The sequence below is a fragment of the Sphaeramia orbicularis genome, chromosome 4 (genome assembly GCF_902148855.1).
Source record: "Sphaeramia orbicularis chromosome 4, fSphaOr1.1, whole genome shotgun sequence".
Lineage (NCBI taxonomy): Eukaryota > Metazoa > Chordata > Actinopteri > Kurtiformes > Apogonidae > Sphaeramia > Sphaeramia orbicularis.
In genome coordinates, this window is record NC_043960.1 from 40,399,933 (window position 1) to 40,688,290 (window position 288,358).

At 38.5% G+C, this 288,358-nt stretch overlaps 8 protein-coding genes, 3 long non-coding RNA genes and 1 pseudogene across 17 annotated transcripts; 6 read left to right on the forward strand and 6 right to left on the reverse strand.

The window, feature by feature from the left end:
• Nucleotides 1-10,019: 10,019 nt before the first annotated feature.
• On the reverse strand, nucleotides 10,020-40,208 carry gatad2ab (GATA zinc finger domain containing 2Ab). Its single transcript, XM_030132896.1, is given in 13 exon segments — nucleotides 10,020-10,787; nucleotides 11,098-11,323; nucleotides 12,102-12,517; nucleotides 12,617-12,863; nucleotides 12,969-13,169; nucleotides 15,824-15,937; nucleotides 16,917-16,988; nucleotides 17,144-17,275; nucleotides 17,559-17,591; nucleotides 17,594-17,640; nucleotides 17,643-17,681; nucleotides 20,577-20,884; nucleotides 40,084-40,208. Coding segments are annotated over 12 exon segments (1,956 nt in total). The 5' UTR covers nucleotides 20,872-20,884; nucleotides 40,084-40,208; the 3' UTR covers nucleotides 10,020-10,653.
• Nucleotides 40,209-43,024: 2,816 nt separating this feature from the next.
• Nucleotides 43,025-51,009, reverse strand: LOC115418425 (MAU2 chromatid cohesion factor homolog). Of its 2 annotated transcripts, XM_030132897.1 has the most exons (18): nucleotides 50,746-51,008; nucleotides 50,331-50,414; nucleotides 49,418-49,513; nucleotides 49,208-49,302; nucleotides 48,873-48,900; nucleotides 48,481-48,636; nucleotides 48,181-48,327; nucleotides 47,858-47,948; nucleotides 47,601-47,704; nucleotides 47,334-47,411; nucleotides 47,101-47,166; nucleotides 46,880-46,963; nucleotides 46,375-46,424; nucleotides 46,189-46,266; nucleotides 45,986-46,097; nucleotides 44,946-45,036; nucleotides 44,503-44,630; nucleotides 43,025-44,329 (listed from the first exon to the last, which is right to left on the reverse strand). In XM_030132897.1, the coding sequence occupies exons 1-18, from the start codon at nucleotides 50,977-50,979 to the stop codon at nucleotides 44,255-44,257; spliced, it is 1,797 nt and encodes a 598-aa protein (XP_029988757.1). In that variant the 5' UTR covers nucleotides 50,980-51,008; the 3' UTR covers nucleotides 43,025-44,254. The 2 variants fall into 2 exon arrangements, with proteins under 2 accessions (XP_029988757.1, XP_029988758.1); XM_030132898.1 differs by lacking the exons at nucleotides 43,025-44,329; nucleotides 44,503-44,630; nucleotides 44,946-45,036 and adding an exon at nucleotides 45,773-45,886 and having other exon boundaries at nucleotides 45,926-46,097; nucleotides 50,746-51,009.
• Nucleotides 51,010-52,280: 1,271 nt separating this feature from the next.
• LOC115418426 (mitochondrial coenzyme A transporter SLC25A42-like) lies at nucleotides 52,281-67,205 on the forward strand (annotated as a pseudogene).
• A 12,890-nt stretch (nucleotides 67,206-80,095) lies between these two features.
• On the reverse strand, nucleotides 80,096-121,481 carry LOC115418475 (uncharacterized). 4 transcript variants are annotated; one of them, XR_003935299.1, is made up of 5 exons: nucleotides 116,773-117,051; nucleotides 113,849-113,851; nucleotides 110,728-110,911; nucleotides 93,414-94,946; nucleotides 80,096-80,744 (listed from the first exon to the last, which is right to left on the reverse strand). It is a non-coding gene; the product is annotated as an uncharacterized LOC115418475 (long non-coding RNA). The 4 variants fall into 4 exon arrangements; XR_003935297.1 differs by lacking the exons at nucleotides 113,849-113,851; nucleotides 116,773-117,051 and adding an exon at nucleotides 120,941-121,481 and having other exon boundaries at nucleotides 93,414-94,943; XR_003935296.1 differs by lacking the exons at nucleotides 113,849-113,851; nucleotides 116,773-117,051 and adding an exon at nucleotides 120,941-121,480.
• Nucleotides 121,482-132,536: 11,055 nt separating this feature from the next.
• On the forward strand, nucleotides 132,537-140,293 carry tmem161a (transmembrane protein 161A). Its single transcript, XM_030133005.1, has 11 exons — nucleotides 132,537-132,652; nucleotides 133,158-133,261; nucleotides 133,338-133,421; nucleotides 133,601-133,692; nucleotides 134,462-134,618; nucleotides 134,834-135,049; nucleotides 135,216-135,359; nucleotides 135,450-135,563; nucleotides 135,643-135,817; nucleotides 135,918-136,014; nucleotides 138,861-140,293. The coding sequence occupies exons 1-11, from the start codon at nucleotides 132,650-132,652 to the stop codon at nucleotides 139,163-139,165; spliced, it is 1,491 nt and encodes a 496-aa protein (XP_029988865.1). The 5' UTR covers nucleotides 132,537-132,649; the 3' UTR covers nucleotides 139,166-140,293.
• A 4,921-nt stretch (nucleotides 140,294-145,214) lies between these two features.
• Nucleotides 145,215-162,408, reverse strand: mef2b (myocyte enhancer factor 2b). The gene is made up of 9 exons (XM_030131796.1): nucleotides 162,369-162,408; nucleotides 156,267-156,347; nucleotides 154,386-154,589; nucleotides 152,746-152,874; nucleotides 152,305-152,494; nucleotides 149,831-149,979; nucleotides 149,520-149,634; nucleotides 147,283-147,394; nucleotides 145,215-146,964 (listed from the first exon to the last, which is right to left on the reverse strand). The coding sequence occupies exons 2-9, from the start codon at nucleotides 156,318-156,320 to the stop codon at nucleotides 146,661-146,663; spliced, it is 1,257 nt and encodes a 418-aa protein (XP_029987656.1). The 5' UTR covers nucleotides 156,321-156,347; nucleotides 162,369-162,408; the 3' UTR covers nucleotides 145,215-146,660.
• Nucleotides 153,739-174,556, forward strand: LOC115417756 (uncharacterized). Its single transcript, XR_003935200.1, has 3 exons — nucleotides 153,739-153,751; nucleotides 159,546-159,548; nucleotides 174,375-174,556. It is a non-coding gene; the product is annotated as an uncharacterized LOC115417756 (long non-coding RNA).
• A 223-nt stretch (nucleotides 174,557-174,779) lies between these two features.
• tmem221 (transmembrane protein 221) lies at nucleotides 174,780-179,418 on the forward strand. The gene is given in 4 exon segments (XM_030131797.1): nucleotides 174,780-174,814; nucleotides 174,816-175,085; nucleotides 175,911-175,996; nucleotides 177,395-179,418. Coding segments are annotated over 4 exon segments (936 nt in total). The 3' UTR covers nucleotides 177,940-179,418.
• Nucleotides 175,298-183,798, reverse strand: borcs8 (BLOC-1 related complex subunit 8). Of its 3 annotated transcripts, none has more exons than XM_030131802.1 (6): nucleotides 183,656-183,798; nucleotides 183,351-183,463; nucleotides 181,075-181,139; nucleotides 180,736-180,843; nucleotides 179,709-179,773; nucleotides 175,298-176,523 (listed from the first exon to the last, which is right to left on the reverse strand). In XM_030131802.1, the coding sequence occupies exons 1-5, from the start codon at nucleotides 183,690-183,692 to the stop codon at nucleotides 179,731-179,733; spliced, it is 366 nt and encodes a 121-aa protein (XP_029987662.1). In that variant the 5' UTR covers nucleotides 183,693-183,798; the 3' UTR covers nucleotides 175,298-176,523; nucleotides 179,709-179,730. The 3 variants fall into 3 exon arrangements, with proteins under 3 accessions (XP_029987662.1, XP_029987660.1, XP_029987661.1); XM_030131800.1 differs by having other exon boundaries at nucleotides 179,709-179,800; nucleotides 183,656-183,797; XM_030131801.1 differs by lacking the exon at nucleotides 179,709-179,773 and having other exon boundaries at nucleotides 183,656-183,797.
• Nucleotides 183,799-183,813: 15 nt separating this feature from the next.
• On the forward strand, nucleotides 183,814-189,968 carry rfxank (regulatory factor X-associated ankyrin-containing protein). Its single transcript, XM_030131798.1, has 9 exons — nucleotides 183,814-184,070; nucleotides 184,183-184,287; nucleotides 184,453-184,554; nucleotides 188,539-188,604; nucleotides 188,688-188,788; nucleotides 188,876-189,001; nucleotides 189,160-189,226; nucleotides 189,325-189,405; nucleotides 189,509-189,968. Exons 2-9 carry the CDS (start codon nucleotides 184,185-184,187, stop codon nucleotides 189,559-189,561), a joined length of 699 nt encoding a protein of 232 aa, XP_029987658.1. The 5' UTR covers nucleotides 183,814-184,070; nucleotides 184,183-184,184; the 3' UTR covers nucleotides 189,562-189,968.
• nr2c2ap (nuclear receptor 2C2-associated protein) lies at nucleotides 189,713-191,380 on the reverse strand. The gene is made up of 5 exons (XM_030131799.1): nucleotides 191,313-191,380; nucleotides 191,147-191,237; nucleotides 190,941-191,046; nucleotides 190,781-190,848; nucleotides 189,713-190,273 (listed from the first exon to the last, which is right to left on the reverse strand). The coding sequence occupies exons 1-5, from the start codon at nucleotides 191,348-191,350 to the stop codon at nucleotides 190,151-190,153; spliced, it is 426 nt and encodes a 141-aa protein (XP_029987659.1). The 5' UTR covers nucleotides 191,351-191,380; the 3' UTR covers nucleotides 189,713-190,150.
• Nucleotides 191,381-219,602: 28,222 nt separating this feature from the next.
• Nucleotides 219,603-239,665, forward strand: LOC115418443 (uncharacterized). The gene is made up of 3 exons (XR_003935288.1): nucleotides 219,603-219,708; nucleotides 239,273-239,279; nucleotides 239,655-239,665. It is a non-coding gene; the product is annotated as an uncharacterized LOC115418443 (long non-coding RNA).
• The last annotated feature ends 48,693 nt before the right edge of the window (nucleotides 239,666-288,358 follow it).

The window sequence follows — 288,358 nt, forward strand, 5'->3', positions numbered from 1 at the left end:
ACACACAGGAGAGATTAGCAGGAGGGATATGCATAGTAGTATCACAGGGAGAACCTGTGGCTGCCAAGGAATGGAGCTCATAAGTGGGTCATGGTAATAAACAAAGACTCACTTTCTTCTGTAAAGGTCTCTCTGTCAGTGGTCTGCTGAGAATTTACCAGCACTCCCTACTGGATTTACACATTACACACAAGGGGTAAAAAAAAAAAAAATTAGCATTTTTCAGCATAGAAGAAGAAAGAAGTTGTCTCTCTTTGTGTTTGCATATTCTGCCATCTAGAGGTTGTAAATTATTATTGCAATTGAAGGACAGATCAACTGGCGGCTGATACAGAAAAGTCTAAGGCTTAAATCTATGCCAGGGGTGTCAAACATGCGGCCCGGGGGCCAAAATCAGCCCGCCAAAGGGTCCAATCTGGCCCGCGGGATGAATTAGTGAAATACAAAAATTATACTTAACCCTTTCAAGCATGAATTATGAGGACCTTAGTCAAAAAAATTTTCTTGAGTGTTTTTTTCCTCTTTAGGCATGAAAAAAGCAATGCAATTGAATTTTTTTTAATGAACCTATTTTTTATGGAGTTACAAAACTGTCCATTCAGCTGGATACCATGCATTTGATTTTTGAAACAAAGAAACATGTATTTAAAACATATTATCAGAAAGTGGTAAACTATGTGAAAACCATGAAATAATTTTTTTTTTAAAGCCACTAATGCCATTTTATCACATTTTATCATACTCTAATACTAGTTGTTACTCAATTCATGGAGATAATATGCAAAAAAAATAAAAATAATAATAAACTTTTTGATTAAGAAAACTGTTAATTACAGTCTAATAACAATTAGCAATTGATTTACACTAAAACATAATACTGCAGATCAGCTTCATCAAGAACAGCAAAGTTATTTATTTTTCCCTTTTATTTATTTATTTTGACAAGGACAATGCAAAATATACATTAACCTTAAATAGGAGAGCTGTAGTGTACCAGGTTCTAGCACTAGTGCTCATTTCCACCTGTAGTCCCTGAACAGGCTGATGTTCTCATTAAAAAACAGACATTAATAAAAACTAAAACATTAAAAAACAGTAAAAAAAATAAAAAATGCATTTCTATAACTCCAGCTATATAAAATATTCAATCACATTCAACCATTCACTCTTATTCATCCCACTGCAGTCTGTCACACATATTAATGGTATGAATTACAGTGTATGGGATGGTGCATGAGCGTCCAGTGTGTCGTCTGATATGGAACTAAAACAACAAAACCCATGAATATACAAGAGAACAGATGTAAAATAACTGTCCACTGTAGTGACCAGTATCCATGAAAGGGTTAAAATATTAACAGTCAAAGATGTCAAAATAAATTTAGTTCAGTTCCATCTAAAGTGGGTCAGACCAGTAAAATACTATCATAATAAAGTATAAATAACAAAAACCACATATTTTTCTCTTTGTTTTAGTGTAAAAAAAAGTAAAATTACACAAAAATGGTAACATTTACAGACTAGCATTTACAAAAAATGTGAAAAACCTGAACAAATATGAACAACCTGAAGTGTCTTAAGAGATTTAAGAGTAATTTTACCAACATTCTGTCTGTTATTAAATGTTTTGTGCATTTGTAGATCCACTGTGATCTGCACATTGTAATGAACATGTAAAAATGAGAAACTAAGGCCAAACAATGGCATAAATTGTTAAAATTGCACTTTTTTTCTTAATAAATTTCATTTTGGTTATGGTTCATGTTTTTCCATATTTTTTTTAAAAGAGTTTGAAGATATAGAAATTTTGATAATATAATCTTACTTTTTTCACTCTAAAACATAGAAATTAGACACACAAATTTTGGAATTGATATTATTTATGTATTATTATATTATTATTTTAATGGTTCGGCCCACTTCAGGTCATATTGGGCTTTATGTGGCCCCTGAACTACCATGAGTTTGACACCCCTGATCTATGCACTTTGAACAGGAAAGGCAACAGTGGATGTTAGTGAGAGGTGGTTATGACATAAGAACATGTTTTAGTTACTCAAACTCTTGTACAAAAACTCAGCTGAGAGATAACACTGTATGAAGCCAGATGTTTGAGTTACATGGTCTGATCAAGCGGTGACACGTGGACACGTTTGGTGTTCGACAGTCTCTGTCATGTAATCAGAGTAACTTATATGCATGTATTATACATATTTGAGTGGGTGCACTACCAGTCAAAAGTTTGGACTCACCTTCTCATTTAAATAGTATGAGATGGATCGCAGATGACCGACAAGTGCTCAGCATCACTGGGAACTCCTTCAAGACTGTTGGAAAACATTTCAGGTGACTACCTCATGAAGCTCATTGAGAGAATGCCAAGAATGTGCAAAGCAGTAATAAAAGCAAAATGTGGCTATTTTGAAGAATCTAAAATATAAAACATGCTTTGAATTATGTCACATTTTTTTAACTACAGGGTGGGGAAGCAAAATTTACAATGAACATTTAGTTGTTTTTTCTCAGCAGGCACTGCGTCAATTGTTTTGAAACCAAACATATATTGATGTCATAATCATACCTAACACTATTATCCATACCTTTTCAGAAACTTTTGCCCATATGAGTAATCAGGAAAGCAAACGTCAAAGTGTGTGTGATTTGCTGAATGCACTCGTCACACCAAAGGAGATTTCAAAAATAGTTGGAGTGTCCATAAAGACAGTTTATAATGGAAAGAAGAGAATGACTATGAGCAAAACTATTACGAGAAAGTCTGGAAGATACTATTAAAGAAGAATGGGAGAAGTTGTCACCCGAATATTTGAGGAACACTTGCGCAAGTTTCAGGAAGCGTGTGAAGGCAGTTATTGAGAAAGGAGGAGGACACATAGAATAAAAACATTTTCTATTATGTCAATTTTCTTGTGGCAAATAAATTCTCATGACTTTCAATAAACTAATTGGTCATACACTGTCTTTCAATCCCTGCCTCAAAATATTGTAAATTTTGCTTCCCCACCCTGTACATAATTCCACATGTGTTCATTCATAGTTTCCATGCCTTCAGTGAGAATCTACAATGTAAATAGTCCTGAAAATAAAGAAAAACCAGTCCAAACTTTTGACTGGTAGTGTATTTATAAGCACTTTAACATTATGTATAACAAAATTTGGGGAGATAAAATTTTTAGGTGAAAAATGTCAAATTACTTCTTGGCACACATGGACTTAAAGCGGACAGCAATTCTTAAAGCTTTACGCAAACATTCAAAACATGCGGTCTCAACAGAAATTGATATCAAATAGGACAAAACCTTTTAGATATTATGTTCAACTATGCTGACAATAAATTTTGTGGTAAAATATTGAAAAGTCTCTGTTTTATTGACGTGAGAATGTGGTAACACGTGGACAGTAGGGATGTAACGATTACACTGGTCTACAAGGAAAATGCTTCCAGAATAAAAGTAATGAAATTTTACCACATGAGAGTCACTGATAAAGAAAAATCAAGTCAAAAATGCTGGTTGGCTGAACTTTCCGAGATACAGCCTTAGGTCAAAATGTGAAATTCAAGAATTAACGAGAGAATGGGTTTGACTCAAAAGGAATATTTGTCTCAGAGCTACAAGATCTACTTCAAAACACTGTCTGCACATTAGAATACATTCACTTTACAGGTTCTATTTAGTGGAAGATTTATAAAACTATTATATAAATGTACATAAACCAGTATATATGTGTAATAACACTTAATCATATACCTTGAAAACATCAGCAAACCGGCACTTTTGTCATTTATTTTCCAATTAATCTTATTAAAATACGGAACATTTAGCACATTTAATGTCTGAAGCAAATCCTTTCTAAAAAATTGTAGACCAGTGTTACCGGTATTACGATAAACCGCAGTAAAATTGCCAATGGTTAGTATTACCGTTTAAATTCTAATTATCATGATAACCGTGTTTGATTATCGCACTTTTCCGGAGAAAACACCTATGTAAAGATCTGCTTTTATGTCAAATATTTGAGTATAGTTTTAATTTATTACAATTTTAATTTTATATATCTAATATTTGGAACCAATATTCACTTTTAAAGTCTTTGAAAAAGTTCGGTTAAGTCTCTTTGTGCTATTTATGCAATAAATTATATACATTTTTCAAATCGGATTTTAAATATTTTTTGTGTTTTCTGTCCTTTTGTGTTGATATAGTAGGTTAAAGTGAAAAAAAAATAATAGACAGATGAGATAGATGAAGTTGTGCTGAAAAAAGAGATACCAAATATGGGTATAGTAAACATTTGTTTATACAGTATATAAAGGCAAAATCAGAAGTACTGAAAAACAGCCAAAATAGGCTCCGACCACTAAGGGTTAATATCTGAATGTTTTTGCCAAGAGAAGGGACATTGTGCCAATTATTTTATTTGTTTTTTGTTTTGTTTTGTTTTTTCAAAATACAACTTGGTTAAATTATTTCAGTGTGTATGTAAGCACTTTTTAAATATTTTGAGCACAATTTCAACAATACTGTGATAATAATAATAACCATGATAGGAAATTTTCATATCGTTACATCCCTAGTGGACAGGTTGCCATAGTAACACGTGGCTGATTCTTTACCCTTGTATGCATCACTCAAAATGTTGACTTATTCTTTAAAACAAGCCAAATATAATTACAGTGATTTATTTAATATATTTAATACTAACACAGTGTTATTTAAAACTTGTGGTGGTCCATACTGATAGGGGAGAATTACAAATAAAGAGTAATTACTCAGTAACAGTTCACATAGTCTTTTTAAATGTGACAGACTGAATACATTTCACAATTTTTAGATATAATTTTTAACGTCAAATTCGAGCCATATTTTTGTCTGAGGCATGGCTATGGTGTAAAAAGTGTAATCGATAAAACTGGTTGTAACTTTTTTTCTACAAGTAGTATTTTAAAAAGGATAACAGTTCCATAAAATAGAGATCTTTAGCTAAAAAATGAGCCCACTTGATAAATGATGTGTGCAAATGTACTTTTTCATGTTGATGTTCACTTTGGCTTAATTGGACTCTACAGTAAAATTCACTATGGGGATTAAGAATAACAAGGTGGACATGAGCTCTGGGAAACAGCCACCAGGAGTTTTTCACTCTTAGTTGTCTGTTGTCAATCATGTAATGTGTGTTTTTTATAGAGCAGGACAGCTTTTACCAACATCTTCAATCTCTTCTCATTGATTAGACTCCAGGTTGGCTGATGCTGACTCGGATTAGCTCTTAGAGAAGTTCACATATTTTTTCCACCCTGTACTGTGAATGTTTGCATGTTGTGTTCAATAAAAACATGAAAACATATAATTGTTTGTGAGATATCAGACTGTGTTTGTCTATTCTTGTGACTTAGAGATCAGATCATATTTTATGACCAATTTATGCAGAAATGTAGGTTGTTCCAAAGGGATTATTGACCACAAACTCTGTTGGAAACCACAAATAGAATATATCAAACATAAAATGTCCAAGGCTGTTGCGATTCTTTATAAAACTCGAGACTTGTTAAACAAAAAATGTTTGCATATATTGTATTGTTCACTTGTAATGCCATATACGGCATACCGTGTGGAAATATGGGGCAATGTGTATAAAACTAATATAGACCCGATAATTAAACTCCAAAAAAAAGCTATCAGTCATAAACAAAGCGGGTTATCTTCAATCAAGTAATCCACTTTTTGTAGAATCTGGTTTACTAAAATTTTTTGATATTGTACATTTAAAAACAATGGAATTTATGTTTCGTGCTAAAAGTAAAAATCTTCCTGTTTGTATTCAGAAAATTTTTAAGTTAAGAGAAGGAAATTATAATTTACGAGGGATGTTTGTGTTTGAAAAATGTAAAGTAAGAACAAACGTTAAATATCACTGTGTTTCTGTTACTGGTGTCAAATTATGGAACAAATTGAAGGATGAAGTGAAATTGTGTAGCTCACTGTCGAGTTTCAAAAAGGTTTTAATTTGTCAAGTTCTCAAGGGCTATGAAAGTAATATGATTTCAAAGTGACTTATAAAACCGAATGTAGAATAATTTCTGTTTAAGTTCTAATCTGCTGCAACTTCAGGTGTGGAGTTGGAGTAAGGATGGGAATAGGAGAAGCAGAAATAAGCCTCTGGCTTCAGCTTCTTCCTTTTTCAGTTACCAATTGTGTTAATTTTATGTTTGTTTGGTTTTTTGTTTGTTTGTTTTTTAATATGTATTATGTTTGTTTGTTTGTTTGTTTTTAATATGTGTTTTGTACTTAACTGAAATAAACATTCATTCATTCATTCATTCACATACTTTTTCTTTCAACTGTAAGTACACAAACAGAAGTGGAATTCTAATATCATCATTGCTAATTCTCTCCAAGCTGGTTATTTTCTTCATTTCAAATAAACTATTAAGCTAGTAAACTATTCTAATATATTCAAAGGATGTCTTTTTACATCAAATAGCAAAAATTCATCTGAGCATCTACTCTAAGACCTCCATGAATATAAGAGAAACCTTGAGGTCGACTCTATTTTTTGCTTCATTCTTCAGTGTCCTCGTCTATATCTGTCAGGTATTCTGTCTTGGTTTGTGAATTTCTTTTCAGACACTCAAGACTGTACACTCAGGGTGAAAAAATGTGAGTGAAATATTCTCTATCATTATAAAGAATTTTGCTTAAAAAAAAAAAAAAAAAAATCTAGGAAATGAGGATTTACAGTTGAAAAAAAATGATACAATCCTGGTTGGCGAATATTTTAAAGGTATATTATAAATATGAGTAACCCCCCCCCAACTATCCCCCCCATATCACACAACGTGTATGTGTAAATATTTTGTAAACTACCGCATTGAGGGGTTCTAGGTCCTGGACTTCATCACTGTCAACTCTGAGGGTGGGATGCAATGGGGGGGGAGGGGGTTAAAATCCACAACTGGACCCTAAGGGGCAGTATCCTGGTCCTCCAGCACAGATATTTGTTCTGTACTCATGCATGCTGTACCTCATTTGTCCAGCAATCACCGCCAAAGTGTTTGTGATTCTGGACATGGCAACGTGATTGTCAGGCTATTATATTCCAAAATTACTAATATCTCCCAAAATATTGGTCCTAGCAACTTGCAGTTTTTCCTAGTCTCTTCCTTGACCCAAAATACATAAGTATGCCAAACTACAGCAGACAACCCTTTCCAAATTTTGTGTGAGACCCGAGACACACACACACACAGAGTCCACTTTCCAGTTATAATATAAAGATATGTAAATAATATTTAAATCTAAATACCAGATTTATTTTTTTTTCTATTATATTTAATTTTTCAGTCATTTGTTTCTTCCACTTGTCTTTCTCTGCATTTCCTTGTTGTACGTAGCTGCTGTTAACTGCTAAATTCCCCCATGGCGGGATAAATAAATTCATATCTTATCTTATATGTCATTACATATATGCATAGGTTTATGTGCATCATATAATAAATCTGTAACTCTTATGAAAGAATGGGAAAAGTGAATGTATTCTAATGTGCAGACGGTGGTTTGAAGTATAACTGAGACAAACATTTAATATAATATCTTATGAATTCAAATATTTTCACATTTTGACACACTCTAACCAAGGAACACTTGGATGTAATTTTTTAATCAGTCAAATTTGGTAACATTTTGCTAGTCGACCAGTGCATCTCACAATCTTACAAAAGTTAGTATTTTCACATACAAAAAAACCAAAAAAAAAATCCATGATTTCCAAAGTCTTTCCAAAACTGTGGGAAACCTGATTTAAAGCAATATATATTTATATGTATTAAAGGGGAAAAAAAGCTATAATGATTTATAGGGATACACTGATATATTGGCTGGACATCAATAAGAGTGTTTTCATATTTATTAAAAAAATAAAAATAAAAAAAAAAAAAGGTTGTTAAAAGGGGAAAATTAAAAACTAATCAGGTAACATCAGGATCTCCTGTCGGCTGAAATGTCTCTAAATATTGGTGTCAACCAAAAAGTCTGCCATCTGAGCATCCAGCTCTCCTTTGATTGATAGGTACACTTGTAAAAAGTGAGATTTGGATGAAACTGTAAAACTTACATGTTTGTTGACAACGTGAGAATTTTATTTTTGTTTTGTGAGACACTTTATTGTGATTTCAGCATAAAGTAAAGTAACAGTCAAAGGTAGGGGTTAAAATTAGTTTTTATTATTTGATAGAGCAGAAAAAAAATTCAAAAAAAAAAAAAACAAATTGTCATAAATTGTTTTTGTTTTTTTTTTTTTCTTCTTCATTTGGGGACAACCCCAAAGAAACGGAATGGTGATATTGTTGCCAAACAGCAGCAGCAGCAGGCAGTAGTCAGGACAGCACAGGGTTACACTTAGCAGGGCACAGAATGACGGGCTCGTTCCAGACTGCTTATATTGAATCCACAAGATGCGAGTTTGCTACCTTCTGCCTGTCAGGAATGTACAGACAACCTGGAATAACGTCAGTGCTACTTGGAGACAGAAATACAAACCTTCAATGATCATTCATTCATCTAAATTTTGTATGCTGGTACGTCTATCTGCAATGTACACACTGCATGTTGCACCCTCCTAAATGAAACCCAGGTGTACAGTGAGATCTCAGCACTTCAACTGATGCCCAGTTACCAAATGCATCTTTTAGTTATGGAACATTGAGCTAACAACTGGATCAACAAGGACACACATCCTTACAACGTTGCATTAAGTTATGACTGAAGTGAACAGGGCTGCAGGACTCTGTTTTTCTATTAACACACAGATGTGATAATCGACACGAGTTCAGTGTAAGACAAATGAACACATGAACTGGGGCGGTCGGCTTGTTTTGACATTTTTGTTTGCATTATCAAGTATATTGCTTGCAGAAAAATCCCAATTTCAAACTACGCACGAACATGTTTAAAATATCTTTTTCACTAGTTTAATTCAACACATCAATATTGTAAGATTTTAAATGGGTTAAAGAGACACTTGTCCGCCCCAGTAACTGAAATTAAAGAACACCATGTAGTTGTTTAATGTGAAAAGTCCATGAGCGATGGGAACGTCCCTGTTTTATGTAGGACATGTACTTTACTAGCTTATCCTGTGCTGCTGCAACCTGATAAAAATGCACTATAGCTCATGTGAAAGGCATAGTTAGCTCAATTCAAGGACCCGACATAAATCATACACACCTTAATGTTAAAGACTAAGAAATTCACGTCATGTGTTGCTATAGGGGTTTTTGCATAACTACATTCTGAAAGCTGTCCAGCTTCTCTCAGACCAATTTGTAGGGTGTTTGGGAGCCACTGGACACACAAGAAAAACAAATCATTTTAAGTGGAGATCCTTTCAAACTTAGGGCATAAGCGTATATCTTTACTAACATGACCCTATAAATAAACCCAGAGACAAGTTTGTCTATAGAAGAAAAATAATGCACCACAACCTATGACTAAAAGCAAAACAAATGTCAAAAATATGACATTCCTTACACCCCCTCAGTTTAGCATGAATTCATGTTTATATCCAGAGAGGGTTCAAATAAACTAGAAACCTTCTAGCAGAAGGGATTCCATTTGGGCTCCACTAGTTCTTTGGAAGGTTTTAACAATATTCATTAAGAATAAGTCCTCCAAACATATGCTCCATCTTTTTACATTACTCAGTGAAACCTTAATCTTTATTCTTCCTCTTTATCTTAGAAAAAACAAAGTATTTAAAAGTAGGCCACAACTTGGAACCCAGCAGATGTAAAACCACCTCAACAGTAACATTAGCCTGCAAATTCAGACCTCGACGAGATGCCGCTTCCAAAGTATCAGGGAGCACAATATTCCAAACACAGTATATGACTTACAGAAGAAGAGACAAAATCCTAACATTCAGCCATACAAAATAATCCAACACACGTCCACTTCTCTACTAAACATGATGTAGGTTCAAGAGAAGAGGCAGTCTGTGTGCAGATAGAGATCTTTTTTTTTTTTTTTTTTTTTTTAACAGTTCTTTTCATTTTATTCATTTTTGCAAAGCTGAAGCAGTTATTTTTGTGGATGGTCCTCAAAGCTCAACCACAATCCCTGTGATGAGGTCTTCAGTAAAGTTCAGTTCGATCAGGTCTAAGTCTGACTGGCTCAGACTCGGGGGGGCTGGACGTAAGGCGAATATTTATTGTGTATAATAGTGAGCTTGTTTTCTTTGCCTGCCTAATCCAGAGGCAGGGGAGATCAGGGACCTTACGGCATCTTCCTCTTGGAAGGTTCAACCGATATACACTGATGAGGCAACGCCGCAGGAGAAATTAGCAAAATTTGTCACGCCCATGTCAGCCCCAAACAGTAAATTTCATGACATAATCCTCATATCCCATAAACTCCAGTTGTGGAAGCACAACATTCATTTGGGATAAAAAGTAAGGAAGATAGTAGCAGAAAGATCTTGAGAAAAGGGTGGAGGAACACCTCTATCCCACAAAAAACAAGGCGGTTTCTCCCCTGCATCATGCCAGGACAGTGTCCACTGTTAGATCGATAATGAGAATGGCTGTTATTGACGTTAAGAGGGGTCACTATTAAGGTTGGAGTAGGGAATAAGATTGCATTATTTCCATGTGTTGGCTGCCTGGGAGATGGAACGGGAGGGAATCATGTCCAGCAGGTACTCGCGTTGACGCTCAACAGCAGAGGAGGTTTTATGGGCAGACAAGCTGGGATTCACATAGGCCATAGTTACACCTGTAAAAACACAAGACACCACCAGTAAATGAACTGGTATCATTGACAAACAGCTGCAACATTTATATGGATTTGTTTCATTACAAGGCACTTGTTTATTAAATTACAAAGAAAGAAGGGATGAGAAAAAAAAGATATGTAGTTTTATATAAGGTCACACAGAAGTAAAGAAAAACTAAGGACCATAGAGCTACTCCCAAAAGCCCAAGGGAACGAAGAACAAAGAAGGAGTGACAGTGTCAGACAGGAATCCAAAATCAAGAACAGGTTGAGTACGTTCCCGGTCTAACTTCGTCCTGCGTTTATCTACCTGTATTGCCACCGCTCTGCTTCCTCCATGCAGCCACGTTGCCCTGGTTACTGCTGCCGGCGCTGACCTTTGCCCCCTGCTGCAGTGCGCGTGCTGCAGCATGCTTACCTGCCCTGCTGCCCAGCGCCGCCGCTGTCACAGCATTCTGCAGCTGAGAGGAGGAGGTGAATGAGTGGGCCATGCCATGAGAGGTCACTGCAGACTGGAGGCTATGTGCCATCTGACTCTGCAGAGGAATTGACAGAGACCAGTGTTAATTAACAGGCACAAATTTAATCGGACACACAATTTAAGAAAAGGAAAAAAAACAAACAAAAAAAAAAACATATGCACCTCGGTGCAAGTTCTTTTGATTTCTTCCAGCGTCTCTAGGGAAACTTTCAGACTTTACTTTGATATTTAGATTTTTATTAATGTAGGTGGTATAAATACTTTTACAATGCTTTTATTTCATTTTTTATTTGGAAGTTCATATTTAGCTCTCAATAAGTTCATAATCCAGAGTGTAGCACTAAATAATAACAGTCACCTTCTCTGGGACAAACATGTCCTGATTTACACTGAAGCATATCACCCTCACAGCAAAAACTACCATTTAGTAAAAGCATTGAAACAGTCTGAAAATTAATGTATACTTGATAGTAATGATCAGGTCACATGTTGGATAAGAGATTTAACTCGGGGCGTGGAAAATAATATTTCTACAAAATATTTTAACCCAGTGTAATGTAATACAACAAGCGGGAGGTTTTTAAAAGTCACTGCACAAAAAACAAAAATGCATAAAAATCAGTGTTGTTGACATATGCCGACATATATGAAGATACATGAAGATCGTTAAACAATTTAACTTCTTGAAAAATGAAATTAATATACATCATATGCATAGTTTTATGACAAGTATTTCTGCACTGTAAAAAAACATAAAAACATCAAAAGAACCTTTAATTTTTTTAAAGTGAGGAACGAGGGTTTATCATGAACTGGCGTAAGTCCACACTCACCTGTTTAATGGTGGAGTGATGGCCACCCACAGTTCTATGTTGCATGGCTCTAGCCTGCTTGTACTGCTGGGACGCCAGCACATCACTTTTGGACAGCGAGGGAGAGGAAGAAGAGGACGAGCTGGCTTTAGAGACAGACGAGGCAGAAGAGGAAGATGAAGAGGAGGCTGCCTGCTGCAGGATGCGCTGTTCGATCTCCTGCTCCTGTTGAAGCGCCTTGACAAACGCTGCTTTCAGCCGACTGGTGTGCTCCGCCTTCAGGGCCTTCTTCTGATTGGACGACATGCAGTGGTCACAGAGAACAGTGCCAGACTTCTCCTTCCTCCAGCGGGAGGTAAAGTCCGTCTTACACTGTGCACAGGTGTATGGCTCTTTGGGAATGGAGCTGGACATCGCAGCAGCTGGACCTAAATTTCCTGCAAAACAATAAAATGAATTTTCGTCAGCTCAGATAGATCCCGTATACAACTATACGTCGACTACTGCACAACAATAGAGTGAGAAGATATACCCACCCCGCCCATGCATCTCCAGAAGTTTTTGGACCACCTCCTCCAAGCCTAACAAGTAGATGAACTCATTATTGGCCGCTGAAGGCAGGAAGTTGAACTCGGGGGCAGGGGGTTTGGGTGGAGGGATCTCCAGCAGCGTCTTCTCCAACTGCTTACGAAGTGCAAGCTTAGCTGCCGCTTGCCGGCTGGCCGGGGAGTCATTGAGAGAGTTGGGTGACACTGAGGAGCCCTTTAGGCTGGTGGGAGAGGCCTGCACCAAAAAAAAAAAAATACACTTAACATCTGCCTGGCCTGCATCCTGAAAACAAAAGATGCCAACACGGTTGGAGTGTGAATTTGCATATTGCGTCCTCACCTGAGGGATGTTGACCATGACATTACTGTTAGCTACATTTGCCACTCTGATGAGTCCTTGCTGAATGATCCTCTGGCCCTGGACCTGGACATTGGGCACAGAGGCCCTGGGAGCCAGCAGGAGAGGAGGAGGGCCTGAGCCGCCGTGCTGCTGCTGTTGCTGACGTATACTGGCCATGTGCTGTGGAGTCACTGTGATGGGCTGAAAGTAGAACACATGCATAAATGACCATGGCAGAGGTCAAAGGCACAAAGGTAGAGGATGGGAAAACAAAGTGGGAAAGTGTAATAAAGTGACATGTGAAAGACATGTCAATACTTATGACTGTCAGGCTGAAAAACACCTGCAAATTTTCTGGAAAAAAAAAAAAGTACTTTGCAGCAGAGGCGATTTCTCACAGACTGCAAGGGAAGCTCAGCTTTCCCTAAAATTATGAAAATTAAATCGTCAAATATGTATGGTTGTGTTGACATTTCATTGACTACAAATGTGTTAGAACACGTTCATCTCACAGACGAGTTCGTTCAGAATCAGCTTTATCACAAATCAGTGGACTCGATGTTCACTTCTCATACATTCCCGTTGCGCTGTTTTCTCATATGATCTCTGCTCAGTGCATTTGCCCGTAGACGTTCAGTGTCCATGCACTTCAGTGGGACAGAATGGAACAGTTTTTTCATTGCCTCAAAACTGGACGGTAATTGGATAAATGCCACGATGCTGTTCTGCTCCCGGATGCTCGGTGGTTCTGGGGGTGAATGGAGCTGTGGGCGGAGCTCGGCCAGGCTGGACGCCGGGCTTCCATGTGCTGATTGGAGGATCAGTCGAAAGGCTGAATCCCATTTGACTGACAGCTATTTTGAGATCTACCTCTTCACTTGACAGAGTTCAGTTTAATACCGTCGCGCATTCTGTTGTGAAATGGAGAGAGAAACCACTACGAAATTACTTGTTCATTTCTTGAACTGTAAATAAAACGCACTCATTGTACTTCCTTGTTTCAATTTAACATAATTTCAACATTTTCTTGTTTAGTTGGTACGATAAGGTCACTAACCATTTTCTTAAAAAGGAACGGAGGGCCAATCTTATGTTTAAATAACCTGACTTTTTTTTTTTTTTTTTTAAGTAAGCCGACAATGAGCTTCCCCTCTCTGAAAGACGAGCAGCCACCTCTGATTTGCAGGTACTGGTAAGATGAATTCAAGACCTTTTGAGATCACTACAATCCAGTCTAAACTAATCACACTTGGATTAAGCTTTGGCGATGGTCCTGATATGACTACAAAAAAAACACTGGATGACAGCTGGTGTTTACTGGTGGATTTCTATGGCTGTTTAGTGTTTTGCTGACTTTCCATGTGACTCTTCATACAGCCTTATACTGATAGGAAGCTACATGATAGACTGTGGTGTAGAGAAGGGGTGAGATTAAATAAATTATACTTCCGTCCTTTTCAAACATGTAATGAAGCCATATACTGTTTTAATGTATATCAGGGTTCCTACAGGTTTCTACAAGTTAAATTTAAGACTTTTTAAGACCCCGCGGGAACCCTGGTATATGTATAAGTTTCTCATGTTTTCTTGTAACTTGTTTTAAATCTAAGGGCGAAGACACACCAGCCCAACTGCCAATCGCTACCAGAAAAGGTAGCCCGACTTATCAGTCGGCTCTCGTCTCCCCAACACAGTCAAAAAAGTGTGAAGAACACACCAAATTGATTACCGATGTGAGCGTACGCTCTGCGCTTACGTGAGACGTAAAACCGGACATGAGAGAACATCTCTCTAAATCAAAACACAGAGTTCACTGTCATCAGTCATTGTTGTCAGCAGAGAGTTTTGAGGAATCCAGAAGGGTTGTTGTTGTGCTCATTGAACAGATGGCTAGTAATAAGAAGATACTGGTGTTGTCAGCTCTAGGGCTTCTTCTTGTGGAAAAAGAAAGATGTCACAGGTGAAAACTACAGAGAAATCGCACTATGCTAACAATGCAAACAGTGCTCACTTCATGGAATAAATCAAGTCCATAGGCAACACTGACTGGCACTCATTCAGATACAATACAAGCAGTTAATGGCCTATTACAGGAGGCAATAATAGTGTGAAGTACCTTGGCATAGCTGTATTCACATGGAAACTGCTCGTTCACTGATTCACTAGTCAAGGGCTATCCCTCTACCAATCAGATTGGTCCGACTGAACGACGGGTAGTGGTCGATTACACATGTTGAATCGGCCAAAAAGAATGGCGATGGCGTTAACAACTGCCGATTGCACAGAACACACCAAGCAGACTCATGTCACCAACATTGCCAGACTGCCTGACGACGTCTGACCGCGGAAAATCAGGTTGGTGTGTCTTCACTTTAAGGACTATCGTAGGATTATTTTGTTTGTTTTGTTGCATATTCAAAATAAACTGAACTGAACTCCAATTCCTTTAAAACAGGGGTCACCAGCCCTGGTCCTTGAAAGCTACTATCCTGCATGTTTTAGATGTATCCCTCTTCCAACACACCCGATTCAAATGATAAGCCTACCACCAAGCTCTGCAGAAGCCTGATAGTGACCCGTCAGGTGTGCTGGAAGAGGGAAACATCTAAACATGCAGGATAGTAGATCTCGAGGACCAGACTTTGTGACCCTTGCTTTAAACTAAAGTCCTTAATTTGGACAGTTTCACACACCACAGCAGTCTTCAAACAAGCTCTAAATCTAATCACAATTTTACAACCAGTCAAAGTTGTATTTAAGATGTTTAAGACCAAAAATGTATTTGTTAAATGTTGAACTCTTAAAGACCTTCAGAGTGGTGCAACAACACATTAAAAAAAAAAAAAAAAACTGACCTGGGCTCCTCTGACCAGCGGTGGCATCACAATCTGAGAGTTGTGTTTGGACGGGACGTGCTGCCACCCGAACAAAGGAGGAGGGATCACCGTGCCTGAGCTACGACCTGTCACCTGTAGGCATCACGACAATATTACGAACTTTCTCACGTCTGCTGGAAAACCAGCCAAATTCTCTACAACAATTAGAACACTTTTAAACAACTATAAATTAGGGGTGTAACAGTACACTCATTGTACCAAACTTTTTCGGTTTGGGGCCTCGATACATACAGTACCTGAATGAATACATGCAGCCTATGTGAGACGCAAACACTCGGGAAAGTCGGGTGGCCGCAAGAGGAACCATTGCAGGGTTTCCCATCCATCCATCTCTCTCTCTCTCTCCTCTCTCTCTCTCTTCTCTCTCTCTCTCTCTCTCTCTCTCCTATATATATATATATATATATATATATATATATATATATATATATATATATAATACACATAATATCATATAATATATATTATTCAGCAGCAGCAAATTCTCAGCGCCACTGCAGAAAAACCCAACACATGACAGAGTATAACAGAAGCCCAGAAGCCGGGTCAGACATTCGAAGCATGTTAAGTTTCACTTTCAGTTTTCGGTATGTTGCACCTTTGTGGCACAAAAGAGTCCATGGGTTCCTTTATAGCAAAAAGATTTTTATTTTTTAAGTCAAGTTGGCAAAATCAAGTGAACCTGCTCCTCTTCTGCTTCACCGTATCTCTGCTATGGTGTTCCTGTGAGGTCATGTTCACAGCAGGTCATGGAATACTATGAGGCGTTCAAAAACACTTAGTAAATTACAGTGTTTGCCATAAACGAACACTGAACATTCAAAAATACATAACATGTGGGGTGCCTATTAATGCACAAATGACGGAACAATATTTTGTAGAAATATTCTGTGTTCCACAGGTAGTTATGGAGCACACCCCCCTATACCCTCCCCCCCTTCACGAAATTCGAAATCGAAATTATTCTGTACTGTTACAGCCCTAATATAAATCCTTAACATACACAAAATAAAGTTTCTTCAGTACGAGTTAGGTGAAATAGCACAGATACCTGAAGGGTTCCTTTGCTTGATGTAATACTACCACGCACCAGAGGAGGAGGAGTTGCCAACAGAGCAGTTGTCTAGAAATCAGCAGTGATTATAATGAGTAAGGTACTGGTACATAGGTACTGTTTACACAGTAAAATGTAATCATGCATTCAATAATGAAATATAAAGTTTAAAATAAAATTGCTTTTCTGTTGCATTTATCACCTACAACAAACCCTTTTTTTACCTTCTGCACTGTGCTCTCCTTCTGGATCTGGCTCTGTCGTAGTTTCTTAAGCAGCACCAGCTTAGCCTCTTGCAGTCTGAGTTCCTCCTTCAGCTGTTTGATAATGCGCTCCCTCTCCTGTGGGGAGCTCTTCTGTACATGAAAAAAAAAACTAGGTTGAGAGTGGAATGGTTATGTGTACCTAATTATCTGATCAAATACCTTGGGTAACACTGGTCAGCATAATTCAAAGTAAGATCATTAGTAATTACTCCAAACATTTGTCTTTAAATTCACTTTTCTGTCAGTTCTGTGTAGGAGTGTGAGGATTCGGCTCTCCACTAAGCAGCATCCTCAGTTCATGAGTGAAAACTGTCATTTGCTGAGAGGACAAGTTAAGAGTATGATGTGAACAAAATAAAAATTTGATCCCTACCATTAGTTTATCTGTATCAGTCTCGTGAAGCAGTGGCCATTCATGAGAGGACTGGATGGTTCATTGTCTGATAACACGATCCGTCATCTGGCGATGGTGGCTGGCGCTCTCTTTTAATATCACGTAGGGACCAAACATGAAGGCAGATTACATTACTACCGAGTGGATTTTCCTTAGAAAATCCCGTTTCACTCCATTCTATTGCACTCTTGAGAGAGCACCATTAGGCTCAACCGCACCATAAATGTAGTTTGGCTTTATAACCAGTAGATGCAGTACCTTATTATGATAGTCTCAGTGTTGTACTGTGATGTGTACTGGGACAACACAAGAGACAAGAACCAAGAGTCAATAATGGAGTATGGCGGCAGAGAAGATCGTAACCAGCCTGCATCCCCGGCAAAAGGAAACAGACATAGAGTCCTGGTCCTGCACCTTTTCAACACACACCATCAAAATTACAAATAATATGCAAACCAAGGCTAAATTAACTCATTTTTTTCGTTTTTTCAGAAGGAAGTGATCTTTGATAAGGTGCTGAGTGGCTTTTCCCAGGTATTAACCAGAACAACGACGACTAGTGGCCTGGCCGTACATATGCATCAATACGGGAGGGGTGTGAGATAAAGGTAAGGAGGGTTGTAATTCTACAGCACTTGGACCATGATGGGAGAATAAATCTGCCTCTGTCCCAGTGGGGATCCTTTTAGTTGCTTAGAGCTTTGAGGTGAGGATAACTGTTGAAGATGTGGTTTAAAGCCTATATGCTGTGATATAAGAACAGTACATAAGAGGGGACGTTTGCACACATGCACTGGAGTTACATAATTGTTCAAGCTCTGTCGAGCGAGAGGCTTCAGGGCTTCAAGCTTAGGCCCAGTTTACCACCCAGACAGGCCCTCACCCCTCCCCTACCTCTGTGGCGAGGCCTATGGCCTAGCCGAGATCGGCACAGCCTGGGCCTCGGCTCTGCCCTCCCTCCCAGCTGCCGATACCAGAGTCACAAGCTGAGCAGAGCGGAGGTCCGCTGGAGACACTGGAGAGGGTGACAGTGAGGGGGAGGGGAATACATGGCCACGAGCCAACCTATTGTGTACACTCTCTCACTCAGTCACTCACTCACTTCTTCACACACCCCTCCCCCATCCTCACTTACTTGTTCATCTTTTATACTCCAACTCACTGACTCACTTCTTCACACTTTTTCTTCCCGTTTGCACACTCCTGTCTTTCTTTCACTTTGTTGGTCTTGTTACTACACTCCTAAACAGACCGTACAGGCCAAGTTCAACAAGGTCAACTTCACTCAAATACAGCCACGTCACTTGTTATGAGATGAAAAGTTTAACAGACTAAGCAATTATACCCCAAACAAAGAGAATGAGTATTTACTGTCCCTTAAAACAGGTGCCAAGAACACAGTAAATCCTTTTAATTTGCTATAACACTGCTTCCAAGAAGAAGCCTTATGCGTTTCTATTGAAATCCACTAAAAAAGCAGTTAAATGCAAACACACCTATAACACTGTAATTAGAATAAAACCACTTTCCTGAAACACAGCTGAAGCCTAATGGGGCCTGAAGGGGCTGCACTTTTCATGCCTTGTTCTGTTTACATTCCATACATATACGATAAATTATATCAGACATGAGAAGCATTAAAACTTCTCTCACAAAGAGCATCTGCCTCTATGGGAAAATTACATGAACAACCGTATGGTGGTTGCTACTGCTTAATTGAGAAGAGCTTACACAAGCATCACAACACACCGGCTTTGTTATGTAAGGTCCAGTGTTTCAGCATGCCTCTCCTTCCCCGATCACAGCTTCACACTGACCCCACTCCAGTGCTGCTGAATCAGTCATTATTAGCAGTTGGATTCTCCATTCAAAATGCTGTGCAAGGTGAAGCTATGCATGGTAACTCTACATATATGAGACCCCTGTGCTATTCAAAAGCAACAGGCTTGACAGAGATGTGGCCAAATATTAACATTTTAAAATAAATCTACAAAGCATTATGGAGCATGAAGAAGACTGAAGGACAGAGGGGAACAGTACTGCTCAGTGACACCAAGAGGCTGCACCAACTTTCAATTTGTCTTCATACACTTTGGCTTACATTACACTGTATATATGGTTATACAAAGTCTGCTTACGCAGATTAGGTCCTTCATATACAACCATGAGGTAATCATCTTATAGTGACTAAGTGCAGAAACACGCGGTGAGGGTTAAACAGAGGCCAAAGGTGATACATCAGAGTCAACACACCTTCAAGCTGTATCTGTCTCTTTTCCATTTTAACTAGCATCAGTGTGTTTTTCTCTCTCTCTACCAAACACATCACATGACATCAGGCATTTCTGTGCGTGGTCATGTGACACACCCACCAATCCTCCTGGCCCCTCCTTTCTCCAACTGCTCCTTCCAATGTAGAAACCATGGCAACGGCCAGTTGGAACCAGTTTGTGACACATAGCCTTCATTTTGTGTGAAGTGTGAGGCAGAGTTCAGGTGCTGCTGTGGGAGAAAATGGAGCCTAGGCCTCAGGAGCCTCAAACTTTTCAAAATGGGGGCAGGCAGTCGACAACCACATAGCGACTTCCTGTACAAGTCCTGTCAGACCACTTGCTAGGGCAAAGTTAAAAAGGAACCTGAAAATCAAATTGACATCTGTTCGCACAAACACATGCACTGCGTACACAGGCAAAAACAAAATCCAAGACCAACCTAATATAGAAATAGAAGAGTCATACATAGAAGTACTTCATTTGTCAAATCTCACTTCATCATACTCCTACCATCACTCATGGTTTCACATTGAGTACAATCAAACGTGGCAGAAAGGAGTCTTTGCATCATTTGCCCTCAGACACAAACTCATTAGTAAACCAATACATTTTGTCTGAGTGTGCAATAAAGACAGCAATACAACTGTTGAAAGTCTTGTTTGACTTTTCCCCCCAAAAAATGATAGTGTAATGTCAAGTGAACATTTTCCTGACATGTCTCACCTCTTGGATGTACTCATGTCAACAGGCTCATCTCCAGTCTGTACTTCCACTTTGATGGTGGCCTTCACTTCCCCTGCCTTTAGGATGCTCGCTGCTACTTTTGCAGCCTGCTCATTCTTCAGTTTGACACCCTCATCTCCAGATCCCACTAGTGCTAGTGGGTCCCCATCTGCATCGCCCTTCTCTACTTTAACCCGTTTATTGTCCATGTCCTCTGGGGGCCCTGCAGGAGTTGCATGGTCCCTCTCCAGAGCTCGCTTCTGGCTGCGTGTTTGACGCACTGCCTCCTCTGACATGGCTGCTCTCACCCTGGAGAAAGAAGATAAGAAAGCAGTTAAGGAAACAGTGTAAATGCATTGTGTTTTTATTAAATGTAACAAACACACAAGTGACAAAAAAGTACTTGTTGTACCAGAATAAATTTTTTAATGATTTACTTATACAGCACACTTAATGATGCTTTATGAACCTCCTCTACTCTACCGCTGTGAAATAGCTCTGTGTTTTACATGTCTTATCACATCCCAATACTGCAGGGTTGTATCGGTGCACTCATTTGTACTGAGCCGTTTGGTTCGGGCCATCAATACAATATGGAGGTGTATTAAACGAATAGATGTAGCCTATGTGAAGAACGCAAACACTCGCCTTAAATTTCTACATGAACCTTGAAGCAGAACACACACATTATGAGCAGGGTGGCCACAAGCGGAACCCATGTACAGTATTTGATATCCTAGATGGACATCTACGCAGTACACACACCATACACATGCTGAACGTGAACCGATATGGCAGCTCAGAGCAGCATCTGATGTACAAAGCCAGAGTTGGAAGACCCTCCGATTTAGGAGCATTTCAGATTCCCTGTCAGTTATGTCAATGGAGAGAGACAAGTCAACAAAACAAAAGCGGTGTGCCGGCATTGTTTCGTGAAGATCGGTTATATTTACAGGTTTTTATTTAACGAAACTGGTCTCCTTCACTGTACTGAAAACGTATCGAAAATGTATTGACCCCTGTACCGAAAATGTACCGAAATGTTGCGGTACCATTACTACAATACTGCCTTTCTTTCTGCCAATTTATGGTATTAACAACGAACAATAAAAATTATGCTATGGCCAGTTCTTTATTTACATTTTTATGATAAATAAAATCTTGTTTGACAGTGCGCAGTGTTCATTATCATTTATTCACCTTTTTTCACCATATTTACTGTTTCATTTAAGTTTTGAGAAAGGAAATGTATAAATTTTATCTTATATTTGAGGAATGACAAAGACATTCTGTTCAATCCAAACTTCATCAAGTCTGTAACTTGTCTGCCACAGGGACCATCTATTGCAGGAAGTACAGAAACCAGTAACTATGGAGATTTCGTTTCAACAGGTATTTTTTGGTTTTTCATACTCCATTAATAAATGCAGTGAAGACAGGAAAGGTAGGAGAGACAGAGGGGATGACGAAGGGCACAGGGCCGAGGCTGGATTAGAACCAGGACCGCTGTGGTATGTGGTACGAGTCCTACCAGGTGAACCACCAGGGAACCCAAATAGACAGTTTAACAGGACCACAGCTGAGCCAGATTTATTCTAAAACAATGTTATCAACATTAGATGATACAAAACTTGATGACTGAATGCATATTTTAAACTTCATGCTTTTATGGAAAATTGTCGTAAAGTTTGACTATTATGACACTTTGTTTTGCAGCCCTGTTGGCGAAAAGTGACAGTGTTCCTGCTGTGTACCCTGAGGTGTACGAGAGTCTCATGTCCTACTGCCAGTGCCCCAGATGCTGACCCAAATTCCACTCAGTACAGTAACAGCAGAGGATGAAGAGACCCACATAGCTTTCTGGAAAAACCTATTACGCAGCAGAAAAATAGCACCTACACTGTGCAACATTCACATTAGCACCCTAATGTAGGCCATGTTCCCACTGTGAAACACACATTTGTGGCTTCTCTATATTAAAAGACTTGAAAATACAGGACAAACATACAGTAAAAACATGGACGTTGCATTAAAACTGTATAAGGATTACGGTGCGATTGTCGATGATACCAAGCTCGCTAACGTGATCTTGTGTGTCTGATTCAGCAAGACGAGTCAAGGTCTCAGCAGTTCAATGTGACATCATCGCAGCTCCACATGATCCTATCCCAAGATTCCATAAGAGACAAAAAGCTCTTCCCTGAAAACCGGTTCAGACTGGTCTGCGATTGAGAGACGGTGCAGGTTTAACCCCTGGAGAGACATAGTGGCAGAAGAGGGGAAGAGAGACGGGGAGGCCACAGACACGTCCCACACAGGGAGTGGGGGAAAACAGAGGAGGAGAAAATAGTGTAGTCTTCGGACATTCCAAAACACGTGCACAGCGCAACAGTGGGAGGACAAATGACTAACTTCTGTGGCAACCAACAGTCAACAGCCTGTTCAACGCCCAATCACTATATTTGATACTTCAAAGAAAATTAAGACCGTTTTACACTTCCTTTAAAGCTTGGAAACCTATACTTGCACTATAATTTATACAGAAATCTAATGTATACAAAAACTTCCCACTGTGTTAGTTTGAAAAACAAAGCTTTCTAACAACCGCAACATAAAGAGGAAAATGGCTTTTCAGGAATTTCACCAGCAAAGTTTTATATGATCCAAGTTCGTATTTGGTAATTCAGCCAAGGCGTATTTTTAGTAAAATTAAAACGGGCATCCTAGTTTGCATGTGTGTGCGAGTGTGTTAAGCCGAAAAACGCACCATGCTGTGGTACATAACAAGGGCAGATGTGCCCTGCTGTACCATCCCTGGACACAAAGGCCATCTATCTAAAGATGACAGCTTGTGTGTGGGTGTGTAGGAGTGCACTCGCTCTTCGTGTGTGCAAGCCCATAAACCCATTTCATAGTCTACACTGTATGGGTGAAGAAATGGGTGTACATCACTTTGATTTGAGTAGGTGTGAGAGTATAAAGTACAAAATGACTGTTAGTCTTTCAGACAATGTAGTGTGACGTTATTGCAAAACCCAAATGGTTGTGTTGGTAAGGTGATGTTAATAAAGATGTATGGCTACTACAAAAGGTAGGACTCCCAGATGCAACACAGTCACCATATATACCCACAATAACAATGGAATCACAAAACAGGGATTGAGATTCTTGATCCAAGACAATCACCTACACTAATGTGTTAGGGTTGCAAACATATTTATAACATTTGATAGGACACGTTATTTAAACAATTATTCTTTATTAATTCATAACAATGACTAGTGTAGGACAATTGACCTTTTCTTCTGTAACCTTATGACACATTTTGAAAGTCCTTGCTGCATAAGGGCACAATCACAACCCCTGCAACAGTAAGCGCACACATAAAATGTCAGGTTGGTGGAAAAAAAGACCCTTTTAATCAGTTATTTTCTTTTGGGTGAATAATAGTAGGGTTTTCTTTTCTGACTGGACCAACACTTTATTATAGCCAAAATGTGAAATCTTACAGCCTTGTTGACATAAAAAAAAAAAAAATTAACAGACTTGGAAACGTGATAAAAAAGAACAGCATATACCTAACATGTGACTAATGCACTTGTGGTGGTGAAGCATCCACATTCTTTGTAAATGGCTACATAAAACTGACTATTCATAACTAGGGCTAGGTATCAAGGCCAATTTCCTTAATCGATTCGATTCCTAAGGTTCTGAATCGATTATGATTTGATCTGACCCGATCTGATATCAATTCGATTCAGTATTAATTGATTGATACAGATTCATTTAGTGATACCAAAGTACAATTTTGAGGTGTAATCTCATTATTTGACTACCGCAGCTATGCAACATATCAATACTGGTATCAATACTGACATTAGAAAGGAAATAAATGCGGACTTCTTTGTCATCTTCATTCTGTTTTATGGCTGGTGGCTTCAAGCATTAAGGCACATTACGATCACCTATGGCTGAGTGTGGATCCAAATTAATATTCCTAGAACAACCGGCTTCTGTGACTCACCTCGGAGAGTCTCTGCCCACCAGACGGTTCAGGCAGCCAGTCCCTCTGCACTGCGGGTTCGAGTTTGAGGCCAGGAGGACCTCCCGCAAAGGGGACCTCCCCTGGGGCCCCGTGAGACGGAGCCACGGAACCACGCCTCGACAGTACCCGGGCCAGGTACTCACCGTCCCACTCTGAAAAATCGATCTCATCCACTATTACTCGATAATACAAAATTAAAATGAAATCAATCCAAAATCAATTTTTTTTACCCAGACCTGTTTATAACTACTACTCATTCATTAACAGGTCAAGTCAAGGGAACACGTACATCTACGAGCAAAACAGAAGTATCTATTCTGCATGCACTCATTTGCTAGCTTTTTACTGTGATGTATAATAAATGCTTGTATTAAAATTATTTGACTTGCTTTCTAGCCACATTGGTCCTTACATCATAATAGGATCAAGAATTGAAACCGTGTCACTATGCCCATTTTTGACATCAGTGTAGCTTAATACGTTATTTAACACATCATAGCAAATTATTTCCGGTGGGAACCACATGTTAAGCACTTTGGTGAAAACCTTGTCAAAATCAGTAACATTTTGATGAAACCACATATTAAAATATTTTATAATTTAAAATTGTATTTTATGCAATCGTCTTCCTAACTATGTTTAAGTAATTACAAATACCTACTGAAACATGTAACACGTATTGATATAGGTTATATATGTACAAAGTTAGAGCCTATTGAACATGAAACATGTAACCGTGTCACCGCTTGACCTGACCCTAATTTAAAGCACTACTTTACTGTCAGCTGACTAACTGCTGATTTTCTCTGGTTTGTGGACACTTAGAAGAAGATAACACTACAGATATTTTCCTGTATATATAACTGCAACATTTCCATTAAATTCCTATATTGTGGTGGGCTACCAACATGTTACCCAAACTTTAACACTTAAGCTCAAACAGCCGCTATAAACAGGGTGGTAAACTCACAAATTTACAGATGTATGTTGATGACATTAATCCAACAAACCAGGAAGTTAGCACAATATGCATGTGTAGCACTCTCTGAAAAACAGCATAATATCAGCAGAATATGACAACTTTGACAGCACTTATTTTTAACCGACATGATCTATATAGTTCCTCCTAAGAGCAGACATGACAAATGAAAATTAATCAAAATCTAAGACTGAGATGATCCAGCCCTACTGTCTTGTATTGTTGAATACCTTTCAAAAATGTTTTAAAGGAGCATTCAAAATTTTCTGCCACTGTACAACAAGACCTGATCCCACTGATTTTTAAATGCACTCATGTATCAGCTGCTGAGCGAATAAACAGTTTCTCCTCCTTAATGGGGTCAGATTGGGGTTAGTTTCTGTTCATTTGTGAATCAGAGGCCAAAGAACAGATGTGCACAAATATCCCATTCTATTTCCACAGTGTACTTCATGATTGACACATACTTTGATCTGCATGGAGGAGCACACTGTAATTTCTTTATCAGGGATGTCGATTGTTGTTTCTCTGAGCCATTTTTGCCCACTGCATCTGTGTGCACTGTTAAATCTGACAGCCAGTCATGGAGGAAAGGAGACTCATACATAGATCACATTCTCCATTAGACATTTTACCTTCCAGTATAATAACAAAACAAATTCACATGTATGATAACTGCATTTTCAAAACATGATTTACTGTGAAACTGGTTTACCACTGCAATCCCAATCTATGTCACTATCAAAGAAAATGATCACTATTGAAAAGCAGAAATTGTAATTATTTACTTTTATTTTTATTTACCATTTGTATTGTGGTGTCAGTTCCACAAGACAACTGAGAGGAAACAACGTAGCATAGCGCCTCTTGAATACAAATGGTTGTAATTAAAAAACTATACATTTAGGAGAGTTGTATCGATAACTTATTACAAGAAGCAGTAATATAATATATTGCTATACTGATAATTAACAGTCATAACAAAGCGAATACACCATTGTCATGTATGCATGTGTTTTTGTGACAATGAGTAAAATATATATAGCAAAGACTAACGGAAAAGGATGTTTACTGATTCTTCCACAGAAAAAACACTGAATAAATACTTCCCACAGCCATAACCTATGACAGTGTTCACAGTCACACCAACTAAGACAATGACATACAGGGGTTGGACAAAATAATGGAAACACCTTCACCTCAAGATGATAATGCCCCAATCCATACAGCTAGAATTGTTAAAGAATGGCATGAGGAACATTCTAATGAAGTTGAGCATCTCGTATGGCCGGCACAGTCCCCAGACCTCAACTTTATTATTATGGTCAGTTTTAGAGATTCAAGTAAGACGTCGATTTCCACCGCCATCGTCTCTAAAAGAGTTGGAGGGTATTCTAACTGAAGAATGGCTTAAAATTCCTTTGGAAACAATTCACAAGTTGTATGAATCAATACCTCGGAGAATTGAGGCTGTAATTGCCGCAAAAGGCGGACCTACAGCATATTAAATTATATTTTGTTGATTTTTTAAGGTGTTTCCATTATTTTGTCCAACCCCTGTAGACACAAGCAGGTATGAAAGGAATGAAAACACAGTGTGATGGGCTGTGGTTGGGTGAGCAAAATGGAAAAATGAAAATGCAATCTGTTTGTTTCTTGTAATATACTCCCTGTAAATATGTTTTACGGGTCACTGCCTAACAATAGTGCTTAATTTCATTTAAAAATTCGTTATTCGATTATATTTCGAAGTTTCGCTCTGAGAAAAATGTTATCACCTGCTCATTTGTGTAACACCAAATGACAACAATGATGAACTTTCTGACTTCTACACAAACGGATCTGTTTCTAACACAAAAAAGATAAGGGGAGGCGCAACATCTGGAGCAAGAGATGTGAACATTAGCCAAATTAAACACAGGCTGCAGTTTGTGCATCTCTTTTGCCTAGACACTCTACATAGGCCCAGTTGAACAGAAGATACTGGATCAGAGGGACCAGAGACACAGGCTTCAGGTAATGTTCAATCCATTCCTTTTTCTGTTCAACAGGCTCGCACGAATATACAGCGTGTCCCAAAAAATGTATACACACTTTAAATAATTGTAAAGTAGGTGTTTATTAAAATTCATTTAATTTTCAAAATGTAATAGAATTTACAAACATCATTTTATTGTTTTGTCACCACCTGTTCTCAAACTGACGTCCGTTCTGGTCCAGGCATTGCTGACATCACCAAGCAATGGAATCGCACACATCACGAAACAATTCCCTGGGTATCTGTGTGCATTCACGTTCAGTGGCTGCTCTCAATTCAGCAACTGTTGCAGGTTTCATAGCGTAGACTTTGTCTTTTAGGTATCCTCATAAAAAAAAAGTCTAGTGGTGTGAGGTCTTGTGAACTTGCCAAACAGGTGGATTGGATGGAGGGGTTTCGTTGAATACCCTCCGCGTTCACCAAAAATCACACTGCTAGACTTTTTTTTATGGGGATACCTAAAAGACAAAGTCTACACTGTATACAAATATTTTACTGAACAGGAACATTTAATTGAAGACAATTCTAATAAAACATAGCCTGCTTCCATGTGATAATTTATAGCTCAGTTACGTTTGCAAAAAGCTGATTAATCATGAAGCATTTAACTCTAGCTGCTCTTGTGAGTTTATAAGGAGTTTGTAACAGAGAAGAAACTTTTCTGGCACACTGTGGCAAATCCAAAACAGCTCTACTCTGTGACTCCATCAGTACTGCACTTGATGTAAGAAGAAATATAGTGAGCTGAAAAGGAGCTTGTCATAACATAGTGCCGTACATGAAAACACACATTCAAGTTTTTTCTAAGTAAAAATTTGATGGAGACAGCCCACACCACACAGGAAAAACCTTGTGATTCATACTGAAGTACATATATGGAGCTCTGACAATTACTTTTGAGCAATACTTTATCTCCAGTTCATGTTGGGAGGGTGTCATTGAAAACACTGGGGGGGTGATTTAATTTTTCAACTTTATTGCCCAGCTCTATCATGGGCACAATTTGTCTCCAAGTGTCTCCTGCCGTCTAAAGCCAAGCAAACCACCCGGATCCTTTGGGTTTACAGATCATTGGCCTTGACGTGCATTAACCCATTTGATTTATAACAGGTAGGGCTGGGTATCATGGCTAATTTCCATAATTGAGTCGATTTCGATTCATAAGGTTCTGAATCAATTAATCACGATTCGATTCAATCCAACATCGATTCGATTCAGTATTAATTGATTGATTAAGATTAATTTAGTGATATCAAAGTACAATTTTGAGTTGTAACTTGATTATTTGACTACCGCAGTCATGCAACACATCAATACTGGTATCAATATTGATATCAGAAAGAAAACAAATATGACATTTCAGCAGTAAGTAGCTGAATCTGCTCTTAAAAAATTAACGGGACGGAAACATTCCCATGTTTCTACAGTGGCTCAGAACAGACTTCTTTGTCATCTTTATTCTGTTTTATGGCTGGCAGCTTCTACTCACGGGGGGGGCTGTGTGATTGTTGGTCGGAGCGGGGGTGTGTGTAAGTTCAGTGATTGTTGGTCAGGGAGCGGCGGGGGGGAGTGTAGCGGTCGGACATTGTCACTTTACTATTCCTCTAACTCCATACTCAGCCATAGGTGATAGTATGGATTCAAGTTAATATTCCAAGAACAACCAGCTTCTGCGACTTGCCTCAGAGAACCTCCGGGTGGCCAGTTCCTTCACACTGCGTTTGAGGCCGGGGGTACCTCCAGCGGAGGGGTTTTCCCCACCCTTCCTCCGTATCTTTTCCATGACAGAGCCGTCGCGAGCGAGACCAAGACCCCGTCTTCCCCAGGCGTTCACAAGACGGACCCGCCTGTGCTTCTGCGTACTCCCGGTCCCGCTCTGAAAAATCGATCTCATCCACTATGAATCGATTACACAAAATTAAAATGACATCGATCTAAAATCGATTAAATCGGTTTATTACCCAGCCCTAATAACAGGACAACACACATATGGGTGCTTCTATGAAACTGACAGGGTCAAAAATTCAAACAAGATGTAGCAAGTTTGGAAGCACTTTGGGTTTATTTAAAAATAAATATTTACTGAGATAAGAGAAACTATTTTTCAGATATAACACCTTTTTATTTGACGCACACATACAAAAATCCCCATGTAACACAGACACCAGGTTTCTACACTTAACTCCCCTATCTTTTTCTTTCAAGTGTTTTTCCCCCAATATCCACACTATTACACAAGGCAAATCCACAGACACCTCAGAGATATCAGAGTTTTCCGCTGAAATTATGACTAGTCAGTATTCCAACACTGTGCGAATGATTCTTCATGCAATGATTACCTCGAAGTCACCCAGGTAAGAAGAACGCGCAAAACCTCCTTCAAATGAGACTGCCGATTCATGAGAAACCTGCATGTCTGGATTAGAAAAAGGACTAGGATCATCAAATTTAACACAGTGTCGATATTTATAGCGGTATATAAGACTATTTCAAGCGATACTTTCAAGATAAAATGCACTGACACCTAGGTAGCTTTTCCTGCTCCAATTTTGGTCCTATTTTTGGCCCCAATATTTTTATTAAAAAATTCATTAATTTTGGGATGGCTCAGAGCAAGAGTATAATTTTTGCATTTATCTGCGTTCATCATTAGGTACATCCTGGGGGGAAATATGTCTAAATTTCTCTTTTATCTTTGGGTCTAAAAAGCTGGCAAAGTGCCAGATACCAAAATAAACCCAGTTTCAGGGAAAGATATATATTTATGTTTTATGGCCATGCAGTCAACCAAATGAAGATCCTGAATCAGTCGGTAGTGCTCGATATCCACAGTTTCAAGGCTCCCCCAGCTCCATCCGTCCAGCATACAAACCCGCCTGAAACTGACATAACAATCTCACAAACAAGTCAGACTTGTCCATCAGCAAGTCCGTCGGGAAATACATAGAGGGAAGTGCTGTGCCATACCTCCACAGCCTTGGACTCAGCAACCCTGAGTAGACTACTGCTCTTTGAGGATCTGTTGTGTTTTTGCCTTTTTACTGTCCCTTAACCCTGACCAGAACCCACTCCAGTATCCATTTCAGACTAGATACCTGCTACCCTAGTCACATTACATCTCTTTGATTTACACAAGACACATAGCCCATGGACTCTTAAGACTGAGTTCAAGTTACAGGACTTAAAAAATGCAGAATAATTTTGAAATCAGATTTACAGATGGACAATATAAGAACAATTTATCAACAACTTCTTTTGAATTTGCAGGTAGAGTATTAATCAGTAAACCGTATACAAATTATCCGATGTCATATAGGTAGATCCCTTGACATACAAAAGCTTCACCGACTGCGACTATGAAAATGAGGCTAGAGTGTAAAAGAGAAGAGAAGGCAGCCAGTGATTAGTGATCTGTGCTTGCTACTCTCAAGAGACTATGGAGGAGGAGTTGTACATGTCCCTCTTGTTTCCCTCAGAATAATAAGGCCTAGGGGCAGAACAGAACTTGGAAAAACACAAGGGATGAGGAAGTAAGGGGCACAGACAGACAGATCTTGATTGCCCAATTCAAAATAAACCAATAAGATCACTCTGTCCTGTTCTGTCAGTGTCTTAAATCATGCTTGTGTTAATCAATAAACTGTAGTCTGCATTTCTCTAATACCATGCTTGTTTGTTTCATACATTGCATTTCATAAACTCTAATTCCTCTGTGTAGTTCAAGGGGCAAATGGAAATCTTGTGACCCTATTTGACACTACAGGGTTTATTCTCAATCATTCTCCTTTTGTGTCGGGCAGTACATAGAGAGCAGATCAATGGCCGAGGCTCAGCCCCCTCAGGTAGTACGCTAGCCTCTCATCTTCAGCGTGGTAATGCTCTCCCCACTGGGACTAGATTCAGCCAGCCACCACATTAACAACCATTTTAAAAAACCGAGGCTTTTCAGCTGTGTCCTTAGGGTTCAATGATAGAGGAAACAACAATTACGCTATCCAATAAAGGCAATACTGGTATGGATTATTATTGCCCAATAAAAGACAGCAGAGCGACAAATGTTTTTCTTTTGTGGCTAAGGGGCCGTGGCCCTTGTAATATTGAATTAATCGCTCAAACTGCCAATTGTTGCCTATGAGCAAGCAATAATCATCTTAAATTCACTATTCTTATACACTATCCACCAGAAATAGTAGTCATAGCTCTTTTTTTCCATCATATCCTACTCAAATAATTCAACTGAAATCATTTCTGGCTATTAAGGAATATAGTTATATTCCTCTGGGATCTAAATTGAAATACAAGACCAGACTACCTTTACTAATCTGTACTATGAGTGGGGCAGGGGCCCAGCTGAGGTAGTGCCATGGCTGGGGGAGGGAGAAGGGTGCAGAGCGCATGTGGTGAGCTGAAGCATAATCTAACTGTACCCAAGTAAAAATACTCTTCCTTGTCTTCTCTTGCTCATTCGCTTACTCGCCGTCCTTTCCTCTACTCCTCCCTCCCTGACATGCTGCCCCCCCCCTTCTCAGTTGTTCTGTTGTAGGCTCTGCCAGCCCAGAGTGTGTGAGTGTGCCCCTACTGCTTGTGTCCCGAACACCAAGGGTTAAGCCCCTGCCATTTTAACGCCACTGACAGATCAGACCATTAGGGTGTTACCTAACAAAATGGAAGCCTTTAACCCTGAATCTGCCAGACCGGCTGTGTGTGTGTGTGCTCGTGTGTGTGTGTGTGTGTGTGTGTGTATGTGTGTGAGTGAGAGCCGGAGCAATAGAGCATATGTATGTGTGCGCATGTCTCCACCTGGATTCTCCCTCAGCAACGTGACAACGACAACAGCAGCAAGTTCAGGAAGTGCAAACCAGACTTTTGTACATGAGCAAACAAGAATGCATAAACATAAAGCCATTTAAAGCATACACTATATGGTTGTACTTGTGTATAAAAAAATATATTATGAAAACACACCAACATGATTATGCTTTCTGAGGTATCCTCTAATAAACCATAAGTCCAGATCATTCTCAGGAAGAGAGAAAATATGTTCGAAGAGTTGAAAAGACTGAATGAACTGAATTTTGACTAATCAATTCAGACCTTTCACAGTAAAGTCATTTCTCCATCAACACAGGTTTTTTTAAAAAGCTTCCTAATCTGGATGTTTCCTAATACCTCAAGTAAACTTTCTCTGGTAGCTTTTCATGGCTTTTATTACAAAAATCACTAGATACATCTTAAACCTCAAATGTTTACTGGCAATAATAAAAAGCAACAGCTTAATGTTTCAAAAAAAATTCTAGACAGGGATAAGCTCCAATTTCGGCCAAATTGCTTCCAAATGGTTACTACATAATCCTGTAAAAACCAGAAGCCCATACCCACAGACTGGAGGGCCAGGACACACGCAGGCTGCTATCAGATTTCAATTCTCAGAAATGGATGGTAGCAGGAAGTGACCAGAGTAAAAGAGAAAGAGAGCTTAAAGGGGGCAGAGAAATACAGTATACTACCCAACACAACAAGAAGCTGAGCACATCATCTGTGCACACTGCTGTCGAACTTAACAAAGTAGGTCAGTTGCATCACATTTCTGTCTTAAGTCAACAATGACAACTTTCAGAGTTGATTCTCCATAGTTAACCAGGGGTTAATCAAGATCACAGACATCCAAAAACACTGACTCATTCAGAAGGACTTGGAAAAAAAAAAATTCCACTGATCTTAGATAGACCGACAACCACTCCAATAGCCATGTAGGGGTTTTACCTTTACCTCAAACATAAGACTCAGGTGTAGTGTCTCAGGTGTTGCACAGGACTTAAGTCAAACACATGGAAACACTCGGCAAAGAATTCTCAACTACACACAAGAGAAGAAGTACTTCAACAACTTAAAATACAGTAAAAAATTATTCATTTATTTATTTATTTATTTATTTTAAACAGTAGACTGTTATACGTTATCCACAAAACTGCATTCTGACAATAGCTGATTAACTGTTTGAATGACGTTAAGTCTGATGTAACTATAGTGTTTTAGAACATTATGAGTAATTTGAGGCATTAATGTTACATTTGTTTGTCCAGTCATAGTTAATCAAAAGTGAACATGCTGCACATGTAGGAGTTTGTATAAGCTTGTTTACTGTATTGCATATTATGAAATAAAGTTATGATGAGCATCTCCCAATGTCTTTACTGCTGAAATGACTATTATTGAATTGTCAAAACGATTCTAAAATGAATCACCTCTCTACATTAATTTAGTGTCCTGCTGGTGGTTACATTCATCCTCTTCAACAGTGGGTTGTTTTACCAATGTCCATTTGTATGATGCACAGTTTGGAGACTATAACATATAACACAAATACAATTGAAGCAAAAATGCCCACAGATGAAGTAAACACTGTGAAAATACGTTAATCCTTGTTGTGGAAATAATTTTTTATTCAGAACATTTTTTGGATTTTAAGCACCAGACGTAAATCCCTACCTCCAAGCTCTTTTGGCCTTAAGCCCTCCAGAAACTTTGTGCATTCTGCTCATATACAGGTTAGATATATTATATATAAATTCCTGTGTTGCCAAAATAATATTAGATGGCATTTAAAAAAAAACACAAAAACTTGCATGACAAGAAATATGTGGCATGAAATATGTGGGAAAAGTAGCTCTCATCCACATTAATTATATTCAAACCAAGAACATATTTACAAGCTTTCCAAGATCCAAAAAAGGCAACTTTATTGATGTATCTTTGGCTGGAAGGGCTTTGATATAACTGACTGGATAAACCAAAGTTCAACAAAAGGAATGTAACTTTCTGGACATGTGACTTTAACACAAGATGTCAAGTGTGACAGGAAACGATGACAACAAATAATTCATGTAAATCTTTTACAATTACAACCATAAGCACTATATTACATCTGGCAACAAATTGTTCTCTCTTGTCACCCTTTCTCATGCAAGTCTACTTGCAGAAATGCGAAGACAGAGAGAATTCACTTAGTGTATCCGCTCACTAGACAAGTGTTGGTTTTATGACGTTACTGTGATGACCATCAAAGTCATCTCACAACCACAGTTTCTCTCCTCCTGAGCAGCACAAGTTTGCAGGCACTTTTTAGCATCATGTGTAAGACTACACTGTTGGCCTACACGTAATGAAAGACACCAACATTTATTTAAAAAAATGATAATGCTACACAACTAAGGCCACACCCAGCATCACTACTGGGTGTAGCCTTACGTTTGGTCTGTTGCACCTGTTACCACACCCAGTGGTGATATCACCACTGGACACTGAAGGTTTTTCTACACACGTGGCTCAAGTCCAAAGGCTACACAACAACAACTTCTGTCAAGTCCAAAAATTCTGTCACAAAATGATGTATGATGTGATGCTTGGAATGTGTATAATAGTCGCGTTGAAGTGTATAGTGTAAAACACACACAGAGATGTCACCTGTGCGGATTTCTCCACCTTTTTTTACAGCCCCTGCAAAACCAAATGTAAGCAAATATTATTTAAAGCAATTGTTTATACTAAGACTATCAAACTCATCTTCTGTACACTTCAATGACTGATGTTAACAACTACATTCAACGTGGATTCAATTATGTGTACCAGTGACCCACTTATGTCAGAGGTGACTGTACCAAATGTAACAACATTTTGTGAACCACTCCAGCTTTAACCCACTCCATAGCATCAATAAACTCTGATCATTTATAGCTGCACCAAATTAGGACTAAATCCGTTTCAGTTCAAGTGCCATTACCTCCTTAGGGCTGTGAATGAGATGAATGAGAAGTGGATTATGTTTATTTTTTCTGACACTGAATATGGTCTCCACTGTAAGTAATCCAGTCCAAGTGGCTCAAAGGAGACCCATTTCATTACAGAGTCATTATTATGATAGTTAAAAAAATCTTTGGCGTTACAATATAAAGCAACACTGTTGTTTGAAAATTATTTTAATCATTGCTTTTTACTACTTGACAATGTAAAATTCACCTGACTATTCACAGTTATGACAGTAAAATAAAAAGTGTCTCCAGACTACCGTAAATGTAGGTGACTAATACACCCAATACTTCCAAAAACAGAGAAATAAACTGTTGTGTTGATGACTGATAACAGACTTGGACAAAATTAAAACTTTTCCTCCATGTTGTGGACAGTTCACAATACTAATCTTTTTTTTCCATGTCTTAATGAACTCGAGATGAAACATGAGCAAAAACAAAAGTTATCGTTCTGAAATCTTCAAAATAACAAGCAACGATAAAAAGAAAAGCCAGGATGTGCAAGGGTGCCAATGTGCATGAAGTTTTAAAGCATCAATATGATTTTAAATGAGATAAAGTATCACTGGTTGGTAATTACGGGAAGAAAAGGTTCTGAAAACCTGAACCACAAGCTAAGAGGCTGTAGTTCAAAAATGCTGAGGAAGAAACAGCTTCAGAGGAAGCACTCATCTTGGTTTACATTGTGATTTTTTTTTTTTTTTTTTTAAATTCTACTTCAATTAAAAAGCCAAACCTATATTAATCAAATATATTTGATGCCTGTGTTGATGTTACCCACACCTAGATTACACACATGCACAAACATAACTAACACAAAATAACTTTGGGGAGGAACACAAGCAGGACAGTTTGTCCCCTCTTGGACAAACATGCTGTATGTATCCAAGTTGCCGTCCTGCCTGTTTGCTGCACTGATGTTCAAGAGTTGCCTTGTCAGCACTGACTACACAGGAGAACCAATTGTTACAGGCCGACTGATAAAAGAACTTTAGAAATGTACCTGTAAATGTTAAGCAATACATGTATAACTAAAGAGTATCCACACTATGCCTGTGGCCTGAAACCTGTGGCATTTGACCTGATGTCATGTTGTTTTAGTTAAATAAAACAACCAGTGCACAATTTGTTAAATTTCTAAAATTGTACTTAAAATAACAGTCTGTCAAGTTATCAGCCCACAAACAAATTACACGTTGCTGAATAGGGATCAGTGGGTGACATGGGAGTGCCCCGTCCCAATCTCATGACCAAATGAAAAAGTAATTCCTGTCTGATTCCAGTTCCATAGTGATGACTCCTGCCCCGTCCAGTTCATGTGCTGTGTTCCGTTTATTAAAGTGAGGGAGTATCTCTAGGTGATACAATGTTTTTCTGACACCTTACACAAAAGGTGATTCTCAGCCCTTTCATACAAGTCATTGTTCCACAGTGGAAAAGCATGTTTACAAAACTACTTATTGTTAATGATTCCTGCTCTCGCCAGTTCCTGTAAGCTTTTTCCATGTCCTCTCCAAATCATGTGATAGATGGCAACATTGTTTTCAATCTCACAGGAACTTTGTGACCCCCAAGGTTCCCAAAATTGTCAGCCTAAAGGGAAAATTAGTTCAAAGATAATGAATTTATACATTATTTACTTCTTTATATCTTATTTTCTCTTATTACTAGTAAACACATTATTGATTCACTGTTCATCACAGGCCTACCTATTAAATGAGGTGTCATTCACCTAATGAATTCTACTAGTAAACGAAACTACTTAGGTCAAGACTAAACCAAGGTTGAGTACTTCACTAGTCACAACAAGCATGAGCACTTAAACTTCAGATGTTTTTCACACTCCTGTTGGACAAGAGATAAAACGGTATGAAGACTATGGGGAAGGTGTATTTTAGTGAAACATAAATTAGATGAGGTAAGCGTCATTAAAAATTATGCCTAGCTCATCCATCCACACATGGATCTCTAACTGCCTGAAGGTCGGTTTAACTGTGAGCTCCTCATACAGTTTTTGAGTCAATATGAAGTCCAACAGGGTAAACAAGAAATAGTTCAGTGAACCAAACACTGGAGGATTCCTCTCCTTGCTTAAGGCCTTTGGGTGAAACCCTGTGGCCAAAACAGCTACTCCTCATCTCTTACATCTAATGCAATGAAAAAGGAAACCATATCAGCAAATATTACAAACACAAATGATAGTAGCATATAATTACATAGACTTTTATAGTTAAGCATCACAATATTTTCTGAGGTAAGTCAAATCAGCTGATTATTACTCACAAACCTCCATTGAAGTTACTATTTCAACAGTGATGTCTCTTTCACCTTGGTACAGCAATGCTTAACCTGAGACCCCAGCTGTATGTTTCATTTTTGCATCCAATTTGATAAACTGCATCAGGGTAACCCAGTCTTAAAACTATGCCTTCACCGTGCATCTGCACCAACATATTGAGCTTAATAGGTTGTTTTAGGTGAGACTTCATGGTTTTACTAGCATTTTCCATCATCCCTTTCACAATGACTGCACTCCAATTCTGCAATACTAAACTGTTTACAAAGTGAGCATTATAGATACTGTTAAGATGCCACTTCACATAGATGTAGATTAAAGGACAAAGAGCTGTCAGTCTACCCTGACTGCCCTAACCCAGCATTCTATCGACATTTTATTGTTAATCTCAAGAAAAGATGTCTCATTGATGTTCTATAAATTAAGAAACAAAGGGTGAAAGTATATCTATTTTTAGTTTATATACATATTCAATACAGCATAGATTTAATTCAGATCTATTTTTTTTTAGTATGATGTAGGGCACTTTCAGCACCTGATTCCTTCACAATCAATTTGATTCCTCATTATCAAGCTTGATGAAATAGCTGTGCACACTGTAAAGAAATAATATTCAGACTGAATACTTCATACTATTCCATGTCCAAGGTGACACACAGCCTTACTTTTGACAAAAGCAAAAATGAGATATACTGGATGGTAGGAAATACAGACGTATATTTTAAAACTTTCAAATCTGATGCAGCAGAATAAGAGTGGATCCTTAGTTATGCTTGTCTGGTCACATCACTCTCAGGAGGGGTTTTCATAAGAGGCACCCTTCCTCAGGCAAGTCCATAGCCCATCATAAAATGCAAAGCGACATGTGTCTCCCATCACTACCCAGTCTAGCCTGCTTGTTCTCGAAGGAGGCTACTTGCTCAGCAGAGGTAGGGAAATATACACTGCTGTTCAGTTTAAACACACACGTCAAAGACAGGTGAATACAACCATGACTTCAAGTGTCCCCTCAACCAACATGACCAATGCTTTTGCTTACTGTGGACTCAGCAAATATCTAAAGCACTCCTCAATGGCTGAGCCCCATCACAGACTCAGTACCAAAATGGTGTTTGTATATTCACTGCATCTCATCAATTATGATATATTAGCATAATTGAAATTTTAGGAATATCTCAGAATGTCTGATTTCAACGACTTGACAATTTGGCACTTCCTAATACAAACAACATATAGTGGTGAATTTGATTACATTGAACAGAGACTGATACTCAATGTAAAAAACAGAGTGGGTCTTTAGTTGTTTACGGTTTGGCGTGGGTGATAGCTTCCAGTCCGTCACGGACAGACACACACCCTGACGGAGGCACAACCGTCCACCATTACGCCTCCATAAAAAGGCTTTTCACGGTTGGGCTAATCTGACAAAGTTCTAGGATCAATGGCTCATAAAGCTGTAATCACACCAATCCGTGGTCAAAAAGAACACGCAGATGTGCAATACACGGTAGTATTACCGGTAACCGTGTTTAGAAACTAGAGTGATTCAACTTTGCCCAAAAATACTACTGATTTCCAAGTAACCCATCAACAACAACAAGCTATCTCATGCTAACGTTAACTTGGCTTGCCAACAACAACCTGTCCATCTGTCCGGCTACAAAACCAATGGCTAACTAACCCGAGCTAACAATCAATTGTGGTTATCAGCAACTAAAAGAGATTAAAGGAAAGTTATGGAGCAGTAAGACAAACACCCAGTTACCAGTAATGATGGAGATTATGATATTTAGCTTAGTTATCTATTAACATCCAAATAGCGATACACGACAGACAATGAAACCGACCCCATCTCAGTGAGCCGCTAGTGTTGAAAGGCTAGCAGGCAAGCTAAGTTAGCCTGCTAACGCTAACTCCCTGGACATTCGCCTGCCCAGACAGACAGTCGCTAAATTTATTCACAAATAATCAGGCGTTAATTACATACAGAAATGACAGTTTTGTTTACTCGTTTTATAGCTTGTGTGTGAGCAAATATAAAGACTAAGTTAATATTACACTTATAGTAGGGTATTCTTATTCAAGTTTTGTCGGAGAAGTTAGTTTAAATATTGCTCGACTTTTCAGGCGGTTTGTTCTTGGCAGTGCGTACTCGGTAGGTGTATGTGTGTAGCCGAGGGCGACACACAAACTGTTACCTTGCACGTTAGCTGAGATCAAGCTATGCTAGCTTAGCTTAACGGAGCTAACATCGATAGAGAAACTTCCCTTCGTCATCTTAATTTTAATTGGAAATTTAACTATTGGATTAATTGATGTGATGATGTAAAGTGTAAACTTACGGAGTCTGTGAGGGGCTCTGCCGACTTCCCCTGCGGTATTCAGTTGTGTGATGTTAGTATTTAGCTGGCTTCGGTGTAAAAATCCCGGGGATCCCCTCTCTTCTGTCCGCTGCCACTCCGGTTGCCAGATAATGTAATGAGCCACCACAGGCGGCGTCATGCTGCGTTCATAAACACCTCGGAAATTTTATTAAAACTGCTGAGATCGAAGAAAATTGGTGCGTTTGTAACTTTTAGAAAGAACAACAATAAGTGATAATATGAGTTAAAACTAATATTATAAAAATACTTAAAGCGAGTCTAACTTACATTTCTTTATGTGCAAATTTTACCGAACTCTCCGATTAACTGCATTACAGCGATATGCATATATTGTATAACTGTATAGTTAAAGATTTGCTATATCTCTACTTGAGCCCCTCCAAAATCTGAAAAATCAAATGTTTATGCGTGCTGGTATTATTTATGGCATGAAACCAAACTAACTATAAGGTCTTGTCTGTTCAATTCACTTTATGATTTTCAGCCCTTAGTACATTTTTTCTATTTTACCATTCTGAAGGTAGTAAATGGAGGTAATTAACGACTATCTGACAAAATTGCACTGACAGACTTGTATTTCTTTTAGTTTTTGACAGTCAAAGTGAAGTCAATTTTATTCATATACTCTAGTATCACTCATGAAGAAAAATGTCCCAATAGGCCAGTACGGACAAAATCGTCTAATGATGGAAAAATGGAAACTGTTCAGTGTACAGTCCAAATTTTGCACAATATGGGGCAGAAGATGAGGGTTTATTTGGCATGCTTTGGTCTGAAACTGCAAAGTACTGTATATGTTTGTGTTGTACTGGCCTACTGCCATGTAAGATTTATCCTTATAGAAGCCCCAGTGCCAGCTCTGTCCTCTACAGACAAAAAAAAAAAAAAAAAAAAAAAAAAAAAAACATCCACACATCTTCTCTAATTCACCGTGCCAAAAGACCATTTCAAACCATGCTCTCTGCCCACTGCTAAGCCACGGTTATCCTCCTCCAGGTGAACTCTGGCCAGTCGCTGAGCCGAGAGACTGAAGCACATCATGTGACATGACTAAATGGCTACACAACTCAGTAACCATGCTGCACCACTTCCATGGTCACAGCCTGTTGTCTGGTGATGATGTGGGAATTCCCATGGTTATCTTAACTAACAAAGAGTCCTCCTTTGTTTCCTGGCTAATTGCAGACCTGTGCAGACTGGCTTCATAATAATCACCTCCAGGCTGCTCACATACAGCCTTAGGTCAGTATAAACCAAGAAAGAAGTCTCCTACTTATTGCTCAACAATGTATTGAATAGGTGCAGATTAATGCCTAAGGGACTATGCCACTATGAGAGTTCAACAGTGTTTCACGGTGAGCACTAAGTCCAAGTACTGCTTTGTACCTGTGCACACATAGTCCCATAGGATACAGAAAGGTGAATGTACAGAGAATCTCCAGTTTTAAGATTTGGAGGAATTCCTGAATGTAAAGGATTAGGATGTTTAACTAATATGATGCATCATTATAAGTGTATCTTAAATCAGCTGATAGCAAAGGGAACCAGGTACTATCTGTATCTGGTTAGATTGTGTTCTTGAGTTTAATCTGTTCAGAAATGCAAAATTCCTCATTCTATTTTCAGTTCCTGGTTCACATCTGACTTTTTCTGTTAACCTCCTGAGAACCAGCTATGGATTTTCTGTCCACATTTGTGGACAAGAGTTTCACAGCGTAATACAAAAAAAAAAAAAGAAGGAAAGAAAACTGTCCACCACAAATGACATTCCATAAAAATTTTAAAAACTGCATCTGAAAAATCATCATGATGTTTCCAATATAGGTACTTATTTAATAAAAAAACAAAAAAAACTTGTAATTTGCTGACATTTCCTGGGTCTTAGGAGGTTAAAGTGGTTACTTGTTAAAAAGCAACCATCAGAAACACATAAAAACAATTAATGGAGAATAAATTTATTTTTTTTGGCAGCTGCACTGTATATTTTTATTTGTCTTTAATCCTATCAAGCATAACCATAACCAATACATATATATTGTTGCAGGTGTGATATTTACAAAGTGTGGATTTAAAATTCTATGCATTATATTTAATAGATTACATACGTACTGATAAATATAAAATAGAACATTTTCACTGACATCACAGCACAATTAAATGTGAAGACATTTGAAACGTTTAGCACCACCTTCAGGCTATTTCTTTTTTTTTTTTTTAACAGATATTCAACCCCAGACATGGCCACTGTTTAGTTATTATTGAGTCAGTAAATAGTGTGAAATTAATGCCTCGAACATCTATAGCTATTTCTATGTGGTTTTCTTCTCCACTGTTTTGCAGTTCACACCCCCCTAACTTTAACATCCCCTCACCCATGTGCAACCACAATGTAAATATTCAATTCTAATTCTATATTTATATAAATACCAAATGTCTTATTTTTGTCTTTATATTTCATTTTTCACTCATTTGTGGTTTTTCTAATGGTCTTTTTCTCTGCTCTTGCTTGTTGTATTGTTGTTGCTGTTAACTGTGACATTTCCCCACAGTGGGATAAATAGTCATATCTTATCATCAGGTCATCAGTTGCTTCAGTGGCCCAGGTCCCGTCAACATCCACGTCACTATCCTCAAGGTAAGCAGTACGTAAACTATTCTAAACAAACCAAACTATCTTATGTCAGTCAAGTATCATAGTCCACTATGGCTCAGGGGGGTAACACATGCAAGGCTTGTAGTTGGAGCTCTAACCCCTCACTACTGTTAATATGTTGAAGTATCATTAGATGAGAGACTGAATCCACAAATATGTGAAGTGCTTTGAATACCAGTAAGGTAGAAGAGCCTTAAATAAATGCAGTCGACATAGTCTATAAACACTGATGAGTAATCCAGGAAATTACAAAACTGTAATCAGGTTTTTATTGGAAAATTATTGAAAACAATGTAAGCATTAAAAACATAGGCATTGGATAGAATATGGCTAGTACTCAAGCTTTATCTGTCTGCACAGAGTGTCTTAAATACCAAGCATTGAGATTTCTACAAAGGATAGCTAAAAATACATATCACACTTTTCTAAATTGACTTTATAAAATGTCACTGTACAATAAAGGTTCAATGAGTGGCAAATCTATACAAACATACTGTAAAGGAAACCATTTAGTAGAACTATTATGACAAATTAAAATATAACAAAATAAAATAAATTTGTTGAATATCTGAATAGTGTATGATCCAAAAGTCTCAAAATGATGCAAAATTATTTGAAAAAAATTAATACATCAGGAAGAAAACATATATTAAGGAACTTCAAAAAAGAAACCAGTTAAATGCATTTTATAAAAGGGCACGTGGCATCCATTACAGCCACCAAACCAATCAATTTAGGACTTTCACATTGCTCATTATCAGACCTAACAGCGACCTCTTCTGCTTATTAGAGGAACTGTACACAGTGGATCATTTATCGAGCTGTTCCTCATTAATGCATGCAGCATGAACATTTTAGACTAATTACTTATTGCAAGAATTCTCTGTTCTTGCAAAGAGTCAATCTTGTGGATAAAACATCATCGTTAGCAAATGAGGTCAGACATATTTGTACAGGGAGTCCAAATCAGTAACTTCCATGCATGAGGAAAAAAGCGAGCATCCATACAAAAAGGCAAGACGTAAAATATTTACCAACAGTTACAAAAATATCAACATGAATAAATTAATTTCTTCTACATTTCTTTGCTGCTCTCCACCCTACCCCTGCGTTTTTCCAATAAATGGAAAAGAAACCTGGCAGACGAAGAAAAGGCGACTATATTTGAGTAAAGAAGCCCCTTCGTACGTTGCTGTGTCCTTCACTACTCTAATCAAGAGTCTGCCCCATATGCATCCATGCCATCAGAGAGCGTAAAGTACATATACAACAGTAGTTGTAATTGTTTTACAACAATTCAAAGTGTGATAGACAACCAGAAAGCCATCTTGAGAAGCTAAAAGAGTGTAGGCCCAGGCTGTCACCTCTCAAAATCCATCCAATTTCTCAACTACAGCGGTTGGAAAAGTATTATGCGCCATCTTTTTTCTTGTGATTATGTGAGCAGATATAGTCATATGCGAGACAGAAAGGTTGTTATAGCAGGCTTGCAAGGCTGGTGGTGGGGCCATTCTGGGCTTGGATCTGGACAGGTGGAGGGCCATCAGTCCACTGAAAAAGACACAACCACTGTAATTAATGAACAGCTGAAGATAAAGACTGAAAATAGATCCAACAGTTGGGAAAAAGAATAATTATGCTGAGCCCTGTCAGCAGATTGAATAGCGATAATTAAAAGCAGCGATATGTAAAATCTGAAACACATGCACAGCTCTGTCACTTACACTGATGAGGTTATGCTCAGGGAGGCTGCAGGCAGCGATGTGGTCCTGCAGGAGCTGTTGGGAGAAGTTCTGGTGCATCTGGGCTGCTTCATGGGCATCCATGGTGTTCCCAAGGGCCTTGTTCAAGTCTACAAGCAAAACACCGGTTCAGATTTTCACTAGCCTTGTGTAGCCAGACCTCTTTTAACACATCAATTTAGCACTAAACCTGTTACCATTCAGGAAGAAGGAAAAAACCACTCTGCCTTTTTCTATAAAATCAGATTGCAGATGTATTACCAGAGTCCTGAGTCTGATTTTCACCTCACATACGTAACAGCATGATTAGTAATGAAAACTATGAAGTCTAGCCTTCATATGCTTAGATCATTACATTCATGGCCCTGTTTAAGATGTCAAACATTCATTGTTTTAATTAGATGAGGAAGGAGGTCACTGTGTACCTTTCAACAGTGCTGAAGACCAAAGCTGAACAGACATGTCTGGGATCTTGCTGGCGAGCTGCATGGCAGGTACAACCATGTTGTTACTTTCCTGAAAAAAGAAACACTCATTAGGGAAAAACAAACGTTGGACCTCTATTAAAACCCTGAAAAATGTTTTAACAACTAAAATACACTGTAGGTTTCAGCATTAGATTATAGTTAATTTCTCTTCAATTTTCACACACACTTATTTTTACGATCTAGAATAGAATAGAATAGAATAGAATAGAATAGAATAGATTTTAGTGTCATTGTGTGTATAATGAAATTAGGAGTGCTACTCCAGTCGGTGCAGCAATATTAACAAAACTCCAACGTGCCAGAAAATATAATAGAGTGATTATAAAATTACAAAAACTAAAAATAAGATAAGAAAATATAATTTAAAAAAATACAATTTAACAAGGTTAACATAAGAATAGAGCTTGGTAGAATAAAAATAAAAGTGGACAAAATATGAAGATGTAATTTACAGTATTAACAGTATGTATATCTATGAACAATATTAAAAGTATGTATTGTCTATAAAACAATATATATATGTATGTAAACAGTATATATACCTATTAACCAAATAAAGTGCTAGTAATCTAACATTTAACTAGTATGTTATGGGGAAAAAATTAAATCAATTAGTGGAAGTGAAGCTAAATGCTGCTGTGCCTACATGCATCCTCACAACTGTAACATCTGAATGAACATAACTGAATATAACATCACCATTTATGAGTTTGATCCTCAGATCTGGCTTTAACATGCTGCCACTTCTTTTTTTTTTTTTAAGCCCTATGTGGTCCTGTTGCAAAAATAACAGCCAATATCTAACAAGTGTCTCAATTTGATCTACATAACATGCTTACCCATGTGAATATTTATTCAGAAGATGATAATAATAATAATAATAATAATAATAATAATAATAATAATAATAATAATAAACTGAGTATATTCAACTTTGTGTCCTGTCTCATTTTGTTGTGATGTGGATGTGGTCTTACTCTGTGGTTGCCCAGTACATAGAAGATGTGGCCCAGCAGAACCAGAGAGCAGGCAGTCAGTCTGTTCAGATCCTCAGCATTAGACATCTTCAAGGTTTCCCTCAGGAAACGTCTGCAATGTCAACATAAACATATTAATATGTAATCGATGCAAGCTGGATCTGTGGGTGTTTCTGCAATGAAAAATTTAAGGTTTTCCATACTTGGCCTCATTGTAGCGTCCCTGAAAGAAGGACAGCAGTCCCCTGATGTAGAAAGCTGCAGCACGGAGGCAGTGAGAGCTACAAGAACGATGAAAAACATTAGCGGTTATCAACTTAAAAGATAAAATCACATTTAAGATTATTGTTGTGCTGCATCTGTACTGTATTAAATCACACACTTCTTACCTTACTGGGAAGTTGTGGTCTGGGTTTATTCTCTCTAGGAGACTGTACAGCTGGAGATATAAAAAAAGGAAATGCATTTAAAAGTGCATACATGAGTCATTTTATAAAACAACTCCCTCAACTTATGTTCCCTTTCTTGTGCTGTTATCTAAGTGTATTTCAGTCTCCCAGCTGTAGTTGTACTACTAAGATAAGGGTAAAAGCGCTGTATTTACGATACAACAGGGTATTTTGCAGTTATGAAAACAAACTTGTCAGTGCTCTCTAGTGGACAGTATATGTAATAACAGCACTTCTAAGCAAGAAAATACACATTGGGAGTTATTTTTGTTACTTTTAAGTTGATATTCCAGTAATATTGATACAACTGCAATAAGCCAACGTCTGAAATGTTGGTGTATAATTTAGGCTCTATAGAAAGTAACACGACACTTGTTTTGTTTTTAGGTGTTTTCTTTCTTTCCACATTTACAGTTTTAAAATGTGACCTTTTTTCACAACTGACCTCCTGGTGCCGATTTCCTTCCCTGATGTAGACACTTGCCAAGTTGGTAACAATGTAGGTCCACAGTTCCTGGTGTGTGGTGAGCTGAAATACAAAACAAAAATGTTTGGAAAAGCTTATGAGAGCAGCTGTAGTAGATTAAGAGAGCAAACAAGATTAAAAGAATAGTTCATGATATATATAAAAAAAAAAAAAAACAGCAGAAAAATGACAGCACTTACCCGCAAGGCTGTGGTAAACTGTGCCTCTGCATTATCCATACAGTTCACTGAGATACAGTACAGACCCTAGGACATGAAAAGAAAATGAGTCTAGTTCTTTTTTTAGTGATTTGCAATAATAAAGTCTTACAAACAAATTAGAAATGTCTCTAAATATCTGTAGTTTACACAAAAATATTAAAAACAAAGTAACGTCATGTGTATAGATTGTGTTTGAAGTTGAGAATACTCACTAAAAGTGTGTGAAGCTGAGCAGCGTGGTTGGTAAATAACCTGGGGGACTGTTGGCACAGCTGACACACCTGTGAGATCTGGATGGACAGAACAGAGACATTGATTGGTCACAAGTACAAGGTCATCTGTCCATACAAATTCACTGCTGCTGAGATGCTACAAAATTGAGCTTTCAAGGCTATGCGATTGTATAAGTTTTATCATGGCCACATAACAAGCACAATAAACCCCAAGATGGCTCAGCAATAACTAAATAGACAAAGTACCTCTTGTAATGCAGTAGCCTTGTGGCCTGTGACAAGTCGACACATGATGATGTGCTCCAGTAGAATGACTTGAAAGGTAGAGAGGATAGGGCTGCAGTCCAGCACTAAAACATGGATAATAAAAATGACAAATGCACACCAATAGAAATGTGAAGTAAATGGTTCCATTTCTTCAAAATGCACCAATTCATTTCATATAATCATTTGTGAATGAATCCTCTTTGAGAAAGACACACAATTTGAGTGCAATGACTCACTTTTTAGTTTCTCTAGTTGCATGAGGGCCTTATCTGTGTACTTCTGGGCTTTCTCTAGATAGCCTGCTTGCATGGAGTGCATGACTGTCACCTATGAAAGAGAATGAGAGAGTGAATCCATTCAGAAGGAATTTATCTGTCCTTGTAATGAGTTTAGGGTTTCACCAGGGTTTACAGTTGTGCAAGTCTACCAACCACAACAGTACAAAACGTTTCACAAACAGTGTCACAGATCACAGGTTAACATTAGGTTTTTTTTAGAATCCAAAGCTGATTCATCCTATGAAACTTATGCAGAACCAAAGAAAGAGAAGTGCCCTTACCAAGTACACAAGGACACACATGTGCTCCTTGGGCAGCCAATGGAACAGGTCAGCTGGGTTGCTGGGTAGAATCTCATCATCATGGAGTGTAGAGATGGTCTGGATGCACTGTTGCAGCTGCTTCAGACATGGCTTCACACTCTTCACCTGAAAAAACATTACATGTGTTTTATTACTACTTGGTGGCTTTGTGAACTCAGACCGCTCCCTTCATAATTACAATACCAATACATAGCATGGATGTCAACAAATTTTGCTTGTTTGTGTAATTTCAGTACTATATTATAATGGACCTCATACCTGCCCAGCGTCCAGGTAGTGTGTGACTTGTAGAACGAGGAAGAAGACCCTAAGGGACTCTTTCTGAATGGGGTTTCCCTGCCAGTTTTCTACAATTGTTCCGCACAGTGTGAGAAGAGGATGCACTTCCCCGAGCTTCCTCTCCATTAGCAGCAACTACAGATAAGACAACAAGAATCTAGTATTAATGTTTTTCTTTTGTTTTCTTACAATGCACAGGGTGTTATTACTATCACTTTAGTTATTACTATGTTTATCTTGCTTGCATAATAAAAACACCAAAAGACAAGAAAAATCTCTACTGACAAAATATAAAGCTTTGTAAATCTTTACACTTTCATAGTGTTATAGTACATACAATGAAACAAAGTCAAGCATAACATAAGACTCACCATTCCTTTACTAAGGAGAAACAATGCCCTAAAAATCAAAAAGAAAAAAAAAAGTCAGAAGAACATCCTTCTTCTTAAATTGTAATTTAAAAAAAAAAAAAAAAAAAAGTCATTACCATGTAAAAGTATAATGAGTTTTAACGTTTCTTTGTCAAGAACACTAATTTTTAAATATGTAATTACAACTCTGAATGGAAAGAAGTCTATAAGACCATAGCAAATGTAGGTCATCATTTTTTTTTAAACAGCAAGGTCTTAGTAAGTGAAAATGAACATGAGAGGTAATAATAACACATGCATGTCATGCAGTCAACACTGAACAAGTGGATACAGACCTGGTATATTCTGAGCCCACCACACGAGCATACTCAGCTCCAACACCCAGTAGGTCACATGCTGACACCAAGTCTTTCTCCAGTGTATGAAGTTGCTGAAAGAGATTAAAAACAATAAAATGAAATAAGACTATGGGATCTACACATAAAAAACAACTAAATGAGTAAAACAATGTCGCCTCTTAAAGATATATTCACACTGATACATACCGCTAACTGGAACAACAACCTGCAGTGCCAGTATGGGGTTTGTTGTGAGATTTGAATGGCCTTGCGGAGAAGGGGTTTTGCAGAGTCCACCAAATTCTGAAAAATGAGTAACATTGATCTTTAGTGGTCAATAAGAAAAAAACAACACAAAGTGTGTGTAGTTAAAAGTTTGTGACTCAACATTAATAGCTGTGGCGTAATGTCACAAAACACTTTTAGTTCAGTATAAATTTGCTTGTCCTTTGTCTGAGTATTTCCATTTTAAGATATCTAATACTTCTACTTCCCTGCTTATCAAATTATTTAATTATTGTCAGATAGCTTTAGTTCCTTTTCAGATTACATTGTTTTCAATTAATTAAGGATCCTTCCATTACAGATTGAGACAACTTCCCATCTTCTTAAAATAAATAAACTCTTTATAAAGCCTTTTGAATATACTATATATATATACTGTCACAAAGCTGAAAACAGAGCTGTAATTGAACTCATGAAATGTTGATGTTATACAGATATGCGATTCTTACAGTGATACTAAACAGAAGATGCATTACTTTAGATTTAACTATAAACTCTGTGCAAAGCAGTATATAATGACCACAACAGTAAACATCCAAACTAATAAAATACAACAGCAATATGAACCAAAACCATAATATATAACAGTAAAATATGAGCAAGGGACCACTTGCTGCTGATATTTACTTTTACTCACATAAGGTTATGAACGCAGAATTGTAGCTGCTGGTGTGGTGTTTTCATTATGGTATTTGACGGATCTCAATACTTCTTCCGCTTAAAGAAAGTACTAGTCCCATTGTTCCAAATGATGTGATAGTGGAGCTTTAATTCTATGTGATTTCTGTGTCCTACAGAATGAATAGCATCAACTAAAAACCTAAAATGAACTTACCTGTTGACAAAAGAGTTCCGACAAAATGCTGGCGGCCTCAAATTTGACATCTTCAAACTGGGGGACTTGTTGGGATATATACCACTGCAAAACAAAACATTTAAGATGTCAGCATCGTCATACTGTCGGTGTTTGCAATCATTTGAACCGATAATAATCCCATAATAACTGCGGCTCATTAGCGCTGATACAACCCAGAGCTAAAGCGGCGGAGTCGGAATGAATGTTAAATAAAACAGCTGACTAAATTACACACTTGTAAATCTAAAAAATTGAGACGTCCTTTTAAAGCTGAGCTCGGTAAAGCATAAGCTGTTGAAAGACTTCCGCCGTCCGTTGTTTTTGGTGCCTGTGGCCTACCGCCGTCCCGTCCTGTGCTACATCCCCGCTCTTTCCCAGATCTAATGTCCCGTACCGCTTTCTCCAGGTGGTTGCGGGCCAGCTCGCTGTTCTTGGTGTGGTGGTAGAGAACCGAGCCCAGCTGGAGATGCGTCCGGGCCTCAATTCTCTGCGGAGGCTTGAACTGAAACACGGCCTGTAGACAGTGCACACAGAGCCGGATTTTAGGCGGACTGGAGGTTCGAAAATGCTCCGCAAAGCCGAGAAGGGCGAGGTACCAGCGCTCCGGGGCCTCTACGTTTGACGCCATTTTCCCCGACAACAACAAGTTTTTCAGCGCTGTGGCCAGACTCCCGGGTTGCCAGGTTCCGTTAGGAGGAAACCACAGCCGCAGTGTTTAATCCCCGCTCATCCACCATCTATTTCCATCAGTGTTTGATTAATTTTACATGAGTGATTTCAAGAAATATAACGCAGGGTATTGAAGATATACCGGGACCTGAGTCATTTCAATTTTATATAACATGAATTGTATTTTACTATGTTTCAGATGAAAGCTCTATACCACTCTAAAGTCATTACTTCTCACTATACTGCAGTTAAGCCACCAAAATGAAATTACTGTAAAGTTTTGTATGATCACTATTAATTCTGTGAAATATTCTAAACATTTACAAGTTGCTGTCTTGTAAACAGTGATAAGTATGTTGTTATAACAAGACGAGGCAATAACATGAAAATCTTCACATTGTAACGTGAAACTTTTTTTGAAACATTAATATTGATAATGTGATATGTGATAATGTTTACATTCAAATGACATACAAACTTATAACGTTGTAATTTGATAATTTTCATGTTCTTTTGTTATAACAAAGTACTGATCGATTATTATTTTTCCAACATGGCAACAATATGCTGCCCACTTACTATTATTATTATTATTATTATTATTATTATTATTATTATTATTATCAAGGTCAAGGATACTTTATTTATACCTGTAGGTAGATTTGTTTTGCAGTCTAGGTGATTGCCTTGGCATTACAACAACACATACATTAAACATGTAAGACCGGCATTTGATCACGCTTACAGACAGGACAAAAAGACAGGACAAAAAGTGTTCAGTGTTCCACCATTCATCGGTATAGCAGCATGGATAAGTAAATAAAATAGGTAAGATCAAATAAATAAAAACAAGATGCAATAAAACAAAAACAATCTGGGATAAAAACCAGAATAAGAACATACAATTAAAAAATTTAAAAAAAAATCTGAAAATTTGAATTTATTATTATTATTATTATTATTATTATTATTATTATTATTATTATTATCATTTATAAGACAAGTTTGTTAATATATGACTTACAATATTTGGTTTATTGTTACAAAATGTCGTGTGTGTGTGTGTGTGTGTGTGTGTGTGTGTGTCAACAGAACAACTGATAATTTCAACATCAACTGTTTTGCTAAATCTTTTCTCTCAGCGCCCATACACAATGACCAGTTAACAGCGTCCATGTTGAATCAGATCAAACATGGCAACCCAATGTTGTACATACTCTCGCGAGATCGCTTCAATGAGAGTAGGTTGGATAATGTAGTCCAAAATAGTGGCGTATGTTGTCCCAGTTCTTCTTAAGACCTTGAAAGCCCAAATAATCTTGCACGTAGAACCAGGCAGCGTCTCGGAGCAGATTTTCCTCGCAGGCCTCGTCTAAAAATAGTCAAATCGCACACGGCTGCAGCTTAACATCTGTCTTTTACAGTCAACCGCAGAAACGTCAACAGCGTGAAAAGACGCGCAGTGTCTTTTCACCCCACGCAGTGTGTTTGCAAGCAAGTTAGAAGAGCGAGCGAGCAAGACATGTGTGCGAGAATCTGGACAAACTGGTAAATGGTTTTACACAACGAAGATTTGTGAACAAGGACTGCATTTAAAGAAAAAAAAAAGGTAATTCCATCCAGTACACGACAGATGAAAGTGGAACCACCGTGCACAGGCCTGTTTAGTATTTAAATAACTAGAAATTATAGTTTATTCATTCGAGGCGTGGTCACCAAATTATTTTAACTGTTATTACTTTAGATTTAGATAAGTAGGCCAGTTTGATTATTTGTCAAGATAATCGATGCATGTGCTTGTGTACGAAAGGAACATTGATCTGTTGTAGTGCAGTAAGTAAACAGTGTTGTTTACAAGCCAGCCTGGGCATGGGCGTGCGTGTTGTCACGTACCATACAAATACACAGGTATTGCGACACAGTGGGCTCTGTTTTTCATACCCAGTCTTGTTGTTGTGATCAGCTTGTCATATTTGTGCTTTGTGGTCCTGTGCAGGTGTCGTATGAATGACAGTATAGGTGTGTGACTGCCTTTGGTAAATCTGTGAAGGGCACACATGGCCCACCGGGTACACGACCACCAGAGCCGCCTGCCAGTGGCCCAGGCCACGGTGCTGGCTCTGCCATCCACCAGCCAAGCAAAAGTAAGTGTTTGTCCTCTGGATCTGACTCATTCTCATGTGTTGCTCCAGTGCAAATGAGTGCAGTTGTTTTGATTCGTTTTGATTACTGATAATGTCTGTAAAAGTTGATGTGCTGATTACTGTCCTTCTAGAAGTAGCTTTACTCATTTTTATGCATTATAACATATTTTTGTATCCTTTATTTTATTATGTAAATATCATAATAATATTAGGAGTAAATACCCCATGCTCTCAGCAAATCCTAAAGGGCTGTTGTTGTGAAATGGAGCCCTCATGGCACTACGCATACTTTACAGGACATGTCCTTCTGCTCCTCTGCTGTAAATAGCAGGGACATGCCTGCTAATCTCAAGATACATTCAGTGAATGTGGGTTACACAGAATTATGATAATAATCATGATGAATAATGTTCTGGAGAGCTAAAATAAACTGCTGCCCATAAAGTTAGAATAAAATATTTTTACCTCCTCTCATTAAATTATTGTGACAATGTGACTGATTATAGATAAAGTGTAATTAGGACTCAGCATGGGATTGTTGCACCAGGTCATAGGTGATTAAAGATGTGTATAAAAAGGAATAAAAAGAGGAATGTGTCTGAAAAAATTAAATGATTCCAACTTTATGGGCAACAGTGTATTTGACCTGATCAGTGTTCAATTCAGAGTGAAATCTTTTTGGTTTTTCTGAAGAATAAAATTATTTGCAAAATAATAATCAAATAAATGTGTGTAGATTTGGAAATAATGATTCAACTATCGCTTTCTCTTGAAATTCAATATAATATCCATTTATTCATTCCATTCCATGACTTTAGATTTTAAATGTTGCTGAGAAAAATGGGTTTTTGGTGTCATTAATGTAAATACACCTTAGTTCTTTATTAGATTTTTATATTAAGCATTTCATGTGCCAGTTTTTTGCCTTATATTTGAACACAGAAACTGATGTTTTTTAGTTTGTGACATTTTTGACAATCATTGACTTTTCACTATCGTGGCACTGTGCTCCAATTATTATTTCCAAAGCTGTTGGTTACAACAAAACCAAAAGAAGTGGACCTTTAGTCAACACCACTGACGTCATCAAATGGAAAGTTTCCTTACATTGCTCTAAGTTGTGAACATGTTTGTTGATCACGTGCCAGTTTCTCTCCTTATCAGTACCTGGAACTCTTTATTGGGTTCACCTGTTCTTTCTCAATGGATAATTGCTTGACTGTTGTGCATAAACATAGACACACAAAAACATGTGTGTCCTCAGCGGAAGTAATTTTGCTGAGTGATAGATAATAAATAGTTTTATATTTCACCATCTGTAATGATCAAACAACTTTTCGTGTCATAACTGTGAAATCATAACTGGTCAGTGAATGGTTCAGGGTCATAAAGAAATCCCTTTATCTGAAAGTATCATACTACTTTCATCTTACTGGTATAACATGACAAAATGTCCTCACACTGTGAGCGTGTCTCTAAATCCAAACAGGATTTGAGGCCCAGATGGACTGCGCTGGACTCCCTGCTGTGTGGTGCGTTTGCTGGCGCTGTTGCCAAAACAGTCATTGCACCTCTGGATCGGACCAAGATCATTTTTCAAGGTAAGCACAAGACTTCACAAAAGATTTTCTTTCCATATATAAATCTGAGTTGAGAAGAAAATCCAGTAGATGCAGAATGTTCTTTTACGTAGTAATGCTCTACTATAATGGTATGTAATGTTTTTCTGTTTATGTCACTGTTTTCACTGAGTGGTGTAACCTTTCACTAATTGCTAATCCTCTTAGTGGATGTTTAGCCTATATGGACAAAGTTGTTTTAACCCAAGGTTAACAATGTTTCTTGTTATCCCACAGTGTCTTCACAGAGATTCTCAGCCAAGGTAAATTTAAGTCTGTTTCACATTAACAAATCAGTTACTTATTTTGTCTGGATTTAACCAATTTAACGTGTTGCACATGAAACTCGTGTAGCACATGAAAATGCTCAGATAGTTAAATTCACAAAGAAAGCAAACCAAACTAGAAGCACTCAGAGAGTGCAGACCTCCACCAAGGCTGATCAGTGGCCCCCCCACCCCCGATCACCACCAAAATGTAATCATTTCTTCCTTATCCCATTTCCAACAAACCCTGAAAATTTCATCCAAATCTGTCCGTAACTTTTTGAGTTATGTTGCACACTAACGGACAGACAAACAAACAAACAAACAGACAAACAAACCCTGGCAAAAACATAACCTCCTTGGCGGAGGTAATTATTTCATCATTTTGCTGATTGTTTCTTAAACTCAAATCAACTAAAACATTTGGTGTTGTTCTTTTAAACATTATTCTTTTTTTTAACAATATCCTTATTGAATTTTCATTATATAAAAAGAGGTACAAGAACAAATAACAATGGAGAAGTGTGCAAAATGATGCAGAAGAGTGCCAACACCCATCGTCAGGACCAGTTTTTTCATGCTATACACCAGGGGTCACCAATCCTGGTCCTCGACGGCCGGTATCCTGCTTGTTTTAGATGCATCCCTCTTCCAACACACCTGATTCAAACCATAAGCCTACCATCAAGCTCTGCAGAAGCCTGATAACGACTGTCAGGTGTGTGGGAAGAGGGAAATATCTAAAACAAGCAGGATACCGGCCCTCGAGGACCAGGATTGGTGACCCCTGCTATACACACTTGGTCTGTATAACAGAACCAACAAAATGAAACAAAAACCTAGCGGTCACAAGGTCTCCTCACTGAAGGCACACGATTATGAGTCCACAGAAAATACATTGTCATATAGTCCAAGAACAGGGGAAGTAAGGAACTGGTCATACAGAAGGGTGCAAATATGATTCATTTTCAACTATTCCAATACTAGGACATAACTTCAGGATGGACCGGTTTGAATTATTATATAACAGCTCAGTCCATTAATTAATCAAAGAAATCTTATCAGTGTAGAATGAAAATGTCATGAGCTGTTGCCAAGAATGTTTGTATTGTGTATGTCATTACCTTGAACATATATTCAGTGTAGATATAACCATTTGTGCCACCTCAAATTGAACATTAAATGTGAGAGAATTAGATCATGTATGGGTGTCTGTTCTCTAACTCCTCATGCTCCATCTCCAGGAGGCCTTCAGCTCATCTAACTGCACATACAGGAAGGATGGGCTGCTCGTCTGTGGAGGGGGAACTCTGCCACTATGGTACGGGTCATGCCTTAACCGCAATCCAGTTCTGCTCCCATGACCAGTACAAAAGTATCTGGGCAACTACTATGGGCTACCAGGGAAAGTGAGTACGAGGTTTTATTTGAATATTCCTCTAAAATATTTTAAAAGTATGTAGCTTATCTCTGTTTTTTTTTTGTTTTGTTTTAAGAGCTCTGCCTCCATTCCCACGTTTCTTGCGGATCACTGGCCGCACCACCGCTGCCATGCTTACCTACCCGTTGGATATGGTACGAGCCAGAATGGCAGTCACCGCTAAGGAAATGTAAGAGCCTAACATCTGCTGCTGTGTTTGATCTGTCACTGTTCAGGATCTTATAAGTATTAGTGACGTAGGAGTCTGGTCATTCCAATGAAACAGACCTCCTGTCACACCATAGTATTGACCAAATGTCTAATTAAACACACATGATAATAATGGACAGTAGTGTAACTAATGGTCATTTTCACAGGGTGCTTGTGCAGGTCTTGAAAGTCTTAATAAGTATGGGATTTTGCAACACTGTTTTCCAGATTTTGTGTGAAAGTCTTAATATACTATGGAAAAAGTTTCTCTCAGATATGAATTTTAGACTCCGCTCAAAGGCACATAATCTTGTAAAGATAAGAGGGAGTAGTAAATGAGTAAAGCTTATAAAAAAACTTGTGATTTCCAAATTAGTTGTACTGAATGATTCTAGTGAACTGTGTTTGTATGATATCCATGCACTTTTGTTATTTTCATATGTTTTGAAAACGTTTCTGTCAGTAAAACATAATTTGCTACGAATTGTGCATTAATTCATTCATACATTTATTAAAATTCACTTTTGTACTACACACAACAGGTACAATCTCAAAGAAAAAAGTAGGCATGCAAGTATAACGTACCTAAAGTCAAAGTCTGGGGAAAAAAACTGCGGTTGTGAAAAAAGTCTGGAATTTTTATTTGAATAAAGAGCAAGCACCCTGTTTTCATTGTGAATCTGTAGATTTGTGTCCTCAGCTAATTGATCATTTTCTTGTCTATAAAATGTCAGAAAACTGGGAAAAATATTGAGTTATGTTTCTCAAACCTAGTATGAGTCTTCAGATGTTTAGATATTTAGTTTACTATCATAGAAGAGGGAAAGAAACTAGAAATAAATCCATTTAAGAAGCTGGAATCAGAAGCTTGTTGACTCTTTGTTCCTTGCACCGATTAATCAATTGTCGGTTAATCTAATAGTTTAAAACTAATCCATTCATTGTTGGGAACCAAGGTCAATGACGTAGTTCATGTGTATAGATTATGGTCCTATCAGCCCGCCGGCGGGCCGAAAAAATTATATTAATATTCATCTACTATAAAAATATAATAAATCAGGACAATGGATGTTTTTTTCAACTTTTACTCAAAGTTTAGACCCTAATGTTAATAAAAGGTTCATCAAAAGTGTATTTTAGTGCAAACGTTAATGTTCAAACATGATTTTTAATCTGTGGGTGAAATATACGCTATTAAAAATCTCCGACACGAACAATTAATTTATGCATATCACGTTAATTCCAGCCGAAAAAAAACAGGCGAGGATAAAAAATTCGAATTTCTCTTTTAGTTGTGACAGTTTACTCAGGCATAGTAATAGATATAATATTTTAGACAATGAGAATAGATTCTGTGAGGTCTCTAAATGTCCATAGACACCAAGAACATCCATATGAAGTATTATAAGTAATTCGTTCATTACTTTGGGTATGTCTTTTTAGGTGTTTTTCCCCTGAAAATATGGTCAGGGTCAAACAGAACATGACACTTGTTTCTTCCAACAGGTACAGCAACATCATGCACGTTTTTGTCCGGATCTCCCAAGATGAGGGTATAAAGACCCTTTACAGAGGTTTCACTCCCACTATTCTTGGTGTGATTCCATACGCGGGAATAACATTCTTCACTTATGAGACCCTTAAGAAACTTCACACAGGTACTTGCCTTTAGTTTTATGTTTGTTACAATGTCTGTGAGTAAAGATCAGAAACAGAAATGGATTTATTGCCAAGGTTTTTACACACACACACACACACACACACACACAACACAGAAATGTACTTTGGTCTGTTAGTGCAGTAATAACTAGACTGGTGGGTGTAACAGACAGGGACAACGACCATAGCAAGTAATTATTAAAACTTTATTTTATAGCACTTTAAAACCCTCCTATTATCCTCAAATATTACTAACAACATTTTACCCTTGGGGTCAATTTGAACCCCAGGAATATTTGCCCCCAGAAAATGAATTTACATAAAATTGTTGACCAAGTTTTTTCGTCAGGAACTTTGTTTATATGTTGAATACATGAGAATATATGAGAATATTGTTTCCCCCACCCCCATGTCATGTTGGCACCAAAAATGGAAAATTATGGTCCCTCTACTCACTTCAACAACAAAGTAGACATGCTGCTAAGAGTCAGCCATGTTGAAGACATAAAGTCATTATTCGGAGTTCATAAGTCCAGTTGTTTCCCACATGCCCACACCACGAGAAGTGTCAAAGTTCTGGTGGGAATAGTTGTTTTCCCCGCCCCTGTGTTATGGATCAACTCAAAAGTATTATCTCTACATCTGCAGGTGTGTGGATGTTAGTCACACGCACACACACACAGACATGTTTTACACCGATAAAACAGCTTGGAGTCAAATTGACCCCAGAGGAATATCAATACACATTGAAAAAATATCATCATGATAATTTTATGCTTAACCCTTTCATGCACGAATTATGAGAACCTTAATCAAATTTTTTTCCTGAGTGTTTTATTCCTTTTTAGGCATGAAAAAAACAATGCAATTGAAAAATTTCTTCTGAAAATAAATAAAATAAAAATAATTAAAAAAAAAAAAAATTCTTATGAACCTATTTTTTTTTTATAAAGTTGCAAAAATGTCCACTCAGCTGGACACCACATGTTTAATTTTTGACTCATAGAAACATCTATTTGCTGATAAATTGTGTGAAAAACTTTGGTGAGGGCTTGTGATTCCTGGGGGGTTATGCTAAGGAGATCTACATAATGTTACCATTCATGGTCAGAAAAGATAAGTTGTGGTCTTGTAACTTTACTAAAGATATGTATAAAAAAAACAAAAAAAAAAAACGAAAAGAACAACAAAATCCATGATAGACAAGAGAACACTGTAGAATAGCTGTCCACTGGAGTGACCACTGTGGCATGAAAAGGTTAATCATTTGTCCCCATCAAAATTATGAAAAGTCATGAAATATGAAGGAAAAAAAATAAAGTCAAGGATTATTTTTTGAATGATAACCTGGGTTACAAAAAATGTTTTTTTCAAGTTGTTAGGTTTTTTCAGCGAATTAGGACCATTTTGCACCGCTAAATCAAAAAATGACATCTGTGTTTTCTCAATCAGGTCAGGTTTTTTTGCTAATTTGATTTTGAAAAATTGGATCTCTGCACAAAATTGATTACATTTTTGTGACTTATCAGTTGATTTTTTATATTGTTCTCACCCAAAATAGGGTTTTAAGAGAAAAAAAATCATTTTCTAACAGGATTCCTGTTAGGCACATGGTGTATTCACCGCAGATGTAGCAGAATACGTCAGGCTTATTTTTGCAAGATCTTCTAGTCGAAAGCCATTTCATTCACCTGTAATATTAAAAAAAACATTAATCATAAATTGGCAAAAGTAAATCTTCAGAACTCGTTTATTGCAAGAAATATGAAAGAATTTTGTATCATATGAAGTGAAAATGCCCATAAATGTAAGCAAAAATTTTAAAAAGCCAATATGTAGCATAGTTCAGAAAGCTAACCTGATTGAGCAAAATTAATGTGATTTTTGGATTCAGCACACCAAATTATCCTAAATCAGCTCAAAAACTTAAACAATAAATTGTTGTTGACCAGTGTAAACACTGAGTGGGGATAATACAAGGGTTAAAGCATACAAATACAAAGTGATCAAGAAAAGGAGATGTGAAGTGCACAAATAAACAACCAAGCACAAATTTCAGTGTACATACAAGCGTTCCCGGGGGGCCCATACAGCAGTGGAGTGGGCCCAGAGAGTTAGAGGAATAGTAAAGTGTCTTCAGTTTCAGTTTCACTTTGCACCGCTCTTGACAGTCATGGACTGCTACTGCACCCCCCCACCCCAGCTACGACAGATTATTTCCAGTGACTTCCTTGTAGCAAGGGCCCGACATGATTATGTTTCAGGGTGCCCAAAATTGGTAGCAGCACCCCAGTGTAAAAGTCTTAGGCAGCCTTATCTTTTTTGTTTTTGGATCGTTATAATGACCACATGTTTTTATTTCTGACAAGAAATATGCTGGGAATGTGTGCACAGTATTAAAACATACAAAAATAAAACAGAACATATCAGGAAAAGTCGATATTAGTGTGATGTGGATTCAGTCCATCTTCAACTCTCTTGGGTCGACTGTCTGGATATTTTCTTAAATAATCTTGTGTTATATTACACACCTTCTCAATGTCCCAAAGACTTCATAGTTCTTTCTCTTTTCAACGTCCACAGATCCCATATCACATCAACAGTATTCTTATTTTTCTGAATGCATTTCTGTTTTAATACTGTTTACCTATTTTCTGTATGTTCCAGTTGTACATATATTACTGCAAATACTGAGAAATGCATATGTGTGGGCAAACTGCACAGTACTGTACATACAGTCATGGAAAAAATTATTAGACCACCCTTGTTTTCTTCAATTTCTTGTTCATTTTAATGCCTGGTACAACTAAAGGGTACATTTGCTGGATACATATAATTATAACAACAAAAATAGCTCATAATAGTTTAATTTCAGAGCTGAGATGTAGCCAGTTCCATGGTTTCTTGATATAACGAAAATCACTTCAGTTTTTACATTGTACTGGACAAAAGCATGCTTTTAGACTTGCCATGTTTTCTTTCTGCCTGTTTTGTCACTGATACACACAGGAGTTAGTACTTGATTGCATAACCATTGTTTTTGCAGGTCTAATAATTTTCTCCATGCCTGTACATGATAAAAGTATAACACACTAAGACATGATATAACAGTAATGAACATACACATACAGTATCCATGCACATCCACGTATGTGAACTCATACATACCCACACTTTGTTGAAGTAAAGTGGGTCAGTACCCCCCAGCAGAATCTGTCACCATGAACACATTGCCAAATAATGAACTTCTTGGGTTTGATTTTGAGTGGGCAAAGACTTACACATATATCAGTCCAATTTTAAACCTCTTGAAATGTGATTTTATTATTTTATGCAATTTTCTTTAAAGGAATGTACCTGATTTGTGCATGTCCCTCACACTGGTCTTCTAACTTTAGTGAGATTGATAAGTGTTTAAATGAAAAAGAAATTGAAATACTTTTTAGATGTTGTCAATTATACTCAAGTTTTTTTGATAAAACAAGTCATTTTGATCATTTATGTTTTATTTTCATAATAATATTCTTTACATGTCCTTAAAATTGCTGTCCACCCTGTCACTTGGGGGAATCTCCCCTTTATGAATGAATGAATGAATGAATGAATGAATGAAATCTTTATTTCAAACATGTAGACAGTAAAATCAAAACAAAAATCAACCAACAAAATAGAAATACTGGTATATAAATGACTGATAAACAAACAAACAAACAAACAAACAAACAAACAATAAATAAATAAATAAATAAATAAATAAAAGTACAAATGAAATGATATTATACATGCTCGAAAAGGAGTTGGAAGAAGTAAAAACTTATGTACTCCTACCCCCAATTTCTATTCCTTCTGATTATTATATAGCAATTATTATTTTGTATGAATATAAACATAATAACAACAACAACAACAATAATAATAGTATAACAATATCACATATCCTTTTACCTATGTACACTAATATGATAATACCCATTTACAACTTTTCCTACCAGATATTAATAAAAACTAAAAAGAACAAAAACAAAAAAACAAAACAAAGACCCTCAAACAAAAACACATATACATACATAATATAAATACATATTATTTTCTATATTGTCCTATATAGTAATAATATATTCACATATCCATGTTTAAACTAGATATTATCAGCGCATATGTGTCAAAGCCCCACTATGAAAACCAACCGGATTCAATTATTTCATTCATTTAATAATCTGATTGATGACATCACTGCGCCTGTTTACATACACACCAATACTCCAATCATTATCCAATTTCTGAAGTTGTCAGATTATTCAATTGATCATGTAAACAGGATAATCTGGTATGCTTCATCAGATTACATCAGTAATCTGATTATGAGAAATCAGATTAACATACCTGGATTTGCCCCCAGTACTCTGATGTCTTCCTGCATGTACACTGGTTAATCTGATTTATTTTGTTCTTTTACATCTACACATGTGCAAACACAATTAAAATCACAGAGAACAGAAGTTACATCATCAAACGTGAGCGGAAGACAACAGGAAGTTTAATTCTACCATCACTACATATGCACATACTCCAAAAGAATTCTAATAATGTACTTGAGCGTCTAAACCAGGGTTTTTCGATTGTCACATTTCTAAAGTGCGTGCAAAAGCGTTAGATCTGATTTTTACAATTATCCGATTACTTCCAGTTATCGGACTTTTATGGTCATATAAACAGGCTCACTGATGTCATCATCATTCTGGGTGTCTTCATCGGAGGTGGAAACATAGTCTACGAGAACATTTAGTATTTACATTTCAACATTTTCATCATTTTGTATTTGTACTTGGATGTGGTCAAGTTTAGCATGTCCACCCTGTCACCACTAAATATCACTTAATATAAAACTTTTCAGAAATTTAACATGTATTTGTTGAACATTAACCAGTCCTCTTCAAAGATGACCTACTTTGGAAACTCAAGGTCTAACATGTTGTCATTAAATGCTAACTTCAGCCAAAACTGTCCGCCCTGTCACTTACTTACAGGGTGGATATACTTGTTTTATATTTTATGGTCTGCTTGTACTTTCTCTGCTTGCAAAAAAAAAAAATGTGGGAGGTTGACCTACATGCATTTCTAACAGCCTACAGTCAACTTAACACTTTGAACATAAAGTTAAGTGGAAAATCTCAAGTTGGTTTTATTTATTTATTTATTTATTTATTTTTTGGACATACTGAAGTCTGAAAGGCACCTTATAGTGATATGGACCCATTTACTGATAGAATAACAACATTCCCCTCTCAAAACTCCATCATCTAGTCTCCTTAGTTCCCCAGATGTTTACAGGCTGACTTTGTCTTCTTGCAAAAAATATGTTTAAAATGTGCGAGCTTAACCAACATGCATTCCTAACAGAATACAGTCGATTTAACACATTGAACATAAAGTTAAGTGGAAAATCTAAAGGGTTTTTTGGGACATTTTGGAGTCTGAAAGGCACCTTATAATGATATAGACCCATGTACAGGATGGGGAAGCAAAATTTACAATATTTTGAGGCAGGGATTGAAAGACAGTGTATGACCAATTAGTTTATTGAAAGTCATGAGAATTTATTTGCCACAAGAAAACTGACATAATAGAAAATGTTTTTATTCTATGTGTCCTCCTTCTTTCTCAATAACTGCCTTCACACACTTCCTGAAACTTGCGCAAGTGTTTCTCAAATATTCGGGTGACAACTTCTCCCATTCTTCTTTAATAGTATCTTCCAGACTTTCTCGTAGTAGTTTTGCTCATAGTCATTCTCTTCTTTCCATTATAAACAGTCTTTATGGACACTCCAACTATTTTTGAAATCTCCTTTGGTGTGACGAGTGCATTCAGCAAATCACACACTCTTTGACGTTTGCTTTCCTGATTACTCATATGGGCAAAAGTTTCTGAAAAGGTATGGATAATAGTGTTAGGTATGATTATGACATCAATATATGTTTGGTTTCAAAACAACTGACGTAGTGCCTGCTGAGAAAAAACAACTAAATGTTCATTGTAAATTTTGCTTCCCCACCCTGTACTGTATAAAAATTCACAATGCACAAAAACAGAAATGAATATAACAAAGATATACACATGAAACATGCACTGTACAATGATTAAAATGACAGGACTGACAGTAGTAGATGTAGAAAACTGAATAACAGTACACATTTGTTTGTCACTGGGGTTGGATCATTGTCAGTGTCACGGTTGTTATAGAGTTTTTAAAATGTAATTCCTTCATTTGATTGTATTTGTGCTTTGTGTGAACCTACCCGCTTTTATGTGAGGTTGTGATTGTATGAGGTGGTACACTCCCCTGTTCTGTTTTGTTGTATTATTGTTTCAACTGAAATTAATGTTCCGTAAAAGGAAATTCTAGAAAGGCAACATGGATATAATCATTGAAACTTTCTATATCCACTCTATTTTATTTTCTTGAATGATTAAGGCTGTAATTAATGTATGTGGTGGACATTTCGGCTAAAATTTGCTTCGAGGTCTTCTTTATGTCTTTGTGCATAAGAAATCAATCTAAGTGAATCCCCAAAGGAACTTTGTGTTGGTAAATGCAAGTTATGCAAATTTACAGGATTTCAGTTCTGTTGCAACATGTTGATGGTCATATGAACTATGTTTTCAGGTCAAAAATGTCCAATTTCATCCCAATTAATGCTATATTTTCGTGTCACAAATGGCCAAGTTATATTTTAACTGAATTTACCTGAAAAACAAATATTCTATTCTTTTAGATTCCCCAATTTTTCTTACAAGATTCTATCCTACATATCACGTGTTATTTTTACAGGTTGCAATATGGAGTATGGTGCTGATCCATCCTGCTTATGTTACGCAAATACATACACTAAGAATGTCACACATCACTTTTTAAATCAACAGTTTTCTAATAATAAACATTTTTATGAAGAAATAGCAATTCTATATTGTTATTTACTTTTTAGTATGATGATAAACTATACAATAAATAATTCTGATACTAGTTTTTGCACAGGGATCATTTGTGGAAACGGTGACATGGCTGCTGAGCATCAGTATGATGGGATCTGTAACAACCATGTCACATCTGTCCACTGACACATTTTGTGTTTTTGTGTCAGCTGTTATTGTTTTAGATCCCCAGTACTAACATTAATGAACAAGAGGATAATTAGCAATAGTAAGTATATAAGTTTATTACAAATAAAGTACTGGTACTGACCAGATCATCATGGGTAATGTCACATCCATCCACCAGCAAAAGTTTTCACATACACGTGCTATTCAAAATCCAATGTTTCTGAAAATATAGCTTCCACTGTCAAATAATATCAGTAGTCTGTGCACAAATGGATTAGCATTATTTCAACACAGTTCTATGCATTTCTTACGACTTTTTTTTTTGACAAAAATGGCCACTCATTTGACCCCCTAAGTAAATTTTAGCCGATTTGCCTTTCCAATAAAAAGATAATTTCCCAACAAAAAAAAAAAAAATGTAATTCCATCTGTTTCTTTCTCTTATTCTAGAAAAGACAAAGCGATCCCAGCCTTACCCTGTTGAGCGTTTGGCCTTCGGCGCCTGCGCAGGTCTGATTGGACAGTCCGCCTCTTACCCTCTGGACGTTGTTCGGCGGCGCATGCAGACAGCCGGCGTCACCGGCTCATCCTACTCCACAATCTTGGGGACCATGCGTGAGATCGTAACACATGAGGGAGTTGTACGTGGGCTCTATAAAGGCCTGAGCATGAATTGGGTCAAAGGACCCATCGCTGTGGGGGTTAGCTTCACCACATTTGACATCACGCACAACTTCCTGCTTAAGTTGCATCAGACGGGCTACTTCACCCACTGAGCTGGAGGCGGAGGAGGAGGAGAAACGTTCAGATGAGACGACTGGCAAAGCGGCGCTGGACTCTGTCATGTTGCTATAAGTCTGTTCACTCAGTCATCGCAGGACCGTCCTGCTGCACACTCCACTCATGACGGGTAGTCAGAGGAGTGGACGAGTGGACAGCAGCTCAGACTAAACGCACATTCACTGTCTGTTTAGAGACGTGTCGACAAGTGTCTTTAAATTGTTGTTCGCACTTGGTTTTGAGATCAGGGTACCGTTAAAGTGGCTTAAGAATGGACATATGTGTTGGTTTGTTGATGAGACACGAATATGGAGACTCTCTTTTCAGTTGTGTTCATAAGATAAAAATTGCACTTTAACAGAATTAAAATGTATTTTCAGTTAATCAAATAGCTTCTTTTACTGCTTTTAATTTCAAGGATCAGTTGTTTTTTTTTTTTTTTAGATAATATCTTTGTTTTATTTTTCAAAAAAGAAAATATGATTATGCATGGCAATGAGTTGTAATGATTTGGAAACAAAAAGATGATGATGCTTTTTAGTTTTGGTGCCATATTGGACTGGGTTGAAGTATTTTGATTGAATGTATGATTGTAGGAGGGTGATCATGTCAGCAGGACTGCACACTTTCACCGTCCCGTCCTTTTAGCACTAAAATGAGGTGATGTGCTATTCACAAGTCTAATACTTTGACAATAATCATATATAAGAGGTAAATCAAAACATTTATTGCAGATTTTTAGTTTGTTTTTACTGAACTCACATTGTACAGACTCAACCATCATATTTACTGGTCTCTACTGGAATTGTTTACCCAAAAATTGAAATATACCAAAGTACTTATTACTGCAGCCATAGGTTTAATGTGAAAAGAGGATTAATCATACTTTCAGCTGTGACATATATTGCAAACATGCAGTACTTCTAAAAATGTAAGTTTACATTTGTTTTCTGGTCATGCAATAAAGTGTCCATTGGCAACACTGAGCAATGAGTTATTTTGTCCACTTGAGGGGGCTGTGTGACCAACAATGCAAACCACTGCATGAGAGAGACAAGACATTTATAATGTAAAATAATGACTGTAACAGTTTATAGTGAAGACAGGAACACTGAGTTTTTAAAAAATGTTCTTAATTAAGTGCCATCTATAACAATATGACAGCACCACATACGTGTTAAATCTATGTTTTGGGCGTATTTCACTCAAAGCATTAATATAAGATAAAGTAAGATATACAGGGTGTCCCATAAGTCTCCATACATAGGAAAAATAAACGTTTCTTGACATAAACCATTTTTATTTATATAATATGCTCTATATGAGTGCCATTTTGTCGGGAACACATTTCAATGCGTGTCCTCCACTGCTGAAGAACTATAAAGAAGAAATATAAAGAAATACATGTTAGAACCATATGTATTATGTCTCCTATGTATGGAGACTTATGGGACACCCTGTACTTTATTGAGGAAATTCAGTGTAACAGCAGCACAAGCCAAGAGGCATCAATACAATAGAAAATAAAGAGAAAGAGGAAATTAAAAATTGCCAGTGACTAAAACTTACATCATCATTATTATTATTATTATTATTATTATTATTATTATTATTATTATTATTAATAATAATAATAATAATCATAATAATCATAATAAGAGGAAGAACAAGAATAAATAGAAAAGAAGAAACAGCCATATTGATTCTCCTGAGTCTACTGATTATTTGTCAATATTGGATTTACATTAAGGATTGTTTTCTTTGGGTAGGGTGGGATTGTGGGAGGGATAAAAAGAAAAATGAAAGAATGGAAGTCCATTTTATCACATTTCACTGTCATGCCTGTGAAATTACTTCCAATAAAGAAAGTTAATAGAAAAAAAAAAAAAGAAAAAGTTGTTGGGTCATTTGCCCTTGAGCAAGGCACTTTATCCCTCATTTCTTGCTCCCTAACATGACGAGCCCGCTGCTCCTAGTCTGCAGAGTGTGGTGTGTTCCTGCATGTTCTAGTGATGAGTTAAAAGCAGAAGGTCAGTTTCAGTGTGCGGTGTATGTACTGTTTACTGACAATAAAGGATCTGAACCTTAATAATGTTGATTATCTCATTATAACGGGTCTTGTCAGTGGGTGGATATGTTATCCAGGAAGTGAACGTTTAGCCCTTGAAGTTGATGGGTTAGAATTGGGGTCAGCAATCCTGGTTCTCGAGAGCCACTATCCTGCATGTTTTAGATGTATCCCTCTTCCAACACCTGATTCAAATGGTTAGCCTATCATCAAAGTCTGCAGAAGTCTGATAATGACCGTCAGGTGTGCTGGAAGAGAGAAACATCTAAGACATGCAGGATAGAGGGTCTTGAGGACCAGGGTTGGTGACCCCTGGATTAGACAAAGCAAAATGGGCAAGAGTTGGATCTGAGCAGCTTTGACAAGAGAGAACATGTGATGGTCCGATCACTGGGGCAGAGCTCTGTTCATTCCCAGTGTAATGTGGTTAAAACCCACCAACAAGAACAACGACCAGATCTGAACCAGCTGAGCACCTATGGCAGAGGTGTCAAACTCATTTAAGGTCAGGGGCCACATTCCGCCTAATATGATCTAAAGTGGGCCGGACCAGTAAAATAATACAATAATAGGATAGGAACTTATAAATAATGTCAACTCCAAAGTTTTCTCTATGTTTTTGAGTGAAAAATTTAAATTCCATCATAAAAATGTTTATATCTACGAACTGTACTCAAGCATAACATGAACAAATATACTCAGTGCCAATGAAAACGCAACACTTGAATGTGTTTTATTGTTCCTGAGCTGCATCTATATGTTTAAGTTTCACCTGTATAAGATAATCCCAGACAGTTTCTTAACAATCTGAGACGGGTTGAGCTGTTGTCACGCTTGAATGAACTTGTCTGCATTCATAAGACTTGTTTTCCTCATTGCTCAGCAATGAACTGCTCATCTTAAGGAATTGTGGTCAGTTAAGGAGTGGTCATGTTCTGTATTTAAAGCCAAGCTGAAAAGCACCAAAATCATTTGCAGTAACTCAGCGATGCCTAGACTGACATGTGACCAAAGATGCCATGCTATGGGGCTCCTGGAGGCCGGAATCTCTGCTCGGCAGGTGGCGTGCCGTTTTGGATGCAATGTGTCCACCATAGTCAACAGAGGCATGAAGAAACTGGCTCAACTGCAGACAGACCTCGCCCTGGACGAGCATGTGTGACCACGCCACAGCAGGATCGCTACATTGAGCTGCAGCACCTCCGGGACCACTTGTTGCCAATAGGACTCCTGCTCCATAGAACAGACAGGAACTGGTTACGGCTCTGGAGGAAGAGTGGGTCAGTATACCCTAGGACAACATCAGAAGGCTTGTGAGGTCCATGAGAAGGTGTATTACAGCCTGTATGAATGCAAACGGAGGTTATATTCCATACTGAATTCTATAATTGAATTTTGTGACTTTTGGTTTTGGGGGTCCTTGAGTTTCTTTCTTCATCCTTATTTTTTGTCAACAAATTTGGATGTGATTTTTTATTTTTACTGTATAGAAATGGCCGATGATTAATTCCAAAAAGTTTATGGAATAAAAATCCTCATCGATTTAAAAAAATATAAGAATCTTCAAGTGTTGTGTTTTCATTGGCACTGAGTATATGAACAACCTGAACATTCTTCCGAAAAATAAGTGCAATGTTAACAATATTACGCCTTAATTCGTCATTTATACATGTGCATCACAACTTACAGATCACAGTGGATCTACAAATACACAAAACATTTAACAACAGGCAGAATATTGTTAAAATTCCACATTTCAGACAGTTTTTGTAAAAGGCCAGTCTGTAAATGTAACCATTTTTGTATAATTTTACTTTTTTTACACTAAAACAAAAAGGAATATTTGCAGTTTTTATTATTTATAGGTTATTATGATAGTATTTTACTGGTCTGATCCACTTTAGACTGAATTTATCTAAAATGATTTTAACACCATTGATTGTTAATATCTTCAGTGTAAATTTTGCATTTTACAAATTCATCCCATGGGCCGGATTGGACCTTTTGGCGGGCCGAATTTGGCCCCCAGGCCACATGTTTGACATCTGTGACCAATGGGATCAGAACATTATTACATCTGTCTGATATTGTGTAGTTTCTCCTTTTTCTCCAAAACCAGCTTTGACCTGAGGCCCAGACTCCATCAGATCTCTGAAGGTCTGCTGAAGTATCTGGACCCAGACGTTAACAGAAGACCCCTGATGTCCTGGAAGTAGAGAGGTGGACCTCCATGGATCGGACTTATTTGTCCAACACCTCCCACAGATGATCAATGGTCCTAAGATTGGGATGTCCTTCCTTAGTCCGTTTTTGGTCTGTACTAAGCACTGGAGACCAGGACCACCAACAAGACCTGCTGTTGTGGAGACGTTCTGGCCCGGTCATCACCACTACAATATGGACCTGGACGAGTCCTTCAATTCCAGGTGATGGTCATTTTGTTTCTTCCAACACATCAGCTTTGACGACTAAATGTTCACTTACTTTCTCATATATCCAACCCACTGAAAGGAACCAATGTAATGAAAAATTCAGTTTTATTATCACTTTTGTTAGTGTTCAGAATGTTAAGGCCATGAGATAATATGAAGGCGCCGTGTCCATGGCTGTCGTCGTCTTTGTCGTTGTCTTCATCGTCATCTTCGTCGTCATTCCTCTTCGTTAGCAATTTATTCAAACATCTACTCCAATGAAACTACTAATGGGATTCGTTTCAAATTTAATTTTTAAATTCCTTGGGACAATGTCTATAAAGTGTGTTCACAGTTTTGAGATATTTAGATTTTAACATTTTTGATGAATTTGTGAAATATTAAAAATGTGTTTTGACTCATAATGGGCTGTATTTTGATTACATATAACATGGAAACAGTTAGAGACAATACAGTTACTACTGAGCACTGATAGGAAGTTCTATATGGACTTTCATTTGGGTCCATGACCTTTGACCTCAAGTGACCTTGAAGGGTCAAACTCATGGTCACCAATGTCTAGATTTTAACAATCTTCTTCTCTGAAACTACTGATTGGATCTATTTCAAAGTTTTTATGTAGCTTCCTTGAGACAATGTCTACTAATTTTTGTTACAGTTTTGAGAAATTTTGATTTTTGAATTTTTGGCACATTTTTTTCAATAATATAAATTTACCTTAACTTATAATGGGCCATATTTTAATGGCTTATAAGATGGAAATTGTTACAAATATCAATACAGTTACTACTGAGCACTGATAGGAAGTTATATATGGACTTTCATTTGGGTCCATGACCTTTGACCTCGAGTGACCTTGAAGGGTCAAACTCATGATCTCCAATGTCTTGATTTTAACAGTCTTCTTCTCCGAACCTATTGATTGGATCTATTTCAAAGTTTTTATGTATCTTCCTTGAGACAATGTCTACAAATTTTTGTTACAGTTTTGAGAAATTTTGATTTTTGGCACATTTTTTTTAAATATTATAAATTTACCTTAACTTATAATGGGCCATATTTTAATGGCTTATAACATGGAAATTGTTACAAATATCAATACAGTTACTACTGAGCACTGATAGGAAGTTATATATGGACTTTCATTTGGGTCCGTGACCTTTGACCTTGAGTGACCTTGAAGGGTCAAACTCATGTTTACCAATGTCTACATTTTAACAATCTTGTTCTCTGAAACTACTGATTGGATCTATTTCAAAGTTTTTATGTAGCTTCCTTGGGGCAATGTCTACAAATTTTTGTTACACTTTTGAGAAATTTTGATTTTTTAATTTTTGGCACATTTTTTTCAATAATATAAATTTACCTTAACTTATAATGGGCCATATTTTAATGGTTTATAAGATGGAAATTGTTACAAATATCAATACAGTTACTACTGAGCACTGATAGGAAGTTATATATGGACTTTCATTTGGGTCCATTACCTTTGACCTCAAGTGACCTTGAAGGGTCAAACTCATGATCTCCAATGTCTACATTTTAACAATCTTCTTCTCCGAAACTACTGATTGGATCTATTTCAAAGTTTTTATGTAGCTTCCTTGAGACAATGTCTACAAATTTTTGTTACAGTTTTGAGAAATTTTGATTTTTGGCACATTTTTTTTTAAACATTATCAATTTACCTTAACTTATAATGGGCCATGTTTTAATGTCTTATAACATGGAAATTGTTACAAATATCAATACAGTTACTACTGAGCACTGATAGGAAGTTATATATGGACTTTCATTTGGGTCCATGACCTTTGACCTTGAGTGACCTTGAAGGGTCAAACTCATGGTCACCAATGTCCACATTTTAACAATCTTCTTCTCTGAAACTACTGATTGGATCTATTTCAAAGTTTTTATGTAGCTTCCTTGGGGCGATGTCTACAAATTTTTGTTATGCTTTTGAGAAATTTTGATTTTTGAATTTTTGGCACATTTTTTTCAATAATATAAATTTACCTTAACTTATAATGGGCCATATTTTAATGGCTTATAACATGGAAATTGTTACAAATATCAATACAGTTACTACTGAGCACTGATAGGAAGTTATATATGGACTTTCATTTAATTTAATTATTTGCGTTCTCCTCCAGTGAAAGTATCGCCCACTTCTATCGGGAGATTAATCTTCTGCATCAAGGACACAGGACTCTAACATAGAACAGAACCTGACAAAACTCACACATTTAGGTTGTTATTGATTATTGACTGAACATGTCAGTGAAATACAGGGCCACTGGTCCTATTTTGTTCTTCCACAGTCTGCACATTTAAGATGAACCACCCTTGTGTGTCCAGTAGGTGGCGGCAGTGGGCGGTCTTCACTCTTCTTCCTGGACCATAATGGAGGACATTCAGACTCTGATCACTTCATGGCCTGAACTTGACCTGCCCTCGGCTCAGCAAGACACTGTATGATTCTCCTCGGTATTTCTGTACCTTAATTATGACATACATTAATTCTGAATATGTATCTTTTTAATAATGATGACACAGATTTTTCAATTTTTTTGATTAATTTATTTATTTATACAGGTGAAATAAAACGTGAGGGACGATCTGTGAAAGTAGAAACACTTACATCCATTCAAGGTAAGATCAAAACAAAAAAAATATTGAAATACGTGATATTAAAAAAGCAAATGTGTGAAATAATGTTTTATATATTCCATATTATCAAACAGAGTGAGAAAAGAAAGGAAATACATAGGTGGATTATTATTTTCAAAAGAGCTTAAATAAATTAGTAGAAGTATTAATTTTTGGTATAAACTTTTTTTAAATTATTATTATTTTATTTTATAAAATGTTTGGCCACAACATTGTGCTGGAAATAAGATAATGGATACTTAAAATAAATCCCTTGAACAATATTTTTAGTATTGCTAATATGAATTGTATTACAGTTACTTTTCGGACATGTAAATGGAATTATTGTGCTTTTCTTCTGACTAAGATTGTTATGATTCTTGATATTTGTATTATTATGTATGTTTTGCTAGTGCATGTATGTTAAATTTCATTGCTTGTTCGGAATATATCACTAAATCACTAATCACAGTGCTACTCACAAAAATACTGTATATATAAATGAACATTAAAAATACTGAAATAATGAGAAAAAAATTTAATTGCACATTATTCAGTCAAAAAGGGAATTTCTCATTTTTAACAAATAAATTCATCATTATTTAAGTGCATACATTTGTTACATTCTATCATAAGTTAATCAGGTGATTTTTGTTATAAATATATTACCACAAATACATGATGTGACATTGACGGCGATTTCTTTTCCCGCTCGTCTTTTATTTAACTGTGACTAATGTGAATATTCATGGGCCGTGTGCCCAGTGTGTTACAGCATCATTCACCACCTGAAACTCCTTCTTTTCTTTAGCAGTGGTTGACGGTTGGTTTCTTATCTTTACATCCATGCAGCTGGACGGAAAGGCCCATCTGTCCACCTTTACATCTCCCCATCTCGTCCTCCCTGCCCATGACCTTGACTGTGAATTATGGGATATCCTGCCACCCTACAGTGTGCAGCCACCCAGCCTGGTATTGCAACAGTCGAAACAATACCACTGGCTGGATAACATGGTCGGAGGGCGGGTGCCTGAGAGAAGAAGAAGAAGAAGGAGGAGGAGGAGGAGGAGGAGGAGGAGGGGTGAAAAGATGCTTCTTGAAGGCGCCGTTGCCATAGGTAACCTGGATCTGTGCCAAGAGAGGGGAGTGAACCATTTGCATGTATTCAAATCTCGCATGAATAATTCACTTTGAAGCCCCTGCTGGAGCACTTGCAGACAATAGCTGTTCACACGTACTCACAAATGCACAGTGTTTGGGCGAAAAACGCACACAAATACACCCTTCCTGTGCAGTACAAACCCGCCCTGATCCTGTGTGAGAAAGGTGAGGAGGTTACACTGGGAGGCACACAGGAATAAAGCCTTTCTCAGACGTGAATCAGACTGGGACGCGTTGAGACAGTGGCTCCGGCTATTTTGTCACTTAGTGCGTATTTCAGAGCTCATTCAGATCTGCTGTGATGAGGCCGACTCCACAACAGATGGTGCATAGCATGGCATATAGGGGAAGACACAGGCTGTTTGACTTTGGGCTTATACAGTGGATGTCACAGCACAGGAGGCTTTAGAAGTGAGTGTATGATAAATATACACACATGTTCCCACCCCTTGTGGTGCCCTCCAAAGCTGCACTGGCTGGGATCCAGTTGCCATCACTTTGAAAGCCAGCTCAATGTTTAGCGTCTCCAGCACCTGGCTCAACGGCAGCTTTCATAAATTCAGCTGCATTAAAATGCCTTGAGAGATGTTTTATCTAACATAAACTGGCCTGTAAATGTTTCCCAATAAACTTCCCTTAAAAAAGCCAAGGAACGAGTGAAAAAAAAATCAAATCGCAGCTGCCGTGACTATAAAACTTCCGTCAAGAACAGCTATAATCCTTCTATGTAAGCATTCTGATATTTACAAGCGCTATAGGGATGTCATCCTCTCCCACCGACACCCTCACAGCTCCCTCTCCCATAGCTCAGTCCTGTTAATTTTATAAGATCAAGCATATTGCCACTTATCGGCTGGCAGCGTTGTAAAAGCTCTGGGGTCAGTGCATTACTGAGCTGCTGGGCTCCGCTCTTCCATTAGAGGGAGTGTTCAGGCTGCGTTGGCCTTCACTCAATCAAATACAAGCTCCATACGGCTGCTCCAAGTGCAGATGAGGGGGCACAAACGCACACACACACACACACATATATATACACACATACCCAAGTACATACATACGTACAAATGGAGACTCCCTCAGTCGCAGGTTGTGAAAGTATAGTATGCATAAATTTGAGCACATAAATCTGGCCACCTACACACACACACACACACACACACACACACACATAGTAGCCTATATGCTTGTTACCACTCTTCACCGTTTTCCAGCCTGGAGGGGTAACATGTTCATTTGCATTGAGTGTTTTGCATTTAAAGAGAGTAAATGTATAGGTGTATCTGCTTGTACCGCCGCTGACATTTTCACCACTTGGCATTTGAACAAGTTCAGCACTAAATGAGTTGTAGCTTCCTGAGCTGTGGATCAGGTGAAACAGATGAGAGGTGAGTGGAGGGGACCACAGCAGCAAGCAGGAAAAATAATAATAATAATAATAATAATAATAATAATAAAAAATCAGGCAGTAAGGCTGATTTAATAGAGATTACCAAAATAGGAATGTGAATAGAATTTGTATTTGTAGGAGCCTGCCAAGATTTTTTTATTTATTTATTTATTTTTTGGTTGTCTTTTTCAATCAGTCCTGAAATTAAGTCAGATTTATGCCACTGCCTGCTAAGCTAATGGTGTCAAGGTCAGAGAAAGTTGAAGTTTAGCGTTTATCGAAGCTCAGTTCCCTTCTTTTCTAGGTTTTGTCATGTCTAAAATGCTGCCGGAGTACAGGGTTTCATTTTGAAGAGGAGTTCACTGACAGCTTGAAATTCTGATGAAAGTCTGAAGATTTCAGCATCTTGAGTTTTTGTGTCATCATTTTGAAGACACGTAAACAAAAGAGGCACCTCCACGCCCCGGCTTCAGTTAGTTTGTGCACATTTTATAAACATGCATGTTTTTTTTGTTTTTTTTTTTCTTGGATTGAGAAGATTGGGGGTGTGTGGTGGGTGGACGGCCGAAGGAGAAGCCTCTGACGGACTTTGCATGAGAATGGCTGGGGTCCTGTGAACCTTCTGCTCCCTGTGTCCACATTCAATGGCATCGCTGCAGTTAGCATGACAAACTAGGCTCCAAGTTCTTGGACTTTTTAATGCAGCCTCCCAGCCACTCCTCCCTTCCACCCGTTAACCCCACCCATCCATGTCCTGACTCCTCCATAACCCCCCTTTTTTTCCCTTTTTTTTTGGGTAAACCCTCTCCCTTCTACTTGCTGCTCTATGTTAACTATGGGCTGAACCTACACATTTTATTAGGTGTCTGGGGGAGACCAAGTTCAGGGTAGACTGGGTGATGACCCCTACTTGCATGCACACACATTTACTCACATACCACATATACAGAAAGATAGAGAGCAATTTAAAAAAAAAAAAATTTAAAAAAATTACAACTCTACTGGTTATAATTTAAGCTCAGGGTTTTAATTTGCTAAAATAAAAACAAGGTCATGGATGAATCCTTAACTGCACATCATTCACATTCCTTCAATTTTTTTTACATTTTCTCCTGACTCTTGTCATTGTCGCGGCTCTAAAATCACATCTACATGATTCCACAGTCAGCCTTTCATTACACGTGGATATGAGAACAGTCATTGGGGTCTGAAATTAGAACGCTTACATAAGAATTTAATTTTGCATGCCTGCGTGATGGAACGGCAAATCAGTGAGACATAAATAAACGCTTTGACCTCATATTCTTTCGATGCTCAGACATGAAGTAAAAGTGTTTTCCTATGTATGTTTTACTTCAGGAGGGCACTGTTTTATATATTTATCACTAAAGAGAGTCTACCTTCTATCATCCCTGCGCATTTTGTGGAGGAGAAGACACTGTGTCATCTTTTATTAAGGTGTCTTGTCTCGGTCGTTATTATTGTTCATCAGGCTTTTAAGCTAATTGTGCTGATGAACTCATTGTGAGTCAGCATCACCTTGAGCATTAGCATTGGACTGTGATATGCAAATGTTTGTTTTATGTTACACTGGGGTTACCGTTCTCTTGTTGTGTTACAATATTTAACTCCAATTTTCATGTAGATTTACTTAAGTTAGATAAATCCCACCTGACCTGAATAAATTTCACTCTATATCATTGACTATTGAGACTTAATTTAATAAGACTTGTTGCCAAAAATTAACATTTATTTCCTTCTATTTTTTTAATTTACTGTGTTGTGTTTCCAAATTTTAATATCCCGTAAGATCTAATAATATAAGGCTATTCAAAGAGATGCTGTGGACACAACAAACTAGCTTGATTTCATAAATTAATAATAAAAAAAAAAAAAAAACAACTAAGGAATACACACACATACACCCAAGCTTTTTATTGTCATCACTTTAGTGTAATTTCAGTACAATTACTTTTACCTCTCATAACTTAAAACATTTGTCCCTTTTGGAATTGCATTTTCCTCATTCTCTGCATTACTGTGATGATCTGTGCATCTTTCTGCGCTCTTAAAATAATAATTTCCCCCGTGAGTAAATATTATGAATTAGTAAACAGAATTGCTCAAAAACTCCAAAAGGCCCATGTTTATTTAAGGTGAAAAATCACACCACAGAAATTAGAATGAAAAAAAAAATGTGGTAAATAAATGATATATATTTTGGTCATGTAAAAAAATAACTATTTGGTAATTTCCAGTGAGTGTGTTATTTAATCCAAACATTTTATTCCAACATGTCGATCTTAGAAAATAAATTAAAGTGCAAGTTCAAATAAAATTGTATGTTTCTTGCTACACATCAACAATAATGATTCATATAAAATACCCTCCTTCTTATAAAATCTATCATTTGTTTTTACTGCTAATGAGCTTGGTGAGGCTCTGTCCTGCTGTTACAGGCCTTTGTGTTGTTAACAGACTGAGGGTGTTAGAGACTCTCCATAGACAAACAAACCGCTGACCAATTAAAAGACAATTAGTTTGACCCCTGAGGGTTTATTTAGGTCAACAATTGGCCACTTTTACAACTCACAGAGCTTTTACATATAAAGCTCATGAAGAACTGCGAGGAAGTTTAATGAAAAATACAGCGACTGTGGTTATGGTTATTTTTCAAGGTGAATGTAAAATGTTAAAGGTTTATTTCATAGTTATGATGATTTTAATATGACTTTTATTGTGGATTTCTTGGTTTGTATGAGAAAAAGTAGTGAAAGTAAAAACTACATTTAAATTCTTCATAAAAGTATACAAGTAAATTCCTCACAAGTACATACGTGTTATAAACCATATTTATTATAAAGAATGCAATGATTAAATACAGATAGTAAAATAAAAACATAAGAAATATAAAGATTTTTTTTACCCATCTAAACAGTTACCATAGAGAATGAGCGCGCCTTCATGTCCAAGTTGTGCACTGTATACAGACTGTATGTGACATGATCCGTAACTCTATCCATAGGTGTTATGGTATCATTCCCACCATTAAAGAGGTTTTCCACCTTCCCAATGACCTCCGCCTCGCCTCACAGGACACAGAAAACGACCTGATGGCGATGTCTTTCACTGTACGGAGGGTGTGCTGAAATGTGTGTGTGAGGCGCAGGGACTGCTGAGCACGGTGTGTATGTGGATGTCGGATATCTGTGGAATTACACTGTATGATTGTGTGTGCATCTGTGGGTGTATGACCCTGTGTATAGAGAGGGCTGGTCACTCTGCGTACAGACTCCAGTGTTTTTAGAAAGCGTCCAGCCTGTAGGGCCCGGCCTTCTCCCCGGTGAGGGTCGGGGAATCTAGCATGGCCAGTAAGCATGTATATCAGGCCATCTCACGGCTGGCTGGATGCTCCCTGGGTGGCCCACCATGGTCAATACTGCACTGGTGACTGGACACACAGAATAGGATAATCTCCTAGTTTCTTTCAGGGCCATGGTGCACACATTCAAACACACACACACACACACACTCACACACACACATACTTCCTTTTATACCGGGTCTGGCCATGGAGGTTTGTCTTGGCCCTAATTTCAGGTCAGGACCAGTCAGAGGGAGGCAGAGGGCTGGGGAGCCCAGAGCGAGGGGACAGTGTTGGGGGAGAGGGGGCCAGAGGGGAGCAGGGAGCCCATTTCAGCCAGAGCAGTGGAGCACACTGGGGGCACTGGGGCATCGCCTCTACTGGCTAAAGGGGGGAAACAAAAGGAGGTGTGATCTCCACAAAACAGGAGCAGTGTGTGTGTGTGTGTGTGTGTGTGTGTGTGTGGTTATGAATGTGTATCATTGTTCAGAGTTTCCTTCAGCTTCAGCAACTCGCTTCAACACCCCTGCTGCTTACACACAAAAGCACCTAATTGACACCACAGATTTAGGCCACTAGGTTTAACTGTTCCCCTTCCAGCCCTTCAGCCACTGCTGGAATAATCAGAGTAATCGAAGTGAACAGGCTCCAGGAGCTTCTTGTGTCACATCTTACATGGGATTTGTATGAAGCATCGACTGTGTGTTTGTGAGGTTCGGTTTGGTTATAAGATCATCAGCAAAAGAATTATAAATGACATCTACAGAAAGTAGAAGTTAGCAGAAAAGGAAAAAAAACAACGCAGGCAGTTTTTCATTTCACAAATTGTTCAGTTTTATTGAAAATATATATCATATCAAAACCAAAGTTTTTGCATTTGGCAATCTCATTAAATGTTTTATTGTAAATTATTTCCTTACACTATGAAAAAGATTGTATAAATATGTATATGTACATAATATAACACAGAAAAGAGGAAACTAATTCAACAATGACAAATTCTTGTCAAATGATTTTCCAGTCAAATACTTGAATGTAAATTACAGAGTAAAAAGAAGGACCCCTTGGGGTCTCATCCAATCTCCGACCTAAAATTGGTCTCAAATATAGTAATTCATATCTAATGAAACTAATTTTGAAAAATATTGCTTGGCAGCTCCATTTTACACTTCAGACAGCTCTTAAATCGATTCAACCCCTAAGCTTACCTTTTTCAAGCAGCTCCTACTTACCTGTCCACATCCACAAAGGCTGCAGACGAGAACACTGATAATCAGCCTCTGATTATGTGTGTCTAACTGACTATTCATCCAGGTGTAGAGGTGGCATTTTCCATATGTGGCCGAGGCTAAACATGATCTGAGAAATTAGCTGCAGATGGATGGTGTGCGTTCTCTGTAAGAATCAGGCCCAGGTGTAGAGGAAGGTTTGCCACTTTTCATCTCCATGGTGGCATTCCTGGATCTGTGAAAATAAAAGCAAATATAAAAGTGATTACTAAAGCGGAATTAGTTTGTTAATATTTTAATGATTCTGGATGTTCTCAAACTGAGTTAATGGATGTATCATAAATCCTATAGATATGGGAAAAATGATCCATATTTGTTTATAAAAGTGTTTTAATGATCCAAAATTAACCTGAAACTTAATTTTTCCACTCAAATTTATGTTTTAAGTTCCCTATTAAATATTGAACACCAGCTGTTGAAATGTTACAAATAATTTCCACAAGCAGATTATCCTAAAATACTAAATAAAGGGATGTATATGAAGGGATTCAGTGAAGAGCTAAATGCATTATTGTGGACAATGGATAACACATCTCACATGACGAAGCTAAACCGTGCTGCTAGCTAAGATGACGCTGTCTGCGTCATCATCTTCTCAGACACACCAAACTGTTGTTGTTTACTGCAGGAGACAAGCCGTACGTATGTGTGTTTGTATGTGCGTCTATCAGCTGTCTGTATCAGTGATGTGCATGACCTCAGAGCTAGCAGACAGTCATGGGTCAGAGGTCAAGGTAGAGCCTGTCTGGGCTTCCTGGCTGACCCTAATGCCTGCAGCACAAACACACACATACACACACACTGAGGGGGGGATGGGTTCACCCTACCAGACTAATATCACCTTTGGGATTAGGATCCAGACAGAAATACATTGACCCCAAACACACTTACTCACGCGTGTGGATACACATATACACATACTGATCTGCTTTGTCATAAAACAGGACTCGGTAAGCTGCATGACGCAGGAAGGAGCAGCAGAGATGCTGAGTCTGAGACTGAGAAGATCATCTAATTATCTTTCAGCATTGAGTTAAAAATGAGAGCATGGAGGACATGGGAGGTGTAAGCAGCATCATGGTGAGCAGGGAAAGAGGCTAACACAGTGCTAGCTACAAGCTACCCTAGGACAGATGAGACTGGACAAAACACAAAAACAGAACTATGATATGTTCAATATTCCTAAGACAGTGAGGGACGTCATTATGTCCAAACCTTGTTGAATTCATCATGTGCTGAATAAAGGTGCTCTGGTGCTAAAGCTACAGAATGTGCTCCCTGTAATTCCATTTAACCCGAGCCCTGACGTAGCAGGAAGTAAAAACGGAGAGCACCGACAGCGTCAGCAAGCCAGATGCTTGTGAAAAAAAAAAAAAAAAAAAAAAAAAATCACAAATCAAAGAGATGCGGGACTGCAGAATCTCAGCACAGAGTGAAACAGAAAAAAGGTCAAATCCAGAGGAGCTGGCGGGCTTCACTGCCAGAGCATCAGGAAAACTCCCCAAATAAGCCAGAGTGTTAAGCCTGCTAATCCCCTGTATTATTGCAACATCTGTGAGGTCTAGAGAGGCTCTAGCAGTGATTAGCCAGACAGATGTAAACAATATCCAGGCTGAGAAGGATGGAGGAGGAGAGGAGAGGAGAGGAGAGGAGAGGAGAGGAGAGGAGAGGAGAGGAGAGGAGAGGAGAGGAGAGGAGAGGAGAGGAGAAGATGCTCGGTTGATCTGGGTAACACCGTGCTGCAAGGATAAGAAAAGTAGACATAGAGAGAATGTGGAGAATATAAAACAGGTAAGGTGGGAGGGAGTGTGTCAAGGGATTTAGAAGAAAAAAAAAGAGGAGGAAGTGGAGGATGAAGGTTGGCGAAAAAAGGAATCAGGAGAGGAAATGATTTTGGAAGAATTTAGAAAAAAAAGAAGCGTGATTGGAGTCAGATTGATAGGATACAGTAGATGGGGGAGGTGGAGGGAGACAGAAGGTGACAGCATGAGGGGAGAAGGAGCAGCAGATTGGGAGATGGTAGACCCGGGGCCAGGCGTGCCCCAACTGGTTGACGAGACACCAGGGAGACGTGCTTAATTTATGCAGAGTTAGGCTGAGGGGCTGAAGAGCGGAGGGTGTCTGGGACCCCCTCAATAGCCCTGAGAACCAAATGGAGCTGCGATATGGGTGCTAGCAGTGAGAGCAAGACGGGGCATGATGGGGGAAGGGGGGGATCTCTTTTTTTGGGGGGGAGACAACAAGAGAGTAGGGGTGGGAGTGGTGGGGGGACTGTAGGCTGCTCGCCCTACTCAATTCAGCCTAGGCTGTCCGTCTGACGTCCCATTAAGGTTTGGGACAGGGCATGGGGAACGAGGCGATGAAAGGGAAGAGGGAAGGGAGCAGGAGGATAGGAGGAGAAGTGAGGGAGAGGCCATGCTTAACCCCCTCTTTGCTAGAGATGCCCCCCCCCACTCTAGTTTTCTACTCCAGTCTGGCTACCTATTAGATCCACAGGGCCGTCTGTCTGCTTCACTGCATACTAATTCCCCATTACCACAGCCTTGAATGTGAGCAAGGAACAGAGGCTGACTACATCAGAGATAAGCAGGCTGGCTGATGGGGTGGGTGTATGAGAGGATACAAGAGTACTTTAGCAACCAGCAAGGCTCGTCCAGACACACTGTGGAGTCCTGTAGTGTTAAAGATATACAAGCCACTACTGCTGGCCTTACAGGACATGCACTTGCAAAAAATGTTGAATAATTCAGCCTCTATTATGATTTTACAATTAATAAACCTATATTTATGGATCTCCATCAGTAAAATTCACATGAAGAAACACCAGAGTTGGGGAAAGTACTGACTACTTTGCCCTGGAAGTAGAAAACTCCCCTGTGTGGAAGTCATTTGGTTCACTAAAACTACTTAGAGAAAGAAATTCTGACTACTTTATGAAAAATTATTAGTCATAGTGGATGTGATACGAAATTACAGCATAACATAATCCAAAAAAAGTTAGATGCCACCAAATAACTGTACTTTCTTTGGTTCCAGGATGATAGAAATTGGATGGAGCTATTGAAAAGGGGTTAAACTGCAATAGAAAAGTAATGGTTAAAAAAAAAAAAAAAAGAAATCATTCCCTTCTTTGTCTGCCCTGCATTTGTACTTTGTGGTTTCAGTATAAACCACAACTCCTATATGCAACTCCTGTTTGAACCACCCTTTAGGTTACTATTTTACCTACATTATAATTTTAAGTTCCCAATGTTAAATATTTTAACACAATATGTTGCTTATCCACAGTGTTCATGTAGAAGATATGCCTCAGTGTTACAGTCCGCCTTCACAACCTCATCATGGGGGAGACATACTGTATGGTTTACGTATGTGAGTCTGGCTGAAGGCCAAGTGAATCTGTATGTGTTGTGTGAGGGCCCAGCGAGAAGCAGAATGGACAGCGAAGCAGCGTGATGGTCGAGTCTAGTGATGCAGGCAGACAGTTTAATGACAGTCCTCACCCCAGAACATACAAGCCAGTGAGCGGCTGGCACACTCGCAGATGTACACACACCATGTGACACGTGCACATATGTGTGATATATGGAATGGGGTTTTCTGGAAAAGACACAAGGGCTGGTGAAAATGAAAGAGAAAGAAATCTGTCTGTGTATGACCCTGGAAAAAAATAACGGAGGGTTTACAGATCCCTAACAGGCACCTCTTGGGACCGTCACTTTTATTCTGTTAAAAACAAATCTGTTTTGCACTTGTCCTTCAGCACTAATACACTGATCTCAAATGTTTTCAAGGAGCGTTAAGAGAAAAGACAACAACAAGCACTGCATCAAATTCTTATTTGCCAAAAATATTGACAAAATTTACTACTGAATAAACTTACTATGGGCACGGCTGGTGTTCATGTGTGTACTGGCAGAGGTCAGAGTAGAAAGCTATTCACTGGCCAAACAGAGCCAGGGCTTTGTGCATTTTTTGTAAGTTTGGCCTGGCTATGGCCTTGCATCTTATTCAGTTGGGCTCGTCCCGGTCTGGACTTCAGTTTGGTGCCCAAACAAAGACATAGAGCCACCTCATTAAAAAAACATGTCATTGGATCAGGCCTGGGCTGAATTGTGTGATTTTCCCTCCTACCATAAGTGACCGTGACTGAGCGTTGGGCTGAATGAGAGGCCGGATAGAGGCCTACCAATGGAGCGCCACGCTACATCCCTATGGGAACCACCCCCTCACAGAGGGGGGTGCATTTAAAGCTTTGTTGGTCTGTTAACACAGCTTTTTAAAACGCCTCTTTATGGACTCAGCTAAGCAAACTGCAGCCCCTGGTTTTCTTCAGCCAGAAGGACAAAGTTAAAAAAAAAAAAAAGGAGACGGTGAAGGGCAACAGAGTAAAAGGAAATAAAGAAGGCTGAATAGGTTGTTTTTGTTATTAGGAGATATTGGAAAACTTTAAACTAATGAGCACCAAAGAACTTCAAGCAAGATGTTATTTTTTATTTGGTCTAATGTGATATGAAATAAACAAAAATGAAAACTATTTCCAGCCAAATGGAAGATGTGATTTTAATATTTAAAATCCAAGGTAAATGACTTGCCAAACTAACTCCTAATAGAAATAAAGACAAATAACCGTACGCACAGAAATGCACCTCTGCTCTCGCTGCATCTAATCACCTGAGAACTGAACTTTGCAGTTGTCGGATGCAGCGGAACCAGGTCATTGACAAACTGCACCGTCTCACTGTGTCCTCTAATACAGTCAGCACACACGTTTACCCAGAGGACCACGGACATCCTGCTGCTGGAACAATGGGTTTGTGTGGGCATGTGGATGTGTGTGTATGTGTATGTATGTGTGTGTGTGTGTATGTGTGTGTGACAAGCACAGTCCTGTCTGGGAAACCTGGGGCTGGAGACTTAGTCAGTCTCTCAGGGCGACACAGGATGACAGTGAAATGAATAACAATGAACTTGTAAGACAGTCAAGTTCAGAACGTTAGAGATGAGCTTGAGCTGAGGTGAACAACTATACACAAAGGACCAGAGTGTGTGTGTGTGTGTTTGTATATGCATAGGTGTGTGTTTATGTGTGTCAAAAATTGCGTCAAAGCTCTCAGGAATATCTCAATATGAGGAGAGCACTGGGCTCCAGAGAAGAGCACCCACTAAGATGAGAATGCACACATGCCTCCTCTTCTTGCTCGCTCGCCTCCCCTCCCCATCCCATCTCGCCGCGCAGATGCAGCGAGGACCCCATCCTCGCTATTCTATTGCTGTCTGCCGCACGCCTGATGAAAAAGCACAACGACATAGGAGGTGCTTATGCCTAAAGGCGAAAAAAACGTACATTTGTAAATCACAGCCCCAATATAAACATAGCATTTTATAGGGGTTTCTGGGGCGCGTTGGCAGGGGTCCACCCTTCCTGTGTGCATCACCATCAGCCGTGTTGCACATTTCCAGCCTGCTAGCCTGCTACAGGAGAAAATGTGACTGAACAGCCTCCACCACCCAGCAGAGATGATGGTCCACGGGCTGAGAATGCATCTGAATACATTTACATAAAGATTGCGCCACGTTAACACAGGCTGAGCTACTGCTGAGAACACGCCGTGCAAGTCATTGTCCCCAAAAATCAGAGTAATGATTGAAATATGGTTCAGAAGCGGGACGAGTAAAATGGGAAACAGCCGCTTTATTGTGTTGTGTGAAGAAATTAGGAAGCAATGTGAGCAGCATTTTTTTTTTTTTTCGTGTGTGTGAAGCTGTCCCACTTTAAGTTAATGATTCAAGGGTGTATACAACAAGTAGAAGCATGTGTAGACACAATGAGAATAAATAAACAAATTACCAAGTGATTTTTTACATCCCATGAGAGTAAATGTCCTGATCAAGAATAGGTTTTGCGCTAAAACCCTTTGGATAAATAAACATAAAGGCCTGTAGCAGCAATAAATGTATTTATCACAATATAACCCTGCTTCATCATAAAGTTATAACATCCCTGGTTTAACAAACTATAACTAATGGCAGTACACAGATGCAATAATAACTTGTTTAACAGAAAAAAAAGCTGCATTAAAGAGCTGTTTGAGAGTCTTGCTTCCTTCTTGAAAAAAACCCCACAAGGATATTTGGTAGCAGAGTGACTTCAAAATAGTGAAGATATGAGACCTTATTTCCTCACACACACCACCGATATTTCAGCTCCAGATTTTATTAGGAGATAAACTGACCGATTTTACTGTAACAAATTTAGAGGATAGGATTCCAGTAGCCTTTAATCAAATAGATGGGATGTAAAGGTGAACATGGCCTGAGGTAGGGAGCGGCTTTTTTGGAGAAAGCACTTTAATTTTGAAAATAAAAACAGGTAGGCAACAGAAGGAGCGCAGCGAAGCCCTGTGATAAACCTCTCGCAGATATAGTCAGCTAGCCAAACCATACCGTCAGATCAGCGCCCGAGGAGAGGCAGAGGGGGAAAGAGAAGCAGCGAGAAGGGGAAGAGAGCAAAACACGGGTGAAAAGGGTCAGCAGGGAGGAAGGCTAAACCCCAGAAGCAAGCAAAAGATTGTGTGTGCAGTGCATTTATATTTCAGCATGACTGTGTGTATGTGTGTATGTGCATATGTGTGTCAACCCCAGCTGGGCAGACATTTACTTGACATGCTGATAGGGATTTAAGCAGTGGGTGGGTGGTGTGTCTGACCAAGGTGAGTGAATGAGCAGAGAAGGGGAGCTGGTGGGGATCGGAGGATGATGGGAGATGGTGAAGGAGGGGAGTGGAGAGGAGAGGAGAGGAGAAGGGTAGGAGGTGGGGGGGGCAATGGACCAGAGGGGCTCACAAAACTGCTGTTACTAAGCTTGATTTCAGCGCGAGTTGAGACGATTAGGAGTAGAAATGAGGAGGAAAACAGGGGGTAAAGGAGGTGGGTTTTGTAGGAGTACCCTCCGGGCTATGGAAGAGAAAGAGGACTAGTCTATTGAGGTGATGAGGGAAAGCGGGTCTTTCTTTCAGACAGTCTAATGAAGCATAAGTCCCCGATGAAGAATGGAAGCAGGCTACCGCAGGGTGGGTTAGCTTATGCCTGTGCTCCTCAATTTCTCTCCTTTTTCCTTGTCCTCTCCCCTTCTTTCCTCTTGTTCTCCTCACCTCACCCCCCCCCCCCCTTTGCCTCCCGATCTCCCCTCTTCCTCCTCTCCCCTCTTCCTCCTCTCCTCTCCTCATGTGCTGCAGTCCCTCCTCTTAAAGGGCTTACACTGTTTATTTCAAAGTGCCGTAACGTGCCGCAAGCTCACACACTCACTTCTGATATGATTTGATGAAATGGCAATGATACAGTGACCAACTGCATTTCAGCAATAAAGGGGATTGTTATTGATGGGCTGTTTTATCGAGGAAAATGTGCCAGACAGGAAAGAATGGGATATTGCGGGATATGAAATTAGCAAATGGTTCAGGTTAAGATATGGCACATTGATCACACAGGGTATTTTTCAAATGGACATGATTTTTGAGATGATTTTTTTTTGTAAGCTCTGATTTTTTTTTTAACAAATCCCCTACCGTCCTCTAAGCCAAAGCACTTCAATCAAGCGCATATCATGAATTACATACATTTCTGGTTGTAGCATGCACGTAAGATGAACCCTGATCTGACACGTTAAATTACAGGAGGCAGCAGACTGAGACAGACTGGGGGCTGTCAAAGTGTCTGACTGGGTTTGACTGTGTTTGGCTGGGGGGATGTTTGACCAGGGGGTTGACTGGGCTGCAGGACTTGATTTCTGGCTCGATTTGGCTCAGGGCCGACTGGAGACCGGCCAGAGGCTGGCTGAGGGGGTTGGGTTCCCCTGGTTTCTCAGCTCAAGTCGTCCCCGGAGCGAAGCAATAAGAAGCAGCTTATAAAATAAGCAAACACAGAGGCACTTACAGACAGACAGACAGTCAGTCAGTCAACCAGGCAGCCAGGGATGAACGGCAGACAAGCCGCACACAAATTCACCCCTAGTCACTGCATTGATACCCCCCTCACACACATACACACACACACACACACACACACACACATGCACACCCCTGACCTTGACCCCTGCGGTCCTTCCTAACCTGTTTCTGAATGGAAGTCAGTGCAGCTGGTCTGTCTGGCCATGAACTAACCACAACCCCCTCATCCTGATCCCCTAATCATTTCTCCCGTTCCCACGCTTGATGACTGGGATGCTGTCGCTGCATCTGAATGGTGCAATTTAATATTTATGTGGCTGGCTTTTGGGTTGGCTGCCATGGACCTGTCTGTCTGTTTCTACGGGCAACAACGTTTCCAGGATTTTGTGTGGCTTGTATAAATTACCTGCTAAACATTAATCCTACTGCTCTATTTCTGAATCAGGGAGCTTTTCCTTTTCCAACTGCTCTTTCCACACAGTATTTTTGCTCTTTGCCTTTTATTTCTCAAATTGCATCAGCAGTCTATCTCGCAGGCTCCCCCATATAAACCATTCAGCCTGCACACATATGTAGACCATAAAATATATGTGTATGTGTATATATGTGTGTGTGTGTGCGTGCATGTGCTCATTCATGTCATTCAGGGGGTTTAAACCCCCTCCACCTTCACATTTTCATTACGGCCAAATCTCAGGCCTGTGCTACACCAGCGTGGCCTTTTGCTGGCAAGCAGGCAGTTTAATCACACATACAGCACTACTCCATTTTCATTTCCTTTTCATACAGCCTCCATTCCACTCCAGCTTCATAATTCTCCCCTCAGAGCTGTCTAGGCCGTCTGAGTGTTTGCAGCCTGTTGAAATGACATAATCAGTGACTTGGATAAATGCCTGACTGTTTTTCCCTGAGTCTATAATCAGACTTGGGGCTCAGTGTTGCAGCTCGGAGGAAACAGCAGCAGCAACACTTGACTCAGGAATTACTTCTTAAGGAGGGTGGTTTCACGTAAGGAATTTGCTTGAGTATCAGTGAAATGAATTTAGTTCAGTGTACCAAGTGCACCATGACAAATAAAATGGCTATGGATACTTACAGAATCATACAGCTATTTTTTCTCAAGTGATTGGCAAACAATTTTTACACAAATTATTATGTTTTGTGTCATCACACAAACTGTGTCTATCCTCAATTGTAACATTTTTTATTTGCCATAGAAAATTCTTGCCATAGAAAACACTTCCTTATTGATGTCACACATTACATTTAATGTAGGCTAATACATTAAAAATGTATTTCTTGAATTCTAACATTTGAACTCTCCAAGCTCCTCAAAATAACATGTGCACAGTAAATAGCTATAATGCGACAATTTAGACACACCTGCATAAGAAGGAAATACCTGAAAATGGCAAGTAAAATATGAACAATTTACCTTTTGTGGTGTATTTAAAAGATAAGTGATTCAAATTTCATTTTTCATTTGAATGTTAAAGTGGTTTAAGGGAGGGGGAAAAAAGATCACCTATTTGTTTGGTCACAACAAAGAAGAAAGTGGAATGGGCCGGGGTGAATTGAGCGATGGCTGTAAATGCTTTCAGCAACTATTACTTCAGTGGGTGGAACACATTCAATCAATAACTAAGCAAATCAAAAGCAGTGGGCAATCTGAATGAGAAAAGCTGCACCGGACTGGACGACAATCACACTCAGAAATGAACAGCCCACATTCAGCCTGTTTTATTTCTAAATACCACCCGAAATACCCGGATTATGTATTTTAGGAAAAGTGCCAAACACACATAAAGCCCTAAAAATGTCATTCTTTTCATATGCTACATAACAGTCCCAGTAAATGCGAAAATACACCCACAACATATTTGCACTGCTGCAATTCTTACTTTACTTATTTATTTATTATGCAAATGAAGCAGAATTTAAAAGAACTGTTCATGTAAATAAGGAAATAAATAAGAAAATCATTTGAGAAAATATTTTTACTTGAAACTATGGCATATGGGCGGCATAGGCTTACAATATGAGTGACGTTGAGGGTCTTTGGCTCTGATTACCTCCTCCAGAAAAAGACTTTGATTTCCACACTCTATATTCATATACATGCAGTACGTCCATCCAAAGTGAGGTCTATACTATACCATCTTGACTGTTCCCTTTGTGTTGAATTATGCATAATTGCAGCAGTGTAGTTACACACATGGCTCTAACCATCATTAGCATAAAAGCTTTCTGCAGTAGATGATGTTGGGGAGCGTGTCATTTTTTTTCTCTCCCTGTGACTAAGTGTGAATGGACACATTCATACCCGCATAATATGGATTAGCATGTGGGGTTGTGGCTGCATATATGTGCATAAGGGTGTATGAAGCAGTTATGGCGGCTGGCTAGCATACGTGTTGCGCTCACTCAGAGCTTCATAAAACATATGGTCTCCCTTGTTTTTCTGAATATGCAAATACAGATTAAAACAGCCCCACCCTGTTTATCCCCTACGACGATGCACACAAACTCTTTGTGTCGTGCACCAACACCCTTCACCTCCAAGCCTGACTTCATCCTATTATCTTCACCCAAAAAATTTAATCTACAATATCCAAACCATATCCAAACCTTGAATGGAATAATAGGTTATTCAATTTCTTACTCATATCATCAGTATGTTTTATCTTTGTGAGTGTTTCTTTAATTTCCTTAAATCAAGGTAATATCTATTAAATATAAATGTATGGAAAGCAGGACAATTAAAATGGTAAATAATATTTTCTTCAAAAAGGGGGTATCTGCCTTTAAGCTACACACAGAGAACCTGCCTGTCTGTCTTTTTGACTGCCATTTTCCCCCACAAAAGGATACAGTACAGCTTGCAGCCCCTCCAGGCTAACGACAGCTAGCGTGGGCTTTTACAGTAACCTGCTCAGCTCCACCTCAGCCTCATCAATGTCACTACGGCCTGATTAGACACAGAGGCAGAAAATGACGGAGATTAAAACTGCCCGAATCTGATAAAGAGGACAATAACAGGGGTGAACTGTTTCCTTTCTTCACTAGTTATGAAATGATTTAAAAAAGGTAATTCATTTTAAGTTCCCACACACATTTCAAAACACTGCCCATAATTTGCTGGTGCTGTAACTGACTGTTAAAGAATAAAACAGAGGTAAGAGGAGACGCATGCATGGCGGCACACACCATGGGTTTAGTAGGTTTCAGTGTTTTGAAAGGATGGTTTTAATATCGACTCCTCCATATTATCAGTCCCCTCTCAGATATACAAAAAAAAAACAATAATAATAATAGAATTATCTCCTCAGAAAGTATAATAAAGATTAAAAGGTACTTTTAAGCCATTGTGCACTTTAGTTGTACAAAACTGTGTGTGAGTGTTTATGTGTGTTCTTCCAGCCCTTGCAGTGAAGTTAAAGGCACTACACTTGTACAGAGCAACAGCACATACCACAGAGCACATCTTCAGAGTGGATGATAGCCTATCTCCAGGACGCAAACAATACACCAAACGCTCTTTCTAATAATTAGCACTGACAGGTGAAAACGGCCACAAATGTCACGGGAGTTCACAATGAAACGGACAATTGCACAAACACACACAAGTACAAACCACAGACACACAAACATAAACACACACGTTGATGCACAACAGTAGCAACAGAGGATCCATCAGCACTGCTAACGCCACATTAAGACCATAAAGCACCAATACATCTCCTGTTCCACGTACACAGCCCATATCCTGCTGCTTCTGCACTGATACCCCTGATCCCCCTGCGCTTTGACAAGGCGTAATAAAGCCTGTATGAAGCGCCGCATTGTGTGGGGAGAACACAATGTTGCATGCTGAGTGCTGTGAGAAGGGCGTACACCGGTGGGTCCCACGGCGCAGCAGCGCACCAGGGCCTATAGCAGGGAGTGCTGAGCATGCTAATGAGGTCATTATGTTATGCTTCTCCCTCACTCCTGCTCTGCTTTACAGTGTGGGCTTTGCCTGTCAGAGGAGGCAGGGTACCCTGGTAATGCAGCCAATCACAGATGTCACATATGGCACAATGAGAAGACACATGAGCGTCTCAAAATGAGTCGCTGAGAGAAAGACAGGGTGACGCTCCATTTTTCAGCTGGCATCAAAAGCAAGAAAATGCTATTGATGATTTGCATACAGAATAAGGTGAGCTTAAAGAGAAGTAAAGAGCAGGGCAACAACGGGCAACATTCATTTGCTAATTGTTCCTGCTGTGTATTCAATAAGGAACCGCGCAGGACAGTGTTTCCTTTTTTTCTTTTACACTGGCGCTATTATTTACAACCGAGGAGGAGGGGTTAAGAATCAAGCACATGCAAATGCAATTACATGATATTTGCATAGCCGTTAACAATTAGAGGGCAGATGGCAAACAGCGGGCATTAAAACGCGACCGAGCGCCATCTTGGCTGTGGGAGACAGCTGGCAGACAGGAATCGGCCATTTTGTAAGCATGGGTCGCTGCCAGGCTGAGGCGTAGAGAGGCGCCAGTCTCTCTCTGTGTGCCAGGAGATTGGCAGGCAAGGGCGAATTGTGCTTTAATATTCTCCCTGGTACAGACAACAACAGCTAACTCCTCCAACTGTCAGTGACAGTATGATCACAGCCCAAGGCTCCTGTTGAGAGCTGACTGAGGAGATCAACCACAACAAACCGTGTCTATACTCACTTTAAAAACACGTATATAGTTCTGAGCTGTTATCTCATCATAACACTGTTATCAAGAGGGAAGGCGCTTCTTACTTCTGCTAGTCTTCTGTGAGGTTCACCACAGCTATGAGAATGTACAGTATCTGGAAGTATCTATTACCGAATGAACAACTAAATGATGATGCTGTACTCACCAAAAGGTACGAACTTCGTTGCAGTCTCTGTGGGTTTGATGCCTGGCAGACTCCCCAGCTGTCCTTTAATGTCCTTCCAAGTACACAAAGTATACTGTGTGCTTCATGGCTTGACCTCTTAGAGCTTTAAGCTGGATGTCTCTATCACTTCATGAAAAAACATCTTGGTTTTCTGCTGAAGGCATTCACCTCACACCGGTGTTTTCATTCCACAGGTTTTCACCAGTTTTCTTTAGTCACCGGCAATGTTATTAAAATATCTCAAGTGTATGTCTCTTTGTGTGGAGAAGGACTTTTGTAAATGTGGAGTAGAAAAAGTCAGATGAAAAACCAAGTGGTATTAGACAGAACGAGGGGGCACTGAACAAGTAGAACTACTGTCCTTTTCATCTCTCATTCAATTAGCAGCCATTCACTTCTGCTGCCATGGGATTCCTGCTGCACAGCAGTAAGTGGACTTCAGGTGCTATTTCCACACACACAGTGAGAGAGAAGTATGAAAGCCCAGGCCCTCCTTCCTCTCCCCCACCTTATAGATCAATACTGCACTGCCATATCCTCTGATGGGAGCTGCTGTAGTAAGAGTAAGAAAATCTAAGGCGAAAAGACAGGCTCTGTCTGATGCGGTGGATGAGAGAAAAAGTTCAAATTGTCCCTTCATCCCGGCTTGTGAGATCTTATGGAAAACTGCGCTACGGTCTTGGATGTGGAGCAGAACAGAAAGTGTACTGTCTCCGATGAATCGAGATTCAAACAGTAAAGGTGGAATGAGTAAAAGGAGGGAGGGAGTTGGAAGAAAAGAGACCTTCGACGTCCTGTATTATTCTTCTTGTGTTTCTCTCCCTCCCCTGCTGTCTCCACGTCTCTGACAAAGTTTTATCAAGTGGTGTTGGACGCAGCAAAAACCCCTCCGGCTGAACCACACACAAAGACTTTCTCTCTGTCTTTCTTTCACTCTCTTTATTTCACACACATGTGCATGTGCTGACACACACACACACTGCGTGTGGGGTGGTTGCGGGGTTGGGGCCCTGGCCCTGGCTGATGCTGGGACTGCTGAAGAAAGATAGAAAGAGAGATGGAGAGAGGAGCTGGGAGCAGTGGTGGTGGTTGGTCCCTGGGCTCCGAGGCCTGCAGGCGGTGCTGGGCAACCTCTGCTAGCCTCTCTCCTCTGTATTGATTTCTGCTGCTCCGCGCTGCTCCACTCTGCCGCGGAGGCTCCTAGCCGGCGGGAATGAGAGCTCTGCTCACCCGCCTCACCTGCCTCTCTCCTGGCTTGGTTGGCCTAGCCTGCCCACTCTGCCGCAGCTTTGGCTGGCCCCTGCTGGCTCCCTGGGACCCGTGTATGCAGCGCTGGGGCCACAGGAGGAAGGCAGCCAGAGAGCCCATGGCGATCCACAGCTGTGTTCACCTGCTCTGGGTTCACCCGCTTCGAACCACCTCCTCGAACTGCTTCTATCCTTCTTTCCTTCCATCCTTCCACCCACTCTGCTGCTAGTTTTCCTCCTCCACTGCCTCCTCCTCCTCTTCCTGCTGTACACAAACAACCAGAGACAGAGATGGAGGAAAAACAAGTTAATCTTAACTTTCAGAATTTTACCCACTCTGAATGTCAATCCTGGTCTTTGATCAGCAAGAAGTCGGGGGTGAGCATTTTGGCATCCTCTCTCAGCCGGTTATATGAACCTGCTAACCTTAGAGAGCAAAAACTGCAGGGATTGGAGGCCTGAGAGTTAAGTGTGTCAGGAAGCAAGATACTGCCTGCCAAAGGTACTCTCAGCTATTAGATTGTGATGTGCTGCAGATAGCAAAATATGGCAAGAGTGGGCCCATTATAAAAATCACCACTGCGTCAATAGAATACATTAGAAATATTTACAGGAAAACTTTTCCTTCTACAGCCACCTCTTTTAGCTCTCCCCTCGCAGCACAAGCCCAGTGAGTTTAATCTTTATTATCACTAACAGTAGTAATTAGCCAGTGTTAGGGAGTAATGAATAACACCTAATAGTGTTATGTCATTCAATTACAACTGAAATGTAACTGTAATCTGTTAAAGTTACTGCAAAAAAGAAGGAATTAATCATAGTTACTCATCATAAAGTTGGAGATAAAAAAGAGGTTTAAATTAAATATATATCTTGATGTAGAATATAACATTCATCTGAAGCTTTGGATCTTTTCCTTGTGTCATGTTTCTTTTGGTAAATTTATAGACAACATGGGTGAATAAAGTGTAGGGCCGCTCATTCAAAAATTAATACCAGTCCTTATACTGATGTCATAGCTTTGACGCTAGCTCTTGAACAATGCTTTCTTATGACATATTCAAATTTAAATCTAATGTTAACTTTCAATTGTGCTGTATTTTTTGCTCAAAAGGCAATTTCAAAACATTAAAACATAAATCTATATATTCAAATGTGATTTAACTTAATTTTAATGATGAAAATGACTAATTTAATGGTTTGAACACACACATTTTTCTCAACCCAAGCATAAAAATGGATCTGTAAAGAAATCATGTGTGTGTACGTTGCATGTACTGACCCTGATAAGATGTACTTCTTAGGTATTGAAATTTGAGTAACAAATTACAAACTATTTCTCAATACGCAATAGAAACTAAGCAAACGGTTAGTGCCGTAAAATTACTGCACTTCAGCACCCAGCCCAGATTGCGCCAGATGAGTTTTTTCACCTTAACTGACAGTTTAGAACATTTTTTAGAAACATAATCAACAGTGCCAAGTTAGGTTACTTAGATGAAACAATTAAACAGTAATATTGTTTTTTAGATACATTTTACGTATATTTTTTTAACAGTTACATGTGACTTATTACATTCAAAAAGGAACCTTTCCAATACTAACAACATTTGGAGTTGGCGGGATTTTTCAAACTCCCCTTCCTTGGCCCTGCTCTGTTTGGACCATAGCGAGTGTGAAGGAATGGAAATGTTTTGGCCGGACCAGTGGTGCTCTATAGAAACTTTGTCAAAGAAAACATCTCAGCTTTTGTATCATCTAGAATTATTCAAATGGGTTCAGCAGGCCTCTTCTTATGATAATAGCAGTTGGAGGGACATTTCTTTGAGGATTCATGGTGCCATTGTGTTTCTCAACAGAGAAAGAGCCACGGTCAAATTCAACCCCCACTGCACCATGCCGCTCCGACCACACGATCCCCAAAAATATCCTGAGCCACCACAGAGCTCTGACAGCCCTTCTGTCCAACTCTCTCCACCCCTCTGCAGGCCTGAAAAAGAGACTAAAACCCACGGGCCGACTGCCAGGAGAATAGAGAAGTAAAGTACGGAGGTTTAGAGTCGGTGGGCCGGCAAGGCTTTGGAAGTAAGAGCTGTCTGTTAAGGAGAGGGCATGCAAGAATGGTGTGGGGGGTTACACTGCTGGGACAAGAGAGTTTGGGAGGGGGCGAGTTGAGTTAGGGGGACATGGATGGGGACTGGGGGTGCGGTGCATGTCTCAGACACAATAATACTATTCATTGGGCTCAGACATGGGTGTTAACTCCCCTCTGACAGAGCACAATGGGAATCGGCGGCATTCAGGCAGCCTTGGTGATATTGTTAGTTCAGGGCTGCATTCTCCCTGCCGCAGGATAGAGCGCCTGCATTGTACCCGTCCAGCAGGATGGATGGAGGGAGGTTTGAGAGGTGAAAGGCAAAGAAAGAGAGAACAGTATGTTTGTCTATCTGTCAGTGCTGAAGGAGAGAGGGCAGAGGGAACAGGGGGCGGAGAAGGTGGGGAGGGGGTGGTGCACGGCAGAGGTGGTGGTGCTAGGGGTGTTTGCCCCATGGCATTGGACTTGTTTGTTTCATAGAGGGGTGGGGGGGTGGTATTATATAGACTGTGCAATAAATATTACTCAAGCAGCCTAGTGCAGGGCTAAAGAGGCATTAAAGGGGGTGGGGACAGAAATGGCGCACAGAAGGCATGGTGGCATTTTTATGGGTTTTTATGGGAAGTTCAGATGCATTATGTTTGTACGGACTGGAAAGAAGGAAGGCAGGGGAAAAGTGGAAAGAAGGAGGAAGGGAGGGAAATCAGGACTGAATGTGGAGATTGTTGCTGTTTGTGAAAGAGATGCAGTGAAATCCAACTACATCAGAACCTACTTTTCCAGTGGGAGAGGAGAGGAGAGGAGAGGAGAAGAGAGGAGAGGAGAGGAGAGGAGAGGAGAGGAGAGGAGAGGAGAGGAGAGGAGAGGAGAGGAGAGGAGAGGAGAGGAGAGGAGAGGAGAGGAGAGGAGAGGAGAGGAGAGGAGAGGAGAGGAGAGGAGAGGAGTGGAGGATTCATGTCCACAAATTCTGAAATTACGGAGCATAAAAAATATATTTCTTTCTTGAACTTGAATCACCAGTACATTTCACATCACATTCCTTTGCTACCTGCAGTCACTGAGCATCGACATCCTGTTCACTAGTTCAAGCATTGTACAAAAAAAGTGCAAATAATACTGGAATCCGCAGAGGTATTTGTGAGAAGGATCAAAACTTTACACATACACATACTCACATTCTAATGACTTACTCAGGACATGACGCACAACCCACATTTGCACGCTCACACAGAGTATCATTGCTCTTACTGCACAGAACAACCTGCTTTCATGAACAGTACTTTGTTTGTTTCCCCTCTGGTAAACTCTGACCAACTGTTCCCATAGCAACCTTACCTACTTGTTCCCTGTGTGAATGTGTGTGTGAAAGAGAAATATAGAGGGAGTGAGGAAAATGTGGGGTTGTGTGGAGATTTAGAACAGCACCTGCTGTGTGTTTGTGTGTGGGTGATGTGGTGGTGGAAGTATGAATCAAGGGATTCCATTAATGAACACATCTATGCAAACATTGATCCTGTAAGACACGCCTGACATGTGAACTATGAATGATTCAGTAACAGTGAGCTAACCTAAACCTAACCTACAAATCCACTGAATATAAACTTGAAAAATGCCTCAAAAACAGAGGGAATTTACACACACACAGTGGAAGCACTCACATTTAACAACTCGGCAACTTAGTCACTACAAAATAATATTGCATTGTACATTTTAGCAAAACTAGGGATATGTATAATATCAGTGCTATGTTATCTATAAATAGAACCTCAGCATAATTAGTCATCAAGGGATCTGCTACTTTTTTTAAATCTTTGCTCAACAGGAAGAAGATGGAAGAAGTTTCAATACTATGACATTTTCACAATACAATCATCATTTCAGAAAATATCAGTTTTGGAGTATTCTGGTTATTACTTTTGATTACATTGAGATTAATAAGAAAAGGAAGCTGCATAGTATAACTCATGTTCTAGCAAAAGAAATCATATGTGGTGCAAACTGACAAATATGACAGGCAGTAGAGGTAGAGAGGAGACACACAGGTGAGATTCTCTGTCCAGATCAATACTTTTTCAGTATCGTGGAGGAGAAAATGCACAAGAAAAAGTATAGTAGCGTAGTATAGTGAACATACAAAATCCAAAGAGTTAGGTTTGCATCCAGACACCTAAGGGTTTTATATTTAGATGATTAAATCACTTTGGTAAACCAAGTGCTGTCAATGCCTAAACTGAACTACAGCAACTTTAAGTGTGATAATGCTCTAACATTGTGGCGTTAACGATGTTTATGAGTTGAAGTCCCACCCTTTCCAGTTGTATCCCATGGGACCTTATTTAAAAAAAAAAAAAAAAAAAAATTTGATTCCCTATGCCATCAATTACACATCTAATGTTTATCAATTGAAAAGTTAACTTTACAAGTCAGGAAAGTCATTATTTGTTGTTAAACTGCTGAAATACAAGATTGTGAAAATACATAATAGAAAGGCTAAACACCCAGTAGTTGTACCTGTCTCTGTTCACAGGCCAGATAGAGCTGTCTCTGCAGTTTCAACATAACCAGACTTGCAGTGATTTTTGCCTCTTTTAATACTTTTGCACCTCCCTCTCAAAGAGCAAGGTGAAATATACCTAAGTGATGGCTGTTTTAGTTTTGGTGACGCGTATTAAGTGTAACAAGAGATGGAGTCCACTGAGCCATTTCATACAAAATCAAGTCTTTCTTCATTATCTTCACAACAAACTATGGATTTCTTGGCATGTAAGATTATGTTATAAATTGCAAAACATCATATGTATAAATGGTGACACTGGACAATTTTAACTGGGTTAAAAAATGGCTTAAGTTAGGTCCCACTGAGTAACGCTGGAAGGGACAGGACTTCACCTCTTTATAAAACTGATATACATGTACATAAAGCAGTGTTTTTCAACCTTGGGGTCAGGACCCCACGTGGGGTCACCTGGAATCCAAATGGGGTTGCCTGAAATTATCTTTCAAATGTTCATTGTGGTTGGTTTAAGATTCTGCAGCTCTTTCATAATTCATAGTTTGAGTTGTTATTTGTTCAATATTAATTGTCAGCCTTGTAAATACAAACTGGACTGACTGTACATGTCCTGACCAAGGAAAATAAAATTCTCACTCTGTGCAGTAATCTACACCTGGTTTTTCTGCCTCCATCCATAATAATATACATTATATAGTCTAAATGTCATCTAAAATTAACGTTTATTTGCAACATAGTATAGCAAACTATTACAAAAACAAATTAATTTTAGCAAAAAAATGTCTCTGTTTTGAATGTCTGGGGTCGTGAGAAATTTGTGATGTTAAAATGGGGTCACGAACCAAAAAATGTTGGGAACCACTGATCTAAAGGTTGATATGAAAAGAATGTTTGGGTCAGAATAAACAGATGTGTCCACATTGAATGTATCTCATGTTCAGAAACACGCCTCTTTGGCTACAATGACTACATTTTATTCTGCCGAATAGGTTGAGCTCAGAGTTGAACAATCCTCAGATAGAGTAAAAAAAAAAAAAGAAAAAAAGGGCAGCAGTGTGATGGCAGATTGACAGGCAGTCAGGGAAAGGCCAGGGCACAGCTCTCATCAGGGGGCTAATGCCCTTCAGTGGTGTCTAAGGTAGTAAGGTGGTGCACATTTTCCTTGGTGGGGGGATTACACTAGTCAACCAGCACAGACAATGTAGCCCCCTCCTGGGATGGGAGGACCAACCTGCTCTCTAGGGGCAGTCAACTGATCACTAACTTAATTAAGAACAGAAGAGTAGAAAGAAGGAGGAAAGGAGGGAAGTGGAATGTGTGAAGATGGGTGATACAGAAGAAGAAGTAGAAGTAAACACAGAAGAAGCTGAGATGATAAAAGAGGGGATAAAGAAGAAGGAGAGAGACGAGAAGAAAGAGTCATGAGGAGCACAGGGACACGCTAAAATAAGAAGAGGCATGGAGTTAAAAAGAGAGCAATGGGAAGCAGAGGAGGGGTGAAGAGAGGGCTTCTCTAGCACAGGATTAGGGGAGAGAAGATGAAAGGATCAGGCCTAACAGAGGACAGGAAAAAGGCCAGGAGAGATGGCCAGAGGAGGGAGAGCGGCGACTTAAACTCCAAGCAAGGAAATCAAGTACAAGAGGGAGAAAGAGCAGAGGAAGAGAGCTCAGGTGTACATGACCCTGAGGCAGCGGTGGAGGAATCACTTAAGGCCTTTTTTATAATACGTGCACAATGTAAAAAGTCCCCTCAGTTTCCTATTTATGCCACAGCACACACACCTATTCAAATCCAATGACAACTGCGGCGGATAATTCTATTACAGAAGACCTTAATAGAGGATATTTAGGGGACAGTTAGCGGGCTCAGGTAACGTAGCTCAGGCCCACTGCAGACAGATATGGCTCTGCAACACTTAACAACAGGGATTTGGCAGCACCGTTGATTGAACATGCCAAATCCCATTTGTCGGAGGGTTGTGCGCGTTTGTATCGACACTCTGTAACCTTGTGGCTCCGTAAAAGGAGACCTCGGTGTGTGTGCATGCGTGTGTGCGTTTTTTCCTGGCGGGCAGGAAGGTGGGTGGCAAGAGGTTTAGCCTGGTAGATGCGTCGGTTTCAACTCCCCTCCACCCTCCATACACACTCCACTCCAGCCCTTCATCTTCTATCTTTACGTCTACATCGCTGTCTGCTTCGATTCCCTCTCTTTGCAAAAAAGGGTGACAAGAAGGAGATAGAGCAGCTTTCTCAACACATCTTTTCTTGCTTTCCCTCCCTCCCTTTCCTCCCCCTCCATCCATTCCTTCCATCCCCTATGGTAGAGCTGCCAGACAGGAGTGCTCAGCAGCTCTCCGAACGTTATTGATCCTGAGAGCAAGCCGGCCGGGGAGTTGGTGTCTCTCTCCCTCTATCTTTCCTCCCTCCATCACCCCCCCTCCCTCCCCCCCGCCCGCAACTTTTCTCCCTCCTTCCCTCCCTCCACTCCCTTCCCGCCTCTACTTCATTTATCAAGGTTAAAGAACTCTTATAAAAAAGGGAAGAGGGGGTCGCCTGGATGTTATCTGACTTCATGAAAGAAATCGCCTCGGGCCACTCCACTAGAGGAGGATGCTCTTTGCCAGACCCAACTCAACGCACACTCTTACACACACAAACACACAGTGGCACCCCAGCAGCGGCCCACTCATAGCCGGTCAGAAATAGAAAGTAACGTGTCCGGTTTGATCCACAGCAACAGGACAATCAGGAATAGAAATGAAGAGGATGGACGCGTGGAAGGAAGATGAAAAATAGTTTGATGCTACATGGCAACATCAAACATAAGCGTTACGATATTATTATAACTTAGATGTAGAGGTCTTATTTTGTACAGACAATGTTAATTTGTGGAATGCATCTAGTAGTGGGATGTCACAATAAACGTAGGTAATGTGTTAATTTCATAACAGGAGATATGTGATGTGACCTAAAATTAGTTTTGGGTAAAAATGCCTGTATATATCGGTATCGGTGGATATCGGAATCGGAAATTAAGTGTTTGGACAATATCGGCCATAGTCAAAAGTCAATATCGAACATTCCTAATATTATTTATACTAAACTTGAACAAGGCAGAATTTTGTAAATGTCTCACACCACGTTATGTTTTTTTTTGGGTTGTAATGAGCATACATATTCCTCAGTCTTTTCAATTTCTCACAACAGGAAATATGTGCACTGTATTAAAAACATACAAACAGACTAAACTAAATAGCTTCTCAGTCCTAAGCAAGTCCTAAACCTCTGTTTGAGCTTTGTATATCTTGAACTCTTGTGGTATATTAACCCAAATGTCTTTCTGTAGATTTGAGTTTACTTTTTTTTCTATGCTTGTATTTTCTTAGGAAATTTTCAGGCTGTTCAAATATTAGAACTTTACACAAATATATATATACAGAATGGTATGATTATTATAACTTTACTAAAGCAGCAAAAAATATGGCGGCCTAAGACTTTTTCACATTATTAAATATTAACAGGGGAACGCTAGAAAATATTCCAACATTTTAAAGGGTTTAGATTATCAGATTAAAGCTTCCATAGGTAGTATTTTGTTTATTACTGGTTAAAATTTCCATTCTAACATTAATTCAAATGGTGGCTCTGTTTTGACGATTCCCATGACAGAAGAATCCGACCAATCACAAGTCTTGGTTTTTCCCCCTCCCATGATGTTTCTGCTTCACTTTTCCATAACAGCATGAAAAGGTGTTTTGTTTTCCGTCTCTATGGACAGCGCAAAGGAGGATCATATGCATTTAATCCTCCTTTTTTTTTTTTTTTAAGCCTCTGCATTGCACAGTTTAACACTAAATAACTGAATACCATTACAAGAAATGTTTTAATTTTCTTCATAATTTATTATCTAAATTTTGCATCATGAATGGAGGGTTGTATTGTATCTTCACTGAATGTAGGCAACACCAATCAGATAAAGGTGTAAGTAGGTAGAGGTGTGTATCTCTGGTCATAGCTGGTAATCTTAACAACAGGATCATGGGGGAAAGACAAGAATGTGTACATGTTAGTGACCCACCTCATGTACATAAAAGTACATATATCGCCTAAATTTAACCGGTTATTATATGTTCTTTGAACAGTATTAAGTTGTTGTGTTCATTTTTCATTCTTCATATATTTTTTTATTCATCGCTATTCACCATATTCATCTCTGATTCATTAAATGCCATTGTTTTCTGGGATTTAAGAGTTTAGGAAGTATCTGGTGTGATGCTCATTTTCATTTGAGACTCTAACCAACTACAATTAGACTTGCCATGTCAGTAGCCACTTTTAAAAACAGGTTAAAAACCTTTTTTTGACAGCATTCTGTTGAGTTGTGTGTATGCATGTGTGGTTGTGTGGGTGTGTGCACATGTGTAAGTTTAAGTGTGTGTATGTATGATTGTTTGCTCGCACTTGGATTCTCTTTTTTGTGATTGTTTTATGATGTTTATGTTATATACTTGTTGTGAATCACATTGAGTCTGCCTTGTACATGAAATGTGCTTTATAAATAAAGTTGAATTGAATTGACTACAATACTCATGCAGATAATAGAATAAATCACATTCATTCCCTTCTTTCCCTCCTTAGTTTTCACATTTTGAGTCAAGAGGAATGGCTGAAAAAAGTCTGCTAAAAAGTTTGTTTGTAAAAGTTTGTGATGGATAAGAATCTGGGCCCAGCCCCTGGTGGTTAATAGCCCAGCTGAAGCCCTGTTGGAGGCCGAGCTGTGACACTTCTCTGGCCAGACAGCAGACAAATGGGTCATATTATTAAAGAGCTAGTTAAAAAGACCAGGCATGTTATGTGAAAGTCCTACACCTCAGAACACAAAATATAAAACTAATCCATTAAGCATTTATTAGCTTTTCCTCAAGCCATTACTTCCGACTAATATCCTTTATGTGAGAGCACTACCAGCCAAAGTATACATGTGTAAAACTGAGACACCAAATGCGTACATTCTGACTCCATAATCCACCTGTAAAGAGAATACAGTTTCTGCATTTCTAGCCTTTAAGAGACTGTAGCAGCTATTGTCCACGCTTGTGAAAGGACTGGAAATGGCTCTACATGTGGAGTACATCCTGTCTTCCATTGTTACTGCTTTCATTCTCCCCTATAAAGGCCTGCCTGCACTCCAGGCTACAACAGCTAGGCAAATACGCACAGCAGCACGTTACAGAGCCATACCTTCCCCTCCCTTTTGTGCTCAGTAATTGCCACAATGCATCTTCTCGTCCAGCTAATTAAGTGAGTCTTTCCCATTGTCTCCCAATACTATCACCTCTTCACACAGCCACAGAGTGAGAGACAAAGACACAGAGGGAGGACATATTAAAGCAAGGGATGGAAAGAACACAGCGGTGGAAGAAATACAAAAGGCAGGAGTCCAAACAGAGAGAGGGTGAATGACAAAGGCATGTGTCCGTGTCCTAGTAAATGTTTACCATCTGAAAAAGGTGCCTCTTGTTTGGTTTTGCCTTTGAGCTGTAAATAGCACACCTAGAAAAAACATCAGTCATTTTAAGGATACTGTAAAGAAGTCTCATCTTTAAGACTTAACAGTGATGGGGTCCCAAAAAAATGGCACGAAAATAGGAATGTGAAAATTACATTATTATGGATATATTATTAGATTTATTTTAGTATGGATTTTTATTGAAGTATTAGGCTGTATTCGATGTAGACTCAAAGAATACATTAGAAGTGTATTATTTAGACAAGTGACGTGACAGTGTTCTGTTGTCCTACGCTTAAGACAGACATTAAAGTACTCACACCACAAGATCAAGTCCCTGCATTATTCTGTTTTCCACAACCTAGATGAAGTTTTAAATACTAGTCATAGTTTAAGCCCATAAAACAACTAATGTGATAGAGAGATTGGATGAAATTTAACATTTTAAATCTCGGCAAAAGGGTAATGCCTTGACAAATTCACCATGCAGACACCTCACATGTAAATAAGATAGAAAACAAAGTATTATTTTTAAAAAATATATATTAATGTCTTAAATTAAAAAGGTGCCTTACTAGCTTATATGAAAAATAGGTACAGTCACAGTTTACAGTCTGTCTACAAAATTACAGTTGTATCTAAAAGAATCCACCTGAAAACTTCACTAGGATTTACTCATTCACAGTGGGCATTGAATTCCACCAGTGATACATACTATCCTGGATATATGACACATAATAACACCAAATGTATCGCTGTGCAAATTATTGACTTTACGTCATCTATGCACAATCAACACAGTACTTGATTAAATCCAAAATGAACCAATAAGGAAAAGTAATAACAGGTGCTTTTGAAAGTAAAAAAAAAAAAAAAAAAAAAGAAAAGCTGATACTTCTGTTTCCTTCTGTTCTTTATATTCTCCCTTTGTGAGGCTAACTGAGAAGTTTGGACAACCCCAGACTGAATTGCTGGAGGACAGAGATCTACAGACTCATCTAAATTCCACTTCTCTGTAGAGTTGCTAGGAGAGCCCCCCCCCCCCCCCCCCCCCCCCCCCTCCACACACACACACACACACACTCCCCACTACTACCACCACCCCACTCCCCAAAACACACAGACACAGACATCTCCATGCTCAAGTCCACTCGCTGACCTCTCAAGCCAGACGCATTCTGTCTCTGCCCAACATGCAAACACCAACCAGCAAAGGACGTAACCCCCCCCAACCCTCAACCCCTCCTTGAACCTCCACACACGTACACACCCCTTATTCTCAACGCTTTTTCCTTCCCACACTCAAGTTCCTGTCAAGACCTTGACAGACAGATAGACAGACAAGTAGGGTGACATCATGGTGCACAGGGAGAGGGAGAGGGATGGAGGGGTAGGGGGCTGCCTGTCTGCCCTCAGCACCCACACAATACAGCAGGGCATCTGGCACTAGGGTGGTGGGGGGTAAGGGGGTTTGTCAGGACAAAGAGTTTACATCCCCCTCCTAGGAATATGATTATAGTTTGTAAATGGTGGCTGAGACATAAATGTGCGAGGAGAAGAAAGGGCGAGTGGGTGGGTGACACAGTTGATAGTGTTTACAGTGAAGACACAAACAGACACAAGGAAGGGTTGTTTTTTACAGTGAAAACTAAAAGGGTAACTGCAAAAAAAATAGTAAGAATTTTAAAACTGTCCTTAATTTTTGTGCTTTTTTATTTATTTAATGACATGCCAAAATCACAATGTATAACTTTTTAAATGAGCAGATCTATGTGCGCCTTAATTTTGCAGACAATGGTGCCAAAGGGGTACAATATTTTGATTAATTTGTCCGTCAAAAAACTGCATGTGTAACTTCCAAAAATAAGGCTGATTTCGTTTTTTTTTTTTGTTTGTTTGTTTTTTTGTTATTTGGTTTGAGATGTGATAAAGTTAGTATGTATAACCTTTTAAATTAGCAGATGTGGTGGTGAAATGTGCGTGTGTGTGTGTGTGTGTGTGTGTGTGTGTGTGTGTGTGTGTGTGTGAGAGTGTGTGTTTGGTCACTTGTGCTTTGTTAATTTGCACAATCCAAGACAAAACAATGGTGCCAACGGGGTAGAAATCAGAGTCATAATACTCTGTCTCTCTGCAGTGGCCCCCACCACCCTCTCTGTCTGAGAGGCTGTCTACTCAGTGTGTGCATACAAGTGTGTGTCTGTCTGTGTGCATACATAAAATAAATGAGCTGTGTGTATGCATTGTGCGAGTCCACAGGCCCAGTGTATATATTAGAAATTTGACTTGACCCTGGCAGGCTGAAGCAGGGTTTTGCGTCGTACTGGGCGTGGGAAAAAGGGGAGACCTCTTTTCACAGCTGCTCCGGCCGTTGCATTGAACCAATGGAGGCCCCCACCAACACACCACCACCCCCAACCTGCCTCCGTCGCTAATGCCCCCCCCCCTCCCCTTCTCCTCCACCTCTCTTTTCCCCATTCACTCTGCAGCCTGCTGCCTTTCAGTGGACCCCCCCTCCCCTGTGCTCTGTTTGTCACCCTGCTGCACCCCATCATCGCAGCCACCACCAACCTTTAATACAGACACCTCACTATTCAGCCTGTGTGCACTGAGATGCTAGAGGCCTCTGCTTAAAGGAGGAAAAATGGAAAAACAACCCAGCTAATTGATTAATGCAATAAAGTAACTAATACTAATGCAAATGAATTCATATATAAACCTTGTTTGATGACGTCTGTGTGTACTAACCCTCTAAAACCTACCCCTTTTCGGATCCGACATACTGCTCCTTCACTCAGCTCTTCATCTCATCACTATCTCTGACTTCACTCAGTATTTTAACTCTGCTTATTCACTCCCAATTCTATTTTTCTCCCTCTCATATTCTTTCCTCACTTCCTTTCTGTGAGCCCTTCTGCAGATAGACTTTAATTTATGTTAACATACGCCACCACTTTATACTCAATGCCCACCCCTGCACACACACACACACACACACACACACACACACATACACAGAGAACGGCCCTTTCACCACCTCCCTCTATCCAGTGTATTCATTTGAAGAGATTTATTTCCTATCAAGCCACATAATGCAGGGGGTATAATTTAAATCAACTTTTAAGAACAGCCAAGCAGCGCAGTTTATGCATACAAATCTAGAAATCTGAGCTCTAAAAAAAAAAAAAAAAAAACAGCAAACAGCAGGCTGTTAAAAACAGATTGCCAACTTTGAGAAGCCATGGGTGGGCTGTGGGTGTTTGGTTTTGCCATTAAAGATAACCTATTACTGATAAATCTCACAATCACTCTGTTTAAACACAGAATGCACGATTCATTTGTTCCAGATGCTCTAACTAATCTGACAGTATAACCATGCAACAGTAGAGTGGAGTCATCGCCACAGCAAAGCACACACACCCACATGCAATTTGGGGAAACTTTAAAAGGTCACATAATGTGCAGAATAACTCTGACAGATTCTCAGGAGCAGTCCTATCGGGCTGCCTAGCTACCCCGCTGATACACCAGGCGTGTTGAGGAAATGTTGAGAAGCAGCGAGGGGGCAGCGACGGGGGTGGAGGGAGGGAGGGTATAGCCAAGAACCTGAAAGGACTCCATCTCCCTTGGCCAACATGCCATGACGATGTGGAGCAGCAGTCTGAATTGGTTTCTCTGGGGTGGGGTGGGGAAGGAGGGTGCCAGAGAGGTGATGGGGAAGATGAGCCCGAATAGGGATGGATGGATGGATGGATGGGTGGATGGATGGATGGATGGATGGATGGATGGATGGAGGGGGGAGTTGGAGATACTGAGGAATGTGTGTTTGTGTGTTTGAGAGAGAAAGTATGAGCGAATGAGAAGGAGGAAGATGGCAGACCGGATCTGAGGTAGTGAAAATGAGCGGATTACTGCTTGCTTCTCTTCAAGTCTTTCCATATACATGAGAGTGCTCAGCTGTGGAAGCAACACCGCTATGTGTGAAATCACCCATCCTCTGGTGCACACGTCCTATATGAACATCTGTTACAAACACACATACTGTACATGGATGCTGTACGGGTAAAACCAAGCAGACCCGTGTGTGTGAGAGCTTAATTGCTGTAATGAATACAAAGAAGATGTGAACGGTGTCACTTCTGGATTGACGTGCCTCTGCGTCAAATTTCGCCTGTAGCTATGCCTCCACATCTAAAGCCTGTGTCCAACCAAGGCTTGTTTGAATCGATTTATCTAGTTTGCGGAGATGATATTGACTAAGTAGACCAGCAGCCCTCATCGAGTTGAAGCAAAGCGAAAGGAGGTTTAAGAGGTGGTCGGATGCTATGGAGGAAGATAGCCACAGGCTGTGAAATGTCCTCTGATCTTCCCTTGTCTGATTCTCAAACGCAAGTCTTCCTCTGGGGGGGCATGCTGATATAGAACTAGGCCAATGTCACAGAACGCTCATCTAACCCTGGAGGGAAATTAAAAAAAAATCACTTCTTCTGTTTCTCCCTGATGACAGACCTCAATCTCTGCGGATGGGGCTTCATCTCCCTCTCCTCCCTTTCCAACACTCCCTCATCACTCCATCTACTTTGTTCTCTGCAGGAGGTTGAACATGCACAAGCTGAGCGGCGTTCTTAGCCTTGATAGCCTGCTTTGGCAGCTGTTAGGATAGCGAAGTTAATCTTTAGTTATGTCACTCAACACTGAGAGGGAAAGTGAAAGACAAGTGAGCGAGTCACCTACTGTTAGCCTTCCTTCATCCAGAACATCGAACGCTCGCTGAGGTTAATATCTCACTTTGTCAAATATATGCTAAATACCTACTCTACAAAAATATTCCAAGGGAATCAGGCTGAGAATTAGGTTAGAAATATTTCATGATTATAATAATAGGGCCCTGATGTTAGAAAATTGGAAGATGGAAACTTTTTTGGAGTAAAATATGTGTAACACCATCACCTTATTTCCAAATTAAATAATATAAAAAGACGGAGACAGAAAGAATGATATTTTATGTGCGGAAATCTTGGACATAGAGCAAAGGAGGAAGATCAAGGAGGGAGTGGGAGGACAGAGGGTAGGAAACAGGGAATTAGAGTAGTGAGGGACTTAACCACTCTGGCAGGCTTTCCACATGAGCACACCTTATGCACACACCAGGCCAAGTCCAGCCCCCCCACCCCCCCATGTATCCTTAAAGGGATAAAAAGCATGGACAAAGGAATTAAAATATAGATTACACAAGTGGCCACACCGCGTTGTATGTGCCAAAACCGAAGAATCTAACAAATTGGATCAGATGTAGTAAAGCAGGGAGTGAGAGGCAAACGGATGAGGATGGAGGAAGACAGAGAAATGAGAAACAAAAACGCACATTTATAGAAGGAAATACAGTTGCGGAAAAAATTATTAGACCAACAAAAGACATCAAAAAAAATGGTTATGCAATCAAGCACTAACTCCTGTGTGTATCATGTGACTAAAACAGACAGAAAAGAAAACATGGAATGCCTAAAAGCGCTGTTTTTGTCAGTACAATGCCATAGATGTTGATGGAAGAACTGAAGCGATTTTAGTTATTATCAAAAAAACCATGGAAAATGGCTAGATATCAGCTCAGAAATTAAACTCTTATGAGCTATTTTTGTTGTTATAATTATATTTATCGAAACAAATGTACCTTTAGTTGTACTAGGCATTAAAATGAACAAGAAACTGAAGAAAACAAAGGGTGGTCTAATGATTTTTTCCGTAGCTGTACATGTCAACCTCATCACTTTTTAGTAACTGTGTGAAATATGATAAAACGGAGCTTTCAGACAAACATGTCCTCGGCTTCTAGAGTAATTATTCAGAACTAGTGTTGTAATATTTCAAGTTCAAGTGTGTTGGAGTGTAAGAGTATGAGTGCAAATGAAAAATGGCTTATGTTGTCGTCTTACCTGTTGACTACAGAGCGATGGAGCCTCATCCTGACCCACCGAATATCCTCTTGTTTCTCAGCAGAGGAAGCGGTGTGTTTGTGTCGCTGCTGACCTTGTGCCCTACAGGTTCAGATTCAGGCCTACAGACAGAGTGTGTGTTGCTTGGTCTGTGACTGTTCCTCTGTCTCAGTTTCACATATTCCTGCAAAAACATAATGCATTCAGTTAAGAACAAAGACATTATAAACACAGCAGCTCAAAAAAAGAAAAACATCTTGCAATTATGGAAAGTTATACAAGAAAAAATTAATAATTGAATTCTAAATGGCATTTTCAAAAAAAATTATGCTCTGCAGACAATACATTTTTTGTTTAGGGTTTGTTTTTACACATAGATAAAATATAAAATCATACATAAAATATGTAAAGGTTAAAACATGTATTTTTTGTAGCTATTTCTGTAACACATCAGCTCTGTTGCTTAGTTTGGAATAAACTACATTATAAAATAAAGACCCATAAATTACAAATTTAACATAGCAATAAGCACATATTCAACTAAATACATTAACTGGAAATAGGTTTCATTTGAATAGTTATGAAACTAAAACACAGACACAAAAGGCGCAATGCAGAAAAATAAATGCTGTAATATCTGGAAAATAATATTTACGAGTTGCAGTATGTGTCATTGGAAAGTTTCTAACATTTTCTATTTCAATGTGATAAATGCATGACAATACCAAGCTCCTCAACACATACACACACACACACACACACTTACTCACAGATAAATACAAATACACACTCACACAAGCGATTACACAAAATACTCAAAGATTACATCCTCTGAAATCTGGCATCCTTTGCGGGTTTAAAGCCTGCATGTCAGCCTTTCAATTTTTTTTTTCTTTTTCCCTTGTATGGGTCAGAGGCTGTTGCTAGGCTACCAAACCCAGAATTCATAAGTTCAGAGAAAACGTTTATATAGGCCATTGCAATTCAAGGTAAAATGATAATAGAAAATTGATAAAACTGGAATATGGATTTTAAAGACCACAAGCCATGAATTACATCACATTCAACAGAAAAAGTTTAAACACATTATTATATCTATTATTAAACATATATTATATTACATTATATTATATTATTTTATATTATATAGCTTTACATAATATTTTGTTATCTAGCTTTTCATAAAATATAGTGACAAGTGACTCATATAACAAATATTGTTAGAAAATTAATAGCCACCGTGGCATGCTTCCCAGAAACTACTTAAAAAATGGACACACAAGCTACACAAAACACTCTCGCCTATATATAATTTCCAATCCACCTATAAAGCCTATACCATAATCGACAGCATGCTGTCATTTTTATTGAGCTCTGGAGGGAGGAAAAATAACACTCTGAATACAGTAGCAGCATGCAATAATACGCACATAAACACGTGCACACAAGCACATGCAGAAGTACAATAACACGTATGTACGCACACAGACACACAAAAATGGACGCAGAGAGCTCTGCAATCCGGTGGCCAAGTGTGACACAAACAAGATAACATCTATAGGGTGGTAGCTTGGAAATGCAGCAAGGCTGTAAACCTAAAACAATGGCTCTGCTGTGTATAGGACAGTGTGTAGGATGGCTGCTTTGTTCAAACATCTTTGTCAACAAGCAGCACTCATCCTTATGCAACATCCAGTACTTCACTCTGAACATATTCAACAGTATCAATACAGGAAGAGAAAGATGGTGGGAATACATTCTAGCATCTCTACGGTGTTTCAGGAAAGGCGGCAGACATGACACGTTGGTAAGAAATGTACGACATGCATGCATAAACAGCTCACCACCTAAAACACATAATGTCTAAACACATCTTCAGTTTTCCTTGCTCCTTCTACAACACTCATCATACTATCCCCTAGTCTTGTATAGCTGTTTTGTTTTTCTGTTAGATTTGTTATTACAACAGCATGCAAAAATGAATTTTTACACTGATAGGTACACAGACAAGTCACTGTGCAAGACAATACAAAAGTGGAATGCAGCCTTGTGGCAGGTGCTGGTAAGATAGACCAGACTAGACTAGACTGGGCTCCATCTGGTGTTGAGGGCCTCCTCTTGATGGTAGAGAGGGCCCAGACAGACACATATTAATGTGGGAAAACCGACGTCTAGCCAGCCTCTCAGTCACTCGCCAGACTGAATTTCAATCTCAAAAGGCTCTCCCCATATCCTCCATTTATTACCCCTCAGCAATGCATTAATTTCTGCTGCAACTGGGCAAAGCTGGGTGGTGCTGGTGATAAAGGCACTACACATAGCACTGATGCCATTGTCAAACCGTGAAACATTTTGTATTATAAATGCTTTGGCTTTATATTAGACTTACACCTTCCTGCCTGTGCACTTAAGGAAAATGAGGAAAAAATTATGTGTATAGAGTAATTAAATCATAACTATTTTTCTAAATATAACAAAAGTTGACAGAATGTATAATCATTCTTCAAAATCACATTATTATCACTAATGACAATGTGGGCAATGAGAGCAAAAACAATACAGTTTTAGCTCTATATGTATCAAATACCTTGTCTTGCCTTTGTACTTCCAACACAGTGTCTAAACATTTCTGTCACATTAAAACTGAGACATGCTAACACTTCACAGCACTTCTGTTCCTCATTGAAAAAGACTCATTTGTGCTATATCCTAGAAAGTGCAGCTGCGTCGTCGTAGATTATAATTATCATCAACATCATAATTACAAATACAGAAAATGTATTTGCACAGAGCTACTCTGAGTATATACTCAGATACATGCAGAAAATGACACACACCTCCAATTAACACACACACACCACTATAGCGGCACACTGCCACATTTGTACAGCTCAATGAGCCAGCACAGATATTATAAAAGTATGTTCTTGCTAGCTCCTTCTCCACCTGCCCTGTTCTATGACGCAGTAAGTCGAGGCCCACTGTAGCACCTAGCTCTGTGCCACTACACACTCACGAGCTCCATGGTGCAGAGAAGAGCCACCACAGGGCAGTTATAGCTCCAGCAGCTAACACACAGAATTGGTCTATTTAAAATTCAACAGGCTCCACTACAGAGTACATCCTATCACTAAAGCAGCTCTGGATGAGACAGGAGCTCCTCTGACTGGGATGGAGGGGTGGCAGTGGGGTGGAGGGTGGGCAAAGTGTGTGTGTGTGTGTGTGTGTGTGTGTGTGTGTGGTGGTGGTGGTGGTGGTGGTGGTGGTGGTGGGGGGGGGGGGTCTGATGTGCAGTCCAAAAAGCATTATGAAACAGCCATGAAATCAGCCCAGTTTCTGGATGAAAATGCCAACCTTGCCTCCACCCTGAGCCGGCTCTAAAATCTGCACCTAAAACACTTCACATAATCTCCAATCAGTTAGGAAGAATGCAGGAATACACTAAAACTCCTTCTTAACAGCTCATTAACCAGCATGTGTAGGTGTGTGTAGTCTTCCTGACATTCTGCAGGCCTTGCATTCAGCAGCGTTAGCCATCATTTTGTTGTCCTCTTTGTGCATCGGGCCTGAAGCCACTGTTAATAAGGGCATCAATCAAGCTAAATCCAGGGATATAAGGTGATCCCTTTGACAAACACCAACTGAATCACAATATTGTCTTCCAATCCACTTCATAAGCTGTGCCACATTACTCTGGCGACCTACACACTACATTCTGCCATACCTGTTGTACAGTACCAGACACATTAAGCCCTGAAAATGCACCTGACTGTGGGAATATTTGCCATACAGCACCTGGCAGCAGCAAAGTATCCTGCTGCAAAATCCATAACTGATCACTCCTTTTTGGAAACTCACAGCTAATGTTTGTGACATAGAAGTGTAAGGCTCCTACTATCAACTTTATAGAGACAGAATAAAGCAACTTGCATTTTCTCCCAGCAGAGGCAGAGCAGCTTGCTAACACAAACCAGTGTCTGCTGTAGGTGCATTAGCTTTGACAGCTAAAGCCCTTTTCCATATCACTTGATAGATAAGCCAGCAGTAAAGGGGATATGGGGGCTACTTGTGGAACACGTGACTCCAGGGAGACGTCCAATCAGATGCTTCTTCCAGCTACAAACCGTGTTCATCTCACCTCCTGGTTATCAACATCCACCTGACTACATAATACACAGAAAAGCATCTAGTGCTGTTTACATGCCACTGTCTCGTGTCTGTAAGAGTAGTTATCTTCTATTAGATGACAGATACAGCACCAGCGCCCCTGCCGAGTCCCCCCCTCCTCTTCCTCCTCCTCCTCCTCCTCCTCCTCACCATCATCACTCTATGAATGAAGCCTGTCTCTGGTTGCTAACTACTGTCACTCCTCGCAGCCTCCGCAAAACAAAATCTAAGCCTATGAATCCGTCTTAGGTCGGTGTTTCCCTGCTGTACCGGTACGTCCAAGGAAGAAGGAGGCGTTTCTTGGTGCGGTGCACACGGACGCTGCCGTGGGCTTCCAGTCCGGTCGTCTCGTGCATCCATACATCCCCACCTCCGTCAGCATCATCCGGTCCGGTTCCGGCTCGTTCTGTCCTGACGTCTGCAGAATTAGTTTATACATTCGGTTCTCTAGCTTTATGATATTACATAAACTCATACAGCTAGATAACCAAAGACAAAAACTAACCCACGTCTCTTAAAGGGGCCGCCGCTGCCGGAGCTGCTTCTGTTGTGGTCACATGGAGCCATTGCATTCCGCCTGCATGCATGCGCGCGCCTCTCTCTCTCTCTCTCTCTCCTCACACTCTCCTCTCGCGCTCGCTGTCTCTCCGTCTCTCCCTTTCCAGCCTCTCTCTCCTTCTCCTTATGCTCTCCCTGTGCTTCCGTCTACCTATACTACACAAATACATCAGCACGTATGCCCCCAAACTGCTATTTTTGTCGTTACGCATATGGATACACGCTCACGCGCAGCTTTAATGCCAGCTATGCCCCCCACGCGCTGCTTTGACATATCTCACAACTGCATGGTTAACACTATAGGATGGGGTCAAAAATAATTTTAAAAAAGGTGCAATATAATATATGTACTCATTAACATAAAGTCAACACTGAAACTATTGTAATGCTTTTTTTTTTTTTTTTTTTTTTTAATTTATTTACCAAAAGTTACACCATCCACTCTGAGGTGACTATGAGTTCACATACCCCTCCTTAAACGTAGACTGAACTTTCCTCTAAAAGCCTCAACCCTGACGAGCATCTGCAGGGTGAAGTCATCCAGCTGCATTAGGAAGAGGAAGAGGAGGAAGAGGAGGAGGAAGGTGACACATTCACCTGTCATCCACGGACAGACCATCCACTGACTACCACACACACACACACACACACACACACATACATATATATGCAGACAGCATTCACCCTGATGATAATACTACTCATAAAATGATGTAAGACACTATGTTACACTTCCTTCAAAGAGCATCCAACTGGGCCTCACAAACAACCGGCGGATCAGCTGTTGTTTTAAATGCCAGCTCACATCGACCCATTTCAGACCATAGACCTTAGTTTCCGCGTTGAGAGAATTAATCCATGAATTGTTTGAAAGTATGACAAACTACCCAAGGCCTGTGCTGCAATACAGTAGCAGGGCTTCCAGCTAAATGTCAACAACATGATCTACTGGAACAAGTTCAGCCTCAGTAGATGCACTGGATGGGCTACTTTGGGTTAGTAAGTGGCATGTGACAAGTTAAAGCAGAATAATAGTGGATTTTAGGCTCTTTTTTTTTTTTTTTAGTCATTAAACCACTCTAGTATGCTGTAAAAACATGAAGATGCTTTAATTTAATAGCCAATCCAGAGAAAAATAACCGTGACAATGAAAGTAAATATCTATCCTCTTGTCACTGGCAGATAATTCCATTGCATGTAAAATCGTTACTATATAAATTACAATATGGGTGTTAAACAAATAGTTCCAAATGCATATTAAACAGCATCAGTGTGTGGCACAAGCACTACAAATGAGAATAAATAGTATACTCAGATCACACATCTCTATTTTTAGACTCCAATATCCACAGTAGGACAGTTATAGCTATGGTGTGCTACTTTATTTAAAAGGCAAAAAATAATCTCCTACAGCCGTGATATGTCCTGTCCGTGGTCCGGGATTGGAGTGTGTCTGTCCGGTTCTCTATGGCCGTGCATGTGCTTCCAGTCTCCGACCATGTGGGCAGCTGGCACAGTGCGAAGACAAAGCCTATTTTGCAGCACAGTAACACCGCTGTATGCATATGTATCACCGAGGAATAATAACCCAGGAATAACATCCGTAGCGGGCTGTCAGAAAACCTGCCTCAAGCCCGAGGACTAGAAAATAAGAGCGAAGAGAAAAGGAAAAGGCGCCTGTGCTATCGGAGTGTCAGATATGGGGCGCAGGAGGCGGAGGGCCGCCCGGGGGCCTGGGGGTCATCAGACGGCGCGGTGTCCACACAATTATGCGTATTGGTGCACACATGGGTGAGTGTAGGAGATAGGGACATAACAAACAGGAAGAGGAAGAACAGGTACAGTGGGCGCACAAAGACACTGGAGCGCGTTTCTATCAATATGCAGGATTTTACGTCAAATCTGTCCAACATCATTAACACTTCTATATATATTATAACATGTAAGTGCATCTGAAACCCACTGAGGGTTCTCCACAGCCTCCACAACAAAATAAGTAATAATTTATTCATCTATAAAATCACCACATTAACATACAATTAGAGAATGAAGCCGAAAACGCCTCTCACATAACACCCAGACCGTGGCCCCAAAACAGTATCATTATTTCCATGTGTAATATTCTCCAAATACAGTAGACTAGTATATGCAACAGCAGCACTGTCCTCTAACTGTAGGCCTGCGCACACCCTGGGCCATAGATCACACAACTGGCCACGGTTAAAGATATGGGGACAAAAAAAAACATCCATCTTTCAACCACACCCTGTCTAAGAAAATAACAACTGAGTTTATTCCCATAAAAGAAAACCAGGCCAACTAAGAGTCACGTGGAGCGAAAAAGGTAACCCCCTGCAGGTTAAAGGTCAGTGTGTTAAGACGGAGAACAGACGGTGTAAGTATTGTTTTGACACAAATTTAAACAAATAATAAATTAAAATAATAAACTGCTATTTATTACATTATTTGCTTTTAAAAGTATTTTTTCTGTAATTGTATTATTATAATTATTTATCAAAGAATAAATTCATGGATATTTATCATGGTGCAACGACTGTACAAAATACACTCTTCAATAGTATCTGTTAATTTAGGATGCGTAAAATAAGTAAAAACTCGCAATTTCACTATCACAAACACATGCACATTTCAATCGGTGTGCGTGGAAAGGAGAGGTATGTATGCAACGCGGAGGAATTAGTTCAGGAAGACTCAGCTTGCTTGTGGAAAATTGAAGCAAACTGCCCGTAGGTTTCCTCAAATCTCCTATACGATGACAAATACATATGAAAAATTCACACCTTTTCCAAATACTGGCCGCATCACTTCTATATTTCCTTGCCAACCAAGGCGTGAAGCATAAAACATTCACACCATCCATTTTCAGAAGCTGACATTTAGGAAATCTTTTAAATTATTTAAACTTACATTCAGTGATATAACAATCTACTTTAGTCTATATAAATAATAACTGTAATTATTAGATATATATTGGTAATGTTTTTACATATTAGACTGTATAGTACTTTAGAGCTTGCATTACAGTGGAGTAATAATACTTTTTTTCTGCAGGGTCAAAAGTCTTCAAGTTCAAGTGTGTGTGTGATTGTGTGTGTATATTAATACTGACTGACTTGCAGTTCAGCCTTCATCAACCTCCAGTGAATTCAACTGAACACGCCCCCTCCTGCGTCACGTCCTGTCAGACGTACAGTACAGTATGCGTTCAATGACAACGGCCTCAACCCCTTACCCTGCAGAAAATTATCCTCCTCTGTTCTGTTCTGATCTATTCTGAAATGAGGCGTTCACTGACCTCCATCTTTATTATGCACCACATTTACACATAATTAAAAAAAAAAAAAAAAAATCACAAAAGCATAAAAATGAGTTTTGCTAGTTGTCATAATTCCATGTTGTTTATTTTTGGTTTATAATTTGTTAAACCCACTAAATATTAAGGTATGAGGATTAGGTGGCGTAACTAAGAAAATTAAAGGATTAAAGGATTTGTCTTTTCGCAACTTTTACAGAAAAGTTACAGAAAAAGAAATAATCACAGCCGGATACTAAAGACAGGTATATGTGTGAGTAAAATCTTGAGTTTTAACGCATGAAAGCATCAGGTTAACAGTAACGTTTTAAGGAAAGTCTACTGAGCATCACTGGGAAAGTTTAAAAAAAAAAAAAAAAAAAAAAAAAAAAAAAAGCGTGTGCTGTCCTTGGTGCTGAATCAAATCCACTCACGACGTTATTTCTAAACTACACTTGGATTGTGTCCACAGAAAATCACAGTGGATCAGTTTAAGTTTGATTTTAAAATCCGGTCCTTTCGGATGAAGTGAAAATGTCATGAAACGATTTTTAAAGAAAAACTGATTAATACCATTTAGTAGAACATTTCAGTGTTAATTTCTCGTCCTTTTCAATGTGTTGCAATAGTCCAATTCTAATTACAGTCACATAAAAACAGATCCATTTTCTAAGTGAATTATTAGCTTATCAAAAAGATAAACTGGGTCTAATTGATGATCTAAATGATTTACATAATGCAATCAAAATTCACATGATCTCAATTTGAAAATGTATATTTGTCTGATTTAACAATGAATAAAAGTAAAGTTTCCAGACGACAATAAAGTGTTTAATTTACGAATAGATTTTACACATTTCAGACGGATTTTATTCGTGACTGTAGGCCTATGCGTTTTAATATTTATAGCAAAGCCTCGGTGTCAGAATAATTCCGTCAAAGAGTTTAATCGGTGTAAAATGAATGCAGCGCAACTGTTGTAATTGATTTCATGTGTCCTGAAAAAGGGTGTTTTGTGTAGAAATGTATGAGTAAATCAAGCTGAGCGAGTAAAGTACTAGGGCAGACAATTTACAGTAGGCCTACACCTGTTGCACTCAGGAAAGAAAAAAAGAAAAAAAAAAAGGAAAGAAAATACAGAATAAAAAAGGAAGACAGAAATGATACAGCTACTTTGGATATTTGTGTTATTTGAAATTCCTAAATTTTTGCAGTAATTTTCAAGTAAATATTACATTTGATAAAAAAAAAAAAAAAAGACAAACTGTATACAAAAAAACACACACAATGTAGTGATTGTTAAAACAACATACAGAAATAAAATACATTTATAAGTATAAGTTATAAGTCTATTCTTTTAAAAGAAGAAAAAGAATAAAACGTTAATGTAATATAATGAGTCCATGCTTGTTTTTCCTATCAGAGAGTTTTCAAAAACACATTTAACCAAAACTTCCAAACTAAATGAGTGACTTTTTGTGTTTCTAAAATTTACTGTCTCCGTCTCACTCAACTGCTTAGGATTGATTAATTAATTTCACACTGTAGCTCCGGATAAGATTTTCCCACAAACAAGTGACTAAAAAGAAAAAAAAAATCCCCCCCAACGAAAGAAAGAAAGAAAGAAAAAAAGTCAACATCAAGTTCAACAACGTGCTGGTGCTCATTAGCATCACAATGCTGTCTGGGCAGCACACAAGTCTCCTTAACAAGAGGCCCTGGCGTCAAGTCCCTCCACCTCCCAGCCGAGGGGACATTTTCCCAGGCTCTGCTAACAATCACACAACTGTTTGCTTTATAAACGCCAGCTCTGGGGCCACTCAGCCCGCCTCATCACCTCTCAATGGATGGACCCACTAATATGGGCCTGTATCATCGCCCAGGAACTGGCTCCTAGGCGAACATGGAGGGTTCACTGACTGGGACATTAGAGTTTTACTACTAGTTAAGTACTTTTACACTGTTGGCTGTGTTTATTGGTAATAGTTGTGGCTAACATTTATAATCTACATTTAAATTATTATTATTATTATTATTATTATTATTATTATTATTATTATTATTACTGGTGGTGGGGGATGTCATATTATAGACAGTATCCAGCATATAAAGCTCTATAACAACCTGAAGGTTAACATCAACAGATCATAAATCAATCATAAAAGTCATACTTACAACTTTTCGAGTAAATCCTGCACCTTTCCATCAGGTCCATACATGTCAACTCAAGTCTGTACTCAAACTATAAGCCGAAGTCCAGAGAGGAACCCACACGGTGCAAGGCTTCACTGAGTAAACCCACACAGTGATCTGATCCAACCATCACAGAGGGCTTTGAAACACTGCCGGTACTGGAGCTTCACTGACCACAGACCAGCCAAGGCCGAGGCGGCTCTGGACACACTACCGCTGCCGCTGCTGCTGCATCCGCTCCCCGCATCCCACATGTCCTCACCAGCCTCAGATGGATGACGGTGTGTGCGCGGAGCTGCTGCGCCGCCGGTCCCCCCTCTCTCTCTCTCTCTCTCTCTCTCTCTCTCTCTCTCTCTCTCTCTCTCTCTCATGCACACGCACGCATGCAAACACCGGCTGCCGTGGACGACGTGTGCAGAAATCCAAACATTTTTCGCCCCGCTTATGCATTGACCATTGTGCACCGGTGTCCATTGTTCTGATTGAATGAAGCGTCTCCCTCTTTAGTTAAATCCGGCGTCTTTCTCTCTCTCTCTCTCTTTTTTTTTTTTTTTTTTTTTTTTTTTTTTTTTTTGGTACAATTTAATAGACGTGGTAAAAGACGTAACAGCCGCCTCCTCCGTGGCTGCGTGGTGAGAGAGCGCGGAAAGGGGTGGAGGTAGAGGTGCTAGAGGAGGAGGGGGAGGAGGAGGGGTTGGGGGGGGGGGGGGGGGGCAGTTTTGCGAGACAGATGCAGCAGACACTAAACTTGGACGCACCGATAGAATGAATGAGGTGGAAGAATGCATGTGGAAGCCTTTAGCGCGAAGCCACGTGACGTTCAGACGCACCGTGCGCTTGGCTGAGGGTGTTTCCACTAATGTGCCATGAATGACACTTTCACTCCTCATCCTCAGCATCCGTGACTCTCCCACCTTTCCCAAACTGATGCCCGTCACCGAACAGCCGCGTGGGCAGGTCGGCTTTGGGAAAGTCAAACCACACTGAGCGGTGATCTCCAGACCTGCGCCTTGCACGAACTGGAACACCTGTGTCACCAGCTAGCAAGAATCAAACAACGAGCCAGAGCGAGTGACGAAACAGCAGGAACCTCTGCACACTGACACAGCGGTGTGTGTGTGTGTGTGTGTGTGTGTGTGTGTGTGTGTGTGTGTGTGTGTGTGTGTGTGTGTGTGTGTATGTGTGTGTGTGTGTGTGTGTGTGTGTGTGTTGGATGCAGGACTGACGCGTAAAACAGAGTGGAACTGTGAGAGATCCAGTGGAGTGTGTGATGCTGATGCCGCAGCCTCTGCTCAGCCGATGCTTCCTCGGACGGACCTCCTGCGGGGTCACGTCGCTTTACGTGGCGCGACGCATGCCTTCCCCGCCGTGCGTCAAGGCGCGCGACTGATAGGCTGCTCTTGTGTTAAATGTCAACCTAACACAGAAAAACAAAACAAACAAAAAAAAAAAACTATACTGCATTTAAAGTATGACAAACGTGGGATGTAGGTGTATAAGACATGGAAGATGCCGTAGTAGAAGACCAGAATAGCTCTTAAAATGAACGTACATTTTTGCGTGATGACGTAAAGCGCCGGGATAGGTTAATCCACACATGGTATCCAATACGGTTGTGTGTAACATCAATGGTTTGTAAAACGTGGGGGCTCATATGTGGGGTTTTAACAACACTTTCGTCCCCGTTAATGTTGTTGGTTGTTGTATTATTATGTGTTAATATTATTTACAACATTCCTATGTATAAAGGTAATTTTATGCATTTAATGAAACGCATGTTGTGTGTTATTTGATGCATGTGGTTCATTCTCTACAAGTTGTTGTAATTGTTTTTTGTTTATTTTTTAAATGCTGTGTCAAATGATATCTAAAACTTATTTTTACTTCTTTTGTTATCATTATTATTATCATTTTTTTAATGTGTTCTGTTATGTTCAAACTCATGCAATTTTTTTTAATCAAACTATATTGTCCAAATGATTAAATTATGGGTACATTTGTGTCTTAATGTTGCTAAACTACAGACGTATTACAGTAATAGAGTAATAGTTCCCCTCGGTTTGGTATTGATTCCTACCTGCAGTACATGTCTTCTGCCTTAACAGATGGAATCTGGCCTAAACAGTGACACCTGTTGGCGGAAAAGTGTTACTGAAGCTCAGGTCTGCGTCAGGTAATGGCCTAAATCTTCAATGCGTTAAAAACTACCTCCATAAAACAGCACATAAAACATTCATAACATCACCTCGACGCAAAAATAGCTTCTGGACGGATGCAAACGAATGCATAAAACTCTGCAGTGATCCAGGTGAAGTGGATGTGAGGATGGCTGACCACACATCCACACCTCGTCGTTTATTTGTCTTCATTGTTCAGTGTGTAAAGACTCTATGCAGATATGCGTGTATATTTAAGATTCATACGTTTACATAAGGATAATGAAAATGTGCGGATATTCACACGTACAATTTCTGCAGATCATTTAGTGGTCGGGGGGCACCACGGGAGGCCTCCATTATAATGCAGATAAGAAAAATAATCTTACAACTGTACAGTTTTGGATATAAATTGTAATTCACCCGTATAAATTACATTAAATTTGTAACGCATTGACAAAAAATGAAAAGAGAGAGTTGGGTTCGTGTAATCTCTAGTATGCGGTTATTTCTGACACAGTTATGAAATTATACAAATATACACTATAACGCCTGCATTATCATTATTATTAAATATTTTGGCTGAACAAAAACATGTGTGCTTTGTCTTTTGTCTGCGTTTGTGTTTTTACAGATCAGTACAGGAGCGTTTCCTTTAGATATGTAGAATAAATACCTGCATATTCACATGCATTCATTTGGAATTTTCCTTCAGATTTTACATGAAAGTTGATTTATATTATGACTGTGTTATTCTGTAGTTGGATTATGTCTTACTGGGCAAAAAAAAAAAACAAAACAAAAAAAAAAATGTTTATTCGCATATTTTCTAGCTTCTTTTTCAATAAAGACTTAATGAAACCTATTGATGAATAATTCTATTTAGTAGATATAAACACACAGGCGAATTATTTGCAATAGATGATGTTATTTTAAGAAGAAGATTTGAGTCTATTTTCAAGAAATTAAAAAAGAAATACAATTACAAAGTAGATCTGCAGCAACAGATAAAGGACCTTCTACTGGATTAGACTGAAAAATAAAATATGCTATGTAATGATAATGGTAATAATAATAATAATAATAATATTACAAGTGTGCCAGTTTAAGTAATGTATTAATATACGAAATCCTGATTTTAGGAGTGTTTAGGGTGTGAATAATTGAGTAAAACGTGCCAAATGGGCATCCTATCGCGAGAACAACCATTGCTCATTCATACAAATACAATGAATAAATTAAGCATTTAACATTTAAATTATTAAAACTACTGTAACAGAACTTTTTCCTAAGACAAAGAATAATATCGCACTCAAAAATTAAGAAATTTATTCATTCATGGAGGCCTATTTTTTATTTTATCAAGCCCCATTTATGTATTTATTTCCACTCCTAATTTACAGTGAACATTAAAGCAACAAATAGCATTTTTAAGGACTGTCTTTGGGTTTTCTATATAAATATATTATTAAAAACAGATTTCTTGCCTCTGAGGTTTATTTCTATAAATCATTTACCACATTGAACGGACATACAGAGCCCTAATATGCAAATACATTAAAATCCAGAGTCTCTTCTCTTCAGATTCATTCATTTCTGTTACATTCTTATCAGTGTTAACGCCACTACCACGCATGACAGGACCAAGCCCCGTTCACTTCAATTGGTAATAACTGACCAATTCAAGTGGCCACTTCTGGGAATTGTAATGGTTGATCTTCAAAGCGGCCTGACCTGACACTGGGGACATAAAAGTGTCAAAGGTCACGCATGAAGACAAACAGGGAGCCAGTGTTTGTCCCTTCCTCTGTCATGCCCCCAAATTAACATCTATTGTAGTTAAGTGTAATAAATTGGTTTGTGATGATGGAAGCTGTCTATAGGTTTTAGTGACGAAGTGATCAGGCAAAGACAACAGTTGACTCCAATGTGTATTTTACAGCCTGCAGATTAAACACACATTCATTATAGCCTATAGTATCTTGGAGTGTGGGTAAAATTTTAATAGTAAATTTCTAACTTTCACTATTAGAAAACATGATGTAGAAGGAATAGCTGGGAAATGCAAGTTAGGAATAAAATTAAGAGTTTCATCACCTGAAATATGCAAACATGTAAATAGTTTCCAAATTGTGCAACATATTAGTAATATTCTTCTGTAACCTCCAAACTGCTTTACAGAGTAAGATATAAGATGAGTTAGAAAAAAAAATCTAATCTAACATAGTGTAAAAAGAAGATGCCATGACCCTGAACGCACCACACACCAAGTATAATGCAGATATCTCTCAGCAGATTTAAAATGCAAAGACAAAGCAACAGCTTTCAGGGAAAAAAAAACCCTCCCTGTAGGAACAAATAAACAGGAAAATATTCAACCTTCCAGAGTTTCCAAATATTCTATAGGACATTCAGAGTTTCCAGGCCCACAGGTGGAAATAAGAACCAAACTGGAGGAGATCTGAGTGTCCTCCAAACATCCAAAACACATCAGAAATATTTGCATAAAAGATACATTAACAGAAAGTAGAAGAAAAAACAGGAATTTGGAGGAAAAAAAAAAGACTGACATGTGGTTTAAGTTGATGTTTCCACGTATAACACATAAAATAATTCAAGTCTGAACAGTAGAAAACACACACCATGAAACCATAAAGTCCAACTCACATTTCAGAAGCTCTTTCGTCTGGATGATCCTTGTTGCTGGAAGATGAGGAGATGTTGGTCCTCTCCCCGCCATGTGAAAACAGACTGGTTCCTTTACTGCTTTCCTGGTTTAATTGGGAACAGGCTGAAGTTTATGCTAATGAGCGCTGACATCAGTCTTAATAGCCTCCACTCCATAAAAGAAGAGGAGCAAGGGGCCAAAGTCGCGCCTCTTTTCCCAGGCAATTCGGTCGGTCAAGTTCAAGCGCAGCGCCAGTGCGCACAATTGTCATTCAAAACACCAATGCACAGAACAAATTCATTGGGGGGGGGGTTCTAGTAGCAAAACTGATATGTAACTTAAATGTGAAACTTTGTGGATTATTTGAGTACTTCCTAACTGAAACCCCTTATTTTATTAAAACACAGCAGAATGTTAAGACATGCACATATTCATTATAATCCGGATCATCAACTTTGCTGCTAATAAATCTATCGGTTTAACCCTTTCATGTATGAATTATGACAACCTTAATCAAGATTTTTTTTTTTTTTCCTGGGTGTTTTTATTCCTTTTTAGGCATGAAAAACAATGTTATTGAAATACATTTTTTTATGAAACTATTTTTCATGGATTAACAAAAATATCCACTTAGATTGACACCATACGTTTAATTTTTGAAGCAAAGAAACATGCATTTGCTGTCATACTGTGTGAAAACTATGAAATAAATGTTTTGTTTTAACCCTTTCATGCACGAATTATGAGAACCTTAATCAACATTGATTTCCAGAGTGTTTTTATTCCTCTTTAGGCATGAAAAGAACAATGTGACAAAATTTTCTTATGAACCTATTTTTCATGGAGTTAAAAAAATGTCAGCTTGATACCATGCGTTTAATTTTGGAAGCAAAGAAACATGGATTTACTGATATATCATGTGAAAACTATGAAATCAAAACCTTTTTAATGCTGCTAATTTGCTGTTTTCTCACATTTTAACATACTCTAATACTAGTCATTACTCACTTCATGGAAATAATGTGCAAAAAAAAAAAAAAAACATTTGTTAAAAAAAAAACAACAGTTAATTGCAGTTTAGTAACAATAACAAGCAATTTATTTTTTATTTATTTATTTATTTTTTAGTTTAGTTTATTTTGAATATGCAACAAGACAAAGTAATCTTACTTAGTCTTTAGGAAAAAAGACAGGTAGTAAGAGGTCATGGAAGAAAACAAAAAACAAAAACAAAACTTATACATATAAATGACTTCATTTGCACATTCTAAAAGGAGTGGAGGAAGTATAATTTATTTATCCCACCCCTTCAACACTCAAACATGTTAGTGCAGATCAAGTTTATCAAGAACAGCAAAGTTACACTAATGGTCTGAATGTCAGTGTATTATTATGGGATGATGTGTAAGTGTCCACTGTGTTGGCTGATATGGAACTAAAACAATAAAATCCATGAATATACAAGAGAACAGCTGGAGAAGAACTGTCCACTGGAGTGACCACTGTGCATGAAAGGGTTACTGTCACTAATCTGATGTTTTCTCACATTTTAACATATAATAGTAGTTATTACTCACTCAAATAATATGCAAAAAACAACAAAACACAACAACTTTGGAAAAAAAAAAAACCCAGTCTAATAACAATTAGCAATTGATTTACAGTCAAATACGTTGCTACAGATCAGGTTTATCAAGAGCTGCAAAGTTACAGTAATGGTCTGAATGTCAGTGTATTATGGGATGGTGCATAAGTGTCCACTGTGTTGGCTGATATGCAAGTAAAACAACAAAACCCATGAATATACAAGAGAACAGCTGGAGAAGAGCTGTCCACTATGCATTTAAGGGTTAAACAGAGTGAATTATTGTGTTTTATTGTGACAGTTTTTAGTTGAAAATTCAGCACTGTTCTGCGGCCTGCTATCAAAATGAGCAGGAAACATCACAGAAAACATCTATAGAAATGCTCTTTGGACGCAAAGTGAAACGTCATAATTCTTAAATCAAGCTTTTAGCATCACATAAGAAAGAGAGGGAGAGAGATGAGGAAATAACAGATACAGACATTTAAAGCTTGGGTTGAGATTTAAAGGAATTTCAAGCCAAGATCTGGATGATATTTGTAAGATATTGGACATTCATGGAGACAACAGATTTTCATTTGGCTCTAAAATTAGAGCCAAATATCTTAGAATTGTTTGGGTTCCTGCCCACACTGGTGTATGTCTTGTTGTGGACATGTATGTCACGCAGCATCCGTCTGTGCATGTTGTCCAGTGGATCATCCGTGGGATCATCCGCGCCAGCAGCAGCGCAGACACTCAGCGAAATAGAATTAAGCAGCGCACATTTGCGTAATTACAGTATAAGTGTGCAACCATTCATATCGTCCAAATCCAAAATATGTGTGAGGCCAAGTCAGAGTAACAGCTTAACACACCACGACAGAGGCAGGGGAAGCTCATTCTCTAATGCTGTTTGTGTCAGGGCATGAAAACACATAAATCACATGCACCAGGTGAACATGCAGATATGAGGTGCGCAGACCGCATGTGGCCCAAAGCAAAACCTCTGAACACGACTGCGCATTATCAACACACTTATTTTAGGAATACACTGTTCCAAGGCCCTTCTGTTCAGTAGTAGATCTGCAGAGGAAGATGTACAGGGTGTCCCATAAGTCTCCATACATAGGAGACATAATACATTCCATACATATATGGTTCTAACATGTATTTCTTTATATTATATATTCTTTATATCTTTATTTCTTCTTTATAGTTCTTCAGCAGACACGCATTGAAATGTGTTCCCGACAAAATGGCAGTCATATAGAGCATATTATATAAATAAAAATGGTTTATGTCAAGAAACGTTTATTTTTCCTATGTATGGAGACTAATGGGACACCCTGTATATTTGGTGTAACTCCTATAAAGAAATCACACTGTTGCCACAATATAGAAAGAAAAAAAAACAAAAACAAAGTGATTTACTCAGATATTGATCCGCTTCATGTTCTATTTGACCTGTTTGTAAAATGGATTGTCTTAACCCATAAAGACCCAAACATCCAAAACCATCTACTGATCTAAACTGTTTAATACCTGTTGACCCACTGATCATATCAATAAATGTAAATAATTGGTGTTAAATACAGTTTGTCATCTTTTCATGGTCATCAGATATGAGTCATTTGGACGTTCAGAGGCTCCGTAGTTACCATGGAAACACCATCATCTTCTATAACACTGATTCACCAGTAAAACCCATGGAGTTGGATCAATGACAGTGGATGGACACACATGGGTTTATGTTCAGCAGCTGATATATTTTACAAAAAAAAAAAAAGGCACTGTTTCATCAGTTTTCTTTGTTTTTTGATATAATAAACTTCAACTTGAATTTGAGCTTTTATGGACATCTACATGATCAGCAAATTAAATATAGAAAAATGCCAGATTTATATTTAAAAATGCAAAATTCAGAACATGATATTGGAATAAATGGTGATAAATCAGTTAAGAAAGGTTAAAAATAGAGGAAACATTCATTTGGGAATGTCCACAAAAGAAGCACTGGGTCTTTATAAGTTAATGGGCTGCAGTCAGATAAAAAACTGACCAAACTTTAGGGGTTCCATGTACTTATTTAGGATTTCTTTACAATAAAATGGGATTAAAAATGGTATGTTTACAACTTTTTTTTTACGACAGAAATTACAATTCAGACATACAACCAAAGAGCAAATTGTTTTAAAAGAAATGCAAAGAATTTACTGTTATTTTACTTTTCATGTGTTAGTTTTGTGATCAGAGAAAAGAGATGGATCTCTATATTTGACATACACTATTTCCCATAAAGTTGGAATAAATATATTTACCTCTTCTCATGAAATGATTGTGACAGTGTGATTTATTCATGATAGATCAAGTGTAACTGGGTCTCTGTCGGTGCATGTGGTCAAAGGGGATTACTGATGTGTGGAAATAGGAATAAAATGAGGAATGTGTCTGAAAACTAAGTTATTCCAACTTTATGGGCAACAGTGTATATGGCATACATAATATTAAATATAATTAAATATTTACATTACTTCTATAGAGCAAACATCCACAAGCAATTACTGTTAATTCAGTTAACGTTTTATTTATTTTTTCTACTATCATTTATTTACTGTATTCCACATAATACATGTCTCTGTCTCTAATTCCCTGTGACATAGCCAATGTGGCCATCCATAGCTGATTCCCACACTGCAGATGAGGCATCAGAAAGAAACAAAAAGGAAAAGAGCGGGCAAATTGAAGGCAGACTAGAGGGAAAAACCCTGATGGTGGAAGTTTCCTTTGACGGGGCACCATTGCAACATTTGCATATATTCAAATAAGGAGATGAATGCCATGCATGGGGTGCAAACAAAGACAGTCCAATGGGAGGGCTGCGTCCCTGCTGCGGGCTCAGAAGCAGCCGCCAGTATCCCAGCAGCACCCTGGGAGGGACACAGGGAAGTGGTGTGGGAACCGAGAGGCACCCCCAAGCCGAGCAGAGGGAGGGGAGACACTTGTAGCTCGTAGCGAATTAGCATTTTATTTGTGTCCATTTTCCTCAGTAATTTCTGTCCCACCACTTCACCCACAGATGGCTAACATGGCAGAGGGATTAGCATTTGTGTCTGAGATGATAATGATGGAAGTGTTTTTCCACCCAGACATTACAGCTTCTCACAGTGTGACCAATATATTTCACAAGTGAGATGATGAGCAATTTTCATATTTTGTTTCAGGACTGATTTCTGTTGATGAAGCATTTTGGTTGATAGTAATAATAAGTTGTCAGTTAAATCAAACACCACACCTTGCACTGAAAAGAAGTCACAATAAGTAGATTTATATCACCTTTTTTCCCTATAAGTATATCTGTAGTAGCCAGCAATGGAGCAAAAACAAACAAACAAAAAAAAACACTTAAATTAAAATGTGAATGCTCAGATTCCCTCGGCTCAGAAAAGTCAAACACTAAATGCAACAACTACATTTATGTGATTTATGTTTACAGATGTCTTCTCTTTGGCGTATCCACTAGAGATTCTGTTGCTTTGTAGCGTAAAGATTCATTTGATCAAATTCACAAGTCTTATTGAAACGTCATGCTCTCACGCGCAAATTCACAGGGCAAAGGATCAGACACATCTTCAGCAGAAGGGGTGCAACCAATTAGCAAAAATTCAATCAACTTACCAGACCACCCAAACAACCTGAACGCACATGCTAAACACAGATTTGAATGCTGTGAATGGTTTTGGTAAAAGATCTTTAGAGGGCATGTCGCTGGAAACAGTTTGCACTGTTGGAGGCATACGGGCCTCCTCCTTACAGAGGATGAGCTGACATTACAATGCATGTCCAGGCCAGTGTGTGTGTGTGTGTGTGTGTGTGTGTGTGTGTGTGTGTGTGTGTGTGTGTGTGTGTGTGTGTGTGTGTGTGTGTGTGTGTGTGTGTGTGTGTGTGTGTGTGTTGGGGGGGATCATTTTCATCCTGTGTGACCAAGCATACCACACATGAAGGGTGCATCAGTGAGTTGTCTTCCATCAAATTGTTTCCTATTCACCTCAAACAACTAAATGCTAAAATAAAGTGAAAAGTGGGATAGTGTCCTGCATAATTCATTTGTAAAGAAATAAACTGGTTTAAAAATAACCACAAAGTTATTTTAGTGTTTATTTTTACCACCATAACAGGAAAATAGATTTTTGGAGGATACTTAAATTAAAATGTGTGCCCTCCCTCTGCTTTAATGTCTGTTTTTGTGTGTGCCAAAGAGTAAGAGAAGCATATCTGAGACTTTAAGCTTCTGTATTTGCATAGTGTTTGTTTTCATCCAATGAAATGCTAAGACAGGATGGTGGGAGCATGAATCATGGAGATTATCATTAGATGGATCTAAAAGAGGTATTCAGGGCTATTTAGGAAAACCACAAATCTAAGATGGATAAAACTTTACATTTTAATTACAGATGAGGAAAGGGAGCATGCTGATTAATTAAATTGTTGCACTTGTTCCTTGTGAATTTTTTTTTTTTTTTTCATGTTTTGCATATTTAAAAAAGAAAATATCATACTTGAAGACACAAAACTGTTTTCCATTATTTTAGCTCAATTTTGTATGTAATTATGTATAAATAAACACTATGAAATGTATTTTTATTTTATTTTATTTTATTTTATTTTATTTTATTTTATTTTATTTTATTGTGGCCACTGTGAGCCAACATGTGGTCCGCTGAGGCAGAGCCTTGCTGTGATGCCTTCAAAGACCTGGGATATATTGCTTTTCCAATCTCACAGGCAAGCTTATGAGCAACTTCCAATGTACTCAGCTATTGCTGTGGACTTGACTGTCTTTATACTATCCTATATTTTACAAAGTTATTAAACCTAAACATAAATAGATAATACAAATGTGCCTTAAACGTAAATATAAGTAGATAATATAAATGTGCCTTGTACATTTTCCCTTATGTCTACTCCCATTTACAGTTATTTTGGCAGTAAGTAAGTACATAAGATGAAAAATTTAATTAAAAATAATAGTATTTTAAAACTGAAATCGAAACATCCATATTACGTAACACACTGCAATAGAAAAGGCAGTAACACACGTATAGCAGTGAGCCAGTGTAAGCCTTTGTGCGCCGTAGAAGCGAGAAATTACAAAGCTTTCAAGTCGTCCTTGAAGGTAGCATGGGGCTACTACATCCGGGACTTCCGGTAGTTTCACATGTCAGTTGTTTCAGCTGTTTGGACTTCTGAATGTAAAGGGACTACAAGAACTTCTGAGGTGGTTGTAAGCTTTCGGAGAAGAAATGGTAATGTTTTTCTGTCCCAGTTTATTGTGATTTAATCACAAGAGTGAACGGCGTGTTGTAAAGTTAAACAGTGAATCAGAGTTGCCGGTGCTGGTTTCTATGAGTTAGTCTGCTAATGTAAGCTAGCTAGCTAGCTAACTCTTTGCAGCAGTACTGACAGGTGGTGAAGTTTAGCTAAATTTAGCACCATAACCATTTGTTAACTTTCATTCATTTTGCAACACCTTTCAGCACATTCTGTATGGAATGCTGATGAGGCTAACGTCTTGCTATTCTTAGCTATTTAGCAGAATGTCACTTAACTTCTAACATTACTGCCCGTAATACTTGAACTTACTTTTTCTGAGACTAGCTACTACATGAAACTTTCCTCGTTCTTGTGTGCACATTGTGCCCACTCCACCGACTGCCACAGCTATAGAGAATATATGACTGTCTGTGATTTCACACCAAACTCTAGATATAAAGTCCATGCTTTAACGTAACTGTGTTTTTGTTTTAACAGGCGCTGATGGGGATTCAGTTGGTGGTCAGCTTGTTGGCCGCAAGCATCATGCAGAAGATGGCCCCACACTGCTCATTTGCACGATGGCTTCTCTGCAATGGCAGGTATTGTCTTACATTTCAGTGAGATCAGATATGATCATCTGTTCACTGCTTATACATGTGGTTTTGTGTCTTCCAGTCTGTTTCGGTTCAAACACCCGTCAGAGGGAGAGCTGTGTGCACTGGCAGGGAAACAGATGCCTAAACAGAACAGGAGAGACAGGTGGGGTATGGGGGAGGGTCTGACCCTGCAGGACAAGGTCACACTAAATGTTACTTTTAAGATGACATGTTGGTTAAAACATCTATTGATAGATATACATTTACACTGTGGAAATCTTGTCTTGTAAGTGCAATACTTGGATTTTTAACACAAAAAAATCACTTTTGTGTTTTGTCCAGGAGACAGAATGGGGAAAACAAGCCACTCACTGTGCCCAAAGATATCGACCTTCACCTGGAGAAAGCTCCAGTCAATGTCATTGACGCTCTAGGTAAAACAAACACAACTTTATGTACACCACAGTGACATTGTACAAGCACAAACTCTGCTCAAGCTCAGTGGTGGAGCAAAATTCAGACTTTGCCTTTTTGATCCTTGTATAAAACATATAAAACTGTATTATGAACTAATCAACCTTATGACAAGGTGGAAGTCATGCTTTGTTAATTGATGACTTTTACTCACCAAGAGCCAATAATCAGTTCACTGTGACTTTATGCGATGACTTTATGTCACAAAATAAGCTTGATGCCACAAACATTCACCTTAATAGTTTAGTGGGCATGGGACACAACCTGGGGGTTGATCACCCTGTAGCTGGCTGCCTCCAGGGAGGGTGTATAGTGTGAATGGCCAAAACACCCTGTGATCCGGAGGAACATAACTGATGATGCACCCCCTCCCCGCTTACCCAGGGATGACGTCCTGTTCCCTGGGTTGGGCCTGGGCTGGATGCAAGCCTCCTGGTTGTGGTTCAACTTTCTGACATTCACCAATGAACTTGTGTATGTGCTCGCACAAGGATATCAACGTCTTATCTTGTGTTTTGGAACCTGTGTGTATGTGTTTGTTTTTTAGTCATTTAACAACAAGTGAAGGTTCGTACAGAATTTATGGATCTCCAAAGCTGTACTAATCGGAGCATTAAATCATTATTAGGCATGCATTTGATTAACATAGCTTATCTACACATTTTACACCTTTATTATAAAGTGCAAAAGTTTCCCTCCAACATTTATCTCCTGTGTTTTTATTTTCAGTGCTGCGCTTTTTTCTGGAGTACCAGTGGCTGATCGACTTTGCTGTTTATGCAGCTGGTGTCTTCATGTTCACAGAGTGTTACTACAGTGTGGTAGATGCAAGCAAAGAGGTCAATATTGGTGCTATCTGGTGTGTTCTGACTGTTCTCTTCGGTCTGTATCCTTCAACTGCAGAGTCAAACCAGTCATAAAAAAAAACCCATATTAAATGTACAAAAATCAGTAGTCAGTAGTTTGTAGCATATCCAATTTTGGTATGTTTTAATTTGATGAAAAAAAACCCTAAATATACATATTTATGTTTTGCAGCTGGATGGATGCAAGCTGTGTTTTTCCCCCTTTGGTTGTTATCTTTTAACCTATAACCCTCAGAAAGACCCTGCACACATTAATGAGCCACTATTTCCGTTCTGAAGAAGGCGGTGAGCGCTCGGTCTGCCTTGCCTTTGGTTTTCTGTCTCTGCTGGTTGCCATGCTGGTCCTGGTGGTCAGAGAAGATTACCTAGAGTTTGGCCTGGAATCTGGCTTTTCCAACCTTTTTGACAACTTGGAAGTCTTTGCCAGACAGCAGGGCTACGCTGACTGGTCGTAAGTATTCCACTGATGGGTAAAGTATTGGAAATATTGCTGTGTTGGTGTCAAAAGTGACTATTCTGTTTGAGAACATGCCTGTATTTTGTACTGCATACTGAATCTTTGCAGAAAAGGCTGATTATCTCAATGATCAGTTTGATGTTGTTTTGACTTCCCTCAGAATTCCAGTGACCAAGCTGACAGTGAAGCTTGGTCTGGCTGCTGTCTGTGCTTACATCGGTGCTCTTCTGGCCTTCCCTGGACTTCGACTGGCTCAGACTCATCTCGATGCTATACAGATGAACTCAGAGCGCCCACTCATCCAGTAAGTGCACATATTTACACTGCAAAAAGTAAACCTATTATTTGTTTTATCTGAAGCTTTGACTCGCATGTTCTTGCTGTTCCTTTGCAGGATTCTGCTGCATATGAGTTTTTTGTCTCCAATTGTTGTGTTGATTCTGTGGGTGAAACCAATTGCAAGGGACTTTCTGGCCAATGCGCCTTTAGGAAAGACCTCTGTCACATTGTGAGTACAGCAGCATATTTGTTCACTTTATCTGCTGCAGTTTTCAAGAAACTATGTTGACTGTATTTTCTTCTCGCAGAGTGTCCAGTGCAACTTTTGACAGTATGCGTCTGTGGATAATCGTGAGTCTGTGTGTGCTGCGACTGGCCCTGGTCCGTTATCACCTGCAGGCCTACCTGAATCTGGCTCAGAAGTGGGTGGAGCAAATGAAGAAGGAGGCGGGACGTATAGCTGCAATTGACATTCAAAGGAAGGTCGGATATTTTTATGCTTTATATTGTTGTTCTTTTTTCTCCTTTTTTATTATAATGGCATCTAAAAATAATAAACTAGGGAATATAACTTGCATTTCAGGTCACACGTGTGTTTTGCTACCTGACTGTGGTGACTCTGCAGTATCTGGTTCCTGTTCTGCTCATCCTCTTCTCCACATTGGCACTCAAGGCATTAGGTAAGTAAAATACCACATTAAAAGAAATATCCATCAGTACCTTGTGTTATAAATGATACTAATCTGATACTTTATCATCCCAAAATGGATGACCTAATGCCAGTATGAGTATTAACTGGTTTGTCACTTCCATCATTATGATCTACATATACTTTATTCTTATTCTAAAAACGTCTGAAGATTCTCTAATTATCATATAGAATGCTTTACTTCATAATAATTTGAGTTGTAATGCATCTTAATAACTCTTTCACCTTCGTGTTATTGCTTTACTGCTGAGTCTCTAATTACACTACCTGTCTTGATGATATTTACGTCATCATCTTCTTAAAGTCTTCATGCCTTATATCCACTCATCCACAATTTTCTATGTACAAATAAACAAACATGGAAAGCAAAAGTCCTAGGTCACCATTAGCTTTGTTGTCTTTAGCAAAATTATAACGGCTGTACCTAAGCACCTCTCAGTCTCTGTATCAAGATACAACCAGAATATAGTAAGGATATATGTTCAATAAATAAGTGAGTAAATGAATGAATGACTGAATGAAAGAACATGAATATTATGGAAGTTATATTGGATCAGATCTGGTGGACGTTATGAAGGAAGCAGAGTATGTAGTATACCATAAGACCGAGGTAAAATTAAATAAATATATACGTCTTGCTGTAGAAGCCATTTTAGTTCTGATTTGTTTTTAACCCTTGTGCCCTCCTCAAATTTACTACCCTCTGGTGTACACACACAAAAAAAACATGGGGTCTGTGATGTACACCAGTCAGTCCATGAAGGTGTCCAGAGGGAGTATCTGATACTATGAAAAATAGCAATGCAGTCAAATCAGTTTTGTAGCTAATGACATATCCAACACTCTAATCACCACCAATGACCCACCCCCCCCACTATTTATTATATGGATAGATAGATGGATAGATAGATCAGTCTTTTTTGGTAATAAATCATTTATTATTCAAATAATTAAACTGTCATTGAAATGGTTAAAATCCTAAAAATTGTTCAATATTTGGTCGTTTTGAGCAGGGCTGAAGTTGTTTAAGAAATTTATGACAAAAAAGCCAAAAAATATTGGTGTATGATGATTTTATAGTAGTTCTTTGTGTGTGTAGTTTTGCCACAGAGGTAACCAGAGGGTGCAGAATGCATCAACAGGGTATAAAACATGTAAGACTAAAAGACACTGGATTTCAAAAATACAGGTGTCCATAAAGTCTCTTTACAATGTAACAAATTCATTACAAAAGCAACTGAACGGACAAATCTGTGGAAATTACTACAAAATGAAAAGTACATATTAAAGTTGTTTTTTTTTTGCCTCATTTAATACACTTCTATATGAGCACTATTAGCTGCATGAAGACGGTACTTGATTTCTTGCCATGTTTGCTGTCCACTCTTCCCTTTATCCAACAGTCACACACTGATGTCTTCCATGCTTAATGTTATAGTTTCACCAAGTCTGCATATCCGATATTGTTTCAATAAACCACAATACACTTTTTGCCTTTTCTTGAGAAGTAGCCATTTTTAGGGGTTTATTTAACAGAACCTGTTTTATCAACAGGGTACCTGAAATACGCAAAGGCAATGTGATTGAAAACTTTGATAACCACTGAGTACATAGAAGAAATTGGATTAACATAGAGCTTTGGAAAAATTAAGAGACCACTGCTATTTCCTCTGAAATCAGCATGTCTGCATGTATGACAGCCATTCCATTCCTGTGTCTGTTGAATTCCAACACAAGCACACCTTTTTCTACTGAATAAACACCTGATCCATGTCTTATTTACGAAGTATAAACACCACTACTGTGGCCATCACTATGTTCTTACAATAGGACTAGCTGGGTGGCAAATAAAGTGCTCTTTGTACCACAAAAGTAATTGGAATCAAAATCATCCAACAACAATGTTGGAGAGCCAAGATACGTGAAAGCTGTTTTTGAAAATCAGGGTTATTCCACCAAATATTGATGTCTGAACTTTTCCCAAGTTACAACATTAGTATTGTGTTGTTTAGAAATGAATATGAACTGGTTTTCTTTGCATTATTTGAGGTCTAAAAAAAAAAAACGGCATCTTTTTGTTATTTTGATCATGTGTCGTGTTCTGCAAATACGTGATCTAAATAACAATATTTTTATTTGGAATTTGGGAGAAATGTTGTGGGTAGTTTAGAGCAGGGGTCATCAACCCTGGTCTTCCAGATCAACTATCCTGCATGTTTAAGATGTGTCCCTGTTCTGACACACCTGATTCCAATGATGAGCCTATCATAAAGCTCTGCAGAAGCCTGATAACGACTGTCAGGTGTGTTGGAAGAGGGAAACATCTAAAACATGCAGGATGGTAGATCTCAAGGACCAGGGTTGGTGACCCCTGGTTTAGAGAATAAAACAAAAATGTTCATTTTACTCAAACACATACCTCTAAATGGTAAAATCAGAGAAAGTGATGATTTTGCAGTGGTCTCATATATTTTTTTCCAGTGCTGTATCTCATCAGTTGGTTTTGCAATACAGTTTTCAAATTTATAGAGACTTTATGGACACTGTGTATAACTAAAAAGAAAAGGTCTCGCCAAATGTATTGCCAAAAGCTGCAACACAGCCAAAATGATCACCAAATAAAAAAAAAAAAGTTGAGAGAAATGTACAAAAATGCTCAAGGTGGACCTAAGGGTTAATACCGTGCATATATTAGCTGTTACATCTTAATAAGAGTTGGTGTGTGTGTGTGTGTGTGTGACTACCACCTTGAAAAAAAAAAAAATCAGTAAAAAGCCTGTTTTTGCTTTAAATTTTTTTTTCTATTGAACTGTTCAGGAGACTTCAGCTGGTGTATGGGTGCAGAGGAGACCCCAGGGGTGACCCCGGCGCTGGTCATGCCCACTGCAGCTCCTGTGATGCCCGGTGGCGTTGATGAAGATGAAGAAGGCATAGAGGACATGGAGGAGGACATCCAGGCCACCGTAGCCCACCTGTCAGAAACCTTCACAGCGCTGCGCTCCGTCCTCACCCCGCTGTTCTTCCGAGGCTTCTTTGCTTTCCTCACTTGGTGGGTGGCCGCCTGCCAAGTGATCAGCTCCCTGTTCGGAGTCTACTTCCACCAGTACCTAATGCAGAACTAACAGGAGCAAACGGAGGGCCATACAGTTAAACCTGCAATGCAGACTCAGCCCAGTTATTGTTATGCTGCTCCACAAGATGCCTGCATACAACAGAGAGACTCTTTCACAAACACACAGACACAAGCTTTGATCAAGACTCATTGAGAAGGGACTGACTATTGCTGCAGTATTATGTTATGTTAATGACCAGCGGGCCACTGGTGTCAATAACACAATACACACAGAGGACGGGTCATCCTTGAACTACTGCAAAAGACCACTTTTCCTACAAGTTTTCAACAGCGTCTGTGCCAGTGTTACCTGAGATGTTCTGCCCAGAACATGATTAAATGCTGCATACACTTTGAAGATATTTAATTGTTCCCAGGGGAAAAGTATTAGCACTTTATCCCTGTGTAGATAAGACGTTATATTTTTGTGAGGGACTCAGTGTCCCTCTTAAGGAACCGATTCAAGAGTGCTAAGTGTTTGCTTGTTTATTTTTTTTCTTTTTAATCTTTTTTCTTCTGTAAGGTTTCGATTGTATAGGAGTACATTAGTAAAGCTCTGGCAGTCGGGTAAGAACACCACGAACTGAAGAGCATTTTTTTAATTATCTGAAAAAAAAAATTCCTTCAGAATTTCTAAGTGCCTGGGAGCTCAGGGATTTTATTAAAATTTAAAGTCTCCTTCCTCCCTGTTTATTGGACTCAGAATAGTGGAGAACGATCCCATTCTGTTTGGTTAAAAAGTGAGCACTCCAAACATGTTTCTGTATTTGCCAACACTATTAATAATGGGCTCAATGTTTAGTTCTTTAGTTTTTCTAATTTCAGTCAGCTGTGTATATGTCAGATCAATCAAAACCTACTTTTAATCACTTCCTCACCAGTGTACTTTATTAATTTATTTAAGATAACTGTCTTCTGTATGTGATGTACAAATAGTTGTGTGCATTCTTATAGCAGAGTCATGTTTGTTGTTTTTTTAAACTGAATGCGCTGAAGTCATTATACTGTGAATTTCACATTAAAATGTTTTTTCCTCTAAGTTTTTTTTTTTTTTTTAATGCATGGTGTGCAAACTTTTGGCTGTAACTTGAATTTATTGTTTGTGTGGCTTGATTAAAAAAACATTTATCATTTTCAATCTGGTGTCATTTTGATGTGGCCACTTAATTCCACGTTCACCCAGGAGCGTGGGAGATCTCACTGGTAAACGTCTTCAAAAAATTACTGAGCTATTTGTCTGAAGTCATGCATAACAATAGTGTCTCGTCGCTGTGCTGGGACTTGACCTCTGACCCCAACCACAGGAGAAGTTCATTCTTTAATCACTGATAATTACTATGAACCTGCTGCCCCTCAAGAACCTGCAAAGAAACATGTTTGTGGAGTATAGCTGTAAGAGAGTAAAGAAAAAAAAAGTATACATTTTAGTTTTATTTTTCCAGTTTTGGATATTTTTTAATGTATATAGAGAGATTTTCTTTAAATCCTCTTTCTTTGCTTGTCCAGTGTAAAATCATTCAAAGTAGATCTCAAACGAAATGTAACAAAAATCAGATTTACAAGCCATTCATGTCACAACACTTAAAAAATGCAACCTTTCACTGCTGTGGGACTGGAGAGGCTCTTTTGTCTGAGAGCTGACATGATTTATTGGCGATATCATTTGACTTCCACGTCCAATCAAAAGCCACAAAGGCTCTTCAATTTAGGATGGGACGGCCACCTCACTCTCACAGTCTTATATGATTCATTCAAGGGTATCAACAATCACAATGCAGCCGAGAAGTGGAGAAATTTGGGAGGGCTCGAGTTAACAACCCTGACATTTCATATATAATGGCTGTCTGAAGTTAAGTGCCGGGGTGATTTGCACTTTTTACTATCAGTGCTCTGCTTTTACCCGCAGTGGAAGGATTATAAGATAAATCTAATGTAAAAAGTTAAAAGAGAATATATATCTTAACATGACATATTGTTTCAGCATCATTATCCCAATGATAAGTTGAATAATGCCAATAAGCTGAAAACAAGCAAGGGCCTGGGGTAAAAAAAAAAAAAAAATCAGACGAGGAAGGTTCAATTTCAAAAAGAAAAAAAGCATCAAATGTGGGGAATTATTATAGTTGAAAAAGCATGATGTTGGCAAAAAAAAAAAAAAAAAAAAAAAAAACTAAAAAAGTGTCTTTGTGATGTTTTAACTTAAATAATTTCCCCCTCCAAAATCACAGAGCTCACCTGCTTTTGTGTTTGAATGTTGAAACCATTTAAAGACAAGATGGATCAAACTCCAAAACAAGCATTCAGTCTTTTTTTTTTTTTTTTTTTTTTTTTTTTTTAACATTTTTGGCCTGGCCAAGTGAAAGTGAACATCAAGGTCAATTTCTTTTTTTCTCTAAAACAATATTTTTGATTACACAGCATGAAAAACATACATCTGTAGTTTCTAAAGCTGCGTTTATTCAATTTGATATCAGTTTAATTTTTGGACATAATGTACTCTCATATATTAAGAACAGCGTGGTTTGCTAAATATTTGTACTTTCCTTGAGGAACAGCACTTTTTGGTATTTTTTCCAAACCTTGAATAACTGTTGTATATTTTTCCTCATTCCGTTACTTTGTCAGTGATGATAAATTCATGTTTTTATTAAAGATTTGGTTATTATTCCTTAATGGCATGTTAAAGTACTTGCTTAGACCTATAGTTTGAGCTATTATGGTTGCTGCTAAATTTATTTGTAAAAACAGATATGGAATAAGTAGTATTGCTGCACAGTGCTTTTATTATTCACTTGGCCAGGTCCTTTTATTGACATTATAGGCCCCCTCCCCTACAAAAGCAGATCAATCACTGTAGAATTATTTCTTTCCAAATAAAGCTATTCAAGCCATCTGCACAAAACTTCTGTCTTTTTAATTTCTAAATCTATACAGTATCACAGGCAAAACTACATATTTCTATGTATTGCAGTGTCAGTCCTTTTCCAGGACCATCCAGCCCTATTTGCTACTTTTAGACGATGTAATTGACAAGAAGCACTTGAGTCCTAGACGTTGCACATCTATAAGTAGCACCCTTACCTACCCACTGAGCACTGCTCCTCTCCGAGCCTGGGAGACTTGTGTGAGAGTGTCTGGCCTAATGAATTGAGAGGTGACAGGGTTGACATATCTATATAATCACATTAATTATGTGCATCTGTGCTGGAGGCCTCAGGCCCCCTCAGTCTCCTCTGTGGACGGCAGCGGGCCAAATCAGGCAGCTATGGCTGGCCATAGTTGCTATAGAAACCAGGATGTGTGCTGTGTGCGTTGTGTGTGTGCAGGCCCCAGACATGCCCTACAGACCGACCCAGCCTGGTCCCAGGGGAGCAGACCAGACATGACCCCAGTGAGAGTCTCTTTTCATTTAGGGAGGAGACGACAGAGATGGACCGGGACGGGCAGGGCTGGACTCGGCTCCGTTCCCCCCTTTGGCTTTTAGTTGAAATGGAAAAGAAGGCAAATGCACCATAGGGGTAGCTCAAGAAAAAAGTCCTGGCGTAGTCAGTGTGAGACAACCAGCTGTGGAAATGAGCTGTTTTTGTACTGAATGTATTTTTGAAGAAAACATAAAGGTCTTTTAAGTGGTTCATTTTTGTTCCTCTCGTTTGGCAGCTGCATGGTGAGTTGCCTGACAGGAGCCAGACATGATAATGAGGGAGTGTGTGTTCAAAAGACAGAACAGAGGTGAATAAGACTAAATAAATGGACACATGAAAGCTTGATAGCTGCACAGCAGAGAGCATTTTATCTGTCTTCAGATTGAATGTACATGAAAAAGAAAACAGTTGCAAGGAAGTCACATTTTACCTCAAAGACAAATAATACATTTCTGTTTGAGAAAAAGCAGGCAAAAAAAGCAGGAAATTACAAATCAAACGCTTTTTATTTTAAAAGGAATCACAACAAATGTCAAAAGAAAATCTCTGTTCAGTCTCTGTTCTGCTAGTGAAGTATGCAGCCAACATGTAAGAAATCCAAACCTCAGAATACTGATAACTTGGTTGCTCCTGCTGAAATAAATCCATGCAACTGCATAAAAGCAGTAAGAGCTAATTCCACTACAGCACTGGAGCACTCCACAGATGTATTTGTGTTGTGATGTATTTCAGACTGAACCACTGAACCAGTGTCATGTCACAGAGATTCATTAGACAATCTGTCACTGACAGTTAAGGCCCATGCTTTTCCACTCTGCGCCACATTAGTCAGGATGTTGTAAAAGAAGATGACCCCTTGTGGGCAAACAGTGCAAATCCATACAAATGTTTATTCAGTCATTTGGAGAACAGAAGCTGAACATGGAAAACCAGAACACACGGAAATTCAGCAGGTTGTCAATGGTCTGGATACAATTTCAAGGATACAAAGAGCTTTGTCATCCACAACAGTGAACATTAGTACTGGTTCAGTGCAGTACTACACACAGCCTGGCCAGAAAATAGTCCCACACTAACAGTTTGTTGGACAAGCTTTAGCTGTGATTACAGCATGCATTTGGCCTGGAATTATTTGGATAAACTTGTATAATGCCACAAGATTTATTTTGTTCATTTTTATGGACACATCATGTTACTGAACCTAGACCTGACCGCCGGAATCAACCCCAGATCATAACGCTTCCCCCACAGGCTTGTACTGTAGGCACTAGGCATGATGGGCAGTGGCAGCTGGTGAATTATTTTTTGGACGGGCGCAGTATGCAAGTCAGTTTTTGGATGCACCATAACCACATATCACCACTAGGATACATGTACATGCACCACTATTTTAAAATATTAATTTAAATTAGGGCTGTCAAAATTAATGCATTAATGCAGATTAATCCATCATCTTGATTAATCTGATTAAAAATTGTAATGAAATTAACCCATCTGCAGCACAGAATGACTCTGAATGTCTCTGGTTATGCATTTCGGGTACTTTGTCCAAGTAGAGTTACCGGTGTGCAAGCGCAAATGGGCAGTTGATCTGCTAGTGACAGGCAGCAGAACCAACCCATAAAGACAGAAGACACTAAACAGGATGTTGGCCCTCGGGATGGGAAATTTGAGTGCAAAAAAAAACAAAAATGGAACAGTTGTTTATAAATAATTTATAAACACATTAAGTGCATTTATATTCCCTTCTTTCTTGAGTCTGTTTGCTCATGCAAAATGAAACATGATTAATATGGATAAAAAATGAATGATATTTAATTGTGATTAATTGAAATTAATCCACAGCAGCCCTGTGATTAATCTGATTAAAAATTTCAATCATTTGACAACACTAATTAAAATAAAAATAAAAATACACACTATGTATTTTCAGTCATATATTTTTTATACATAAATTTCACCTGTCTATCCTTCAAACATGCACATTTGTCTGTGACTCTGTTGTTAAAGTCAGTCATGTCCCTGACAACAGTCTTGTCCACTGATAATATGGCCAGTGCATTTAGACTAGGGCTGAAGGTAATGTGGGTAGATCACGTTCCATCAAAAAAATTGAAAATCAACATACAGGCTAAAACGTATCGCTTATACCAGTTGTGCCAGGATTCAAACCCCCTCCCTCATCGTAGCCAGTGTTACCCACTGAACTTTCCTGCCGCTTGTGCACATGTCAGTAGTATTACCAACGGTCCTGTTCGCTGATTGTATTTCTGACGAAGGTCTTGATTCTTTTTAAGATGTGACGTTCAAAGTGCCCAAGCCCCACCCAATTTTTTGCGCCCTGAGGCTCTCCTATCTCTTGTATTGGAGGGGGTCTACTGCACATGTGCCATTCATAACAAGAGTCTACTATGGTAGACGGAGAGCCTCAGGTGCAGATTTTTGCGCCCCAAACAGGAAACACATCACTTGACTGCTCCGTAAATGACCAAAAACATATTTAAACTACACTTGAATGCAGATTACACCTGGTACTTATGGGCTGTATCATGTATAACTCATTTATTTAAAATTAATGTTTTTGTAAAATGACTGTAGGTGATTCCTATCGTCTTCTTCTTCATGTAAGACAGGTAGGGGGGCAGCGCCCTCTATTGACGAGTCGCCACTAATGATGGGTAATCACTTCATTCACCTCTCTCCACTCTGATTCGTCCATCACTCTAGAACAGGGTCATTATGGACTCATCAGACCACATGACCTTTTTCCATTGAAATACAGTCCAATCTTTAGTCCCTCTATCACACTGATGGTTGTTTAAGAAATGTGAAGCTACTGCATCAGTTTGAGTGAAACAATTTATTGGTGAAACATATTCATCACAGCAGTTATTATCCAGTGGAAGAGTCTAAACTATTTTCTTACTTAAATCCAGGTGGGGACTTTTTTTTTGGCCAGGCTGCATTCAATGACATACATTTATGTTTTCCTGGGGCTTTGGTTGTAAAAGAATATGAACAGAACTAAAGCAGATATGACTCAGTAAAATGTTTATTTTGTGGCTTTAAATAAAACATCCTGTATCACCATCTAAATATCATAACACAGTAATATCTATAAAATGTGTTCACTAAGTAAAGCTGTTGGTAAAAAGTGTTGTGTATGAAAAAAATATAATTAATATTTAACTTTTGAAATCAAATTTAATCATACATAGGCAAAAACGTCTTTGGCTGTTGCAGTATTTGAGTGCATTGCATATTGATGAAGATTAAACACTTTGGTCATCATTTAGGCTGTCAATATTTTTTATTGGGTAAATAAATGGATTAAACTGACCATAATTTGGAGGAATAATTAAAGCTTAGCTTATTAACAACTGTAGTCTTACTAAAAAGCACAGAACGAATCCCTGAGACTCTCTGATGCCAAGAAAACTCAAATCTTGTTATAGACACATTTTCTTATTTATGTCAAAAATTAAAGTACAATACAGGAATTTGTCATTTATGCCGTATAGTACATCACAGTGGTTTACTGTGATTTGAGATATTTTTTCACTGCATCTGGTTAAAAAATGAATTGAACACGCCTTACTGTTACTCTCTGAGGTCATATTTAGAAGTAAAAGTAACCTGTTTGGGGTAATTTTACAGGTTGTGAAGCCAAAAATCTACAATATTTTGGGTTTTAGTCAACTGGACAACTCCAGATGGTCCCGCTGTGCTGCTGTCACTAACTTCGGTGATGTCACAGAACTAAACTAACACAATCCAAATTTCATTCCATTCACATTAGCTCCACACACAACAAAACAAAACAAAACAAAAAAAATCTGATATCTGTATACATGTTATCTCATCAGAGGATCGATCACATGATGCAGAGGAAATTCTTTACTGCCCAGGAGAGACCAGCTCTGTGTGATGAGACAAAGTCCACACACACCTGGATGTTGGGGGACAGATCGACCCCATCATAGTACTATCATATTGTGATGTGTTACTTTTACGTGTGTGTTGGAGAGCACGGGTATTGATGGATGATTGGAAGATGCCGGGGTGGGACGAGGGCGGTCAAAGCTATCTCTGCCACCCATCACTTATCTCTAGCTGCCTGAGTGGCTCCTCCTCGTCTTGCGGGTAGCCGGCTTTGGGAAACTCCTTCGCCTCATTGGCTGAACGGGTTTCTGGAGGGCTGTGGCGAGCCGCATCGGGGTTGCTCATTGGTGAATGCTGCCTGAGGTGGTGTAGAGGAGGGGAGGTGGGGGAGGACATGTGCTCTGGAGAACTGCGCTCTGATTTGATGCTAAGGTTGAGGGAGGGCAGATGTGGAGAGGTTGAGGAGCAGCTTTGGGAGGGGAAGGAGCACCCCCCACTGGACATCCTACAAATGACAACAAATGTTGAAAGAGAAAAAGCATCAAATGCATTGCAGTCTTTTCCAGTTTAGTGAATTAGGTCCAAATCGCTGACAATTGGTTGAAATCCAAAGACTATTTTTAGATTTTTGTGCTTATTATAAGATGTTATGACAGATTAACAGCAGTTACAACAACAACTAATGATTTAAATCTTAAAGTTAAAGAATAAAAAGCAAAACAAACCAAGTACAGACCAGTGCAGACAGATTTAACCCCAAAACATAGACAGATCTCATATTTTATTCAGACTTTGTCACCATTTTCCATCTTAATTTGCGCACCCTTGGCTTATATGACTCCCGTGGGTGTCCTGGGGCGGCTGTGCTGGTTGCCATGGGTTCATGGCTCCTCGCTGTAAGCTGACGGAGTGATAAAACCCAGGCGGGCTGTACTCTGGATGGAAATAAAAGACATTAATGTAAATAAAAGGCAGGGATTTTCCTAAGTTTGTGCAAGATTCAGACTCACTAGTGAGAGGTCTGGGGGTCGTCCTTGTCCCACGAGAAAATGTTACATTTTTTAACACAATAATATGATTAGTATTCATGTGTCTTTGCAAAAAACACACAGAATGCTCAAAAAGAAAATTTGCAAGATGTCCACTAGGAACAAACTAGATGTGGGAAAGGTTATTTAGTTAGTTAGATAGTTTCTCCACATTGATCATATATTCGCTGGGCTTAGATAATGGGCTAAATGGTCTGGGCGCTGCACTAATGACTTGCAATGAGAGGAAAAACGCTGACTGATTTAAGACAGAACACAGCTTTTAATAAACTAGCGTCAATAACCAAGAGAACAGATGATGCACAAATTTAATGAGCATTTTTTAACAGCATTTAGGACTGTTATTCACTTAAAGTTAGAGCTTGAATACAAGGCCAAAAAAACTTATCAAAATAAAAATCATGATAAATGTCAATCATCACATTCCTTTGAAAGGTTGATTTTGGTCCAGAGTGAAAGCAGAGGAAACCACATCAAAATTTGTGGTTAAAAAAAAAAACACAGAAAGACAAGCCCAACGTGAAAAACATAATAAGAGGAAAAAACATTAGAAAATTAGCAATGCATCAATTACAAAAGTCTAGATCAATACCATTACCAATATTTACAATTGGGCTGATAACCAGTGCTGATCACTGTTAATTTTCTTTGTTGTCTTTGTTTTGTTTTGTTGTTATTTATTTCTCCTTTTGTGCCGGGGAAACAAAGAAATCTCCATAATGATCAATACATGTGAATGTAATCATTTTAAAGTGTCAATCACATTATCTTTGAATAAAGACAGATTCAATTACATAGATTTATTAAAAAACATAAATATAATTGTTGATATAACATGTATCAGCTGTAGAAAACAAAACAAGATAAAAGCATTAAATATGTAAAAAGATGAAAACAAACTAAAAGACTAAACAGGATCAAACAACAAAAAACACATAATAAGATGTAACAAGAAAAAAGAAGAGGAAAAGGTACGACAAGACAAAAACAATGTAGAAGATGATTAATTCTGGTTTTAAATTATTCTTAATGATCAAAACTCGCCAAAAGAAATCAAGAAGCAGAATATGCAAAACTATTATAATGTTAGAATGTTTGTGGAACATCAAAATATGCTCGATAAAAAACAAAACAGCAACCGAAAAGGGTCAGTAATTAGATTAGATTAGATTAGATTAGATTGATTCCTTGGGCAGAACCCTCATGAAATTGAGGTTCCAATAACAGCACCAATAGAAATATGAAAAGAAAATATGTGAAGTCTAGATGGACTGGGATTGTGGGTGTGAAATTATGGAATGGACCTTATGATGCATTTAAGTTATTTACTCCTTTGGCAGAGTTAAAAAAAAAAGTGCCTGAAGTTTAAAATTATTCAGAAATATTGAATTGAGATGGTAGATATGTTTTTGTTGTTGTTAATTTAAAAAAAAAATTTTTTTTATTATTATGGTGTGAATGCTCGATGCTGTACACATTTAAATTGATGTAAGCAGTGCATTAGGTGAAAAGGATAGGCAAAAAAATAAGCTTTTGCTTCTGGCCTATTCCTTTTTGGTTTTTATGTTTATTACGATTAATGTACTAAGTACAATGATTGATGTAAATCCAAAATAAATTCATTCATTCATGCATTCAACCATTCAAATATTAATAGTAATAACTATATAAACAGTAGTGGAAAAAAAGTTAATGGCACATTACAAAGTACTAGTAGATAAAAGTATTAACAATAAAGTAGTATGAATTAATAGTAATAAATAAGTAATTGTGTTAAAATATTATAATTTGCATTCTATCTATCTATCTATCTATCTATCTATCTATCTATCTATCTATCTATCTATCTATCTATCTATCTATCTATCTATCTATAGTTTAATAATCACAGGATAATAGTTATAATAAAGTGGGAATAAAGTGGTGATGTAAAATGTTGAGATGATCATGATTGTTTTTGGCTTTAACTAAAGTTCTTCTGATACCAGAGACAGGTGCAAAGCACACATACCAGATGCTGCTGGGGAGGGGAGGCTGTATCCCCCCAGACCGTGGCCCAGGAGCCCAGTCTTGCCCATGGCCACCATGGAGCTGCCAGAGTGTAAGCCCTGGTACAAGAGGCCCCTCTGAAGATCACACAAAGACACACAGTCAAATGGAAATGTCAAACTGTCAGATGTCAGATCATGTCTGTGAGAGGTGTGGGTGAGTCTGAAAACCTGTGAAAATGCTTGTGTGAATCTGTGGAAAATGAATTTATTGGTGCATCAGTGCATGCAGCAGTACATGTACAATTCACACTGAATAGTAACAGTTACTTACAGCAGAGTTGTGGTTGGCGCGTGTGGCCCCCATGCCCTGGTTAGCAGCGTCCCCCCGCAGGCTGTCCCCACCCAGGGTCAGAGGAGGAGGGCTCTTCATCTCCAGGGCGCGATTCAGGTTGCCATGGGAGAGCACGGAGTAGCCAATGCCTACACAGCGAAAGAAGGGAGCAGGAAGTGAAAATTGATGTGAACTTGTTTCACCGACTGAGCGATCATTCATTCTCTGGTGTTCTCTCGACACCTCTGTTTTTCCCCATCTGTGATATAAATTCACTTCCTCTTTTGGGTTGACCTGGAACAACAATCACGTGTGACTTAACGTTTCACAAACTGCATCAACAACCTGATAGAATCAAATATGGGCCGACAACAAAGATTAAAAAAACCCGCTCTCCGATCGACAGCAAAAACAAACAAACAAAAATAAATAAATCTGAAAACTGCCTCTCAGATTATATTCACAAATTAAAGACTGCATGAAGATGTCAACATGAGAGGCAGGTGCGAAAGGTTCTGTAAAGAAACCACAGAACTGGTTAAAGCCGCTGCTACAGTGGTGGAAGGCCAGTTTCACAAAACAGCCCGAGCGTACACACACATATACACACATTTCCTGTGAGTTCACAGCCAGCTGCACAACCCAGGGGAAGGCTGACACCAGACATACAGTGCACAATTTACAATAAGAGGCTACATAAGCCTTTCATTGATTTTTATGAAGAAAGCGTTCAACCTATTTTTAGGAAGGAAAATGTCCGATATTTGAACATAAATTACAAATGTCCATTTAATTCAAAATAGTATTTAAGCAAGTACATCTGATATCAAAAACCCACGTGTTACACTTTGTAATGAGCACCTCTTCTCTGTGCTATTACGACATGCCTCATATGCGTTATAATATACAGATAGGCTATAATAATCTACATTTATATGAACAGTATGTATGAATATTTTCAATTAACCATTATTTTCATTGTCCAATCTGAAGAATATTCTCTCAAATTAACTGATTTTTCATTTTTTGGGGCTTATAATACATGTTAGTTGAAAAACATTTGTGTTTCAAAAACCAAAAGATGCCATTAACAAACATCTTGTCTCATCAACAATTTACATATATTCATTGTACTGTCATAAATGAATAAGGAAGTCAGAAAATATCTACGTTCAAGAAGCAGATTTCTCAGAAAAATTATGACATTACAGATTAACCCATAAAGACCCAGTGCTACTTTTGTGATTTTTTTCCTCTAAATTTATCCTTTCTGAAGTGATTTATCACCATTTATTATAATATTATCCTCTGTGTTTTGCATCGTTGCACATATTTTTCTATATTTAATTCACTGATCATGTAGATGTAGCTCAGATTAAAGTTGAGGGTTATTATATCAGAAACAGAGAAAACTGAAGAAAAAAGTTAATTTTTCAGTCAAATCTCTCATTAACTGAACTTAAACTAGATTGAAATATTCTTTATTATCATTTATTCGTCATATTATAGCAACACAAACTCCAGAAATTATTCACAGAAAACTGTCATTTTTTGCTAATCAACATAATTATTGTACAAGACAAACTACTGAAACACGGTGTGCTCTACCTTTAGGCAGAACAAATCAGTTACAGCGAACTGTTTTTTATCGGGCCATGGTTGCATGGAATGGATTGCCAGGGTTTTTGTTGTTGGAAAATAATAGAAAATGTTTTCAAAAGAAATTAAAACTTTTTTTTGTTACACAGCAGGGATGAAATGGAATGAGTATTGCTAATATTGAAAGATGTCTTATGATTTGTATCAGACAGCTATCGGTTGGTGAAGGAGTACGAATGTATAATACTTATTTTGTTTGTTTATTTATTTTAATTGCATTGGGCTGTTGTATATGTCCTGTTTGTGTGTGTGTGTGTGTGTGTGTGGGCGTGAATGGTGTAAGATTAATGTAAAATAATTAAAATTGTAATGCAATGTAGGGGAGACCCCAGGAAGAATAGCAACTGAATCAGCAGTTGCTAATGGGGATCTTAATAAATGAAATGAAATGAAATGAAACCCAGTGTGTCCATCCACTGTTATTTAGCAACTCCATGGGTTTTACTGGTGAATCAATGTTGTAGAAGATGACAGTGTTTCCACGGTAACTACGGAGCCTCTAAACGTCCAAATGGGTCATATCTGATGACCATGAAAAGATGACAAACTGTATTTTACAACAATTTTTTACATGTATTGATAGGATTAGTGAATCAACAGGTATTAAACAATTTATATCAGTAGATGACTTTGGACACCAGTGGATGTTTGGGTCTTTTTGGGTTAATTTAGTAGTTTATCATTGCAGAAAAATCCCTATTCAGTGTTACTGTGACTCAGTTTCACTCTTTTCCAGCTGCAGTATTCACTCAGTCCATGTTGTGGTTTTAATAGTGCTCCAGGAGTTTCTTTGTCCAAACCCTGTGTCAGCTCACCTGTGTGTGGAGACATGAATGCGGTGTGTGTGTGCGGTGCAGCAGGGCTGGCAGAGCTGGGTCTGGATCCTAGAGGTTTAAAGCCTGGGGGTCTGTGGGAGGCCATGCTGGATCCAGAGGTGTTGGCAAAGCCGTTCTCTACACCTGTAGACACCAGGAACTGGGCCTCTGGTGTGAGCAGTGACGGAGGCTGTGGAGTTACACACATACATATGAAGAAAATGTATTTAAAGTTCCACATTTTGTAGCTTTTGTGTTAATTCACTAATAACTACTGTACGTTTCATTAAATAACAAATATGTCTGTGTTGTCTTAAAAATGCTGGTAGCTTCTCCTCATTCACAGTTTCAGTTCAGATTGGTTTACCACATTTAGGTGTGTGTGCGTGTGCCTGTGTGAATGTGGTCAGTGGGTAACAGTTACCATGTTTGTGAACTTACATAGAAGCGCTGGCGAGCCACAGTGAGATCCATGCCCTCGTTCAGAGGATATTTTTCTGCGGCCACCTGCATGCTCTCCTCACTGTCGAGCTCAGAGCCGTCAAGGCCGAGGCCTTTCCTACGGAGAGTCTGACGCAAAACAAAAGCATAGATGTAAAATGACCAAACTCAGAAAAGAGTAAATGAATCTAATGCACTACAAATACGTGGCTGTGCTTGAAATAAATCATTACTTTGAAGGACAGAGTGAAAACAGCTCTTTGGTCTGGGTTTTAAAAAAAGCAGTTGAGCACAGACAACAGTTAACCCTTTAACCCAGTGTTTTTCAACCCATGTGGGGTCGCCTGGAATTCAAATGGGGTTGCCTGAAATTTCTAGTAATCGATTAAAAAAAAAAACAAACTTACTGATAAAAAATATATAATGAGTTAAGAGAGACAATCCTAATCCATAAAAGACATGACAAACTGTGAAGCTGAAACTAAAGCACTGTGGTTCTGTTTATCTGTCAAATGTTCATTGTGGTCAATTTCAGATGCTGCAGCTCTTTCATAATTCATAGTTTGAGTTCTTGTTTGTTCCGTATTAATTGTCAGCCTTGTAAATCTAAGCTGGACTGACTGTACATAGGCTGACCAAGGAAAATAAAATTCTCACTTTTTGCAGTAATCTACACCTGGCTTTTCTGCCCCCGTCCATAATAATAAACATAATATAGATTAAATATTGTCTAAAATTAAGGTTTATTTGCAACATAGTATAGCAAACTATTACATGATCAAAAACAAATTAATTTTAGAAAAAAAAAAAAAAAATCTCTGTTTTGAATGTCTGGGGTTGCCAGAAATTTGTGATGTTAAAATGGGGTCAAGAGCCAAAAAAAGCTGGGAACTACTGCTTTAAACCTGAGACAATATTTCAGGTAAACATGTTGCTGTGAATTTGCGTCTGTTTCAGTGTCATTAAAGCTGCTGTGAGTATGTGCTTGTGTTCCTTTTCTTCAGTGGTTTTGCTTTACTGTGTGTTTTAGTGTCAAAACAAGGTGGAATAACAGAAAAAGAGAAAGAGAGGAGTTGAATTTTTACAGGTTTCTACTAAATAAGGCACTGGGAATATCCATCAATAAGAGAACACACTGAGAAGAGAACACACACAGTTTTTGTTTTGGGGCTGTTTTTTTCCTAAATCACTCCACTAAGCAGTTAGATGGTCAATACTCAGTAAAAACACAATAAAAAAAAGAAAAAAAGAGGAAAATCATGACAACACTGCAAATAACAATAAAAACAATAAACAACAATGAAAACAGTGTAAAAAAAAAAAAAAAAAAAAAAAGCCTATTTTTACAGCCAGTCAGTCTCACTGCTCTATGTCTATGGAAAGCTCAAGGTCTATTCTATCAGTACATTTTGAAATTTTTCCTATTGAGCAAACAGTTGAATTTTTATGAATACTTAAAATAAATCATACATTCAGAACAAACACCACAGAAACGTTAGGGGTTAAAAGGGTTAAATAAAGTTCATAGCTCCTTTTAAAGCTGTAGCAGACTCTTCACATCCATATTAAAGCAGGCGTTGCAGTCCCCCCCCCCCCCCCCCCCCTCTTTACCCTGCCCCTTTCATCAGGTCTGACAGTACCTCCAGTATGTCCGTGTTGGTGCGGCTCTCATGCGGCTCGCTGTACTCGGTGTATTTGAGCAGAACTTTATCCATGTCTGTGCTGGCGTACTGGAACAGACGATTGGTGCTGTTGAAGATGATGAGGGCGATCTCACAGTCGCACAGCACGCTCAGCTCATACGCTTTTTTCATCAAACCAAACTTTCGCTTAGTGAAAGTCACCTACAGAAAAAACAAAAAAACACATCCAATTTTATTTTTAGCAAAAAAAAAAAAAAAAAAAAAAAAAGAACATATACAACATAATTATTCAGATAAATGTAATGGAATTGGGAAGAGCTGCATAACAAATGTGTCTGAATATTTGTAATGTATTAAAGATCCATAGGAATAACTGAAAGGTGAAAATCATGAACTTGGATGGAAATACTTTCAAATATTTGCCCATTAAGTTGAAATAAAAAAGTCACGATTTCTTCAGTTTTCTCTGTTTTTGAATATAATAAACCTCAACTTGAATCTGAGCTTTTATGGACAACTGTATGATCAGTGAATTAAATATAGGAAAATACCAGATTTATATTTAAAAATGCAAAATACGAAACATAATATTAGAATAAATGGTGATAAATCAGTTAAGAAAGGTTAAAAATAGAGGAAAAATTCATTTGGGAACTGCCACAAAAGTAGCACTGGGTCTTAATAGGTTAATGGGCTGCAGTCAGATAAAAAAACTGACCAAACTTTAGGGGCTCCATGTACTTATTTAGGATTTCTTTACGATAAAATGGGATTAAAATGGTATGTTTACAACTTTTTTTTTTACAACGGAAATTACAATTCAGACAATTTGTTTAAAAAAATGCAAAGAACATATAATTAACTTACTTGTCGTGTTAGTTTTATGATCAGAGAAAAGAGATGGATTTCTACATTTGACATACACTATTGTCCATAAAGTTGGAATAAAATATATTTACCTCTTCTCATGAAATGGTTGTGACAATGTGATTTATTCTTGACAGATAAAGTTTAACTGGGACTCTGAAAACGAAATTCTTCCAGCTCTATGGACAACAGTGCACTTATGTTTAATTTAATTACACATTTTCATTTAAAGTTCACAGTATTCAATGCTAACTTTAAGGTAAAATGTGTGTGTTCATCTGAATTCTCAGTCTGAATCTGAACACAAATCGATGAGAACAACCTCTACTTTCATATCCTCCCTTCTCTATACAACACCGTCCTACTGTCTTTAAACACAGCTTCAATTTTTCATAAAAATATATTCACCCCTATAGTGTCCCCTCCACTTTTAGATATACAGTTTGCATATCAAAACTAAGCATGCATTTTACAAGAACTGTGGAAAAAAAAAAAAAAAAAAAAAGTGGTACAGCAAACCCTGCCCCCACACATATTTCGCCCATTATAAGTAAATGGGAAGATTTTAAAAATTCATTAAAGATTTTAACTTTGACCTACTTTTCCCAAAATGTATTGAGATCCATTCTGGGTCACTGGCAATCTATAAAGTCAATTTGGTATGAATTTTAACCAATAGTTTTACTGCTACAGACATGTGAAATTTTGCCCATTATAAGTAAATAAAAAAATATTTTAAAAATTCAGAAAAGATTTTAACTTTGACCTATTTTTCCCAAAATGTAATCAGATCTATTCTGGGTCACTGGCAATCTGTAAACCCAATTTGGTAGGAATTCAACCAATAGTTTTGCTGCTACAGTGTTAACAAACAAGTAAACAAACTGAACCAAAATGAAAAACTCACATTATATTACTACAGGTGTTGCGTCCAAATGAGTACAAACACCTCTTGTGTCAGTCCTAGATAGTTGTATATTTTTGACCGATTGGTGTCACATGTAAACCCACCTGTCTATTCCTTTGGTCCAGAATACGAGAAATTTGTATTTTCTTTCGTCCCATATTTTCAGCAGTCTGAAACTCTGACACCTGTGAAAAAAAGACACAACAATGTCATGAGTTATTCATACCACTGTGGTTATTGAACAGTAGAATAATAAGGAAACCCCTATTTGCAAGTTTTATTTTTTAAATCCAGGGGAAAAAGTTGGATCAAAAATATTTCTAGAGGTTCTTCAATAAAATAAACTACTGTACTCTTCTAATGCTGTGCTTCTTTTTGTAACTTTCCCTTTATTGAAAAGTACAGGTTATCACATGACCCTCAATTACAATCTGACAAAAAAAGGAAACAAAAAAACAAACAGTAACATAATACAGTATGTTGTATATAGAATAGGTTGGTTTGTAATACTGTACTCTTCTAATATTGTAACTACAGCGCAACAAATCTGTTTTTAAAATCACAATTATACAATAATGCAAAATTAAGTAATGCAGCTCTTTACGGTCATGTCATTCTGGTGGGAAAATATAATCTGTTTGGTTTAGTGACTCAAGTCCCTACGTCTTTGGTAAGGGCAGGGTATTTATTTTTACCACCATGAGGTGATGCGGTCTAAACTTAGAGCGGCCCTCGTCGGGCCAGCAGTCCACACAGTCTGACACCCCCATGGTCTGGGTTACCCCCGGGCCAGCAGCAAAGTGTTCGACTGCACCGCACAGCCCCAAGAGACAAGGTTAAAAATAAAATTCATAACTCCTTTTAAAGGTTCAGCAGGCAATAGCTAAAACCAAACAGTGGAGGAAAATGGTGTGTTTTTGAAAGATAGCTTCAGCTGAAAGCCACCCACTCGTCTCTCATGCAAAGACAGGTCAGAAAAAACCACAGGATTTGGAGGGCACGAGTGAAAGACATGGATGGATTGTCGTTCATTTCATAGTGTCCAATTCTGTTACATAGACCTGACATTTTTCTGTTTGTTTGCTCTAAAAAAAACTTTGTTCATGGCAGTGAAGGTTCATTTACTATAGAGCTGGAAACGCTCCAGAAAAATAGAGGTTTATGTACATTCACTGACCCTAAGAAAGGTTCAATACCTTGACCAATACTCATATCTAAACTAGTTCCCAAACAATAATTCTGCTGATACAAATTTTCCATGTTAACTTAAAGAAAATTACACTTTCATCCATATGTACGCAAAGCAGTTTCATAACATCATATATATATGTATATACCTCTTAACCACATTGTGGTTCACAGTAAGTTGTCTTCTTTAACTGCTTAGTTTTATATTTCTGTTAAACTTATTCCTTATGAACCGAAGTTATCTGAACATAACAGCGACAAACACAAATATAAAAACCTGTGCCTACTGCATGCACAAGCGTTGATGAGATTTACTCTTTAGGTATTGAAATTTGGTATCACACAAGATATTATTAGTCAGCATCACAAAAGTATAGAAGACTTGTATCCAGGCCTGCTTTTCCTCATGTCTGCCATACCACCTCCAGTGCAACATCATTCAGTACTAAATTAAACACATTCATTCATTTGTTCTCCATTTGACTCGCTACTATCAGTCAAAAGTCTACTTTAAGTGGTCGTCTGACTCTTCTGACCTGACTGTACAGTACTTTTCCAAACCCCAGAGGAGTTTTCGCTGGTTTTCCCCCCTAATACTAGACATTTATTGGACATCTCTATATTTAGTTCCCCGTCCCTGCTGACGGTGCCTCAGCGGATATGGCGCCCACGTTCCCACGACCCCTAAAGCGCCCACTGTTCCTCAACATCAGCTTGGCACACAGGCATCTGGGGCATTTCTGGTGGAATCCACCACTTGGACCTAATTATTACCTTATAAAGTCCTGTCAAATCCACTCATGCTGACTTTACTGCAGAGGTAAGACACACCTCAAGAGTGGAAACTGCAGACAGAATCATCACCTGTGGTAACTTCAAAGAAAACAAGATACACTGAAGAGAAATATGTAAAAGATCACAAAACCAGTAGTGGCCTTTCTAAGACTCAAAACACACAGCTGACATGGAAGAATTCAAGTCACATCAAGTTTTCCTGGACCAGAAGTGAGACAATACATTCTAAGCTCATGTCAGAGAGTGTTGATGGTGAGAAGAGAAGGAAGTGGGACATATGTTCAAAACTGAGCAGAAAGATCTTTATCTCAGGCTTTTACAGAAAGTCCCTCTCCTCTCACATATGACCAGACTACACAGACAGCCCTGTTAAAACACATGACTAGCTTGGTAAATATAGCCACAGTACACCTTCAGCTAAACGGCGTGGACTTAGCGACAGAACTCACAAGTGTGGTTTAGTAGGTTTTTTGAAGGCCTAAAGGCCGAGACAGGCAGGAAAAGCCTCATGCATCAGCTAATTCTGGATGCTCTCCCATACAACAACTGTCATTTGAGGTCTCTATAAGAACTAACCAAGCAGCAAACAAGTACTGCCTATGACCTTTCATCTCTTGTCTAACCACTGAACAAGGCATCATTCAGAAAAGACGAGCATTAAATGAAAGATTAGATCATGTCTCGTCATCTGCCGGTCCCTTCAGGTGTAATGAATAGATATAAATGCAGAACATAATTGCTGCGTCTCTTGTAATTGTGCGATAATTGTGCACATGCAGTTACCCCTGGGTCTTGAGCTTCTATAGGGCAAGCCGGTACCTTTGTCAGATGCCTTCCCAGAGGTGAGACAGTGGAAACAACTGAGCAGAGAGACACAAGAGGCAGCGGCTTATGGTAGTCCTACTGTCTGACGAACCCTGGGACTTTGTGACAAGTCACTGGGGACCTCACTGAGACAACAGAGCACATGCACAGAAAACTGAAAGCTTGTTCAGGAACAAACATCAGCGTATGAAGACATCACAGCTTTGATCAGATCAGATGATGAGATAAAATCCATCTGTCCCCTACTAAAATATCACCCTGACGGTCTGTCTTGCTGCAGTGAACTTTTTGCTTGAATGAGAAATGGAAATGTAGGGCATTTGTTAAAGTATTGGTGGTTCTGCATCAGTGGTTTTCTTTCCATGACTCATTCAGAGCATGATGGCCTGTAAATGTTACAGAAATACAGTAAACACATGCATTTAGGAAAGAAGCAAAATGTTTATTTTATGATGTTAACCCAGAAAGACGCAAACATCCACCGACAACCAAAACCATCCACTGAGCTAAAATGTTTAATACCTGTTGATCCATTAATCCTATTAATACATGTAAATAATTGGTGTAAAATACAGTTTGTCATCTTTTCATGGTCATCAGATATGACCCATTTGGACATTCAGAGGCTCTGTAGTTACCGTGGAAACATCGTCATCTTTCTACAACATTGATTCACCAGTAAAACCCATGGAGTTTGAGAAGTTACAGTGAATGAAGACACTTGGTTTATGTTCAGTTATGATATCTTTGCTTAAAAAGTCACTGATATAATAACCCTCAACTTTAATCTGAGCTTTTTTATGAACATCTACAAGATCAGTAGATAAGAAAAGATACTTTATTGTCACTATACAAAATGTACAATGAAATTTAGGTGCACTATCCGGATGCGGACTCATAAACAGTAATAGTAAAAATAGTGATAATAACTATAAAAATATAAATATATATATATATATATATATATATATATATATATATAAAAAAGGGTAAATTCAATATGGGAAAATATCTGATTTTCACAGAAAAAAATGCAAAATTCAGAGGATAATATCATAATGAATGGTGATAAATCACTAAAGAAAGGTTAAATAAAGAGAAAAAATCATTTGAGAACTGCCACAACAGTAGCACTGGGTCTTTATGGGTTAAGGAAAGCTCCTAGAAAATACACTATATACTACAAAAAAAAACAAAAAAAACAACGATAATTGTATTATAACTTTCTTCAAATAAGAATCTCTGAAATGGTAAAATGATCTGATGAAAGAATACCGCAGCGTTGCCATTTAATACATGCAAAATGTGTTATTTTTGACACTTTCCATCCGCTTCTGTATCATTACAATAAAAGCAAAAAAGACAATGAAAACTATATGACAGTTGAAGCAGAGGATGGTCTGATCTGTGAACGCTGCAGCAAAGTGACACCTACCCAGGCTGATGTGCAACACTGTTGACAGTGTTTTAGTCATTATTCATGTAAGACTTGCATCAAAGTCCTTTGCTTACATGTTAAACCTAGACTCAAAAATCCCCCAAGTCATCCAAATGTTTCTGAGAATTCAGTTTGATACTTCATATTAACCCATAAAGACCCGGTGCTACTTTTATGGCAGTTCCTAAATGACTTTATCTCTGAATTTAACCTTTCTTAAGTAATTTATCACCATTTATTGCAAAATAATCTTCTTTATTTTGCATTTTTTTCAGTAAAAATCAGGAATTTTCCTATATTTAATTTTCTGATCATGTAGCTGCTCAAAGAAAAGTTGAGGGTTATTATATCAGAAATAGAGAAAACTGAAGAAAAAAACTGAAGATATCAATAATTGAACATGTACCAAGTGTGTCCATCCACATTCATTTATTAAACTCCATGGGTTTTACTGGTGAATCAATGTTGTAGAAAGATGACGATGTTTCCACGGTAACTACAGAGCCTCTGAACGTCCAAATGGCTCACATATGATGACCATGAAAAGATGACAAACTGCATTTTACACCAATTATTTACATGTATTGATAGGATTAGTGGATCAACAGGTATTAAACATTTTATGTCAGTAGATGATTTTGGTTTGCCGGTAGCTGTCTGGGTCTTCATGGGTTCAAACAGAATCCTATTTTAAGAAATAGAAATGTACTTTATTGTTAAATGATTGCCCTTGATGATGAATGATTCATAATTAAAAGTGTGTTTCGTGTGTGTGTGTGTGTGTGTGTGTGTGTGTGTCATCCCCGGGGTCAGACAGTACATGTTCACACTGGGCCTTTGCAGAGTAATGGTGAGGAAATATTTGTCTAATTTTAACAGGAGATAATTGAATTGCTCTGATATTTTTGTCAGAATAGAATGGCAAAAGTACATGCAGACATGAGCTGCAACATTTGGTCCCGAAAAATGATTTTTTCAGTCTTTTTTTTCCCTTCATTAATAGTACATCAACTGCAAACAATGAGACGATTAGCCATATCTAAAGGATAGCTGAGTAGAGGGGACTTTTTATCAGCTCATTCAGTGAAAAGGTTCAATATAAGAAATATTCAATTCAAGGTATTCGCATTTTTGGACCACTGATGACTAAAAACTTTAACTCTATATTTGAACTATTTTTGTGGTGACTTCCAAATTGCATTTTCTTTACATTTTACCTTAATATATCATCATTTATTATAATATTATCCTCTGTATTTTGTATTTTTCAATGAAAATCAGGTATTTTCCTGTATTATTTTACTGATCATATAGATATTCATAAAAGCTCAGAGTGAATTCAAAGGTTTTTGTATGGAAACAGGTAAAAACTGAAGAAAAAGTGACCATTTCAGGGACATACATCATTAACTGAACTTAAAAACAAGCATCTATAACCACTGACAATGGTGAATAAAAGCTTAGAAGATGACATGTCTATCTATCTATCTATCTATCTATCTATCTATCTATCTATCTATCTATCTATCTATCTGTCTATCTATCTATCTATCTATCTAGTTTGAAAACTGATTCTAAGTGTCATGGGATGTATATATATCCAATGGACGCGGATTAATTTTGCACACCCAAGCATTCTGCGCTAAAAATAAAAACTGTAAAAATACATAGCGTAAAAAAATGTTTGCGGATAATTAAGTCTAATAAATTGCTGACGCCCATGAAAATAGACTGTTTAAGAATAGCCTGTCTGTCCCCGAGTTGCCAAGCATCCCTCTTCTAATATAGACTCATCTATTGAACAACACAGCAACAGGTACGAGTGGGTCCCCCACGCACAGCTGGGTCACGAGGAGTCAAATACACGAAACTGAAAAACCTGCTTCATTTGCTTTAAGGAGAAGTAAATGCTCATGTTGAAAAGCGAAAAACAAAACAAAAGCTGAGCATCTGAACTCACCTGTTGTGGGATCTCCTCGGGTCTGCTGTTTATCTGTGGATCTGCAACACTTGATGGAGAGCAGTATTAAAAAAAAAAGAAGAAGAAGGTGCGGAAAAAGTTCCGCAAACAAACGTCACGGATGTCAGACTAAACAGTGGTCTGGTCTTCTCTTGTCTGGTTTTGATGCAGAGAAATTCACCTGATTTTCGGCAGAACGAGGCTGTAGCGGATGGTTCAGGAACACTGCTTTCCAACAGCTGGCTGCTGGAGCCCGCCCTTCTGTCTCAGCAAACACACACACACACACACACACACACACACCACACACACACACCACACACACACACACACACACACACACACACACATGCACATGCACACACATACACACACCGCCTCCTCGGTCATGCCATTGGACGCACACCTCCGCCTCCTATCAGCCCTTGAACGCAACACGCACTTAAGGCTGTCAGCGAGAGATCACAGCAGAAGTTACACACACTCACACTAGTGCAGACACACACATACACACACACACACACACACGAGAGAAAAACATTTCTTTAGACTCATAGCATAATTGCCTGTAAGTCATATTTTTGGACAAATTGTGAGAATAGAATAGAATAGAATAGAATAGAATAGAATAGAATAGAATGGGACTTTATTGTCACTTTTACAGGATCAGTGAAAATCAGTTCAGCAGCCCTGTTTCTCTTTAGCAGCAAACATTTAAAGTGCAAAAAAACAACAACAAACAAACTTAAATTTTACTATACTATACTATACTATACTATACTATACTATAAAATATCTGACAATATAACCAAAAAATACATCATAAAATGAAGCAGCAGTATTAAGAGAGATATCACAATTTGGTCCAAAATATGACTCAGGTTAAAAAAAAATAAAGTTTCATAAAATCTGAAAGTTGAAAACACTCATAAATGACAATTTTAATACTAGAAACTATTTATAGTATCTCAACAAGTTTAAATTCAACTACCTAAAGTTTCTATTCTTGAGGACCATAATCAGTTTAATCCATATAATTATGATGAAGGTGAAATAAAACACAAAACAATTTAATCCTTAAAGACCTCGAAATATTTTTGTGCTCTACATTTACAACTTTTCCTAAGAGTTTTATCACCATTTATTAACAGATCATCTTCTGCATTTTTCAGTGATTCCAGAAACACAGGATAAGTTGTTGATACCATTTGTGCGAGCACATACAAGAGTACATTGGTGAACGTCAGAAAATTGAAACCACAACCAGGAGGCTTGCATCCAGCCCAGGCTCAACCCAGGGAACAGGACGTCCCCCCAGGGCAAGCAGGGGGCCGCATCATCAGTAGTGTTCCTCTGGATCATAGGGTGTTTCAGCCACTCACACTATACCAGAGGTGATTTCTCACAGACTGCAAGGGAAGCTCAGCTTCCCCTAAAATTACGAAAATTAAATGGTCAAATATGTACGGTTGTGTTAACATTTCATTGACTACAAATGTGTTAGAACACGTTCATCTCACAGACGAGTTCGTTCAGAATCAGCTTTATCACAAATCAGCGGACTCGATGTTGTTCTCATACATTCCCGTTGCGCTGTTTTCTCATACGATCTCTGCTCAGTGCATTTGCCCGTAGACGCTCAGCGTCCATGCACTTCAATGGGACTGAGTGGAACAATTTTTTTCATTGCCTCAAAACTGGATGGTAATTGGATAAATGCCACGATGTTGTCCCGCCCCCGGACGCTTGGCGTCTCTGGGGGTGAATGGAGCTGTGGGCGGAGCTCGGCCGGGCTGGACGCCAGGCTTCCACGTACTGATTGGAGGATCAGTCGAAAGGCTGAATCCCATTTGACTGACAGCTATTTTGAGATCTACTCCTTCACTGACAGAGTTCAGTTTAATACTGTCGTGCATTCTGCTGTGAAATCAAGAGAGAAACCACTACGAAATTACTTGTTCATTTCTTGCACTGTCAATACAACACACTCATTGTACTTTCTTGTTTCAATTTAACATAATTTCAGCATTTTCTTGTTTAGTTGGTACGATAAGGTCACTGACCATTTTCTTAAAAAGGAATGGAGGGCCGAATTTATGTTTAAATAACTTGTCCATTTTTTTTATGTAAGCCGACAATGAGCTTCCCCTCTCTGAAAGACGAGCAGCTGCACCCTCACCGGAGGTGGCCAGCCACAGGGTGATCAGCCCCCAGCTTGTGTCCCACACCTATGCCCAACAGGGGCGCCCCAAGCCAACCCCGACCTACTACTACTTGGGGGCCCAAGTGGTGTCGTTCCTCTTTATCCAGAGCCACTGGCTGCTTCTTTCTGCTGCCTCCAATGCAGTTTTAATGGCTCTGTGCAGGGCCTGGCCCCTGACCCCCAGGTCTCTAAGGAGTTTGGTGGTAGATGTTGTGCTTCAGTGGCTAGTTCAGTATAGCGCAGGTGTTTCTGTTCATACGTCTCATCCACAGAATCCTCCCAGGGTACGGTGAGTTCGATAATGTAGACAAGGGGTGGCCAACCCTGGTCCTGGAGAGCCACTATCCTGCGTGTTTTAGATGTGTCCCTCTTCCAGCACACCTGACGGCCTTATCAGGCTTCTGCAGAGCTTGATGATAGACTTATCATTTGAATCAGGTGTGTTGGAAGAGGGAAACATCTAAAACATGCAGGATAGTGGTTCTCCAGGACCAGGGTTGGCCTCCCCTGATGTAGACCTTCTTTAGTGAGGGGGACCAGAGCACCAGGTCAGGTCTTAAGGTGGTGATGCAGTCTCTGGAGGAAACACCAGTTGTTGGCCAATATCCACCAATAAAATGAACTAATGAAATTCATGTATTTTCCTACATTGAATGTATAGATCATGTAGATGTTCATTAAATCTTAGAGTAATTTCAAAGGTTATTGTATCAGATGAGAGAAAACTGTAGAAAAAGTGACTTTTTCAGCAAAATGTATCATTAACTAAACATAAAAACATCCATAAGCATTTGTAATACGTCAAACTACGTTAAATAATGAGTCAGTGTATCAGAAGATGATGGTGTTTCCAAGGAGACTCCAAACAAGACACAACTAAAAGCTGAAAAATTGCATTTAACAGGAATATTTACATGTACTGATAGGATTAGTGGATTAAAAGTTATTAAACTTTTTAGATCGGTGGATGCTTGTGGTCGGTGGTGGTTGTTTGGGTCTTTGAGGGCTAAGGGCATTCACTCTATCTGACATTCAGGGCAGTGTGACTCTCAGGTTTTTACACTGCAACAGGGGCTACAGATGATTAAAACATAGGCTGTATAAAAAGAAGTTAAAATGAGTGAAAGGATGTATGTGTAGAAAGTACATAAGGGCAAAAGTGATTTGCATAAAGACTGAAAAAAATACTCCAGTATATTATTGAGCCACAGTGTTCAGAAGACTCATTCAGAGTCTGTTCTTAGGACTGCTACCACAGTGTGAAGATACTCCACTGCATGTGAGTATCAACACAATGAAACATATGTATGAAAAGTTCAACTAGCCACTAGGCATGTTACTGCAGTGTTCTACTACTGTACAAGATGTTTTTAGAATTAATTTTACTGCTGCATTAACATGTTTTATTGCATTTTATTGCTTAACCCATGAAGACCCAAACCTCCACTGTCGACCAAATGCACCTATTGATCTGCAATGTTTAATAACTTCTGATCCACTAATTCTATCAATACGTGTAAATAATTTGTGTAAAATACAGTTATTCATCTTTTCATGGTCATCAGATATGACCCATTTGGACGTTCAGAGGCTCTGTAGTGAACATGGAAACACCATCATCTTCTACAACATTGATTCACCAGTAAAACCCATGGAGTTTGACAAATGACAGTGGATGGAGACACTTAGTTTTACATTCAGTTATTGATATTTTTGCTGAACAAGTCACTTTTTTTCAGTTTTGCCTATTTTGATATAATAACCTTTGAATTAACTCTAAGCTTTCATGAACATCTAAATCAAATATAGTAACTAAATATAGGAAAATGCAGGGTTTTTTTTGTTTGTTTGTTTGTTTTAAACTTTTTTGACTTCCTGATGAAGGCTTGAAGCCGAAACGTGTACAGGTGTTTTTTTTTAGGTCTAGATATGACCATGCAATGGTAATAAAGGCATTTTCATGTTTAAAGAGAGTGCCTTGGACTTTTTCTTCCAGTTTGGTTTCTACTTTATGAATCCTCTTTTCCAAAGAGCACCTCGAGCAAACTCTTTTTTGGTCCTAGAAGCATTCCTTCACTTGAATTTTTTTTGGAAAATGCATGATTTACAGTACAAAATGCAAAATACAGAGGGTAGTGTTGTTATAAATAAATCACTTAAAGCGGTTTCTCACGGATTTGGCAAGAAAACAAGCCAGATTGCTAAAACATTAAATTATACAGTCCACCAAGGTTGTTTTAAAAGGGTCATATTTTGCTAAACCCATTTTTATTAGTCTTTGGTTCATTTATTTGTGTATTTGGACCCTAATATTTCAAAATTTTGAATTTGAACCCTCCAGGTGCCGCAAACCTATCTTTGTATTCATTTTGGCAAAATCGAGTGGATTTCTACAACCTGTTCTAATTCCTGCTTCATTTGTTACATCTATAACTAGTTACGTCACAACATTTGCACATATAAGGTTAAGACTTCTGATGAACATTTCTCAGAGTACGCCCTAATTGTTTGTCAGCAGTAGCGGTTGTAGTCCAAACTGAAAATATGTCCAAACTTCGAGCCAGTTACCTAAAATGTTCAGTTGTTGGTTGAACAGGACAGAGCAGCACAGCCAACAACCTGGGGGGGGGGGGGGGGGGGGGGGGCTGAAGTGACTCATTGGCATTTAAAGGGCCAGCGCTCAAAACGACCTTTCTGGTGTCATTACTCAGAAATAGGGTTGAAGATGGACCTGTGGAGTTGAATTAATGAAGAATTCAAACCCAAGCAGAGCATTTACAGTTTATGTAGACCACAGGGAAATGTTTTAAAATGCATAATTCCATTTTTTAAAAAAAATACAAAAATATCATTCCTTTAAAGAATGAGTATTGCCGGTGTATGGAGGTAAAGGCGTCATTTGGGTTCAGTATTCACCAAGAGACAGCCAAATTGTTGCTGCGTCGAATTCCCATTCCCACAATGCAATTCACGCCAAAATTTCCGAAAAGGCCTGAGCGATGTTTTGGTTTATTATGTAAACAAACAGACTATGGGAGTCATCTTAAAAGTATTTCACTGTGAGGGAAGGGATTCAGGTGCATAAGCACAGACCAACTCATGGATTAGTGATAATGAGGCTATCACTGGGGTTTGGCACATTTAAAAAAAAAAATGTGATAAAGTCGTACGCTGCTTTAAGGCTGAGCTCATTTTAACTACTTGTATACTGTTGAGCACAGCAGTGTACCATACTCTACAGGGTCAAAATAGTGTGGTGGCAATGCATTTTCCAGATAATCCAGGAGTATAGTATCTTAAGAAAGAGGAGAGTTTTCTCAACCCTTAAATAAGACGCCTCATCATTAACCCGTAAAGACCCACACAGCCATCGACGACCAAAACCATCTAGTGATCTAAAATGTTTAATAACTTCTGAACCACTAATCCTATCAATCCATGTAAATAAGTGGTGTAAAATACAGTTTGTCATCTTTTCATAGTCACCAGATATGACCCATTTGGACGTTCAGAGGCTCCGTAGTTACCGTGGAAACACTGTCATCTTCAACAACATTGATTCACCAGTAAAACCCATGGAGTTGGATCAATGACAGTGGATGGAGACACATGTTTAATGTTTACTTAATGTATATTTTGCTGAAAACGTCACTTTTTTTCAGTTTTTTTTCAGTTTTTAATGTAATAACCATCAACTTTAATCTGAGCTTTTATGAACGTCTACATCAGGGGTGTCAAACATGCCGCCCGGGGGTCAAATCCAGCCATCAAAGGTTCCAGTCCGGCCCACGGGATGAATTTACAAAAATGACACTTCAGATATTCACAATCAAGGATGTCGAACTCATTTTTGTTCAGGTTCCACACACAGGACAATGTGATCTCAACTAAATAATAGCAGAATAACCTATAAATAATGACTCCAAATTTTCTTAGTTCATTGCAAAAAACATAATATTACATTACACCTATAAATAATGACAACTCCATATTTTTCTCTTTGTTTTAGTGTAAAAACTTACATTAAATTATGAAAATATTGACATTTACAAACTATCCTTTAACAATAAAATGTGACAAATCTGAAATTTTGTCAGTAAAATTTTAACATTATACTTCCTGTTATTAAATATTTGGTGCCTTTGTAGAGCCAGTACATAATATGCATGTATAAATGGTAAGTTGAGGTGTAATATTGTTGAAATTGCACTTATTTTTCTCAAGAAATCTCAGTTTTTTTCAGGTTATTCATATCATTTTTGTTTGGATAGTTTGTAAATGTACATATTTTCATAATTTTATTTTGATTGCACTTAAACAAAGAGAAAAGTTTGGAGTCGTCATTATTTACAAGTTGTTATTATGCTATTGTTTTACTGGTCCGGCCCCCTGCAGATCAATTTGCGCTAAATGTGGCCCCTGAGCTAAAACGAGTTTGACGTCCCTGGTCTACATGATCAGTAAATTAAATATAAGGAAATGCCTGATATTCATTGGAAGAAATGCAAAATACAAAGGATAATATTATTAATAAATGGTGATAAATCACTTAAGAAAAGATAAATATAGAGAAAAAAAATATTTTGGAACTGCCACAAAAGTAGCACTTCAGTTGATGATTTGCAGACATGTGGCAGGAAGGGCATGAAAAATGTAATGCGAAATGTAATCAAAGCTTAAAGCTGACAGATAAATATTACAATATTTACCTCTGAAATGTACTTTCAAGATGTATAAAAACACCAAGTACTGACTTTTTTTTTTTTTTTTTTTTACTGTAGTTGGATTTTTACGTTAAATTACATCCTACAACATCCCCTTGTCTCTAACTGCTAATACTTTAATATCAGTGTGTTTTGTATATTCTGCAAATCATTTTGCGTAAATAGGAAAATGCGTCAGTTATGCGTGAAAAAAGACATTTACATCAGTCACCTGCATTGTAATTATACCTGCAAATACATTTTGATTCTAATCTCAAATTTTGTGATTAAGTCTAATTTTAATGCTAATACACAACATATGATAAGTAATGCACCTCCAGATCAAAAGTAACTTAAAATACATTGTCTGAGGAGTTGTCTACATGATTTCTCCTGTCCTTCTGTGCATTAATTCCGCGGTACATCTACGTGCTAAAAGTCAGAACTAAACAGAATCTTCGTGAAGTGTGAACTGAGACTATATTTTTAGTTTTGTCCACCTTTGTACAGAGACCTATAGTTAAGACCAAATAACACAAACACCTACCACTAGACTATACGCAACACACCCACAAGTTATGTTCGACAAAAAAACATAGAGATGATCAACTATCCAACGCTCTCAACAGGCATGTGGTATGTAAGTCATGTGACTCAGACGCAGGCCAGTGGAAAAGAATAGGTTAAAAAAACTGAATATTTTACAATTTTCAGGCCCTAACCCTTTAAATCCTAAGTCTAAAATGATCTGCCTGGACTTTTTTTTTCTTATTTTGACCATAAAAAGGTTGGAAAATATGCTGTGAGTGAGTCACTTTTTTCCCCAGATCTTTCAAAATCTAGCTGTCATTTACAATTTACTGCATGTTATAATACTGCTACAACAGCTTCTTCTCCTACTTCTAGTACAGGTGTGGGTGAAATTACTGTAATGACCCTATAAAACATATAAAGTGCAACATCTCAGGTTTCAGAAATTGTTGGAATTTTTCCAATTGCACAAACAGAGAAATAATTACAGCCATCCAAACTGCATATGTGCAAGGTGTGTCAGCGATGACACGTTAGGTTTTAAAGAACTAATTGTGAGACTGATACGTTTAGCACTGTGGACAAACGTAGCTATTTCACATTCTGATATGAGACTGGGTTGAGAAATAATAGCAAGGCTCCACTGCAGAACACAGAAAGACATCAATTTATAACTTAATTTTATATTTTGGATGAAAATACCATGTGCTGAATTACCCAGACCATGTATGTTTTATAGCTGAGTGACAAAAAAAAACAAAAACAAAACAAAACAGGACAGAAAGAGAGAGGAGTGACAGAAAAAAAGTAAAAAATAAAATTAAAATAATCAAAAGAAAAGCTGAAATCCCAGAGAAAATTGGAGATGCTGCCTGCTTAATAGATATATTTAGATGCAATAACTGAATTGCTGCACGAGCTGCATTATTGGCTATTTTTGGGATGTGACACAGTGCACTCCTAAAAATAATATAGCAGCAATTTATTAACACAGAGCATCCATGGAAGTGTGGACAACAGCTCTATCTCACACACAGCAAGGCAGACACTGACACATGAACCTGAACACGTACAGTTTGAGATCCCCAGAGGTGTCTCAAACTGTGCATCTGATGCAATACTTAGCAACATCCCTGCAGGCTGACATCGCTTTACCTCCAGGATTCATGTGCGTGGGCCTGAGAATAGTGCAAACTCCCATCTGTAAATACAAAGCTAATCACCTACAACTGCTGGGAAATTATATTTTTCTACAGTGTGGTGTTTATGCAAGTGTATTTTCATTCATTTATTTAAACAGTGTAAGAGCTGCATCAGTCTGGCATTAACTAAAGGCTGACTTTCAGAAAAGTGAGAACTGTAAAAAGCTGAAATTATACACAGATAAAGGTGCTTATGAGAACTTTTCTATCACGTCCATTTTTTTTTTTTTCATTTTCCTGAAACTTCTCACTTCTGCTTTCGACAAGATCAGCCACGACCCTTTTAGAGCATGTGGTGAAGCTGTCGAATTCAGAAATAGCCTCCATGGTCAGTGTACATATGTGAGTGCAATTGTTCACATTGTGTACCTTTATAGCTACAGTCTTATCTGCATCTTAACAGAATAAGGGTTATACCTTTACCCCTCCACCCCCCCACCAACCTTTGACAGAACAATAAGGCCCTGTAGTACAAGTCACAGACTTTAAGTATGTCAAGGTGCTCTTTGGTCAGCTATATATACATTTATATATATATATATGTGCATGTATATACAGTGACAGATAATTCATTTAGAATCAAACAACACCAGAGATCTAAGTGTCTTGTATCGGTGTAGGTTAGTTGAATCGGTGGATGCAGTGAAAAAAGTAAACTATGCATGTTTCCAAGGCAACTGGAGAAAAGTTAATTAGATTCAGAGAGTCTGGGGAGTTGGAACAAGAATAAAAGCTGTTTTCTACAATGAACCCGGGTTAGCTGAGGTAGCAGCCCACTACTGCAAATTCCTCCAAAGTTTGCTGTAATGTACACCTGCTGACGGTGTTATTTTACCCACGAACATCTCTGGAACTTGTCAGATGTAAGAAGGCTTTATATTTTCTTGTGATGTACAGCGGTCGTGTATGTCCCTATAGACACAGGGAGACAAAAGAGACAGTGAAAACAACTGTACTAATCCTTTAATCACTTTATAAGGCCTGCAGCCGCGCATAAGTAGGTTAATCTAACAGAAGACTGGATATGAGCAACACATGTGAGCTTCAAATGGATTTTAGTCATGTTTACATATCAGTTTTTTGTTTTTTTTTTAAAACTCCAGATATTTTTATGTGTTAGTTAAAAGTGGACTTTAACCCTTTCATGCATGAATTATAAGAACCTTAATCAAGATTTTTTTCCTGAGTGTTTTTATTCCTCTTTAGCCATGAAAAAAAACAAACAAAGTGATTGAACCTATTTTTCATGGGGGTGTAAAAATGTCCACTCAGCTGGACACCATGCATTTAATTTTTGAAGCAAAGAAACATGTATTTACTTTAACTTTAAAAAGAGATCTAAGTGTCTTGTATCTGTAACTTTACTTTAACCTTGTCATGCATGAATTATAAGAACCTTAATCAAGATTTTTTTCCTGAGTGTTTTTATTCCTCTTTAGGCATGAAAAAAAAAAAAAAAACAATGTGATTGAACCTATTTTTCATGGGGGTGTAAAAATGTCCACTCAGCTGGACACCATGCATTTAATTTTTGAAGCAAAGAAACATTTATGTACTGATATTGTGTGAAACTATGAAATACATTTTTTTGGTGTTGCTAATCTGATGTTTTGTCACATTTTAACATACTCTAATATTAGTTATTACTCACTTTATGGAGATAAGATGCAAAAAAAAAAAAAAAATCCTTTTTGTTTAAGAAAAACTGTTAATTCCAGTCTAATATCAACAACAAGCAGTTGATTTACACTCAAACATGTTACTGCAGATCAGGCTTATCAAGTATTGCAAAGTTACAGTAATTGCATGAATGTCAGTGTATGGGATGATGCATAGGGGTCCACTGTGTTGGCTGATATGGAACTAAAACAACAAAACCCATGAATATACAAGAGACCAGTTTTGAATAAGTGTCCACTGTATGAAAGGGTTAAGGAGTTTATATTAACCCTTTCATGCATAGTGGTCAGTACAGTGGACAGCTATTCAAAGTTGTTCTCTTGTATATTCATGGATTTTGTTGTTTTACTGGCATATCAACCAACACAGTGGACGCTTATGCATCATCCCATACAACGCAATTCATACCATTACCGTTCTTGATCAACCTGATCTTCAGTAACATATTTGAGTGTAAATCAATTGCTAATGACTATTAACAGGGTTTTTTTTTTTAAAACAACTTTTTTTTTTTTTTTGCATATCTGAGTAATAACTAGAGACCCAGGAAAGGAAAAGTTTTGGCTTTTTTACATTTAATAACTGTTCTGATTGTTTTTTCAGATAGATTTTTTTTTAATTATGGAATGTCCTTAGCAGTGGAAAGCCTTTTTTTTTTTCTTCTTTTCATAAAGCTGTAAAACTCTTGTCCCCTACAGAGGACAAAAATGCATTGCAGGGTCTCAGGAAGTTATAGAATGTTAAAATGTGAGAATAGATTAACAGCATTAAAAAATGGATTTCATAGTTTTCACACAGTATGTCAGTAAATGCATGGTGTCCAGCTGACTGGACATTTTTGTTATCCCATGAAAAATAGGTTTATAAAAAGAAAAAAATCAATCATATTACTTTTTTCATGCGTAAAGAGGAATAAAAACACTCAGGAAAAACATTTTGATTATGGTTCTCATAATTCATGCATGAAAGGGTTAAGGACTTTATATTAACCCTTTCATGCATAGTGGTCAGTACAGTGGACAGCTATTCAAAGTTGTTTTCTTGTATATTTATGAATTTTGTTGTTTTACTGGCATATCAACCAACACAGTGGACGCTTATGCATCATCCCATACCACGCAATTCATACCATTACTGTTCTTGATCAACCTGACCTGCAGTAACATATTTGAGTATAAATCAATTGCTAATGGCTATTAACAGGGTTTTTTTTAAAACAACTTTTTTTTTTTTTTTTTTTTTGCATATCTGAGTAATAACTAGAGACCCAGGAAAGGAGAAGTTTTGGCTTTTTTACATTTAATAACTGTCCTGATTGTTTTTTCAGATAGATTTTTATTTTTTATTTTTTTTAATTATGGAATGTCCTTAGCAGTGGAAAGCCTTTTTTTTTTTTTTCATAAAGCTGTAAAACTCTTGTCCCCTACAGAGGACAAAAATGCATTACTGGGTCTCAGGAGGTTATAGAATGTTAAAATATGAGAACAGATTAACAGCATTAAAAAATGGATTTCATAGTTTTCACACAGTGTGTCAGTAAATGCATAAAAAGAAAGAAAAAAAAAAAAAAAGAAAAAATTCAATCATATTGCTTTTTTCATGCGTAAAGAGGAATAAAAACACTCAGGAAAAACATTCTCATAATTCATGCATGAAAGGGTTAAGGAGTTTATATTAAGATAATGAGTGTTTTCATTGACTTTGGTTCAGTTCAGCCTCTCTAAGGGCCACGTCAACGCATTGTTTCCGAAGATCCAGGAGAAAAAGTCCATTGTTGTTGCTTAGTTTTTAATCTGGAGATTTAAGGCACATCACATGCTCAGACGGGGCAGCGGGGCGCACGAGCAGCACCGGAAAAACCACCGCCAAACGCTCCACGGTAGGAAGGAAACTATTCCACCACACTGGACCCGACACAACACAACACCCAACACCCCATCAGGACGCGATGCCTGCGCACTTTTACTTTAGGAGAGATCTACGAGTTTAATTCTCTCTAGGGGAATTGTTTCCAAAAGTCCGACCTTTTTTTTTTTTTTTTTTTTTTTTTTTTTTTTTTCTGTGTGTGGATCACCTGTGGTTTAGGATAAACATGACGCACGCCTACAGCCAGCGATCCCTCCTAGTTTGTCTCTCTGGGGGTTTTATCTGCCATCATGTCAGTCCTATCGGTGATTTTAATTTTCCAGCTCCAGTCTCAACAGGCGGCGGTAAAAGAGTCCCCCTCCTCCTCCGGTTTCTCGGCGATCCTTCCCGGCCACGTCTGGGCCGTCCTACTGCCGGTGTCCACGGTCCTGTCCGCCCTGTCCCTCACCCTCAATCTGAGCTCCGTGGTGGTGTGTCTCCTCCACGGATACTTCTCCACAGAGGTCTGCAGAGGAGATCAAGACACTGAGAGGTATTTCAGACACTCTTAAAGCATTATTATTATTATTATTATTATCATTATTATTATTATTTAATTTAGACTTGTTTGGATCAGGTTTAGAGGTTAGATCTCCCACATGGGACCACTTTACAGTCAAATACCTGAAGATATCCACTCAATGCATAGACTTGTATTATAGAGGAAACAGAAAATAGTCAAAAATTTAGTCTTTATAAAAAAAAAAAAAATCATTTTATTTTTTAGGCTTTTGTAAGACTATTGCAATCCACTTTCCATTTGATTATTCAGTGCACCTCATATTCTAGTATTATGTGTTCAATCACCAGAAAACTCAGTTGCATTGGAATGAAAGAGGCTCCCTTACATGTCAGAGGCCCACACTGCAGAGTTGTCGCCCACCCCCACCTCTCAAACCCTACGAATCCGCCTAAACAATAGCCTTCCTCTCATTATGCACCCAGCACACGGCCCTCTAGCTGGCCTTTTCCCACGTTGGCTTACAAATCCAGTAGCATAACCCAGGACCTCCCCACTGACAGAGGGCACATTCCAAGACAATCTGAATAATAATGAGCTTCGCAAAAGTATTGGCAAATTGAACAGAGCTTATAATAACTTTACAAAGTTCTGAAGGAGAAACTTTTCAGGAGAGAAGTAAAGCATTTCGATTGTGTAATGCAGGTGCAAATGAGGTGGAGAAAAAAAAAAAGATGAAGACTGTCGACACAGAAAGTTTGTTCTGTAAAATGTCTTCATTTGTGCACTGATTGAACAATAAGTGGAAATGCTGATCCCTTACATTCAACATAATGACAGTATCTTTTCTCCCCACAGGGCGGACTGGTTCCTTTTGGACAGCAGAGCGGTTCGACATGTGGCCGTGGGTCTGTTCTGCCTGGGTGTTGCTGTATACTTGGCAGGTAATGAGAACATAAATAAATATTGTAGATTTTCTCCATTAACAGAAAGCAGAGTCCCTTAATCTGTCATAGACATTACAACTGTGCACTGCTGTTCTGCATGAAAGCTAACGGTAATATTAAATATAACAGGACACTGGTGGTACAGTGGATTTTCAATAGCAGTGGCCGAAACAGCGCTGCAGTTTTCTTTCCGGTCTGTCCAGCGAGTCCAAGAGAACAATGCATTCTTTGAGCAACGTCCATGACTTAAGTGTTTTTAATGCTGAACCTGGCAGTGCCGTGGTGCTGTGTTCCATTGAGCGGCTTGTACTGGCGTGGGGGGGTGGAGGGTAGGGGGGGTTAGTGGAGGCAGCCGATCCATTGTGAAGGGGAGGTGTTGCCCTCATGACCCCACTTCAGCCACTACACGTATACGTTGTAGGACTGCGAAATGAAGACCACCAGCTCTCAGGAAGTCACATCACATCCCAGAGCTGTGTTTTTCTCCTCCTTCCTTTGGCATACCTGAGTCCATGGTCCTTTTCCTGCAAAAAACCCAAAAAATAAAACAAACATATTTTGACTTACTTAAGAACTAAACATGTCAACAAATTTAAATGGAATCATGGGTGTTATAATCTCCGCTCAATGAACACTTTGAAACTGTTTGTTTCAAAGATTAGGACTGAATTAGGAAACAAATCTTATAGGTTTTCAGCTCCTGGTGCCTGGAACAAGCTTCAGTCTGAGCTCCATCTACAAACACTGATTCCTTTGACTGACTTTAAAGAGAGCGATAAAACTCTGGAATCAAGACTGTTTGTCTGTAAATGTTTAGACTGATTGTATATGTTTTTTTTCTATGTTTGCAAATGCTTTTATTATTGTAAAACTGTAATGAAGTGACTGTATTGCTGCCGTCTTAGCCAGGTCTCCCTTGAAAAAGCGATCTCCCATCTCAATTGGACAAACCTGGTTCAACTAGAAAAGCACTCGGAGAGCACAGACCTCCGCCAAGGCATATCAGCCCCCCCCCATAACCACCAAAATTTAATCAGTTGTTCCTTGTGCCAGTATCAACGTTTCCTGAAAATTTCATCAAAATCCATCCATAACTTTTTGAGTTATCTTGCTAACAGACACAAACAAACAACCAAACAAACCCCGATGAAAACGTAACCTCCTTGGCAGAGATAATAAAAAAAAAATAAAATAAATAAAAAAAAACAGTTTTAGGCCTGATTTGTTAATTTTGTTTGTTCAGAATATTTCAAAAACTAATGTGAAGAGGAAAGTGGTTTTCCAATTTTTTGATCAATTGTAGGACAAAATGAAACTGTACCAAGTCTGGTATTATTATACTGCTGATCATAGAGTAAAATATTATAAATCCTCCTCTTTTTTTCCCATTTGCAGCCATGTCCATCTTTATGCTCCTCATCTTTGAGGTGGAGACGGGCATTGCCAGTGCCTGTGTCCTCTCCTCTGGGATCCTGATCCTGCTGGTTGTTGTGATTCACTCTCTGGTCAAAGCTTCTAAGACGGCAAAGAAATACCGCAGCGATCACCTCAACACTCTGTTCCAAAACGACCACAGCAGCAGTAGCAGCACGCCCGTCTCTCGGCCCTGTGAGCTCAAAATCGGCGTGGACAAACCGCGGATGCACCGCACCCAGTCTCACCTCCAGCATCACATCTCTTACCCTCCATGTGGCAACCCAAAACCAAGAGAACTCCACCAGCACCAGCAGTACTCCCCTTCTGGAGGGTCCCAGGGCCAGGCTAGTGATAAAGACGGTTACAGCATCGGCGGCAGCTGCCCGCGAATGCACAGGACACTGTCTACAGAATCTGGTCTACTGCAGACCCAGGTTAAGCCATGGAACGGGGTCAACAATGAGATGAGGAGCGTCCTTGCACGGAAGTCTGGGATTTCAGCTAAAGACTCTACTCTTGTGTGACATTAGTAAACTAAGATGACCTTCATTAAAGTGGACGTTTAATGCAAGTGTCATCTGTACATTAGATACAAAACTGTCCATTTGTGTCCTTTAACATGTTTATCCACAATTTTGTAAAGATTTGAACATGCTGTATGAACTGGGACCAGGTCAGCAAGTCCAGGGCTACAAATATTTGGGGACCTGCTATGATTTATGAATGCACCTCCCACATTTGTAGTACATGTCCACATTTTATTCATTTTGTACAAAAATCCAAAGGTCCATTTCCTAAAATAAATGCTGGGTGATACAAAAATATAGTATTGAGCCTGTTTAAAGATCAAACTACATTTATGCATTACTTTCCCAGGTTTCTACTGTGTTTACTGTTAAGCCGAGGTTCTAAATTAAACACTTCCATGCAAAGGACCCCATTCTGGGTTTAGTCCCAAAATACCTGCAATTATTTATAGATATTCATCACATGATTTATTCTCATTCTGTGATTTTGTGTTTTGCATGAATGAACCTGGTCTCATACAAGTATCAATGTTCTGTCAGTCATTTATCATATTCACATACATAAAATATTCTGTTTTTGCCCTTAGTCCAAAGAAGGAAAAACTCCTACTGAGCTGTTTACATGAAAGTGAGTATTGCACTGTTATTTCTGTTTAGATGCAGTCATTCATAATCTCATTAAACATTTTAAGAGGTTTTCAGTGGTGACAAATGTTCCATTTTATAGCTCCCTCTTTTATTCCTTCAAACACCTTCCTGAAAAGGTCAGTGTTTCAATAAGTGCACGTGGCCAAAACTGCAAAATCCTTTTTCATAATGTTTAAAAATGTGCTACCTTCCTTAAATCCCTTTTCTTTTGGAGCATCGATGTCTTCCAGAGACGATGTTTGTCTTTACCCCAGCTTAGCATAACTATTGGCCATGTGTTGCAACTAATGCATGTTCTGAATGTGCTGTACACATGTGCAAAGAATTCTCCTAAAACCCAAATACGATTAGCATATTTCACAAGTCTTAAAGCTGCAGGAGCTAAATTCAGAGGGAAAAAATGTCAGAATTTGAAAATGCACACCTTCCTGCTGCTCTCTCCCTTCAATCCAACACTAGATATAAATACCTGTATACATGACCTGAAGGTGTAAAAAAGCACAGCAATGCACTTCAGTATACAAGCCTTTGTCCAGTCACAGAGCACTATAGTCAAGTCTGAGCAAATCTAACAGCAACCACTAACTACATATATTTAAAAGCTCTAGGTTGTAGATTTTCTACAACCTAAAAACAAATAAAGTTCAGACAAGGGGTAAAATTCTTATTTTTGCTCAGGCCACTTGAATTATAATAAGCTGAAAGGAAATTGTTGAAGTTTTGCCCAATGAAGTAAAAAAACCCAAAACAACAACTTTCAAACACTGTAACATTAATCAATAAATCCCACAGTCAAAATAGGGTTTACTGTAAGAAATCCCAAATTCAGAATACTCATATTCAAAAAAATTGTAGAATATTTGTGTGCATGTAAACATACTCACTGTAATAATGTAAATACTTCATTCTACCGTATATGGTAGGTTTTTAGCTGGAAACTCTGCACAGTGTGCAGATGATTTATTGTATGTAATACAAAATGATTTCATACCAACCTTAAATAAAATCCTTGTTGTAAAGTGGTTTTAAAAACTGGATCTTGAAATCATGTAATTGAGAAAGCTCAGAAGAGGCTTAAATATACGTATTATTGCCTCATATTTGGATAAACTACTAACCTTAGACACCTCTGTCCAGAGGTCATGAGGAGGTGGATGGAACATGAGGAGCAGAGACAAGGGGACTAGGAGGGGGTTTCACGTCACATAAGCTTCATGCATGGGTCAGTGGAAAACAAAACAACAAAGACAAATACAACACAAAACAAAATAGGGAGTTCTCATTAACCATGACGAGCTCAGAACAAGCCTGTGAAGCAATAACTCCAAGCAGTTACAGGGGGATGCAAATACTTGGAGAAAAAAAAATCATAAAGTGGAAAACAGTTTATGGCTACGTTCAGACAGCAGGTCTTAATGCACAATTTGGATTTTTTGGTGAAATCCAATGTTTTTGTGTGTTTGTTCATATTACACACTAAATGCAACTTCCATCAGTTTTGCGTATGAACTGAATGCGACCCTGAAGTGACCCACATGTGCAAAAGAGGTCCTGATGTAATATGTGACTACGCAGGCATGCATTGTATTTACAGAAGTATGTTTTTCCCGCCTCTCCTCCTCCTGGGGCACAGGATTGTGGTATTTGTCACATTTTCAGTGACGTAAAGGTCAGATAAATGTGACCTGGCTGTTCAGACTGAAGTCGCATGGAAAAATATCAGATACATATCGGATTTAGGACCATATATGAAAGTGGCCTGGGGCGAATTTGAAAAAATCTGACTTGTGCTGTTCAAACTGTCTTTAACAGATTGGATACAGGTCACACATGGGCAAAAAAATTGGATTTGGGCCACATTTGCCTGCAGTCTGAACGTAGCCTAAATTGGCTGATGTCCAAATATATTAACTAATGTAAATGATTATGAATTCTAGCTTAATTAAAAAGGGAAGCAAGGTTCATTTAGGAACAAAAACAAAAATAAGAAAAATAAACACAAGGGTCTAAAGTTGGATCTTGTAATTACTGGCAAGGTAGGCATTATTTGTTGGTGCTTGAGGTTGTTTTTAGCTGTATGTTTCTATCACTGTGCACATGTTGGACACCCCTCTGCCAGTGGACATGCTTGGTACTGCCTCCTACCTGCGTCCTTGAGAGCTGCTAATCTGCTCCTTCATGCTGATGGTCTGCCGAAGCAGTCCATCTATGTTTTTGAAATACAAACTGCTGTTTGTCATGCTCTTCACAGCACTGCAAAAACCAACAGATGAAAAAAATGTCATGAGTCACATTGACCAATGAGCTGATAAAGTTTAGGAAATATGTATGAGGGGGCTTCAAAAAGGTCAAAGAAAAAGAACATACCTTTGACATGGTTTAAATCACATCAGTTTTACACAGATGGACTTAAAAGCTGTTTTTTCCAACTGTCCTTTTTCCACAAACTTCTTAAAGCCCCCTCACATGTGCACATCAGCTCACCTGCATGCATACTCCACAGTATAGATTGCTCCTTGACTCTGCTCCTCCCAACTCTGCATGTCCGTCTATATGGGTAAAGTGACAGGAAAGAAAACATTACATAACCACTGTTTTTGTCTTCACATATTCATGCAAACAAGAGAATATAGCACTGTAATTCAAATCAGTATTTTTAATTTACTATGCATTTTGAATACTTGGTCTTTACAATTCAGGCAATAACACTCTAAATCCAGGCTTTAACTGCATCCTCAAGAATTACTTCGCTTCACAAACATGAACAAAGAAGTTAAAGAGTAGTCTGATGTCTCATATTTTAGTTACTGTAATTACTAGACAGACTCAAGTCATACGAGTAATCAAACCTACTAAGTGACATCCAGTGTTAAAATAGGGATGTCATCTTAGAGTACAATAACAGTGACTTTTCACTGGAACATGGAAATAGTATTGGAATTTTACATGTAATACTGCTTCTGTAAGACACTACTTTTGATTTAAAACCCTGTAATAACAGAATCACATATGTCGGATACTGAACACACATCTTTTTTTAGCTACTTATCCTTGTATTCTATGAGTGTAAGGCTCCATTCTATGTATGTATTCACTTATTATCCTACCTCCCGAAGGGGAGGCATGGGGTATTGTTACCCCAGCCAAGTGTAACGGCAGAGGTTATGTTTTCATTGGGGTTTGTCTGTCTGTCTGTCTGTCTGTCTGTTAGCAAGATAACTCAAAAAGTTATGGACAGATTTGGATGAAGTTTTCAGGAAATGTTGATACTGGCACAAGGAACAAATGATTACAAATGATTGGTGGTGATGGGGGTGGGGGGGCTGATCTGCCTTGGCAGAGATCTGCACTTTCTGAGTGCTTTTGTAGTTTTTGGTTTATTTCTTTGTTTGTTTGTTCATTAACAGTCTAGTAGCAAAACTATTGGTTGAATTCACACCAGATTGGGTTTATAGATTGCCAGTGACCCAGAATAGATCTGATTACATTTTGAGAACAGTAGGTCAAATTCCGCATTTTTTATGAATTTTTAAAATCTTTTTTCCCCCCGTTTCCAAAATATGGATGAAAATCCAAGTGTCTATAGCAGCAAAACTATTGGTTGAATTCATACCAAATTGGATTTATAGACTGCCAGTGACTCAGAATAGATGTGATTACATTTTGGGAAAAGTAGGTCCAAGTTCAAATTTTTTATGAATTTTTAGAAACTTCCCATTAACTTATATTGGGCGAAATATACTCAGTGCCAATGAAAACGCAACACTTGAATGTGTTTTATTGTTCCTGAGCTGCATCAATATGTTTAAGTTTCACCTGTATAAGATAATCCCAGACAATTTCTTAACAACCTGAGACGGGTTGAGCTATTGTCACGTTTGAATGAACTTGTCTGCATTCATAAGACTTGTTTTTCTCATTGCTCAGCAATGAACTGCTCATCTTAAGGAATTGTGGTCAGTTAAGGAGTGGTCATGTTCTGTACATAAAGGCAAGCTGAAAAGCACGAAAATCATTTGCAATAACTCAGCGATGCCTAGACTGACACATGACCAAAGATGCCATGCTATGGGGCTTCTGGAGGCCGGAATCTCTGCTCGGCAGGTGGCGCGCCGTTTTGGATGCAATGTGTCCACCATAGTCAGGATGCAACAGAGGCATGAAGAAACTGGCCGTGTTGCCAATAGGACTTGTGCTCCGCAGAACAGACAAGAACTGGTTACAGCTCTGGAGGAAGAGTGGGTTAATATACCCCAGGACAACATCAGAAGGCTTGTGAGGTCCATGAGAAGGCGTATTACAGCCTGTATGAATGCAAACGGAGGTCATATTCCATACTGAATTCTAGAACTGAATTTTGTGACTTTTGGTTTTGGGGATCCTTCAGTTTCTTTCTTTATCCTTATTTTTTGTCAACAAATTTGGATGTGATTTTTTAAATTTTTACTGTATAGAAATGGCCTATGATTAATTCCAAAGAGCCTATGGAATAAAAATCCTCATCGATTTAAAAAAATATAAGGATCTTCAAGTGTTGCGTTTTCATTGGCACTGAGTATAAGTGCAAGGGGCGGGGTTTGTTGTGCCTGGCACCACTTGTTCCATTAAGAAACAGTGTTGATGTTTGGTAACCTATGTGAATTTAATATTGTCATTTCTACTCAGTGTAGACATTACACCATCTCATGTCCACCCATCCCTTCTCTCTAACTCCACCTTTTATGTTTTTCATCTCTAACAGAGGAACATAACCTGGACACCTTGTGTTGCACCAGCTCCGGTAGAGACCTCCTGACGTGCTCCTGCAGTCTGTACAGAGCCACTGAAGGCTCGTTGGCCAGGACATACATGCTCTCCGTGAATTTATCAGTCACTAGAAACAAGACAGAGACCAGCGTATGTAAAAACCTACGTCGTATCTTAAAAATTAACGAAATAACAGCAGACTCTGACGAATGACAGCCGATTAGCTTAGCGAGTTAGCATCAATTAATAGACAAAGTGCAGCCTTGTACGAGCAAAAATGAGGTAAGTACCATGATAAAATATTAAGATAATGTGTTACCTCGCCTGACTTTCAGTTGCATCTCCTGGTCCTCCATAATGCAGGGTGTTTTTGGTAATCTTAAAACAATAACACCGGAGAACAGCTGCGGTCCAGTGGTGTCACCTGACCTCACACCGGCTCCTTCCGTATTTTTGTTACTGTGTGTCACATCACAACATTCCGGGTAGAAACATCGCTAATGAACACAACAGTCCGCTTCTCCTCCGTTCAGTAATAAACGCTGTAATTCGCAGGGTGAATCAGTGGTCTTTTACTTTATGTTAAAAGATTTGTTTAACAAACTGGCGAGTCAAATGAGAAACCCGGTCCTTTCGGCACATGTAGATGCCCATTACGATCTATCCCGCGGTCTGAAGTAATTTACTTTCAGTTTTCCTACAGGGAAGTTAGCGATAAAATTAAGCTCGATGTGGTGAGTAAAGAAAACAATAATTGGTTTGTAAGACGTGTTTTGGGGAATGTTAGTCACGCCATTTTGCCGCTTTATCACGTATTTAATAGTTCGTTAAATGCTTTTATTGCAGTGATGATGGAGGCCAGAGGTGATGATGAGTTTGCAGATCGGCCAAATACTCAGTCATCCAGCGCTAAAACATGCCCATCGGAGAAGAATAATGAGCGGTCCAATGGTACCTGTGCACTTTATGTATATTTGTATCGACATAAGTTACTCAGACATTACCTTTTCTTTAACACGTGGTCTTATTTTCTGAAGTTACATAATTTTCACACTTGAAATTCTGTGTTGATCAGTCAATATTTACCTGTATCTCCTGTGGTTCCGTTGTCTCCAGATAACACAGATGTGGATGAAGATGGTCTGTTCACACATTCAACCACTCTGACCAACAAGCAACGTGGGAATGAAGTTACAGTACGTCCTGCTACTTTAGATTGTAAGTACTGGTGTTATGGGTTTTATCCTGAGTTCAACACTAACAACCACTATCTCTGAAAACATTACACCTGAACAGCCACCAACGACCAAAAGCATCTACTGATCTAAACTATTCAATCACTTAAGACCTCTAATCTTATCAATACATGTAAATAATTTAAGTAAAATGCAGATCAGCTTGTCATTGGCATCAGTTATGACCATTTGGATGTTCAGAGACCCCATAGTGAACATGGAAACACCATCATCTTCTGCAACACTGATTCATCATTGAAACCATGTTTTCATTTCATTTTGTTCACTGTTGTGCATTTCAAAAACAGACATTCAATAACACTGGTCTACAAGGAAAATGCTTCAAGAATAAAAGTAATGAAATTTTACCACATGAGAGTCACTGATAAAGAAAAATCATGTAAAAATTGCTGGTTGGCTGAACTTTCCAAGATACAGCCTTGGGTCAAAATGTGAAATTCAAGAATTAACGAGAGAATGGGTTTGACTCAAAAGGAATATTTGTCTCAGAGCTACAAGATCTACTTCAAAACACTGTCTGCACATTAGAATACATTCACTTTACAGGTTCTATTTAGTGGAAAATTTATAAAACTATTATATAAATGTACATAAACCAATATATATGTGTAATAACACTTAATAATATACCTTGAAAATATCGGCAAACCGGCACTTTTGTCATTTATTTTCCAATTAATCTTATTAAAATACGTAACATTTAGCACATTTAATCTCTGAAGCAAATCATTTCTAAAAAATTTTAGACCAGTGTAATCATCAGGTGAACAAAAATATACACACCCATGCTTGAAAAGGAGCAGGATGAAGAAAATCTTATATTTCCTTCCCCCTTCTAAATAATAATAGCCTTAGTGGTTATCTATACACAACTAGCTATAAAATCATATTGTATAAAGTCAGACAAAAAAAAACAAAATACATCCAAAGATAATACACAATGAGAACAAAACCAAGTGCAAAACTGCATATCTAGGAAGTACAAAACAAACAAAACATAGGTAAACATATACCTGACAAAAGGATACAAAACAGTTACAATTCCAGACCAAAATAAGTAAATAAGTATGTCACAAGATGCAAAAACAAATTTGAAGCAAAATGTAGAAACTTATAACTGTTCATATAATCTCATTGTTCTGTCTTTATATACTTTTTTCAGTTGGAATGTAGTTGGACAAATGACAGTGTTTGCAGACGGTTGTTTTTCTGTTTAGTTAATGTTGTATTTTGTTGAAAGGACACTATAACTTTTGCATTTACTCTGAGCTTTTATGAACATAAACATAACCAGTGAATTAAATATTGAAAAATACTTGATTTGCACAGAAAAATGCAAAATACAGTCATGAATAAATGGTGATAAATTGTTTTGGAAAAGTTAAGTGTCAAGAAAAAGTAATTTGGAACAAAGTGCATGCACTGAAATACAGTTTGCAGAGTTTTGATAACACATTGGTACAAATGTAAACACTGGTCTCTTGTTATCTGATTGTCATGTGTTTTATGGTTTTTATGGTTTTACCTACTTCTTAAATGTGTTTTTTTTACACAAAAAGTTTCAGTTTCTTCTGCTGCACTTTAGTTGTTCTAGGAGCATTTTGAATAATAAAAACAAAAGAAAACACACCTTCTGTATACTTAACACATTTAGATATATGTGCATTTTTGTGTTCACTGTATATTAGGGATGGACATTTTAATTATTTTTTTAAGTCCAAAAATCAAGCTGATTTAAGGTGGTTTGATGATCCGTCATGATGTACTTGTTAATAAGTGCTGTCCACTTAAACAACAATAACAAAATAGTAATAATGAAACGTACTAAGGAGTGGGTGAACCACAAGTTTACCATTTCCTTTTCTAAATCTTTTTGAACACTTTTTTAAATTTTACTTAATATATAGAGCACTCACAGAAGTAATATTTATGACAGAATTGGAGCTATAAATAAAACACATTTCCTCCCACCTCCACCAAATAAAAATGAGTCTATCATAAAAAAATATGTTGTACTTTCCATTTGGACTAAGCAATTACTCAGGCACATCCCTACCACTATGCATCACAGAATTTTATTTATACTAATTGCAAACTGCAGTGCAGTGCACACAGATATGTTCCATTTAATGTTCTTCTGGATTGGTGTAAAATACATGGTTGGAGTATTAATTTTTTGGGAAAAAAAATTGCCTGTAGTTTCAAAAACTGCACCCCAGCAATTAGAAAAAAACAACTGTTAAAACATTGCAAAAGCTAACAAATTTTGTGCTGGTGTCAAATTCTTATCGGTCATAGTATTTCATTGTCTTAGAATTCTAACTAAACGCAACTTTAAAATAATGTCGAGGGACCTGAGAGTCAGACGTATTCAATTTAAGATCCTGCAGGTTGTTATTTTACCCCAAGTAGGCTGTACAGACTGGGCTTAAAAGAATGAGATATCTGTTCGAAGTGCGGTGTAGATGAAGGTACATTGATGCATGTGCTGTGGATATGCCCTAAAATTGAGCTATTTTGGTTGAAGATTTAGAGGTATGTTATTAATGTTTTAAAAAGACTATTTATGTTATGCCCCAAGTATTTACATTAGGAGATCCTCAAGTGCTGTCTGCATTTCCCAAACCACTAAAAGACTGGATACAGACTGTTCTGACTGGACGACAAATTATCATGAGGAACTGGAAGAAATATGGAGAAACTCTGTTCCAGGGGTGGGTGATGGAAGTGGGAAAAGTAGCAGCATATGAAAGAATGTCATATAGGATGCAGGACAAGACAGAAAATTATCTTTTGAAATGGAGCAAATACCTGGAGTCTTTAGATTTCAAGGCCTAAAGACCAAGAGGATTCACACTAAAAAGACAATGATCAGATACCTTATGTATGTACAGGGGTTGGACAAAATAATGGAAACACCTTCACCTCAAGATGATAATGCCCCAATCCATACAGCTAGAACTGTTAAAGAATGGCATGAGGAACATTCTAATGAAGTTGAGCATCTCATATGGCCGGCACAGTCCCCAGACCTCAACATTATTGAGCATTTATGGTCAGTTTTAGAGATTCAAGTAAGACGTTGATTTCCACCGCCATCGTCTCTAAAAGAGTTGGAGGGTATTCTAACTGAAGAATGGCTTAAAATTCCTTTGGAAACAATTCACAAGTTGTATGAATCAATACCTCGGAGAATTGAGGCTGTAATTGCCGCAAAAGGCGGACCTACACCATATTAAATTATATTTTGTTGATTTTTTAAGGTGTTTCCATTATTTTGTCCAACCCCTGTACATGGATACTTAAAGTTGATGTGTGCGGGATAAAAAGCCACTATATTGATATGAAGACCCCTTCTGGTTACGGGTGGGTAACACTGGTCTACAAGGAAAATGCTTCCAGAATAAAAGTAGTGAAATTTTACCGCATGAGAGTCACTGATAAAGAAAAATCAAGTAAAAAATGCTGGCTGAACTTTCCAAGATACAGCCTTGGGTCAAAATGTGAAATTCAAGAATTAATGAGAGAATGGGTTTGACTCAAAAGAAATATTTGTCTCAGAGCTACAAGATCTACTTCAAAACACTGTCTGCACATTAGAATACATTCACTTTACAGGTTCTATTTAGTGGAAGATTTATAAAACTATTATATAAATGCACATAAACCAATATATATGTGTAATAACACTTAATCATATACCTTGAAAACATCAGCAAACCGGCACTTTTGTCATTTATTTTCCAATTAATCTTATTAAAATACATAAAGTTTAGCACATTTAATCTCTGAAGCAAATCATTTCTAAAAAATTATAGACCAGTGTAATTTACCAATGCTCTAATGTTAGTACTTGATGTGTGATGATGTGATATGTTTGGAAAAAGGAAATAAAAAATGCAAGTCATAAAAACAAGAATTCTAACTGAACTTTTTTCATCACTAGCTCTGTCCATTCACCAGCTGGCAGCTCAGGGTGATGTTTCACAAGTTGCTGCACATCTGAGTAAAGGTGAGGAATTTCAACCTCATCATCATCCACTATCCAGTATAACTGTGTCCTATTTTAAGTTGTTAAACCATGTCATTTTCCAGACAATTCACTGCTCAGCAAACAGGACGAACGGGGCTTCACTCCTCTCATGTGGGCAGCGGCCTTTGGAGAGAAGGCGGTGGTGGATTTTCTCTTGGAGAAGGTCTGGAGCACGCGATGGCTGCGAATGTTTTGAGACAAAACAGAGCTTACACAAGCACTAACTTGCTTTACGGGGTTTCTCTTTTAGGGTGCAGACCCCAAAACTATTGCGAGGGAGAGAGAGAGTGCCCTAACGCTAGCCAGTTCTGGAGGCTACGTGGACATCGTTGAGTCCCTTCTCAGGCACGGAGTAGACATTAACACTTATGACTGGGTACAGTTACGGCTTTTTTAACCACATCCTTCATTTCACATCCATGAAAATGAAAAACAAACTCACATTATGAATTTGACTTAAAATCAGCTCAACGTTGACATATATCTGAAGGCTTGCTTGTGTTTTTAATAAGTATTACTATATTTTAATGCCAGAATGGTGGAACTCCTCTTCTTTATGCTGTACGGGGAAATCATATCAAATGTGTAGAGGCACTATTAGGTATGTTTCATAACTATACAATAAAGATATCCTAAATTCTTAAAAATCCAACCCTATCAGCTTATTTTACCAACTGTTATAACTGTGTTGTGTTTCAGCGAAAGGAGCAGACATGACCATCGAGTCTGACTCAGGATACAGTCCAATGGCCTTAGCAGTTGCTCTTGGTCACAAAAAAAGTATGTGATGACTTCTACTCAAGAAAAAGCTGCTTTTCTTTATCAGTTATTGTTGTGTTCTGTCTCTGTTCTGCATTAACACTCTCATCTCTTGTTTTTCTAGTCCAGAAAGTGTTGGAGGACCATATCCTGAAACTCTACAAATCACCAACATGACACTAGAGCAACTAATAAGTAGAAGAAGAGGACAACCTGACATGTTTGATAGTAGACCTACATCAGGCGTCATCAGTGATGAGATGACTAAGAGCTCTGCTGCAGTTACAAGTCACTGTAATAGGTCAATACATATGCACAGACACTAACACTGAGTAAACTGCATTTATTTCATTTGTATGCATTAGTTTGTATGCATATCAATGTACAAAAACAAATGTGGTACAGACATGCTCTAAAATACGGGAGTTGTGAGTAAAATTTGTCATACAAGGTTTTTATATGGATATTTCAATGGAATGGCGCTTTATCTTCAAGGCACAAGGAATATATTGAGAGTGTGTGGAGTATTGTTTCAAGTGCTCTTATGATCCCAAGAAATTTATTAAACCTACAATTAAACCCAACCCAGCCTCTCATTCAGTATTAAATCTGAAGTTTGTGTTTGTGGTGAGATGGTGGGACAGATGTCCAAGAACGTCCATACCAAAAAAGGCTGCATTCACATCAGTTCCTGAGGTGGCAAAACAGACGTGTGGTACCACAACATCCCATGCGCTGCACTGTGCTCAGGGTAACTTCCTCTCTCTCATGATGCTTTTTCCCCCAGGACGTCTAAAGAATAAACAATAATCCTCCCAAAAAAGTCGGCACTATTCTCAAACATTATTTTTACTTTGTCCACTGCAGAGGCCTCCTGTATGAGAAAGCTGTGGGTGTGGAGTTAAGAACAAGATAAGCACCGCAAGTTCATATCAACATTTTCTGTTCCTTCTTATGAGCCACCTAGAATTCAGTACGAACAGAATTTTTTTTTTTCCCCTGAAATGGCAGATATAGGTAGGTGAGGTACCAAAAAATAACTCTAGTATAGACTCAGGAAATATTTAATAGATAAATATGGTAAAAGATTTTGTATCTTTGGAAATCTTTAAAAGCTTTTGAAGGCCAACACATAATTAGAATATGTCACCTTTTCTAAATTTGAAAATTTAGATTAAAGCACAATAAAAACTTTAAATAACATACGGCAACCTATTTCCTTACCTATTAACAGCAACTTAAATGAGGATGAAATTGTGACACTGCTAAGATTGGTGTTTTTTTTTTTTTTTTTTTTTTTTTAATGATACTCTACCCTAATCTTTATGCTTGTCTTTACACACAAAACTGATCAAGCTTCCTCTGACAAATCCAGCAGAGTAGGAATGAAGGATATCTGCAAAGAGTTGTTGTCCTCTGGGTAAAAAAGGCAAATCTCTGCGAAGTCTCCACCTTTTGGGCAGCCTGCAGAAGGCACAACCATAGTATGTTTTGTCCTATTTGTCACATTTATTTTCTAACATGCGTAATATGCGTAGTTTAGGAGTGTCACATACCTTCTATTCTGCACGTTTTGGCAGAAAAGCCTCCTTGAAACTGGACCTTTAACTCTGACACCCTGACAGACTGGGGGAACTCCAGACTCACCCACTGACATTCACCCTGTCAAAGAGATAGAGGTGACGATCAAACACATAATGTCCGGTAGTAGAACTGTCATTGTTTAATTTTATGTACAGAGTGCTACTTGTTTTAGGTTTACCTGGTCTGAGTTCCAACATGTCTCCTCACTGCTGTCAAACATGTACTTCTTTCCAAACTGCTTCACATCTCTGTTAAGGACTGAACTCACCCTGAAATGTATTATTACGGCCCATTAGTAGAAAACAGTATAAAAGATGACTTTCTTTAATAACAGTTTTCTGTACCTGCTCTGTGTTTCGCCGCATATCAATGAAGAAGCCATGCTAGTTGTTTTAAGTGACAGTGTGCCGTAAAGTCGTCCTGTAAGGCGCGACGTATTTACGACAGTGACGACATCATCATTATCATTGACGACTGTTAGTATTTTTTCCGCCGCTAGATGGAAGTCATGTACTGTTAAAAAGGTATTGTAAGTGGAAATCATGCAAAACACTAAAACAGGTAGTATATTTTCCTTTTTACGTGAGCCCCATGCGGCGGTTTATTAATATTTAAGAGCAGAAACATCAAATTGAATCCAGAACCTCAAGTGTGTGCGGTATTTCTGAAACAAACTGCTTTCTTTGTCTTTATTTGTAGCTGCAGGTCACACTGTTGTCTGCAGAAGACTCAAAGGTCAGGGAGATAAGAATCGATTAGGAAGGCAAGACAACAGGCACTGGGACTCACAAAAGCTGAATCAATCAGCTACAATTGCATCCACCATAGGAAACATGCACAAGAACACAGAAAAAACAGCATCATAGATAAGACATAAAATAGGTTTTGTTGTAAAGTTCTTTGTTAGTTTATCAAGGCAGACTGGATAAGCCTATAAAGGAACCAATACCAGCATGAGTTTTTACTGCTTTTACTAGTGAGCACATTCTTTTATATCTATCTATCGATCGATCGATCGATCGATCGATCGATCGATAGATAGATACAGGGTGGGGAAGCAAAATTTACAATGAACATTTAGTTGTTTTTTCGCAGCAGGCACTACGTCAGTTGTTTTGAAACCAAACATATGTTGATGTCATAATCATACCTAACACTATTATCCATACCTTTTCAGAAACTTTTGCCCATATGAGTAATCAGGAAAGCAAACGTCAAAGAGTGTGTGATTTGCTGAATGCACTCGTCACACCAAAGGAGATTTCAAAAATAGTTGGAGTGTCCATAAAGACTGTTTATAATGTAAAGAAGAGAATGACTATGAGCAAAACTATTACGAGAAAGTCTGGAAGATACTATTAAAGAAGAATGGGAGAAGTTGTCACCCGAATATTTGAGGAACACTTGCGCAAGTTTCAGGAAGCGTGTGAAGGCAGTTATTGAGAAAGAAGGAGGACACACAGAATAAAAACATTTTCTATTATGTAAATTTTCTTGTGGCAAATAAATTCTCATGACTTTATATAAACTAATTGGTCATACACTGTCTTTCAATCCCTGCCTCAAATTATTGTAAAGTTTGCTTCCCCACCCTGTGTATATATATGCATATCATAGTCTTGAAAGAAGCAATAACATAGCAAGGTGTGTGTGTGTGTGTGTGTGTGTGTGTGTGTGTTTGTGAGGGATAGAGTCTTATTTGGCACATGGCTCATTGCAGATGGAGAACTCCTGCTGAGGTTTTGTCACAGTGCCCCCTTCACTGCAGATAATCAATAGGTCTGAAATACAAAACCTGATGAAACCCAGCCTCCGTGAAAATTGCGCAGGGGCTTGGGAGGCTGAATTGTAAGGTTTGCCCCCCCCCACCCCCCCACCCCCACTCACACCCCCACCCGGCCAACAACCTGCACCAATCTCACACACACTTGACTTTGTGAGGCTTGCCCTTACTCTATTACAATGTTGGTTGATACTGCAGCAGGCTCTCAGCTGCATTCCTCAAATTAAGTGTAAAATGTAAATACCTTTGCAGTCTCATATCTGTAAATGGATGCAATGTATAGTTTTGTCGCATGTACTGTTTGCCAGAAAAGCAGGCTCATCAATTAACTCTTTAAAACCTGACGTGTCATCGCTGACACACCCTGTGTATATACTGTTTGGATGGCTGTAACTCTTTCACTGTTTGTGCAATTGGAAAAATTCCAAGGGTTTCTGAAACCTGAGATGTTGCACTTTATAGGCTTTATTGGGTCATTACAGGAATTTTGCTAGAAGCTGGAGAAGAAGCTGTTTTAGCAGTATTATAACATGCAGTAAATTGTAAATGATTACTAGATACTAAAAGATCTGGGGAAACAGTGCTCTGGAAAAAAGGGCAAACTGACTCACTTACAGCATATTTTGTAACCTTTTTCTAGTCCAAATAAGAAAAAAACTCCAGGCAGATCATTTTAGGCTTAGGGTTTAAAGGGTTAATCTGCCAGGTACTCAGATATTTGCCTGTTAAAAATAATTTCCTGGCCTGTAGCCATTTTGGATCTGCACCCGCCCACGTATGTCTCGCGTGAGTTTGTGATGAGCTGGCATGGGAGCGCATAATTGTCCACTGGCTCCATAAAGATCCAAATAGGCAACTGATGGTGCCAAGGTGGGCTGCAAGGAGCCCACAAAGGATGTTTTTCAGTCCAATGAGCCTGTTACTGTTATTATACAGCTTTACAATGGCCAATATCAGGAGTGTTTTTTTTTTAGAATCTAATAAAAAATACAACAGCTGAACTGAGCTTAAAATTGTGGAAACAATTATCGGACCACTGTGACAAAGCTGTGAAGCATCAAATGCTACCATTCAGTGTTTCGACACATTTAAATTAATGGCAAAAACCCAACATCTATTTGTTTTTTATTTTTATTTCTCAATTTAACCTTTATTTTATCAGGAAAGACTCATTTTGGTTAAAAGTCTCTTACAACAGCATCCTGGCCAAGATAGGCAGCAACACAATAATCAGGTTGCAGACAGGGTAGCAACCAGAAATGCATATACACAGACATCATATAGGATATAAGACAAGCAGAAAATATATGCAACAGACCAGTTTAAATGGAAAATTCCTTAGGCAAAATATCTACAACTAGAGGATTTTGCCTCAATGTCATTTGTCTTTTAAAATCCCTTTAAAATGTTCAATGAAAGCAGCTCCCTAAGTTTCAGGTCATTTTGCAATTGATTCCAAGCAGAGGGTGCGGCATATTTAAAGGCCTTTTTCCTGCTCACTAGAGCTCACCTTTGGAACAGACAGAAGGAGCAAATCCTCAGACTAGACTGTAACCACCTGTGCTTTAGTTTTGAAGACTCAATGGAAACAGATTTAGGATACATTTATGGATGAGAACACGCCAATGTTTCAGTCTGCATGTGGACGAGGCCCACTATTAGACAGAGACAGAGACAGGCTTTATTTGTCATTCCAGATTTTACATCAAAAATGAAATTCAACATGAGTATACAATCAACAGTGATGAAGGCTTTAAAGTTTTAGAATAAAGCTTCGTGTTAAACAGTGTTCTTTGAAAGGATGTACACATGTATATTACATCACCATAGACAAGTACAGACATAAATGTTGTAGTCTCCTTTTAGCCTTCTTTTTTTCAACTAGTTGTTGAATATGGGGCATGAAAGAGTTAGAGTCATAAAGTAAAATACAAAGATCTACTGCACTGGGACACAGACTCAATCGAAGAGCTGTATCTCATTGATGATGACAATAATTTTCAGTCTATCATGGTGGAAGTGTAGCTTTGCTTCTATTCTATTCTATTCTATTCTATTCTATTCTATTCTATTCTATTCTATTCTTACCTCCACCAAGGAGGTTATATTTTTGTCGGCGTTGGTTTGTCTGTCTGTCTGTCTGTGTGCAAGATAACTCAAAAAGGTACGAATGAATTTGGATGAAAATTTCAGGAAATATTGGTACTGGCACAAGGAACAAATGATTAAATTTTGGTGGTGATCAGGGTGGGGGGCACTGATTTGCCTTGGTGGATTTCTGCGCTCTACGAATGCTTTTCTAGAAAAGACAGCGCAGACCTCCGCCAAGGCAAATCAGTGCCCCCCACCCCCGATCACCACCAAAATTTAATCATTTGTTCCTTGTGCCAGTATCAACATTTCCTGAAATTTTCATCCAAATCTGGGGCACTGATCTACCTTGGTGGAGGTCTGCGCTCTCCGAGTGCTTCTAATGTTCTATTCTATTCTATTCTATTCTATTCTATTCTATTCTATTCTATTCTATTCTATTCTGTGTGGAACAAGCAATTAGGTTTGACTCCTTTGTCTAGACTAATATGGATATTTTGTAAAATTAACATTTAACTCTATTAGGCCTATTGTTCACACACTAAAGTGTTTTGTTTTTTGTTTTTTTTTGTTTTTTTTAGAAATTCTAGTTTGTATGTATTTTTGTGGACAGAAGAACAAAGACATTAGAGAGTGATGACATTACACCTCTATGATTTTTTTTTTTTTTTTGTACGGAACCTCCACCTGAAACATCAAACATACAGTCCCGGAAAAAAATATTCGACCACCCTTGTTTTCTTAAATTTCTTGTTCATTTTAACCCTTTAAACCCTAAGCCTAAAATGGTCTGCCTGGACTTTTTTTTGTTATTTTGACAAGCTAAAAGGTTAGAAAATATGCTGTGAGTAAGTCATGTTGCCCATTTTTCCAGAGCACTTATTTTTTCCGGGTCTTTCAAAATCTGGCAGTCATTTACAATTTACTGCATGTTATAATACTGATGAAATGGCTTCTTCTCCAGCTTCTTGTACAGTCAGGAGTGAAATTACCGTAATGACCCAATAAAACTTAAAAAGCACAATATCTCAGGTTTCAGAAACCATTAGAATTTTTCCAGTTGCACAAACAGTGAAAGAGTTACAGCCATCCAAACTGCGTACGCGCAAGGTGTGTCAGCGATGACACGTCAGGTTTTGAAGAGTTAATGTCTGGTACAACTGAAGGTACATTTGTTTGGACAAATTTATTATAACAACAAAAATAGCTCATAAGAGTTTAATTTCAGAGCTGATATCTAGCCATTTTCCATGTTTTCTTGATAATAACCAAAATCACTTAAGTTCTTCCATCAATAGCTATGGCATTGTACTGCCAGAAACACTGCTTTTAAGCATTCCATGTCTTCTTTTATGTGTGTTTTAGTCATATGATACACACAGGAGTTAGTACTTGATTGCATAACCATTGTTTTTGGTGACTTTTGATGGTCTAATATTTTTTTCCGCGACTATAGATCATGTAAGTGTATATGTATAGGTGTATAAGTCAGAGTATTACCTGCAGTAAACTGTTAACATGGACAAATGAGACACTTTTCTGGCAAAATCTTTAAAATATACAGAATACACTTCAGCATCCCAAACACTTTCAAGTTAGGTTTTTAGCTATTTGCTTCACATTTGCATAATATGTAGATAATACCTGAGGTCCCTGGTTTAAAGTCTGCTAAAACAATGGTTTGTCCAGGTGTTTGAAGCTGTTGTTGTCATTTTTGTGTTTTAGTTTGTACAAAGACATTTTGTGAAATGAAGTTTGAAATTTTCTTAAATTGAGGTATACCAAATACCTAGTTGGACAAATAGCTGTATTAGAGAAGACAGGTCATCAGACATTAGAGGGAAGACAAGAAATTGTGGTGATTATTTTGACAACATCTTTTAGTTCATAGTGGAAAGTATCTCTGCTGCTGTGTGATGATATTGCAGTGGAACAGTACATCTTGCCAGTACATCTTTAGTTTATTTTTTTTATTTAATTTGCCCTGGGCTCTCCAGTGTTAAAGAAAAAGAAAAAAAAATCCCTGTCTCCACCCCTTTGTATGGATCCGCTTCAGAATATAAGGGGTTTGTTCTTAGTCCTTGGCCTACCTTTCCACCAAGTTCCATGGAAACTAGTGCAGTAGTTTTTGCACAATCCTCCCGACAGACACAGCGATGCATGAGCTTACAGAGAAATACGAGAATCACAGACCCTCCTTGATGGAGAAAATAAAACAGGCAACACTAATACCATTCCACAGCAACCACCCTGATAATGTCTGTGTGCACTGGGGATGGGACTGCTTTCCTATTCTGTTTACCGTCTCCTGTCAAATAATTGGCAGCCAATGCTGGGAAATAATCCTGATTATCTCAAAATGGCAGATTAATTGGTTTATCACTAGTTATGAGCTGGAATCAGTTAACCAATTAGTTGACTGAAAAAATATAATTAGCAACTGTTTTGTTCATGATAAATTTTGCGTCTCATTTATGATGATTTGTCCAATTTTCTGCTACTTTTTTGTCACATAGTCTAGAGAGAATAGAATATTTAATTGATTTATTAGGAAAAACAAAGACTCCATTTCTCAGTTGCTAATGACAGTGATGGAGTGTAACCCTACTGTACATCTCAGATCATTGTCAGCTCAGTTTTTTTCATGGTTTTCTTGGTATCCTTGCTGGCTGAGCTTGTTAGAGGATTATCTTCACTCTACCACTGATATGATTTAAATCTGTCTCCGTCTTCTCACACTTTCACTGCAACCGCTGCTGTTGCTCTGAGTTTTTGTCACCTCTGTTTCTGGGTCATGTCCCATGTGGCAGGATTAGTGGTTAGCAAACTAACTTTGGACTTAACCCTGGCTGGCTTTTTGGTCTCACCACAGTGACTCGCTTTTCACACTGTGTGTATCACCATAGTAACGGAGCCTGCACATGTAACCTGCAGACTGTCAGGTGCAAGGATGTAAAAGGAGAGTCTGCCAATAGTAGATGTTTAGATGTTTAAAGGCTGAAGTTAGGAGAGGAAAGAGCCAAACGCTGATTTATTAGCAGATATTACGGAAAAATTTTTTTTTTTTTTTTTTTTTGTAAACTAATAACTTCTGAAGTGAACAAATAAGTCAAAGTAATAGCCTAATTACATAAATGACTAAATGAATATATATGACTCAACATTACACTCGAAATAATCAAGAAATCAGATGTGAAATTATTAAGTTTCCCTATTCTACAGGGTGTTCGCAGTCTCCTTAAAATTTTTAAAAATGTGTTACATAAGCAATTAATGAAATATGTTAATCAGATTTGTTCTATGTACTCAGTGGTTATCAAAGTTTTTAATCACACTACATTTGTGTATTTCAGGTCCTCTGTTGATGATATAGGTTCTGTTAAATAAACCCCTCAGTTAGTACAATTAGTTTATCTGGACGTTTGGACTGAATATGTGGCACCACAACTGGATGACCTTCAACCAACCACCGTTTTCCAGGTAGATGGTGCACCACCACACTGGGGACTGCATGTTGGTGGGTTCCTAAATCAAACATTTCCAGACCGGTGGATTGGAAGAGATGGCCCAATTCCCTGGACACCTCCTTCACCAGATATCACTGCCCTGGATTTCTTTCTACGGGGTTATGTTAAAGATATTGTGTATCAAATAAAGATGCAGGAGATCGACGACCTGAAGTAAAAGATCACTGATGAGTTTATGATACAACCAACATGGAAACAAATCCAGTACCATCTGGATGTGCTTCATACAACTAATGGTGTCCATATAGAGGTGAATTAAATGAGGGAAAAAAACTTCAGTATCTACTTTTCATGTTATAATAATTTCCACAGATTTGTCTATTCATTTGCTTTTGTAATACATTTGTTAAATTATAAAGAGACTTTATGAACATGCTTTAGTACTCCAGCCAGTGTTACAATGGTACTGAACTTGAACTTCTTCCTCCTCCAGTACTCAGTCCTGACGTTATTTTTCATCCCAGAAGAAAATGGATGTTTGATGGAAGATCTGGAATGGAGACTTTGAGCAGAGTGGAAGTAAGAACCGACCATTTCCTGTCACTGTAATAAACACACAGAGCATCTTACGGCCTAAAAACGTGTTTGCTTTCTATGGGATGTCAGGTCTGTGGAAATAATGTTTTACGTTTTGCAAAAGACAAAGATTATTCTGGTTTCAGAGGCTGCTGGTTCTGGGTCTGGATCTGCATTTTTTGCGCACAGGCATGCACAGACACTTTTATTTCGTAAAATGTGGTTTGTGTGGCTAGTTTAGTAGTAGTAGTTTATTCAGTCGTTAATTACTTTGAACAACAAACAAAAACAACATATCCATAGTTCCATATACAATGCGACCGAAAGGATTTAGGCTGAAGTTAAGACTTATTTTGCCTAACCCTATTTAAAATTAACACAATGTTTCTGCAAGAAAACAAACAATTTTCAATGTAATCATTGCTACAACAGAAGAGAATACCAGGGTTCTCGCTAGCGTCATTGAACGTCAGGGTCCCCGATGCTGTCCCTGGGGGGCCCCGACGCTGAGATTTGACCCGCGACGCTGTCTTTCAACCAGCGTAGCGGTGTTTTTTTGTGTGTATTCTGCCACTGCTTGTGTGTATAGTGGCTAGCTCGGCAGATAGATAGCAGGTTTCTCAAGAAAAGCCGGACGGCGAAAACTTCTCTCCAAAGCTTTTACTCGAGACTTCACTGTAAAACTGCAACATACATACAAAACCTACGCTGTGAAAAAATCCTAGTGAGAACCCTGGAATACTTCAATTCAGGTAAATCATGTTCTTTTCTCAACTACCAATACTGATCCTAGTCTTTTAAACAATTTAAGTAATTTCTTTAGTCAATCCTGAGCTCTATATTTTTGAATAGTACATTTGTACATCTTTTTAAAAGTTTTAGACTGTTTTAGTCGATCTTCCAGGCCATTCCAAAGGTTAACCCCTCTAACAGAAATGCATCTGCTTTTTTTAAATTTGTTCTGGCCTTAGCTTTTTTAAAAATGCCAGTTCCTTTCATTTTCATCAGTGTACATTGTAATGTAAACAGCACTCTCCAAGTTCCTCTCAAATTAATTTGCATCACTGGCTGCATGTTTAAGTGAGATTGTACTTAACACAATATTTTCAGATCATTTTAAGACCGTGTCCATGGCTGAGCTTCAGAATCCGTATCATTGATGGGAAAACACACACATTTTTGAATTATTATTTTCCCTCCACATTTGTAATTCCAGCTGAGAAGCTTCTAATTAGTCACTTTCTGAGTCATGTTCTGACTGTTTGTTAAATGTCCAATAAGACAGTTGTGAAATCTGTGTTAGTCTGACTCTTTACCTGTCTAGCTGACCTAGATGCAAAGATTTTAATTAACCCATAAAGACCCAGTGTTACTTTTGTGGCAGTTCTCAAATTAAATTTCTTTATATGTAATTATTCTTAAGTGATTTATCACCATTTATGATAATATTATTCCCTGTATTTTGGATTTTTCAGTGAAAATCATGTATTTTCCTATATTTAATTTACTGATCATGTAGATGTTCGTAAAAGCTCAGATTAAAGTTGAGGGTTATTATATCAAAAACAGAAAACTGAAGAAAAAGTGGCTTTTTCAGCAAATATATCATTAACTGAATTAAAAACAAGTGTCTCCATCCACTGTCATTGATACAACTTCATGGGTTTTACAGGGGTCATATCTGATGGCCATGAAAAGACGACAAACTGTATTTTACACTAATTATTTATATGTATTGATAGGATAAATGGATCAACATGTATTAAACAGTTTAGATCAGTAAATACTTATGGTGGATGTTTGGCTCTTTATGGGTTAAAGTCATCTTAGACAAAATATTTTACCTTTCCCATCCTCTGCATACTTTCACCTCCTTTCAAATGAATGTTAGTCAGTTTTATTAGAAACAAATAAGCAAGATCCTGAAATATTTAGACTCATCAGTAATAGATTACACTTGCACCATTTTGCTGCAGTCATGAGGTCCTGAGTGAACATAAAACTATTTCATCCCCTCACTGTGACAATTAAAAAGTTAGATAACCTGATGACGTGGAGACCTTGGCTCATACAATGTTGGAGTTGTGCCTTTGTTCATCTCATCTGTTTTTCCTTTCAGTTCCTGGAAATTGTAAGAATTTACGCATCACCTTCAGGAAACCTACATATTTAGCCTTGATGGCAGTCAGAGTCACTACGCTTGGGCTTATTTTTCCTCAGTATTTGTAAAAGAAAAAACCTCTTTGTCACCCACATCTCCATTGTTTGCTCTTCTGTTGTCACTGGTCCTATTGTAAACTTCGTTTTCTTCACAGAGGTAAAGTTAGGATTGTATGCAGTTCATTAATGACATGACTTATTGACTAGCATGGCACCATTGTTCTTCGGCATGGGGAAAAGTAATAATTTCAGAACATTTGTGAGTAGGAAGTTTATTTTAATGGTATGAATAAAGAAGATGGTGATTAAAAAGTTACCACTGTCTCCCATCTGAAATGAGAGCACGGGCGAACTGACTGTATTGAGATGTAAATAAGCAGTGCTTCAGGTGGTGAAAACAGTCACTGTGGTCTATTCCAGAGTTTATGAGCTGTGGGCACTTGTGCAGTTTGTCTTAATGAGCTGGGTGATTAATGCATGTGTTGCTGTCAGCGAAGGGACACAGCGCTGGAGAAACAATAAAACCCACCGAGCCACCCCTCTTTGGTCTTCATGGCAAACTGATAGCACTGCCTCTGTGACTTTACTGAACTTTCCTCTAGTTTAATGTGGTTAAGAAGAAGTGTGCCTGCGAGGTAGAAACTCAGTCAGTTTGTTGGAAAATTGGAGCTGTAGTCGTATGGTGTACGCTGTTAGACCGGATAAGTTGAGTTTACTTAAAAAATTTGAGTAATGAATAATGAAAACTTGAGTGTATTAAACTTAAATGCTTTATTTGAATGGGATTGCTATTTTAAGTACAACACACTAAATGCCAAGTTAATTTAACTTAAAATCAGTTGCAGTGTCAATTGCTTTGTATAATCATTAGTCTTAACATCAACAGTTCATTGTACTCAATTACAAGTTGATTTAAATTAAAATCTTTTGCAATATAAATTGCTTTGTATAATTACTCAACTTAATATATTGTTGCGTGGACAGAAGTTATGCAGGAAGTTAGCTCAGTGTAATTTGTCAGTACAGGAAGTGCTTTTAATTTGGCAAGGTATAAAGATTCACATGAGACATGAGGCCTATGGCTCTCACTCATGGTGCAGCTCTACAAAAATACACTATATTGCCAAAAGTATTTGCTCACCTGCCTTGACTCGCATATGAATTTAAGTGACATCCCATTCCTAGTCTATGGGGTTCAATATGACGTGGGTCCACCCTTTGCAGCTCTAACAGCTTCAACTCTTCTGGGAAGGCTGTCCACAAGGTTTAGGAGTGTGTTCATGGGAATTTTGACCATTCTTCCAGAAGCGCATTTGTGAGGTCACACACTGATGTTGGACAGAAGGCCTGGCTCTCAGTCTCCGCTCTAATTCATCCCAAAGGTGTTCTATGGGGTTGAGGTCAGGACTCTGTGCAGGCCAGTCCAGTTCATCCACACCAGACTCTGTCATCCATGTCTTTAAGGACCTTGCTTTGTGCACTGGTGCACAGTCATGTTGGAAGAGGAAGGGGCCAGCTCCAAACTGTTCCCACAAAGTTGGGAGCATGGAATTGTCCAAAATGTCTTGGTATGCTGAAGCATTCACAGTTCCTTTCACTGGAACTAAGGGGCCAAGCCCAGCTCCTGAAAAACAACCCCACACCATAATCCCCCCTCCACCAAACTTTACACTTGGCACAATGCGGTCCGACAAGTATCGTTCTCCTGGCGACCACCAAACTCAGACCTGTCCATCAGATTGCCAGATGGAGAGGCGTGATTCTTCACTCCAGAGAAGGCGCCTCCACTGCTCTGGAGTCCAGTGGCGGCGTGCTTTACACCACTGCATCCGGCGCTTTGCATTGCACTTGGTGATGTATGGCTTGGATGCAGCTGCTCGGCCATGGAAACCCATTCCATGAAGCTCTCTGCGCATTGTTCTGGAGCTAATCTGAAGGCCACATGAAGTTTGGAGGTCTGTAGCGATTGACTCTGCAGAAAGTTGGCGACCTCTTCGCACTACGCGCCTCAGCATCCGCTGACCCCGCTCCGTCAGTTTACGTGGCCTACCACTTCGTGGCTGAGTTGCTGTCGTTCCCAAACACTTCCACTTTCTTATAATACAGCTGACAGTTGACTGTGGAATATTTAGGAGCCAGGAAATTTCACAACTGGATTTGTTGCACAGGTGGCATCCTATCACAGTTCCACGCTGGAATTCACTGAGCTCCTGAGAGCGACCCATTCTTTCACAAATGTTTGTAAAAGCAGTCTGCATGCCGAGGTGCTTGATTTTATACACCTGTGGCCATGGAAGTGATTGGAACACCTGATTCTGATTATTTGGATGGGTGAGCCAATACTTTTGGCAATTAGTGTACAAAAGCAAACACAAAAAGGCCAATAAACATTGCCATACACACATTAAGTCAAAATTAACACTAACACCACAACCCCGCTGAACCCCTGCACATAAAAATAACACATTTTCAACAACATGCCCAATACCTACAATGCAATGCAGAGATAAAAAGGTGTGGTCATGACTTAAACGTAGTGATTTAAATCCATTCAGCTTAAACTTTTTTGTACTTTCGACTATGTCTACAAATTAGTAGAATATACTTAACATTTTATAGTAATGTAATAAAACTTAAATCATTTAAGTACATTGTAATTAAAGCATTTTAGTAAATACAGAGTCCAGGCTTACAGTGTATATTAAAGCGGCCGAAAAAATATTTGGAACTGGTAGTGGTTTCATACCCATTAAATCTGTCATTAGGGGACAAATCTGTTGTTGATGAAAGCTTTAGTTAATGATTAAATACAAGCCCAGCTGCTTAAAGCCACAGACAGCATCTTCTTAAAATTGGGTAAAATTTGCCGGAAATTAGAATGACATGATAGTGCTCAGAGGCAGTAAATCATTTAGTTTAGGAAGACAACATTTGGCATTCTTTGGGGTCCAACTAATTTTAATAAAGCAGGAAATGGGCAGAAACGTGAGGCACATCTGTCTCACTGCTGGCGCAATTAACGCAGGATTTTGAGTCGCGGTGCCATTTTCTGGCAGAGCTCCTCTCGCTCATCTCCGTGCTGAAATTTTCTGCTCCAGTTTGAGTGAGGTTCTTTAATTAAATCATTAAAAAGCAGAGCATTTGCACAATATGCTCCGCTGCCTTCATTACAAAGCACAATCACTTGTAATTTATTCACTCACAATGAGGGAGCGTTGGATTTGATTCCTTGTCTGTAGCTTTGTTTGCGTGAACACTGAGGGAGCTCATTTTCTCGTTCATTTTCTGGTCTTCTTCCAGGCAATGCAAAGGTGTACTTGAATGTTTTCACGTTCCAAATACTGAGACATTGACGGATGGTTGGAGTATAATAAAACTCTAGGATTGTTCTCAGTCCAGGGGATTTAGACCCACCTGCCGTCAGAATTATGTAGAAAACATACTGTAGCGTTGTTTGGGTAGAAAAATAACAGAACATACAAACAAATACAGACCAGGACTGAAGAACTCACAGTAGATTGTGGTCAGGATGATGCTGTTGCCCAGGAACTGAAACGTGTCCACAGTGTCATCATCAACCAATCAACCAATGTATGAAACTTTCTAATTTGCTCATAAAATCATTTCAGAAGAGTAATGCACACCTAAAAAACCCTGAATCATTCTAATATAATTATTTTTTCTTTCTAAATAGAGCTGTTCAAGTCATCTGGCAAGCGTTCATGTATTTTTAAATAATCTATTCTAGTCTAATTATTTCATTTTCAGACATGTTCCTTTTTTATTCCTTTTTATGTATTTATATGTTTATTTATGTATATATTTATTTATTTATTTTATCCTTTCCTGTTCAGCAATTTGACCTCCAATATGAATGTACTGGTGCCATAAGTTGCTTGATAGTTTTGATCTAAGAGCGTTTTGAACCTTATATCCATTCCCCCTATTGGCTGGGTTTAATTCTTTTATTACTGTATGGATATTACCAGATGGAAGAACAGGCCAAGGTTATACACAAACAAACACTGACAGACCCTGAAACAGAAACAAACAACAGGCAAAAACAGAACAGTAACAACAGCATAAACAGACACAAAAAATAGAAGAACATCAGTGAATTTGAAGAACAGCATGGACTTCATGGTCACTTCAGTTAAAAACTTCAGACCAGGCCAGGAATTTGGGTGTTGTCATGGATTCAGACCTGAATTTTAAAAACCACATACAAACAATTACAAAGTCAGCTTACTATCACCTCAAGAACATTTCTAGGATTAAAGGACTGATGTCGCAGCAAGACCTTGAAAAACTTGTCCATGCCTTCATCTTTAGTCGAGTTGACTACTGTAACAGTATCTTCTCTGGTCTGCCTAAAAAGTCTATTTGACGACTGCAACTGATCCAGAATGCTGCTGCTCGAGTCCTCACTAAGACCAAGAGAGTGGACCACATCAGCCCAGTTCTGAGGTCTCTACACTGGCTCCCTGTCTCTCAGAGAATAGACTTCAAAATTCTCTTACTAGCATATAAAGCACAGAATGGTTTAGGCCCAAAATACATTAGAGACCTTCTAGTCCAGTATGAACCATCCAGACCACTCAGGTCATCTGGTGCAGGTCTTCTCTGTGTTCCCAAAGTCAGAACTAAACATGGAGAATCAGCGTTCAGTTTCTATGCTCCGTATATCTGGAACAAACTACCAGAAAATATCAGGTCTGCTGAGAGTCTGAGTTCTTTTAAGTCCAGGTTAAAGACTCACCTGTTCACTGCAGCCTTTGACTAAAAGGCTTTTGACTTTTTAAATTTTATATTCTCTTTGAAACTCTGCACTGCAACTTTTACTTTAATATGTGTGTGTTTTTATTTTTATTTTATTTTATTTTATTTTGATTTTATGTGTCGTTTTCTTACTCGCTGTTTTTAATCACCTTTTATATGTTTCTTTTATAATGTTTTAAATGTGTTTCTTTTTGTTTCTTTTATTTCAATGTCCTGTGTGAAGCACCTTGAATTGCCTTGTTGCTGAAATGTGCTATACAAATAAACTTGCCTTGCCTTGCCTTGCCTAAATGATTATGTGAATTGGAGTTGTAAAAATGTGAAAAAGACGTGTCTGAAAATGACAAGCAATTTATCCTTTGTTCCAGAACCAGGTGAAACAACTACAACAAAAAGTATAAAAGTAAAAGTGTGTGTGTGTGTGTGTGTGTGTGTATATGTATATATATATATATATGTGTATATATATATATATATGTATATATATATATATATATATATATATATATATATATATATATATATATATATATATATATATATATATATATATATATACAGGGTGTCCCATAAGTCTCCATACATAGGAGACATAATACATTCCATACATATATGGTTCTAATATGTATTTCTTTATATTCCTTCTTTATAGTTCTTCAGCAGTGGAGGACACGCATTGAAATGTGTTCCCGACAAAATGGCAGTCATATAGAGCATATTATATAAATAAAAATGGCTTATGTCAAGAAACGTTTATTTTTCCTGTGTGTAGACTTACGGGACACCCTGTATAGAGATATATATATATGTATATATGTGTATATATATATATATATATATATATATAACTACTACCATAACTACCACCTATATATATAACTACCACAGTATAAAAGTATATATAAAAATATCTATGAATGTAAATAACAACAAAAAAGTCAAACTACATCTACAAACAATATGTTCATTTCAGTCTTCAACAAATTTGTATCCAACTTAGTAACTTATTAACAACTTAAGGTGTAACTAAACTAATTTAAAAAAATAAAGCCAAATTTTTTTTTTTTTATATTTGTGCGGAAGCCTAAAAGTTTAAAGGAGTAAGTGTAGACATTTACGTTCTATGTTTAGCAGCAGCGGAATTAAAGAAATGGAGCTTCGATTCAGGAAAATTGTAATCAAATTATTTTTTTAATCGATTCGCATCATTTTATTGATTAATAATTTAGTCTCTACAGTAATTACCTTTGACTAGCTGCAATGATTACATACTGAGTCCAGTTACACTTTATCTATTAAAAATAAATCACTATTGTCACAATAATTTCATGAGAAGAGGTAAAAATATTTTATTCCAACTTTATGGGAAATAATGTAAATTGCAGAAAAAAACCCTTTGAATGTCAGTTTTTCCAATAATGTGCAGCACCAAATGAATCTGAACCTTTGTATCAGTCAATATATTGCAACACAATCCTCTTTGTGATACCTGAATTGAGTGGTATTAGGCAGTGGGCTTTACCACAGGTGTCTATTATATCCTATTGCTGAACCCAGCATGTTGGTACTGCAATGCTTTTGTTCCCCTAGGCTTTGCAACACCGGATATGTGTAGCACCACAATGGGCTGGATTTATGAAGTGTGGTTGCTTCTACTTCATGCTCCAGCAGTCAAAATCCCTGCTTGCTCGTGATGTAGTTGGAGGCCCACAGGACATGCCTCACTCGCCGCTTTCAGCCTGCAGCTCCACTATCACCGCCTCATGCTTTGGCCTCTGATATCCGAACAGGGACCTGGGCCCATAGTAATGACTGAAGCTGCAGCAGGAGCCCATAGGCAGCCATGGTGTAAAAAGAAGCTACAGTGATCATTTCATGGTGGGGTCACAGGGATTTGCCAAAAGGAATTGCAGAGAATCTCATGGTCCAGAGAGTTTCACTGGAACGTGCAGATTGTAGTCTGACAGTAAAACAATAGAAGATATATCAAATATATTGGAAAAGATGGGACACTCTTTTCAAGTACATTTTTTCAAGGATGTTGGTGAAGTTTGTGATTACATGCCAGTTACACAGCACTGACATTTGAAACTATATGAATCGTCCTGGATTTTTACCTTTCCTTGACCTCTCTTCAGCTGTAGCTGTCTAGACGAGTATAAGAACTAATCCTCATACTCTGTATTCCAGGGGGTTCGCCCACTTACATGCACGACCCTCCTTCCGTCCCCATAATCTCCTTGTCTCACTTTATTCACAGCAACACATTTTGTGAACATGAGCAGCCAAGCATCAGAGCAGCACTTCACAGACCCTCCTCCTCCTCCTCCTCCTCCTCCCTGTTCTCTCAAGGTAAAAAAGAAGCAATGCATTACACTGTCAGAGATCACTCAACACTATATTTCAGTTGTTGTTTTCCATGTCAAGCCGGATCACTGAAGGCTGGCATGGGGCCATGCTGTTTGATTTCCTAAATACCTGGTGTCAGATGAGGAGGGAAAAGGGCAAGTGCAAATCCTTCACATTTTATTTAACCCACTGGAGCTCACAGAGATGTAAAGAGTACTGAATTATTCTACTCAAGTAAAGGTACTGCTACTATGGTAAGCTAAAATTACAGCAGTCGCCTCAAATACGGATAAAAATAACATATTTAGAACTTTTAATTATATTTATTTGAAGTTTTTTTCTTTTTTTTTCAAAGGGACAGTGCATATTTATAAACACAATGTAAACAAGAACAACAACAATACACAAGAATATAGCCAAGGCTAGTTTCCATCTTAAGTCCCTAAGACTTCAATTTTGTATTTTAGAATAGAATAGTATAGCCTTTATTGTCATTGTGTGTACAATGAAATTAAGTGTACAAGTCCAGTCAGTGCAGCAATATTTACAAACACCAGTGCTACAGAAATAAGAATACACCACTTTAGAGTCGACATCACGGTCTACATCATTGCAGTTGTGCACACAATCTGGTGTCAGAAAAACACTGTATGTCAATGGAGGTATATTGAGAGATCAGAGAGAATAGAGAGAAAAAAGGGGGAAAAATGTCTTGTGCTGTAGGTTGTCAGAATAGAAATGCCAAAAAAGCAACTGCCACTTATACTGAATACTGCCATTGAAGACACCCTTTGAGGCAAACCGTAGTTACTTATGGTTGCAAGCCATTAAGCAGATGGACTGGACTAAACAAGTCATCCAGAGTTCTGGGCTCCTCAGTGCCCATTTCATTATCAGTATGTACATTAAACAACACTTACCCAGCCATACAAGTGCAGTTGGTCTGTCAGTATAGAGTTGGTCACTTGTTGATGATTGCTCACGTCTTGTAAAACTGCGTTTTATGTCCTTGTTGCTGACTCGGCAGCACGTCGGTCCTCAATACACGACAAATCTCAGTATTCAATATCTTGGACATGACTGCAAAGTACAAAGTTTGTTATATACAGGGTAATTCAAAAAGAATGAACAGATTTCATTACACAATATTTTGATAAGGAAAAGCAATAGAAAACTCCAGCCAAGTCACAAGTATTCTACTCACAATCAACTTTTATTTCCTGTCTTACAAGTGTTCAGTGTGGCCACCACCTGCAGAACAGACAACATCAATGTGATAAGAGAATTCCTCCCAGATCAGAATCAGCATATCACTATCCACTGAGTTGATCGCTGTTGTTATTCAATGTTTAAAGTCATCGAGGTTAGTGGGTAGCGGTGGAACATAAACGCAATCTTTTACGTATCCCCACAAGAAAAAAATCACACACAGTGAGGTCTGAGGATCTCACTGTGCCACAGGCCAAGCACAAAGAGCAAGGTCTTGGGCTCCCTTCTGACCAATCCATTGCTGGGGCACTTTTTCATTTCAAAAAGCTCAAACTTAGAAAACTCCTCTTTGAAACGGTCACTGACTCATTCCATGATGATGCTTGAGAACTGAAGCAAATCTTCATGAAATCGGTTCATTCTTTTTGAATAACCCTGTATTACAACCTGTTCTGTGTTCTTTGTGCTCTTAAACTGAAGGGTCAAACAGGATGCTCACTAATAAAAAGTGACACGGGCTAAGTGAATTCTGGTCGAACATTACCGGTGGCTGCGGATGGGATTTTCCTCCAGAGTTACCATGGTATCCCTACCCTTAAAATGTCTGGTGCAACAAAGTTATAGGCATCGAGGGATTTGAATTCCTTGAGCTTTTCTTTTGTATAAATGCTGGATTTTCAACAAGGTATAAAAAGATGTCCAGCCAATGTTGGTTCATCCATTTGGTTGTCTCTGTGACCCATTGAGCCGACGGTGAATATGCATCAGGAAACCTCACCCTGCTGCTAATGGTCAACTTATCTTTGTATGACATCTCGTCTCTCGTTGACAGACTATTAAAATAATCGGAGAAGGCCTCTGTATCTTCCGTTACTCTGTTTCTTTCCTGATTTTCATGATCCCGACACTGGCTTCCATGTACTGTTGACACCACAGCTGTCACTTTTTGCCACCAGTTAGGCCCCGCCCACAAAATACATCATCACTGTTTACCAACACTGAAATGGTCTGTAGAGCAAATATAAAATTACAAAAACTAATACTATTTTCTATTTATTTCTTGAGTTTTTATTCTTTCTTAGTATCTTAGTCATTTCACTGTTGAATTTATTCCCCGGTGGCTGTTCTGAATACTGACAGGTGAATGTGTATGTTGCTGTCAAATGCTACTATGAATGTTTTGCATTTGTCCGTTTGTTCCCTAATTGTTTGGACGTTCAATAAGGCAGGGTAACTGTGAACTGAGTTGCCCTTCAGGGATTAATAAAGTAGTCTGAATCTGAATCTGACTAAGATAAGAAAATATAATTAAAAAAAATACAATTTAACAAAGTAACATGAGAATAGACCTTAGTAGAATTAAAAAAAATAATAAAAATGGATAAAATATGAATAGGTGCAATTTACAGTGCTGACAATACAAACAGTATGTGTATCTATGAACAGTGTCAACAGTATGTATTACCATGAATTACAATATATATATCTATGGAACTGTATGTATACCATTTTCAATTATATTAAAATACTTCACATCGTTAACAATCCCACACATAGAACACACATGGTGACACAAGATGTAGACTGCTGGTAGATGGGGTAGGGGCCTGCACCCCTGTAACCTTCTGAAGGACTAACTAAATGGTTCAGGAAATGAGTGACCGAATGAACAGAGACCAAGATTTAGAAAAACTTCAATGATTTGGCCTCTTAAATGTTGCCAAGGATGTTCTTCCTATTAAGCGTGATTGGGATTCAGATTCATTTGTATTCCCTTCTTTACTCAAGTTCACTTGTGTTGTGTCTCATCTTGACCCCCTGGTATGTAATAAGCAACTGTTTTGCTTTCTTGGCACAGGGGGATAATCAGAAGGTCATTTACTGGTACATAGTTCATGACCATGCACCGGTAAATGGAAGATACTTCAACATCAACATGCATAAGTTAAATTAAAATTACAGTTCTACACAGATCATACACAAAATACTACTCCTTTATCACAAGAGTAATTGTAATGTGTTACATCCATCCAGGGCATTGCAGCAGTTTATTATGAGCATAATCCATTTTACCACCTATAAGCAGCTGAATAAAATGGTTTATAGTCTTTTCAGTACTTTCTGCTGCTGCTGATAATGTAAGATAATGCACATGCCTTGGAAATAACCTGCAACAATTCACTCACTTTGCCCTGAAATATTTCCCTGTGGAGGCACAGTCTGAAGAACAGGGTCATAGAAAGAAAGATGAATATATACAATAGTAACTCATGCTACAAACCTTGTACTACTACGGTCACGGTTCTTTACGGTACAGCATGGTATTTAAATGATCATGGTTAATGTCAGGGGTGTCAAACTCATTTTAGTTCAGGGGCCACATTCTCAAGTGTGGTCTCAAGTGGGCCGGACCAGTAAAATAATTGACATGGTAAATGGTAAATGGACTGCACTTATATGGTGCTTTTCCACATAATAATAATAATAATAATAATAATAATAATAATAATAAATTTTATTTGTATAGCGCTTTTCATGGAACTCAAAGACACTTTACATACAGCACATAAAAACAGAAACCAAACACATTAAAAACAGATAAAAAGCAAGTGCAAAAGGTTGGTATACAAATATAAAACGATTAACATTAAAATGAAACATTAAAAGCAATCTTAAATAAATGACATAATAACCTTTACATAATCATCCAAATTTTTCACTTTGTTTTGGTGTAAAAATATGAATAACCTGAACAACCATGTACAACCTGACATTTCTTAAGAAAAACTAGAAGCACTCGGAGAGCACAGACCTCCGCCAAGGCTGATCAGTGGCCCCCCCCGTGGGCCCCCCCACCCCCGATCACCACCAAAATGTAATCATTTCTTCCTTATCCCATTTCCAACAAACCCTGAAAATTTCATCAAAATCTGTCCATAACTTTTTGAGTTATGTTGCACACTAACGGACAGACAAACAAACAGCAAAAACATAACCTCCTTGGCGGAGGTAATAAGTAAAGTTTCAACAATATTATGTCTTAGCTTACCATTAACACAATGTACAGATCACAGTGAATCTATTATTTTGTTAAAATTTTCCTTTTTTTTTCCTTAAAAATTTTCAGGTTGTTGATATTTGTTTAGGTTTGTAAATGTAAATATTTTCATAATGTAATTTGACACCCTTGCCAAAATGCAATATCTGATATCTTCAATGCAATTTTTTCCTTTTGCAGATTCATCCTGTAATCTTTGGTGGGCTGGTTTTTAGCCCCTGGGCCGTATGTTTGACACCCCTGGTCTATGTTATGTGTATGGTAGAAACTAGCAAGCATATTTTCTGGATGAATTCAAGAAGACTAATAATAATAATAATAATAATAATAATAATAATAATACATCAGTTTTATATAGCGTTTTTCTAAGTACTCAAAGATGTTTTACAATGAACAACCACGCAACACTTTAGTAACAGTATGGAGGATTTCGTTTCTTTTACCCTTGTAAATACGTGTACTCCTGAACACTGTGTCAGGGACTAGGTGAAAGACTATAGCACTGAACATTCAAGAGGACTGAGTGTAACCCTGGCAGATTGTTACAGCAGCAATTATAAAGATAGCACCTTCAATTAGGAGCTCTTACTCACATTACAGCTTGTTTTTCTTGCATGTGACAGACTGTAGTGGCAGTCCTTTGTGCTCAGGGTTTCTGTGTGTGTGTGTACACTTGATAGGGTCAAGTGTTTTGCACTGACAGCCAGGTGTGTGGGTGTGAGAGTGTGTGTCAGAGAGTTGTCAGGTGAGGTGTTAGGGTATAGTCAGGATATGTACATGTGTAGATTTCTGTCTGCTGATGGGGTTAGCTGTAGTGTTTGCTCATAGTGCACCGTTTTGTGTGTGTATGTTGAAGTGTTTAGCTGCTGTCAGACTGGCTGCCTCTTTAATCTGTGCAGACAGCTTTGTAATTGGACCACTGTATGAAGGGGGGGGGGGGCTGCATGCAGCTGAGAATCACACACAGTCTGAAAGATGGGGAAATAATAGGCATGGAAGACGGGTGCGATGGGGGGAAGGGGGGGAAGCGGCTGGGTTTGAGAGCACACGGACTGGCGGCAGTAGTCCTGGGGTTCGTGGTTCTTGGACCGTCTCCTAAGCAACAGCATCATTGTCTGGGTCGATTCACTCGATCCCCGCCTGTTCACCTACTCAGTCTGCTTGAAACCAATTGAGTGACCTGTGAATGAATTCCAGTGGCAGCTTTGAGAGCTTCCCCTGTTTTCATTTCAATGCATTTCAAACGCACCACAAATTGTTTCACTTTCATTTCCCTCCCGTTGTAAGGTATACTGCATAATGTGGTCTTCTGCTCTTGTCTCGGCCTCCTCCCCTGAGTACCCCCTCCGCACCGGAGATGAACTCACCAGACAGGTGCCATACTGCTCAGAATGACAATTTGCCTTTTGGAAATCAGCTGCTGGCTCCATTGTGTTCTCTGAAATTGAGTTAGCCCATCAGCAGACACTCAACAGCTCCCTCCTGTCCTCTCCTTTCACCCCTCTCTCTCCCTTTCTTAGTTTCGGTCAGGTCCGTTACTGTTAAAGCCAGCAGAAGAGAGTGCTTTTATCTGAACGTCTGCACAATAAGAAGCATATTTTAGACTGGAGAAGCATTTTATATTACAAGACTGTGAGGATGTCATGGAAAAGATAATAAAAACCTGCATGACATTCCAGTGAACAGACAAGGAAAGGACTGGCTTTTATTTGCACAAATGGTATGATGGCAGTCACATGACTTATGTTCATACGTATGATAGTAAATAGACTGGTATCCTTCTGCAAACACAGATAAATTGCTGCTTTTTGAATAACGAATCTCAGCAGTTTCCTGTAACTGAAAGGATATCTGTTGTCTGAAGCAGAACTGACTAGCTGCCACTCAGGAGACATCATTCACCACCAGGTTTGCAGAGATCAGCTAAGTGGCAGATTTAGGGTCCTTGGTCAAGCCCAATTGACCGCTACGTCAAAAAGTAAATGAGTGATCCATCAGGAGAAGAGGCTAAAGTGATGCATTCATCTTAGGTCATCCTTGAGAACATATGGTTGGATCTCCAATCACACTGTATTGCACATGTAGCTCAACTAACCTTTAGTTGCCTGTGTAAAGTATTTTACTCTAAGGCAGCAGTGTCAGGATTTTAAAGCTCTACACTGTTAATTAAACATGATTTGCCTTTTATCGGCTATAATATCTTGCCTCAACCTCACATTAGCAAATAGTGAGTGATAAGCCTATACCATAAAATTATAATATGACTATCAAATGCCTATTAAAGGCTTTAATCTCAAATTGGTAAGAAAGGCCCGTTTGTTTTATTGAACGTTGATGCTGTCACTTACAAGTCACTTATCCTGCTGGTTAATCTCGTCAAACTAATGCACACTTCATTTAGAGATTATTCAGATATATATTATGGTAATTTGTGGGAGCACAGATAGGAAGGTTGCCATATTCTGGTTCAGCACTGTCAGCCCAGGCAGTCATTTTATGTCCATGGTGACTCACCAGGCCTTTTGAATTCATAAAGACCCACCACTACTTTTGTAGCAGTTACCAAATAAATTGTTCTCTATATTTAACATTTTCTAAGTGATTTATCACTATTTATTATAATATTATCATCTGTATTTTTTTATTTTTACAGTATAAATCATGTATTTTTCTATATTTAATTCACTGATTGTGTAGATGTTCATAAAAGCTCAGAGTAAAATCAAAGGTTATTACATCAAAACAGATAAAACTGAAGAAAAGTGGCTTTTTCGGTAAAATATATCATTAATTCAGTGGTACTCCATCTTTTTCTCTCGGATCCCCCTTTGGAGGACAAAAAATCTCCAGGCCCCCCTCAACCCCAACAACTTTACAACAGTGGTGCAATTATAACTTTTTTTGAAAGAAAAATCAATATTATAACAAATACTTTTTGTTTGTCCTTGAATAATTTATTGTGTAAATGAAAAATAACTTCGATTTTTGCTTGAACAATACAAATAAACTCAACAAGACTGCTCACTGAGATAATATTTTCTCCAAATAAAAATAGGAAAGTACACAATTATCTTCTAACTATGACAATAAAGTTCCTTTTTTTTTTTTAGAACAACAAACAAATTTTGGCAACAAAAATGAACATTTTAACAATATTAGTGGCTGCAATGAGCCTGTTTCCATTGCACATCTCAGAACATTGAAGAGCAAACCGTACAAACTGCAAAAACAGAAACATTGCACATTTTTCTTTTCCAGTCCAATCCTTGTCCATTCTTCAAACCTAAACTCTTTGTCTAGTCCAGTGACAGATCACCATGGCAGTAGATTGGTTTGTTGTACATCCCTAAAATGAGTCCAGGGTGCTCCAATGCTAAAACATTAGTTCCACCTGCTACATGTTCTAACTTGAAGGAAAAAAAACACCCAGGAGTGATCCCATGCTCCCACCGGCAAGCCCCCCTAACCCTACCTGCATTAACTGCATTAACTGAACATAAAACAAGTGTCTCCATCCACTGTCATTAATCCAACTCCATGGGTTTACTGATGAATCAATGTTGTAGAAGATGACGGTGTTTCCACGTTCACTACGGAGCTTCTGAACATCCAAATGGGTCATATCTGATGACCACGAAGAGATGGCAAACTGCATTTTACACCAATTATTTACATGTATTGATAGGATTAGTGGATCAACATGTATTAAACAGTTTATATCAGTAGATGGTTTTGGTCGGTGGTGGATGTTCTGGGTTAATGGAGCAGCTCCAGGCGTTTGTAGGATCAGCTCAGTTCTGTGTCAGTATGTGCACAGATGGTGTTTAGTTATTTAGCAGAGGAAAAAATGTAGGTGTGTGTGATGAAGTTTGTGTTATTTTTGGTCAGTCTTTTGTAACAATGTACACATTTACCGGACGTTCATTATTCTTGATTCTTGTTTTATGATGTGGTCCATTACTGTTTGGTAATCAGTGTGTATGTTTTTTTTTGTTTGTTTTTTTTTAAGTCAGCTTTGCGAATGAGGTTAGAGGAGCATTTATAAAGTGCTGGCAACAAAGGGGTGCGAACTGGAAAACTGTCATCTGGAAAATGAGTGGAAATGAGCTAAAAGAGTCTAATTACTTGTCTTCTGCTCCCGGTATTGTTTGCTTGTGTGTGTGTGGCATCTTTGTGGCTTGTGTTACATTCAGTTTGCCTTCTTATTCACTCAAGAGCGCTTGTATTTCTTAGAAGAATATCACCGTTTTGTTCCAAATGTTGTTGTTCATGGTGGATGCTGACTTCCTCCCTCGTGGATCTGTAGCGTTGACAAAACCAACCATGTGAGGACGTTACTATTGCATTTTTATTTTAGTGATGGGCATTTTTTGTTATTTGTCTGATGTTTAAGAGGGCAAACAAAATAACTAGCCTTGCTACCACAGTAATGAGGTTTTCTCATATGTAATAGGAAGGAGTGTGCACAACTCGCCATGAAGCATCGATGCTTTTGTGATCTGAACGAAATCTCCTGCTCTCAACTGTGTTATTGTCTCAGAGAGCGTTATCATATATAAACCCCCTCAGGCGTAGTTTCAAACTGGATAATATTATTTTTCTGGTTTGTTTACATTTCAGATTTTTCTTCCAGTATGCAGGTGCTGAAATCTAAATGCAATTACCGAAGTGAATGGGAATGCTCCAGACCAAAGTAATACATCAATGTCAAGCAGGACTGAGATCTGCCGGTGAAATATGATTTTCTCTCTATCTGTAGAAATAAGTTCCCAACTCAGTAAAATGAAAATAAACTGCTATATTTGCCAGCCACAACCCATTTACCAGATGGTGGATGTGGATGGTGGGCTGATAAAAAAGCTGAAGGAATAACTTGATGTACCTCACATTTACAGGAAGTAGTGAAGAATATGCTTGGTTTGGGGTATGGAAAAGACATTAGAGTTGGATCTGGAACTCCGGGACTCTACGTTCTTATAGGTGAATAATATTATGAAGGGAAATTGTATTTTCAGTTTCATCTCTCCAGTGACTGAGCTTCATGCTATGTGCTTTAATAGTAAAACGCACTTGCTAACACTTGAATGGTCTTGCAGCAACACGGTAAAAGGTTTCAAGGTGCACTACTAATAGCACTAGCAGTAATGTTTTGTGAAACTCTTGTAGTGCAGGAGAATGCTAAAATGCTTTGGCCATTCTGTTCCTTTTTCTCTCTTTGTGCCTTATCTTTTTTTTTTTTTCCTCACGCCGCTTCGTCAAATAGCACAAAAATGTCATAAAAACGCTAACTACCAATCTGTGGACATTTTATTATGCTGATGTTAAATGATCGTTGTCAAATAATTGGAGATTAAAGGGAAATGATTGCCGTTCTTTTACCTTTTTGGTTCATGATCCTTATCTCATCTTCACATCATTCACAGGCCATTTTCCTGTGGTCATGTACAACCTGTAAAAACCTTACAAGGGCCACTAAGCTGAATGGAGTCCACTTAAACGTAGCACAAATCACACTGAAAAGCTTTACACTTATATTGGCACTCTGGTCTTTCTTTGTGCATGTGTGTTGATTTAAAATGACACCTATTCCCAAACCTTTTGTATGTTTTTATATTAGGAAAGAATCTTTGGTCCAATATTTCTAAGAAAAACAAAAATAAAAAAATAAAAATACACCCTTGTCAAAACTCCTTTATTGTCACTCAGAATATTTTATTTATTTCAGTCAGACAACTCACATCTAAAATGTTTTATTACCACAGCAAAATATATTTTGGCGTCAGGGCTCCAAGCTCATCATTCCCCACAGATATGTTGACATATAGATATTGAAGAATGATGAATAAATATCTTTCCCCCCTGGAGCCCACAGCTGGATGCTAGGATGGTGAAAGGGGGGGCTCAAAGGGCTGGCAGCAGCAATGCACTGAAGCGGTAGTATTGACATGTTTGAGGGAGGGCTGAGAAACTCTTTTTAATAGGCTTAAATAGGCCGCCAAATTGAAGGGTGTATTTGGGAGATGTCGCAGCATTAAACAGCAGAGAGAGGAACTCACATTCTGAACAGGTTCCATTAGATTGTGACAATAGAGAGATGAAGATGTTGAGATACTAGACCTGACCAACAGACGCTGTGGTTAAGAGGATTATTGTTTATATTTCAAACCCTCAACAGTAGGGGGAAGTCATGTACCAGAAAACACTTTGGACTACTAAAACCAGCAACTAGTCAACCCTATGTATCCACAGACTGTATCTCTCACTGATGAAAGTTTAAAGCTCATTGTTTACACACATCTGTAATATGGTATCATCAAATTTCCTCCTTCAAACTAAAACTCATACCTGGTTACTTTAACAGTTGGTCAAAATAACACTGTGTCTGTTGTTTTCATGTGCTGCATCAGCTGATAGTTTACATGATAGCTCTGTTAGCGTAGCTCTGTTTAGACAGAAAACAGCCACAGTAAAACCACAAATCACTTCAGTTTGTGTTGTCAGTATCTGCTCTAAAGATCTGTTGGGAATTGTTCAAACAAGGTCAGAACTGTCACAGTTTAGTCTGAACCACAGATCAACAAACAATGAATTTAGCGAATATATTAACATCGCATTATAACTTTTTTACCTTCATAAACTTCATAATCAAACCCACCTGTGTAGAAGAAACGCTGTGATTTCAGCATCAAACTAAATTCTTTTCATTTAAAGTTGTGTCCAGTGGTGAAAAAAATAACAGTGCCTCTAGCTTTTGTCACTTTGTCTTTTTCTTTGACACTAATAGTTGTTTTGTAGCAGTTCTTATACTATCACATCCCATAGTTTTTGTCACCGTGGGAAACCAGCAGAGTGACTCACCACTCCCTCTAGTGGTCATGTAAATCCACTTGACCAGTATTTATCAACCTCTTTTGAACAAACGCCCCTTTACCTCATCATGAACCTCCTGCTGCCACCGCTCCCTGGAAAAAAAATTGCAATGGTGTGTGTGTGTGGTGGTGGTGGGGTTGTTGTTGAGTGGGTCTGATGGAGCTTATATACGTTGAATTGGTAGTGTGACTGGGGGAGGGCGCAAAAGATGTTACCACAGAAGACCGGGGTGGGTGAGAAGGTGCAACATACCTTATTTTTTTGAGGGGGGAGGGGCAGAGAAATTCACGACTGACATAACATGCTGCTTGATATTGATACTGATACAGACTAGCGCCCCCCATTTCAGTCTCAGCACCCCCCTCTCAGATTTCTTGTTCCAAACGTCCCATGACAGTGTCCCCAACGCCCCCATTGAGAAACACTGCACTAGACCATTGGTGTGAATAGATTCAACGCATATCCCCACAGTCCACTATTTCAATCCCCAACTCTTTATTCTAAACACAATAATGATAATTTTAGTCTCTTTTTAGCTTACTGGCCGACAGGTCGTAAGCTATTGTCATCATGCGGCGTCTGGCGTTGTCGTCATTTGTCATTGTCTGGCGTCTGTCGTCCATTACAAAAATTACAATCGTCTTCTTCTCCCAAACTACAATTCCAATTGACTTCAAACTTGATATACAGCTTCTTTATGATGATGTCAACAAAAGTTAGTGAAATTATTTCAATCTGGATCTGATTCTGGATTTGGTGCAACTTTGAAAAATTTTCCCATTATAAGAGATAGGAAGTGGATTGATACAATAAATCAGTAAGTATCAATGATATCAAGTTGGAATTTGACATTTTTACAGATCTGATTGGAATATGACCAAAACATGGGCTATTTCTGGAATATAATAAATACACAGAACTGGGTGATAATAAATGGCATCTGGATGCATTTCCCAAAGCTTTTAATTTGGCCGGTAAGCTACAGGGCCATTGGTCCTATTTTTTTAGTATGTAAAAGTAGAAATACTACATATAGCCCCTTGAATCACTTAAAATCCACTGTGTAAGATTGAGGGATATTTAGGAGGCTCTGCAGAAGAGGAATTTTGTCCTTCCCAATTTTGTTTTTATTAAGGTCTAGTCACATGAAGAAATGACTCGTTGTGTTTTTGTCACTTTAGGATGAGCTGTTTATATCCACAGAGGGAGTAGATCTCCTCCACAACGTCCACCATGTTTCCACAGTGGCTCATAATGGACTCCCTCCTCTCCTCGTCTTTACTCTGTTTTATGGCAGGTGTCATCCAGCATTATGGTGCATTACTGTCACCTGCCAGAGTTAATATCCCCTCAACTAAAATGTCCAGGATGGACAAAACAAGAACTAATGAGGTCTTTTTTCCATCCACCATGGATGAGACTGACTGCCGTTACTATTGCGGTTTAAACTGTTGGACAGCATTGTGTTTAATAGGACAAAAACACATATATGATATCATAGGGTGATATTTTAGATTGTGTGTTTTTTTTTTTTTTTTTATCAGATCAACTGAGCCAAGGATAAGCAGCAAAAGCACACATGTGAGAAGCAGTTTTGTTTAATAGCTTCTAATTAAAGCTTCTAATAGCATTATTATAATAGCATATTTTACATAAGAAGTCAGCTTAATTGGCGAATAGTCGTCTGACAAATAAATGAATTGTCTCATCTTTTCAGCTCTCGTTTGAAATAATTCACAATGTCACTGATAGAATACATTATTCACGGACCTATACATTGTCTGTCCAGTCACACTTTTGTTATTGATTCCTCCAACAGTTATAAAGTGAACTGGGCTGCAGGGTGATTTCTGAAACAGCAGGGGTTAAGGAGAACTCAGAAAAGCCAATTCTTTGTTGCTCATTTCTCTGTTTACTTTCTCCTTTCTTTCTGCCTCATAGAAATGTGCGCTCAACATCACACAGCTGTGTATGGTGGAGGGAAAAATAATCAATCTTGAACCATTCAGCATGTACATAACTCTTATTTAGAATTTTAAATAGCGCTTTATGAATAAAACATTTTTCTGCTGAAGAGCACGTGTGATGTGTTTAGAGTAGTTTAATGTTAATTAAACTGATTTTTAAAAATAATCATTAGTGGGCTGTTAGTAAGATTAAAGCTTAACTGTAAATGTAAAACTTACTAACTTTATTGGTGTAATGTGTTGTATTATCAGTGTAAATGAAAATGAAATGGAAGGATACTACGAGGACCTAAAACATGTACGGCGCTTTATCTGCCTTTGTTTCACCAATAAGAGTTTAAAATGTATATGAAATAAGTGACAAGTGAGGGGTATGACAGGGTGTTGAACCTGAGATGCTGTTGATCATGGTTGGCATCCGTACCCACTTTTCTACACAGATTGTGTCAAAATCATTGCATACACATAATGACTTCAGTCTTGATCACAGCCAGTGGCACATTAACCCATGAAGACCCAATGCTATTTTTTGGCATTTGCAGTGCATTGCATTTGCATTTTTAAGCAAAAATAAGTTTTTTTCCTATACTTAATTCATTGATCATGTCCACTGACAGACTGAGGAGGTCTTTTCTCCCCAATGCCATCCAGCTCTTTAACTCGAGGGGGGAGAAGTGTTCATAATGCACACTGCTTACATTGCACTGTATCCTTTGCACAGACGCATCCTTTGAACAGACTCTCATAATGCAACAGTCTCCTTTGCACTGACTCTTGTGGAATTTGCACTGACTCTTTGTGTTTTTACCTCCGCTAGGAGGTATTGTGATCACTTTGCTTTGTGTGTGTGCGTGTTTGTTTGTTTGTTAGCAAGATAACTCAAAAAGTTATGGAGGGATTTTCATGAAGCCCCCCCCCCCCCGATCACCACCAAAATTTAATAATTTCTTCCTTGTGCCAGTGTCAACATTTCCTGAAAATTTCCTGAAAATCCCTCCATAACTTTTTGAGTTATCTTGCTAACAAACACACGTGGGGGGCAGATCTGTCTTGGCAGAGGTCTGCGCTCTCTGAGTGCTTTTCTTGTTTACTATTGTGTTTTAAGTTTTTTATTTAAAGTTTGTGGATACTGCTGGAACCTGTACATTTCCCTCTGGGATGAATAAAGTATCTATCTATCTATCTATCTATCTATCTATCTATCTATCTATCTATCTATCTATCTATCTATCTATCTATCTATCTAGATCTTCATATAAGCTCAAATTAAAGTCAGTGGTCATTAGAAACAGTAACTTTTTTCAGTAAAATATATCATTAATTGAACATAAAACAAGTGTGTCCATCCCCTGTCCTTTATCCAACTCCATGGGTTTTACTGTTGAATCAATGTTGTAGAAGATGACAGTGTTTACATCTTCACTACGGAGCCTCTGAACGTCCAAATGGGTCATATCTGATCACCATGACAAGATGACAAACTGCATTTTACACCAATTATTTACATGTATTGATAAGATTAGTGGATCAACAGATGTTAAATATTTTGGATCAGTAAATGATTTTGGTCACCAGTGGATGTTTGGTTCTTTATGGGTTAACATTAGCATAGCAAACACACTTTAATATAACCTCAAACTGCCACACTTCAACTTCTTGTTTTATGAATAAATGATTGTTTGAGGGTAGTTAATTTGTTTTTGTTCAATGCAAATGTTTAAATATTTAGATGTTGCGAAAGCAGTGACACAGCAAGAAATGAGATAGAATTTGAAATGCATTGAGATGCATCAAAAGTCATTTCTGAAATCAGTTCAAGATTTCCAACCCTTGTTGTTGTTGCTGTCCTGTGCTCATCTTTTGGCAACTTCTCTAGATATGTTTTAGAAATGCAGAGTATTAAAGCGCTTGAGTTAAAGCAGTTTGATCACAGACATATGTATGCAGTTTGATGTGCGTCGTGTGGGCTGCAGTGCATCCCCAGATGCATGCATACATAGTATATAGTTGTTGAGATCAGAGGTTGCGTATCTAAGGAAACATTAATTGTGACAAGACGCCTTTTAGTTTATATTTACCTACTGAGTCATTCAGAAATGCATATATGTATCGACATGTACCAAATATGTACTGACAGTTAAATCACATATCAGAGCTTCCATATGCTGATAGATGTCATAGCTAACACTGTTTTATCAGTTATTCTCATATAGTGCAGATGCTGCTGGTAGTGTGTGTGTGTGTACAGTGTGTGTTCGAGAGAAGATAATGAGAGACAGATATAGCGTGAGAGAGAAGAGACGCCAAGTTTTATACATCCTTAATTGTCTTCTGCAAACATCAAACAGAGCTGTACATGGCATATGAGATGACATTTTAAAAGAGTCTTCATCCACAATTTGGAATTCAGCACGAGTATGGTTTGTGTACAGTTGAGTCAATAAAAAATAAAGCACAGAAGAGGACAGAGACACGGTGAGTTAATGTACCTGCTGAAAGAGGGACATCACTGCTCACAATTAGCACAGTCCAACAAGTCATTACCGATAAACTAATGATGGATGGAAGCGATCGATACTGTACTCTTGCTCTTTTCTCTCACTGCACTTCAGAACCTAATTGAAGAATCTGGAGCAGCACTTTCTATAATATTTCCAGTCTCTTATGTAACACTGTATGGTTTCCCTTTACCCAATGCAAACTCTGTTTTTAATAATTTAGTTACCCCTAAAGGTGGAAGCAATTAGGAATTTAAACACAATTACAGACTTAAGTGTGATTTTGTTTTCTTCTCTTAAAGTCAGATAAGGAGAGGAGCCTCTTTGGTAAATACAGCCATCTATAGGTGTTGGACTGTGCACTTGTTTTATCACTATCTACAGCTTTTTCACCACAAATAAATGATAGTTGGCCTGTCAAATTACTCATTCAGCCTCATTGTCTATTAGAATGCATTTTTAGCTATAAAGTCAGATTATATTTAGGTTTTTTAAAGTAACAATGTAAGTGCTTTAGACTGAGCTTCCTTCAGTATCCAATTATTCCTTGCTTTGCCTCTGAACCATCAGTATGTGATTTCGCTCATTGTAGCTACAGCAACAACCTCATTCTTCATTCAGCACACTGAAAGCGTCCTGCGTCCTACAGTATTATGGCAAATTTAAGCAGCAGATTTCCAGCAGTACCAATCAGCGTCTCCACCAACTCTTTCAATTATAAATGAGACACAAAGTAATGCTACTACACGAGTGCAGTAACAGACACATTCTCCCTGCCAATAAAAGAATAGTTGTGTGTGTGGCTGTGAAAGACTAATGGACTTTTGGCAACTTGTCTGTTAGTGTTGCTGCCAGTGTACATATGATAATGGTAGAAACACTCAAATAAGCTACTTTTGATTTATATACCACATTTAATTAGCTGGCCTGAATAAAGAATCACCTAGCAGCCTATTTGTCTAATAATAGGGGTATGTTTTATTCAAGTAGGCAATAGGGATGCACTGATTGCAAAAATTAACCGACATTTTGCATGATGCCCATACCAGTTCAGCTTTCTGTTTCTTTATTTTGTTTTTCTCGTTACTTATCCCTGCCCTAAGAAGAAAAAAATCTTTATTACCCCACCCCCTCAAAGGGGAGGCAAAGGGTATTGTTTTTGGTTCGGTTTGTTTCTTTGTTTGTTTGTTAACATTCTCGCAGCAAAACTATTGAATTTTTAAAATCAGACTTGGTTTATAGATTGCCAGTGACTCAGAATAGATACCATTAAATTTTGAGAAAAATAGGTCAAAGTTTCAATTTTTATGAATTTTTTAAATCTTTTTTTTCCAATTTACTTATAATGGGCAAAATTTCAAATGTCTGTAGCAGCAAAACTATTGGCATAATTCATACCGAATTGGGTTTATAGATTGCCAGTGACCCAGAATAGATGTGATTACGTTTTGGGAAAAGTAGGTGAAAGTTCAAATATTCATACATTTTTTAAATCTTTTTTTTTCTTATTTACTTATAATGGGCTAAATTTCAAATGTCAATAAAAACATCAATTTTGTTTCAATTTACTTCAAACTTGGCACAAATATAGAGGCAGTTGATATGCTGACATCAGCACACGCATAGACATGATGACATCAGCTGGATCGATGCCAAAATAAGATGCAATACATGCGAGGGGTGGGGTTTGTTGTGCCTGGCACCACTTGTTATAAAAATACAAATAGTTAATGTCCAGTCAGCCCGAGATCACATTATCGTTGAATGAATACATAATCAAACATACAAATTTATGAAAAAAAAGAAATGTTAATATTTTAAAGCTTAACTTAAGGGAAATTTAATCTCTGCATTTTACCTGTCCTAATACGTATGGCACCTAGCATTAGCATTAACATTAGCACATAATGAGCTGCCATTGAGGGCGCTCGGGGACCAACTCCAGATCTTCATCAGCAATCGTATTCCTCATTCTTGGGGACACCATCAGAAGTAACGTCTATGTATCCATTTTAGATAAATATCTGCCACTGCCATCAGTGACAAGACATCTTATATGATACTGATACCGATATTGGTCAATATCAGCTGATACCCATGTCCAGTGTAGTAAGCAACATAAATGGATTCCCTCGTTTTCTTTGTAAAGGTCACCTCTCCTCTATTATAAGACATCACATTCTGACTTACTGTCTTTTTGAGATAAAAAAAAAAAAAAACAACCCTTCTATCTGGGCTACATCTACTGGATACCCTGTTTGTTTTTGCTTTTGCTTAGCAGACACAGCACTACAGACTAAATTTAAATTTGCCAGTACTGAAGCTTTATGCAACCCGCTGATGCTCTTGGGTAATTGAGGATACTATATCTACATCCAACACATCGGTATACTGCCAACATCTGACACTTTTTCTGCTTATAGAAAAGCAAGCAGCCGCCGAAGTGAGTGATTTTATTAATTTAATGCGAGTGTGAAATGACTGCTTACAAGGGTTTAAATCATTTTGGAAGTGTCAGCTAATTATGGTGCTCAGGATGGTTAGGGTTTTGATATTGGACTGAAGTACTCCAGAACATGAGCCAGGGCAGATAAAAGCATCAGGCCTTTATCTGCAATGTAAATACAACATATCCTGCTCCTCATTTTAATTCGCCCTGACAAACACCACATGCCAGACCGCTCTCCTGATAAACACACAAAGCTAAAATAAGGTGAAACACAGTATGAAGAGAGGGCTCTGCAAGCAACATTAAAGCTATGTTGATTTGACAGAAAGTGGAGGTTGTCTGGAGTTTAACAAGTCAGAAGCACGTACACACATAAGTGGGTCTTTTTCAGGACGGGACTACAAAGAATAATGCTGGTCCCAGTGGACCCAGAGAGTGGATTCCCTTCTGCCACTTCTGTCTCACTGGCTCTTTGCCTTTTGCCTCCCTCTCTCCTTCTTCTTCCCCAAACCAAGTCCCCTGCCACCCCCTTCTTCATCCCCTGTCTCTTTTCTTCACCATGTTTCTTTTCTCTGTGCTGACTATTCTCAGCCAAGTGTTTGTTTTTCTGTTCTTTGCCCTCTCAGCCCTCCTCCAGCATTGTTGCTTCTTCTTATGCCTCTGTGTCCATCAGGTCTTTTGAAGTTTTTAACCTTTAACCACATAAATCAACATCTACATTAAGAGGAGTAGGGTCAAGCCCAGTCCACACTAATGCAGATGTTTCCAAAGTTATATATTTCGCTATGTCTCCACATATTACCACATGTAAAAGCCATTTTTGGTTTGATGAGTTTTAGAAACTCTGGTAAGAAAACAGAGATTGGTTAAAAATTGATCCAGAGCTCCCTATAACACTCACTACTGCAGTCACTGGTCAACTGGCCTCCCTTTCACTCCGTAGACAGTTACACTGGTTTCTATTGTCGTGGCAACATTATATGTCACTTATGTAACTGTCAAACCCAGGTCACTTATGCTGTATTTCCACTACGTGATACTGGCTTGACTCAACTTGACTCGACTCGGCCTTTTTGCGTTTTCATTACGAAAAGGATCTGGAATCTGGTACCCGGTACTAGTTTTTTGGTATCACCTCCGCCGAGGTTCCAAGACTGGGGAACAGATACTAAAACGTGACATGTAAGCACTGCAGACCACTGATTGGTCAGAGAGTTGTCTCTGTGACCCACCGTTTAACAAAAAACAGATGCAGAAGTTGACAGTAAATATAGCGGTAGGTTAATTCACATGCCCAAAAACTACACCATGATCGGTCAAGGAGATTCGGTCTTTAGTGGCCGACGTAAAAATTCAGCACGAGCTTAATGAGACACCACGCAACAAGCACGTTTATCAGCAACTTCCTGAGCAGACGACATGGAAATAACGCACCGCATCACTATGACATCCAGGTACTGTAAAGTCGGTAGTATCCCGTAATGGAAACGGTCTCCAGGAATAGGACCTGGCACCCGAGTCAAGTCAAGCCGAGCTGGTTCCATGTAGTGGAAACGCGGCATTAGGCCGGTCATATCTGACATTTGTGTGATTCCTATCTGACTAGGTATACTCATATCATTGTATAACTTGTGTGCCTCTTACGTTAAACTTCTTCTATCCTCTCTGTGATCATGCTGACACTTGACACAGAGCATCCTACACGATCCATATCTAATGTCACAGTACACTCTTGGACTATCGTACAGTAGAAGGACATGGAGTGTTTTGTCTCCCGCTGACGTACATGACCAGAGGCCCCCTCATCTTACATCTTGTGGTTCTCCCCCCTTTCTAATGCTGCGTTTCCACTACATGGAACCGGCTCGACTCGACTTGGCTTGACTCGACTCAGGTACCACTTGCTATTCCTGGAGACCGTTTCCATTACAGGATACTACCGACTTTACAGTACCTGGACGTCTTAGCGATGTAGCGTGTTACTTCCGTGTCGTCTGCTCAGAGAGTTGCTGATAAACTCGCTCGTTGCATGTTGTCACGTCAAGCTCATGCTGAATTTTTACATTGGCCACCAAAGACTGAATCTCCTCGACCGACCATGGTGTAGTTTTGCGGGCAGTCATCATGTGGTTTAACCTACTGGTACATTTACTGCAAACTTCCGCATCTGTTTTTTGTAAAATGGCAGGTCACAGAAACACCTCTCCGACCAATCAGTGGTCTGCAGTGTTTACCTGTCACATTTTAGTATTTGTTCCCCAGTCTTGGAACCTCAGTGGAGGTGATACCAAAAAAATAGTACCAGGTACCAGATTCTAGGTCCTTTTTTGTAATGGAAACACAAAAAGGTCGACTCGAGTTGAGTCGAGTCAAGCTGGTACCACGTAATGTAAATGCGGAATAAATGGAGGGACCCTGAGTGTCTCCTGTCTATCTCATGATGGCTCCATGATGTTTTGCTCACTTGTCAGCTGACTTTCACTTTGCCCTCATTTCTGTAAGAATCATTTCTGCCATGCCATATCTAGTGTGTATAAAAACTCAATGCCTGTGCTCCTCCTTACCCCTTTTCCTCCTACACTTTAGCTTTGTGCTCATGTTAGAAAGGGGTCCTCCTTGCAAGGGGTGAATAAAACTCACACGTCAGACCAGCTTTGACTTTTGTGTTCTCTATTGACAGATTTTTTCACCACACTATACATCTACAAAACCCTCATTGCTAAAACACCACCTTACCTGCGTTCACTATTCACCATTCACTCCACCTGTACTCTCCGTTCCAGCAGTTTCATCAGCCCCCTCATCCCCAAAGCCCGTACTACTCTTGGTCAATCCTCATTCCAGTTTTCTGCTGCTTACGACTGGAATTCTTTACAGTGATCTTTAAAACTCACCTCATTCAAACCGCTCTTGTCGTTTAAAAGGTCAGTGATAGATTCACTTCAGCACCACTGCACCTGTTTTTAGCCTTTCTATTTGTATATGTCAATGTGTGATTTGTTGTAAATATGATCAGTTCTGTTGTCCATCCTGTTTGTTTGTTTTGTTGTATATGTAATCGGTTCTGTTGTTCATTCTGTTGTTTGTTTGTCGTACATGTAATCAGTTTCATTCTGTTTGTGTGCTGTCTCTTTGCCAGGTCGTTATTGAAAATGAGAATCAGTTTTCAACTAACTCACCTGGTTAAATAAAGGTTAAATAAATAATTAACAAAATAAAAAAAACAAAGATGGCGGCCCCCATATTGGCTGTGGCTGCATGGGGTTATGATAAAAACACTGTTAAACATGCCATTCCTCTGATCTGGATAACAATATGGCGTCACTCCCCATATTTGCACATATTGATTATTGCTTTGTGTAATGAACATCCTTCGGAAACATAAAATCTAGGTGTATAACTCAATGTATGACCTGCAGTAGATCAAGGTCAGCATGGATACTTTTAGGAGACAGATCAAACTGGTTTTATGGTGAAATCCTCAATATAAAGAGTGCACTTTGGCAAAGTGAACCAGCACTAAAGCCAACTTAAGTTTATCACTTAACCCAGTGGTTCCCAACCTTTTTTGGCTCATGACCCCATTTTAACATCACAAATTTTTGGCGACCCCAGACGTGCAAAATGAGACTTTTTTTTCTAAAATTAATTTGTTTTTGATCATGTAATAGTTTGCTATACTATGTTGCAAATAAATGTTAATTTTAGATGACATTTAGTCTATATAATGTATATTATTATAGACGGAGGCAGAAAAGCCAGGTGGAGATTACTGCACAAAGTGAGAATTTTACTTTCCTTGGTCAGGATATGTACAGTCAGTCCAGCTTGGATTTACAAGGCTGACAATTAATACTGAATAACAATAACTCCAACTATGAATTATGAAAGAGCTGCAGCATCTTAAACCGGCCACAATGAACATTTGAAAGATAAACAGTACCACAGCGCTTCAGTTTCAGCTTCAGAGTTTGTCATGTCTTTTATGTATTGGGATTGTTTCTTTTAACTCACCATATATTTTTTATTAGTAAGTTGTTTTTTTTATTAATTGCTAGAAATTTCAGGCAACCCCACATGGGGTCCCGACCCCAAGGTTGAAAAACACTAACTTAACTTGTTGCTGCTCAACATCACGCCATGTGACCTCCACGTCTGCTATGTCCAGTGCTATCTGTGGTGTCCATCGGAAACAGTTTGAGCTGGTTTGTAGTCGATTTTGCATTGTTGTGTGGATAGAAATATTGTGTAAAACAAAGGTCATGTGAACAGACCTTTGAAAAAACAGAGGAAGAAAATAGATATAACATAACATGCTGCACACTTTTAATCCCCCTCAGCCAAATATAGTGTAAGATTCTGCTGAAAGTTGCTGCCCTATCATTTAGATTAGATTGTCTGTAAAACTTATTACATACATATTTATTTGGGAAAGTACTCAGAAATTATAACTGCACAGGGTCATTTGACCTTGAAAAAGTAGGTCAAGGTCATCTATTTTCAATACACTTCTGCTCTATGCCAAGATGCATCCACAGTATAAATTTGGTGCAGATATTGCAATGCATTCTTCAGATAATGCGATGATGTCGTTAAATGGACAGAAGGATGGACGGGTGGATAGACAGATGACAAAATAATTACAATACCCCTTTGGCCAGAAGTTGGCCAAGTGGAAAAAACTATTTGTGTGAGTGTGGACAGGGTATGAGTCAACACATCTACTGTCTATACTAGGGATGCACCGATACCGATACGAGTATCGGCATCGGCTCCGATACTCAGTGTGTGTACTCGTACTCGTAAAAGGCATCCGATACACTGCACCGATACCACTTACGGCCGTGTGACATTCACAGTTCAGTGCAGCAGGTACGCAGTGGTGGAATAATGTGTGTGGAGTGTGAAGAGTGTGGGGATTTTTCAAAATAAATGATGGTGATAAAAGTAACGCTAACTGCAAGTAACGTTAAAGACAGACAGATACGGACGCAGCGTTCTGTCCGTCTTCTGCGTACATTCCATCTGTTTACCAGGTGCTTGCGGATGCATAAACAGAATGAGAATACCAGCAAGTGTATGGAGCGGTGTGGACTGTCCAACAGAAGTGAAAACGAAACTTATCGCTCATTTCTCTTTTCTCTACCTGCTGAAGCTAAACTGTTAAACCTTACCAGTGAAAACGCTGTAATATTAGTATCACATTAGTATTGCCTCTGTCGTCTCCATGTTTGTTATTACTGACTTCTTTCTTCTTCTTCTTCTCAAAATACTTTCCTCTTCTTCGTGGTATTTGTCCAGTATGGTTAATTCACAGTGGCACCTCCTTGTGGATTAATTGAGAAACGCTCATTCCAACACATTAAATGTCAGTAGCAGCACTTTGTTCCAGTCAGACTAATGATAATGACAATAAAGCACATTTACAAAAGGAACTAAGAACTGGAATGGGATTATTAAGTACTCGTATCAGTACTCGGTATCGGCAAGTACTCAAATGTAAGTACTCGTACTCGGTCTGGAAAAAAGTGGTATTGGTGCATCCCTAGTCTATACCATTTCATACATTTACAGATAAATTGACAGAAGATTCCAACTATAATTCAGAAAGACTTCAATTGAAACATGAGTATGTGTTATTTCCAGGGTGCCAGAAAGCCTCTTACAGAGTTGTTTTCCTGGTTCACTGTGTGCTTCATAAACTTGAGGGGTAAATATCTGAGTTTGAACCTCTCAGTTAAATCTCTCCTGTTGAAATTGTATAACGAACATCTTGTACTATTTCTCGTGTCCCGTTGCAGATTTTACACAGAATTCACAATAACTTCTTGACCCTGAGAACAGAACCTCCTCTGCTACATCCTTCTGTTTTATAAAAGTAAAATCTAAGGTCTGCCTTTGCTTTGTAACTTGAACCACATAATAAACCAGGACTTCATGAACAAATGAGTGCCAGTCAGTAATGCATTAGTTTGCCATTTCTGACAGAAAAGGGACACGACTGTTAACAACTTTGGTAATGCAGTGAAAATAGTTGTTAATACATTTAACACGGTAAGTAAAATATAGAAAAAGGTTTAAAGGAACTGGGAAGTATGGAGGTAAAATTAGCAGATATCTATTAATAATTTTCACACATTTTTCTCTCATTGTTTGAATCACTTTGATAAAATTTCACTCCTTTTGTTATCCTTGTATTGAAATCTCTACATTTTACCAATTCCATATACTCACAGCCTCTAGCATTAGCATTAATAATGAGCACAAGCACTCAGCATGTTAGGAGCCATTGAAGGAAATGGGTAACCCACTCCAGATCAGTACTTCGATCAAGGACACTGACATCTCAGACCAGGGCCGTTTCTTGCTATAGGTGAACTAGGCGAATGCTTAGGGCTCCCAAGCCACCAGGGGGCACTAAAGCTGCATGTTCAGCCTCATCTGAAGGGAATTAAAATCTCCTGTCTTTATCTGTAGCTATGTCATGTCTTTATTGCATCCCTTATATACTTAAAAACAAAAATAAACATAGGATATAAACAAAATAAACTGCAATGATAAGCTGTGGCTGGTGTTTTTGTGGCACTGTTTGGTCATATTTGTTGAACTGCACTGTCACACAGTTAGTGATGTAGCGGCCCGCCAACAGGTATGATTGGAACGATTGACAGCTACCCATCTACATTCCTGTTAGCAAGAGTATTAAATAAAACAAACACTGTAATGGCATCAAAAAGAAGTAATCTCAGCGGTTGTTGTATTTTCTTATTTAAAGTAAACATTTTTTCTAAACACTCAAAATCTGCTTCTTTTTTTAAGAATTGACATATAGAGGATTGTTGTTTTCCTTGTATTATAGTTTGTTTTGTTTTTTTTAACAATTTAACTTGCTTGAGTGGCTCAACTTAAGATGTTTAATTAATGACTCATGTCAAAAGCAATCGAGAAAATATTCAAAATTATACACAGTCATTATGATCTTAGAGGGACTGAAATATTCACAAAGAAAACATTTAGAACAAATATTATGAAATTCTGTATGTTTGTCAGAGGAGTAGATCTGTGGGACACCTGCACAGATTTGGTGAAACTATGTACCTCTCTCTCTCACCTTAAAAAAAAACATTTATAAATATGACTCTTAATAGCTATATGAACTTTAAATCTTAAGTTTATAATAATGGATTGGAATTTAAATAGCACTTTTCTAGACACCCAAAGCACTTTACATTATTGATCCATTATTCATTCGCTCTCACATTCTCCCTCTGGTGGTGGTAAACTACATCTGTAGCCACAGCTGCCCTGGGGCAGACTGACAGAAGCATGGCTGCCAATTCGAGCCTACAGCCCCTCTGACCACCACCAAACATTCACACGCATTCATACACCAGTGTGAGTGGCACTAGAGGCAAGGAGGGTGAAGTGTCTTGCCCAAGGACACAACAGCACATGGACAGAGTGGGATTCGAACCGCCAACCCTTCAGTTATTGGACGACCCGCTCTACCACCTGAGCCATGGCCGCCCACCATATGCACCATTTAATATTTATTTCAGCATTCATATTGTTTTCATTGTCGATGTGAATTTGTTGCGTTTGTTAAAGTTGAGGACGTGCTGTAAGATAATGTATAAAGGGTAGGCAAAATGAGCAGAAAGCTTCAGCCTACTCCTTTTCAGTCTGACTGTATAAATGAATTATTTAATTAGTGAAGTTTGTAATATAAATCTTCATTTCATGACGTGATTGTTGGATCGATGGATTGGATGGATCTGTGGACTGTGTTCTTTAGACTGAAATAAAACAATAAATAAAAAATAATAATAATAATTCTAACTGCTCATGAAGTGTAATACATTGTGGCATCTTAGTAGACCATCTAAAGGGTTTAGGAATCTCTTCACCGTAGTTTGAAAAACTAGGGGGCCCCAGACAGCATCTTGCTTAGGGCCCCCACGAAGCTAGAAACGGCCCTGTCTCAGACTCAGACTCAACTTTTTTGTCATTCAATCAATGGTACATGATGGAGCAAAATATAGTTACCCAGGTCTCGGTTTTTGAAGCATGAGAAAAATAAATGGATAAAATATAAAATAAAATAAATTGGAGATAGAAAGGATAGAATAAAATCTACCATAAAATATGCACAAAAAAACAATTAATAATAAAACAACTTTTTAATATTTACAGAATTACACAGTATGCAACATCAGTACAGTTAAAGTGATGGTGCATGTAGCAGCAGCATGAACAGCAGCAACAGTGAGATAAAGTGGCAATAGTGACTTTAGCACATGAGAAATGAGTACGACATGAGAATTAACCTGCATATACGTATTTTTCATGGTGGGGGAAACCAGAAAACCTGGAGGGAAACCATGCCGTATGGAGAGAAAAAATGAACTCAACACAGAGATAGTGTAGTGCTGACAGCTAGCTGATTGTTGATGTTAACACACTCTACTTCTAAGCTAACCAAACAGTGATATACACTGAAACTCTACAGAGATTATAAGGACTGTCATGCAAAAACCAATCACAGTTCTGTACGTACGAAATAAAGTTATCACAGATGTAGGCATCCAAGATAGTAGTTAGCTAATGTCAACAAACAGCTGGCTCTCAGCACAGAGCAGACTCCAACAAAAGATTCATGTATGCACACAAGCAAACCCAAATCTTATATTGTGAACCTTTAGGTGCATGTATTTTCATAGCTGCTGTGTTGGTGTGTTCTACACTACACTACGCTACTATATCCTACTATATCAAATAGGTCAGGGGTGTTAAACTCATTTTAGTTCAGGGGCCACAATGGGGCCAATATGATGGCAAGTGAGCCGGACCAGTCACATTACAGTAAAAAGTAAAATTACATTATGAAAGTGTTTACTTTACAAAGTTTCCTTAAACATGTGAATAATATGAACACCCTGAAATTTCTTAAGAAAAATAAGTGCTATTTTAACAATATTATGCCCCAGTTTATCAAGGCAAGACAAGGCAGGTTTATTTATATAGCACATTTCATGTACAACACAATTCAAAGTGCTTTACATAAAACATTAAAAGTATTACAGCAGGGAAGCAATAAAAAGTATAGGCATGAGAATAAAAAAAACCCTTAAAAAACAGATAAATAAATAAAACAGATGAAAAAGATAAAAACTTTAAGCTTAAAAGAAATGGTGCAGATCTGAACTGATGAATAAAAACCCTATCATTTACACATGTACATTACAACTTACACATCACAGTGGATCTACAAATATACAAAACATTTAGTAACAGAATATTGGTAAAATTACACTTACTTCTCTTAAGATATTTCAGGTTGTTCATATTTGTTCAGGCGATTCATATGTAGTGTGAAAGGATAGTTTGTAAATGTCAACATTGTTATGGAATTTAACTTTTTATACTGAAACAGAAGAGAAAAAATTGAAATTGTCATTATTTATAGGTCATTAAAATATTATTTTACTAGTCTGATCCACTTACGATCATATTTGTCTGTATGTAGAGTATGAATTATAAAGATTTTAACACCCCTTGATTGATGCTATCTCCAGCGTAATTTTTGCATTTCAAAAATTCATCCCACGGGCCGAATTGGACCCTTTGACAGGCTGGTTTTGGCCTACAGGCTGTATGTTTGACAGCTGTGGGATAGATCATTTGGCTGCTCTCAGAAAGAGCCATTGAAGTGATAATACCAGTTCCCTAAAGCTTAAATCTAACTGAACTGAGTAAGACTCTAAATATATGGTCTATGTGTAAGTCTATATATGACCATGCCATGAGAATAAAGACATTTTAATGCTTAACCCATAAAGACCCAAACATCCACCAGCATCCAAAGTCTTCTACTGATCTGAACTGTTTAATACCTGCTGATCCACAAATCCTATCAATCCATGTAAATGACTGGTGTAAAATACAGTTTGTCATCTTTTCATGGTCATCAGATACACCATATTGCCAAAAGTATTTGCTCACCTGCCTTGACTTGCATGTGAATTTAAGTGACATCCCATTCCTAGTCTATGGGGTTCAATATGACGTCGGTCCACCCTTTGCAGCTATAACAGCTTCAACTCTTCTGGGAAGGCTGTCCACAAGGTTTAGGAGTGTGTTCATGGGAATTTTTGACCATTCTTCCAGAAGCGCATTTGTGAGGTCACACACTGATGTTGGACAGAAGGCCTGGCTCTCAGTCTCCGCTCTAATTCATCCCAAAGGTGTTCTGTGGGGTTGAGGTCAGGACTCTGTGCAGGCCAGTCCAGTTCATCCACACCAGACTCTGTCATCCATGACCTTGCTTTGTGCACTGGTGCACAGTCATGTTGGAAGAGGAAGGGGCCAGCTCCAAACTGTTCCCACAAAGTTGGGAGCATGGAATTGTCCAGAATGTCTTGGTATGCTGAAGCATTCACAGTTCCTTTCACTGGAACTAAGGGGCCAAGCCCAGCTCCTGAAAAACAACCCCACACCATAATCCCCCCTCCACCAAACTTTACACTTGGCACAATGCGGTCCGACAAGTATCGTTCTCCTGGCGACCACCAAACCCAGACCCATCCATCAGATTGCCAGATGGAGAAGCGCGATTGGTCACTCCAGAGAAGGCGCCTCCGCTGCTCTAGAGTCCAGTGGCGGCGTGCTTTATACCACTGCATCCGGCTCTTTGCATTGCAGTTGGTGATGTATGGCTTGGATGCAGCTGCTCGGCCATGGAAACCCATTCCATGAAGCTCTCTGCGCACTGTTCTGGAGCTAATCTGAAGGCCACATGAAGTATGGAGGTCTGTAGCCATTGACTCTGCAGAAAGTTGGCGACCTCTTCGCACTATGCGCCTCAGCATCCGCTGACCCCGCTCCGTCAGTTTACGTGGCCTACCACTTCGTGGCTGAGTTGCTGTCGTTCCCAAACACTTCCACTTTCTTATAATACAGCTGACAGTTGACTGTGGAATATTTAGGAGCGAGGAAATTTCACGACTGGATTTGTTGCACAGGTGGCATCCTATCACAGTTCCACGCTGGAATTCACTGAGCTCCCGAGAGCGACCCATTCTTTCACAAATGTTTGTAAAAGCAGTCTGCATGCCTAGGTGCTTGATTTTATACACCTGTGGCCATGGAAGTGATTGGAACACCTGATTCTGATTATTTGGATGGGTGAGCCAATACTTTTGGCAATATAGTGTATGACCCATTTGGACGTTCAGAGGCTCCGTAGTTACCATGGAAAAACAGCTATCTTCTACAACACTGATTCACCAGTAAAACATGTAATTTGATAAATGACAGTGGATGGAGATGCTTGTTTTTTGTTCAGTCAATAATAGATTTTGTTGAAAAAGTCACTTTTTTCTTAAGTTTCCTCTGTTTATGATATAATAATCCTCAACTTCAGTCTGAGCTTTTATGAACATCTGCATGATCAGTAAATTAAATATAGGAAAATGCATGATCTTCACTGAAAAAATGCACAACACAGAAGATAATATTACAATAAATGGTGATGAATCACTTCAGAAGGGGTACATATAGAGGAACTGCCACAAAAGTAACACTGGGTCTTTGTAGGGTTAGCCTAAAGGGAGTACATCAGGGTTTTCTTCCTGTTTTTCATCCACTTTATGAATCCCTTTTTCCAGAGAGCACCTTGAATAAACTCTGTTTTGGGTCCTAGAAGCATTCCTTCCCATGATTTTTAAGACTCTAAATAAATCTGATGAACTGCCATGCTTCTTAAAACTGAAATATTTGCAGCCACATTGTTCTTACCTTAAACAGATATTGAATAATGTACGCTTTTCCAGCCATTTCTTATGTGGTTTTCTAAATTAATGCCACATTCAGTCACTAAAGGACAAGATTATAAGACTATCAATGTGACATTTAATACTCCAGGCACAGAGCTGTAATATACATCAGGCTTCTTTATTGCAGCCCGCAGTGTCAGTCATAGAAATTTAATTCCCGATATACTATCTTCACACGTACGAGACAAATGAATCCAACTGGGAAGTTTCAAAGGTTATGCATAAGAGGAGCTGACAAGATTAAGAAAAGGCATAAGACGAACATCTCTTTAAGAAAATGTCATTTCTGAAGATGTTGGATGACACACGTAAATAATGTTCCTCTGTGAAAGAAAACTCAAGAAAGGTTGGAGAGTCATGTTGAAGACCTTCCAAAAACCACTGTATTTGGCCCTAGTATGTTTGAGTAAAGGACAAATGTCTTGAGAAGTGAGTGGCTTCTTTCACCCGTAAAGACCCAAACAGCCACTGGTGACCAGAATCATCTACCGATATAAAATGTTTAATAACTTCTGATCCACTAATCCTATCAATACATGTAAATAATTGGTGTAAAATGCTGTTTGTCATCAGATATGACCCATTTGGACGTTCAGAGGCTCTGTAGTGAACATGGAAAAACCGTCGTCCTCTTCAATATTGATTGACCAGTAAAAACTGTCATTTATTACCAGTTTGAACATAAGCCAAGTGTGTTCATCCACTGTCATTTATCAGTTAATGACATCGTTTCTGATAAAGTCACATTTTCTTCAGTTTTCTGACATAATAACCTTCAACTTCAATCTGAGGTTTTATGAACTTCTACATCAGTGGTTCCCAACCTTTTTTGGCTCGTGATCACATTTTAACATCACAAATTTCTGGTGACCCCAGACATTCAAAACAGAGACTTTTTTTTTTTCTAAAATTAATTTGTTTTTGATCATGTAATAGTTTGCTATACTATGTTGCAAATAAATGTTAATTTTAGACGACATTTAGTCTATATAATGTATATTATTATGGACGGAGGCAGAAAAGAAAGGTGTAGATTACTGCACACTGTGAGAATTTTATTTTCTTAGGTCAGGATATGTACAGTCAGTCCAGCTTGTATTTACAAGGCTGTAAATTAAAACTGAACAAACAATAACTCAAACTATGAATTATGAAAGAGCTGCAGCATCTGAAACCGACCACAATGAACATTTGAAAGATAAACAGTACTACAGTGCTTCAGTTTCAGCTTCAGAGCGTGTCATGTCTTTCATGTATTGTGATTGTCTCTCTCAACTCACCATATATTTTTTTATTTATAAGGTTTTTTTTAAAATATTTTTATCAATTACTGGAAACTTCAGGTGACCCCATTTGAATTCCAGGCGATCCCACATGAGGTCCCGACCCCAAGGTAGAAAAACACTGTTCTACATGATTGGTAAATTAAATGTAAGAGAATGCACTTAAAATGCAAAATGCAGAGGATAATATTTTAATAAATGGTGATAGAACACTTATGAAAAGTTAAATAGAGAGGAAAAATTCCTTTCTGTAATTGCCACAAAAGTAGCATTGGGTCTTTATGGGTTAAGAGTATCCCCATCTCTGCTAAAGTAGGTAACACCTTTTTTTTTTTTGCCAAACCTCTGTAGGCCTATGGAGGTTTTCATTCCTCCCCAAGACAGTGGAGTATGTACAGTTCTGTCTGTAAGACGCTACCCCTGCGAGCGTCTCAGCGCTGATATTTATTCTCCAATGAGATCATTAGAGGAGGAAAAGCTGGAGGCGACCATATGGACACGACTGCTGCTCAGCTCAGTCCATTATTTAAACAAAGATCCTGGAAGACACCGTTGGGTTCCTTCCATGTGTTGGCACCGACACATATGTGGGACCATGACAGTTACAAGATTTCCATATCCTTTAAAACAGCATTTATATTTGGAGCATTCACCACATCCAAGCTGAATCTCATGTAAATATCTAGAAAACAAAAGAGTCGCAGGTGGATTTTTTTTTAGCATGGCTGCGAGTTATATATTGGCTTGCTGAAAAGACATTTTTGAAGTTAAGAAGATGACACCACAGAGGAAGACACAGGAGCAGAATAACAATGACATGCAATAGTGGTGCAAGCAAGAGCAGTCACCTTTATTAGAAATGTCACGAACAGACAGATGTAACTGGCTGAAAGATGGGAAGCGGCTTTCACATATGCCCTAAAACAACCACTTGACATTGCTGTATAATATTTCTGCTTCTTCTGCTGTTGCATGAGTCATTAGCCCATGCAAGTATCAAAGCATTTGGACTGGATTATGGATAAAAAATTTTAAAAAAGTCCTTTCGGCAGATGTTTAAACATTTTAATTCCAAGATGATAATGACACATAACATATTGTACAGTAATGACCTGATCAGTGTTTCTTTAACAGCGGCATCACCATAATGGAAGCACTGCAACAGCAGCTTGGTTTCTCTTTTGTTCCCTTTGACTCCAGAAGAGAAAGAGAAAGATCAACATTAAAAAGACGCAAATTCATATGGCCCCTGGCATGCTTTTAGATGCTAAAATATGCATAGGAAGCTGTGATTATTATGCCCGGCTCTCTCCATGGAAGTTAATGGGCCAAGATTATTTGGTTTTACATAAAGTGCAGCTTTGAATGAAGAATAAAATCTCCTTTATTAGTGAAGGTAACACGACAATAACCATATTTATGTATTTTTATTGCGTCATCAGTAAGTTAAAACAAAGGGTTAAAAGAGGCATTTCTGCCACAAGGAGGCCCTCAAGTTTTATTCACATTTTATTCATGTTTTGGCTTTTCATTTAAATAAATAGCTCAAACTAATGTTAAACATTAATATTTGTAAAGAAGATATTATGGCTTTGACCAAATTAAACCACTAGAGTGAATAAAATCTTGATTTTTAAAAAAAATAATGTCGGAAACACTTTATAATGTAATCACATAAGTCAGAATTTTTAAACATTTCAGTGTTGAAATGTTACTTATTATAACCTTAAGATAACATATGACTTTATTGATCCCACCGTGAGCAAATTACAGGGTTTACAGCAGCAAAATACAAAAAACACAGAGCAGAAAGACGGGCAGAAACATTCAGTGAAACAGGAAATGTCAAAAAATCTTCCATTTATATCACTTGTTCTGCACATATTATTTACATATTTACAACATAAATACAATATAAAGAACTTTTGATGTTTAATATAGTGGCAGGAGCTGTTGTAGGTGAAAAAAGTAAAGCAAGAGAGGAAGAAAAATGGAAAAAGAGGGCAGGAGTGAAATAAAATGCACAAGGTAATTATAGATTCTGAAGTGAATAGATGAATAGGGACAACTGCCTCCCCATCCTGGATGAATGAGGGGCCCTACAGCTGGACACCAGGCCTTTGGGCTGAAATATATCCACTCTTTTTCTGGCCCCTGATTGTACAAATTGTTCCCTGCGCCGGTCTATCTACACATGCTGTCTTTTCAGATAAAGCCAAGCCAGGGGGGCCGAGACGGCGTGCTGCGTTTCGAGGCTTGATTATGCCGAGCGGCAGACTGAGAGAGGCGTTTGGAGACGCTACAGCAGACAGATCACTGCTGGGCCTCTATGGGTTGTGTGTTTGCCGTCCAGCAACCGAGCATCACTGACAGAACTGGTTCCTTCTTGACTGGCTACACTCAAAACACCCCCTTGGATTGACTGAGCTCTCTGTGGGGAGCGGGAGGAGATAAGGAGGGAAACGGGAGGAGACAAAGGACACAAAAAGAGAGAAATGTTCATAGGAAAGAGGGAATGAAGAGAGGGAAACACCAGAGTTGATAGAAGTATTTTGGCCTAATGTATACTATATAATATCAATAGCAGATTTGCTTTGCTCGTTTTATTTCATCCTCCTCTCTGTTGTTCGCTGGAGGCCATGTGCCACTTTCAGATCTTTCACTGCAGCGAGCACTGCTCCATACTGCCTTATATTCTATCCCTCAGTCCAGCCATTTATCTGATTGTTGGTGTCACTGCTTTCCTGCCCTCTGCCTCATCAGCGTCATTGCCGTGTTTGTGGATGAGCCTTCTGCAGTGCAAAACAGTGGCAGGCATCATCCGTCTGGCTCTCGGTGCTGGTGTTGGCCATTTGTAGAAGTCACATAGTACACTGATTGCCAATAATGATGAGCTGGTGAAGAGAGGCAGAGGGAAAGATGAGGTGGTGATGGCTGCCGCTCTGTGTGTGTCGATAGCTTAGAATATATATCATGTGCCATTATGTATCTTAGTGTGTGCCTGTAACCCATATGCTAATTAATGCTGATTTATGCCTCATTATGTTGATTTATAACAGGGCTACAAGAGCGCTGTTGACTGAAAAAAAGGAGCTGGCTCCAGTCAGACAGGATGGTGATTCTCACTCTCTGTTTTCAGGATGGCTACTTGTAAAACACTTTTTGGGCCAGAAACATCTATATCATAAAATCTTGATACTATATCATTAAAGGGGCACGGCAGTGGCTTGATTTAGCCCATTAACTGCAAATCACAGATATTTTACAGTTCTGCTGACCGTTTTCCAAACCATAACTTTTATTTCCTGCTTTCTAGTCAACCCTTGTTCTATTATTACCCCACCCCCTGAAGGAGAAGCAAGGGGTGTTGTTTTTGGTTCGGTTTGTTTGATTGTTAACACTCTAGCAGCAAAACTATTGGTTGAATTCATACCAAATTGAGTTTATTGATTGCCAGTGACCCAGAATAGATCTGATTACATTTTGGGAACAGTAGGTCAAAGTTCAGAATTTTTTTTCTGAATTTTTAAAATCTTTTTTTTCCCCAATTACTTATAATGGGCAAAATTTCACATGTCTGTAGCAGCAAAACTATTGGTTGAATTCATACCAAATTGAGTTTATAGATTGCCAGTGACACAGAATACGTGTGATTGCATTTTGGTAAAAGTAGGTCAAAGTTAAAATTTATTATGAATTTTAAATTTTTTTTTTCCCCAATTTATTTATAATGGGCAGAATTTTAAATGTCTATAAAAACATCAATTTTGTTTAAATTTACTTCAAACTTGGCACATTATAGAGGCAATTGACATGCTGACATCAGCACATGCATAAACATGATAACATCAGCTGGATCAATGCCAAAATAAACTACAATACGTGCAAGGGGCGGGGTTTGTTGTGCCTGGCACCACTTGTTATAAAAATACATATAGTGACATGTCCAGTCAGCCTGAGATCACATTATCGTTGAATGAACACATAATCAAACATATAAATTTATGGAAAAAAAAATCTTTAATATGTTAAAGCTTAACTTATCAAGGAAAATTTTGTCTCTGCATTTTACCTTTCCTAATACATATAGCACCTAACATTAGCATTAGCACTACAATTACACTACAATATGTGTGAGGGGCGGAGTTTGTTGTGCCTGGAACCACTTTGTTTCTGTGTGTTCCATTTAAAATCAAAAACTGGGATCTTTCTTTTGATAAGTAACCCCTCGCAGTTTACGTGTAATTCACTGCAACTCTAAAAACTTGATATTCAATAAAATACACAGCTTTCATTAGTTACTGTATGGTTAAACATGACAAGATGAACCTGGACAAACTATAAATAATAACTAAATAAAATGTGCTCAGACTTCAGGTTGGGTACCAAAGTTTGATGGTTTTATGACAATGATTACTGAGTGAAAGATCTCTTGCTGTTTGGTGCCAAGTATTGATAGTAAATCTGATGCTTAGTACAATAATGCTGGAGCGTCTGGCTGTACATAACATAACATGGCACACACACACTCTGTCATTAATAAGCTTAACAACACAGTTGTCCAGCACATTTTCATCAGGAAATGAAAATATTTTTGTTCTGACATCTCAAAAGATCTCAAACATCACATTGATGCCTAAGGAAAATGTGTGTAAATCCAGGATTACTGCACATATGTTGTCATTACTCATCAAAACAGAAACTCAGGTTGAAGGGGAATTATCTAAACGCTTTCTAAACAATTCTACACAGCTAAGTATTTCTATTATGATGCAAAGCTCTGTGTAAAATATTGGCCTGGATCCACAAAAGGATCATGCTGCGTTTATGGGTGTAAAAGTGGTGCAAATGAAGCAAAAATATAGCATCTAATTTACAATGCGCCCACAAACTGTGCAGCCAAGAAGATAACCCCAATGTTGCGCGTGGGTCATTTGCATGGATGTAAGTAAGGAAATACTCAAACATTCAGTGCAAAATATACCTTTGTTTAGATGAATAAACCTTTCTTATTTACAAAAGACCGGTACAAATTGCTACAAAAATTCCATCTGCTCATGTTAACTACACTAACTCATCCTCTGAATCATTGTCTGTCTGTGTATCGCTCTCTTTCTTAAAATCTTCAAGTTTATTAAGCTTGAATTATATTGAACTAATGTTTAATGATTTCAGTCATAAAATTTAAAGGTAGATACTGGAGGGATCAAGTTGTTATGTGTGCTGTCTCTGAGTTTCAGGTAGTTCAATATAAAAAGGGCTCATGGAGATCAGACCCCTTTACTACGAGGAAACCTCAGAGTGTAATAGCTGCAAAACACAGAACATTAAAGCTGTGTTTGACTTTTGTCACCAATTTTTCATCAAATCTGTCAAACCCGAGTCATAGCCTAAGTATCATGAATCCGTAAGTCTTTCCGTGATTACACACCTGAATCTCTTCCCTCACAGTGGATAATTTCGAAGTGTACTCCACCATAAACTATCCATTTATTTACAAACAGAGGCGGTAGGTCACTTGGGCATTTTTGGAAATTTGTTGCGACATGCATTGTGGGAAGCGGAGCTCCACGCAGCTGCAGTAGCAAGAGGCACTGAAGCCGTTTCCCTGTTTGTTGCAGCTGTGGCAATAATGTGGCTGCATGGAGACAATGCACGTCGTGACAAATTTCCGAAATGCCAAAGTGACCCACCGCCTCTGTTTGTAAACAAATGGATTGTTTATGGTGGAGTACACTTAGAAATTGTTCACCATGAGGACAGAGATTCAGGTGCGTAATCACAGAAAGACTTATGGATTTGTGATACTTAAGCTATGACTCGTTTACGACTGGTTTTACAGATTTGATGAAATATTGGTGAGGAAAGTCATACGCAGCTTTAATGATTGTGAGATCCTGACTGATCTGCTGTCAATAAAGTTATCTCTGCTGCGACACCAAACGTCACTACTAATGACTGTAAAAAAACAAAAAAAATTATCTAAAACACATCTTTATTGTAGGAGTCAGATGTTAATCAAAGGTTTCAGACCCGCCTGAGTTTAATTAATAGGAACCCATTTTGATAGACATTTCAGTCCAAATAATAGAGAATGAGCATGAGTGTTGGTTTGTGATTGTGAGAACTGTGTGTGCCCCTTATCAGCAAACACACAATTTGAGGGTTTTTGCAGCTACTGCTGCTTTCATTACAGACCGATCTGTGGCTGAAATGTGGAGAAGCCCCTGAAACGCTAGAAACTCTGATGCAAAATAAGGGTTGCAAAAAGGTGTCATATTTAATGGGCATGTTTGCACCAGCATATCATTAGTACAAAATGTTTAGTGAATAGGTTCTTAAAAAACATCAGATTGCAGGTGCAAAGGCTGCACAGTGGTTTGCACAATTAGCATTGCAATCCATTCTTTGTAGATTTGGCCTGCTGTATTTATATTGGCATCCTGTGTATTTAAAACTGGTGTTTTAACAGTAGGAAACTTTGGACAGGACTCTTTTGAAGCAGTGGAGCTCTATATATTATTAGCTTTCTCTGAGCAGCTGAAAAATAAAACATTAGATTCGTACTGTGTATGTAATGTATATATACATACATATACACACACACACACACACACACACACGCACACACACACACACACATTTATTTATTTATTTATTTTTGTCAAAATGGATATTATAAATTTGTATCCAAAAAGGTATCAATCAGGAACCAGTAGAGAAGCTAAGATATCACAGCTAGACTTAAAATGATCCTTCCTCCATGATCCTTCCAAATATAATTTAATGCAATGGGCACTGTGCAGTGTTATGGTAATAACTTCATTTTTGAGATGAGGTCTGAAAACCAAGAGGGCAATACGATACTAAATCCAAACTACTACAAAACCAAAACACTAAGCTATGAGGTACAAAAAAAACTTCTGATAAGTGGTGGGAATCCTAAAATTTGGTGGTTCTTCTTTCATGTTGATCGGTTACTTTTCTACCAATGTTAAATACATGCAATTTGTGGTTAATGAGCACAAATTAAAAAAAAAAAAAAAGCAACGTATGGTCCTTGAACTAATGAGATCACTTGAATGACAACAGCTGTTAGTTTGCAATTCCCCTGAGAATCTATTTGCACATTCAAACACCTGAAAATGCCACATGAATAGTACTTTGTATTCTTCAATGGTTAAACTTTCATTTTGTGAAAGCTGGATCTTCTCTCTTATCACCAGGGATACTGGGTTCATAGCTCAGCAGATTGGCTCCATCCAGCTCCTGAACCTCTCAACTGTGACAGATACATTTACAGCAGTTTTTTTTTCCTCTTAACTGTTCTTTTACTTTTCATTGTTACAGTGAGTATCTGTGCATTTCTAGGTTGTATAGAGTTGTGGAGGATAAGGAGGTCATAATCCTTATTTTTTGAGGTGGTTGTTTGGGTGACAAAGCACCTTTTAAACAGAAAGATGATAACACAGGCTGCGGAGGTTGGGAAAAATGAAATAGAGCAAAGACATTCTGTTCTCAGGAGAGGAAGGGTGTCTCCGGTGTCAATGCTGACAGGGCTGTAAAAGCCAAACATCCTCTGCTTTAGTCGGTAATTTAACCAGGCTGAAGGAGGCCGTCTTTGATCATGACATTGTCTCTTTGCCCACAGCTGTTGTTTGAGATTGACTTTTGTCTGTAGTGAACTGTCAGTTTTGGAATCCCATGGCAAAAGTGAGTTTTATCAGTGAGCTTATTTAGGAAATATATTTATCTCTCAATTCCGTTAAGGCAACCGATATTTTCATATGATTTCTACCACTTAGTCTCATTAGCATATAGTTGTTTTGACGAGGGGAGAGAGTAAATCCGCTTTTCTCACAGTAAAGAAAAACAAGAATTAAGTACACATGTTGTCCTCATGTTGGAGTTTCTCTTCCAGTGACACATAGTGTCTGTTTCAAGGGAGTTACAACTGAATATATTCCAGTTATTTAGGCACAGGGTGTTACTTCTTTGATCACATTTTCCATCTGTCAGCCTACAAGACAGAAGGGGGAGAACTGTCATCACTTTTGGAGAATGGCTGCTGGTAGAAACACAGCCAAGAGGTGATTCCAAAATAATGCTCTCGAAATGAAGACAACACGTGTTAGTTTCTTCAGTGCCATTTGGACACAGAAAACATTCTCTCTGACTAATTATGATAAAACATGAAATTTCAACTATTCACAACTTTGAGTATTCCTTGAAGATAATAAAAACACTGAGGCCTTTTATTAGCTTGGAACAGCATCTCCTCATTATATTATCTGATCTTATTTTCTGCATGAAAAATAAATGACACCACACCATGTCCTCCTACTTTGCAGTTACAATTGCCCTTTCACTTCTGTGACACATTTTGTAACCAAGGTCTGTGCAGCAGAAACAGGGGGTGGGACATCTGCCCACTGGCTGACTGTCAAATTCACCTCCTCCCACACATGTGACAGAGTTTTGATAGCAGTAAGTCATAATCGCTGTCAGTCATGCCTCGTTACAGGCCATCATCTAATAGCTTTTTAAAACAAATATAAGATTACAAATTGAGCACACCAAAATTATTATCATGTTGAAATTGCATGAAATTTAGTTTTTATTTGCGAACATTATATTGCAAATCAGTTTTTAGTGTAGCCTTGCCTCATTGAGATTTAAGGATCATGGGTTTTTGACCACTAATGCAACAAAACTGAGAAAATTCCGATCACTAATTAAGACTCTTGGTTGCAGTTGAAAGTTTGTAAATTGGCATGTAAAGGGTACCTGTAGGGAATTTTCATTGTTAGCTATCTCAAAAAATGATGTATAACATTAGCAGTTCCATCAAGTAACTTATGTTATAGCCCATTGTCAAGCACGCACGAGTACTAAGTCCAGCTCCATCAGTCAGGCATGGTCAGCAACATGTTCCCTCCTGCTGTTCGAGCACCAGTAGTGACAAAACCTCTGTTATGTTGCGACACCCCCCCCCCCCCCCCTTTGTCTTTTGTGGGGTTTTTTGTTACAATTCTTACTTTACTCCTTTGGGTGATTATTGCTCTCTCTGTTATTTTTGCCTTGATAACATTTTTGTATAATATTACGTATTTAGTGAGGGTTTTTTTATAGGTGGCCAGTTGGTTTTCCCGCCGGTGCAGAGCCTATAAATTGGACGGGCGCTGGGCTCTCGCTCTCTCTCTGCCTCGCCTCCTGCTCCACCTCTGACGCCACTCCAGAACGCGCACGTCTGGATGCGCACACCCAGTGGTTTGCGCCGCCGTTCTGAAGTGGCATGTGGGCTGCACCGTAGCTTTTTGTTAGCTGTTGCTTTTTGTTTTACCAGGTGAGTCCAGATGTCCTGTTTTCAGTTTTTCTTTTGACAGGCTTTAGTTGCAGGGTTGTGTTTATTAGGGTAGGGGTAGCGGTATGTGGCCAGGTCCAACGGTCCTGTACAGGGTTGGTCTAGCCACATACCATCCTTTTGTTAAGTTTGCCGGCTCACCTTGGTCCTTGCTTTTCCTTTGAAACTTTGTGTTTTTTTTTTTTTGTTGAGGGCATGGGAAAGGGTTAGATTAGAATAACACTATACTTACATTTAAGTAAGTTAAGTAACTTTGTAAATTGAATCCTTTCACCTCCTGGGTCCTATGTTAAATATGTTGCAACCTCCGGGTCATAACAACCTCGTAGACTTGTCTGATAAGCTGGGCTGCGATGGACTGGTCACTGACCCCATATAGCTGACACCAGTCTAAGATGACGCATTATCGGCCAGTGCTGGGTCACATCTGTCGGACAACGGTGGAGTCCAAAGCTTACGGCTGCACAAAGAACAAACATGAACACGTTCTTTCCACTCAATTTTGCTCACTGACTGCTGCTTGTTTACTTGCACTCGATCACCTGGAATCAATGACAGGCACGTCACTTACAGCCGGCAATGGCTGCTCCCCATAGGTTCTATCCACGTGCATAATTCACGTAATAAAAAGGTCCAAGGTGGTGCATTTATGGTGATATTTTACTGAATTTGCGTCTCTCTTGTTTATAAACAGTACACAAAGCACAATTAGTGTCGTAAGCATGACCAATACAGGAATCTAGTGATGAAGCTGCAGATCGCAACTAATTTAAAACCTCTTATCTTACCTTCTTGTATGGTGACACTAAAACTGCAGGCTTTTAAAGTGTCTGCTTAGAGCCAGTGTTTGTCTGCCAGTGTTTGTCTATTCTTGGTGTTTTGGTTAAGCCCTGGTAAACACTCGCACATTGGTGGTTAATGTAATGTACCTTAACATTGGATGCCATTTGCTATAAAAAAAAAAAAAAATGGCAAAAGAATGTTGGTCCAGCTACTACAGGAAAATTGAAGTGCAAAACAGCATGAAAGATTTACACACCTCATTCTAAGGTAACAAAACTATACAGATTCTTATTTTTATGTAAGTCTACACTAATGGTAGACATTAGAGACATGGATATGAACAGATTTTGTGCATTACTGTATATTGAATCTCTGTACTTAGACTCTACTACAGACTAAATTTCACTCAACATTAATGTGAAGATTTTCTATCTAATATTTCATCAAAATTGAATCATCGTGAATATTATGTTTCTCTATGTACATTTGTGCTACAAGTGTATCGGTCTAAGTTGGCCTTGGTTGAGAAAAACTAGAAAATACTGGCTCCAAATTATAAGCACATCTTTTCTTTGTATAACATTCGTACCCTGACTGGGAGCATCATTAAACATCGGGCCTGGCCTTTTCTGCTCCCTGCCTCTCCCTCAGGTCAGGCAGAGATTCTCCGATTGGTTGTGTGTTTATTAAAGACGAAGCAAAGCCCCATTAAGAGCCCCTCGTCTCCTCCCCTCTCAGCTTCATTCATTATAGATCACCTGCCCCCACCTGCCTGGCTTCATTACTCCCTCATTTACAGCTTCTCTGGTCTGCTGACTCCTCTTTTTTTTTTCTGCCGTGCTTCTCAGCCCTCCCAGTACTGCTCTCTCCAAACCCCTCCACTTTCCACCCCAACCTTTGTCTGCCTCTGCTCCCTCCTTCTGCCCTTCGCTCTATCCTTTCCAACCCCTTCCTCTCATTTTCTCCATTAGGTAATTTAACCCCTCATACTGGAGGACATTCTCTGTGAGGGTAAATGAGCGGGTGCAGTTTGCTGATTGCCTCTTAGTGCTTGTGTCAGTCTTTTCTGGGTCACTGAGCTGGAGAGTCCGCATCAGCATCAGGAGTGACCCCCCATGCATGTATCTCACATATGCCTCCTTTGTCAAACAGATACATACATACGCTATTCTTTCACTAGTGCTTACTCTCTCCTTCTTTTGAGTTGTTCAGCAATGTTGCTAACCAGAAGGTTCTCCAAGGAATCACTATAGCCAGTAATTTAAGAAAAAAAATGTTGTTGTTACTGTTAAGTAAAATAGTGTTTTTGACCTATACCTACACCTATACTGATACCGACACCTATACCTATACTGACACCTATACCTATACTGACATACCTACACCTATACCTATATATATATATATATATATATATATATATATATATATATATATATATATATATATATACACACACACACACACACACACCTATATCTACAGTATGTCTATACCTATACCTACACCTATGCATACACCTATACCTATATCATCTATACCTATACTTACAGTATATTTATACATATACCTACAGTATACCATACCTATATCTATACCTATACTGATACCTATACATATACATATACCTACACCTATATCTATACCTATACCTACAGTATATTTAGACATATACCTACAGTATACCTATATCTATACCTATACTGATACCTATACATATACATATACCTACACCTATATCTATACCTATACCTACAGTATATTTATACATATACCTACAGTATACCTATACCTATATCTATACCTATACATATACATATAGCTACACCTATACCTATATCTATACCTATACCTACAGTATATTTATACATATACCTACAGTATACCTATATCTATACCTATATCTATACCTATACTGATACCTATACCTATGCATATACATATACCTACACCGATACCTATATCTATACCTATACCTACAGTATATTTATACATATACCTACAGTATACCTATACCTATATCTATACCTATACTGATACCTATTACCTATACATATACCTACACCTATACCTATATCTATACCTATACCTTCAGTATATTTATACATATACCTACAGTATACCTATACCTATATCTATACCTATACTGATACCTATACCTATATATATACCTATATCTACAGTATATCTATACTTATACCTACACCTATGCATATACCTACACCTATACCTATATCATCTGTACCTATATCTACAGTATATTTATACATATACCTACAGTATACCTATACCTATACCTACACCTATACCTATATCTATACCTATACCTACAGTATATTTATACATATACCTACAGTATACCTATATCTATATCTATATCTATACCTATATTGATACCTATACCTATACATATACCTACACCTATATCTATACCTAAACCTACAGTATATCTATACCTATATCTATACCTAAACCTACACCTTTACCAACATCTACACCTATACCTACACCTATGCCTATACCTGTACCTATATCTACACCTAGGGATGCATCGATACCGATACCAGTATCGGGTATCGGATCCAATACTCAGCGTGTGTACTTGTACTCGTACTTGTAAAAGTGCACTGATACAACCACACCAACACCACTTGCGGCAGTGTGACATTTGCAGTTAAGTGTGGCAGGTATGCGGCGGAAGAGTAATGTCAGCAGTGTGGGGATTTTTTAAAATAAATTACGGTGACAAAAGTAACGCTGACTGCAAGTAACGTTAAAGACACAGACGGATATGGATGGAATGTTCTGTCCGTCCTCTGTGTACATTCCATCCGTTTTACAGATGCTTGTGGATGCGTACCCAGACAGAGAATACCACCGGGAACCATGGAGGTACCGGATCTTTTCAAAGAGTGACTGTGTGAGTTAGTGAAAAACTACTGAGATATTTATGACAACTACCCTCATCAATATCAATATCAACATTAGTATCCACATTAGTATTACCTCTGTCGTGTTTATTATTACTGACTTTCTGCTTCTCAAAAAACTTTACTTTTCTTTGTGGTATTCGGTCAGTATGGTCAATTAAGAGCGGCGCCTCCTGGTGGATTGATTGAGAAACGGTCATCCCAATGAATTAAATGTCAGTAGCCGCACTTTGTTTCAGTCATACTAATGACAACGACAGTAAAGCACATTTTCAAAAGTAACTAAGAACTGTAATGGTATTATTACGTACTCATATCAGTGCTCGGTATCGGCAATTACTCAAATGTAAGTACTTGTACTTGTACTCGGTCTGAAAAAAAGTGGTATCGGTGCATCCCTATCTATACCTATATCTACATCTACACCTACAGCTATACCTACACCTATACCTACAGCTATACTAATACCTACACCTATGCCTATACCTGTACCTATATCTATACCTATACTTAAATCTATACCTAGATCATACCTTCAAACCTACATCTGTCAAAAAAAAGTACAGGTACTTACCATCTTCAGTTGTAGGATTTATGCCCTCTGGCTGTTCCAAAGAGCTGTACTAATCTGGGAAAAAAGCCCTTTAAATATGCTGCTACCTCTGCTTGGAATCAATTATAGAATGACCTGACTCTTAAGGATCTGGTCTCTTTGGACACTTTTAAAGGGATTTTAAATGACATCAAGGCAGAACCCACTGGCTGTGGATGTTTTGCATGATTTATTCACATATTTTAACAACTTCTTTACATTATACATTTTACATTAGTGTTGAATTTTATATGATGTTAGTATCTGTGAGTTTCCTTGTGATTGTGTTTGAATCATAATACAATACAAATGATAAAGTAATTTGAAGATAATTGGGATTGAATTATATATCTAAGGTTCCTGTACTTACTTTTTCCTGTCTGTTCAAGGGGTTATATGTATTATTGATGTTCTGAATTCTCAACAGCAGGGGAAACTCACATATCAAAACACATTTATGAGTAACAAAATCACCAATAAATTAACACTATGAATCCACAGACTGTATCATAATGCTCATTGTTTATACAAATTTGTATTATGGTATCATCAGGGGTTTTTTTCATACAAAAGTTCATCAAAATAACAGTGTCTTTTATGATTCATGCTTTACGTCTGCAGTTTATATTATAGCTTATAGCATTATAGTTTACTTAGCTCTGTCTTTAGACTGAAAACAGCCACAGTAAAACCACAAATCAGCTGTTTCCTTTACCATTTGTGTTGCCAATAGCTGCACTAAGGAGCTGTTTTCTGTTTTGTTTCAACAAACTGAACTGTGAAGCAAAAATAATATCACATAATAATTCTATTCCTCCATAAGCCTCATTATCAAACTTATCCTTCTTGAAGAAATGCTGCAATTTCATCATCAAACTCCATTCTTTTCATTTAGAGCTGTGTCCAGTGGTGAAAACAACAACAACAATTCAAGTTTGTATTACTTTGTCTCTTTCTTTGACTCTAAAAGTTGTTTTTTTAATGGTTCTTATCGTATTTTATCACTTTCTGATGCTTTGGTCAAATGTCCCATAGCGTTAGATTTTCTCATCATGGAAGACCAGTGACCTCTCTACTCCCTCTAGTGATCACATTTATCTGCTGGCCTGTTGGTGTGAATAGATCAGTTCATATTTCCGTAAGCCAATACACTGGCATGTTTAGCTATCATTCTAAACACTCAAATGATAATTTTAGGTAATTTTTTGATAGTTGGAAGTGGAAATACCACAGATACTGTAGCCTCCAGTCTACATTTATGTCACTACTCACTGGCAGCAGAAAAAAGATCTGAAGAATGTCAGAAGTGCTGTACAAACACAGGGAAACCTTAAGGCCATATCAATATCTTAAGCAAATGGTTTAATGCCAAGGTCATCAAGGTGTTTACACAACATATTCTAAAGGAGCTGCTGTGTGTTTGTGGCAAAGTAATAAAGTGGTTCTTAGAAATATTGGAATGTATGGCAGTCGCACTGGATTCATGAAGTGCTTCCAGATGTACTTCAATATAATAAACCCACCTTAACCGCCATTTATTAGGGGGTTTATGCATCCTGAGTGTGCATCAAGTTCAGCTTCCTTTTAGCTGAAGAAGCTGATGTGAGTCTCTCTTATCTCTTTCAAAGCTTTAGAATAATTCTTTTTGCATGGTTATTCATTTTTCATCCTTTCTTGTCCTATAACAGCAAGGGTGAGAGGCCAATCCAATCCAGATTGAGGAGTACCTGAGGCTTATTGTAGCAAATAGTACTTGTGTGCTGTGTTATTGTGCAGATCTTTGAAAAATATAGTGATTGTGACTATGTGAATTTGCTCTTTTGGGTTAACTTGGACCTTGGTTCAGTTTACTCAGAGTTTTATTCGTGTGAGGATGCAGAGGGTAGGGTAGGTTATACGAGAAGGGAAAATAACATTGAACATAAGCCTGCTCAAATGATTTCAAACACGTTTCCACTCATTTTCATGCTCTTACAGAAATATAATGAATTGCAGAAATGTTTTTTTTTTATTGTACATCAGGAATGAAAACTTTTTTTTTTTGTGTTAATGTTTTTTTTTTTTTCCTGCAATGTGTATAGCAATTTTAAAAAATAAATTTCACCGGATGACTTGAATACTTAAGTCTGGAACACTGCAAAACATGTCCTGCTAGAAATAAGCCTAGTATTCCTAAATCTGGTCAAAATGGCTTATATTGAACAACGACAACAAAAATCTGCCAATGGGGTAAGAACAAAAATTGTTGGCTAGAAATCTTAAAACAAGCAAAAAAAAAAAAGTCTATCAACTAAAGAGCCATACTGTGCCTTAAAACTGGACAAAAATGCTAGAATTTAGCAAACGGTGGTTAGTACAAGAAATAAAACCACACTCATTTAAGACAGAATTACTTTAAATGAGGAATTTTAGTCTCTGACTGACCTGGCTATAAGAATTTAAGCCTTAAAATAAGAGGAATAAGTAGAAAACATTGTTAGAATAAGCATTCGATTCTCTTGATTGAGCTGAAACTTAACACTTCAACCACAAATCTCCTGGGTCCTCCGCAATGGAGTCCAATGTGTTAACCACTGAACTACACAGCCACTGTACTGTCAGGCGACCAATTAGCTTCTCCTTATGGAAGAGACATAGGTGTCCATGTTAAATTGACTAAGAAACCACCTCTCAAACAAACTACTATTAATCCCTAATCGTACATCCTATCTCAAAAATTCTTGCTGGTGAAGCTTGTGGTGAGTCTTGTGAACGTACTGATATATAGCCTGATTTGTGGGGAAAAAAGTCAGAAATGAATAAGCTTTGATTGTGGGAACATGGAGTGTATCAAACATTTTAATGACAGAAATTTAACATGAGAGTGAATGAGAAAAAATCCAGCTTTTGTTTCATGTCTATACGACATTCCTACTGGCTGTAGGAATTTTTCAGTCCTTTATCAAATTCAAGGATCATGTTAAACTGTGTTATCATTTTTGTCATGTTTTAAGCCTGTAAATAACAATAAATGGTTTAAAAAACAGTTAGTTGCTGTTATTTCTTAATATTCTTAAATTCAGAAGTTGTGCAAGTGGTTTCAGTCTTAAAACAAGGAAAACAATCTGGATTCTTTGTTGGGATACTTTGCTAAATATTGCCATTGTTAGTAAAATCATTTCTTGGCAATTTACATGAACAGTAAGACAAATGTTCTAGAAATAAGGTTTTTTCATGTTCTTAGAAATCATTTTTTGCAGTGAATAGATTAATCATTATCATAATTAATCATGATTCTGTGGGAGAACGTCTGCACAAAAATACAAATAATAACAAAATGCTTTTAGCAAAGTGACTTTGCCTTTACTTTTTCAGAATGTCAAAACATCCTTTCTTCAAGTTAAATGCAGTATTTTTACAACATCAAACACAAAAACTGGTTGAATCACCATAAAGACACTGTTGACAAACAATGCGTGTATCCAAAATCATTCTTTCTGTAGCCGGAATAATGCCACACAGTACATGTTGCTTTTCTTTTTACAATCAAATTTTTCTGATTTCATTGTTTAATTGGTTAAGAATGATTGTGACTGGTGGTTTCCTGTGACGAGCAACAAACTCTTTGTTTCCAGTAACACTTAAATTGAAATTAATAGCATTCCATTTGATAGATTTTATCATAGATTTGGTGGAAAATGAGAACAGTGTAAAGTTTCCTTTTGTATAAAGCAGCAAAAAAGGTTGAAGCGTGATGTATGTGAGTTAATTGTATGTGATGTGACTATTGTGCACATTGTAGTGGAAACATATACTGTGTTGCCCCTATGTTCTATATAGCTTTCTGCACATTATCTTGGTGATATTGTTCACATACATAATATGCTTGCCATGATACTGCATTGCCTTGAAAGGTTCTTAGTGATTTCCTACAGATATGAAATTCTCTGTTGTTGTCATTGGAGCTGATTCGGGCGTTGTGACTCCTGGGCTTCACTGCTGAGTCTTTGTGCAAACAAAAGCACAGCCTCTGACAAAGTAAACTTTTTATTTTCCAAAATCCTCTTGGGAATAACTCACTGCTTTATTATTCCATTGAGTTCCAGGGGTGGTTGGACACTGTTTTAAACAACCTCTACTCCAAGGATTAATTTCTCTAATTATGGTATTAACAAAATGCAATAAATTGAGCCAGAGTAAACCTCAAAACATTGCGCTGCTTATAGCTTCAGCAATGCCATCAAATATGTATTTAATCTAAGTATAATGCAGTGCCTACACAAGATAAACACATTTACCCTGGACTACAAAGCCCGTGGATCGATTTAAGCTCTTTCTTTGTCTTTGCTCTTGTTTGTAGTTTGATTGCCTTCTGGTCATTCTAAGAAGCGGGAAAGTGTAAAGAGCGCAGAGGTAAAGAGCAAGGAAAAGCAGCACAGAGAAATAAAGCAGTGTTTTATTCTTTAACGTTTCAATTGTCATTATCATTGAGACTGCATGTGTGTGTGTGTGTGTGTGTGTGTGTGTGTGTGTGTGTGTGTGTGTGTGTGTGCGTGTGCGTATGTGCAAAGATCTGATAAGCAACAGTTTCTGGAGTCCTTTTAGTGTCAAACCCACCAGAGAGTCTGTCTGGCCTCAGCCGGTTCCAGTCTTTAATGTTCAAGACAGTCTCAAGCACCAATATTAACTTGACTTCAAATATTAAATACTACTTTGAATAGGATGTGGACTTTAGTTGTCCCCATAGCACAGTAATTATATCATCAATGAATAGCCTGATAGATGAGTTGTACAAAGTTCTGCTTTTAACGTTATTTCCCAACAGTGATCATTAAAGTCTCATCTCTTGTTATAAATGATACTCCCAGTACAGCCTGCTGTATGATTATGTTGGGTGTTAGCTGACGTTTATGCAAAAAAAAACCAAAAAACAAAACAGCACTTAAGAGCTGGATCTGCAGCTTTATACAATGCATTTTTAATACTTAGTAGTCACGCTATAGTTTTGATCCTGATCTGAATTTTGAAACCTTTTATACAATTATCCATAACCTGTCTTTTATCATCACAGATATGATTCCTCCCACAGCCAGTTACTGAATCAGTTTTACATGCTTTAAACTCCAGCAGGCTCGACTAATGGTCTCTTTTCTGCTCTAACAATGCTTTTAATAAACTGGAGACCATACAAAATGCAGCATTACAAGTGCTGACCAGAGGAACTGAATACATTAAACATTTCAAAGTCTCTGTGTTATTTTTATAATATACTTTAAGGTAGGGCTCATTTCCAAACCACCGGGGACTTGTAACCTAATACATAACCGTTAGTTTCACAGGATAAATCGGACGTTTTAAAGTTTCTTAGTTCTCTGGTCCAGAACGGATGCTTGTGTTGAAGCAGGTTTCAGTGTCTTCACCTTTACAGCAGCTTGCCAAGGGACCTAATAACATCAGAATATGCTGACAGCTTTAAAGACAATTTAAAGGATTCTTTGGCAGCATACATCTGAATAATGGCACACATCCAAAAACAATGAATCTTTAGATTTACTGGATTTTACTTTTTCTTTTACACATTCTTTTAATAGGTGTTTTGACATGACTGCTTGAAGTAATTTGTGTCTTTATCTATAAATTCCTCACATTGGGTTAACAAACAGGGAAAATACACTGTTGCCCATAAGGTTTGAATAATTTTGTTTTCGGACACATTCCTCTTTTGATTCCTATTTCCACACATCACCTGGTGCAATCATTTGTCCGTCCAAGTTAAACGTTATCTATCAAGAATAAATCACATTATCACAATCATTTCATGAGAAGACGTAAAAGAGTTTTATCCAATTAATTTTCAAAATTCCTGAACCTAAGGATATTTGGTTCAGTGGTAAAAACAAGATCTTCAACATCTTCAGTGCTGCAATGATTGAAAGTTCACCGACATGGGTCCACTCTCTTTTCACCATAATCGGTCCATGTAGGCCTATTACCTTCAATTACTAACAACCTATAATCTGTAACAGATTCTTTAATCTAACTACATTTAGTTTATTTAGTTAGTGACCTTGACCTTTGACCTTTAGTCCCCCCAAATCTAACATTTCATCCAAGTTGAAGTGAAAGTTTGTGTCAAATTTCCTCATGTTTCCTCATTCATTAGAATTGCCATCCATAAGCAGTGGTGTAGTCCAGGGTATACGGTGGTATATGGAGTATAACTACTTATTTTTCAGTCATCATTGCGTGTACCCACTTCTAAATCCCCACAATGTGCACCATTCAGTAGTATCTGAGCCAAATTGCTCATTTTTTCCCCTCAGATGGTGAAACCATGACCCTCCCTATTCTGCCTCTAATTGGCTAGTACTCGGTGCCTTCACTGATTAGATTGGTTAACTTTGGGGATGAGGACTGATGAGCCAATTAGAGGCAGAGTAGGGTGGGTCATGCCAAGGAAAACATTTCTAACAAGCACCGGCCACCTCTGGAACCTGATTGGACGCCTCAAGTGCCAGTGCCACCCCAGTTGATTGACAGGTCACTGCACGTCTTGTTGAAAGATATGCGATTATTGGAAATGCCAACGAGAAAGGCAGAATAAACTTCTTTCAAGTGAGTGGCACGTATTGAGATAACCTACTTTCATGGAATACACAATTCTGAGGTAAGTTTTAAGGTGGTTTCAGAATGAGTCACTGTTTTAACCTCCTAAGACCCAGGAAATGTCAGCAAAGTACAAGCTTTTTTTTATTAAATAAGTGCCTATATTGGAAACATCATGATGCAACAGTTTTTTCAGATGCAGTTTTTTAAATTTTTATGAAATGTCCTTTGTGGTGGACAGTTTTCTTTTCTTTTTTTTTTGCATAAAATTGAAATTGTGAAATTCTTGTCCACAAATGTGGACAGAAAACCCATAGCTGGGTCTTAGGAGGTTAAACTACTGGTCATGTAACTGTACATTTAGAGGAGAGGAGATTTTGTCACCAATAGTTAAACTGTGTTAGTAGGCTAACATTATGAAAGACAAACGTTATCCTATGTTTGCCTCATGTTAAATACATTTACATTCATGCAGCTGCTTGTGGGACCAGTAATACTTACAAACTGCTCCTGATCAAGTCATGATAATGTTATAACAGTGAGCAAATACTACTGATGGAGTTTTGGGTAAACTACATAGAGTAGTCTTAATTGTCACTGTTTATAAAACAGGATGTTTTTTCGGGACTACTTAAAAAAAGGCAAAAATTGAGAGTATACCCACTTCTCCAGGGACTACAACACCACTGTCCATAAGGTCAGAGCAAGCTTTAACCTTTGGCCACCAAAATCTTTCCAGTTCATCCTTGCATTCACATGAACATTTGTGCTAAATTTTGCTAAATTCTGTCAAGCTGGTACAGAGATCAAAACATTATAAATCAAGGCAGACACTTTTTATAGAGATGGGCTGTGGATGCATATAAAAAGAGTGGATTTTTATTCGTTCAGCAGGCTTGAAGTTATTTTAATGGACAATGGCATTGTTTCAATGGGTTGTTTGATGAAGGCTGACTTCCAATTTCTTTATTCAAAAGGAGCATTTCCCACATATATAGTTGTGAAGGCGCCTGTGCTGCAGCACCATGGACAGCTCCTGCAGAAGCTCTGGTGCGTGGTTTTCCTCTCACTGACCTTCATTTCAGCTCTTCAAAAGCAGCCTGTACACTACTGCTGGAGACAATATACTGTGCACATAGGAAAATAAAGTAGTCTTAGTTAGACCAACAAAAAAAATAATGCAGGCAGACTGAGCTATGTGTAAATTGTAGCCTACAACTTTGCTGAACAAAGCGTTAATCTCCCTGCACGCGGCTTAGCGTCTCGAGGGGGATCATTATTCTTTATTTGTAACAAAGCAACTACAAGCTATAAATGTATACCACCAAGCTGTTTTAGATGAATATAATTCTCCTCAGACGGTAACGATCTTTATGTTAAGTGCCATCACGCATAGACTACACTGTAAAAAAAATCCTGTTGTTTTTAAGGAAAAAACTGGCAGCTGTGGTTACCAGAACAATACTGTAAAAAACCCATCCAACTGTAACCATATTTACGGAGCAACATGTAGATTTAACATTTTAAACATGTAGATTTAACACTTTAAACATGTAGATTTAACACTTTAAACATGTAGATTTAACTGATAAATGGACTGCACTTATTTAGCACATTTCATACACCTTCATGGTGTCCAAAGTGCTTTCCAAAACCATCAGGTCCAACTGGGAGCAATTTAGGCTTCAGTGTCTTCTATGGACACTTTGACATATGGACGGTCGGAGCCAGGAATCAAACCACCAACCCTTTGGTTATTGGACGAGCTGCTCTATCAACTCTACCAACTCATTAATTTACAAGGTTAAAATGTTAAATTGTTAAATGTTTACTTTTTTAAAAAAGCTTTTTTATTAAAAAAAAAAAAAAAAAAAAAAAGAAACAAGTACGCTGTTATTCCAACATTATGGTCTTGCAATTTAAACGGCACCACATTGTATTTCAATTTACAGTTTTATTTTCTAAAAACAATAGAAATACATCATTTCTACATACAAATCTGGTTTTGTTCACATACTCTTCCTGTAAAAACTATAGCTATATTTGATTTAATCTTTTCAAATAAACAACTTTGCACTGTATTGTCATTTACAGTTTTTTTATGTTGCAATTTTACAACTTTTTGGTGTTAATTCTGGAGGATTCTCTTGGAGGATTCTGTTGGGTTTCTGTAAATTGGCTTAGAGTCTGGTTTTGACTAACTCTATATATAAGTGTCATGAGATAACTTTTTTCTTGTGATCTAGCGCTATATAAATAAATTTGATTGATTGAGTGATTTGATTGGTTTTCCCCTGCACTGTAAGCCCGGAATTTGTATTTACTAAAATGCTTTAATTACAATGCACTTAAATGATTTAAGTTTTATGATGTTACTATAGAATGTTAAGTATATTCTACTAATTTGTAGACATAGTTGAAAGTACAAAAAGTTTAAGTTGAATGGAATTAAATCACTAAGTTTTAGTCATGACCACACCTTTTTATCTTCGCATTGCATTGTAGGTATTGGGCATGTTGTTGAAAATGTGTTATTTTTATGTGTAGGGGTTCAGCGGGGTTGTGGTATTAGTGTTAATTGGATTTAATGTGTGTATGGCAGTGTTTATTGGCCTTTTTGTGTTTGTTTTTGTATTTTTGTAGAGCTGCACCATGAGTCAGAGCCATAGGAAGAACAATGGCTTTCATCTAAGACTTTTATTTTATAATGGTAATTTTAATGTCTTGTCAAAGCAAAAGCAGTTCTTGTACTGTCAATTGACATTTAGCAGACTTCCATTTATGCTACTATATATTAAGTTGAATAATTTCATAACCATTATGGTTAGGAATAGGATTTAGAGTTTGAATATCTTAAAAAAAGTTGTTTAATCAATGATAACTTAATCTGGCTGCAATTGAGAAAATTAGTCAGTGTAACCTAAAATGCTGAGTTGAATGGTTGGATAGTGGGGTTGATTTTACAACAGAGTTAAACTACAAATAACTTGTCTTTTAGTGTTTTCTACTTAATAGTTTAAGTTCAATACTTTTAGCATTAAAGTTGAACCTACTGAAACCAACTGATTAGTCGATCATTACTCAAATCATTTAAGTGCAACCACTTGCCTCAAATTTTTGAGTAACTCTACTTATCTGGGCTTACAATGTGTAAGTCGCTTTGGAAAAAAGCGTCTGCCAAATGCATAAACATAAACATAATTCTACAGTCATTTTTTACAGTGTAGTCATAATAAGAGCAGTGAATGAAAACAGGCTCAACTGTCTGCTGTAGGGATGCGTTCAGGTGCTTCTCACGCCTGCCAAATAAAATCGGAGGTAATTTGTGCAAAAGGCCAGGCCTAATTTGATAACCTAAACTAACCTATTGCTAGTAAATCTCAGGTCGAGTTCATTGCTACACTGCCAAACCGGGTAATTAATTACACTGCTAAGACAAAGGCAAAACGGGATTATAGGGCCCAGAGTAGCCAGAGATGCCAAATCACGTCTTCTCTACCCCCCACCCCTTTCTCTCTCTCTCTCCCTCCTCTTCTATCTGTCTCTCTCCCTTGCCTGCCTCTTAAATTACATCAGGGGATTCGGGACAAATGGTTGTGTGGGTGTCGTGTCCCATATAGGGTAATTTATTACACGGAGCAAACAAAAGCATCCAAGGGTCAGCAGTCAGGTATAGGCCCATACATTTTGTCACATTACCATGTTTCTAGTTAAGTCCGGGTGTGTGACAGTGTAAGATATAGGAACTTGTGGTCTTTCCGTCAACCTGAGGACCAGATGTCACCCCCCCCCCTCCCCATACCTCCACCTCCTCCTCTTCCACATCCTCCTCCTCCTCCTCCCACTCGGCCCGCATCCCCCTCCATCCTCTCCTTCCTTTTGAATAGTGAGCCTGCGGAGGACTCTTTTGTTCAGTAGCGCTCAGCTGCTGGAGAGGTGCGCACCACTCTGGCGCTCATCCACTTCACCGCAGCCGCTGCTTCGGCTCATCTGTGCGAAGACGCGCGGACTGGTGTCGAGGTCCTTTACAGCCACAGGAGACGCGGTGCCTTCGGCGTGTAAGCCCCCTCACCTCTACTTAGATCCCCTTCGTTTTCGCACTCTCATTCGCAGATCTTTTTACGCGTCGTTGGATGCTTCAGCTCCCCGTTTGTGGCTCTACCACCTGCACCGGCGCTTCCCAAAGGCTGCAGCGTCGCTCTACATTCCAGCGGACAGGACTTCACTCCATCCGAAAGGTGACTTGTTTTTAGCTCTTTCTTTAGCCTTAGATTATTGACTTTAAATATGAAGTCAGTTTAGTTCATTTCACTCCTACGCAAGGGGAAAAAAAGGGGGGGGTGTTTCACAGATCTACAGTAGCTTATGAACTGGACATGGATCTGTTAATACTGGTCAAATATAAAGATCATTGGCAGAGATCAGAATAACAGATGTACAATAAGTGAGGGAATCTGACATAAATGAAGATTGTTTCAGATAAATGTGTCCAGTTTTAGTTCAAATGAATAGTTTTGTAACTGTATTTCTATGCAATTACAGTCCTTTTCATCAGTTAATTTCCTTTTGATGTTAGAAGCATGGCTGGCTTGGACATATGAGAAACCTCACAGCTATTACTGTCTTACTCATACTTGTTAGTTTTCTGCCTATTTGCATGATAGAATGATGTCATGGTAGACCAATTATGCTGCATCTGTTAACAAATAGCAGTTGTTGATGTAATAATGATCCTGCAGAGTGTCATTATAGCTTTTGTTTTCTCATTTTGAATCTCTCTGTGCCGAGGAACTTTAACGTGACAAGTTTACTGTAGGTTTGTATCTGAATGACTGTAATCCTGTTGTAAAAAAAAAAAAAAAAAAAAAAAAAAAACTCTTCCCTTTAAGCCTTCAGGTGAGGCAGACAGGGACAGAGGGAGCTGTTGGATTGGGTGAAAGTCGATAGGCAGCGCAACCAGCACTGCCAGTGATGTCAGTGAACCAAAGCAAGAAACCAGACACATTGTCTTACCCTTTGCCAAATGTGTCTCTCAATTATTTCTGATGGAGAAAACTTTGCTGTCACTCAGCTGCTACCCTGGGTTTCAAAGTGATGAAAGTAGAGGAGGTCAGAGCATGGCTGATTTGCTATTGTCATACATTTGTTGTGGTGTCTCACAGTGAAATATATGGCCTGTGATTGAATAGAAAACAACTTTGCACTTTGTTTTTATTCTGTTTGTCTTCATTTTATGAGTGTATGGCAGGGTGTCAGATTGAGAATGGCAGTGGGAGTAGTGAGCAGAGTTGCTCATGACCCCTTGGGAAATTAAGCAGAGATTCAACCAAGCGGATGGTGAAATGGTTACTAGTCTTTCTGTCTGCCTCTCATGCGTTCTGCTACATTCCTATTCTGTATTTCCTGCACTCAGTGTATGTGTTTGGTATTTGCACACACATGGGTGCGAACACACAAAAAAAACCGCATTCCCACTTCACACATGTGTGTTTGTGCATTTGGCCCCAGCATTGACAAAGGTCCGTCAAAGTGTTTGTGGTTCTTAATGTGGACGGGCAAGCAAGTGGAAAGTGGAGTTGAGGAATGTGGAGTTACTGTTTCTCAGGTGGGTGTCCATATGTAGGGGTGTGTATGTGTGTGTGTGTGTCTCCTGTGTGCTTTAGTGGCCACTCTTTTACTAGCTCCTGAATTGTGTTTGGGTGCATCAGTTCCTGTTGCACTAATAGAATCTGGCTGCACAGTAAACTGCTCTTTTACTTCTTACTGGCTTGTGCTTCTCTTGCTTTCTCATGCATATTGTAGAAAAACTCTGGGTCTCTGGGTCTTTCACTGTCTTCACCTCTTTCTTTCTTTCTTTCTTTCTTTCTTTCTTTGTCTCACTCTGTTTGGACTCTATCATTCTTTCACTGGATCACAGACTAGGGCTGTTAACACCATTGTTCTCAGAAGAGGTGTTCCTTTCTATGGTATTGCCAGTTCACTGCCCCCATTTTCACATTTTCTGTGTGATGAGGCATTACAATGGATGAACAATATTCCTTTAGAAAGAGGTTCAGTGCTCCTTTGTGGCTCCACTCCAACTGTGGCCAATGCCAAAAGCTGCCCAGAACTGCTGTCATTACACCTAGAAAGAAAAAAAAAAAAAGGCAGAAAGAAAGCAAAGGAGAGAAAGAATGGAAGAACGAAAGAAGAAAGAAAGAGGAAGGTAAAGACTGGGCAATTTTACAGCAATATCTGGTCTTTGCAAGAGGTTGCATTTGTCACATATTTCAATAATGTGTCTTTCTGCCTGGCTGCACTCAGCTTAGTGCAGACACTTGTAGTAGAAGACATGAATGGGCGAGAATCAATTTTGCACTTGAGTAGTGTCCAAGCAAGTGAATGAAAAGCTGTGAATTTTTACAGAGATTTTGCAAATGCAAGACATTAATATTCCTACAATGGACCTTCTGCTAAGTTTAAAACAAACAAAGCCACCCTGGCATGGGATGAAGAGAAAGCATCCAAGCAAGTGCACCATATCATTGCTAAGTATCTCAGGGCTTGGGTTTGGTTGTTTGAGCAGTGAAGGCCTCCAGCTAAAAATTCTACACTTGAAAGAGTGCATCATTATGACTCAGTTATGATCCTGCTGTGTCTAATAGATTGCTTTAATCCTTAGGAATCTAAAATGGAAAATAGATGTTTATTAGACTTGTTTTCCTTCATGGTAAGTGATGTATAGGCTTACACTATATGGTACTAATCAATGTTGGCTTTTTGGCTGATGGTAGAAGGGGAGGAGAAATGGTGGAGAATTCCTGCAGAGAGAGACTAATTTACAGACTGGATAACATGATCCAATTAGGCAGTGAAAATATTCACAGCAGCCTACACACATATTCTATTCTGTTTGCAGAAATGATCATGAGAATATGCGATTTGCATTGTCTGTTCAAGTTCATGTTTGTATGTGGCAGTAGACCATAGGTAGTGTGTTCTCATAAGCATAGTTTCGGCTGCTATCCACTTGGCACCTCCATTCCCCCAGTCACAGTGTCATTTCATTGGCTTAATGAAGGCTGCACCTTTGCCCATGAGAGGGGCGTCAGTCTGCTTGATTGACAGCTTAGTTTCTTTCCTCTCCAACCTAACAAAAACCAGGCAGATGGAGCAGGGCCTAAGTGGGCTGCTGCTCGCTTGCTTTGGCTAATAATAATATGTTGGCATTAGCCATATTGACTACCCACCGCACCTAGAGCCAAACAAATGAGCAGCACAGCTGTGCCATCATGCCAGTGGCAGCGCAGACAAAGCCCAGGAGGCAGGGAGACAGAAAAAAAGGTAGTTTACCACAATCTCTCCAGACGCAGTGTGTGAATATTCATCACAGCCCCCCTCCCCGACAATCCAGCTTTACACCCCTCTCCCACCAAATGTATTATTCAAAAGAAGCATTTTCTCCTATTAATACTATAAATAAATAATGACATCTGGTTAACAGTTTTTGTCTGCTGAATTAATGACAGGGGCACAGTGGAGTGTCTTCCAGTGATTGGAGGAGGAGTGGAGGGTCCGTTTTTTTTCCCTCTCAGGTACTTTTCCTCCTGGCCCTTCCTTTGTCTCACCAGTGGGGTGCAATGCTTCCTTTGTTAAAGTCAGGTAGCTTGTCAGTAGATCGCAGTTTGTATTGCTGCTCCATTCTTCAACCACAGAAGAAACTGAGAAACAAATACTAGAATAGTGTTTTTTTTTTTTTTATTATTTCGTGTTTTTTTTCTGTGTTAATCCTCAGAAAACAAAAGGCTCCTGATGGGCTCTTTACACTGTATGCTTCCAGTCCTGGACAGCCCCCGAAGAAAAGTCAGCTTTGTTTACTTCGTAGTTCCTATTTTCTACTCTGGTTAAGAAAAGTCGACAGGGCATGTCTTCGAACACATGCATGAACACACACGGTGGAGTGACTGAAACATGCATCAATGAAGGTATCAAGTATGTAATGTTGGTATCATCGTTGTACAGGGTGTATCTGTCAGACTGATGAGCTGGTAAACAGGGATTACTTGAGAGGCCTACAGATGGCCGTTGTTTTCTTCTCACTTTTGCCATGATTCCCAGAGGAAAGACCGCGTTTTGTCGGTGTGAGCAAGTGTTCAGCTCTGATTTGTCACAGTATAAAAGATTCCTCAGAATTATGAGTGAGTTTACTTCAAAGCAGGAAAACATCAAAATAAAGCTCGATTCAAAACAAGAAGTTTTTCAGATAGAGGAAAAGAAACGCAAGTTATTGTTACTGCAAGTGATTCTGTCACCTTTCCTCTTCCTGCCTGGATTCAACACAGCAGGGCTATTCATGAAGCAGAGGCACCAGTGTGATACTTATAAAGCTCTTCTCGCTAATCAGAGATCCAGCTCTGGGGTTACCGAAACCAATCACAGGGATTTATGGGATGGAATAGGAAAGTACCGTAGTATAATTAATTTCATTCAGATCCCTAGCACTCAGGTTGAGCTGATCTGTGCACGCTGTCTTCATATTTTATTTGATGGATTTGTTTGTGTATGGTATGGGGTTGCACATATGTGAGCGCATTATTTGACTGCGGCTGCTGTTGATATTGTTTGATAATTTTTAGTCACGCGCTGTCATAGTCAGACACAATGGCAGTTTTCTTTTGAGTTTTGTTGAATGGTGAATGTTAGAATGCTTTGAAAAGAGGATTGAAAGTCTAATTTCTGCAAAATATTGTGCCTTCAAACAGCTTGCTGTCCGTGTGTTTTGCTGTTTTGACAAAAAAAAATCAGTTCTGCTTTTTATTCCGTTTGCTCACCAGGAAAAAAAAACAGGTTTCTCTAATCCTCCTGTCTGTCTCCCTGTAGGCGCAGAGCTGTGAATCATATTTTACATAAGGTTTTTTTTTTGTTTGTTTTGTTAATATTCCCTTACATGCTTTTGCATACACATACCAATACTTCAATACAAATATAAACAATGCAATAGACATATAAATACAAATGTAATGTACAGAATATCAGCTTTTCAGGGAAATTTATGAGTCTATGGAAAGAAATAATTAAACACTTGCAGACATACAAAAAAAAGTTGCACATGCAATATTTCACTGCACCACCTATAGTTTTGATTACACTGTGACGTCTTTTTTGCCACATAATGCTTATGCAGTGGTACAATAAGGTTCATAATATTTTTTCCATCCACATGTGTCATTCTCCCTGAACCATTCTGTCACAAGCCTGATGATCCTGATCAATTCTGGCATTGTCTATCTTTTTGACGTTAAAGACATGAGAGGCTACTTATTACAGTTAGAGTTAAATAAACGGCCTGGATAAAAAAAGTAACTGCCTGGATTTAACTAAGCAAATATTTCAGATGCTTCGATAGGTGAGTACTGTAGTGGTTAATAATGTTTGAGCTGGAACGGTTATTAACTCTAAATGATGCAGTAAGTAGCCTCTCATATCTTTAATCCATCCATCCATCCATTCATTATCTTCTGCTACTTCCAGGGCCGGGTCGCGGGGGTAACAGTCTAAGCAGGGATGCCCAGACTTCCCTCTCCCCAGACACCTCTTCCAGCTCTTCCGGGGGGACCCCAAGGTGTTCCCAGGCCAGCCGAGAGACTAGTCTCTCCAACGTGTCCTGGGTCTTTCCCGAGGTCTCCTCCCAGTGGGACATGCCCGGAACACCTCCCCAGGGAGGCATCCAGGAGGCATCCGAAACAGATGCCCGAGCCACCTCAGCTGGCCCCTCTCGATGCGGAGGAGCAGCGGCTCTACTCCGAGCTCCTCCCTGGTGACTGAGCTCCTCACCCTATCCCTAAGGGTGCGCCCAGCCACCCGACGGAGGAAACTCATTTTGACCGCTTGTATCCCGGCATCTTGTCCTTTCGGTCATGACCAATAGCTCATGACCATAGGTGAGGGTAGGAACATAGATTGACCGTTAAATCGACAGCTTCGCCTCTCGGCTCAGCTCCTTCTTTACCACAACTGACCGGTACAGCGACTGCATCCTGCAGACCGCTGCACCGATCCGTCTGTCAATCTCACGCGCCGTCCTTCCTCACTCGTGAACAAGACCCCGAGATACTTAAACTCCTCCACTTGGGGCAAAGACTCCCCACCGACCCGGAGAGGGCAAACCACCCTTTTTCCGGTCGTAGAACCATGGCCCTCCGCTTTGGAGGGTGCTGATCCTCATCCCGCTCGCTTCACACTCAGCTGCAAACCGCCCCAGTGCACGCTAAGGTACAGGTTCGATGAGGCCAACAGGACAACGTCATCTGCAAAAGCAGACACGAAATCCTGTGGTCCCCAAACCACATATCTTTATGTCAAAAAGATGATCAGGGTCATCAGGCTTGTGAAAGAATGGGTCAGGGATTAGCCTCCATAAAGTCCAGACTCTAATTAGGACGTGATGAAGACTTGATGCAGCGGACCGATTCTCCAAAATCAATAATCAAAAATGAATGCAACTATGGCTGGAAAAAAATCTCATGAACCTTGCGAGTCTCGGTGACCTGCCACCGTTCAAGTCCAGGTAAAGGCACACCTGTTCAGACTGGCTTTTAATCCTTAGTGCTGAGACACTATTAGGTTTTAATCTGTGGTCTTTTTATCACTGTGTATTGGTGTCTTATTGAATTATGCATATTTATGGTATTTGACTAAACTGTTTCTAGAGCTGCGTAAAATATTGTTTGAGCATCATCATCACAATGTACGTGTGTGCAGTATTCACATCGCAGGTCCTGCAATGTAGGAGGTAATGAACTAATCACGTTCAAAATCTAATTCCAAGAGTACCTGACACACTGCACACAGCGATCCACCAATCACAATCTTTCTGATCAGTTTGCAATGAGTCGCTGGTAACAACATTGAAAAGGAGCAAATGAACAAGAGAAAATCACCAAAAACTCAGACTTGAGGCCAAAAAGAAAAACAATGTCAGTTATCTGGAATTATTTCGACTACAAGAACGATATTGAAACACGTGTTCTGTATCGACAGCGCCTTTGCAACGGTTGCCACAATGAGAGGAAACACAACTAAATTGTTTGACCATTTACGTGGCACCACACAGCTATTATATATTCCTCAGTATTTTTTCATATTGCAATATATATCGCAGGGTTAAAAAAAAATCGCAATGTCAGTTTTTTCCTATATCGTGCAGCCCTAACTGTTTCTATTTTATAATTTAATTCTGTTTTTTAGATGTAAAGCACTTTGGTATTCATGTTGTTGTAAGTGCTATATAAATAAACTTTGATTGATGATTATTGGGCACCATACAGCTATTATAATTCCTCAGTATTTTTCATATGGCAATATATATCACAGGGTTAAAAAAATTCGCAATGTCAGTTTTTTCCCTATATCATGCAGCCCTAACTGTTTCTATTTTATAATTTAATTCTGTTTTTAGATGTAAAGCACTTTGGTCTTCATGTTGTTGTAAAGTGCTAGATAAATAAACTTTGATTGATTGATTGATTATTGTGAAACTACATAAGGGTCAAAGCACAATAATATCCTGTCAGGGAGCGAACTTTAATTGATTGCCATTCCAACATTTATTTCAATATAAAGTAGCTCCTTGTTTTTGATAATCTCTTATGGTCCAACAAAAGCAAAAATGAATTTAAAAGTAAAAATGCAAGTCATTTAGCAACACTAATCTGTCAGATAGTCTCTAAAATGTCCCGTCAGAGAGATTTCAAATACCTTGTTTTGACCCATAAGCATTGTGTGGCAAAAAAATTAATTTTTCCTGTAACCAAAACCAAAGGTAGTGCAGTCAAACATTGCATGTGCGACTTTTTTTTTTTTTTTTTTTGACAGTATATAACTGTAGTATATTAGATAAAACAGAGGTATCTTGTCTCCACCTGTGGTATAGGGCAGTTTTTGATGCTGCTGAAAAAAAAAAAAAAAAAAAAAAAAGAATAACATGCCCTTATCTGAGGAGCACTGTGGGCAAACAGGCCGTCAGTCGCTGTTGAGACAGATGAGAGACAGACAGAGATACAGACACAGATAGACAGAGGCACAGCCAGAGCCAACAGTGACAGCTCGCTGACCTGCAGGCGGATAAAGTCAGCACTGTCCAATCCTGGCCTTTAGGGGGCTCTTTAGGTGGATTTGTAGGCTATGTCAGTTTAGCCACCTGACAGATATCAGCAAATTGTCCTTCAGAGGCTTCAGTGTGTGTGTATACCTGGGGTTACGTTCCAGAACCACTGTCCATCTGAGGGGATGTGAGTGTACAGTATGTGAGGAGACAGGAAGAGAGAGAAGTGCTGAGCTGAACAGAATAGCTTAGAAAGATGGTGGAAATGACAAAATAAGAGGTACTTCCATCAGACAAGAGCAGTACCTTTCTATCTGTTCTATCTATACATCTGTAGAGTGATAGGTGGATTTTTATGAGTGTCAAAGATGTACACTCCTGGACATTTAGACTCCTTTGGTTCCTTTTACTGCACTACCTCAGGGTCATAAATGAAAAAGTGGAGACTCTATTAAATTGATATTAATGTTGAATTTGCGTGGCACATAACAAGTCAGATGCCTGGCCGGTAGAGTCGCTACACTGTAAGACCGGATAAGTTGAGTTTACTTTAAGAATTTGAGGAAACCGGTTGCCTCAAAAAATGTAAGTAATGAAAACTTGAGTGTATTAAACTTAAATGGTTGATTTGAATGGAATTGCTATTTTAAGTGCAACACACTAAAAGTTAATTTAACTTAAAATTTGTTGCAATATCAATTGCTTTGTATAATCATTCGACTTAGTATCATCAGTTCATTGTGCTCAATTCCAAGTTGATTTAAATTAAAATCTTTTGCAAATAAATTGCTTTGTGTAATTATTAAACTTAATATATTGTAGCGTGGTTGGAAGTTAGGAAGGAAGTTAGCTCAATGTAATCTGCCAGTACAGGAAGTGCTTTTAATTTGGCAATTTCATTCATTCATTCATTCATTCATTCATTTCATTTCATTTCATTTCATTTATTCACATATGTGTGTTAAAAGATCCAAGATCCATAAGAACATTACATTTTGCATTTACATTATGCGAAAAGGGACACCCTGGGAAGCTGAAGAGCTTTTGAGAGGGACCCAGACACTCTTTGTGTGTAAATAACACATGTAACAATAACGCAACACATTTTACAGTAAGACAAACCCAAAAATACCCCCCCTTTTCAAGCATCCACAGTCTCACACAGTATAGGTTTACATAATAAGCACACTGATCCACAGTCTCTCTCACACACACACACACACACACACACACACACACACACACACACACACACACATAATAAAATCATATTAATAATAATGTTAATTCCCTTAACCTAAAACTAATCTAGGCCCTACTCCTAACAAGGTCCAAGTGGTCTAGTCACCAACAGTTTTTCAACAAATTACACATAGGCAAAGAAAAGGATTACAGCATTAATACATATTTGAGCATATTCCAGTAGCAGTTGCCTCCCAAATCTCTTTAAAAATATGTACAGTTGGAGATATTTGTACATCTGTCTATATTATTCCATGCCTGCGGACCTTTGCAAACTATACTGAAACTAGTACATTTGAGTTTCCATTTTATTCCCATAATATTATGCTTTTCCTAGTCTTATAGTCTGATTTACATTGAATAAGAACAATCATAGATGAACAGTAAAGCCATTATTCGGCCTATGGCTCTCACTCATGGTGCAGCTCTACAAAAACTAAAAAAACACAAAAGGCCAATAACATTATTACCATACACACATTAACCCTCCAGTATACCGTCCAGCAAAGCCCTTACTAAGCATCAAGTGTGCCTTTTTGGCACATTTGTGGAATAATGTCAACAAAAAATTTTCATACAGTTTGTTTTTAATTCTTTTGCACTTTTTCTATTTCACCACCTTGAGCCATAAATAAAAATATCAAATACTCAATAATTGGCACATTTTTTAACCCTTTAAATGCCGTGTTTGTAATGTAAACAAACCATTTTTTTTTAAATGTAAAAAACACAAAAAATGAATTTTTTTCAATATACTACATAAAGTGGATCCCACATTCTTTGATTTTTGCAGCCTGGCATTTGCCAATGATTAACAGCAACATTGGTTAATTTGCATTATTTTTGGTGCTAGGTCAAATGTTCTAAAATACTAGCATCTGTCACCAAGTGTGCGTAAAATGCACACCTATAAATCAAACTATTAAATATTATATATTGATTTATTTTTCTGCACTAATTTGATTTTATTTTTGTAAATCAAGATCAGCCCTAATCATACATATCAAAGAAATAGTGCGTTTTAGGCACACTTGGGAGACAGATGCTAGTCTTGTAATGTTCTTTTGTTTACAATGTGCAAATTTTAGTTGGTTGGCCAGAATTTTAAAGATCATGCAATAATGAACAACTTTTGAATTCTAACCTTATTTAAATTGTGAAAAATAATATGAAGTTTTTTAACACAAAGTGCAAAGTGTGCCTAAAAGGCGCACCTGGATACAGGAGGGTTAAATCAAAATTCACCAACACCACAACCCTGCTGAACCCCTGCACATAAAATAACACATTTTCAACAACATGCCCAATACCCAATGCAATGCGGAGATAAAATGTGTAGTCATGACTAAAATCCAATGATTTAAATCCATTCAACTTAAACTTTTTTGTACTTTCGACTATTTCTACAAATTAGTAGAATATACTTAACATTTTATAATAATGTAATAAAACTTAAATCATTTAAGTACATTATAATTAAAGCATTTTAGTAAATACAGAGTCTGGGCTTACAGTGTATCTATCTATCCATCTGTAGAGTGATAGGTTGATTTTATGAATGTCAAAGATGTACACCCCTGGACATTTAGACTCCTTCCTAACTAGACTTTGATTCCTTTTGCTGCACTGCCTCAGGGTCATAAATGAAAAATTGGAGACTGTTAAATTGATTTTAATGTTGAATTTGCGAGGCTCATAACAAGTCAGATGGCTGGCCAGTAGAGTCGCTAGTTGTTCTGCGGCCGATAATAAGATTGCCAATGCTACACCAAAGTGGGTTTTACATGGAGCTATGAAGCGTGTTACCTTCAAAGCTCTGAGGCATTAGAGCTGACGGTAGAAATAGGGTTTGCAGATTTACAGGTATGTGTGTTGTGTGGGTGTGTGTGTATGAGTGAGAGAGTGAAGCGTAAAACTCATAGTGAAGGACTGTGCCTAATCCGGGACATAGTTTAAGGGGTAAACATTTTAGCTGGACGACCACTTATTTCACCAATCGTCGTAACATTGTTCTCAAGAAAATAGCATTTTAAAGCGTAATTTCCATTCAAATTGCTTTTACTGCACTATACCGACACCGCAACGAAAGAAACACAAGCGCAATTGTTTGCTTTCCAAATCAGTAGAAACGTAAGTCAGTCACCCGGTCAGCCAATAGCTAGGCTGAATACGGAGGTCACTTTTTGTGTTCACAGAATTTACGGCACAAGGCTGTTAAACAATTACTGTTTTTTTTCTGACTCGGTGCGGCAGTTCTGCAGACAAATTTCTTCCTGTAGTAGCACTGACTGCAGTTCTACTCTGGCAAATTTAGAATGAACTGTTGTGATGGTTACCACTTCATTTTGTAATTAACTGTCACATGGAAAAAAATATATAGAGAAGAAAATTTAGTGTGGAGAATTGAGGGTGTGGGGTATTATTCAATCATTATTCAGGCAAGAGTGATATTAATCAGCTGTCTGATGTGAGTGTATGTCTGTGGTTTCTGCTTGTGAAGCACACACACACACGCACACACACACACACAACACACCCACACCACCCACACACACACCTGCTTCCATGCTGACGGGGACTTCCTCCATCACATCTCTTCACATGTCCCTTCCTGGAGGATAAACCGTGATAAAAGTCTTCAGCTTGTGTCCTCCCACTGTCCTGGGCTTTTCCCCTCAGCTGTAATTAAATAGACTGTCTATCTGCCTGTCTGTCCTCATAATTACCCTTGGTGAGCAGTGCTGGAGCCCTCTGGTTTGCTCCTGGACCTCTTTTGATAAATTTGGCAACTGCTCCCAGAACTGTTGCTGGGGCACCTCTAGTGACTGCGAATGCCCGGGACTTGGTGTGTGAGTGTGTGTGTATGTGTGGGTGTGTGTGTGTGTGTGTGTGTGTGATAGAGAGGTTCATCTCAGAGCATTGCTTGTCCCAGGTGTCCAGCTCTGTGCTCAGATTGATTGTGGACTGCTGTGATGGATTGCTCCCTGCACTAGACTATTGGCTGAGCTGTTGATCACTGGCCACTGTCTGTCACTGTGTTTGAGTTAGTGTAGCTGCACTGACCGTCCTGCTCAAGTAAGTGCGAGTGCATTAATAAATAATCTTTATTTTACTTTGACTCTTCTTGTCTGTATTTACTCATTCGGTCCAGCTGTTACATTAGCGTCCCATCGGCTTAGTAGAAAGCAGGAGGGAAAACAGAGAAGCTTGTTTCTGAAAGCGTAATTGCAGTAAAATGCTTCTGTCCGCTGATGTCCTTTCTCTGCTTTAATGAATGTTAGGGCATGAGTCTTGGTAATGTTAGACCTCCCATAGCCACATACCACCACGCATTCAAACCGCAAATTTGCAAACCCAAAGACACGAAATGTGCACACAGAAAAACAAAAGGATTTTCTAAGAAGCCCTAGCACCTCAGGCTTTGGAGGGCGAGTCCTAATTGGGCCTCGTCTTAGCGTGACCTTCATTGTTTTGACAGGGACGGGGTTTCTGAGAGACCTTCCGTCTTTCCTCTCTCTCTCTCCTCTGTCCTATCTCCTCTCCACACCGAACCACACTTGGTTCAACAGCGGAGACCTCATGTTAGATCAACCATTAGCTGCTTTCCAGAGCTTTTCCACAGGGGTCAAAGATGTCTGAAGCTGTGGAGTGGATGTTTTAGCACTCACCTCACTCGGTTGTCTGTGGGTTTACGTGTGTGTGTGTGTGTGTGTGTGTGTTTGGTCTCAACTAAATGTTCACTTTCTGTTTGTGTTTGCTGTGGCAGTTCTAGATGAGCACCCGAGAACTCCAAGATGGTCCAAATAGCGTGTCAGCTCTGCAGCGCGTGATGTGATTTACCAGTGAGCCATTAGCAGTCAAGCTGTGTGTGTGCTTCAGGTGTTCTCAGAGGGAACGATGAAAGAAATACTCCCCACTGCACTGCACACTGATTTTAAAAGCTCCCTTGTGATTTATTAGGAAAACATTTCTTCAGACCCCCCACTTTCACTTTGCTGCTTTGGTACATATAGATGCAGAGTTTGCACACATTCATATACTCAGTGCTGAAGAAGCGGGAGTGCAATTTTCAGTGGATATAAAGTCAGTGGAGGTTTTTAGTGGAAAATTTGCAGTGACTGTCCTCACTGAACTGTGTATAAATTGGGCGCTGAGTGCATTTTGTGCTACAACCATAACAGGAGAAAATCACCCATCTTCTGTCATCAACCGTCTCCTTCTCTCTGCTTTTCTGCGTCTCTATCTGAATGCAATACATCAAGGTCACAATTGAACTTTGCCACGTTTTGATGCAAACCTCGCAATCACGCTGTTGATTGTGTCATTTATTCTTAATCAGGATCTTTGACAGGACAGCATCTTGAACAACACATCACCAGACACCGGAGCATTTCTTATGTATTACTAGAAACAGCCTTAATTGGCTTCTGTTTCTCCCTCAGCAGCTCTACCGCCGCTGTTCATGATTAATACCATGTTTTTTAATGCAGACTAAAAATCAGTGTTGTAAATGAATTCTCAAGATTGCAATTTGACTTTAAGTGCTGCTTATAAACGGCCGCAGTAAATGGTGTTTTTAGATGGATCTTGTGCCGGCTCAGTCTGTACCCCAAACCTGGCTTGGTTTTATGTCCTGGCTGAGCTTTGTTTAAACTGCTCATCTGTGTGCCATCCACTGCTGCTGTTACATCCAATCGGTTCTTAACTTTCCCTGAAGCCAGGAGCTCAGACCGCTCATCTTGTCACCGCTGTAGATCTGACTGCCAGGTCCACAGGCCTCCTGTGGCATCTACTCTTTGCATCGCCGGCCAGATAAATGAGGTGTTTGCTTTTCTTTGGCAGAGCGCTACCTTTCAGAAGGTCAGTGAGGGCGGGTTCACTGGGAAAGGCCGCTCTATTAATGCGGATCACCACTCAGTCCTTTAAAGGACCAGAAGCTCTGAATGAGTCAGACCATTAACCACACATCTTATGTACTTTACGTTAGTGCCAACCATTTCCCAAAGCATGTCAATGGATTTCCTTGCATTCCTGTTGCAACTGGTGTCACTGCAGCGCGGGTGACAGTTTCTTCAATCTGTATTTGATTGTAACAGTGAAATAGAATCAGTCATTGAAGGGGTTAGTTTCCAGTTTTTCAATTAAGAATATCCAAAATACAATGTCACTCAATGTAACAAATTGATATCATTCACTTTTACTGATAGCAAATTAATTTAAACCATAAAGAGCAAGCGTTATTTTTGTAGCAGTTCCCAAATGAATATTTTTCTCTGTATTTAACATTTCCTTAGTGATTTATCACTATTTATTATAATATTATCATTTGGATGTTGCATTTTTACAGTGGAAATCATCCATTTTCCTATATTTAATTTACTGATCATGTAGATGTCCATAAAAGCTCAGAGTAAAATCAAAGGTTGTTACATCAAAACAGATAAAACTGAAGAAAAAGTGACTTTTTTTGTAAAATATCATTAACTGAGCATAAACAAGTGTGTCCATCCACTGTCATTAATTAAACTCCATGGGTTTTAATGGTGAATCAATGTTGTAGAAGGTGATGGTGTTTCCACCTTCACTACGGAGCCTCTGAACGTCCAAATGGGTCATATCTGATGACTATGATGAGACGACAAACTGCATTTTACACCAATTATTTACATGTACTGATAGGATTAGTTGATCAACAGGTATTAAACAGTTTAGATCAGTAGACGGTTTAGGTCAGTGGTGGATGTTTGGGTCTTTATGGGTTAAAAATCTATTTAAAAACCTTGGCTGTTGGAGTGCTCAGTTGATAGAAGTGTTAATTTTTAGCTTAAGGCAAAAAATAAAGCAGATCTCCATTATTGTTTTTAAGATATATATTTATATTATGTTGATTTGCCATTATTAATCTTGGGTTAACTTTGAATCAACCCTCAAATTTGCAACAATTTAGTATTTGATTTGATAGAAACTCATTTAAATGTTTGGATGATCGACTAAACATAATTTTTATGCATCAATGGCTATTTATCATTTTTGATATCTTGATTTTTAACTTTTTTTTTTCATATTTACAGTTGTGGCTAAATATTTTGGTAGTGGCACTGACTCCGCAGCAATGATAATGATTTTCTAGTAAAAAATGTGGTGGTTTGAAACCCACTCTATGCTGTTGGGTCCTTGGGCAAGAGTGCCTCCAGTGTCACTCAGTGTTTGGTGGTGGTTGTTTGGTGCGGATTGGCAGCCATGCTTCTGTCAACCTGCCCCAGGGCCCCAGAATAATGGATGACTAATGTAAAGTGCTTTGGGTGTCTTAAAAAGTGCTATAAAAATCTAATCCATTATTATTATTTATCTAAAGGTGTGAATAGGGATGGGAATCGTTAAGAATTTAACGATTCTGATTCCATTATCGATATTGCTTATCAATCTGATTCCTTATCGATTCTCATTGGGTGAGGGAATAAAAAAGTACAAATGGGTGTGTTCGCATTAATTGTCTTTTATATGTCCATCTCTGCACAGAAAATATAACATATACAGTATGTACAAATAATAAGAACAGATGACGCCGGGCCCGGTTTGGGGGGGGTACAGTGAAAGTGAAACTAAAGACGCTTTACTAATTCCTCTATTGCCGCATTTCTACTACGTGGAACCGGTTCGACTCGGCTCGGCTCATCTCCCATTGTTGTGCACCTCATTTCCTTTCCCTTTTTACCTTCGGAAACTTGTATTTGAGGAGTTACGACGTTTGTTACCCACACTGGAACCGGAACCGGCCCGGCATTCACTCTGCCACTACATTCACAAGCGCCGCTAAGTAGAGTATCAAATACGTGATATTCCTGTAATAATTCACATGCTGTGGACAAATGTTTGAGGATATTGGAGGGATTCCACCCTTTTGAAGACATGGAAGCTTTCCAAGTGTTCCAAGTAAGTGAAAATGGTGTCGTCTTTTTAGACAGTTTCTGCCTCAACGCCATGTTGGCTTCGTTCTGACCAAAACAATGCAGCGTACGTGTGACGTCATCGCACATGCACAACAAAAGCAGAATCGATAAGCAGAATTGTTAAGCAGGCAGGCAAACGATTCCAAGTAATTGAGCTACTGGGAACCGGTTCTCAAAAAGAACCGGTTCTCGATTCCCATCCCTAGGTGTGAATGTGATAGTGAACGGTTGTTGGTCTGTATATGTGACAAACTTCACCTAATAGTAGCTGGAGTAGGCTTTGACCCACTTGTGACCCTCATAAATGGATGGATGTATATTCTTTAATGTGAAGATGCATAGCTTATGAAAACAAAATTTTTTGTCACTGCCAAAGTGATTTAGTGTAACTGAACGGCAGACTAGTCCTCTGTCAGAGCCCTGGACCAGTATCAGTTGCACTGAGTTCCATTGTGATAGACTGTATCATTCTGCAGTATATTCAAACTTACTTTTTACTTACTTTATATTTATTTATTTATTCAATTTAACTTCTTAAATTTACTACTTAAGTATCACACAGCGTAACACCTGTGCATACGTTCAGTCTTCAGACACTCCTCATTTTTAGGAGGACTGCACGAGACCTTTTGTTGTGCTCTCATCCTTAGTGTGCATGTCTGTCTCCGTAAACAGATGTTTTATACTCATATACTTCTCCATGCTACATCAGGCCTCTGCTCACCCATTTCTCCCTCCCTCTTTCGTTCCTTTCAATTAAACCTTCAGGCTGATCATTTACTTAACAAAACTCCCCCGCAGCCCCCCCGCCACTCCGAGTAGAAGTGCGTTTTGAATTAGAGCCAGGTGTTTGTTTTTCCTTTCTCAGTAAACATTGTTTGATGAGTTAAATTAGCTTTTCCATCACCTCCCCCTTTGGAGAGAAGGGAACAACGATGTAACTGACTGGATGTGATGAACAACACTGACACACTACTTCAGATTCATGTGCAGTTCATGGTCAGATTCCGCTTTGATTAGGTTGTAGTTTAGAAGATTCTGAACCACAATGATTCCCATTCCTCGATGCCCTTTGGGGCTCATTCTGTGTCTTCGCTGGAGTGTGTTTTCCTCACTAACATTTACATCTCTTGTTCTGGATGAGCCTTGCTTAGCTTGCAGCTAGCTTTCACTGTGACTCAAGCTCGTTACCATTAATTATTCAATGCCTGTGTAAATAATGAGCATGGAAGGAGCTTGCATTGTTAACATGGAAACTGTGTACGTAGCTTTTGTCTCACTGTTTCTTGTTTCTTTGTTGGAGAATTTTTCAGACCACAGGGGACTAGTTTTCCAAAGGTCTGGAGCTTTCAAATATCACACCATAAGAATACCAGAGCCACTAATACAATTCAGCTGAGTATGCTTTATTGCCACAAATGTCAGGTGCATTATTCGTATGGAAAAGGAATTTGATTGTTGTCATTTCCAGAGCTGGATGAGTATGGAAAATAGTAAAGAGATTATGTAAAAATATTATAGTTCACAGACTACAGCCCCTATATCATTAGAAAAATATGAATGATTCATGGCAGACTAAACAAAGTCCTGATACACAAATCTGCTTTCAGTTTTTGGCCTTTTTCTCTTCCTCATATTTGATGAAATTCGATTATTTGAACATTTAATTATATGTGAGCACGTGCACAAGTCATCAGAAGACCAAAATTAAGTCCTTAAAACTAACTAATGCAGATCTGCTTTGAGCCTGTGGGCTTCATCCTCTTTTTGCTGTGATCCTGATATTGGTCAAACCCGTACTCCAGCCTCTGGGTGTTCTTAAGCCCCTGCAGGATTATGCTGGACTCCGGAGACACTGAAGCATCAAAAGGAAAGAAAAGATTCTAAGCACTGGAAATTATGCTGTTTTAAGTAATGATGGGATGCTTTAGTAAAAAAGCTGGGTACAATTGAAGCACCAAGTGTCGCAGACTGAGTGGTTTCGCCCAGTTGTTTTCTGAGTTGTTTTGTCTTGTCCTTGTCTTTCAGGGGTCGGCTTGGCTTTGTTTGCCACCTGTGGCAGCTTCCTCTGCTTCTCCTCTTTCTGATGTGTCAGAGTAACTTTGGGCTTTATTATTGGCTGCTTTCCCTCCACCATCACCAAACTCCTTTTCCTTCAGTTCCTCTTGTCTCTGCCCTCTCAGGACCTTTTTTTTCATTCGCTGTCTATGGAGCATCTTCTTTCAGCTCTGTGAACACTTCTATTCTAACCTCTGTTCCTTCCTCTCCTCCATGCTCACTTTCCCAATGTTCTTGAGAATCTCCATTTCAGTCCGGAGCTGACTTTGGTATTTTGCCATCATCTTCTTGTCTCCGTGTACTGGTCGAAGGGCAGTTTGCACTGGGACTCTCTTGGAAGATAAAACCAGATTGAGATCCTCTTGTGTGCTATATATATTCTAACAGCTACATTACAACTCTACTATTCTGTATAGCACAACATCATTTTTATGAAAAGTTGTACTAAGGCATTTTCTGAACATCAGTTAAATGTACAAACACTAGGGCTGGGTAATATGGCAAATAAAACATATACTCAGTGCCAATGAAAACGCAACACTTGAATGTGTTTTATTGTTCCTGAGCTGCATCAATATGTTTAAGTTTCACCTGTATAAGATAATCCCAGACAATTTCTTAACAACCTGAGACGGGTTGAGCTATTGTCACGCTTGAATGAACTTGTCTGCTTTCATAAGACTTGTTTTTCTCATTGCTCAGCAATGAACTGCTCATCTTAAGGAATTGTGGTCAGTTAAGGAGTGGTCATGTTCTGTATATAAAGGCAAGCTGAAAAGCACGAAAATCATTTGCAACTAGAAGCACTCGGAGAGTGCAGACCTCCGCCAAGGCTGATCAGTGGGCCCCCCCGTGGGCCCCCCCATGGGCCCCCCCATGCCAAGGAGGTTATGTTTTTGCCAGGGTTTGTTTGTCTGTCTGTTTGTTTGTTTGTCTGTCCGTTAGTGTGCAACGTAACTCAAAAAGTTATGGACAGATTTTGATGAAATTTTCTGGTCTGCGCCCCCCCCGTGGGCCCCCCACCCCCGATCACCACCAAATTTAATCATTTCTTCCTTATCCCTTTCCAACAAATCCTGAAAATTTCATCAAAATCTGTCCATAACTTTTTGAGTTATGTTGCACACTAACGGACAGACAAACAAACAGACAGACAAACAAACCCTGGCAAAAACATAACCTCCTTGGTGGAGGTAATAACTCAGCGATGCCTAGACTGACATGTGACCAAAGATGCCATGCTATGGGGCTCCTGGAGGCCAGAATCTCTGCTCAGCAGGTGGCGCGCCGTTGTGGATGCAATGTGTCCACCATAGTCAGGATGCAACAGAGGCATGAAGAAACTGGCTCAACTACAGACAGACCTCGCCCTGGACGAGCACGTGTGACCACGCCACAGCAGGATCGCTACATTGAGCTGCAGCACCTCCGGGACCGCTTTGTGACTTTTGGTTTTGGGGGTCTTTGTGTTTCTTTCTTTATCCTTATTTTTGTCAAATTTGGATGTGATTTTTTATTTTTACTGTATAGAAATGGCCTATGATTAATTCCAAAGAGCTTATGGAATAAAAATCCGCATCAATTTAAAAAAAAAAAAAAAGAATCTTCAAGTGTTGCGTTTTCATTGGCACTGAGTATATCAATCAAAACTGAAAAAAAAAAAAAAGGATTAGATTTCATAGCACTTTTCAAGGCACCCAAAGTGCTTTACATTTTTGATCCATTACTCGTTCTTTCACACATTCACACTGGTGGTGGTACAACATCTGTATCCACAGCTCCATTCCTTTGGTTATTGACAACCTGCTCTACCCTGATATACACTATTATGATATACACTGTTGCCCTTAAAGCAACTGGAGTCAGTATGGAATCCTAATACCTGGTCAAAATTGATTACTGATGTGTAGAAATTATTTCATATTATATTATTTCAACTTTATGCACAATTGTGGATCATTTCAGCCTGTTGCAAGTGTATCCTTTCCACATGAGAATGGATTTTTATGCAATAAATTTGCAGGGTAATTTCTAAAAACTTTGATTGCCTGTTAGATTTAATCCATATTGAGTAGAAATATCCAAATCCTGCAGCTATTGACATAAAATATTTTAGTCCCAACATTCATATAAATAAAAACGACAACACAAACAATTATTTACTTTATATCTGGAAAGGTATGAAAGTTTGAAATATTAAATATGCAGGAGTCAGTTAAGCAACACACAATAAGGGAACGGATAACAGAACAAGCTAAGGGCAAAGAAAACACTTCAACACATGTTAAGCTCCTAAATCTAGAAATAAATCCGATCAGAGTTCTGGGGTTCAGTACTGGGTTTGTAGTGTCTGCCTCTCATTTTGTCTAGGGCCTCAGTGTGATGTTGAGCCCTAGATAATCACAGTAGTCTGATCTAGGTGAGTGTATCCTTTGAATTGATGTTTGATTTCCTTAGAGCTGGGCTTGTTTTGAAGAACATTTGTTGACTGTGAGGGCCCGGTTCTGTTAGCACTGCTCAGAAAGGACCAGGTGCTGCTGTAGACCTTGTTGTGTCATCAGTATAGAGCACAAATCTAACTTCAGAGTTATATCCATAATCCTCAACCCCATCTGCCTACACTCTCTATCGCTTTTCCCAAATCTAAAACACACTGATGCCATATTGTGTGTCAAGTAATATTTTCTCTGGGCAATCTGACACTGTAGCACCACCTTTCACACCCTTTTATCAGCGTCAGTGGCTCATAAAAATAGCATTTTTTTACTTGCCCCACGGCATGACATATCCCAGCTACTGTACCTTGACTTTCTCTCTTGTCAGGTGGTAGCAGATATTTTTCTGTGGTCTTGTAGCTGTCACAAAAGATGGGAGTAACCTATCTTGTGGTGAAACTGTCATTTTTGTATTATAAAGATGATATTATACAGATATAATAAACAGGCATCAAGTTAGAAAAACACCAAAAAGAGTCCTGGATCCAGGGAAGAATCTCCAATACAGTTTATTTGCCTGTTGTTTTATTTTGTCCAGTGTGTTTAAAGGTGCAGGAAGCAATTCTAGTCCATTACACTAAACCAGGGGTGTCAAACATGGGGCCCGTGGGACAAAACTGGCCCGCCAAAGGTTCCAATCCAGCCCGCGGGACAAATTTGCATAGTGCAAAAATTACACTGAAGATATTAACAGTCAAGGGTGTGGAACTGGTTTTTAGTTCAGGGGTCAGGTAACGTAAAATATTAGCATAATAACCTATCAATAACGACTCCAAATTTTTCTCTTTGTTTTAGCCCCCCAAAAAAAAACAATTAATTCTGAAAATGTTTATATTAATAAACTATCCTTTAACAATAAAATGTGAATTACCTGAACAACCTGAAACATCTAAAGAAAATTAAGTGCAATTTTGAAAATATAATGCCTGTTATTAAATGTTTGTATCTTTATAGAGCCATAATACACATGTATAAATGATAAGTTGGGGCATAATAATAAAAAAATTGCACTATTTTTTTTTTTTTTAAAGAAATTTCATTTTTTTCAGGTTATTCACATCTTTTTTTGGATAGTTTGTAACTGTAAACATTTTCGTAATTTGATTAAATTTTTTGCACTAAAACGCTAAAAATTTGGAGTTATCACTATCAATCATCAATCAGTCAATCAATCAATCAATCAATCAATCAATTTATCACAAAATTATTACAAACTGTAATAACAGTATAATTATCTATAGGTTATTACGCTATTTTTAATAGTCCAGCCTACTAGAGATCAAATTTGGCTGGATGTGGCCCCTGAAAGAAAATGAGTTTGACACCCCTGCACTGACTCCTTGAGGAACTTTAAAGTGTTTTTTACTATTGTTGTTTTTAATTATGTTTGTGGATGCTGCTGGAATCTGTAAATTTGGGATGAATAAAGTATCTATCTATCTGTCTGTCGTCTGTCTGTCTGTCTGTGTGTGTGTCTGTCTGTCTGTCTGTCTGTCTATATCTATCTATCTATCTATCTATACTATCTATCTATCTGTCTTCGTCTGTCTGTCTGTCTGTCTGTCTGTCTGTCTGTCTGTCTGTCTGTCTGTCTGTCTGTCTGTCTGTCTTGTCTGTCTGTTCTGTCTGTCTGTCGCTATCTATCTATCTATCTATCTATCTACTATCTATCTATCTATCTATCATCTATCTATCTATCTATCTACCTACCTCGCCTGCCTGCCTGCCTGCCTGCCTGCCTGTCTGTGTCTGTCGTCTCTCTGTCCGTCCGTCCGTCCGTCTAAACAGCTAGATTAGTAAAACCAAGAAAAAGAAGGAAGCAGGTAATTTGCTTCTGTCCAAAGAACACTTCTAAAGCCTTGACATTGCTGTACCTCCTATGAAATAGTCTGGTATAACCCTGTGATCTCACACAGGGTTATGTTACGTTGAGTTTTTATTTTTTATTTTTTTTATAACAGAGTTGCTATTTTCAGCCTCGATGCTATTTCAGCTTAACTGCTCAGCTGCAGCTTTATATTTAACAGCCAAAAAATAGTATAGCCATTATCATCTTTGCTCCCATTGACATAGCTTTTCTTTCATTCTACCTCTGCTATGTCTCTTGCTACACTGCAATTTTCTGTGAAAATTCTCTGTCCCTGTCAGCCATTTAAATGCATTGTAGTGGCACTTTATAGCAGGAGAATATTGTGCAGAAAGTGTCATGCTTGAGCTGCTGTGTCAGACAATTATCTACACCACAGGTTTGGAAAATTTGTCAATTTTTTTTTTTTTTTTTTTTTTTGATGCATCCTTTTGTCCTTTGGGCTTGTCTGCTCCTTTTGACTCCTTCTTTTCCTCCGGCCATTTTCCCTGACACATTTCAACAAAAACTAAATGAGCACAGTCAGAATTAATAGTAAACTTGGCAGAACATATTTTAGGAAATATTAGAAATGCAAATTCAAATGTGGCTACACTTTTTGCTTTAAGATATTTATGCCCAGAAGGTTTCATCCATTGTCATGACTGAATTATAGATATTCTATAAATCTGTCAGGACTGAGAATCTTTTTCATAAAAGTTTGAACTCTTCTGTGTGAAGCAGTCATTAAAATCAAATGTCCCTAGGCTTGTTTTGGTGAAGCTGGCAGTGAAGGGATGAGAGGCTGCCGCTGCTTGAACAGTTGGCTGCACTGACAGGACGGCATCCATCAGGGTTTGATGAGTGGCTACCAGGTGTAAGCCCACCGAGGGGAGAGGTTGCACCGGTAAATGCACGCTTACGGATATTGACTCCATATTTTAACCCATCATGGCTTGTGAAATACAGAAAGCTGTGTGTGTTTTTTTTTTTGTCCACAAGGTAATCATGTCTGTAATTTCCCTGAGTTGTTGTGGTGGGACCTATTATGCATGACTCTTCGTCAGAACCATGCCTGTGAAGTCCCACTACAGTGGTAATGCATGAGGACAGCTGAGGGCCTTTGGCTGTGTGTGGTTGTGATGAGATGTGTAATTAGCCAAAGCAGCCTGACAAAATGCTGCAGGTGCATGAGAGATGAAGGAAAATGAGCCAAGAGAGAGGTCAGGGGGAGTGGGAGAGGAGAGGAAAGAGGCGAGAGAGGAGAGGTTATTGTAGCCTATAAAATTCAAGGTTCCTTTTTTGCCATCATACCATCGTATTTCATTGTTTTATCTTTATCTCAATGCCACTTCCTATGTTTTCATACAGTATGGTGTGTCGTCTGTTTCCGCTTGGGTGACTCAGGCTGTTTTTCATCGCATTTGGTTAAGCAGTGCCTCTACGACCAGTGCAGCATCAAGAATAAATAGCAAGCAAGGTACAAAGCTAGAGTATGAATCAACCAGTTTATTTGCCCCGCCAAAAGTCCAGGTGGAAGAGGTGGAGGTTAACATCACCGATCAGAGTAATTAATTGCTCCAATTTAGTCATTAAATGATGAGCCTCAAAGACAAAGAGCAGCATAGAGCAAGAGGCCGGCAGACGAAGGAGGGCAGGAGAGGTATTGACTGGTTGGGTCTGAGCAGTACGTGAACTAACAATAGCTCAACTTTAACTATGCTTATGAAATAAAGGAATATATCAATGGCATTGATTTGTCATGCAGTACTGAGTGTGAATGTAAGGGGTATTATGGGTGGATTGTGTGTGCAGCTGAGGGACAATTTGGCTGAGTTACACCTCCATTGGATCTACCTCTGCCAAGACACTCATCAGTTCTACCCCAGCGAGGGCGGAATAGGGCAGGAGATAGGACGGAGAGGGAGAGGGAGGGGTGGAGAAGACGGAGGAAATGTGGATAAAGGGAGGTTAACCCTGTAAAGCCTGACCCAGAACCTGTATCTCTCCTTCGCTGTGGTTCTCCCCGAGGTTTCTCTTTTCCCACTGGGTTTTTGGAGTTTTCCTTGCCGAGAAGGAGGGTCTAAGGA

Coding starts and splice junctions, on each gene's coding strand:
- LOC115418425 (XM_030132897.1), bottom strand. CDS start 50,979: ATGGCGTCAAACGTAGAGGCCCCGGAGCGCTGGTACCTCGCCCTTCTC. Junction 49,514..50,330: donor CGGAACTCTTTTGTCAACAG/GTAAGTTCATTT, acceptor CTCATTTTTCAG/AATTTGGTGGACTCTGCAAA. Junction 45,037..45,985: donor ATGTACTGGGCAACCACAGA/GTAAGACCACAT, acceptor TTCTTTTTTCAG/GAAAGTAACAACATGGTTGT.
- tmem161a (XM_030133005.1), top strand. Junction 135,564..135,642: donor GGAAAGACCTCTGTCACATT/GTGAGTACAGCA, acceptor TTCTTCTCGCAG/AGTGTCCAGTGCAACTTTTG. Junction 135,818..135,917: donor CAATTGACATTCAAAGGAAG/GTCGGATATTTT, acceptor CTTGCATTTCAG/GTCACACGTGTGTTTTGCTA.
- mef2b (XM_030131796.1), bottom strand. CDS start 156,320: ATGGGACGAAAGAAAATACAAATTTCTCGTATTCTGGACCAAAGGAAT. Junction 152,495..152,745: donor TGGCTCGCCAGCGCTTCTAT/GTAAGTTCACAA, acceptor GTAACTCCACAG/CCTCCGTCACTGCTCACACC. Junction 149,635..149,830: donor GCGCCAACCACAACTCTGCT/GTAAGTAACTGT, acceptor TGTGATCTTCAG/AGGGGCCTCTTGTACCAGGG.
- borcs8 (XM_030131800.1), bottom strand. CDS start 183,692: ATGGAGGACCAGGAGATGCAACTGAAAGTCAGGCGAG. Junction 183,464..183,655: donor GCAACTGAAAGTCAGGCGAG/GTAACACATTAT, acceptor TCTTGTTTCTAG/TGACTGATAAATTCACGGAG. Junction 179,801..180,735: donor AGCAGCTCTCAAGGACGCAG/GTAGGAGGCAGT, acceptor CCATGCATGAAG/CTTATGTGACGTGAAACCCC.
- rfxank (XM_030131798.1), top strand. CDS start 184,185: ATGATGGAGGCCAGAGGTGATGATGAGTTTGCAGATCGGCCAAATACT. Junction 188,605..188,687: donor TGCTGCACATCTGAGTAAAG/GTGAGGAATTTC, acceptor GTCATTTTCCAG/ACAATTCACTGCTCAGCAAA. Junction 188,789..188,875: donor TGGATTTTCTCTTGGAGAAG/GTCTGGAGCACG, acceptor TTTCTCTTTTAG/GGTGCAGACCCCAAAACTAT.
- nr2c2ap (XM_030131799.1), bottom strand. CDS start 191,350: ATGGCTTCTTCATTGATATGCGGCGAAACACAGAGCAG. Junction 191,238..191,312: donor TGCGGCGAAACACAGAGCAG/GTACAGAAAACT, acceptor AATACATTTCAG/GGTGAGTTCAGTCCTTAACA. Junction 190,274..190,780: donor AGGACAACAACTCTTTGCAG/ATATCCTTCATT, acceptor CTCCACACCCAC/AGCTTTCTCATACAGGAGGC.